Genomic DNA, 238079 nt, shown 5'->3' with positions numbered 1-238079 from the left:
TTTTGAATTAGCATAATCTATTTTCATAATTCAACACATTTAATACCTCTATTAATCACATAATTTCTGTTTCTTAAGCTTTGCAATAACTTGATTCATGACAAATAATTATCTCGTATATTTATGCTCAACTGACTTTTATGTTGAAATGAAACTACTTCCTTTTAAAGTAAAATAACTTCCTTTTACACTGAGAATTCATGCATATACACATATGAAATCACTTGCATAAACACACACACACACACACACACACACACACACACACACACACAACTAACTGTATATATGTTTGTGAATTTTATTTTGTATGTTTGCAAGAGTGTTATCTGGGTGTTTATGCACACATCAAGTTTACATTCATATGTGAGAGTTTATGGGTGCAGATGCATGGATTGAGTTTATATGTATATGCGAGTGTGTATAGGTGTGTTTGCATGCTGCGAGTTTATATGTATGTGTGTGTGTGTGTGTGTGTGTGTGTGCGTGTGTGTGTGTGTGTGTGTGTGTGTGTGTGTGTGTGTAAATGTGGGTGTTTATGTGAGAATCAAGTTTATATGTATATGCGAGTGTGTATAGGTGTGTTTGCATGCGTCAAGTTTATATGTACATACACAAGTTTCATCTGTGTTGTTTTGAACATCCAGGAGTATAGGTGTATATGCGAGTAATTCATAGGTGTATATGCATGCGTTTTATGTATGTGTTGATAAGCGAAGTTGGATTTAAATCCTACGTGGCACCTCATATTTTCATCACTTTCTTTAAAAACATTAGTTATTGTCATTAGTCATTAGTTTAAAAACATTAGTTACAGAGCACTGCGCACCAGAACAGCCCAACAGAGAAACAGTTTCTTCCCTCAGGCAATTCATCTCATAAAGACTTGATAATAATAATTGTGGAACAAACATCACTACTTGCAATACACTTTATACACATATACACTTATTTAACAACACACTTTACATGCCAAATTGCACATAACAGCTGCACATATAACATTGTTTATAGTATTAGCTCTACATTGTCTATTTGTATATTTGCATTCACTACTGCTTTTTTATATATTTATTATCTGTTTTTTATTTGTCCTGTCTCTGTAACTCTCTTGCACTGTAGAAGCTCTGTCATGAAAACAAATTCCTCGTATGTGCAAACATACTTGACAATAAAGCTCTTTCTGATTCTGATTCTGATTAAAAATGGAGTAAAATCATCAGCAAATAATTTATACAGCTCTGCTGTAAATCCATCACACCCAGGGGATTTTTTTAAACTCTTTGTATTTCTTTCAAAGTTATATTGCCATCACAAAAAAAAAAATCTGTCAGAGTCATATATATGCTTTATATAATTAATTGAGTCCATAAATGAGGAGGAGGTATCCTCTGAGCATCTTGATTTATAAAGATTTATCTTTTAATTTTGTTTGTAAAGCTGCCATTTTAGATTTTTTTTCTAACGACATGCTATCAAAATTACAAGTTGTAGATAAACTACTTATCAGGTTGTCTTCAAGAATCTTTCTTTTTTTAGCTAAATCGGCTCCAACTTTTCTTAAATAAACACTTATTTTCTTAAATAACCTCTTTCTCAGCTGAGGTTACTTCTGCAAAGCAGACGTATTACCGTCTGAAAATCAACAATGCCACTAATCCTCGCCTACTTTTTAAAACATTTTCCTCCCTCCTCTATCCTCCTCCTCCACCCGCATCCTCCACACTTACTACTGATGACTTTGCTACATTCTTCTGCACCAAAACTGCAAAAATCAGTGCTCAATTTGCTGCACCTACAACAAACACGCAAGATACAACACCAACACCACACACACTCACCTCTTTTTCTCAGCTCTCTGAGTCTGAGGTGTCTAAACTTGTGCTATCTAGCCATGCAACCACCTGTCCACTCGATCCCATTCCCTCTCATCTCTTGCAAGCCATCTCTCCTGCAGTCATACCAACACTGACTCACATAATTAACACATCTCTTGACTCTGGTTTATTCCCCACTACATTTAAGCAGGCTAGGGTAACCCCACTGCTAAAGAAACCCAACCTGGACCATACGCTACTTGAAAACTACAGACCAGTATCCCTGCTTCCATTCATGGCCAAGATTCTGGAGAAAGTAGTGTTCAATCAAGTCCTGGACTTTCTTACTCAAAACAATCTCATGGACAACAAGCAATCCGGCTTTAAGAAAGGCCACTCAACTGAGACTGCCCTGCTCTCGGTCGTGGAGGATCTCAGACTGGCTAAAGCAGACTCTAAATCATCAGTCCTCATTTTGCTGGACTTGTCAGCTGCTTTTGACACTGTCAACCACCAGATCCTGCTATCTACGCTTGAGTCACTGGGCGTTGCGGGCACTGTTATACAATGGTTCAGATCTTACCTCTCTGACAGGTCATTCAGGGTGTCTTGGAGGGGAGAGGTGTCCAACCTACAGCATCTAAACACTGGGGTACCTCAAGGCTCTGTTCTTGGGCCACTTCTCTTCTCCATCTACACATCATCTCTAGGACCAGTCATCCAGAGACATGGATTCTCCTACCACTGCTATGCTGATGATACCCAGCTATACCTCTCTTTTCATCCAGATGATCCCTCGGTTCCAGCTCGTATCTCAGCCTGCCTGTTGGATATTTCACACTGGATGAAAGATCATCATCTTCAGCTGAACCTCGCAAAAACGGAAATGCTTGTAGTTTCTGCCAACCCGACTCTACACCATAACTTTTCAATCCAGATGGATGGGGCAACCATTACTGCATCCAAAATGGTGAAAAGCCTTGGAGTAACGATTGATGACCAACTAAACTTCTCTGACCACATTTCTAGAACTGCTCGATCGTGCAGATTTGCACTCTATAACATCAGAAAGATCCGACCCTTCTTATCTGAACATGCAGCTCAACTCCTTGTTCAAGCTCTTGTTCTCTCCAAACTGGATTACTGCAACTCTCTACTAGCTGGGCTTCCAGCTAACTCTATCAAGCCTCTTCAACTGCTCCAGAATGCAGCAGCACGAGTTGTCTTCAATGAACCTAAACGAGCACATGTCACTCCGCTGCTAGTCCGTTTGCACTGGCTGCCAGTTGCTGCTCGCATCAAATTCAAAACTCTGATGTTTGCCTACAAAGTGACTTCTGGCCTAGCACCTTCTTATCTGCACTCACTTCTGCAGATCTATGTGCCCTCCAGAAACTTGCGTTCTGTGAATGAACGTCGCCTCGTGGTTCCATCCCAAAGAGGGAAAAAATCACTTTCGCGAACGCTCACGCTCAATCTGCCCAGTTGGTGGAATGAACTCCCTAACTGCATCAGAACAGCAGAGTCACTCGCTATTTTCAAGAAACGACTAAAAACTCAACTATTTAGTCTCCACTTCACTTCTTAATCTGCAATTGCCTATTTGAATATCACACTAACTGTACAAAAAAAAAAAAAAACACTACTAACACTTCCCTTCTTAGACTTTACAGACCTGAAACTTGCCTTTAGTACTTATTCATTGTTGCTCTTAGTTGTGTAAATTGCTTCCTTGTCCTCATTTGTAAGTCGCTTTGGATAAAAGCGTCTGCTAAATGACTAAATGTAAATGTAAATGTAAACACCAATTTCAAACTTAAGAAGCTCCCAATTTGAACAAAATGAATTTTGAGTTGTGGCTGTTTTCCAATATTTAGCAATTAACTCTTTAATTTTATCCTTTACATCATCTGATTCTAATAACAAGCTGTTTAATTTCCATAAAGAGGCTCTCTTATGATCTGTTTTGTAATTTGCCCTTAATGGTGTATTGAGTAAGATAGTTTTGTGATCAGTCAAATGTGTACATTGAATGCTAGTTTGTAGATCAAACTTAGCCATATTATTTGAGATTAACCAAAAATCAATTCGGGATTGACTTGAGCCACTTTTGTTGGACCAGGTATACTCCATATTATTAGGAAATCTCTCTTGCCAAATGTATACCAACTAAAATTTGTCTTGTAGGTCTAATAGTGTTAGACTGCGCTTTTTGAAGGATATCTGTCTAATAAATTGTTAATGGATACATTAAAATCTCCACCTAAAATGATAAATGCCTTAAGGAATTTGTTTGACCAATATGTAAGCTTTTTTTTTTTTTTTTAGAAATAATAATAAAAATATTAATTAAATATAAAAAATGAACAAAAAATAATAATAATAAATATATAAAAACAAAAAGTCATCCAATAGTTTAGACTCATTTGAATGACAATTGTACAATAACTTAACACTTTTTAATAAACAAGTATATAAAAAAAATAGAAAATAAATAATAAATAAAATCATAATAATAAATTCAGATTCACTCTTTACATTTATGAGGCTTATGGCTAACAGAAAAAGTTGCTTGTTGTGTAAGTACCAAGCTTTAAATATTAGGATGATTTTTCTGAAGTAGATCTCAGTCCCAAGTGGCACGCAATGTCTACTCCGATGGGCAGCTCTGCTGTGATGTTTAATGAGACCTGCTTGAAGAGGTTGATGATCATCTGCTTTACATTCTCCCCTGTTTTTTCTGGAATGCAATGCAGCAACACATAAATTCTAACTTCTCTTGTATGCGTCCAAATCATTACCCCTCTCACAAAGTTTTTCGTTGACTTTCTCTAGTTTTTCGATTTTCCTTTTAAATTCTTTGGACTTTTCGTTCAGGCACTTAACCTCTTCACCTTGGAACTCGAGGGAGTTGATTATCTGTTTTATAGAATTTGAGTTTTCAAGTACCGTTTTTTCAATCCCATGAATTTAAAAAAAATAAAGGAATAAAACAATGGCTTTGTAGCTCATAACTTTTGCAACATCTTTGAGTTAGTTCCTGAACATGAACTTATTCCCGGGTCCGGGCAAACTTTCAGAGCTACTTCAAAAGCAACTTGCTACGATGCAATCTTGGCCCTTCCTACATATATATTCAGTGGTTAATATTACCGCAATCAGTCTTTGTCAGGTGGCGTCACCCTCATAAACACCGAATTGCATTATTTGTGTTGTATCCCTGTTGATGTTAGCTGTTATATGGCTTTAGTGTCTTTTCGCAGAGTAAATACAGTGTTACATTATTGTTGTGTTAAGGGCTGTAAAAAATGATCATGATAGATATTTTAAATTTCCCATTTGGAAAGGATATTGACGGACTGTAGCGGTAACAAGAGGCGCAACGGTTGTCCCAGCCTGCTGCATTGAGATGCAAAATATATCTTCATTTCTCCGTTTCTTGTCAGATTAGTCCCTTTATTAATCTAGGGTCGCCACAGTGGAATAAACTGTCAACTGATCCAGCAAGTTTTTACGAAGCGGATGCCCTTCCAGCCACAACCCATCTCTGGGAAACATCCACACACACTTATACACTACGGACAATTTAGCCTATATCCAATTCACCTTTACCGCATGTCTTTGGACTGTGGGGGAAACCAGAGCACCCGGAGGAAACCAACGCGAAGGCAGGGAGAACATGCAAACTCCACACAGAAACGGCAACTGAGCTGAGGCTTGAACCAGCGACCCAGCAACCTTCTTGCTGTGAGTCGACAGCACTACTGAGCCACTGCCCTTTACTGAAAACAAATATATTTTTTTGGTAAAATCATTCCATTAAATGTTTAAACCTCCAGACTGTAGCTTCATGAATCTGCAGTTAAAAAAAAAATCTTTTTCACAGTAGAAAAAATATAAACATATTGGATGACAACGGGATCAGTAAATGTTCTTTCTGGGAGTTAATGCTTAAAAGTTCAAAATTAAATTCAGGTTTCTTATGCTCAAATTTGTCATTTTCTATAAGCATGTAACATTATAGTACATTTCTTTTTTACTTATTCTTTTTATGTGTAATATTTTTGCTGTATATACATTTCTAACTTTGTCATTGCCAGCCAAGCTGCATATGAGATGGAGACAGACCCACACTGAGCACCATCTCTACATCTGGGCCACACAGAAACTACACAGACAGACACTGTACACTCTGCAATACAAACTAAGAGGAGGGAAAGAAAACCAACACTGCAGTCAGCTGAAGATGTGGATGAACAACATGCTGAGAAGGAGACACGTGAGGTTGAAAATGGTGAGAGACACTGATGAGGAGACACACAACACTAAGGAGGTAGCTGAGACAAACTGAATGTAAATTGTGTATGGACACGTGTAGAAGTAAACCGTATGTTGGAGGAGAACTGACAGCTGCTGTGTGAACTTGAAGAACAGAGGATGTCTGATGGATTTTGTGGCAATAATGATGCTAAAGTACTAAATAGTAAAAAAAAAACACAATGTCTCAACAACAAGCACAGAGCCATAAACACGATACTCCCTTGTGAAGGTGAAGATGTCACATTAAAGCATAGGTTTGTAAATAAATAAATGGAGGATGACCTACAATGTGTTGTTAACTCATTTATTGTTTATGTTCTTCACAATAACAAAACTGGTACATCAAAACCAAACACAAGAACTGAGACAAGTGCTTTTGCTCAAATTTAAACATTAAGTCAATAAGTAGTTTGATCTAAATAGCTCACCCACAAATTTAAAGTGACTTACTATTTACCTGCCATCAAGGGGTTCTAAAACTTTATGAGTTTATTTTTTCTCTTTACACTAATAAAGATATCATGAAGCTGAAAATCTGTTGTAGGAATTGTAGGAAAACCAACAAATAATGGAAGTCAATAGTTACAGGTTTTTAGCTTTTATCATATCTGTATTTGCGTTCAACATTTCTTAATGTTTGTGTGTATTATTTTATTTAATGTTTTTTGTTGTTGTTGTTGCACTCTATGCACTCAATATATCTGATTAAATAAATTGATACTAGTATTCACATTTTTTGTTCTGTTGCTTTCATTACATTTATTGTTAGTATTTGTAAAATACTTTGGATACAAACATCTGCCCAATAGTTTGTAAATGTAAATATTAGATGTAACTAATGAATTAACTTCTTATAATAAAACTTAGAAATACTAACTGTGGTTTAATAGTGTTTAAACTAAACATATATTAAGACATTGATGATATACAGTATGATTTGTCATTATCAGCAATGAGGGAACGGCGGCAGCGTACTCCGTTGGTTTGCAGTTTATTCAAACGGATTTATATCCTGAATGTAAGTCAGTTTATCAAAATGACGATCCCTGGCATGCTTGTTTAGTTTACTGCGGTACCACATACTCTCGATCTTCTTGTACTACTCCAGCTTGACCTTTTTTATGCATTATGTGTCTCTCTCAAGTTGTCTTGCGAAGCAATACCACAAAAATGGCGCTGGTGTGACGTCACACACAACAAACGCATGTGACTGACATAGACCGATTATTTAAAATTTATAATATCTAATATTTAATATCTGAAAACTTGTTTCTGTTGTGGAATACAATCTTTACAACTTGAGTTTGATGGCTTATAAAGTAGAATAATAAAAGTTTACTTTTACTCTTGCTATACTTTTTTTTTTTTTTTTTTGGAGATGACTATTTAATTGGTCTCTGTTAATCCAAAGAGAAAGAACTTGTTTACCTTACTTACTCTCAGGGCTGTTTATATTGAAGTTGATGTTTAGCCACACCATGTTAGTGTCTTGTAACATATAATTTTTTCGAGGTGTGTCGTTAGCTGGAGGAAACCCACATGAACACGAGGAGAACTTGCAAACTCCACACAGAAATGCCAACTATACTAATGCAGTATAACTTTAATTATAACATTCTGCTATAAAACCAATCACATTTACAACTGTGTAGTTCAGTGCTGTATAATCAGAATCTGCCTTTGTCTTGATTCACTGACCAATGTCTCTGCAATGTCCTCTATCCATCGAGTGACAGTATGTACGCTTAAAACTAAATATGATTAGATTAAACCATTTAAGTTGAAACATTAAATTTCAGTCATAGCCTTTTTGTTGCTTAACATTAATACAAACTAATAAAAGTTTACATAAAATTTAAATTGACAATCTCTAAACTATTCACATCATTCTCCCTCTTGTCTCAGATGGGATAGTGGGTCAAATCAAAGGTTACCATGGGCCAACTTTCTTGCCCTAGTTTGGGTATCTCTGGTATAAATGAACACAATCTTTCTTTGTTAAAGTGGTAAACTTTAAATTCACTTGCCTTGAAAACACATCGGAATGATAATGAAAAAAAATTCACACTGTTATATTAGGGTTAATTTTAACCCCAACTTGACATTGCAGATCTTGCGATGTGACTATTGTGGATTTGCACATTGCGATATTGATGCTGCTGAAACGGAATATTGTACAGCTCTAATTTGGACTGTGTGAAACCGGTGCACTCCACATATTAAAAGAGAACATGCACTCCACATATTAAAGAGCTCCTATTATGGGTTTGTGAAAATGTAACATAGCTCTGAGTGAAGTGAAATATCCAGCAGATGTTTAAATCTCACCATGTTTAAAATTATTGATTCAACTATAAAAGAGTCAACTCATAGTGGTTCAAATGAATTGCTGCTGTAATGAATCTTAAGCCATGTCGGCGTGATGTTCATATGGAACTCAAGCCACTGTTTTTACTTATGGTTAAGAATATAGCCATATGCTGGTGTTTAACTGCATTGCTTTAATGTACTCCTGCATTGGGCTCAAACATACTCTATTCACTCTGACTATTTCAAAATTGTTGATAAGTCATGGTGGCCATTTCTCTGTCTCGTGCTAAACACAGTCGACCAATCTCAACCGACTGGGTCATCGGACTAATCATATAGGAGTTGTTGGGATAATTTGGTAAAGATAAATGCATATTATAAGACAATGAAAGTGTTTTTTGACCTTGCATGTATATCAGACTGTTGTTGGAGAACCCCAAAACCTAATTTTTTTAAATGCATTAAAGGGGCTCTTTAATGCCTCCTAGTGCAACTGGGACTCAAACCAGCAACCTTCTTCCTGTAAGCCTGTAAACCACTGAGCCATCATTGACACATCAAAATGTTTTTATTTTTTTTTATTTTAGCTCATAGTATTTCTGAAATTATCTCTATGGCAACAGGTCATGACTGGTTGAGTGGACTTTTTTCAGTGAAAGGTGGCATATGGTGTTTTATAACACACTTACTATTGTAATTATTAATTCATTTTAAAAAAAGCTCTCTAGAAAGGTAGCATTTTCCCATCACAGTTTTTATTGTATCATTGTATTCGTACATTTGGAATATGAAAATTAAAAAGCAGTTTATCATTACTTTGAGAAAAGGTTAAATAATTTTTCTAAAAATCATTCTTAAAATTATTTCAGAACTTGGTAACCCATTGTCTATATTTAATATATTCATATATTTCTTTCTATTTAACTTATTTATCTTTTTTTTAAAATCTCTTTTTAAAATCAATTTCTAAAAGATGTTTGATGTGGCAGTCCTGACATGATAATTTTCCACCATGCGCCACTGTTTAAATAAACTTCTAGCTATAGTCACTAGTTAAATAGACTTCTAACCCCCTCACTCTCTCTCCTACTTTTCTTCCTATCTGATTACTGTCCTACTGTATATCCATGCCTAATATTCGAGTGATCAATTAGTGGTCAATTTTTGTAATGTGTACACCAGGATTTTATATAAATAATATGACTAAAAAGTGGTCATAGACAAATATTTTCTCAATTCAAATAAGTAGGGGCTTGGACTTAGAAACAATATTCCGTAAGTTATGACTTAATAAGCGAATAAAGGCAAAAAGGTCAACAAATAATAAATAAAAAAGAGAGAGAGAGACTTCAGGAATCAAATTCACATTTTGATATTACATTCAGTAAGAATGAAATGTTTTATGAAAGTTGCAATAGTCTTTTCTACAATATGGTGCCAATTTCTAAACTATTGTGTGACACAGAGTAAATGCTTCTTGTTTATTTTTTTCTTCTATTTGACAGGACTCTAGAATGATAGGAAGTGAAGTGGGAAACAGGATCGGGAAATGTCCATGAGCTGTTATTCAAACGGATGCCCAGAGCACTGTTGTGCTTTATGTCGAGAATCTAACCATTAGGCTATCGTGCCGACAAAGTGAGTACTTTTTGACCAAGAAGTAAACTGATTGTAACGTTGGATTGCTATTTACTATTGTTTGATATTATATGAGTAACAGGTTGTCCCATGCTCATGCCATTAAACATTCATTCGTTCATTCATTCGTTCATTCATTTATTTTCCTTGCTTGGTTCCTTATTTATCAAGGGTCATCAAAGCTGAATGACCCACCAACTATTCCAGCATATGTTTTATGCAGCAAATGCCCTTACAGCTGCAACTCAGTACTGGGAAATACCCACACACTCGCAAATTCAGGGTGCACTCACACTATGCTATCCAAACCATGCCCAGGGCCGTTTCTTGGATCGTTTAAGAGGTGTGAGTGCTCTGAATCGGGCTCAGGCACATTTCACCTTGGGCTTTGGCTCTACGATTGTAGTGTGAGTGCAAAGCGCACCTGAGCCCGAAACTGAAGATGAGGCGTTACATTTACTGGACTGTTTAATATGGATTTATTAATTATTCTTACTTCATTATCGAAAAAACAGTTAAACAGAGCATCTGCAGTGTAAGTATAAAAACGAGCCTCCTCCATTCGTCCTCGTTCCTTTTTCTTTACTTTATATTTTCTCTGTACTTTACTCTTTACTCCTTTACTTCCATGGATAACCTCACTCCATTGAGAACATCCATTAGCCTACATATCTAATTTTGTTTGTTAAGCACAAATATTTGTTTCAAAACTATTTCTAAATTCAGTTCTAATTTCCAGCAAATTAATAAAGGAACAATATTAATGAAGTGTGGGCAAAAAACTGAATTACGCATATCCAAACACTCAACCTATTCTTATGCCCCATATGGTGATGCATACGCCTTCAGAACCCGACAGGTGGACAAATCTAAACTTGTTTTTATTAAAACAAGTACAAATATGCAAATAATAAATAAAACTGCTAATAATACATTATACAAATGCAAATTGTCATGAATAAGCTGAAAAAAACCCCTGAGGTGAAGATGGCATTGAGGTTGTAGCTTTTATATTTATGTAGAAAATAATTTTTTTAACATTTTAATCCTTAATTTTTTTTTCATATGTAAAGATATTTGTGTATTGCTGTAAATTATGTGTGTTTAAATGTGTAAGCATTTGGACCCACATACAGTAGGCGTATAACTTACGCGTTCTGCTCTGGACTTTAGACCAGCTTTTAGTTGGTAAATGGCGCAGTCTATTTCAGTTCCTCAAAATAGCAACACGTCAACAATACGCCTAACACACTTCCTTTTTATACCAGAAAGTGGCGCAAATTAATTTACTATTTAAACTATGTGGCGCAAAACATGAAAATTAGGGTTACTGATCTGAAAAAAGCAATAAATCGCACCAAACATGTCTTGTGCCTTATTGTGCTCGGTGTATGATAAGGCTTCTAATGTTTTTTGGTTAAATACATGAAAAAAACTATTGTAAGCAAAAAACATAAATCATAAATGGTTATGCGTTATAGATTAGTTGGATTAACTGAATTGACGGCAATGTGTGTATGTGTGTGTGTGTGTGTGTGTGTGAATTCCATATGAGTGTGTGAGTATTTCCAGGTACTAGGTTGTGACTGGAAGAGCATCTACATTATACATATGTCAGTGTAGTTGGCAGTTCATTCCGCTGTGGCGACCCCTAATGAACCCCAGGGACTAATCCGAAGGAAAATTAATGAATGAACGCAAGGGTGTAGAATTGACATGGATTGAGGGGACATGTCCCCACCAATATCACCGATAATTTAATCGACTTCAAAATAAAATATTGTTCCATCAACCCTTAGTTACCTTCTTGTGCACAGGGGATTAAAATCTAGTTTGAGTATGACTATGAGTTCACTATAATACTATTAACCAAGGCTGTTCAATTAATCAAAATTAAGTTTCGGGATAAAATAAATTGCATCACACACCTCTCTAAATATCTCTACATTCAAACCTCATCAAAGTCAGATTGCAGTACAATCAGGTAAATTGACTTTAACAGGATGTGATTCATTAATTGTTATTTGTATTATTAAGTGGTAATTTTACTATTATGTAAATTATTCATGTTTTTTAAAGCGCAAAAAAACAATTTGCACAATGCATGCGCTCAAGGGAGGCATGGCCCCACCAATGTCAAGAGCGAATCTACGCCTTGAATGAACGAACAAATTAATAAATGTTCATGTCAATCCAATATGAATGTTTCATGAAGGTTGCGATCATTTCAAGCCCGGCTTTGACATTTTTGAGTAAAAAAACATTTCTCGAGGAGAAAATACTTGACTTATTTTTTAATTGTTATTTATTGATTGCTATTGGTCGATCAATTTCAAATCAATTTCTTATGACTGGCAGGTTGTCCCGCCCTCACGAACGTCAGCCAACGTCGTAAGAGAAAGTTTTTTTTAGTTAAAATGACAAGAACCAACACACACACACACACACACACACACACACACACACACACACACACACACACACACACACACACACACTCAAATAGACAAACAATCATGTAAAATAAGCGTAAATACAGCAATACTCCATATGTTACTTCCAGTTTAATGCTCACTTTAAGCAGGCGAAAATACGAGTCATCATGATTCATTCATCTCAAAAACCCTGATTCTCTCCGAATCAACGCCACTAGAAGGTCTGCAAAAGCCCAAATGAATGGATTCATTTACGAAGGCGCTGTAAAACGTCATGCGCTCGCATCCTGTGATTCAGAACGGATGCTCGCCTGTCAGTGGGTCATTGTGGAGTGGATAAAGGTGGCATCTGCGCGCGCGCGTACACACACACACACACACACACACACACACACACACACACACACACACACACACACACACACACACACACACACACACAAATACCCCAGCCTTATGACAGACACTCTCGGTCTCCCTCCCTCATGCACACACACAGTGACTGTAAAGGGTTCCTCTAATTCGGCAATGCCTGCTGCTGGATGCTCTTAGACGCATCCGCCTCACCGACGGCTCCGCTGCCTCCGAAAGGGATTTCATTATTTGACTCACACAAGCTCCTCATGGCTACATCGGACGGAATAGACAAATGTCTTCTGCACAGAGGCAGATCTCAAAGTGACCCGAACATCCTCAGCGAGTCTGGCATCGATCTCTCGCACGGCGCAGGTAAGATGATGCATTTATTGTCTGGAGATGCCATTAGGAAAAAATAAAAGCGCTTTTCACTGCCACGGTGAAAGTGGTTCCACCATCTGCGCTTTCGTTTTAATATTAGGCGCCGCGCGATGGAGATCAATTAAATTACGTCGCCTTTGATGCATACCCCTTGAAATGCATCTGGAAAATAACACCATAGTAATATTTCCCCCTGCGGATCTGTGTTTTTGGTTGCTACAACGAGCAGGAGGAGAGATCATAGCAGACTACCTAGAGATTATGTGCCAACTGTGGCTTATGCTACCATTCAAAATGAGCAGACAAAAAGGTTTATATCCTATGTTAGATTTTTTTTTTGTTCTCCAGTGAGGGAGGGTTCATCCGCGTTATTGTCTTTTGTCTCGTGTGCACTTGTTTCTGCGCGCATCGTTTAATACAGGTTTGATTTTGGATAGCTGATGAAATGGGATGCATTTTTTTGCTGCTTTGGCAACACTGGCTGGTGTGACTGATAGCTTGGTTCCGCACTGAGACTGCGCATTCACTGCTCCTGCCTATTCAACAGAGCAGGTCAACAGAGTCTTCTGGAGATACTGATGAGATGATGCGCTGAAGTCGTATTTTAATGATGCTGTACTAAACACATCTCCGAGAGTCTGAGAGTCTGTTACAAAGTGTGTGGTGTATATTGTTTGTGTTCATTGTGATTCTCTTATCAGACCTGTCAGAAATGTCTGGGTCATTTTACAGTCCAAATTCAGAGAGGAGAAATACAAGGCTGCACTCTTATAGGAAGCTGGAAAGAATAAAGAAAAATAAATCAGGATTTTCTGTATACAATTTTTAAAAATGCATCTGAATACAACAGTGTTATGTAAAAAAATTAAATAACTGAGTTTAGTTTTTATGCACCATGGCATTATGCATTTACCCGAATATTAATCAATTATATGTATAAATAAATAAAAAATTAAATATATTACATGTTTACTAAGTTGAATATATACAGTTGAAGTCAGATTTGTTAGCCCTCCTGAATTATTCACCCCCTGTTTATTTTTCCACCAATTTCTGTTTAACGGAGAGAAGATTTTTTAACACATTTCTTAACATAACAGTTTTAATTACTCATTTCTAATAACTGATATATTTTATCTTGAGATAGCACCATTGCTAATACTCAATATGTAATTACACATCTTTAGCATATGCACATTCATCTTTAGCAGTGTTTCCCCTACTATGATATTAGTTTGGCGCCCTGCCCTCCTAACAGCTTTCCCCGCCCCTCTTGAGGTCAAGTTAATTTTATTTTCTATTTAATGCCAAATCACAACTTTTTATAATAAACAAGCTTTCAGCTCTGTCTTACTCTCTCACTCTGGCCAAATAAAAGTCAACGTAACTTATGTAAAATATTCAGTTAAACATACAACATTAAGTTCCCCCATAATATTAGATATAAAACATATATAATAGTTTTTTTTCTGTGAACAAATAGTGCAATATAAAACATACAGCTAGAATTTTTAATATAAACTACTTTTAAATTTGTAATTATAATTGTAATAATGAATGTGATGATGGAATTTTTTTGGGGGGGGATTTAGGAGAAGTTTACTGTAATATGATATATTTTAAGCTAATATGTCCGTAGTGTATGTGTGTGAATGAGTGTGTATGGGTGTTTCCTAATAATGGGTTGCGGCTGGAAGGGCATCCGCTGCGTAAAACATGTGCTGGATAAGTTTGCGGTTCATTCTGCTGTGGTTAATAACCGGTTAGTTAGGCAGTTAATAACCCCTGAATAATAAAGGGACTACTTTGGAAAGAAAATTAATGACTGAATGAATGAATGAATGAATGAATAATAAGATAAATATAGTAAACAAATCTTCTACATACTGTAAAATGTGGCCTGCAATCAATTCGCGATTTCAGTCTGCAGTAACCAGGATTGTTTTGCTTTGCTCAGTGTCTTGAAGGAATGCAAATAATGCACAATGACCAAGCAATCTGTTTTGAGTAAGAAATAGCGGTTGATCTTTTTTCATCTAAACTTTAAATCTTGATAAAAGCGATTTGTTTGAATCCCAGCTGCGTCACCTTTAGGTTTATTGGTTTATTCTTTTGGGAACACAATTTCATAATCATTCTGCTTTCAATCAATGAGAGCAAGAGTCATGTTAACCTTTCCTCTTTTTAGTGATGAAAAAATCAGATGCGGCATGTCATATCCTCCTCTCTGCACGTTTTTGCAAGAGAGTTCACTGTTAAGTGCAGGCATTTTAAGGGTTTTAAATACAGAGGAGGTTAATTTCAGGATTTATTCAGGACAGATTCTTAACATCTAGAACTAACATCTTAAAAACAGGGGCTGCTTTCAGTGACAATTTTATCTTTAAGTCTTAAAAGGTGTTGTATTTGCGTATTGTGTCTGTTTTTATTAGATATAACTCAAATCTCATTTGTTTCCAATCTTTTCTGTGAGGTATTAGCTTAAAGTCCATGGAAAAATCTAAATTGACCTTTTTTTTTGCATTCCCTCATAGCTAACTAACGGTAAGGCATAGTTTTGTAATTTTTAAGGTGAGCAATTTGTCTCTGTGAGCTACTCCAATGAAAAGCATTTGTTTTGGTAATCTTCAATCAAAGTTTGACCATTTGCTTCCGCATTTAGAGTGGCTGTGCTTCTTTGATGATGTCAGCTTGACAGCTTTGGCCACAGTACTCTCAACCATGTCTTACGTTAGATAGCTATAAGGGAATGCTATGCAAAATAAAAGCCCCACCCCTACTCAATATTCTAATTAAGTTGGAATTACATCAATTTATTGAAATAAAAGTCGTAGTAACTTCCTGTTTGCGTGGAATTAAAAATACCTCACTTGCTCTCGGGGCTGTATATATCGAAGTTGATAGTCGCACCTTCTTGGTGTTTCGTAACATCACATTTTTAACAAGGTGGGTCTTTTGCCCAACTCTTAACCCTCAACCTGGAAGACCAAGACATACACACATACACTATGCAGACAATTTAGCTTACCCAATTTACCTATAGGGCATGTGTTTGGACTTGTGGGGGAAATCGGAGCACCCGGAGGAAACCCACATAAACATGGGGAGAACATGCAAACTCCACATGCCTTCTGACCCAGCTAGGGCTTGAACCAGCGAACTTCTTGCTGTGAGGTGACATCGCTACCCACTGCGCCACTCTTCTGCCAAAATAATAGCTCACATGTCTCTTTATTATACCTTGTCAAATTAACTCCTATTTGAGTGTGACCAAAACATGCCACTTTGTGTGTGTGTGTGTGTCCATTTAAATGCAAATGAGTTGCTGCTTTATTCATACCTTTATTCATAGGGAAGAGCTTTTACACCTTATTTCTGACACAAACAAAACAGTTGAATTTAACAGAGACAAAATGTCAAATAGGACCAGTAGAGTATTAAAGCCATACTCGCATGCTCAAACCAGAGTCAGGTTAGTGGAGACATGCACTATAAGACAAGGCAAGTAGAGCACATTTCGTACACAGTTCCAATTCAAAATGCTAAAGTGCAAAGATAAACAGGAATAAAAGAGACGGGTATGAATAAAATAAAAACAAAAAACATAAAAAAAGATTAAGATGTGTTAAAACAGGTTATAAAATAATGAAAGAGAAAAGAAAGACATAATAGTGCGATCTGTAAAGGCACAGCTAAACAGACGTGTTTTCAGTCTTGATTTGAATGTGCGTAATGTTGGAGCATATCTAATTGTTTCTGGAAGCTAATTCCAGTAGCAGGGGGTGTAGTAGTTGGGAGGGATTCACTCTGCATTGAATTAACTATTGGAATTCATAATTTACTTAATCTTAAAGAGTAATCTAGTGATCTGTTAGGTATGTATTCAGTGAGCATATCTGAAGTGTTTTAAGGTCCTAGACCATTTAGTGATTTATAGACAAGAAATACTTTAAAATCTATACTGAATGTAACTGAGAGCCAGTGTAAAGACCTGAGGATGGTTGTGATGTGCTCTGATTTTCTGGTACTGACAGAATCTTGGCCGCAACATTCTGGATGAGCTAAAACTATCTGACTGTATTTTTGGGAAGACCCGTGAAGAGTCCATTTCAGTAATCCACCCTGCTGGTGATAAAAGCATGAACAAGTCCTTACTGGAAACAAAGCAGTGCACAATAAATGTGTGTTTATGAACTGGCGATGAGCTTTCTCAAGATTCATATAACAACATATCTCTGGCCTCTGTGTATAGAGTCAGATACAGTGGTAACTTTAGCCACATTAGCCACACAGCATGTTGACACTTAAGCACTAAATTCTGATATTGCATTGATTCGTCCTTCAGAAACAATGTTAAACTCTCATTGGTAAAACAGTCCAGCATGAAATGTATTTTGCGCAAATATATAAAACACTGCCATAATTCTTTAGCATGTTTCCTTCAGAAATTAAATTCAACACAGTGACGACATTCATCATATTTATTTACTTATTTTATTTTATTAGTGTTAGGGCTGCACAAAATATCATTTTAGCATCGAAATCGCAATGTGATCATTTACAATAATCACATTACGAGCATATAAATGAAGTCTGAATTATTAGTCCCCCTTTGATTTCTTTTTTCTTTTTAAATTATTTCCCAAATTATGTTAAACAGAGCAAGGGAATTTTCACAGTATGTCTGAAAACATTTTTCCTTCTAGAGAAAGTTTATTTGCTTTATTTAGGGTAAAATAAAAGCAATTTTTAGTTTTTTGAAATACATTTTAAGGTCAAAATGATTAGCTCCTTTAAGCTTTATATTTTGATAGTCTACAGAACAAACCATCGTTATACAATAACTTGCCTAATTACCCTATGCTGCCTAGTTAACCTAATTAACCCAGTTAAGCCTTTAAATGTCACTTTAAGCTGAATAGTGTCTGAAAGTGTCTTGAAAAATATCTAGTAAAATATTATGTACTGTTATCATGGCAGAGATAAAAGAAATTCGTTTTTAGAAATGAGTTATTAAAACTATTATGTTTAGAAATGTGTTAAAAATCTCTCCGTTAAACAGAAATTGGGGAAAAAATAAACAGAGGGCTAATAATTCAGGGTGGCTAATAAATCTGACTTCAACTGTATGCAATGTTGAGTCTGGCCTATAATTTATAATTTTGCAAGTGGTTTTTGAAGCTTGTGACTGTGAAGGTTTTAAAAGCATTCAGGCATAGGAAATTGTACCATTTGTATCTTTGACAAATTAACAATGATTATGCAGCATTATTTTACATTTGATTCAATTACTGTATAGCTGAATACAGTTAGACTTCTTAAAAAATATTAAAATGCAGTTTATTTAATTTGTATATTTTCCTTTATTGAATTTATCTATGTTTGTAAATAGCTTCTTATATTTTATGCAGATGCAGGACCTTACAGAATCATCCCAATCAGTCTAAAAGGATAAATTCTTTGCATATAGTTATTCAGCTCATTTAGTGAAATTGTATACATATCGCAATATATATAGTTAGATTTCTCCAATATCGTGCAACACTTATCTCTGAATGTAATTTGCTCAAAGTTCAATACAAAGGGAAACATTGGCTTTTACAGAGTTAGCTTAGCAAAGCCTACAGCGAATTATGCTTGGGGACTACAAAAAAATACATATGGGTTAATGATGTCATAAACCCTTCAGATTGCAAGCATACACCCTGCAAAGCAAAGGGGCGTGGCCAGAAGTGGTGCAATGTTTTAGCAGAGACGCTTCCTGGTGAGATGGAGCCGATCCGTGAATTACAGCACATTGTGTTAGTTGACCAATCAGGCTTTCGGAGGAACTAGGAAATATGACAGTAATTTTCATGTTAGTTGAGTAGCAGTATATAATTAAAGTAAGATAGATGAAAAAATAATGTGATACAAGTGAAGCATGAGCATACATTGCTTTACACCCCATAAACACAACCAAGCCTTAAAAATAAACTCGACCACCCCTTTAAAGAATTTATCTGAATGCCTTTTTTTAATGTGGAGTTAGTCTAAAAAATGCAACACAGTTTTTTAGTTTTTAGTTTATTTTTTTTATTTTTTATTTTATTAAATTTTATAAAGAAATGTGCAGCGTTTAAAATAAAATTAAAAGGGCACTTGTTTATTTCTAATTTGACTAATTTTATTTTCCTAAAAAGAAAATCGTTTAAGAAATTGTATCGTGAGATCAATATTATGAGTCATATAGAGTTAATCATTAGATCCCTACTAAACAAAGTTACTGGAATGTCTATTTTCAGATTTTCTGCATTGGTAGATGAACCAAGCACACGATTTTAGCACCTAACACAATATAAACACATAAAAAAAGATTTCCATATTAAGTACCTTTTAAAACACCTTTTGTACAGGTCAAAAAAGCAAGAGATGGATCTAGGAAAGATATGTGAGCTGTAAGATTGACCCCAACATAGAGAGAGGATAGTCTGTTTTCTGGTCCTCATCGACTAGTGCCGGTGTTGTGGGTGATGCATCATTCTCTTCCTGAGCTCAACATTCATTAATGAAACATCTGAACTATATGTGGCCCTCTCTTTAACGCACATCTTGCCTGGAGAGGCCTGCTGCATCACAATTTAACACCGCTCACGGATGCCTGTTCACACTTTGGGATGATGCTGTTTTAGCACTTTCCCTTCTTCATAATATAGCATTGCGTCATCATACATGGAAATCTCAGTGCCGTAAATATGCAAAATTGAAAATTACATAAATAATTACATCATAAATGAGATATTTCTTAATTAATATGCTTAACTATATATACAGAATTATTAAGCCTCTCTGAATTAATAGCCCACCTGTTTATTTTTTTCACAATTTCTGTTTAAGTAAGAGAAGATTTTCTTAACACATTTCTAAACATAATATTTTTAATAACTCATTTCTAATAACTGTTTTTTTTTATCTTTGCCATGATGACAGTAAATAATATTTTACTAGATATTTTTCAAGACACTTCTATACAGATTAAAGTGACATTTGAAGGCTTAACTATGTTAATTAGGTTAACTAGGCAGGTTAGGGTAATTAGGCAAGTTATCCTAGCTGAAATAAAACAAATAAGACTTTCTCCTGAAGAAAAAATATTGTCAGACATACTGTGAAAATTTCCTTGCTCTGTTAAATATCACTTGGGAAATATTTTAAAAAGGGGGCTAATAATTGTCTTAAGGGGGCTAATAAAAGTCTTTTCTGACTTCAACTGTATATATGGGTTGTCAAAAGGACTGGCAGAAAATAAAACTGAAATATAAAATAATTAAGTTACTAAATAAGTATTGGGTAAGTTACTTTAAAATAGGTAATTAATTACTAATTACATAATTAAATCTGTATTTAAATTACAATTTCTAATTCATTGTACAAAAAAAATTTAACAACTAATTACTCATTATGTAAAACAACTTTTTGAGTCAGTACTACATAAAGTCCTCGTGAATATAAATACATAGATAATAAGCTCCTTTATTCTTTAAATTTGATTCAAAGAGGCTTTTAACTTTATGGATAATTTAATACTTAAGAAAAGTTCAAAATATATTTGTATATATCAGCAATTTGCTTCTTTAAGTTTACTATGCTATATATCATCATTAATTAATTGTTAATAATTATTTTTATAATTCATGAGTTAATCCTTATGCATGTGCAATCATCTTGATACATTTAACCTTTAGATGAAAATAGAAATATTTAGTAAAATATATGGCTGATCTAAAACGCACACACACGCACGCACGCACGCACACACACACACACACACACACACACACACACACACACACACACACACACACACACACACACACACACACACACACACACACACACACACACACACACACACACACACACACACACACACACACACACACAATTACTCTGCTTCTTTGTATTTATTTTTACTGTTAAATACTTAAAATATTTAAGGCAGGTATATTGTAAGTAACTGTAATTAAATTACCTAAAAAATATTTTAACTTTTTTAGAGGATAAGTCATTTAATTGCTGCAACTACAGTAGTTTCTTTTTAAACTGATTACATCCGACACAGATTAGCTGCAATGATCATCACTTCATATAATTTAGAGAAATATATGGCAATATGAAAATTACATGTATAACATACAAGTGTTATTTCACATGTCATATATGCAACATTTATTGTAAAAATGGCACCATACAAATATGTACATATGTTTAAATATATAACATGTAATATATGAAAACAAATAAAAAATATTGCTAATATATTTGATCATATACGTACTGTACATATTTGTAATTATGGTTAAAAAAATTACATGTAACAGACATTTTTACAATATTTTGACATATAAAACATATTTTATATGTGTGAAATCCAAATATGAACTTGTCATATATGTCATTTGCATATATAGCCATACATCAGATTTTTATTATGGGCTGAATAATATAATTTATAAAAGCTGTTCATATAGTCCAAAAAAATATAGCCAAAATTATTTAACCCCAAATGAATTTGAAGTACATTGAATAAATAGTAAACATGAATATTAATAAAATAATTTAAAAAACCTAATATAATTAAAAAATATATCAGCATAATCGTGATTGTAATGCATCAGATGGCTTATATGACAAACTATTACCTATGTAATTTTTTGTATTCTCTATACTTGTTGCTCTCGCGGGCGGGTTAACCTTTTAAATGCTGTACAAAATGTACCTTAAATTTTTAATGGAAAGACAGAGACACATCTATAATGTTGACATTGATTTATGTTTTTAGATTTGAGTTATTTTCCCATAAGATTTTTAGGAAGTTCATTATAAACTCTTCCATTTAGAAAATGATCACCACATGTCCCTTTCCACATCACACCTCTTTACACATTAAAAGTGTCTTCACAGTTTCCCTGAACCTCTTGCCCCTGAAAAATGGGATGAAAATGAACTATTTTTGTGAAGGCCTAACTGAGATAAACTAAAATTTCGGTTGTGCAAGTGAGAGAAATGCTTCATAAAATGACTGAAAAGTGGCTGGTAATCTTTGTCTATATGTATGAATCTTAATACTTCGCCTGTTTTGTCCTGTCAGTATCATTGCATTGACAAACTTAGCATGCAGCTGATTACATAGAATAATAATAGATAAATGTTTTAAAATGTAAATTAAACGTTACTTTATTATAAACTAAGGATGAGTTAAGGCATGTGCTAATCATGAAATAACTTTCTGATGTTCAAACAGTTTGTTTTGATGTGGACAGAACACTTTTCAATTGTTTTTCAATGTAAACGCACTGTAAACAAACGTCCAAAACAGGGTAACATCATGAACCAATGATACATTAACAGGTCATGCGTTTATTTCATTTAGCTAAAATTAAAGTGTCAATAAATACATTAATTAACAAACATTTACTAACAAGTAATTACTCTTTCTTATTTACACATGATGTAAATAACTGATTTGAGTCATGTTGTAGTTAAAGTTTGTTCATGATTAGCGCATGCCTTAACATCATTGGTTCATAATGAAGTAAAGTTTAGTTTACATATTAGTTCATCATTATTCATGCACTGTTATGGTAAATTGTTACCTGTTGTGCATCCTCTTATTACATATTGCTTACTGTTTATCCTGAAGGAATTTACTGGATTAAAAGTTTAAAAATGAGATGGTGTCTACGAGAGATGGGAAGTGATTTAGTACAAATACTTTGTTACTGTACTTACGTTATTGTAGATTTTTCTGGTATCAGTACTTTAATTCACTGCTTTTTTTCTGACAACTTTTTACTTTTACTTGTTACATTTTACACAAATATCTGTACTTTCTACTCCTTACATTTTTAAATTAGGCTTGTCAATTTCGTGGTTAGGTGTTTGGTGGCGTGATCTATATTAGTTCTTGTCATTGTGTAATTTGAGCTCCTTTTTGATGCAGTCAGTCTATTTTTGTCAATACATGCTTGAAAGCATGGCTGTTTCAGCCAAGGCTATTGCGCACTTTATGTAGGGTAGTTTATGAAGATTACTATGAGAAAGGCAAGCATGACTACACAGATAAGACAGAAGGAGACGGCAAACTAAACTTAACTGATGCTGCCCTGTTTACATGGTATAAGACACATTTTGCTTGATCGGATCACAGGTAAACAAGAGAGACACGTTCCAATTCAAAAATATGCCATGTAAATATTAGGAGTCTTTCTCTGGTCTTTTAATGTAATACCCAGTGTTTTCTTTGTAAAAAATTGTACATTTAGTACTAAAACAATCAAATACTTTCTAAAAATTGTATGCATTGAGATTTATTTTCTTTATTTCTTTATTTTCTTTAATACAGAATTTATGCTGTTTAACAGTTTTGTTCATAAATTTTTTTTATTTTTTATTGAGCATATAATTTTACATATAGGCATATTAATCTTCAATTATTTTTTAACAAATGTTTTGCAACAACAAAAGTAACTATACTGGGCAATCTATGAATAAAAATATAATGCAAAAGATCCTAAATTTATCTCGGGGAAAAAAAAGATTATGCACATGTTTTGTAGGTTGTAGTCACACTTGTGTATGTAGTTTTTAGCATAGAATAAATGTATTAACAGAATTAATGTTCATCCATTAAACAAAATATTCACAGTACCCTGGAAAAACACTTAAATAATGTAAAATGTATGAGAGCTACTAAAGCAAAAAATAAAATAAAATAAATACTGTGTGTGTGTATATATATATATATATATATATATATATATATATATATATATATATATGTATATATATGTATGTGTGTGTGTGTGTGTCATATATATATTAATATAATATATAATATATTCTATATATATATATATATATATATATATATATATATATATATATTAAACAAGTTTTAAACATTTTTAACATAAACACTGAGATATCTGTTTATACGCAATATGAAGTGTTTTATTACTGTCCAAAATATATGACTGTTTCAGACTGTTTGAATCTGTGGTTTAGTTTTGGCTTTTATGATAATGGAGATGTTGTATCAGGTTGTCAAAATTATTGACTTCGGTGAGTGAAATTATAAAAACATTAATTTCCCACTAACATTTGCAAGCTGTTGCACAGGTTCTTAAGCTTTTGCTGATTGGCCATTGTATTTACATTCTCAGCACATATGCCTGTGATTAGCTATGAAGGTGATAGCTTCACCACTGTTCACCAAGCACAAATCAAAGGCGAATGTAAACTGCTGGACCGGCAGTGGGACACGACGTAATAATTGTTTTATCTCGATTAATGATGTAGGGTTGACGTACCAAGAATGCTTGTAGTGAGTTCTTAATGTATGGGAAAGCAAGAAAACCTCCAAAAAAACATTGACACTACTCGCTGATGTAACATGCAAAGGGATGGTTTATTTACAGTTTACTGTAGTAAAAACAAAAATAACCCAAAATCCCAGCAGAGTAACAAAATAACTAAAAATAAACGACCAAATACACAGCAAACAAACAATCGATATATGTACAACCACGCTATTATACACAGAAAGGTTACAAATTGCTTACGGCACCACAGTAGCTCGTTCGCTTACCAGGTTAACTGACAGTGAATTTGCATTTGGGGCTGCCTTTTAAAGACGAAGCCCTGCCCCTTTACACTAAAGTCTTATTCACACCAAACAAATCTTTTTTTCTAAGCCTCCATTTACATTGCAGATCTTGATGGTCAATTCTGTTTTTGTGACAGTATCTGATTTTTTTTTCTGACCTGTTTACATCATCTTTTACAAGTGACCTTATCCCACCTCTATTTACACTCCACATGGCAAAGACGCAATGGCCAGGAAAAAAAGAGCAGGCGCTGACTGACAGCTGATATTTAACGTCTCCATTTCTGCTTTTAACATGCTTAAACACTTGTGCTCAGGCCCAGATTAAGAATTCAGAGGCCCCTGGGCACAATGTCTTGTAGCCCTCCTACTTGGCCACACCCCTATAGTTGAATTAAAAAATGAGATTAATGTAATTTTTTTTTAAATAAATCTATAATGTATTGTCCACATTTTTAAAAAATAAATGATATACAGTACATATATTTCTAGTTTACAAGATTTAACTTATTTTTAAAGCATTTAAAGCACACTTTGAAAAATACATATATACCAATACAACTAGTGGAAATTTATGGATTTTAATATACTTGTTCAGGTTCACTGAAGCAGTACTAAAATTTATATTTAATGGTATATTTACTGTATAACTTTTACAAACTTATAATGTATATGATTTGGGTATAACACCTCTCCAATCCAGTTCAGTTCTATGAATCTGAGTATTTCATAATACACACACCTATTAATGATTCCTACTTGTTTTCCTCGTGATAAAGAGTAGGCAAAATTTGATATGCAGTGGGGGGTAGTGGGTGGGGGGTGGGGAAGAATGAGTTCATCAGACGCTGGATTTGAACCGGGTTTATGATCGATCGTGTCAAAACATGTTGCCATGCGCTTTACGAGCTACGCCACTCCCACTGCTGTTTACCGCCCTCTTTAGTTTTGTTGTCTCTGTCAATTAAACAGTGATGGGCGGGAATCTCTACTAGCTCATTACAACAAGGTCTGCTACAAAACAAAACAATACAAAATCGGTGTGTGCAATTGACTAAATTCGCTAAATTCCTCCTTAGTTACTGTTCCTACGCCTGTCAAGCTTTCGTGCCTGACACATCTACAACGTGTATGCGCCGGTGTCAGACATTCCCAGGGATATAATTAGTCATTTTTGGTGAACAGGTGAGATATCCGAGAAAGCCAGACAAAAAAAGGACTGCAATATGCATTACAGTGGTAAATTCACGACATAATTCGCAACTGATTAGAGAATAAGTCAATCAAAATTGAAGCTAGCTTAGCCTAGCTGCCTCATACGCTGAAAATTCAACAGCTTAGCTCATGCACAGCAGGATAGGTGACATTTAAAATAGTCTTATAATAACGAATAAACCGTTATTTCTCTACTGATTGATGTGCAATGAAATATAGCGTTACTAACCAACGAGGAAACAGGCATGGACCTTGCTTCTTCATAATGCATTCATAGAAAAAATAGCCAGAAAGGGAAAACTGATGGGTTTGTGCTGAATAGTAGCATCATTGACCCATAACAATGTACAGTAAGTTTCCTATAACTGTCAGTATGTTTGTGTGCTCTTCATAAATGACTGCAAAACAGCAGCGGGTAAAGTATATTGATTGCAAGTGCTCAGTTTGTGATCACATCTCTGTTTTGTTCTGTTGATTTGTAATTTCAAATATTCGTAGTTTGAAACAGATAGAAATATAAAGTTGAGTAAAGTTAGCAACAGATTCACAGATTCATATTTTCCGAATCAATAACTCATGACCTATTCGCTATTAGTATGATTACGTTAATATTGCGAAGGCTTAAACGGAGCAGTGCTCATAATATTGGCCTGTTTCCCTCACTCGAAAGCTTGACAGAACCCCTGCGCGTAACTACGGTTGCTAAGCCATGATTGGTGGGTGGTGGTTTTTTGGTGTCGCTTAACGAAGGGTCAATTCGAATCGGAAAAATTTCCACATATGAACAAGGCCTGAATGTGACTTGAGTAAATCAAAATCCATGTGATTTTTTCCTGCTTGTACATGGGCCACATCTGATCTGTGCCACATAAGAGAAAGAAATCGGAATTAAGTCACTTGAACCATTTTAATGGTTTGAAAATTAGCACAGAATAAAGCACGAGAGTACCCGGACACAACCACCGGTAGCGCCAAACAGAAGCTTGCAGCGGTTGCCCCGCCTCCATGCTCTTCTTATTGGTCCACTGCAGTGAAACTAACATTGATGAGCTGCACTGTGTGTAAAATGACATATAAAAAATATATGCCGTTGTCACACATGTCCATCAAGCATGTGTACATTGCAAAACAATAAAAAAACAAGTAGCGAATTGAAGATAAAAACTACATTGTGTGTGACAAAATTGGCCCCTTACATCCCTAGTAATGGTGTTGTTAGTTGTGGTGATATAAGCCCTACTCTGAAGCAGGAGCTAATTGAGTTTGCAGAAAGACAGTTACACGACTAAAAGAGTGTGCTTCTGCCAATATTTTTAGAAACTATGCAAACGCTTCTGTTGTACTAACCTGGCATATAAAGTGTTGTAAAAAAATTTATTTTGGGCTAAAAGTAGTGATTTGGGTGATGAAAACATGGGGTGCAATGTGAAAAGCATGTGAATAAAGAGCTCATGATTGGCCATTTGGTTGCTAAGCAGAACCAATCCTACTTTAAATTACAAATGTGAACATTTTCTTTGCAGAACAATGACTACCCAAGGTCATGTGCAATGTGAAAGGCCGTAATGTTCATTAGGAAACACTAAGAAAAATAACACATAATAATTATGCTCAGCTGAAAAATCCTGCTCTCTCTCTTATTGAGCCACAGTATGTGTAACCATATTTTAAAGTCTCCTCTACATAATGCTGGGGTTGTGTGAAGGCCGTGTTTCTGAGGTCGGCTATGACTCATCAGCTTATCTTCTGCTAGCTGGTGTGAGTGCTTGTTCACCAGGCTGTGTGTAGAGTCTGATGAAAAGGGCTGGCCCTCAAAGTCCTTGATATTTCTTTTTATACATTCCTCACTTCTTTGGTAGGATTTGCATAAAACTTCACAGATTTGAACTGACTGTGATTGTGTCCTTAAGAAGATGGTGGAATTCTCCTTTTGCTGTGACAAAGGCAGTATCAGGGTTTCATTAATCTACTTTCATTGTTGATATTGAGTCTTTTAACGGTAAGCCCTTTGTAGATGTTACAGTGAATATTAGATGAAAGCACAAAGAAAACACAAGCTCAGACTTTTGTCCAGCTGGCAGATTTTAATCGTGACTGATTGATTAGACTGTATTTGTTGTATGTTGTATTTTTGTTGTTTGTCAGTATCTGAGTTCATTGGATGATATTTGATCCTGACCACACATTAAATTATTTCAACTTTAAGTCACCACAGCAAAAACATATAGAACTTGGATAAGGCAATCTTTTTCCCCTTCAAATACATATTTAAGGATTTTGATCTCAATTTATCTCTCTGTCCGTTCATCCGTTTATATCTAAAATTGGCCAGTAATAGAACAAATAAATTAAAATTTTCAAATAAATTAAATTCATCTTTATTTGTATAGCACTTTTACGATTGTGTCAAAGCAGATTCACAAGATCATAGTAAATTAAAACAGTGTAGTTCAGTTTTCACTCTTTGAGTTCAGATCAGTTTAGGTCAGTTCAGTGTGGTTTAATAATCACTACTGAGAGTCCAAACACTGAAGAGCAAATCCATCAATGCGCAGCTCTACAGATCCTGAACCATGCAAGTCAGCGGTGACACCAGCGAGGAAAAAACTTTACCAATTGACGAAAGTGAAGAATTAAAAAACCTTGAGAGAAACCAGGCTCAGTTGGGCATGACCAATTCTCTTCTGGCCAAACGTCTTGTGCAGAGCTGCAGTCTAGGCACCGGAGGCTTGAAAAATGGAACTCAGCAAAGACTCATCTGTCCCTTGAGCATCACAGGAATCAGTCTCATGCTCTCCGCTCCTCTATGACCATCACAAGAGCTGCTCAGGATATGGCCTGGTCCAGGACATGAAAAACATTGGGATCATTTCGTCGCTGGTCTTGGATCAAATCTGTGGCGCTGCATAGTCTGAGGGCCTCGGGATGAGTATCCCCAGGTGGATATAGAGAATAGTTCATAGTGTATATAAACAAGATGCAGAAACCTGCGTGGAGCACCTTCATGTACCATAACGCTAAGTGATGCCCTGGGTGTATGCTTTACTAAAAAGTAAATTCTAGTTTTGAATTTGGAGAATGTGTCTGAGCCTCAGACATTATCACGAAGGCTATTCCAGAGTTTAGGAGCCATAAATGAGAAGGCTCAGCCTCCTTTACTCGACTTTGCTTTTCTAGGTACCAGAAGCCCTAAGTTTTAAACTTGCTTTGCTTTTAAATATAAGTAGTGTGAATATCTTCATATATATCTGTTTGTCTAAATTTAAAACTGTAAATAAAGCTGAATTATTTAATGCATAGTTTGTGTGACTTGTGCAAATTTTTTACAAAATAGTTTTTTCCACAAAGAAACAACTATTGGCCCTATCATACACCCGGTGCAATGAGGTGCCAGATGTGTTTGGTGCAATTTGTTGCTATTTTCAGACCAGTGCAACTCTAAATTTCACGTTTGTGCCACATTGTTTAAATAGCAAATCCATTTGCGCTACTTTGTGGACTCATGGGTGTTTCGGTTTAATAAGGAGGTGTGTTAAGGTGCATTGTTGGCATGTTGCTATTTTGAGGAACTGAAATAGACCATGCTATTGACCACCTAAAAGCAGGTCTAACGTCCAGCGCAGAGCGTGTTAGTTTTACACGTATGTGAATTCAAAAGCTTACACATTGCTTAATACACACAGAATGAACAGCAATAAACAAATATCTTTACATATAAACAAATTAAAGGATTGAAATGTTACAAAATATATTATAAAAAATATAAGGCAATAGGAATTGAATAGGAATGGAGTTATGTTTGGATGTAAAGTTTTGAAGAAAATCTTTGTGCTTGACAAACTAAATTAAATATGTAGGCTAATGGATGTCTTCAGTGCGTGTGTACAACACTGTTCCTTACATCATGAAACTTCACTTCCAGACAGAAACTGTGGACATTTTTTGCTATTTCTGCAGAGAATTTTATAAAAATCTACGGATTATGTGGAATGATTTTAAGAGTATCATTACTAAAAACTAAAAAACAAAAAAAAAACTAAATTATAATACATTTTTAACTTTTATTTAATGTTTACAAAGCTTATCCAATTAGATCCACTTATTTGGTAAACAAATCTCTCATAAAATTTAAAAGACTTTACAAACCAAATTGTAAATAAATCTTTTTAATAGTAAAACATTTAAATTTTACTATTAATATTATATGACAACCATATTAATTAAATTAATTTAAAAGCTGACTTAATAGAAATTTACAGACTTTACACAACTAAATAAATAGACTCAAAAATGGGCAAAAAATCTGTAGAAATCTGTGGATTTCTGTGCACGCAGATTCCGTGTGGGCAACCAAAAAAACCTCACTTCTTTATTTTATTCTGATTCATACTGTATGTTACTTGGATGTCATCTTCAATATAAGAATGTGAGAAAATAATCTCACACCTTTCCACAGAAAAGCACATAATGAGACGACAGTAGCTCAAATGTGTGAGAAAGCTGAGTGCCTAAATCCAATATCTAGGTTAAGAGTGTGTTCTAAATAGAAGTAGTGGTCACTTCTGACTGGAAACAACAACATTGTTGATATGTTTCCCTCAGTGGCTCCTGCGTTTTAAAAAAATTCCTAGTTGATGTTGCAGCTCTAGATTGTCTTTCCTCAGTGCAGACTAAGGTATATGCAGAGTGTATAGTGTACAAGAGGAGACAAGACCTGACCTTGTCAAGCACAGTTCAGCAGCTCCAGCTCTCCTCGGGCGTGAAAACTGAACACAACAACAAGCTCAGCGACCTCCCTGGAGATACTACACACAGCAGATAAGGCGGATGACAGACTGTCTTTTTGCTTGTGTATATACCTGAAGCACAAAGTCTGATATTTTGTTGAGAGTTTGTGTGTGTGTGTGTGTGTGTGTGTGTGTGTGTGTGTGTGTGTGTGTGTGTGTGTGTAGTAAAAGCGAGGATGCAGAACTGTGGAGTTTGTGTAAAACAGAGACGTCTCAGCCATGTGGTTTGATCACTGCTGCCCTCCAATTACAAATTAGCTTCACTGATTCATTCTCATGAGGATAAACTTTTTCCAAGACGAAAAAAAAGAAAACAGCCACCCAGACCTTAGAGCAGCTTAAATAAAATGTAATAACAGCATCAACTATAACAACAACATTAAATGACTAATTACAATCTCTAATTCTATGTAATAATTATGACTTTATTATCATAAGAAATATATATATATATATATATTGTAATTGCATTGGCAGGGCAGTAAAATGTGTGTTTTATGATTTAACTAGTTTGGGGTTTGAATTGTGTATTTTGATTCAGTTTCATTGCAGTTCAATGGATGCCACTACTATTATTAGCTAGCTTTCTGCCGGCAACTATCTCTCTGCTACTCTCACATGGTCGCCCACTGTAGCTAAGCAGGGCTGTGCCTGGTCATTACCTAGATGGAGGGCACATGGGAAAGCTAGATTGCTACTGGAAGTGGTGTTTGTGAGACCAGTAGGGGGCACTCAACCTGCAGTCTGTGTGGATCCTAATGCCCCAGTATATTGATGGGGACTCTATACTGCTAAGTGAGTGCTGATGTTAAGCTAAGGTCTTGACTTTCTGTGGTTTTATGAAAAAGAGCCACCCCAACATCATAATTTGCTTCATCACTCTGTCTCCTCTCAACCAGGTGAATGCTGAACACTAGTGGTGGATGAGGAGATTCCCCCCTAAAAATGTGTATAGCGCTTTGAGTGTCTAGAAAAGGTCTATATAAATGTAACGAGTTATGCATTATTATTATTATTGCTAATAAATTACTAAAATACAAATTTATCTGGATATATTGTAATTATTTGGTATTGGTTTAAATCTGATAGAATTTCCAAACGTTCTTCATTTTCACCTTCATAGCACAGTAGATGTAACAATTTTATGGATTTATCAATTAAAATTACTGATTTATTTAACCATATTTAGGGTGAACCCAAACCGTTGAAAATTTAATGCTTTGATAGGAGTCGCCAATCCCTCTTTTGTATGATTGTCCCTCAGTGTCTCATTACATCGAACAACCAGTTTATACTGTTTTCATGTGAGATCAAATACAAATACACATACTTTTTTATGATTTTGTCATGACATCCAGTCAGTGACATTTACTGTAGTCAGGCGACACTTACCACAGTGAGCATTTAAAAAAGTGGAGATGTCGGTTTTTAGAAAGAGAAGTTGGCAAAGACAATGTAAGATTTTAGAGATGATTGGACAGGATTTTGCATTTATTTTGTTCCAATTCACTAGAAAACTGTTATGATTGATTATGAGTGTCTCTTGTCATTTTGACACTTTTGCACAAAAACTCACTTGTCACTTTATAAGGTACACCTGACCAACTGCTTGTTAATGCAAATTTCTAATCAGCCAGTCACTTGGCAGAAACTCAAATGCATTTAGGCATGTGGACATGGTCAAGGTGATCTGCTGCTTTTTAAACTGAGCATCATAATGGGGAAGAATGAGGATTTAAGTGACTTTGAACGTGGCATGGTTGTTGGTGCCAGACGGGCTGGTCTGAGAATTTCAGAAACTGCTGATCTACTGGGATTTTCATGCAAAACCATCTCTAAGGTTTAAGGAGAATGGTCCAAAAAAGAGATAATATACAGTGAGCAGTAGTTCTGTGGGAGCAAATGCCTTGTTGATGACAGAGATAAGAGGATAATAACCTGACTGATCCTACATGATAGAAAGGCGGTGGTGTAATGGAGTGGGAGATATTTGCCGGGAACACTTTGGGCCCATTAGTACCAACTGAGCATTGTGACAACGCCACAGCCTACCTGAGTATTGTTGCTGACTATGTCCATCCTGACCAACATGTCCATCATGACCACAGTGTATCCATCTTTTGATGGCTATTTGCAGCAGGATAATGCACCATGTCATAAAGCACGAATCATCTCAGACTGGTTTCTTGAACATGACAATGAGTTCACTGTACTCAAATGGCCTCCGCAGTCACCAGATCTCAATCCAACAGAGCATCTTTGGAATGTGGTAAAACGAGAGATTTGCATCATGGATGTGCAGCTGACAAATCTGCAGCAACTACGTGATGTGCCATGGCAATATGGAACAAAATCTCTGAGGAATATTTCCAGCACCTTGTTTAATCTATGTCACGAAGAATTAAGGCAGTTCTGAAGGCAAAAGTGGTTTCAACTCAGTACTAGTAAGGTTTACCTAATAAAGTGGCCGGTGAGTATATATTATTCCTAATATATTTGTAAATAGAAAAGGCATTTACTTTTTTAATATCCTATTTAAGTATGTAAATGTTTATTTAAATTTAGTTTTGACCTTAACATACCATTGACTGATGAAAATTTGCATATAGACTTTTAAATTGAGAATTTGAGAACACTTCTTTTAAATTATTGTAACATTGCACTATTGCTGTTTTTTATTCAAAATAATGCATTCTCTAAGAGCATAAGAGACTTGAGAACAATCTTACTAACCCCAAACTATTAAACATAAAGCAAGGTGTCTTTCATATGTGAGTTAATGTATTAGGTCCCATGCACTAATCGCTGTTCCGCGCAGTCAACAGATCTGACTGTCTCAGCTCTGCTTTTGCTGGGCGCTTCAAAGAGCAAGTGTAGTTAATATTGAATGCGACGCCGATAAAAAGAGCAGGTCTCACTCTCAGCATACCTGCACATCTCAAATAATCCACAAGCTCATTTCTCATTCATAAGATCCAGGAGCCTGAGTTTATTGTGCTGTTGGTGATTTTAGAACTGCTCGATGAGACAGAGTTACCCGGGTGTGTGTGTGTGTGTTTGTGCTGAACAGTAAGTGAAACCATGACCATGTTGCAGATTAAAGATGGAGAGAAGGGAAGAATGGAGAAAGAGTCTGAGTGGGTGTGAATGAAGGGGAAACGGGGGAGGGGAGGTGAAAAAAAAACAATGAAGAGACACAGAAGGATGAAAACGACTTCAAGTGACTCACCGGAGAGTAAATGAGGATGTTTAAAGAGCAAATATATATATATATATATATATATATATATATATATATATATATATATATATATATATATATATATATATATATATATATACGTTTGCCAATACTCACTAGGCTATTTTTCAGTTCTGAACCATTGCACGCCCACATAAGAGCCAGAAGGGCTTTTCGCATTTGTGTCATTCTGTGATTAGCTTGACGTATGCAATCATTTTCAGCATATATGAATACGGATGGTTAGGTTTATTATGGGCTGGATGGAGATTGGATGACATTAAACATAATAATGAAACAGCAAATACAAAAAATATAGCATAATTTAATAATAAACAAACCATTTGTTAATATGTCAAATTGAAAAATGCCTTGTTATACTTCTCAACTGAAATAATGGAGAGGTTTATTTTATCTAGAGGGAGTGAGCAAGGTATCTTTATGCAATCACAGTAACCTAGTTTGCTCCCAAGTTGTGATGTACAGTAGATAAAATATAAGCAAAATTATAATTATACTCGTCATAGAGATGTATTTAGACTAGGGACGATACAGTATTGTGATATATTTATATATTGCATAATCAATATTATCGTGATAAATCAATATCAGGGGCACAATATTGTGATAATATCGTATCATGAGTTAACCTGTGATTCTCACCCCTAATTTAGACATGTATTCTCTAAAACAGTGGTTCTCAAACTTTTTTCACCAAGTACCACAAAAAATTGTCTCTCCAAGTACCACCATAATGACCATTATTAAAAAATAGCATTGTATGCCTAATTAAGCAGCTACAGCTGTGCACAGTTTAAAAAACGAGGCTGATTAATTCATATTATTAAGAATATGTATTATTGTCAGTCACTTTAAACATTTTAAATAGTCTGAACATACTGTAACTGTGCTTGCAGGTTAAAAAAAAAAAAGTAAAATGAAAACTGCTGTATTCAAATCTAAAGTATTCATAGTAGCCTATTCATCAAAACCTGTAAATGTTGCTTGGACCTCATAAATGTAGGCTATATGTCATATTCATACACTTTCTAACAAATCTTGAAATATATGTTAAATGTACATTTGACAGGGTTCATACAGGCACAGCCTAATAAAAATCATGGAATTTTAAGCACTTTTTCCACCACCTATTTTTTATTTTCAAGACTGACATGCTATGTATTGAAGACCTGAAATGTATTCTTAGCAAACCATAAAACATTGCATAGGAATTGATACAAATAAAAACCATTAATAATAATATTTATTAATCATATATTAATAATATAATAAACCTGCACTAAATGTTTCACAATCTTTTTTGTACTCAAGTAAAAATACTATTACACTGCTAAAATAACACAAATTGTAGTAAATAATACTAAAATATGTCACTTTATAAAAAAATCAGATTTTCATTATGAAATCACTTTTAAGTGTAAACCTGATTGAATGTTTTAATTGCTTAAATCCCAAAGCTACATGTATAGGAATTTGCACTAACAAAGGAAGTATGGTCGATTTTTCCTTTCATGACAATTAATCTTTTTCAATAGCACTGGGCTGGTATAACTAACACATAATCTTTAAGGCCATGGAGACACTTTTTACCTTTAATTAAAGGTTTATGTATAAATCACACAAATACCTCATCCAGAAACATTTCCAGCATAATTCTGTTCTCGTAAAGAAATAAAAAAGTTCCACCTTTCCTAAAAGTAAGTTTCATTTCACAATATAGCCAAATAAGAAGAACATTAGCATTGTCATCGATCATGCATCAATCTAATTCTAAATTCTTGATAACTTTGAATACTTTTGACTAAATTTAGTCAAGGAGCAAAGATAAATAATGTCTACTTTAATAGAGGTCACGAATGTATTCAATCTGAGCACATACGCGATCATGAGAGGTCTTGCAGTTCATTTGAAAAAGCCTATTTAAGAGCTTGCATTTCTGTTTTAGTGATTTGCGTACATAATTGCACTTTCGTGTTAAAATAAAGCACTCGCCACATTTGCAGAAACGAGTTATTGCGCAATACCTCAGAGGCGAGACGACTCGCTGTCAGAGAGCGAAACGTGTATGTAGGTCATTAAATAGGCAGGAAATATGTTCGCGATTTAATTACTCTGCTAGACATCTCTATAGTGAAAACATCCAAGAAGCATTATTCCAACAAAACATTTGTTTTTAAGTTGTTTTTTTCTGTCTCTGCAACACAGACAGCCTTTGTCCCGCCCTTACTTTTCATGCAAAACTAGACAAGGCCGACTGTAATTGGCCACTTTTCATGTCAGTCAAATCACGCTTCAGGATCAATTCTTAAACTTCGGAAAATGATTTTTAGCAGCTTACGACACATTGTACTAAAATAAACATTCTAAGCACAGCGTTGTGATTACATGCTGATCACATCGATATTATAGTACGCATCAAAGGATTAAAAGTGTTAATTGTTTATTTCATTATTTGGCGATTCCTCTACGTACCACTAGGAGGAAGCCCGCGCCGCACAGATTGAGAACCACTGCTTTAAAAAGTTAAACCTTTTCCTGCAGTGTAATCAGCCTTGGCTGGTCCCTAAAGTGTATGATCACACCAGTGTGATGAGAGTGTTCAGAGCGCAAGTCATCAACTGTGGAAGTTCAAATCTGACTGTGCGCTAAGGCACAGAAAGAGTTGTGCAGTGCTGGTCATACATCACAATATATCCATGCTTTCAAACAAATTCACCAACAAATTCACATGCCTTTAAACAAAGACACCATTTATTTTAGGTGTCAAACATTCAAGTACACATAACGACAAGCAAAGCATACCATTTAAGGTTTGTAAAATACACACCGATATCTATGGAGAGGACAATAAAAATTATTTATCAGAATTTACTAAAAGTTACTCAAATTTTTTTCTCTATTCCTCTCCCAGATAAACAGTTGCTTACCGTCATGTATTTTAGCTAAAAATTATGAATAAACATGACGAAAATCTAGAAGCTTGTATCTCTCCTGCTGTTGATAGAAGGGATACAGCTGCAATTGAAAGTTTGTAAGTTGTGTTAATAAATTACACATTAATTATATTTTATTAGTGTCTAACCCCCAAACTCGACCCTAAACCCAAACCTCACGGTATTGTAAAAATATTATTTGTTGTATAGTGTCACAAAAATTATGCTATACTGATGATTGTATCCTCAGCTTTATCTTATTTAGAATTCACCGCGCTGCAGGAGATGGTCAAGTCTGGATGAGATAAGGTGAGGTATTCGTGTCAATATAGTATAATATAATAAAATACAATATTATTACATTATGCTACATTGACATGAGTATGCTCAGCTGTATCCCATCTAGCTTATAAAATACAATTAAAGCCTAATTAATAAATAACAAAAATACTTCTTGTTGTGAGGTGGTTAAGATTTTCTAGCAAAACTTAATCACATTAGTCTCCTCAATTATTTTAAAACCAATTCCAGTTACACCTGAAATACGCGCTTGGGTTTATTTCCTGTAAGTTTGTCATTACCAGGTTATCAAACTAAAATGATTGACGTGTCTTATTGCAAGGTGTTCGATAGCACTCTTTTAAAAGAAAATAGAAAGTCCATCCATTGACCACTGGCTGAAAGATTTAACACATTACATTGTACTGGAAAGAATTGCCCACAGTTTAAAGGGCAAATTAAAGGAGTACCATCAAATTTGGGATCTGTTTATACAATTTTTGGAAAAAGACCATACAATGGCACAAGCAAATACTCATGCTACTGGTTAATTGATTGTTATGTGTGTATTTTTGTATGTGGAATACAGTGCATGTTTTTCTTTGCCTTAACCCATGTATAACAACATTGACCTGTTAAACTGAATTTGGATGCTTTGTGGGAGGAAGGGGGAAGAGTTCAAATGTAAACAAGTGTAATTTCATGTTAAATTTCAAGTGTTTTTCTCTACAAAAAAAAAAATGTATAAATACTTTTCGTTAATTTACAATTGCAGCTGTATCCCATCTAGCAACAATGGTGCTGCCCATTACGAATCATATAACAAATAATAAGATTAATATTAAGCTGTTTAAAAGACTGAATAAATGTTCTATCACTTATTTGAGAATGGGAGTATTTCACAATATGATAAATAGATGATAGATCATTGGGGCTGGTGGGTGATGTGATCAACTTGACGATCAACAATGGGAACTTTAGATGGCAATGGATTCTAAGTAACGTCTACAATTTAAAAAATCATGCAGGAGGGTCAGCTGAAGTATTTAAAACTCACGGGTAAAAGGGCTAAAGGTAAAAAAATGAACCAGAAACAGTTTAATGTACTTTTTTATTTACCCTAGAATATATCCCTAGAATCAGAAGGTTCTTATTGACCATATTTGAAATGCTCATGAATATTAATGAGCTCTGCTCTGATGCTCTTGCAACTCAGGGCCTGCTTTCTCACTCACAGACACACTCACAAAGTTTGATGTACTTTGAAATAACCATATGAAATAAGAATACTTCAATCATTTTTAAAAAAATAGTCAGACCATACTCTGTGTTTGTGGTGATTGTCTTTTGTAGTGCTGTTGTTATGACATTGTTTAGTAGTCTTATTTAGCTTATGACATGACAAAGTGAATTGCTTCATTTTGTTCATTATTTGTTCATTGCATTACTTCAATTTGATCAACCTTTATATGCTCCATTTAAGCCAAATAAAAATAAATTATTGAATCTCTTACCACAGTTATGCTGATGACACTCAAATCTACTTAGCCTTATTGCCTAATGATTTCAGCCCCATTGACACCCTCTGCCAATGCATTGACAAAATTAACAGTTGGTTGTGCCAAAACTTTCTTTAGTTAATTAAAGAGAAAACTGAAGTCATTGCAATTGGGAACAGAAATGAGGTTTTCAATGTGAATGCGTACCTTGGCTCTAAGGGTCAAACAACATAAAAAGGCCAAGAATCTTGGTGTGATTCTGGTATCAGATCTGATTTTCAATATCATTTTCAATGTCATGTCAAAGCAGCAACTAAATCAGCTTACTATCTCACAAACTTCGCAAGAATTAGATGCTTTGTTTTATTTATAAATTATAAAGTATTATTACTTGTTTATAAATCCCTAAAGGAACTATAGTACCTCAATAAATTACAAATATGCTCACTGAATACTGAATTCTGAAACCTAACTGATCACTCAGATCATAAGGATCAAATAAATTAGAATTTCAAGAGTTCAGTCAAAGCAGGGTGAATCCGCTTTCAGCTACTGTTGGAATCAGCTTCCAGAAATGATCAGATGTGCTCCAACATTAGGCACATTCAAATCAATACTAAAAACACATCTTTTTAGCTGTGCCTTTACTGAATGAGCACTGTGCTACGCTCGACAGATCGCACTATTATGTCTTTTTTTTATAACCTGTTTTAACATGTTTTTAACACATTTTATTCTTTGTTGTTTTGTTTTCTTATACTTGTTATATTAGGTTTCTTGTATTCCTATTTATGTAAAGCACTTTGAATTACCATTGAGTATAAAATGTGCTATAAGATTAAACTTGCCTTGCCTTATCTAACTATGACACACACAATTATGCTGTTTAGTGCTGGCATCTTGTGGAAAAACTAAGTAGTGCAAAAAACGATTCAAAGCACACATGTGAGCTGCTTATTCATTGGATGCACAGTAAGGAAATCTGAAATCTGATTCAGTGCAAAGGTGTACTGTTTAAATATATATAAATATATCTCAGAGAGTTAAAGTTATAAACGTTGCTGGAGAGAGGATCTGCAGTTGTGGCAGATAATACACTCTCAACAATCACCATCTCACACACAGATCCCTTCATTCTCTCCTGTGGCTTCTGTGCCTTTAATTAATGCCTTTAGCTGCTTTTCTTCGCTTTCTGGATTTAAATCACTTCTGGTTGAATATTAAGACACTAAGATGCGTGCGTATACTGTTTAATTATCACAAAATAGCAATCAATATTTGCAACTAATATTAATACATTAGAGATTAAAACTTCCATTGACCAAAAACTCTTTTTACCATTTTTAATGCTGTTGTAAATACATCTGTTAGTGTGCTCCCAGATGGGTCAAAGGCAATGTGTGATGATTTTCTCAGATTTTTTATTAATAAGATCAGTAATATCCGATTGAGGATTTCTCTATCTGCCTTTGATCCTTCTGTTGCCTCTGTTTGCTCTGCTGTTTTTAGCCAGTTTGAGGCAACTACTTTTATACAGCTTAAAGAAAGAGTGTGTCAGCTAAAGCTGTCTGGTTATCAATTGATGTTCTTCCACCATACTTTATAAAGCAAGTATTTGACACAGTGGGTCCCTATATAACAGCTATGATAAATCAATGTTTTAAAACTGGTAATGTACCTGATATTTTAAAGCATGTCACTGTAAATCCTTTGCTGAAGCAACCAAACTTAGATCCATCTATTTTAGGCAATTATAGACCATTTTAAATCTGTCTTTTATTCGGTCTGTGTTTCACTGTTATGCAGATAACACTCAAATTTACCTGCCTTTAAAACAGAGTTTAAGTGGATTGGAGACTCTTATGTCTTGGCTGCCGGATGTGAAAGCCTAGTTGTCTTTAAACTTTCTAGATTTTAATGAGAGTAAAACTGAAATAATTGTGTTCGGGCTGTCAAATTATTCTAGGACACCACTAGTAGATCTTGGTGAATCTGGTTTTTCTGTGAAGCCTTGTGTCAAAAATCTGGATGTTATCTTTGATGATGGCTTGAGATTTGATAAACCGATTAACGCAGTGGTCAAATCCTGCTTTTTTCAGCCTTGACTTTTAAAAACAGTCAAACTTATTTTATCTAAAAGTTTTGAAAATATTACTTTTAGATTGGACTATTGTGATTCACTATATTTTAGGATCAGTCAGACATATCCCACCTACAGTTAGTTCAAAATGCTGCTGCAAGGCTTTTAACCAGTACCAAAAAGTATGACCACAATACACCAGTTTTGCGCTCTGCGCTGGTTGCCTATACACTATCGTGTCACTTTCAAATATCCTATCCTGGTTTTTAAATCTCTAAATGGCCTAGCTCCTTCCTACCTGTCAGACCTGTTGACTGAACATCAGCCTGGTCGGTCTCTTTAGTCATTCGCAGTAGTTGGTCATACCTTGTGGTATGCTCTACCCCTCTTTATTAGGTCTTTATCATCGCTGTCTGCTTTTAAATCTAGGTTGAAAACTAACCTTTTTGATTGGGCATTTTATCAGAGATAATTGTTTGTTTTAGCTATAATAACTTTCAGTGAGATTTGTTTGTTTCTTAGCTATAATAACTAAGAGTGAAATTTGTTTGTTTTAGCTATAATTTTATACTTGTTCTTTCTGATTTGTATTGTCAACCTTTGGCTGTGTATAATTGTAACGAAGTGGCTGACACAGAGGGATCCATTTGCAGTATATTTATTAAACAGAGTTTAATAACTATAAGCACACAGATGGTATGCATGTGCGAACTCACATCAAACACAGTAGTAACAAGTCGAAGGGCTGGCGGCAGGCAAACACAGGGTGAGTATGCAGGCATGGGTCAGAAGCTGGCGGCATGTATCAGAGTCAGTAATCAGGCTAGGGTTCAAGGCAGGCGGCAGGCAAGGCAAGGCAAGGCAAGGCAAGACAAGACAAGACAAGACAAGACAAGACAAGACAAGACAAGACAAGACAAGACAAGACAAGACAAGACAAGACAAGACAAGACAAGACAAGACAAGACAAGACAAGACAAGACAAGACAAGACAAGACAAGTAACAGTCCAAAGTAAGCAACAGGAAAGCAGGCAAGACCGTGAACCACTCAGTAGTGTTAGCCGGGGCAGAACAAGACTTCGCACTGAAGCATGTGTGAGTGCTGCTTATATGTGTGTGCCAGGTGATTATGAGATGTGCTGCAGGTGTGTGTGTGAATCAGTCAGTGGGATGCCGTAATGCTTAGAAGTCCGATGATGATGACCTCTGCTGGCCAGTGAGGGTAATGACTGGGACTGAGTCGGTGACAATAATTATGCTATATGAAAAAAATTGACATTGACAAATAATGTATTCCCTCTGCTTCAGAAAAATATTGACTCATTAAAGAGCAGTTGGTTTGCCAACTTATCTTATCTGCCCTTTTCATTTTATTGTCGATAGCTTTAAATTAATCTAAAATCGGCTGATAAATATTGCCAACCAATACATCAGTGCAACCATAACAATAGATTAAACCAGGTTTACCAAAGTTTGATTTATGAGATTTCTTTACACATCAGAAATTGTATTTCAAAAAAGTTATAAGTGATTCCACTAAAGCTTCATGTGTTAGATTTAAAAACATAGTACAAACAGTTACATTTAGTTTTTTTAATAGATTTTAAAATGTATTTTATTTTTTGTGACCAAAAAGTCAAAAGTGACAAAAGTCCTAAGTCTTAAATCTAAAACTTAAGTTTTAGGAACAGTATATAATAACTTGACTTTTAGTTGATCATTTCATATCAGAAGTGGCTTAGGAAAGGCAAAACCCTCTAGATTAGGCTTATTTTACCTAAATAAAATATGCCTGGTTTTTTAAATTATTTAATTAGTAGAGAAATGTCTGACTCTACTTGGACAAAAGTTGTGTCAAATAATGTACAGCATAAAATATAAAGTCATGGTGCAGTGGAAAAATAATTAATATTGTGTATGACTCCCATGAGCTTAAAGGACTGCATCCATACATCTCTGCAATGACTCAAATTACTTATAATAAAGTCATCTGGAATGGCAAAGAAAGTGTTCTTGTAGGACTCCTATCAAAATTATTTAGATTCATCTTCAATGCCTCCTTCTTCATCTTACCCCAAAAATGCTCTATAATGTTCATGTCTGGTGAATGGGCTGGGCTGAATTTGCCCTCTCATGTGGTTTGTAATGTAATGGGCAGCATAAATGTCTTGATACCTCAGGCTGTTGATGTTGCCATCTACTCCACATATCTCTCGCAAGCCCCCATATTGAATGTAACCCCAAACCCTGATTTTTTCTCCACCAATCTTGACTAATTTCTGTGAGAATCTTCGGTCAATGTGGGTTCCAATAGGTATTCTGCAGTATTTGTGATGATTGGGATGCAGTTAAACAGATGATTCACTGAAAAAATCCACGATATGTTAATATTTGTTGCTTTCACAACTGGGATCGATGACAAGACTTTTGGCAGTTAGTGTATTAATATTAGTAATTGTGAAAATTATGTTTTTTTTTCAGAATGTGTTGATGAATAGAACAGTCAAAAGAACAGGATTTACTTGTAAAGATATAAAATTCATGCTGAACAAGCAATATACTTAGAGTGACTTGGTAAATAGTATTTTCCCACAATATGTTTTCAAGATGCATTGTTTACCTGACTTTTTTTTTCTCTTTTTTCGCTAAAGTCTAAACTTAAACAGATGAAAGATTTTCTTTATAAGCTTATTTTGAAGATGAGTGCCAAAGGTCATTATCTGAATATAAATGGATTATAAATATAGATGGAAATTCTCAAAATATTAACCTGTCAGATGTTTTCGGCGGAGGGTTTTCTGCCATATTATGAAGTTTCCAGTAAGACTACTATCAAAAATTTAGTAATATCAACAACAGAGAGCCATCTGACCTGAACCTGACCTATAACTGTGACATATAAATCATGAGCAAGAAAATTTAATTGCTATTGACTTTCTAAAGCGCTGTGGTAAAAGAGAGAATAAAAGAACATTGAAAGAGTACATATTGATCACCGTTCTCCTGCCTTCCTTTGCAGGTACAGTAAAGATTTCTGGAGTCAAATGCTGAACTGAATGAGACAGTTAGTCAGTTCAGCGTTTAACTCCAGAAATCTGTACTGTACCTGCACAGGAAGGCAGGAGAAGGATGATCAATATGAACAGTTTATAGTAAGTCAGTTCAGGTCAGCGTGCAATTCTTGTTGGCTTAGTCTTTTATACTCTATTGTGACATACATTTTTTTAACATATAGTGTTAAATTGTGGGTTTAATTTTATTTATTAGAAATGTATTGAGTGATTGTGATTTGTTATCGGTGGATCTTGTGTGATTGACAAGTTGATTCTGCCCTCAGGCTTGTAAAAACCGATCAGAAAAGAGATGTTGAAGAGGGAGATATTTTAGACTGTTTTAAGTAGCAAAATACCATTTTAAGAAGGTAAGTAGGCTGTATAAAGAAATCTTGTTGTGGAGTTAAATTTTTTATGTTTTTTGTTTAGAAAAGGACAGTTAAATGTAAAGTGTAAACCAAAAAAATGTAAATTTGGTAAGTATTTACTTGATCTCATATTTTTACAAAATATTCGCAGTTTAAATGTATCTTCAACTGTATTTTGCCTATGCACTGATGTACAGTACCTTACAAAAGTCTATAAATAATAACTTTTTTACCAACATCTAGTTTATCATTTGAAAAAGTGGCAGAAGGTAGATTTTCAGATGAATCATCTGTGGAACAGCATCCCAATTATCACAAATACTGCAAAAGACTTATTGGAATCCGCATGGACCCAAAATTCTCACAGAAATCAGACAAGTTTGGTGAAGGAAAAATCTTGATTTGGTGTTACTGTACATTCAGTATGGGTGTGTGTGAGAGATCTGCTGAGTGGATGACAACATCAACAGCCTGAGGTATCAAGAAATTTATGCTGCCCATTACATTACAAACCACAGGAGAGGGCAAATTCTTCAGCAGGATAACGCTCCTTGTCATATTTGAGCCTCCACATCAAAGTTCCTGTAAGCAAAAAAGGTCAAGGTGCCCTAGGATTGGCCAGCCCAGTCACCAGATATTATTGAGCATGTCTGAGGTAAGATGGAGGAGGCATTGAAGATGAATCCAAATTAATTGTTTTAGGACAACTTTGATAAACAATTTTATTCCACTTTAAACGTTGACTACTGTAGGTGTTGTTTTGAACATCTCTGACATTGTATAGACAAAAAACGGAAGAATTAAATCCAGCTCAGAGGACAATGTCCCATATCTATTGCTTTGGTATTTTTGGATTTCTTTGGAACTCAAAGCATTTTTCTGCATTTTTTTACTCATTCTCATACTTTATTGCATACATATATATTGTGAAATTGCAGGAATAGCCTTTAAATTTGAGATTGAAATCATCTCTTACCAATTAGCATACTCTAAGTCCTAATTAGTAGTCGAAAATTTAACGAATGTGTCCTAATTTGTCAAAGCAGCGTCACATAGAAAATTATAGTAAATTGAAACTGCGTCAGTCCAGATTTCAGAGTTGAAGTTTAGTTTAGTTCAGTTCAGTGTGGTTTAATATTCACAGTTGAAAGAGCAAATCCATCAATGCACAGCTCCACAAGTACCGAACCATGCAAGCCAGTGGCGACAACGGCAAGGAACAAAACTTCACCAATTGGTGAAAGTGAAAGAAAAAAAAACCTTGTGTTGGGCACGACTATTTCTCCTCTGGCCAAACGTCTTGTACAGAGCTGTAGCCAAGGCTAGAGAATGTTGGACGTCCATCGTGGAGAAGCTGTAGGTGAAAGAGGTCATCAGCTGGTGTACATGCTGGCCCTTTAGGATCAATGCGAAGACTCGTCTGTCACTGGGGTCTTTTAGGAATCAGTCTCATGCTCTCCACTCCTCTATGACCACCACAGCAGCTGCTCAGGAAACGGCCTGGTCCAGCATTATGGAAACCTCAGGAATAATAGAAAATAGACTAACATAAGCGCAGTTGCTGTTCAAAATTATAATGTCTTTTGAGAAGTCTTCTCAAAATAAAATCATTTGGATTTTAAAAGTATTTGTGTTTTATGTGTATGCTAATTCAAAGACATGTGTCTTTAATCTAGTTTTAGGCCCCGTTTACACTAGTGCGTTTTAGAATGAAAACCATCCGCGTCCACGCTTGCGTTTTACTCAGCGTTTCTGAACTGAACGTCCACACCAAAACAGGTGTCGGAGTGCTCATCAAGCATCTCTCGCTGAATCTAATCTCACTATATTTGCTAAACGTGATATTTAATTAATCTTGGTGTCTATATCTAACGACATATTCCCGACTTTGGTCTTTTGAATCAATTACTTGTTCACAGGTAAGGTGTTTTGGCTGAGCGCAAAGATGAGTTAATAATTTATGGAACCACGTACAATCTGTATATTGACTGATTGCTTGCCTTTATTTCCTATAATGTATAAACTTATTGTGCGTTATACTTTCATAATGGCTATTATTGTTTATTAAAACTGACATTTAGCAAAGCAGAGGATACGTTTCGTATTTTCAATGAAAACGAAAGGAGGCAGTGATGTTATATTGGCTATGTTTTATTATAAATATGCACACAGTGAAGATGCAGCACGACGCCTCAGCATTTCTGCTGTCTGTTAAGTTCTTAATATCAAAATGAAAATAGGCAGTTCCTTAAATCATGTTTTCATTTTATTGTTGAGAAAGTAAAACAACTTAGCCAGGATGATGTGAATAAGGTTATAAAGTGCACTGTTCCCTTTGAAGATTTAACGGACATGTCCTCGAGGGTCTGTTTTTCATATAAAACTTGCAAAGTCTGAACTTACAGGGAGAGGATGCGAGACTGAACTGTGTGTGTCGGCTGAAAAGGAATTTGAGGAAAAGCCCCAGTCAGAATGTCAGCATCTCCGCCTCCGTTTTCAGATGTCTCCGTTTTCCGCTGTAGTGTGGACAGATGGCGTAACCGTAGCAAAACTTATGCATTTTAAAACGAAAACGCATTAGTGTAAACGGGGCCTTAAACTGACAGAGTGTGTCTGCTTCCGTAACTGTGCTAGGAAGGCTGTTCCACGTTCAGGTGCCAGATTTGAGAAAGATCTACCGCCTACAGTTGATTTTGATATTCTGGGAATAATCAATTGTCCAGAATTAATTGAGCGTAGAGGACGTGATGGGCCAAAACCGTTCAGAGCTTTGTAGGTAGTCAATACAATCCAGAATACATAGTGTAATGGATGTAAATTCGAACACCAAACATAAGTTAAAAGTGTTCACAAACTACAAACATGGCAGACGGGCAAGACTAATGCTTAAGTTAAGAGGTTAAAAAGATGTTTGAAAAATTATTAATTTATGTTTATCCTAACGTAAATTATTTAATTAATGTTAATTATGTTATATTTCAACTTTTATAACTTTTCATGTAGATACAGGGACATATTGACAAAGGCTTATTTTCTTGCAGTTTATTACATGGCAATGATAAATGTATGTTTTCCTTATGTATCTAGACAACTTTTCTGGCATGGTCAGTTTTCTGGCTCGGTCTCACACTTTTACAGTGTTAAACTTGTGAGACAGAGAGCGCGGGTTCAAGTCCAGTGAAACACGGTTCAACAAAATAGATAAAAATAATGGACAATCAAAGTAAAATTACATGGTCGCAATACACCTTTCTGTTATCTTTGCTTTTGAAACTTTAAACTAAAGGTATTGGTTAGGTTTAGAATTCGGTGGTTGGCTGGTCTAGCTAATCAAAAACCATTTTTAGCCAAGTAAGGTCACAAGTTTCATTGTCACAATTGTAGTTTAGCGATTTGGTGTTTGCTGCAGTCATTACAACGAACATTTGCAAACGTGTGTGGTTGCAACTACTCCTCTAGAGTTGTAGTTTGAAGCATAGTTCCTGGTTTTGTTCTATTCCGAGTTATCCCCCCTATGCCCTTTTACTTTTGAACATTTCTATATTCATGTAAATAATTAATAAAAAAGCTTAAAGTCATCTGTCTCACGTGTAATTTTCTTTCAAAGTTATTTAAAGTTCAGTTTTATTGAACCTCAGATTAACAATTGCGCTCCCTTTATAGTGCTATCAATTCGAGAGGGTGCTCGCTGCAGAGCCATTTGAGCAGAGCTGAGCTCCAGCGAGGGGGAGCATGAGCTCTCGCTCTGCCTCCTGTAAGCTGTTTTAATGCGTACACCAACCCCGCCCCTAACCCTACCCCCAGTGACATCACTTGTAGAAGAAGTGCAAAAAAGGTGGAGCTCAAGCTTAAGCTCCCCCTCGCTGGAGCTCAGCTCGCCCAAATGGCTCTGCAGCGAGCACCACTTGATCAATTCTGCCATTTTGAACACAGCTCATGTCAAAACCAATAGATCACCTATTATTTACGAGCAAATCTCTGTTACATCTTCTCAAAACTTGTGAAAACGTGTGAATTTCTAACCTTAATGTAGCCTAAGTAGAGACAAATTACTGGTTTGAAAATATTCAGGATGCGTGCGTGGTTGCAGTAAAAAGAGGGAGTGCTATTACATATATATATTATATATATATATATATATATATATATATATATATATATATATATATATATATATATATATATATATATATATATATATTAGGGCTGTCAAATGATTAAAAAAATAAACATAATTAATTGCGCGAATGGTGAATTGAGCATTTTGAGTGTTTGACGCACATTTGCGCCGCGCTAACCAATCAGGAGCTTGCTCTTGTGGGGGCGTGATTATGATGTAGCGCCTGTTGTTGGTGTCCCGTGGGAAAATCCTCCTGCCTACACCAACAACGGTTCATTAAACTGGGCTTGGCTCAGTCAGAAGTACAGCTGAAAGCCTCCGTCATCCAGGTTAAGTTTCTGGAGGAGTTTATGAGCTCACAGAGCTGAGTGCATCTCTGAAAGGATCTAGTGAACTCAGACACTGCTCTAAACAAATTGACCCTGGTTTTCAGCCTTCATAAAGCACATAAACACAGTTTTTTTCTCAATAAAATCCATGTTAGACATTTAGCAACGAGGTTTCAGTGACCAGGCAGATAGAAGCTCTGCCAATGATGCAAAATGAGTCGGATTTTAATGCACAAATGAAGCAAGTAAACTCAATAGGCTCTATTTTGACGGTCCATGCGCAGGACGCAAACGCTTTCAGGGCGTGTCAGAACGCATTTTTGCTAATTTAAGGACGGGAAAATCCGCTTTGCGCCATGGTGCATGGTCTAAAAGGGTTGAGTTTAATAATAATAATAATTAAAGTTATAGGTGTGTTTTGAGAATAAACCAATTAGAGTCTCATCTCCCATTCCCTTTAAGAGTCAGTTGCGTCGTGCCATGGCACATTTGCTATTTACAGGACGTAAAGTAAGTCTAAGTGGAAAAACTGAGCATTTCTCTAGCAAACAGTTAATAGTTTTTTTTAATAGAAAACTGTTAAACAGAGAATCTACTGCATGAGAATGAGAGATAATGGATCTACTTTCACTTTCGCTCATGAATAGAGAAACCTTTACGCACAGACATCAATTAGTCTATAAATAATTAATTGCGTTTGATAAGTGCAAATATTCGTTTCAAAACTATTTCTAAATTCAGTTCTAATTTCCAGCAAAAGAATAAATGAACAATAATAACGAAGTGTGCTCAAAAACCTGAGTAATATCCTAAAACACATACTGTACCCCATATGTTCTAAAACCTGACAGGTGGGCAAATCTAAGTTTGTTTTAATAAAACAAATATAAATATGGATATAATAAATAATACTGCTAATAATAATAACATTATACAAAAGCAAATTGTTATGAATGAACTAAAAAAGCCTCCCGAGATGAAGAAGACATAAAAGCAGTGATTTTTCATATTTATGTAGGCTAGAAAATAATATGTTTTGTAATATTTTAATCCTTTATATTTATATCCTACATCTATTCTTGTTATTTCCTATATATATTCTTAATATTAAATTTTTTTCATATGTATAGATATTTTTTCCTATTGCTCTCTTGTGCGTATTAAGCAGTGCGTAAGCGAGGCGCAACTCTGTGCTGGAGTTTAGACCGGGTTTGTTTTGGTCTAATGAAAAATCTATTTTAGTTTCTCAAAAAAGCAACGTGCCAGCAGTGCACCTTAGGACACTTTCCTTTTTAGACCAGAACGCCTATAGGCGCACATATGAGTGCCAATGCATTTGCTATTTAAGCAGCGTAGCGCAACGCCTCAAAACGAGTCTTGCGCCAAGCTGAAACTAGCAAAAGACTATTGCGCCTTGCCTTGCGCCACATTGCGGCGGGTGTATGATAGGGCCCATAATGTTCTTTATCGGTTTATCTGCGCATTCGGCGCAATATAATATAACACAATATAATTTTTACATTCATTCATTCATCCATTTATTTTCTTTTCGACTTAGTCCCTTTATCAATCTGGGGTCGCCACAGTGAAATGAACTGCCAACTTATTCAGCACATGTTTTACGCAGTGAATGCCCTTCCAGCCGCAACCCAGTACTGGTAAAATAATTTTTATAAAAAAAAGCAAATTTTCTCAAACGACGTTGTTACCCCACCCCATCTACAAACATTTTACATTATAACTAACGTGGTTCAAACAATGAAAATGTGACTGAGCAATGGTTTTGGAAAATACTCGTCACTCGTGATTTCCTAAACGATGCATGGTACTGGTAGTAATGCATCTGGAAGAAAACTGGAAGTAATGTTGTTGTTTGAGAAATGCTTCCCTGTATGACAAGCACTGCCTTTTCCTGGACGTGTAAAAGAAGAACAGGTATCTGAAACGTACAACAAAATGATTCCTAAGTAACATATTTATTTTGTAAAATGTAGATATTGCCCTTTTGTGGATTTGTCATTTTAAATGTGCAATGAAAGGTACCTGGAGCACGTATTTTGCGTTTCATAAAAATGTAGGCTTATCCATGCATTTCCAGTAAGCCTGAGTTTACTTTTATATTTGTAAAAACCAATCAAATCGGACAATGAAACAGCAATAGACATTGCTGTGTTTTATCGGATCAGTATTTGTCAGACTTGTCAGTGTCTGTTGGCATCTGTCAAAGCATGTCTGTTTAACATGCTGTTTCTGTGCTTGTCTGGTTGAGGTATGTCTGAAAAGTAACATGCTATAATATGATGGTTCGCCATGTTTGTCTGTGTCTGTCAGTCAGTGCAGACTGAATCGAACTCAAGTCTGCTTCACAGAGAGCAAAGTGAAAGTTGCAGTGCTGGCCATATTGGTATCATACAATTAATTGTGGATTATTTCCACCAGTTGATCTACTCTGGGGGCCCTAAGCTATTCCAGATATTGGGCCCTAGCATTGAAACTCAAAACACTCTTTTTCTCTATAGATATTTGTTTTCTTTCTAGATTCAGTTATTCATTTATTTTTTTGTTAATAAACTGCATGTTAAAATCATATTTTAAGTGGAACCTTTTTAATGTAAAATTAAGTACAATATATTTGCAAATAAAAAGCAAGTTTACAAATTATGTACAGTTATTAAGCCATACTTGTGATTGGTGATTAGACTTTAATTTTTGCATGTGCAGTACGGAAGGAACATTCCACTATTAATGGGGGCCCCTGGTTTAGAAAAGAAGCAATAACATAAAAATCTTACAGATTTCAGGTTATGTATCGTTATTAGCTTCCAAATATAAACAGTTACTGTGTATCAGTAGGGGAAAAATGTACAAATCAGTGCATCTTAAATACATTTTTCTTCTGTTGAACACAAAACTAATTATTTTGAAGAATGTTGGAAAAAAGCAGCCACTGACATCCATAGTTTGTTTATCTGATTATTAAACTTTTACAGAAATAAAATTGCCCCTCGGACACCAAAGACATGCGCTATAAGTGAATTGGGTAAACTAAATTAGCTGAAGTGTATGAGTGTGTGAGTGTGAATGAGAGTTTATGGGTGTTTCCCAATACTGCGTTGTGGCTGGAAGGGCATCCGCTGCGTAAAACATATGCTGGATAAGTTGGCTGTTCCGTAAAGGCAATCTCTGAAATAGAGACTAAGCCGAAGGAAAATTAATGAATAAACAGTATATTTGATACAGGATAAAATGATGTACAGAAAAAATAAACAAATGTTATTCCTTACCTTTACCTCATAAACAAAATAAAAATTACAAAAAAAAAAAAAAAAATATATATATATATATATATATATATATATATATATATATATATATATATATATATATATTAAAAAGTATGTAACCCGCTGGTCCTACGCCACCCCACCTGATCCAAGCTGGGATCAAACCGGCGACTTTCTGCATAGGAAACAGTTGCTCTAACAAGGAGTCTAATGACCTTTAGCGGCTGCTGCTATTCAATGCAAAAAATGTAGGCTCATATGTGCATTTCCAATGAGACTGATTTGACTTTTATATTTGTAAGAACCAATCACACTGTACAATCAAACAGCAAAATACAGACTAGAGCACCTTTTAGAGGTCAGAGAAGTGAGGTTAACTTGCATAGCACTTTGCTTAGCTGGCCTCCATTACACACACCCTAAACCTCACTTCCACCACGGATGAGGCCCCATGTGCACCTTTATGATGTTATAATTGTGTTTGGGTTCGAGTCGGTGAAACACAGTTCCACAAAAGAGATATAAACGATGTAATATCAAGGTAAAATTACATGCACTTTTCTATTCTGTTTGTTTTTCAAAACACTATTGGTTGGGTGAAGGGAAAGATTTAGGTCAGTGGTTGACTAATGTAGCTAATCTGTTCAACAACCTCCACCTTCTCCTGGTCGCGTACAAAAAAAAAGTGTATCTGGAACGTACAACAAAATGTATCCTAAGTAATATATTTAATTTTTTAACATATTTAATTAGTGGATTTGTCATCTGAAATGTGCAATTAAATGTTCCTGGAGCAACATATTTTTTGTTTTGCAAAAAATGTTGGCTTATCCATGCATTTCCAGTGTACCAAGTTAACTTGTATATTTGCAAGAACCAATCACGCTGTACAATCAAGCAGCAAAAGACAGACTAAAGCACCTTTTAGAGGTCAGAGAGTGAGGTTTACTTGCATAGCACTTTTCTAGCTGGCCTCCATTACACTCACCCCCCTAAACCTCACGTCCATCCCGCACGAGCCCCCACATGCAACCCACCAGTCCTTCTGCACCCAACCCAACCTTCCGAAATGGGAGTTGGTTGCACTAACAATGAGGCTAAAGACCATTGCCTCTAGGGTTTGTTGCTAGACCACCTTTTGTGGCCCCTGTTATAAATACATAAAAATAAATAAAAATTAAAGCATTGTTACTGTCAATTATGTATAAAGTATTTATGTATATTGGATTGTTTACATGTAGATATAGCATCCATAGTATTTTTTGTTTTTGTTTTTATCTTTTGGAAATCAATTTTATGTCCACCAAATTTGGAACAAGAGTAGGATGAGTAAATGATGACAGAATCTTTTTTTTTGGGGTGAACTATCTCTTTAGTTTAAGACAAGTAACGATAATAAATAAACTAAAATGACAAAATCATCCTGTTTTTATATATACTTTTTCAGTGGAAAAGTAATTCAATTACAGTGACTTACCGTAGTAATTCATAGCAGCCAACACTGATTGTGGATGGATGTGTGTGAATCATTCAATCTCTTTCTTAATCATAACTGGCCAAAGCTTGTATCTGTCTTCAGTCTCTTTAAGCCACATGGTTTGCTCTAGTTTTAGCATCTTGAAGAGGCCAGTCTGCAGGCAGTGTCTTCTGACAGATGGCTGCGCAGTTGTTGAGCCGGGGGGTAAAAATGGGCCTTTTCTTTTATTGGTGGACAGAAACTCTCAATTTCTCACACTAAAATACCTGCTTCCATTCCACTCCTTTCTCAAAACAAATTGTTTGTGTTTTTAGTGGCGCTGACATTTCATTTAAGTGCATTCTTGTGTAAAAATCTTAATTAAGAAATGGAAATATGTATTTTATGAATGCTTAAAATAAATCTCTGATAAAGCATTAATAGCATTATTTTAATGAAGTCTTTACAATAATTGAGTCTGTTGAAATCATTGATTCAGATCCTCTGGAATAAAATAGTTTAATTGGCAATAAAATAGTTTAATTAGACAGTCTAGTCAGTTTTGATCACAGTTCAAATTCAGGACTTTTTGTTGTTTTTTTTGTTGTACGATATATTCTCACAGAAATTGTCACAAAAAGTGATATTATTGTCATTTTGAGATCAGTTTATGCCACTGATTATATAATGATTATATAACAGCAGCAAAGTAATGCACAAAGCCATAAACACTTTAAAATACTGATCATTCTTAAGGTTACTTAGATTCTATAACTTGATGTTAAAAAGGTAAAATTCCGGTTATATACACCATTAAATGTCTTACAGTACTAGGTAAATGTCCAATTCTAAACTTTGACACCAGTGAGGTAGAATGTAAATGTCAATTTAAAATGGCTTTAGAGGCCCAGTGAAACTAAAATAACATTGTTATTAGTGTTAGTTACAGTATGTTAGTCTTCAAGGATGTCTATAGGCTAGTGTGCTACAAAACATAGACAAATTTCTCGTTTGGAAGATATAAAACTGATATAAACATGTAAAGCTTGCAGTTTGTCACTTCTGCCTAAGTGCATCAACTTTTTTTTTTTCATGATACCTCAGTTTCTCATCAAATCTTGACCAATCAAATGCTCACTAGTGCCCATCTCTTTCTCGTTTGTTTTTCATTTGATGTTTTTAAGAGCTATGATAAAACAAAGGAAATGCTGTATTCTGCCCTCTCTTTGTTTTTTAGTAGAGATTACGTCAAACCTAAAATAAAAAAGTGCACATTTCAAACCATTTGTGTATTTGCAAATATACAGTATATTGCAATGGCGAGCAGCGTAGTGGGTAGCGATGTCACCTCACAGCAAGAAGGTTGCTGGTTCAAGCCTTGGCTGGGACAGTTGGTATTTCTATGTGGAGTTTGCATGTTCTCCCCGTGTTGGCGTGGGTTTCCTCCAAATGCTCCGCTTTCCCCCACAAGTCCAAAGACATGCTCTATAGGTGAATTGGGTCAGCTAAATATTCCGTGTATGTGTGTGAATGTGTCTCTATAAACAAATATACAAATATTTATTTACCAAAGTCTATTTGATATTGCATTTGGAATGCATTCGAATGCATTTGGAGCCAGATAAGTTTCAAAAATAATACATTTTCAAAAAACAATTCATAGATCCACATCAAAATTTGCATTCATAAAACCTAATTCGTAAATTCAGAACACGATTCGTAAAAACACAAATACAATTTGTAAATTCAAAACATGATTCATAAATATGCAAATCCAATTTGTAAATTCAAAACACGATTAAAAAATACACAAGTCCAACTCGTACATTCCAAACATGATCCATAAACACACAAATCCAGAAATTTAAAACATGATTCATAAATACGGCAACGCAGTGGCACAGTAGGTAGTGCTGTCACCTCACAGCAAGAAGGTCACTGGTTTGAGCCTCGGCTGGGTCAGTTGGCGTTTCTGTGTGGAGTTTGCATGTTCTCTTTGTGTTCGCGTAGGTTTCCTCCGGGTGCTCCGGTTTTCCCACAGTCCAAAGACATGAGGAACAGATGAATTGGGCAGGCTAAATTGTCTGTTGTGTATGTTTGTAAATGAGTGTAAATGGATGTTTCCCAGTGATGGGTTGCGGCTAGAAGGGCATCTGCTGCATAAATACGTGCTGGATAAATTGGCAAAATTCAAAACACGATTCATAAACATTCAAAATCCAATTTATAAATTCAAAATGTGATTCATAAACAAATCCAGTTAAAAATTTAAAACACAATTCATAAATACACAAATCCTATTTGTAAATACAAACTCAATTAATAAACACACAAATCCAGTTCATTTGGTGAAAATATAAATTATTTCTACTGGTAAATTCACAAATTGTGTTAATAAACTGGATTTTGTAAATGTGAATTGTTCTTTGCATTTATAAATTTAATTTTGTGAATGTGTTTTTTAAGACTGATCTGGCTCCATAAATGGAGGCCAGTATTACCCAAGCCAATGCTGATGTCTTTTAAATTGTTAGTTTTTTCTCAATTTCTTAATATTAAATGAGCAGTTATTTCCATTTATTACTACTTATTACTAGGATTACTCTAAATAAACATTGTGATGTTTCCATCTGTTAGTACAAGCTCTCTTAAAATTAAAAGTAAAAACATTTATTAATGATGACTTTTATCAAATTCAATGAAAATTCATGCATCACAGAAATAAACATATTATTTTTGACAGGCCTAATGTTCATTCTGACAGTAGAGACTATGCCCTGTAATGAAAATGAACATATCTTTCAAATGTTTTTGTGACTTCTTTTTGTCTTAATGGATGTATTCGATGCTTTTATTGGCTCATTTGGTTGATCAAAAGCATATTTTATGTTTCATACTCTCTCTCTCTGAGCAGTATAAATGATATTGTTTATTTCTCTTTGATCTGTTAAAAGCAGGAGCAGCTCCTCTTCTTCTCCTGCCTCTCTGAAATTGGATATTGCTATGTTGTTCTTCCTTATTATTTATAATTGAATATTCTTTTTTCCCTAGAGAATATGCATGGAGTATTTGTTTTCATTTTACTGTATTACTCTGTCATTTTGCAGTTTTAGGGGTTTAGGAGACTTCAGGTATTAAAGTGCTAAATACAATTAAAGCGGTGATAATTGAACAGAAATGGCAAAGTATTGTGATTAATATTATATTTATATATATATATATATATATATATATATATATATATATATATATATATATATATATATATATATATATATATATATATATATATAGTATTTTTTTCTTATTTTTCAGAATCTAAAAGAGCTTTATTGCCAGGGAAGGTTAACACATTTCGGCTTTGACCCTTTATTAATTTGGGGTCGCCACAGCGGAATGAACCGCCAACTTATCCAGCATATATGTTACGCATCAGATGCCCTGCCAGCTGCAACCCATCACTGGGAAACACCCATACACTCTCATTCATACACATACACTACTGACTATTTAGCTTACCTTATTCACCTAGAGTGCATGTCATTAGACTGTGGGGTAAAACGAAGCATCTGGAGGAAACCTACGCCAACACGGGGAGAACATGCAAACTCCTCACAGAAATGCCAAATGACCCAGCTGAGGCTTGAACCAGTGACCTTCTTGCTGCGATACAACAGCGTTACCCACTGAGCCACCCATAAATGAATATTTAAATGAATTAAAAAAATAAATAAATAGTATAAGTATATATACAAGTGTATAATTAGTAATAAGTAAATTGACAAGTGTATGTACACGTATATTACTATGTACAATGGGCAGCTGCAAATTGGCATGTAAATTTGTGTATTATTTTTATCGCTGTCTGAACCATTTAGGATGGCAATTTTTTAAGTACATTGTATTTATATTTTTATATAGTTTTAGGTATTCTTAGTTTTTAGTAGTGTCTTAGGCCTTGATTGAATGGTTTTCTAAAGGCCGCGAGCACTTTGCGCACTGCTTATGTGCTATGTACACCTCGTGTGCCGATCTGAATGGAAAAAGCATGCTATGTTATATACACCCCTTCCCCTTAGCCCTACGCCTTTAAGCTAAAGAGAATTGGGACACCCCTATCTCTTCATGTGGATGTGCAAAATGAGGGGTAAGGGGTAGAATTTGGAAAGACGGAGGAGAGACGTGGTATCATGGTTGCTGTTGCTGTTGAGTTATTTGAAGCTGTATGACTTTGTGAATAGCACAATATTATAGCATATTACAATTATAAAAATTTTAACAGCAGTGTTCATGCTCAATACTAGCAATACTGGTTGCCTAGCGACATAATAAGCCCAGAGCACTTTTTTTTTTTTTTTTTTTTGACTATCAAAAATGCAATGCAGTGCGCTTTGCATTCTCAGAATGGAAAAGTGCATTCAGTGTGATCATCCTCTTAGAGTATTATTAATCTTATTCAGAATTAAAAATTGGTAAAGATTTTCCTGAAAGTCAAAGTAAAACTTTCACATTGATACAAAATATATTCCTATTTCAAAAAAACTGTTCTTTTAAACTTTGCATTCATTATTTGTTTATAATAATAATAATAATAATATTAATAAAGTTCTCCCAGTGTTCACATGGGTTTCCTCCAGGTACTTCGGTTTCCTCCAGGTGCTCCAAAGACATGCACTATAGGTTAATTGGGTAAGATAAAACTGTCCATAGTGTATGTGTGTTCCCAGTGATGGGTTGCAACTGGAATGGCATCAGCTGGGTAAAACATATGAACAAAAGACACCTCCAAAAAAAACTTTTAAATCTTATTCCAACCACAAACTTTTGTGGGCGCCCACATATAAATTAGTTCCATTTCACTTCCTTTTTATTCTATTATTTTTATTTTAAAGATTTTTTTTGCTCTGTTGTTTTATTTTCTAAGTCATATTGAATAAAGGGGACCTATTTTACAATATGTAAAATAAATCTCTAATCTCCCTAGAGTGTGTGAATGAAGTGTCAGCTCAAAATAGTCTCTAAATAATTATAATTAATAACTTTTTGAAACACTTTTTTAGACTTTGATCTAAATTGTGCCGTTAGGTGACTGTCGCTTTAAAATCAAATAAGATTGTGCTCTTTTTAAAAGAGGAGGGAGAAACAAACATCTGTGTCAGCATAGCAGCAGATTCAAAACAGGATGAACATTATCTCTGTCAAACTGAAAATGTCAAAATAGTGTACTCAGGGCTGTCTATGCTAATGAGGTTGAGATCATCATTAATGGGCGGGGTTTCCCCCTCTGATGACACATATCAAGGAAGAATGTCAATCAAAGTGTTTCTGCAAGTTTTTGTCAAGTGTGATTACAAAAAATCAAGTTAATACATTTTACCATTAAAACCTGGTTATATTCACAAGACTGTTGTGTTTGAACCCCTTATAAATATGATTTTTGCATAATAGGCCTCCTTTAAAAGAAATGACAAAACCCATTCCTATAAACTAAGACAAATTTATGAAGTGTTTATAAGAAAACACTTAACAGAGGCATAAGTCGCATTTGTATCACTGCTTATAAAAAAAAAAAAACGAAACTGCTCTCGGCACAAGCAGCATATGGCTTTGCAGGACCACCCGAACTTCTTTTAACGAGGCCCAAGTTCACGTGTCTGCTGTGATTGCATTTTTACTGAGCAGCCGTTGATGAATTGAATAATATTCTCAATCTCTCGCCTTCATCTCTAGGGTGACATTACAATAACAAGCTCTTAGTATCTCTCTGCTGCAGACAAATGGCTTTTGCCCACTGCCTGTTTATGTGGTCAGCAGCTGCAAAACAAGCCTCGGGAGGATAAACCGTAGGCATTTTACATACATTTACTTAATGCGCTTTATTACATTAAGCATCCATCACACCTGAGTGTGGAGGCTCAAAGTCAATTTCAGCTTCAAACTGTTTAATGTACAGTGAAAGGTTTATTTTCATAAGTGCTTCGCTTGAGCCGGATAAATGCATGAACTGAGACTGAATCTGAACTGAGTTGACATGTGTATTAAAAACTGCCAGAATACAGACATTATTAAGTATGGTCTTGGAAATTATGTAGATTTTTTAATTTGATGTGTTTATGGTATAAATAAACATTCAACTCATAAAGAGAAACATTAAAGTTCATATTATGTGTAAAAAAAAACATAATTGAAGCATAATAGGCCATATAAGGATTTTCTTACAAATTATGTTTTATTTGGTTTATTTGCTTTAAACAAAAACAAATCAACATAGATTGATTATATATTAGGTATTAACAGTATAAGTGAAGCAATAAAGATGAGTCTAAAGATGTTATTGAAAGTGATGAAGTGACGTTTGATTTGGTGCAAAATGCTGTGCATATATTTTTGTGTGTGTGTATATATATATATATATATATATATATATATATATATATATATATATATATATATATATATATATATATAAAGAAACATAGACCATTTTTTTGCATTAAAAACTGACTTGATTGAAGTATAATACACTATATTAAGGAAATTATTGGAAATGATGTTTTATTTGGTAGTTAACGGCCACTTTATCAGGTACACCTTACTAGTACCGGGTTGGAGCACCTTTGCCTTCAGAACTGCCTTAATCCTTTGTGCCATAGATTCAACAAGGCACTGGAAATATTCCTCAGAGGTTTTGGTCCATATTACATGATAGCATGACGCAGTTGCTGCAGATTTGTCAGCTGCACATCCATGATGCGAATCTGCTGTTCCACCACATGCAAAGGTGCTCTATTGGATTATGATCTGGAGACTGTGGAGGCCATTTGAGTACAAACCAGTCTAAGATGATTCTTGCTTTATGACATGACACGTTATCCTGCTGGAACTAGCCATCAGATGATGGGTACACTGTGGTCATAAAGGGATGGACATAGTCAGATAGGCTGTGGCATTGACTTGATGCTCAATTGGTACTAATGGGTCCAAAGTGTGCCAAGAAAATATCCCCCACACCATTACATCAGCATCACCAGCCTAAACCGTTGATAAGGCAGGATGAATCCATGCTTTTATGTTGTTGACGCCAAATTCTTTTTTTTATATAACATTTTTTATTGAAAGAAACACAAGGACAAGGTGAATTATTACACAAGGATTTGACAAGACTTTTTCTTTTTTTTTTTGTTACACCCCCATGAACAACCTCCCTCCCCTTCAAAAAGAAAAAAAAAGCAAATAATAAAAAGTGTATAATATATAAAAAATAAATAATAATAATAGTAACAAAAAATTATTAATTAATTAATACTAAAGTAAACAAAATATGCCCAAAGCATATGAGCCAAATCTGCTTTAGCAGAATGCTACATTACATTTGTGCATATCTTGGAAAGTCTTAGCCTTACTATAGTAAAGTCTGTGGAGGACCTTGAATTGAATCAAGCCTAATTAGCCTAGTACAGGAGGTTGTTCTATTTACTTTCAGTAATGCATTATTCCAGGTTTCCTCTGAAATATCAACTCCCAAATCCTTTGACCATTCTGCATGGATTTTGTCTAGATTAATATTTTTTTATTTACTTTAAGGTGTTATATACATTAGAAATGATTCCATTCAAATGTAATGGAATATTTAATACTGCATCCAATCCTGTATTAGGAGGAATAGAGGGATATGTAGGACAATAATTTTGGATTAGATGTCAAATTTGAAAGGATCTAAACAAATGTGATCCTGGCAGTGTGTATTTTAATGAGAGAGTTGTGAATGGAGCAAAGACATCATCAACAATCAAAAGCTGAATTTAACAAGGAAGAAATAAGTGATTCTTGCATATAGGGCTAGCTATGAAGATGTCTTTAAAATCAAAAGATCATCTAAATTGGAACCAAATCTTAAGGGTATTTACTTCAACTGTGCTAATCCACCTTGAGTTTTTGGTCTTTGGAGAAATTCCTTCTGAATTCTAGGTGTATTTCCACCCCATATAAATGATGAGATCAGTTTGTCTAAATACTGAAAGAATGATTTAGATAGAAAGATTGGGATACATTGGGACAGGTATAGAAATCTTGGTAAAAATGTTTTACACAATTAATTTTTCCTGCAAGGGAAAGAAACAGCAAGTTCCATTTTTAAGCTCTTGCTTTAATTTTTCAATTAAAGGAGTAAAGTTCTCTTTGTAAAGGTTAGGGAATCCTTGTGTTATACTTATCCCTAAATACTTAAAACCTGATACAGACATTTTGAATGGTACATCTTTTTTTGAGATATGGAGGCCCTTATTGTTTATAGAAAACAAACACTGCTTGAAAATTAAAATTTAGCTTATAACCTGAGAAAGTTCCAAATTGATTCAATATCTTTACTACCTGTGGAATACTTTAAATCGGATCCGAAATGTATAACAGCATCTTATCAGCATATAGGAATACTCTATTTTCCATGCGCCTACTGTTGATGCCTGTAAAATGCTGTGGACATCTTAACGCTATGGAAAGGGGCTCAATGGCTAAAGTAAAAAATAAAGGGCTAAGAGGGCATCCTTGCCTTGTGCCCCTTGATAAGAGAAGTAATTTTGAACAAACTTTATTTGTAATTACTAATGCTAAGGGGGAAAATATAATAATTTAATCAAGAGAGAGAAAGTGTGTGCCAAAACCAAATCTTTCCAACGCAGAGAATAGATATTTCCACTCCACCCTGTCGAACGCGTTTTCAGCATCTAAAGAGATGACTACATGAGGGACAGAATCTTTGGAAAGTTTAGATGAGTGGATTACCCCTAGCAATCTCTGGATATTACTAAAAGGTTGTCGGCCTCTGACAAAACCTATTTGGTCTTTTAAAATCAAATTTTCTATTACTTTGTCTAATCGTAAAGAAAGAATTTTTGCCAGAATTTAATATCGGAGTTCAGGAGAGAAATTGGACCGTAAGAATTACATTTTACAGGATCTTTATCAGGTTTTTAACAAAAGAATAATGTTTGCTTCGTTTAAGGTTTGTGGTAAGCTACCCTTTTCCAAAGAATCCATAAACATATCAAGAAGAATATGGGCTAGTTTATTTGCAATTTGTTTATAAAAATCTATCGGGTAGCCATCAAGGCTAGGTTTTTTTTTTATTTTGCATTAATGAGATAGCATTTATAATTTCTTCTATTTGTATGTGCTCATCCAAACAGGTTTTCTGTTCAGGATTAAGGGTGAATATATCTATCTTGTCTAAAAATTCAAACTTTACAGAATCAGATTCAAGGCTTTCAGATGTATACAAATTGAAAAATTTTTCTTAAAAATATTATTAATTTCAATAGGATTGACCATTAAATTATTGTTACAGTTGGTAATTTTAAGTATAATTTGAGAGGCAGCTTTAGATTTCAATTGGTGAGCTAAAAGCCGTCCTGCTTTATCACCATGTTCATGTGTATATCCTTTGGAACGTAATAAACACCATTCAGTTTTATTTGTTGATAACAGATTGTACTGAACTTGAAGGTTCAACCTTTCCTTATAAAGTTCAGGTGAGGGAGATATGGAACATTGCCAATCTATTCTTCTAATAGAATCAATGTCAAGAACAAATCATCTAGTTTTTGTTTGCCATTGTTTTTTAAGAATGGAAGAATATGAAATTATTTCTCCCCTAAAAACTACCTTAAGTGTCTCCCACAGTGTAGATGCTGATATAGATTCTGACTTGTTGTGCATTAGGAAATTATAGCTGTTTTTATAAATGTATAGAATGCCGGATCTGAACATAAGCATGTTTTTAGCCTCCATGAGGTCTTTCATTATACCTCAAATTGCAAATAATCTAATTGCACAGGAGCGTGGTCCAATTCAACAATAGGTAATTAATCAATTTGTTCAACAGAAGGAAGGAGAGATTTATCTATATTTATATAAAAAAAACAAAAAAATTCTTAAATAGGAGTGGTGAACTTGTAAAAAAATAGGAATATACTTTCCTTTGTGGAAACAGAAATCGCCAAGGATCAACACCTCCCACTTGGTCCATGAATGTTTATAAGGCTTGGGCCATCTTAGAATTGGATAAAGACTTTGGATTAGAGCGGTCGAGGGGAGGATTCATAACACAATTTATGTCACCACCAAAAATCAAGACATGGGAGTTAAGATCTGGCAACAGAGAAACAAGCTTATTAATAAAACACATCATCCCAGTTAGGGGCATATATGTTAACTAATAAAACAGGGTAATGGTATAAACTCCCAGAGACAATAACATATTTTCTTTGATGATCTGCGATTACATTAGAGGGCGTAAATTTGATGTTTTTGTGTATCAGAATGGCAGTGCCCCTTGCTTTAGAATTAAAGTCAGAGTAAAAGATTTGGCCCACCCATGATTCTTAAGCCTGAGATGATCACTACTGCATAAGTGGGTTTCTTGTTAATATATTATTTAAAATGTTAATTTTTTTTAAATATACAAAAATTTTTCCTCTTTTGGTTGGGCCATTTAGGCCTTTAACGTTCCAGCTAACAAAACCAACTTTCGAACCCCCAGGAAAATTTGTTAAATCGGTCTTGTTAGATAGACATGATCAAATCTAGATTTAAACAGGTATTCGCAAAACAAGTATGTAATCAACGGCGTACATGTTTCCTTACAAGTACTTCTGTAAATATAACATAAAACAAAAAAAAAATTATCAATTCCTTGGTAAACATAACAAAAAAAACTAATTTCCCAACATGTTCCCAATGCTTGTTTCCCCAACTGAAACAAGCCGCAAAACCCTATATTTAACTTGCATGTCTTCCGATTATACAGTCTTTTCTACTCAATCTTCTTGAGGAATCCCAAACCACTATATATTCACATGGTACAGCATAGCGCGTCATTACTACCCAAGGTATCGCATATACGTAAAGGCAACAACTGAAAACAAACATTCCGTCTTATCTTGAAGGAAATAAGGGAAGAATTACTTCATTGCCTCTATTAAATTGACAATGTCATTTGCATATACCTACGCAGTCAAGAGCGTTTAAACCAATTCAAGTATTTAGACTTGTGCAAGTTTGTTACAACTTGCGCTGTTTGTAAAAAGCCTTGTCATTCTCTGGTGAATCAAAAGTGTGACTTTTGTCGCCGAGTTTGACCCGGAGACGAGCAGGATACAGAAGTTGGAACTTTATTCCTTTCTGGTATAGGGACTGTTTGACTTCTTTGAAACCGGCGCGTTTCTTCACTGATGGCTGCGCTCATATCCGGGAATAGTCGCAATGACACTCCGTTGAATTTAACATCAAGTCATCTGGCCCAATTAAGTGCCTTTTTCTTTTCTTGAAAACAGTGGAAGCAAACAATGAATGGTCTTGGAGATTGCCCTGGTCCAGGCTTTGGGCCAAGTTCAGGAGGGTTGTCAAACACGCATGTCCATGATACCTTTAAGCAGCTCAGAAATTAAACCGATGGGGTCTATTCTATCCTCGCTACCTTCCGGAAGGTTGATAATATGCAGGTTAGACCTTCTTGATAGGTTCTCAAGATCGTCAATTTGGACAAGAAGAGATGAATTTTGTGCCTTCAAAAACTTAATTGTCGCCTCCACGGCAACGAGTCTTTCAAAGTTTATACAATACAAGATTTAGAAGTAATTTTTTGTAGGCTGTTCATTTTTGACTGGGAAAACCACAAGGTGAGAAAAAAGTTTGTCATACCCTGTGTGAGCAAAGTCAGTGTAATGTGTAGGGGACGCAGACAATGAAGTGCAAATTTAAAGCCAGGTTTTATTAACAGGAATGGTTAGGCAAGCAATGGTCAACACAGGAGCAATCAGGTACATACAGAGAATCCAGAGTTGTAGTCAAATAACATGCAATTGATAACACTAAAACAAAGCGAGGATCAAACACAGCAAGACAAGGTAAAAAAAAAAGTTTGTCGTAAAGTTCCCAAACATTTAAACAAGACTCAGCCATGAAGTGTGCATATGTGGTGTGTTTGTAGTCATTGTTATGAGTCCATAATGATCACTTGGCTGTGTGTGCAATCAGCGAAACCTGGAACAGGTGCGTGTGAGCAGTACATGTCTGGAACTTGTAGTTCATGTAATGGTGGATTTGTAGTCCGTTAGCGATCTGCTTGTTTACAAAATCCTTTATGGAAGATCGAGAATGTTCTTTTTTTTTTGTTTTATTTTACTTACACTACAAATATACCACAGTTATCACTGTAACTGCACAGTTAATAAATTATTTACTGCTTCTCTACGCATACATATAGAAAAAAATGTTTTATTTTACTATAGCTAAACCATAACTAAAGTTTATTTTCCCATATGTAAACAGTTGAAATCAGAATTATTGGCCCCTTTGTTTGATTTTTCCCCCAATTTCTGTTTAACGGAGAGAAGGTTTTTTGATCACATTTATCAACATAGTAGTTTTAATAACTCATTTCTAATAACTGATTCATTTGATCTTTGCCTTGATGGCAGTAAATAATATTTGACTAGATATTTTCTCTTCTATGCAGCTTTAAATGACATTTAAAGGCTTAACTAGGTTCATTAGGTTAACTAGGCAGGTTATGATAATTAGGCAAGTTATTGTATAACGATGGTTTGTTCTGTAGACTATCGAAAAAAATAGCTTAAAGGGGCTAAGAATTTTGACTTTTAAATATTTAAAAAAAAATTAAAAACTGCTTTTATCCTAGCCAAAATAAAACAATAAGATCTCTCTAGAAGAAAAAATATTATCAGACATACTGTGAAAGTTTCCCTGCTCTATTAAACATCATTTGGGAAATATTTTTTTTAAAAATGAAGATGGCTAATAATTCTGATTTCAACTATATGTGTATATACTTAACACTTCGCATTTTTATACTGATTGAATAGCCTTAAAATTGTAAAATAGTTCATTTTTTATTGTAGGTATACAATTAAAACAGAATCTGTTAATTTTTTTTTGTAACATGTTTAAGGTTATCAAAATGAATGTACAATGTGCTTTTACAGACATAATCAAAGTTTTATAAAAATGTGTAATGGGTTAATGAAGTTATAGTAAAAAAAATAATAATATGTAAATTAACCAATAAGTAGATGGAGGTAGGGAAAAAATAAAAGTAAAGAGAAACATCATACCATCTATAAATACTAAAATTGGTGACCAACTAATAAGCTCACACAGGTCAAAAGGGAAAAAAATTACAACAAAAAAAACAAAGCTCCCTGTGAGCTTCCGACAAAAAATAAAATAAAAATAAAAATAATAATAATTGACACACAAAACCATTTCTCTCATGTGTGAGGGCAGGTGATCTATAAAAGGAGACCATATATTTTAAAAACTGTATGTTAACAATAAGCACAGCTGCAAGCCTCTCGTGGGGCAAAACTGCAAAAATCTGTACCATTGTGTCACAGAGGTGGTGTTGAATCTGTTCATTTTTTAATCTAGATATGTTTTTAAAACACAAACATTTCATTTTTTTACTGTTGGTAAAACCTTAAAACACAGATAATAAAAGATTTTAATATTTAAAAAACCCTTAAATTAATAGAAAATGTTTCATGTTTTATGGTGGTTATACAGTCCCATTTTTTTATGTGGACACTCTGTCAATTAAAGGAAAATTTCTGTTTTTAATTCACTGAAAAAAATATCTGTGTAATGAGCTGCCAGTACTTTTTCCATTTTTCCCAGATTTCTTTTTTTTTTTTGAGTGTACTAAAGTATTTATTATAGTCTATATCATTAATACTACATTAGAATTGATTCATAAATTGTAAAAACTGTAAAGTATAATACTGTACTATAAATTACCACAGTATTTTATGGGTTTTACTCAGGGCGTTTTATTCAACAAACAAAACATGTGCTATGACAGCACTGCAAGACCTTTTAGAACCCTTATAACAAACAGGATTAAAGGTTTGATTGGTGTGTGGTTGACAAAACATAAAGGTGAATATTATTCTAGGTGTGGAGGGCTCTGCAGACTGAAGGAGTGTGGCTTTTGCTGACAGAGCTGGAATCAGTATTTGCCAATCTGCAGTGTTAAAGGGTCTTTGTTGTCTGGGCCTGTTTAATGAACAGATCTCCCTCTATTTAAAGCACGTTTAAAGTGTTTCAATGAGCTGTGACAGAGATAAACGCATATGAACTTTTAAAGGAGCCTAAATCAAACCAGGAAGCAATATTTAATGTGAGCTCCTTTTATTTATTTGTCTGTTTTGCTGCTGTTTTTTTTTTACAACAGTGAAGCCTATAGGAGTGGTAAATTTATAACATACCATATTGTTTTAAGATCACTGTGACAGATTAAAAGTGTGTATCCTGCATATTTGTCAGATAAATAAAATAGTTCATCCAATCAGTTAAAATATGAATAGTATTACAATCTAATGTGTAACAATTCTATCGTATAAAATGTGTCATAATCCTCTTGGAAGCTGTATGATATGCTATTTAAAAAAAAATGTATCATATTGTTAATGTTGTTATGATGTCTGACCAAGCTGGACTTGAAATGTGAACTGATTGTAATATAAATAAAAATAACATTCTGAACAAACAGATTTGCATTAGTTAATATACATGTATCAGGTTAGTTAATCCAGAAAGATGGTAAATTTCTATTATACTGTATCAAAATTGCTACTACAATAAAAGTGTTTTTTGTATAATATTGATTATTATCATAATTATTGTATCAATATTTTTGTTAAATGTTTGTTTGTATAATATGTATATTCAGATATGATTCGATATTTTAAATAAATGCTAAATTGTAATTATTGTTTCAAAGTATAAAACAATGAATACAACAGTAGATGTATGTACCGTACTGTATCAAGATTACAAGAGTATTTGTGGTATTTCAATGATTGTAACAGTAACTGGTCATTTACTGATTAGTTAATTCAATAATAAGATAAAACATCAAAAAAGTGAATTAACCCTGTAACAATGTCACTTTTTGTCTAAACTTGAACTTATCAAGCTATACATACCATATACTGTATATTGTTATGCATATATCACCACAATTTTCAATTTTCATTTATCGATAAGTTAATTCAGTGATAATATAAAATATGATAAGTTTTTTAAACATTTAACCATGACATTTTTTGTCTGAACTTGAACTTATCAAGCTATATAAACTAGGCTACATGTGAGCAATATCACACAAGTAGCAGTGCGATGTGGCTGCGGCACTGGTGGGAGGCGGTCGTTGGCTCGAGGCCACAGGCCGAGTGCCATAGTGTCCTACCAGTGACGATATACAGCCATATCGCACTGCTACGAGTGTGATTTTGCATTTATACAGCAGTTTGATGGCATGATTGTGTGACATGGAGAGTCTAAAAATCCTTTTGTATGAGGAAAATCCTTTCTTCTACCATTCATTCACATCAAAACAGCAGAAACTGCTGCTACTTCACCAACGTCACTTTAAAGATATTATGCTGTGCGATTCGAGGAGAAAACTTGATTCAACCCTTTCTGCATGTCTAGGTTAATATTGACAGTGTGATTCATTAAAGTGAATTAAATTATTGGTGGGGAAATTTCAATAGTCGGTGCCCCTGATAAAGTTGAACGGCATGAAATGTTATCAGTCTAGAGACATTTCCCATTTGGGTTATCACAATAATTAACCCTTAAAAAGTCAAAGCAAAGCAAACACTACCAGCCTATGATATAAATACAGCACTACAACATACAAAAGAGAGGTTAACTTAGAAAGTCACTTACCAGTTTAATAATGATTTGATCAGCTGTAGTTAGAAATTACGATGAGTTTCTCTCCTCTAAGGGCTTATTATGCAGTCTCTGTCACCATTTTGTGGCAGAACATCAACCTTGTTTGCTCTATTCAGTGTGACAGGCTGATGGATGCCGATGCACTATTTCTTTAAATGATAATTATTTAAAATAGGCTCTATTACAGTTTTTCTTGATTGCTTTGATGCAACTGTCAACTGAAACTCCACATTTTCAAAACAGTTAGCAGACAGACCTAAACAGCGGCACTCATGGTCAAAATGACACATTTTGCTTGCAAAAGGCACGTACCGTGTCAAAACATTTAAAATATGCAACAAAAGCTAGTTTTTACCTTCAAAAAACACAACTTGCCAACAAGTGTATGAGCTCTTTCAATTAATCATTACACAATTGACAACAAAATATGAAATACAGAACTTAGTGTGAATCATTGCACCATTGCTTGCCATTGTAGCCTATTGCCAATGCCATTTGTTGTCTTTCTATTTGGGCTGTTAAATTTGCCTTTTTCCAAAGAATTGGATCCAGAATAAGAAATGCTTTGATTAAATTTATATGAATTTGTGACATTTTATCAAACTGTAGCTGAAAACTGAAATACTGTATAAAAAAATAAAATAAAAAAATACTGTAAATATTAGAGAAAACACATGTAAACCAACATACAGTCAAATCTATTGGGAGTATAGGACATAGCACTCCTCCATCTATGCTGGCACAGAACAACACAGACCTTCCACCGTTTTTAATGTTTGCAGACTGATTGCTAATTGAAGATTTGTGTGAAGGAGTGTCAAACCGGTGCTTCAGTGAATTCATACTGATCTTGGTAGTTTCTAATGGTTAGGAATAAATAGTTTCTGTTTGGTTACCATAGCTAAAACAATTGAGTTTGGACTGTTTGAATGACATCCAGGTTAACTGTTTTGAAAAATAGTGGGGAAAATGTGTCAACCCAATGAGAAAGGGTTTACACATTTGCAAGACCTGTCTTCTGAACTGCTAAGATAGTGATAAAAAAAAATTAAGTGGAACCTAGTTTCTTTAACCAGGTCAAAGCAAACAAAAAATAAAGTGTATTATAAATGAACTACCTACAGCATCTAAACACTGGGGTACCTCAAGGCTCTGTTCTTGGGCCACTTCTCTTCTCCATCTACACATCATCTCTAGGACCAGTCATCCAGAGACATGGATTCTCCTACCACTGCTATGCTGATGATACCCAGCTATACCTCTCTTTTCATCCTGATGATCCCTCGGTTCCAGCTCGTATCTCAGCCTGCCTGTTGGATATTTCACACTGGATGAAAGATCATCATCTTCAGCTGAACCTCGCAAAAACGGAAATGCTTGTAGTTTCTGCCAACCCGACTCTACACCATAACTTTTCAATCCAGATGGATGGGGCAACCATTACGGCATCCAAAATGGTGAAAAGCCTTGGAGTAACGATTGATGACCAACTAAACTTCTCTGACCACATTTCTAGAACTGCTCGATCGTGCAGATTTGCACTCTATAACATCAGAAAGATCCGACCCTTCTTATCTGAACATGCAGCTCAACTCCTTGTTCAAGCTCTTGTTCTCTCCAAACTGGATTACTGCAACTCTCTACTAGCTGGGCTTCCAGCTAACTCTATCAAGCCTCTTCAACTGCTCCAGAATGCAGCAGCACGAGTTGTCTTCAATGAACCTAAACGAGCACATGTCACTCTGCTGCTTATCCGTTTGCACTGGCTGCCAGTTGCTGCTCGCATCAAATTCAAAACTCTGATGTTTGCCTACAAAGTGACTTCTGGCCTAGCACCTTCTTATCTGCACTCACTTCTGCAGATCTATGTGCCCTCCAGAAACTTGCGTTCTGTGAATGAACGTCGCCTCGTGGTTCCATCCCAAAGAGGGAAAAAATCACTTTCGCGAACGCTCACGCTCAATCTGCCCAGTTGGTGGAATGAACTCCCTAACTGCATCAGAACAGCAGAGTCACTCGCTATTTTCAAGAAACGACTAAAAACTCAACTATTTAGTCTCCACTTCACTTCCTAATCTGCAATTGCCTCTTTGAATATCACACTAACTAACTGTACAAAAAAAAAAAAAAAAAAAACTACTAACACTTCCCTTCTTAGACTTTACAGACCTGAAACTTGCCTTTAGTACTTATTCATTGTTGCTCTTATAGTTGTGTAAATTGCTTCCTTGTCCTCATTTGTAAGTCGCTTTGGATAAAAGCGTCTGCTAAATGACTAAATGTAAATGTAAATGTAAACTGCATGGTTGCAATCTAAACAACTACATTCTTGACTTAAAAGGCCTCAAAAGTACATTGTTTTAAGTTATACATTGTTTATGTTGTCCAACAGCTGCAATATTTGTCAAACTCTACTGAGTTTATTTATCTATTGTCACTCTGTGTGGGCGGAGTAATACACAAGAGTGAAGAGGCTGTATGAATGCTGTTATTGCACAATATCACAAAGCTATCAGCTAATCAGATCCGAGAACCAGACAAAAAATATTATCAGACATACTGTGAAAATTTTCTTGCTCTGTAAACATAATTTGGGAAATATTCAAAAAAGAAAAAAATCAAAGGCGGCTAATAATTCTGACTTCAACTGTATATATGTACACACACACACACACACACACACACACACACACACATAGTCAGAATTATTAGTCCACCTGAATTATTCGCTCCCCTGTTAATTTTTTCCCCAATTTCTGTTTAAGCAGAGAGATTTTTGTCAACACATTTCTAATAGTTTTAATAACTCATTTCTAATAACTGATTTATTTTATCTTTGCCTAGATGACAGTACATAATATTTTACTTGATATTTTTCAAGACACTTCTATAAAGCTTAAAGTGACATTTAAAGGCTTAACTAGGTTAATTAGGTTAACTAGGCAGGTTAGGGTAATAGGCAAGTTATTGTATAATGATGGTTTGTTCTGTAGACTATCAAAAAAAAAAAAAAGTAGATTAAAGGAGCTAATAATTTTGACCTTAAGGTTTTTTTAAAAAATGTAAAAACGCTTTTATTGTACCTGAAATAAAACAAATAAGACTTTCTCTAGAAGGAAAAATATTATCAGACATACTGTGAAAATTACCTTGCTCTGTTAAACATCATTTGGGAAATATTAAAAAAAAAAAATTAAAGGGGGCTAATAATTCTGACAACTAATACACACACACACACACACACACACACACACACACACATACACACACACACACACACACACACACACACACACACACACACACACACACACACACACACACACACACACACACACACACACACACACACACACACACACACGGTGTTTGTGTGTGTGTGTGTGTGTGTGTATCATATTCACCATTATATCACCATAATTTTAAATATTTATACATAATCTCAACATGTTGTTAAGTAAAATCTATGACAAAAAACTTCTAATGAACACAAATGGCCTATAGTGATTGCTTCATAGACACTAGAAACCTCCATACAATCACTGTGACTCTTAAATCAGCGGTTTTGTCAGGCATTGACAGGTGTTTTTGAGATATTGGTATACTGTGGGCATGTGTGGCACACAGCCAGCATGCAGGCAGTGTGCTGTCCGCTGTGCTCCCTGTTCCTCCCTTGCTTATACTGCACACATATTCATTCAAATATGCTCCAGTATCGTGTTTCCTATTTTTTACTACTCAACATCTGCTAATATTGACTACATTTACATGTACATTTCCGACGCCAGAAGCTCGTCCACCAATTTGTGAAGCGGGCCCTGCTCTGGAGAAGAGGCCAGTGTGTGCGGGATATTATAATGCTGAAAGTCCGGGTCCTGATTGGCTGCTGAAGGTCTTTCTTCAGTGAGCGCTTCCGTATAGCAACAGACCCCCAAACCCCCTCCTTGTTTCCCCATCCTCCCTCTCCTAAAGACGGAAAGCAGCCCAAGTCTTATCCATGGTCGGTCGGCAGTGATAGCGGCCGGGCTTCACTGACCCGCTGTGACCGCTCTGCTCTTCAGGCTTGACCTGAATCCGTTCACACCTATTAATGTGCGTTTTGGTGGATGTAATAAAAGACAAAGCAGAGACATGTCCCAGTAACACTCAAAATGTCTACATTTTGTTCACTTTATTCTAGTAAACCAGTAATTTTATGCAGTTATTGGGTGCTTCCTTCCCGCAGAAAAGGCGATCATTTTGACAGGCTGAAATGTCGTCCTTTTATCAAATAAATTGACTGACAGCACATTAATGACTTGTTAGACACTAATAAATTCAGTCGCAGAATTTTATGCTGATTTATTAGCCAATAGTGGAGTATAGGAGTATATATTTTCACATATATATTACTCTGTAGTATGGAGCCAGATCAGTAATACATTTACAAAATACAATTTATAGATCCACAACAAAATTAACATACACAAAATCTAATTTGTAAATTCAAAATCTGATTTGAAAATACACAAATCTAATTCATAAATTCAAAACACAGTTCAATTCATAAATACACAAATCCAATTCATAAACTCAAAACACCATTCGAAAGTATGCTATCCAATTTGTAAATTCCAAACACTATTCATAAACACACAAATCTAATTTGTAAATTCAAAACACTTTTCGAAAATTCGCAAATTCAATTCGTAATTTCAAAACACGATTCATAAACACACAAATCTAATTTATAAATTCAAAACACTTTTTGAAAATTCAAAAATTCAATTCGTAATTTCAAAACACGATTCATAAACACACAAATCTAATTTATAAATTTAAAACACCATTCGAAAGTACACAAATCCAATTCATAAATTTAAAACAAGATTAAAAAAATACACAAATCTAATTTGTAAATTCAAAACATGATTTAAAAATACACAAATCCAGTTTGTAAATTCAAAACATGAATCAAGAATACAAAAATTCAATTCGTAAATTCAAAGCACGATTCATAAACACACAAATCTAATTTGCAAATTCAAAACACAATTCAAAGATATACAAGTCTAGTTCATTTGATGAAAACATAAATAAGTTTTACTGTTGAATTTAAAAATCGTGTTTACAAATTTACAAATTGGATTTTGTTTTACAAAAGCAATAAAAACATTTTTGTTCAATAAAAACAATAGTCATTATTCACATCAATTTGGTTCAAAATGGATATTTGTTTCTGCACACTTTTAAAAAATAAATAAAATAAACAAATATATAAAATGTTTTATATATATTTATTATGTATATGCATAAAAATATTGTGACTTTAATGTTAATATCTTAGAAAAAAGTCCAAATTGGGAGATTTTTTCTCAGTATTACGAGACAAAAAACATCAGAATTTGGAGATGGTAACATAAAATAACGAGTTAATGATTTAAAATTGTAAGATACAAACTCATTATTATTCTTTTTCGATTTAAATTGTGATCATTTTTAACCTTTCTTTCCATTCTTTTCTCTCTCTCATGGTTGTGAACCCTGCCGGATTATTACCTCACTCGTTCTGGTGGGTTTAGGTTCAGGTGTGGGGGAGGGGTTAGGATTTGGGGTGAAGTCTTGGATTAGGCAATCCAGCGACGTCAACAAGGGGGTAATAATTTGGCAGGGGGTCAAAACTAGACAACACCGGCACTCACTCGCTTGCTCGCTTGCTCGCTCACCCGCGCCCACACAACACTATTTCAGTAGCACAGCGTTGACTCATGGGCCCTGTGAATGGAGCTCTTCCTGCGTGTGAATTTTTAAAAGGATTAGGTCTAGCCAGCTGGAGGAAAGGGAGATGCTGCTGCTGCTGCTGTGGGTGTCGCACAGCCTTTGTGTGGGGAAATATGCCATTGTTCTTTCAGGATAAACCGCTGCTGAACTCTGTGTGTGTGTGTGTGTGTGTGTGTGTGTGTGTGTGTGTGTGTGTGTGTGTGTGTGTGTGTGTGTGTGTGTGTGTGTGTGTGTGTTTATGTGAGCAGATGTTGACGAAGATTATTTTATTCTATATAAGCGTGCACTGAAGATGTCTACCTATATAACCACCCAGAGATGCTTAGACATGTATTTTGAGGAAAAAGGGCAACAATTGGTGGTGTATTTTGAAAAGAAAGGTGACAACTGATGTGTGTGGAATGGGTCTCCTGTAGAGGAATATGTAAGGTCATTATTGTTTGGAGCTGCTGGAGAATGAGTTTATTTGTAAAACAATGTGTATGTAAAATACACATATGAAGTTGTAATTGTGAGAGGTTTTCAAGAGAATAAGTGACATTTTATGACAATAATGTACCATCATGCCATTGTATGTAAACACTCAGACAAGATTGAATCTACGGAGAGAGAACTCTGGTGTGAAAACAGGTGTTTGCATTGTAGGGGACAGGGCCCAGAATAACATGGACACTTAGAGATATACTAAACCCCTCAGTAAAGAGAAAACATCCAAACATGGTCAGAGTTACAACGAAATGTGGGGAGAGAAAATCAGTATAAATATTGTGAAGAACACAGACACTTTAGATTGTCCTGGAGTGAGACTAGGGATGGCTCTGCTTATGGACGTCTCTGCTTTTTTGAAAAAAAATATTTCAATAAAGTATATTCTTCTGATATTCAGAACATCCAGACTGAGTTTGAATATTTAAAAGAAAAACCAAAACCACTATAATGTGTTTGTAATTAGGCTCAAAAGTAAAAGAGTGTAACAGATCATTTTCATGGAAAGATAAGGGGAACTTTTTTATAAAAGATGGGGTCATTTGTAATCACTAGTTAAGAAGGAAATTATGTAATTCCTTATTAATTTTTTTTGACAAATTTGTATGCAAGCATATAAATAGCATCATGAAAGAAATATATTAACCAAATGTCACATCAACAACTCCAAACCTGATTTTAGTTTATTTAATCTTTGTTTAAATTTTACCTAAATGAGTTCAGATGCAAAAACCTTTAAGTGCCGTCTGAAATATCCATCACAAAAGAGCTTTATTCCAAATCTTCTTTGCTTATGTTGAGGTATTTTACTTTGACGATGATGGAAAGAACTTATCCTTTGCCATAAAAGTGAAATTACTGAACCTGCACATGCAGGAGCCTGATAAAAATGCTCATTTTTTTCAGACAGCATTTAGAGGTTTTTACATCTGAACTTATCATATTAGCTTTTGTTTTATACATGTTTTTATTTTACCAGTATAGTATAATAGTTTTTTTTTTTTTTTTTTGTATCATAGCTTTAGTTAATAAAATTAGTTTAATTTGACACTTATCTAGAGAAGTAATTATAAATGTTTTTGTAATGTGGGATTTAAAGCATGCCAATCTGTACTTAAAAACTGCCCAAAACTTCTCAAAAATAATTACAATTAATTAAATAAATGTAAGAACTACTGAATGTGCCCTAATAAATGAAATTAAATAATGTAAAACAATAATCTATTTCATGATCTGTAATATAAATTCCTGTAATATAAAATGTTAAAATATGAAATCCTATGCTGAAATTTAAAACAACAAAAAATAAGAATAAATTATAAAAGCACTTGAAGTACTTTTAAAATGAATATCGGTTGAATCAATATGGCTAAAAGAAATTATTAAAATAATTCGAATTAATTAAATTAATTTGAATTTAAAGGCAATGTTGTAGCATTTAAATTGCTTTTAAAATGAGTATTTAGATTCAGCGACAAAATAAAACAGTAGTGTCAAAATAAAAAAAATAAGTAAAATAAAATAAAATAAAAACATGGGTGAAAGTGTTCAATTAGCTTGAGCTGTATTTATAGCAACAGTGTTGAAATATAATAAAATAAAGTTAGCATTGTCGCCTCACAACAAGCCAGTTGGCATTTCTGTGTGGAATTTTCCTCCAGGTGCTCAGGTTTCCCCTACAATCTAAAGACATGTGGCACAGGTGAATTTAATAAATTAAATTAGCTTTAGTGTATGAGTGTGAATGAGAGAGTATGTTTCCCAGTACTGAGTTGCTGCTGGAAGAGCATACGCTGTGTAAAGCATGTGCAGGAATAGTTGGCGGTTTATTTTGCTGTGGCCACCCCTGATGAAAAAAGGAACTAAGCTGAAGGAAAATAATTGAATGAATGAATTTGACATATTTATCCAGAGAAGAAATTATAATTGTTTTTGTAATATGGTCTTTAAGGCATGCCGAACTGTACTTAAACAACTGAACCAAAAAAAAAAAAAAGAAGAATTTAATAGAATAAAAAACTACTAAATGTGTATTTAATATATGAAATTAAACAATATAAATTAATGAACTACTTCATGAACTTCAATTACAAAACAACATAAAATAAAAACAAATTATAAAAGCATTTAAGTATTTCTAAAATGAGTATCGGTCGAATCGATCAGGCCAAAATAAACTCGAAATAAATTCATTTAAATGTATAGACATAGTTACAGCATTTAAATTGCTTTTAAAATGAGTAATTAGATCCAGCGACAAAATAAACAACACAAGCTCAAGGATATTCGTTACCTTTTGATATTGTGGCTAATTCATATAAATCTCATTCGCACAATTTAGTGCGATTTGCTCATCTCCCAGAGACGGTTGGGTTTAGGGGCGGTGTTGCCACACCTCGTTTTTTAAATCATACATTTTTTGTACCACGGAACTCACACATTTGCTTGTGAGATCAGGCTGAAATAAAACAGTTGTGTAAAAATAAAAATAAAATACGTTAAAGTGTTTCATTTGCTTCAGCAAGTGCTGTATTTATAGCAATAGTGTTGAAATATAATAAAATAAAATACAATAAAATAAAAAATATGTATTAAAATATTTAAAGTCCCTTGTTGGACAATTGTAGGAAATACTGTTTTAATCCTGTCATACGGTGGTTGAGAGAGCTTAATGCAAGCAATTTAGGAAAGCACATGCTATTACAAAAAACACCAGTTTATAAAGAAATTATCTTCATCAATTGTACAGCAGACGTGTTGCAAATTGGTCAAAACACAAACAACTGAAGAAATGCGCAGCAAATTTGTCACAACACTTGCAAATATCCATGTATCACAACGGAAATGTTTTAAGGGGATTCAAAACCATTACGGACCCTGCTGAGATATGGATGTATTATTATGTCATGTAATCAGATATTAAAATAAACGAAAAACAACTTACCTTTCAAAGACCACCAATCACTTCACTGAGCAACAGTCACGGCATAATAATAAATCCATATCTCAGCAGGGTCCCTTATGGTTTTGGGTCCCCTTGAATCAATTTGCTGCGCCTCTCTTTAGTTGTTTGTGTGGTGACCAATTTGCTGTGTGTTTCTTCAGTTGTTTGTGTTGTAAGAATTTTCATCGTTTCTTAATTTGCTAGTGTTTTTGTAATACTAATATGTGTATATATATATATATATATATATATATATATATATATATATATATATATATATATATATATATATATAATTTAAATGAATTCCTTGCGAAAATGAACGAAATGAATGAATAAATGAACGAATGAATGAATGAATGAATGAATGAATGAATGAATGAGAAAAGATATATTTAAAAAATCAGTAGACTAGGCTTGATCATGCAAAACAATCAGAATTAGTGTCATAATAAAATACAATAAAACATTTATTTATTCATTCTCCTTCACCTTAGTCCCTTTTTTCATCAAAGGTCTCCACAGCGGAATCTACCGCTTACTTATCAAGCATGTGTTTTACACAGAGGATGCTAGCTGCAACCCAGTACTAGGAAACATCCATACATACTCACATTTTAATTTCTCCCTAGACTATATGACACGTAATAGGTAATTCCTCTTTGTTTAAAATAATCATTTAAGGATGTTGCATATTATTCGGTGATCTTAAGTAAAGGAAAGTGTTAAGTGTTTTAGCACATAAGAGCAAACAATAACATTTAGGCTATTTTGTTGCGCTCAGCAGCTATTCACTAATAAAGCTCTACTTTTAAAAATTTCATTTTTAAATTTTAAATTGTGCAGAACTGGATAACAGAAAAGAAGGTCGTTTCTGCTTTCTACGTTTCCCAAAAAAATGCATTATTTCATTATTATAATCTTATCTTATCCAAATGCTTTATAAATATAATTTCAAAACTCCTCCTTATTGTTTTTAGAAAATATCTAAAATCTTTTTTTTCAGAGGCCTTTGAAAAATTTATGTTATATATGATATATAACATATATGATATAAACATATTATATATAATGTTTGTTTTAAATTGGTTTATTTAATGTGTTTTTTATTATATCCAATGTTTGTAATTCTTTAAATGATTTCAATATAGCTTAGGCTATTTCATCAAGATATAACACTAATGTTTTGAGCCTACAAAAGTGGACATGTCATTTGTAAAGTTTATGTCTTACTGTTGTATTCATATTTTGTATTATCAAAGAAAGACATTATCACAAGAAAGAAAGAAAGAAAGAAAGAAGGAAAGAAAGAAAGAAAGACCCCTAGAGGTGTTTCATGGAGTAGCCTATTATAAAGTAAGCAGCTATATGTTTTCTTTCCCCTATTTATTTATTTATTTATTTGCTCGTTTGCTGCATGAACTTGTGTACGATAGGAAAACTAGTGTAATGACGGCATGCCATCTTTACCAGACTCGGGCAAAGTCCGCCTCTCCTTTTACCCCCCCACCCCCCCTCTTTGGCCCAAGGTATTCGATAAAAGGATTTCCGAAAAAAGGCCAGCCTCTGGCCCCGAGAAAGCCCCACTTTGGCCCGATCAGTCCCCGGAAGTTACAGTGGAAACGCGACTGGCCTTGGCTTGCCCTGGCTCACTCGCTTCAGGCGCGGTAGTATAAACGCAGCTATTCACATTCATACACTACGGCCAATTTAGCTTATTCAACCCACCTATAGGCTACTGCAAATTTTTGTACTGTTGGGAAAACCATAGCACCCAGAGGAATACCACGCAAATACTGGGAAAACATGCAAACTCCACACAGAAATGCCAACTGACACAGTCAGGACTGAAACCAGCGACCTTCTTGCTGTGAGGAAACAGTGGCACCGTGTCACCCAATAAAACAGTCATATAAAATAAACCATACCTACTAATATATTGAAGTATTTAAATTGCTCCTAAAACAGCTTGGGTCCATGTGCTCTTTAAAGTTCACCTAAATTCCTCCATATTGATGATTAATGTGTCACCATCTGTATTCTAATCTGCTTTGCGCAGTTGTAAATGAGCAGGATGGGCTTTCGGCAAATAAATCCACTGAAACATGGCCTCAATCAGATTAAATTCTCCTCTAAATGAAGCAGCCAGTTTCAGCCTCATGGACCTCACTAGATCTGTTTAATATTAGGAGTAAAGCACTGATGTTTCTTGTCTGTGCTGTGTTTTTCACAGATGTGATTGAGCAGCAGAAGGTGCTGCGCTCCAGCTGTTTAGTAAGTGGAGTCCACACTCCTCCCATCCGCCGCCACAGCAAACTGGCAACACTGGGACGCATCTTCAGGCCATGGAAATGGAGGAAAAAGAAAAACGAGAAGCTGAAACAGAGCTCTACAGGTAAGAAAATATGGTTGTTTTATAATTTGTTTAGTGCATTGAACTGAAAATGTGCTGCTTGTCCATGCAGATGAATCTGCAAAGATGTGTTTGAATTATTTTATCTAAAATGGCTTCATAGTGTTTAATATTGAAATAAAATGAAGATTCAAATTATCAATATAATAATTAAAGCAATAAAATGTGCATAAATAAATCAAAATTTTAATCGACAATTGAGGGACAAATAAATAGACATATTTAAATGTGTTTAATCAAAAGTTAAAAAAAATGTAATTGGACATTCCACACGTGGGAGCAACCAATCAAATTTTGCTTCAAGTCAAGCTAAACCCTCTCGCTTGTAAATGAAACGTGCACTGTCATTGGACAGAGAGAAACCATAGCTCATTTTAGCAGGAGTTTAAAGATCAGCAAAGAGACTCAAATGTCAGGTATTTATTAACTAGCTGATTACTGTAAAAGTAGTTCACATCTGGATTATCACTGTATAGAAAAGTTTTACAATTATGGGGGGGCATTACAGCGGTCAGGTGAGCTAAGTCAAAATCACGCGGTCTGATATACACACATACATCTACCCCAAACACATTGTTATTATATATATCATTATTGAATATCATTTTTAATAGTTTTAATTTAGTGTAAAAAATTGTTTAGTTTATAGATTAGTTATAGATTAGTTATAGTTTATAGATTGATTTTTAGGTTTTGGTGTTTACATTTTTAATTATTTAGACAAAACATGATAATTTTGAATGTCAACAAGTAATAGATTTTTGGCCGCAACATGATCTGATAAATGATCTAATAAATGGACATGCTGTTAGTGTCTCCATATAATTTAATATAAATGCTATTTGAAAAACTAAACCAGAGGAGAGTTTCAAGTCTCAGTGATTGGCTTTGTTTCTTTTGTTTGTCTCAAATCAAGTGACTGAAAGTGTGGTGGTGTTGTATACTGTCTGACAAAAGTCTTTTCATTGATCCCAGTTGTAAGAGCAACAAATAATAACTTGACTTTTAGTTAAGTGGCAGAAGGTAGATTTTTCTGATGAATCATCTGTTGAACTGCATCCCTATCATCACAAATACTGCAGAAGACCTATTGGAACCCACATGGACCCAAGATTCTCACAGAAATCAGTCAACTTTGGTGAAGGAAGAATTTAGGGGCGTGCGAGAGATCTGGATGGCAACATCAATAGCCCGGGGTGTCATGACATTTGTGCCGCCCGTTACGGTACAAACCACAGGAGAGGGCAAGTTCTTCAGCAGGATAGCGCTCCTCCCCATACTTCAGCCTCAACATCAAAGTTCCTAAAAGCAAAGAAGGTCAAGGTGCTCCAGAATTGGCCAGCCAAGTCATCAGGAATAAACATTATGGAGTTCTGGGGTAAGATCAAGAAGGAGGCATTAAAGGTGAATCCGAATAATCTTGATGCACTCTGAAAGTCCTGTCTGAACTCTTTCTTTGCCATTCTAAATGACTTTATTAAAAAGTCATTTGAGACATTGCAGAGATGTATGGATGCTGTCGTTTAAGCTCACACAAAATATTAATTATTTTTCACTGCACCATAACTTTATATTTTATACTGTACTTTATTTCTGACTATTTTTTGTCTAAGTAAAGTCAGACCTTACTGTCCTAATTAGATAATTAAAAATCAAGGCATAATCATATTTTGTTTTGGTAAAATAAGCATAATCTAGAGGCCTTTGACTTTTATATAAGCCTCTCCTGATACCAAATGAACAACTAGAAGTCAAGTTATTATTTGTTGTTCCTAAAACTTTGATAGGGGACAAGACTTTATCAGGTAGAGTATGTTTCTGAGTGAAATTAACCCCTAATTTGCACTTTAGTAAAATCTGCAGACATTTTGGGGTAAAAAAGAGATCCAAAAACAGAGCCCTGAGTGCCACTCCAGAAAACAGAGCTTTGCAGTATTTAAGTATTGTAAGAGAAACAAACTGCTGTTTGTCATTGAAGAACTGAACCAGAGGAGAGTTTCCAGTCTCAGTGATGCCATCGTCTAATAGACAGAATGCAATAAAAACTTGAAGTCCAGAAGGAGTTGAATATTAAGCACCGCTGATTCAGCAGAAAGGAGGTGGTCATTTATGACCCTGTGAAGAGCTGTCTCTGCTATGTAAAGGACAATATTCTGCTTGTGTAGAAGATAAGAAGCCTGCTGTGCCTTAAGTTGAGAGGCAACAGCTTTGTTCAGCAGTGGTTTGTGATCAGTCTGTAATTACGTAACTCGAAAAGACCTAGAGAAAGTTTCCTGAGAATTAAGGTGTCAGCAGCAATTTTTAGTTTTAATGAAACAGTTCCTAAGGCGAGAGATCTGTTAATCAAGCGTGAAATGAGTGAACCGATTACAGACAGCTTTAGAAACAGTTTAGTTACATAATGAGACAATATCATCATCCAATAGAGATTAGCAGAGAAAGTGATAGTAGATGCATGCAGAGAATGAGGGAGGATTGCTCGACTGATGATGGTGGTTAAAATTGGGAAATGAGTAGGAAATTAGTTAACACAATCCTGTGTCAAGAACAGCAAAGGTTTCATTCACTATTTTAATATAGTAAACAGTCAGTCATCACTACTTTGTTGTTGTTTTTTTAAAGATAGTTCATCTAAACAATGAAATCTCTGTCAGTTTATTCACCCTTGTGTTCTTCCCAATCTGTAAGACTTCCTTTCTTCTGTGGAACACAATACAGACACAATATTTGAAAGTATGTTTTTGTCCATACAATGAAAAATAACTTTTGTGTTACACAAAAGATGAAATTAGTGACTTTTAAAAGGGTTAGTTCATTAAAAATGAAAAATAGACTGTGATTTACTCACCCCAGAGAAATCCTAGTTGTGTATGACTTTCTTTTTTATTTATTTATTTATTTATTTATTTATTTATTTATTTAATTAATGTTTTATTTATACATTGTGAAACATGTAACATGTAACAATAAGCAAATACACTGAAGAGTATTATGAGCAAATAATAATAAAAAAACTAAATAAATAAATAATATTAAATAAAAAATAAAAATAAATAAATAGATAAATAAATAAATAATTAAAAAACAACAACACTAGTGCAGTCTTATATACAGAAAAAACAAGTCTACAATTAGTTGACCAGAAATAGTTTCCCGTAAAAGCTGGGCATTAGGGGGTGGGGACTCAATCAGAAGGAGCAGGGTCAAGCTAAAGAGTTTGGACATATTTGCGAAGGGGTTCCCACAATTTAATAAAAAATAGTGCTAGTTCGATGAAGAGAGTACCTAATTTTTTTCTAATTTCATAAAATAAAGAACGTTTCTTATCCAACAAGTGTGAGAAGGAGGGTGAGGGCTCTTCCAGTTCAGAAGAGTTAATCGCCTAGCCAGAAGGGTTAAGAAGGCTACAAAGTCTATGACTTTCTTTTTTTTAGACAACCGATAATGTATCATGTGTAAACGTTATTTTGGTTGTACTGCAAAATATGTAAATTCCTTCACAAAAAATAAACTTTATTATGGCCTATTTCCACTGAGTGCTGTGGTTCGATACAGTAAAGCAGGGGTCACCAATCTGGATCCTTGAGGTATCTCTGCAGATTTAGCTCCAACTTGCCATAACACTCCTTTCTGGAAGTGTCAAGTATACTAAGAACTTGATTAGGACTTAAGGACTTGAGGACACAGATCCTCCAGGAACAATTTTTGTGACTCCTGCAGTAAAGTATGGTATGCATTTAGTTCTGTTTCCACTGTCAAATTTACTTAAAACAGTGAACTTTACTGCACTGCTTTTTTGGTACTATTTCATAATGTTGTGTTTCTAAAAGGATGGAGCTAGACTCACTGCTAAAAGTTGATTGGTTTAATCAAAATCTTTGCTTGCACATGCAAAAGCCCAGGGGAATGACAACAGAGAAGCACCATTTTTAAATACACAGCTAAAACACAACACCATAATAATAAAAGGATGGAGCGCAGTAATGAAACATGGTCAACCTGAGCTCAAACAAAGCTTGTGGCAAACAGCCACATGCCAAAAAGCAAAAAACTGGATCTTCTGTACAGTATGTTTACAAGTCCATTCACATTGCTTCTGAACATGTGGAAATCACAAAAGACATCACTCTAGGGCAGGGGTGTCAAACTCAATTCCTGGAGGGCCGAATCCCTGCACAGTTTAGTTCCAACCCTGCTTCAACACACTTAGCTGTAGGTTTCAAACAAGCCTGAAGGACTCAATTAGTTTGATCAGGTGTGTTTAATTAGGGTTGGAACTAAACTGTGCAGAGCTGCGGCCCTTTTGGAACTGAGTTTGACACCTGTGCTCTGGGGTCACTCTATTTGTGTGTTCTGGTTGCTCTTCTGCAGTTGAAATAATGAATATGATTTGCAAAAACTGTGGTGGAAACCAGAGCACTCGGAGGAAACCCACGCGAACGCAGGGAGAGCATGCAAACTCCACACAAAAACGCCAACTGACCCAGCCGAGGCTCGAACCAGTGACCTTCTGTGCCACTGCGTCACCCTAAAAAGGGATTTTATATTTGAAAATTCTTATACAGTGGGGGTTATAAATATTAAACACGTCAGATTTCAGTTGCAACCCATATCAAACACACCTGCCTGTAATTATCAAGTGCTGTTCAGGTCATAATTAATTGGTTCAGGTGTTTGCTCAGGGTTGAAGCTATACTTTGCAGGAAGGTCGATCTCCAGGAACTGGGTTGAGCACCACTATTCTAGGGCTTAGTGGCCACATATGTGGACAGCACATTTAAGCTTTTAAGTGGCTATTTATAATACTTTAAAAGCTTTATATTTTGTTACAGACATATAGTTTCATACAGCAACTGTTGTGCAGCATACAAAATGTCCCAAACACTATTTTTACAAGTCCAAAATGGTCAAAAAATTTAGTTTTTTCTCCCTGATAGTCAAAACATGTTAAAAAAAAATTCTATGTTAAATATGCATAACGAAACAGTCAGGTAAAAGCTTTTTATTTAAATTCGGACCACAAGTCCACATATATAGACATAATTTTTTTTTCTACATATCAAAAGATGATAATTAGGTTTTATTCTAATTAGGTACCAATAAGCCCAAATACCAAAGAGAAATAAAAAATGTATGTAAAAAACACCTTGGGCCTAAAGAGGTTTAATAAATTTTAGTAGTTCAGTACTTTCTCCTTCTGTCTCTTCATTGTTTTTCCACAGAACTCATTTTTTAGATTTTTTTATAATGTTTGTATCGTTTGGGTTTTACTAAAATTTGGTTCAATTCAATGTCAATAGGTCCTTCAGAAATATTATTATTTCCAGGAAAAAAACATGGTGTGTTCAATACTTATTTCCCTCGCTATATATAACCTCTAAATATTAAGTCTTCACCCTGGCTCAGCTCTCTGGGATGTTTTGGAAGTTAACAAACAGAAACTAAGAGCCAGAGGTGTGCCATCAGCACAGTATATAGCCCTTCACTTCCTAGCACCCCTATGGAGATCTCAAATATCATCCCCAAATGAGCAATCTCAAAGTCAAACTCACAAACACCTTCCCACTTCACACTAGCCGGGGAACAGCGCAGATGGAGCTACATGATTGTGTGTGAATAAAACTGCTTCTGTGTATGTACTGTATATGTTGTGTAAGTTATGTCGATGACTGTTTGTGAGCTAAGCAATCCAGTGCAAGCTTTAATGTATAAAGAACTGTTGGTCTGTGTGCAGATGTGGCCTTGGCCTGTGGACTTCACTCTCCAGACCCCAGCGGCCCCATCCAGGGACTCTCCAATTCTGAGATCCGGCTGCCCGGCTCTCAGGGGCCCATCCTCAGCATCAGTAGCATGGAGTACCTCAGCTCAGAGCAAGACAATCTCCCTTGCAGTGAGTGCACTTCATCAAACAGATATATACAGTTTATACAGTTCTGTTTAAAGGAGACAAAATTTATTTCAACACATTTCTAAACATAATAGTTTTAATAGCTACTTTCTAATAACTGATTTCTTTTGTCTTTGCCGTGATGACAGTACAGTACATACTAGAGCTGCACAATACTGGAAAAATCGGATAATGCAATATTTTATTTTGCTGCGATTTATATTGCGTTATGAAAACAATTTTGGCAGATGTCTTGAATTAGAATTCAATTGCTATTTGGAATGAAATCATCAACTTTGATTGGTATAATCTTGTAGAGGGGCGAATCAAAGAAATTGCAATCACAAGCATTAGATAGAGCAGAGATACTGTAAAGGTGAAATAAGTAGTCAGAAATTCAAGTAAACTAATATGATACAATATGATGTTATCATATTTTGCTCCTGATAATAATCGATCACCATATCAGCAGTATATAAAACCATCCGCAATTTATCATGATATTTGTAAATGAAGGGGGAAAATTCATCAAAACGTTATAAGATGTATTTCTTTCATTAACAGCACTTTTATATATTATGTAAAAATGAAACATTGATATGTGCTCAATCCACTATTACGAGAAGTGTCACCGTATGCACTGCTGCCTAAACAGTACAAGGCTGATGAATTAATTCAGATCTTTTGTACCTTTAAATAAATATCAAGACTTGGCTACATTGATAATGTATCACAGGGTGGCAGGCCCGGATTGGCTAATCGGGAGGACCGGGAGAATTCCCGGTGGGCCGGTCCGTTTTTTGGCCGCGAGGGCCGGTGTCTCTAGCTCCAGAATCTGTTGCTCTCAGCAGTCACACTTTTTAAATTAATTTATTTACTTGCTTGACTACAGTCTTCTTATTTATTACTTTACCCATCTTTCATATACAACTGTTGTGGTCTAGTGGTTAGCACGTTAGATTCCGACGCCGCCGGCCGGGCTTGATTCTTGTCTGAGTATGTTTTTTTTTTTTTATTATAGTTTTATTGTTAAGACATATAATACTGTTAGGGTTTTTGAACATTTAAAGTTTTAAAGCAGCTGTTTTCTCAAAAAAAAAAAAAAGACGTGATAGTGTAATTAGAAACTGAATTGGAAATGACCTTATTTTAATATAGTCAGTCGTGAACTGAGGTGGGCCGGTCTAAGGCTTGAAACTCCAGGGCTGAAAAAGAGTCCCACTCCGGCCCTGCAGGGTGGAATAGGGTATATGCAGAAGTGTGCAGAAGGACTTTTAATTTTTCAGTAACCTGCGTCAAGCGATTCGGGCTGACTGTATGCCGTTAAAAAATCAGTGTGTTTAAGGTCTGTTTTCTTTAAAAATCTATGATCTTCATTGCCTGATTGATGTACGATATAAAGTGGGTCTAAGACTGTACACGAAGCACTGCATTAAATTACATTTTACATGCTATGTCTTTAGAACGTTAACATTTATTTTACCCCAGAATATTCAATGAAGTTTCTGCGCTAGCCTGCTAATCCTGATGGACACGTACGTGTAAACGGCTTTTCATCTCATTTTACGCTTGAACAACTACGTTAATGCTTAAGTCTATTTAACTTATTGTATTTTAATTACATTACAACATCGTTGCTGTAAAAGGAACACATTGCAGATGCTGCAATGTGACTATTGTGAATTGCGATATTGAAGCTAAAATGATATATTCTGCCGCCCTAGTACATGCCGACATCAGACACCCTACTGAGCAATTACAGGCCAAACTTTCATTGGCAAAATCATTGAAAAATTAGTTTTTAATCAGGTTAACAAGTTCTTAAACTTCAAGGGGTGTTTAGACAATTTTCGATCTGGTTTCAGACCACATCACAGTACAGAGAGCTTTCTTATAAACAGAGTTGTATAAAGTACTAGAGACCCATACTTAAGTAAAAGTACAAGTGCTTTATCAAAAATTGACTTGAGTAGAAGTAGAAGCACCATACTTAAGTACTTTAAGCACCATACTTAAGTGGAAGTACAAAAGTATTCAACATTTTTTGGACTTAAGTATTGCAAGTAGTTTATTTCAAAATTTACTACTCAAGTACTGAAAGTAACAGTACAAGTATTGTGTAATGTAGTTATTAAAGAAAGCATTCAAAATACACTAATTGTTTTGTTTATTTTAAATATTTTTTTTGGGGTACTTGATTAAGCAGAACGAAAAGAAACATGGCTTATGATACTGTTTTTCTCTGTAAATAGTTTCTATGGTACAAGAGCTCACATCGTCAGGCCCTTTTACCAGAAAATGCCTTCACTGATGAGATAATTCAGCATGTTCACTCACATACATACTCTCTCTCTCTCTCTCTCTCTCTCTCTCTCCCACACACACACACACACACACACACACACACACACACACACACACACACACACACACACACACACACTGCCCTGCACACACCTAAATGTACACTCTCTCCCCACTCTCACACATTCATACACTCTCACACACACAGTTCTCTCTCTATCTCTCTCTCTCACACACACATTTTTGTGAATTGTGGGGACATTACATAGGTTGCAATTGTTTTTACACTCTCTCTTACACACACACACACACACACACACACACACACACACACACACACACACACACACACACACACACACACACACACACGCACGCACAGGTACAATCACACTGTTAAAACAACACTCTTACTCACACATAATTCACTCTTACTCACACACACACAAAGACACACTCACACTTTGGGAGTTTTGAAGTTTGATTGGTTAATACCACAATAAACAGGAGTTCTGTCTTCTGGAAGCACTCGTGAAACTAAACTAAACAAGCAAACTAAATCCTGCTTCACAAATTCACTTGATTTTGATTTTATTGTAAAAAAACAGGAAAATGTGTATATATTACTGTGTTAAATGAAAATCTGAACTATTTTATGGCTTATGGCTATGATTTAGTAATAATTGTTATTTATTTTTATCATGTTTTTAATGAAATTGGTCTTACAGTTCATATTTTCTGTAGTTTATTTATTAATTCTGGTACTTTTACCATAAACCAACATCTCAACCATTTGGTAGAGGCTGATATTTTAGAAATAATGTGATGTGTTGAATAAAAATGCACTGATTGTGTTACCTAGCGACATTAGGAGTTAAGAAATGCAATCAAAAAAATTTCTATTGCTTTTGTCTTGGTGTGACAGTTAAAGGGTTTTTTGTAATAAAATTTTGTCCTTTAATACAGCAGTCAGATATACGAACTGTGCCCTTAATTTGACCTGCTCAAAGAAAACACTCTTTCTGGATGTATCAAACAAAAATCATGCACAGAAGACAGCACAAGCATTTACAGCTAATAAACTCATGTCAATATCATCCCGCCTGCTTTTTGAGCGCTGACAGGCGGGTCTTACACGGCTATGATTGGTTATTGTCCTCAACAGAAAGGGCTTTAGAAATATAAGCGCTGTTCACCCATGGCGGGAAGAATACGCGATTATCACAGGTAATAGACACAGTGGAGAAAACTTAATTGCACATGAGGCACGCTCATGTCTGGATCCACAGCTTTAACAGCTAAGAAGAGAGGAAAAGTTACCTTACAAACTGGCCAGCGGGTCAAATGCCCAAAGTGAGAGAGCGAGAGATAGGCAGAGGTGAAGTTTTACAACATTTCTCCCTAACAGTAAACTAGCAGCTGGTATGCTGTGCCGCCTCGCCCTCGCGCCTCCGTCCTTCGCCATAGTATTGCGACATCGCGCATAGGAGATAAATGACGTCATCACGTAATAACCGGTTATGACCTATTACTAAACTGATATCAATCATTTTGACACCCCTAGTAACGAGTAACGATGCAGCACATAAAAAATATATCGGAGTAAAAGTATTAAACTCATGGAAAATATGTACTTAAGTAAAAGTGGAAGTAGGAGAAAAAAATAATACTCCAGTAAAGTACAGATACTGCCTTTTAGTACTTAAGTACAGTAGTGAAGTAGTTCTACTTCGTTACTATACATCTCTGCTTATAAAGATAATCAATGACATCCGCCTAAATACAGATTCAGGCAAACTAACAGTGCTGGTACTGCTCGATCTCAGTGCTGCATTTGACACTGTCGATAACAGCATACTTCTGGATAGGCTGGAAAACTGGGTTGGGCTGTCTGGCATGGTCCTCAAATGGTTCCGATCTTACATTGAAGGGAGAGGTTACTATGTCAGTATAGGTTACCATACAGTAGGTCTAGGTGGACACCCATGACATGTGGAGTCCCACAAGGCTCGATTCTGGCACCTCTGCTGTTCAACCTTTATATGCTTCCTCTGAGCCAAATAATAAGAAAGAACCAAATTTCCTACCACAGCTATGCTGATTACATTCTATCTACTTAGCCTTATTGCCTAATAACTAAAGCCCCATTGACACCCTCTGCAAATGCATTGATGAAATTAACAATTGGATGTGCCGAAACTTTCTTCAGTTAAACAAAGAGTAAACTGAAGTCATTGCTTTTGGGAATAGAGATGAGGTTCTCAAGATGAATGCATACCTTGGCTCTAAGGGTCAAACAGCAAAAAATAAGGTCAATCTTGCTGTGATTATGGAGTCAGATCTGAGTTTCAATAGTCATGTCCAAGTAAATCAGTATACTATCATCTTAAAAACATTGCAAGAATTTGATGCTTTGTTACCAATGAGGATTTATAGAAACTTGTTCATGCTTTCATCAGCTGCAGGGTGGATTACTGTAAGGACCTCCTCACTGGTCTTCTCAAAAAGACAGTCTGACAGTTACAGCTCATCCAGAATGCTGCAGCCAGGATTCTGACCAGAACCAGTAAATCAGAGCACATCACACCTGTCCTTGGGTCTTTACACTGGCTCCCAGTTACATTCAGAATAGATTGCTAAGTATTACTACTTGTCTATAAATCACTAAATGGCCTAGGAGCTCAATACATTACAGATATGCTCACTGAATACAAACCTAATAGATCACTAAGATCTTTAGGATCAAATAAACTAGAAGTTTTAAGAGTTCAGTCAAAGCAGGGTGGATCGGCTTTCAGCCACTATTCCCCTCACTACTGGAATCAGCTTTCAGAAATTATCAGATGTGCTCCAACATTAGGCACATTCAAATTAAGACTGAAAACACGTCTGTTTAGCTGTGCCTTTACTGAATGAGCACTGTGCTACGTCCGACAGATCACACTATCATGTCTTTCTTTTCTTTTTTTATTCTTTTATAACCTGTTTTAACACATTTTATTCTGTTTTTAATCATTTTATCTTTGTCTTTTTATTCTTGTTTATATAAAGCACTTTGAAATGCCACCGTGTATAAAATGTGCTATATAAATAAACTTGCCTTGTCTTACACAATGTTTTACTTGATAATTTTTAAGATACTAGTATTCAGACTTATGTGCCATTTAAAGGCCTATTAATAAACTAGAGGCTTCATTTAAAGGCATATTAGGTTAAATAGGCAAGTCATTGTAAAACAATGGTTTGTTCTATAACCAATTGTTATTTATTTATTTATTTATTTATTTATTTAAAAAAATAAGACTTTCTCCAGTAGAAAAAAAATCTCTCTATTAAATAACACCTGACAAATGTTTAAAAAAGAATAAATATTTCACAGTAGGTTAATAACTTATCCCTCAACTCTGCATATACAGTTGAAGTCAGAATTACTTGCAACCCTTTGATTTTTAAAAAAATATATATTTTTTAAAAAAATTCCCAAATGATGTTTAACAGAGCAAGGAAATTTTCACAGTATGTCTGATAATATTTTTTCTTCTGGAGAAAGTCTTATTTGTTTTATTTTGGCTTAAATAAAAGCAGTTAAAAACATTTATATATATATATATATATATTATATGAATATTATTACCCCCTTTAAGCTGTATTTTTTTTTCTATAGTCCGCAGAACAAACCATCATTATACATTAACTTGCCTAATTACCATAACCTGCCTAGTTAACCTAATTAACCTACTTAAGCCTTTAAATGTCACTTTAAGCTGAATAAAAGTGTTTTGAAAAATATCTAGTAAAATATTATTTACTGTCATCATGGCAAAGATAAAATAAATCAGTTATTAGAAAAGAGTTATTAAAACTATTATGTTTAGAAATGTGTTAAAAAAAAAACACTTCTCTCCGTTAAACAGAAATAAACAGAAAGGTAAAAAAAAAATCCAGGGGGGCTAAAAATTCAGGAAGCTAATAATTCAGGGGGGCTAATAATTCTTACTTCAACTGTATGTAGATATATCCAGATTATCCAATGCGTGTGTGTATTTTTAGCATTGCAATTTATTTTATTCTTTTTTTTTTAAAACATTTTTTATTAATATATATTATATAAAACAAAACCCGAGATCCACCCAACAAAAAATTCAAATAAAATAAAAATTACTGCAATAATAGGTACAATATCAGGATTAAAAACATATCTCATACAGTCTTTCTCATATTTAACCAAATGTGTACAGTTTTCTTACTGGCGCCATTTATTTCGACTGTAGTTTATTTCAAACTAATAATGTCCAGTAGATAGAGCTTAGTAATTGTGCTATTAGGTAACATTAAATAACAAGAAAAAAAAATGTTTGGGCTGAGAGTAGAGGTGCGTTAAATTAATCATATTTAAAGTTTAACAAAAATATTTGTAATAAATACTATATTTAGTCATATAATCCTCAAATGCTGTATTACAGTTTTTACCAATTGTTTACACACATTTTCTGAAAGCATGTCTCATATTGTCAGAACTTTACACACAAATCACAAAACATACACACATTGGGCGAAACCCTTCAATTCTTCTGCAAAATGAAACTCAACATTCAAAACAATGTGATTTTTTTCTCAAAATGGTATTTTGTTTTCAAATGACACACACAAACCAGCACATGAATATACAATTAGAAGAACAGTTGAACACTGATGTGCTAAATGTAAAACACAATGACCACTTCTTCTCCATTCATCATGACTTACTGTAAGCTTTTTTGTTCAATGTTACACTCACTACAGACGGTATAGGCCTACAGAAGTGCATTGTAAAATATTTCAGAAAATAGTTTTTATACAAAACACACAAATACCAAATATGTTTTACTTTATTTTTACCCCTCAAAAAAGCGTACACAGCGTTACAGTTTTTCTCAGTTGTTTACACACAGTTACTTGTACTTCAGACACAATGAACACAACATGTAACTGACGCACCAACCCCCTGAATCAATTCTGCTAAACTACAAGCACAATTTCTGCTTTACACTCAATTTGCAGGTTTAAGTCAAACTTTTTCAAAGCACTAAGCACAATTATCTGCATTTTGCACAATTTTCATGCAGAAAATCTCTTGTTTTCACAAGAAACACACTGTCTTTCAGAATTGTAAAGTCAGTTGTCCTTCTTTACATACTAACCCATCACTAAGGTAAACACCTGTCACACAGAATTGCAATTTAGAAATCAGAGCTCGTCTGGTTCATAACTGGTTCACTGCCCACCCATGTTTTTAGTTGTTTATCTCCCTCCATATTGTCCATTCCTCAATCCTATTGAGAATTTTTTTTCTGCTTGGAGATGAAAAGTGTATGACCGAAATCCACACACACGTACCCCTTCTCCAAGCTATAGGAGTTGATGCTTTTCATGGCTGGATTCGACATGCAAGGTGACATTTACCCCACTACTTGGCCAGACTAAAACAGAAAAGAGGATGCAGTATAGCTGGTTTTTATTTTATTTTATTTATTTATTACTGTAACTGTTTTCTGTAAGTCCTTCTGTTGATGGTATATGTAGACCATGTTATGTGCAACTTTGTGTTGGTTGGGATGAACGCTGTGCACACTGTTTTTGTTGGGAAAAGCAGTAAAATATATTTGGTTTTTGAGTGTTTTGTATAAAAACAATATTCTGAAATATTTTACAATGCACTTCTGTATGTATGTCTGTAGTAAGTGTAACACTGAACAAAAAAGGCTCACAGTAAGTCATGATGAATGGAGAAGAAGTGGTCATAGTGTTTTACATTAAGCACATCAGTGTTCAACTGTTCTTATAAATGTCTATTTATGTGATGGTTTGTGTGTGTCATTTGAAAACAAAATACCATTTTGAGAAGAAATCACATTGTTTTGAACATAAAGTTTCATTTTGCAAAAGAGTTTTGCACAATGTGTGTGTGTTTTGTGATTTGTGTGTAGAGTTCTGAAAATATGAGACATGCTTTCAGAAAATGTGTGTAAACAATTGGTAAAAACTGTAATAAAGGGACTAAGCGAAAAAGAAAATAAATAAATGAACTTGAAATGAATATTATTAGCAATAAAAACATAAACAACAACAATAATAACAATATTTGTATATTATATAATTTTCAATTATCAATTATTCAAAATCATTTATTGTAATAATTGTTTGCATTGCCTTGATTAATATAATACAGACTATATTATTTATTTATCATTGAGTCTGGTTAAAAAATGATTATTTAATTTAGTTATATATAATTATGTATAATTTATTGTCTAAAACAATGGTATAGGAAAGGCAAAATTGTTAGTCCAAGGCACAAAATTACAAAAATAATGTTTGGAAATGTAAAGTCCAAGGCATTGTGAGAAAAAGTGAAAACATGATTTAAAAAGTCTTTATCAACATGGCCATTCCATAAAAAAAAATAAAAAAAAAAAACCTTTCAAAAACTTTTTATCTTCATGAATGCCTGACTTGAAGAGCATTGACATTTTAATTACCCCTGAAGCACTAATTTTTCAAATGTTAAAGTGTTATAGAAACAATTTCTTAGCAGTGGCAAAACTTTAAAGGCGTAACTATTTGCTTCACTGAACATTGACAGATAGCATGGGAGTGCTATTTTATAAAATTTATTGTTTATTTAATTATTTATTCATTCATTTATTCATTCATTTTCCTTTCAGCTTAGTCCCTTTATTATTCTGGGGTCACCAAAGTGGAATGAACTGACCAACTTATCCAGCATATGTTTTACACAGTGGATACCCTTCCAGCTGCAACCCATCAGTGGAAAACATCCATACACATTCATTCACACACACATACACTACGAAAAATTTTACTTAACCAGTTCACCTATACTGCATGTCTTTAGACTTGTGGGGGAAACCAGAGCACCCAGAGGAAACCCAAGCAAACACGGAGAGAACATGCAATTTCTACACAGAAAAGCCAGCTGACCCAGCCAAGGCTTGAACCAGCAACATTCTTGCTATGAGGCGATAACTGCCCCACTGACACCCTTTATTTACTATTTTTTTCTAACCCCCTTGAATCCTTTACAAATACACAATATACAGAGTTATCAATAAATTTCAGCCTAAACTACTTTCCTCACCTGCAATTTTGTGTTTCCTTTAGTGGTAGATTCCTTACAGGACACAGAGCCGACAGAAGACCCAAAATCAAATGAAGAAGAGGGGGACGAGGAGGAGGCCGTTCTCTCTGTGAATGAGAATGAAGACGTTGAGGAAGATGAAGAAGACCAAGAGGAAGATGAAGAGGATGAAGAGCAGGAGCAGTCTCCACCAAACAGCCATGGCAATCTGGTCTCTCAGCTCAGCACTGAGGAAGGTCTGTTCATCTCTGCGTAATCAAAAATAGGCACGGCTTACTTTTTTTTTTTTACCTCACAAAAGTTCTCTTGGAGATTTTTTGTATGATTACAGTTCAAACATACTAAATATTTTAACAATGTTTTTGGTCCATTTTTGGGGGGGACTATTGGAAACATCTTGTGACCATTGCTGTTTGTGGAGGATGAAGGAGCTCTTAGATTTCTTAGACTCCATTACACTCAAAAATGACTTTTACTGTTTGTTCAAACTACTTATTTAAAATAAGCTGTATCTGCAACTTAATTGTTTTATGTTCAATCTTACTTAAATTTGTTAACATGATTAAGTTAACTTAATCGATGTTACACTCAACAAATTTGCATAAAATACTTTAGCTGTTTATTCAAACTACTTATTTAAAATGAGTTACATTTTTTGGGGGGACAACTTAATTGTTTTATGTTCAATGAACTTAAATATTTTAAAACTGAAGTGATTTGTTACACTCAACAAATTTACATTTAAAAATTGCTTTGGCTGTTTGTTCAAACTACTTATTTTAAATAAGTTGTATCAACACAATTATTAAGTTTTTTGTGGACAACTTAATTGTTTCATGTTCAATTAATTTAAGTTTGTAAAATTAAGTTAACTTAAGTAATTTGTTACTCTCAACAAATTTACAATAAAATTTAATTTGCTGTTTGTTGAAAACACATTTCTTAAGTTTTGGAGGGTAACTTAATTGTTTCGTGTTATATCAACGTTTTTTTAATAAAATAAAAAAAACAATTAGTGTAAGTTAACTTAAGCAATTTATGTTGGGACAACATGAAGAAATTAACTAAAACAATAGAAGCCAATACCAAAAGCAAAATGAAAAGGCACATTTACACTATACCATAATAATAAAAACCAAAAGAATAAAATGGATAACATGAAATACATGTAAAACATCAACAGTATCAATTTATGAACTAAAATAAAATCCAGAAAGAACTTTGAACATTTGTAAGATTCTTAAAAAAATCTACCTGCAAAGATACCTGAAAAACTATGGGCAAGTGTTTTAAATGCAAACTGTGGTCATATCAAATGTTGATTTGATTTTGTTAATATAAGTTCATTTTTAAATAAAATGTATTTATGCATTCTTTTTTAAAGCATCCTCATTTTACAGCATCTGTACACAAGTGCCTAATACTTTGAACAGTTCTGTAGCTTTGCAGAAGCTTTTGAAGCATCTTAGAGATATTGCCAAAGTTCTTCTGGATTTAGTTTTTCTCAGTTTGTTCTGTTCCTTCATCCTGTTGTGCAAACAATAATCCTCATTCATTCATTTTCTTGTCGGCTTAGTCCCTTTATTAATCCGGGGTCGCCACAGCGGAATAAACCGCCAACTTATGCAGCAAGTTTTTACGCAGCGAGGTTCGTACCAGTGACCCAGCGCCCTTCTTGCTATGTGGCGACAGCACTACCTACTGCGCCACTGCCTCGCCCGCAAACTATAATCTCACTGTATAATTACAATTTATGACAAAAATAATGTTTGAAAATGTAAATTGACATTTCAAACTGACATGCTACAGAATATTATACAAAAAAACAACAATTTTTTTTTGGTAAAACAAATTTATTTTTTTTAGTGGGGGGGGGGGGTGGTTTGGGGGGGGGTTTGGGGGGGGGGGGGTTGATACTGGTGGCCTAGGTCTTTTGCACAGTATTTTATATATACAGTTGGTACGGAAAGTATATATTGTTATATTGCAGTCATTTGCTAAAATCATTTAAGTTCATTTTTCCTTCATTAATGCACACACAGCACCCCATATTGATAGAAAAACACAGAATTGTTGACACATTTGCAGATTTGTTTAAAAAGAAAACTGAAATAACACATGGTCCTAAACAATCAGACCCTTTGCTGTGACACTAATATATTAAACTCAGGTGCTGTCCATTTCTTCTGATCATCCTTTTCTTTACCATGTTTACATATGAAGGTATTGTTTTGTTTCCACAGACGCAGATAAAGTTGTCATCGCATCAGTGCCTCAGTCAAACTCTTTTCTCCAGAAAGAACTGCCTAGAGTCCCTGACGGTCCCAGTCCTGTGGTTCTAAGAGGGCCGTTTTCTGGCTCGCCGCATGTAGGTAGCATACATCCACCGCTGCCCCCTAGCTGTATAATAGAGGAACTGCACCGAGCACTGGCAACAAAGCTCAGGCAGGACAGGTGAGGGTGTTCAATCTTCATTATGTTTTATGCTTGTATGTACGTATTTATCCATTAAAGTGAGCTCATCTTCTCTATGTATTTTTAGCATCGAGCGAGAGCCAAGCGGAGACGGTGAGAGCAGAAAGGAAGCAGAGGAAAACAAGGAAAACGTTCGACAGGATCACTGCTTCACTGATGCTTCAGGAATTATCTATGATATCGACAGCTGGAACGACTCTGTCATTTCTGGTGGGTGTAACTGAACAGCTGTTAAAAGTCGCTGTATAATTTGTAAGTTATTATTTATTTGTACACATGTTTTTTTTTTCAAAACTCATCTTGCAATTTTTAGTCAAATTAACTTCTCTAATGATGTGTTTACTGGTGTTAGGGCGGGGTCAGCCTGTCAATTACATGAAATCAGCCAATAGCAAGCCAAAACCATGTGACTGAAGTCCCGCCGTAACATGTTTCCACAAAAGTGCACAAAACATTCCAAAAGTGCTAGTGTGAAAGCACCCTAAGTGATAGAGTAAGGAGGTGGAGTGTTTTTTGTTTCTTTTTTATAGAGTGAAGAGTGTTTCTACAGATGGTTTGTCAAGCCCACTCACATTCATAAATGCACAGGGCATTTGTTTTTTTTAGATATATGGAGTGATATTGAAGTATTGTAAATAACACAATCTCGTTTAAACAGATTCTATTAAATCTAATAAAACTATATTGTTCTCCAAAAATATGCATATACATACACAAATATTTGATCATGTTATGCTTTATAGCAATAGGTGGAGCTACATATTTGGTCACACTTTGTTTTGATGGTCCATTTGTTGAATTTAAGTCACATTGCATCTACATGCCAACTAATTCAACTAAACTATAGTGTTGGGGTTAGGTTAGGGTTAGTGTAAGATGACATGTAGTTGCAAAGTTTCTTATAGTCAGATAAATGTCTGTTGAAGGGACAGTATCAACAGATATTAAGCAGACAGTTTACTAATACTCAAATGGACCGTCAATAAAGTGTTATCAAATATATAAACAAAAACCTTCTGATTTGTGGATTTGTCTGTAGTGAATTGTGGGTAATGTAGTTTTCTGCATATATTATAGTATGAAAAGATTAGTTTACTAAAAAAAGCTATTTACTCACCTACATGCCAAAGCTGTTCCTGGAGATCGACCTCCCTGCAGATTTCAGTTGCAACCCATCAAATACACCTGCCTGTAATTATCAAGTGCTGTTCAGGTCCTAATTAATTGGTTCAGGTGTGTTTGATCAGGGTTGGAGGTGAACTTTGCAGGAAGGTCGATCTCCAGGAACAGGGTTGAGCACCATTGCCATATACAGTATTATCCATCTTTTAGTTTTTTCAAGGAGATTAAAGATTTTCCAGCTGTTGTGCTCTCTAGAGAACAAAAGACTACAGCTTCAGTTTAATACTGACTTTAGTAATACAATGTTATTGTTTCCCACTTATAGGCCTACGGTTTCTACAAAATATGGAAGGATTTTGAGTTTTTACCATATTGCTCATTTTGATTATTTTGTTTTTTAAGTGACTAAAGATCTTGATCAGTCCAGAAATCTGCAGTACATTAGATTGTTGGGTCATTTGAGTGATGAATTATGTATCAAATATGTGCAGGCACATTGCCAAGGAGGATGAGGAAGGAGCTGTTGGCCGTGAAGCTGCGGAATCGGCCCAGCAAACAGGAGCTGGAGGACAGGAACATATTTCCAGCACGGAGTGACCAGGAGAGACAGGAGATCCGTCAGCAGATTGAAATGAAACTCGCCAAGTGAGTCATAAATATGTGTTACGTGTGTGTGTGCGAGCATGTCAAATATTACACTGCCCTCTACAGGAATTTATTAAGAAATGCATGAGAATATTATCTTCAGAGGCTATTTATTTAGCATGCATTATGGCCTACATGAACAACCTTCTTATATTGCTTTAGCTACTAGTTATCATCAAAGACTATAGAATACACCTAAAGGGACTTTGTTATTATTTATTAATCACACAGTCCAGCAGGGAAGCTTAGATTAGGATCGTGTGCTCAATCTCCTCCATTACTAGCAAATCTGTTTACTTATATCACTTAAGAATTAAACGCGCAAGTAAACTGGTGACAGCGATTATGAAACCCGATTCTGATGCAGAGGTGGTGTTATTACAGTGATTTGTAATCTGATGTAAGGTGCACTGCCGAAACTGAGATTGCATTGAGGATTGGAGTTAATCTGAGCGAATAAATCCAGTACAGCTTTCATTTGATTGTATATGATTATATCTAAATGCCTGCCTTCAGAAGTTTAAGTCAGCAAATGGTGCTCACGCTTAGTGTAACACAGCATGCAACCCTTGTTTTTGCGTTTTGTTTTCAATCAAATGTGCATTTTGGTGCTTGTTTTGCTTTACTTTTTTATCTTAAATCACTGGTTTTTAGCATATTTTGTTTCACTTTGTTTCTTTAAGTTTTGTTTCGCATTTCATTTTGTTTTGTGGTTTGTTTTTCTTTGTCTGTTTGCTTTGTCTTTTGTTTTACATTTTTATTGTTTTGTTTTGTGTGTTGCATTACATTAGGGTTTGTTTCGATTTTTCAATTGTCTTTGTGTCTGTTCTTTGTGATTTGCAGTTGTTTTATTGTGATTTGTTGTGCTTAGTTGTGTTTTTTATCTGCCTTGTTTCTTTGGTTTGTGGTGAGGATTGTTTTGTTTTTCATTTATTTTGCTTTGCAGTTTTGCCTTGTTCACTTTGTTGTGCTTTGCTTTTGGCTTTATTTTTACTTTTGTGTTTTGTTTTGTTTCACAATTACTTATTTGTGTTTTCTTGCTGTTTTGTTTGCTGTGCTTTATATTTTGTTTGCTTTGTCTTTTGTTTTACAGTACATTGCTTTTGTTTTGTGTTTTGCATTGCATTGTGATTTGTTTAGATTTTTCATTTGGCTACTCTGCTTTGTTGTTTTGTGTGTTGCTTTGTTTCTTTTCTTTGTGATTAACTGTTGTTTTTCTATGATTTCTTGTGCTTAGATGTGTAGTATTTGAATTTACCTCTTTCTTTGGTTTGTGTTGTGTGTTAAAGGTTTGTTTTGTTTTTTTTATTTTGTTTTGTTTTTTTATTTTGCTTGCTTTGTCTTTTGTTTTACTTTGCTATTGTTTTGTGTTATGTTTTGCGTTGCAATGTGATTCGTTTAGATTTATCATTTGCCTGCTTTGCTTTGTTGTGTTGTGTTTTGCTTTGTTTCTTTTCTTTGTAATTGCTGTTGTTTTTTTTGTGATTTGTTGTGCTTAGTTGTGTTGTTTCTTGATCTGTCTTGTTTCTTTGGTTTTGTGTTGTGTCTTAAGGTGTTTTGTATTTCATCTGCCTTCATTTTGTTTTGTGGTTTATTTTGCTTTGCATTTTTGTCTCTTTCACTTTGTTGTGCTTTATTTTTATTTTGTGTTGTGCTTTGTTCCACAATGGGCTGTATGCACACAGGCTTTTAATTTTCAGCCAGGCAGCCCAAGGGCTTCCAGTCAACTGTCTTTCCATTACAAAATTGGCACGTTTAGGATCTGATTTCTTTAAAAATCAGCAATCTTCACTGCCTGTTAGATATACGGGTCTCAGACAGAACAAGAAGCACTGCATTAAATTCCATTTCCCCTCACCATGTCTTTTTAAAATATGGCAGTTTATTTTACCCCAGTATTTTCAATGGAATTTCTAGCCTGTTGCTACTGACAGCACTTGCATTTACACAGTTTTTCATCTCGTTTTACACTTGAACAACTAAATGAATGCTTAAGTCTATTTAACTGAATGCATTGTAATTACATTACAACTTCAATGCTGTAAAAACAACCTTGTGAAATTGAAAATACTCACATTAAGCTATCAATGAATGTTTATCATTAGCTATAAAACTCTAGCAGTGCATAAAGCCTATTACTTATTTGTGTTTTTTTATTCTGTTTTGTTTGCAGGGCTTTGTATTTTGTTTGCTTTGTCTTTTGTTTTACTTTGCTATTGTTTTGTGTGTTGCATTATTGTGATTTGTTTAGATGTTTAATTTGCCTATTATGCTTAGTTGTGTTATTTCTTGATCTACCCCGTTTCTTTGGTTTGTGTGACAGTAAATTTGACTTGGTTCTCTTCTGGCTGCTGTTATTAGTCTCACACAAATTGTTTCCTTTTTTCTCACTTTTGTTGACTTTTCCTTTTATTAATTCAGCAAATAGGAATGCATTTGTTGTACTCTCCCATTCACTTTGTTCTACATTCACCAAACTATAACGACTTCTGCTGCTGAGAAACGTGAAAATAGTCCTTTCAAATTTAGAAAGTGTATTATTTGGATTTTGGAGCACAACATACCATGCCAAGCTGTTAAAAAGCATGCAATGGGTATTGCGAAGCTTAGATATGGTTATTTAAAGCAATTCATTGAATCTTTTTGTGGAAATGTAAAGTATCTGATCATTTATTTGCAAGTCACTTATGAACATTATTAGCAAAAGAGACTCAAATGATAAATTATAAAGAATATAATTATAAATTATAAAGAGGACTCAATTCCCGTTAAGGAATAAAATGTGAACTTTGGAATTGAATGTCAATTATTTTGAAATGAGCTTTCATTTCTTTTGGAATTGATTCTTTATTCTTTTGCAATTGACTCTCGAAGATGACTCTCAATTCTTTTGTCACTGACTCTCGATTTATTTATTTTTAATTGAGTCAATCCATTTGTAATTGACTCTCAACACATTTTTTATTGACTCGATTATTTTGCAATTGACTCTGAATTCTTTAAAAATTGACTAGATTTTCTTTAATTTACTCTTTCTTTTTCTTTTTTTTAATCCCCTCTAGATCTTTTGGGAATTGACTCTTTATTCTTTTGTATTTGAATCTCAATTCTTTTGTAACTGACTCTCAATTTATTTATTTTTAATTGAGTCAATTCTTTTGTAACTGACTCTCAATATTTTTTTAATTAAATCAATTATTTTGCAATTGACTCTGAATTCTTTTAAAATTGACTCTCGGTTTTCTTTAGAATTGACTCTTTCTTTTTTCTTTTTTAATCCACTCTCTATCCTTTTGGAATAGACTCTTGATTTTTTTTGGAATTGACTCGATTCTTTTGTAACTGACTCTCATTTTTTTTAATTGACTCTCAGTTTTTTTTTTTTTTTTAGAATTGACTATCTTTTTTAATTGACTCTTGATTCTTTTGGAATTGATTCTCAATTTTTTTTTTAAATTGGCTCTAGGTTTTCTTTAGAATTTACTTTCTTTTTCTTTTTAAATTTATTCTTGATCCTTTTGGAACTGACTCTAGATTCTTTTGAAATCGACTCAAAATGTATTTTTAATTTAATCATTTTTTTGTAACTGCTTCTCAATTTTTTTCATTGACAATTCTTTTGCAATTGATTTGAATCCTTTTAAAATTGACTCTTGACTTTCTTTAGAATTGACTTTTTCTTTTTTAATTTTTAATTTACTCTCGATCCTTTTGGAATTGACTCGATTCTTTTGTAACTTACTCAATTGTTTTTTCTTGACTCTTGATTCTTTTGGAATTGACTCTCGGCCCTTTTAGAATTTACTCTAGATTTTTTTGGAATTGATTCTTGAAATAATGTAGCGTTTAAAGTCTGATCTTTACAAGAAAGCATTAGGAGGGAGAAAAACAGCAGAGAACGGTCTGCAGTGCCTTTTGCAATTACAGATTTAGTCAGACTACGTCTTATGTAATTAGATGTGGTATTTGTCTCCACTGAAAGCAGCAATTCTCTGTGGATTCAGAGAAGAAACAGCGTTTAAGTCCAGGCTAATTCAGGCTTTGAGAAAGCTTTCTTCAGGCCACAGTGACAGACACAAGGTGCTAAAATGACTAAATTTGACTGATTTAAGTCCAAGTTTTGCAATGTGAGAAGCATGAGTGGTTTGTAGTTCAAAGAAGTATGTGCGCTGTGCTGATACAGGTGTTTACATTACACTAACATCAGGTACACTGGCACATGTAATTTTACAACAAATATTTGTTGTGTTTCAAGGATTTTTAGTCACATGTGCCTGTTTTGAAATGTTAGATGTTTGTAAGGGTGCTTTCACACCTGCCTTATTTAGTTCAATTGAATCGCACTAGAGTTCGTTTCCCCTTTTGGTACGGTTCGTTTGGGCAGGTGAGAATGCAGCAATCGTACTCGAGTGCGCACTAAAAGTGGACCAAATAAGCGTACCGAGACCTGCTTGAAGAGGTGGTCTCGGTACGCTTTCAAACAAACCTTGGAGCGGTTCGTTTGTGGTGAGAATATGATCTGTACTAAAACAGGTCCAACCGCAAAAAGTACTGCGCGTTTTGGACTAATTCAGCTGCCCTAGGCCGATGCGCTGTGCATTATGGGATATGGAGGAAAAATATTTGTTGACAGCGCCTTTTACCAACAGAGAGAGAGGGGAAAACATTACCCGATGGATCGTTGGTAATATTTCCACAAGATGACCATGTTGCAGTTTAGCTAAATTAATTCACAGCGCCTCCTGAAGTGACGAGCGATGCAATAAACACTGTTTTCCATCCGCGGCCGCACTTCATTTTCGTAATGTATAACGTAGTTTGTCTAAAGCAGGGATACAATTAGCCAGCGCAGTCGTTCCCCCAGAGTAAAAGGTTTTGTGTTCACTGGCATTTTCCCGCACGTGAATTCTGGCCAATCAATAAGCAGTTTAGGAAATATGTTTAACAACATCTGGCCAATGAGAGATGTGGATTTTGTCAGATGACTGCATTTTGGTTTGTTTCAGCTGGTTCGGACCAAAGCCAGCAGTGTGGTGTGAAAACAACCCAAAGACGGCAGAAGATGCAACAATGTATCATTTATTGCGCTTGGTCCAGACCAAATGAAGCGAACTACAGATGTGAAAGCACCCTAACCGTACGTTCACACCGAAAGCGGCGAGAGCGTCAAAGTAGCCGGAAGTCATTCATTTTCAATGAGAGCCGGCGGCGATAGGCGACGATAAGCGGCGAGGAGCAGAGCGGCGCGTCTTCGCCGGCGTGAGCGTCGAGGAGAGTTGAAATGAAGTCAACTTTATGGTAATGAGCTATAACGCGTTTCGGCGGCAAGCAATCAGAATGAAGACGTCCACCGCTTGATAGCAGTTCAGGGAACACAGACCTGTGAACTTTGGTTCCGACCACAGTTGTTCCTAAGGGTTTGATTATTGCGGTCGCCGGATTTCCAATTATTTACAATGTTTTCTTACAGGAACATACATTAAATAAGTCACTGGCGAGTTACTGATGTTCATTAATGTTATATAAATTTATCTTTAAAAAGCGGGAATCTCACGCGATGTGACAGTACAAAACAGTACTGCTGCTTCAGGATATTTCAGACATATGGACACATATTGGATAAATAGAGCAAAGCCACACCACACGCAACTTGATCTTCCATTGTTATATGAATTTGATAAAAAGTGTGCACTTTGGTGTGAACGTACGGTAAGACTTGCAAAAAAGCATTGTTAGATCATCTAACCAGAGTCATAGGTTCAGTATTTATCATTCTCTTAGTCTTTAAGAGAGAATTTAGCAATTATCAAAATGCTGTCAGGTGTCTTCTTGACTTATTTATTAAGATATTCTAAAACCAAGTGTTATATATTGACTGACTTACGTACTTATGGTCTTAAAATTTTCAAATAATGTTTAAATCCAGAGAAATATGTATTGTATCAGGTGTATTAATGCTAATAGCATTACACAGCCTCGATATTTAGTTTTGGTGTTTCATTACACTGCACAGAACAGAATTATTACAGAACCCTAAAATTTATTCAGTATGCTAAAACATTCTGAAGAAGCTGAAGAAGCGGAAATAATGGCATGTGGCATAACAAAAGCTCTGTTGCTTTTGTGTCATATCTCTCATCAACAATTGCTTCAATGCTCTCATTTACTTTGTCAGCTTTCAGCATTACTTAGCTTCATACTACCATCATATTCACTAGTTTTGAATACTTATGTTCATCCATCAAGATGATTTCTGCAGGTGTCTCATGGAATATAATGAAGAAGACAACTTCCATGATTCCACACACTGACAAAGAACAATAAATATATATTTGCCTCGAGTTAAAAAAAAAAATTTTTTGATGAACACGTGCCCTTAATGTTCAACTGAAGAAAAAGTTAAATAAATTAGCAGCTAATGTTCATTTTTAAGTAAACTATACCTTAAGTTTGTTATTTTAAATTGAGTGCTGTCAACATTCAAGATTTTTTTGTTCAAACTATTTTAAAATGAGCTGAAACAACAATTCTTGAAATTTTGTTGCCACAGCTTAAAGGACACCTATGGTGAAAAAATCTACTTTTAAAGCTGTTTGGAAATACATGTATATAAGTATAGTGTATATAATGTCGTATTGGGGTGAAATAAAAACACCCAGTCCTTTTTTTTAAATTTAACAACATAAAAATGGTGGACCAATTGAAGCGGTTTTCAGATCGACCACAACTTGATGTTGGAGTGCGGTCCCCCCGCCCACCAATATTGATTGACAGCTGCGCACATTAACATGTCTCCGTAGTAATGCATAAAATCATATCGACAAGACAGGACGAGCGCAAAGTAACCGGGAACAAAAGGTCTGTTCAGTTTGCTAGGAACATCAATCATCATTAGTGATCAAGAGTGAGTTTTACAATTTTAACATGTTTTAAAGCGTGTGCATGTGTGTAATGAAGTACAGTGATTCACTTCAGATTTACTTCATCACCACAGCTGCGTGTCTCTCTCACTGTCTCTCGGTGTGTGTGTGTGTGTGTGTCTGCGCTATGTATATGTGTGTGTGTGTGTGTGTGTGTGTGTGTGTCTACACTATGTATGTGTGTGTTTGTCTGCGCTACTTGTCTGTGCTGTGTGTGTGTGTCTGCGCTGTGTGTGCGTGAACTCATTGTTGCAACTCCACAAAAAAAATGCATCAAATACTGATTGATTGGTACTGTAGTATTTCTCACAAACGTTACGTGAGATCTGCTTCCTGAGGCAGCCGAGGGCGGCGATTGAGGCATGTTGCTGACAGGCCGTGGGAACAGTGGGCGGGGATGATTAGCCTTAAAGGCCCAGTGCAAAAGAAACAGCAACAACCTTTTTCCAGCTATAATACAGACACTTCAAACAGCTATAATACATACTCTGATGGGTGTTTTGAGCTGAAACTTTACAGACACATTCTGAGGACACAAAAGAATTATAATAAATATGAAAAAGGGGTAACATATGTGCCCTTTTATTATTATATGTTCAGCCCATTTAAATTAGTAAAAACTGACAAGTTAATTTAATTCCTTCATGTTGTCCCAAAACAAACCGATGGTGTGAAACCCAGCATTTTTTAAAGTGAATTAGCTACTGTATATGCACAGCTAGTGTTTTCAGCCACTGATAAACATATGGTTAAAGGTTTATGTGACTATTTTCCATTTCCTAAGGTTTGTGAATTTGTTTTTATGTGTACAGTATAAAAATTCCTGGTTATAAAAATCTCAACTTATAAAATTAAGTTAGAACAAAATTGGATTAATAATTTACAATGACCTAAAAACAAGCTGTCAGGACTAACTAATCATATATTTTTTTACAGTGTAGGGATGCACTGAAATAAAACGTTCTGCATAAAAATGAAAAATTTTGCCAGTCAAAAACCGAAACCAAAAATTATTTGTAGTATAATGGCTACAGTGGGTACAGAAAATATTCAGACCCCCTTAAATTTTTCAACCTTCGATATATTGCAGTCATTTGCTAAAATCATTTAAGTTAATTTTCCCCCTCATTAATGTACACACAGCACCCCATACTGACAGAACAACACAGAATTGTTGACATTTTTGCAGATTAATTAAAAAAGAAAAACTCAAATATTACATGGTCCTAAGTATTCAGACTATGTATTTAGTAGAAGCACCCTTTTGATCTAATAAAGGCATGAGTCTGTTTGGGAAAGATGCAACAAGTTTTTCACACCTGGATTTGGGGATCCTCTGCCATTCCTCCTTGCAGATCCTTTCCAGTTCTGTCAGGTTGGATGGTAAACGTTGATCACCAGAGATGCCCAATTAGGTTTAAGTCAGGGCTTTGGCTGTGCCATTCAAGAGCAGTCACAAAGTTGTACAAACAGTACAAACTTAATTGTTATGACTCCATTGTGAATATCAACTAGGCCATGCCAAATAAAGGGAAAATGAAACGGATCAGGGGTGTGTTCCAAAAACCATCATTAGCCAACTGAGGTTGCAGGTCCTGTAATTAAAAACATAGTTCATTGATTTGGTTTTTCCCAAATCTGTTATTCCAATAAACATTCGCAAACTACATTGCAAACTTGAACGTTTCCAAATACACCTCTTAAGCTGTAGCTAGAGGCATATTTCCTGGTTGTGTCCTTTTCCCCGTTATCCCCCCTATGTGCCCTATTGGTTTAGAACATTCTAACATTTAAACTAGGAATGATTAAAAAGCAGTAATCTCTCTTAGATGTAATTTGCTTTCAAAGCATTTTTACAGTTTTAGCAATTTTCATATTGACAATTGAGCTCCCTTTGCAGAGCCCTTTCAAAACATTGATGTCATTTTGAACACAGCCGTGGCTCATGACGAAAGCCATTAGTGACTTATGATTTAAAAATGGAACTTTTGTTACATCTTCAAAGCTTGTAAAAACAAAAATATAGCATACATTAATGCTTTTAATTTCATTCATTTTCTTGTCAGCTTAGTCCCTTTATTAATCCGGGGTCGCCACAGCGGAATGAACCGCCAACTTATCCATTACATTTTTACGCAGCGGATGCCCTTAAAGCCGCAACCCATTTCTGGGAAACATCCACACACACATTCACACACACATACACTACAGACAATTTAGCTTACCCAATTCACCTGTACCGCATGTTTTTGGACTGTGGGGGAAACCGGAGCACCCGGAGAAAACCCACGTGAACGCAGGGAGAACATGCAAACTCCACACAGAAACGCCAACTCGAACCAGCGACCTTCTTGCTGTGAGGCGACAGCACTACCTACTGCGCAACTGCATCGCCGCTTTTAATTTATAAATTTTAAATTGAAAGTTTATACGTTTTTATAAAAATTTATAAGTTTATAAATGTTATGAAAATTTAACAAGTTTATAAAAATTTACATTTTAATTTAATTTAATTTTAAAATGTATCTGTACTGTAGGCCTATATGACATGGACTTGTTGGTTAGAACATCACTGCAGTGATTTTAATATGTCAGATTGCAATAATAATAATAATAATAATAATAATAATAATAATATTATTAAATTATTATTATTATTATTATTATTATAACAAATTAATAATAACAACAAATTAATAATAACAACAAAATAATAATAGTAATTTTTTTTTCTTTTCTTAATAAATAGCCCACTGTAAATTACAACCATTAGCATACCGATTTATATATTATTTATTGATTAGAGTGTTAGCTAAGTGGTTTTATGTTGTAGAATAGAATATGGCATATTCTCAATAATAGTTGTAAAGGAAACATAGGCCCTATATGTGCCATTTATATATTATTCAATTATTATGGAAAGTGATTGCATGTTTTTAACCAAAACTAATATTGGATTTTTTTTTAAGTGCGTGTGCATATAAAACAATCATTTGCACAAAAAATATGGGGTTCTTCTTTATTATAAGTTGTTAGTCCCTCCTTTTTAAAGGTTTTGAGACACTACGTTGTTATTTTCCCAAATGATGCATCATACTATTATAGTTCAGCTGCAAGTTACGTCGTTGTTTGGGAAACGCACCCCAGGTCAGTTCAGGTCACCTTAAAAAATGAAGAGTTGCTTAACAATTGCATGTTTTGAAATAAACAAAAACATTTTTCTGGTCAACAAAGATGCATAATTCACAATAAGACCAGAAACACAGTGTTTAAAAAATGTGGTTAATTTTGTTGTCATATTTTGGTCTAACAGCAGCAGTCAGCACAAATGAGTGTGGTCCAGTTGAACTGGGCCAGCGGTGATGCTCAATGCACCTGCAGGACAGGCTGAAGTCTGAGCTAAACACACAATGACACTTTGCCGCAGCAGCATGTCATGACCTTCCTATCTTTGGCTTGCATTGCTCTGTACTTAAACACAAGAAAGACACAGCTAGAGGTATTTTTAGAGCTCAGACTGGTGAATAATGGATGCTGGTGCACGTTCCCCTCCTCCATCTCCACTCTGTACAGTGAATACCAGATATACTGTAATACTTAACACAGTTGATGGAAAAATGCATCCATCCTTTAATTAAAGCGATCTTATTAATGACTTGTGTACAGTGCAGACCAATGGCACGAGCTTGCCATGTTTCTTTGTTTCAGTCGTCAAGGGGAAGCTACTGTTGCTAGGCAACTCATGATACAGGTCAATAATACCCAGGCAGCTTCCAGAGGGGCTTTGGGACGAGGTCTCCATTTCAGCTCATGAAATATTAACACCGGCACATCTGCTGGAATCCCGTCTTACTCAGCTTATAGGAGTGACAGCAGAGATACAATGGCTGCAATTCCATATTATGCTGGAAAATGCCTTATTATTGATCAGAGATTTGGGTATAAGGAGGTAATTCGAGATAATAGCAATAAACTTTTACTGTACATCTAAGCTTAATGCAAAACACAATAGTTAGATTGTTCTTGTTACTAGCTTAAATCAATTGCTACATTTCTTGACAGTATAAACCATTTAAATGAACAAATTTCAAACAATGTCCAATAAGACGCTGAATCAAATGTGACATTGTGAAGAATTAAGTTTTTTTCATAAAATGTGCTTAAATAATAATATTACTATATAAAAATACTACATACAGTTGAAGAGCAAGAAAATGTTCACAGTATTTTTTTCTTCTATAGAGATTCTTATTGGTTTAATTTTGACTAGAATAAAAGCAGTTTTAAAATTTTTAAACACCATTTTAAGGTCAAAATTATTAGCCCCTTTAAGCTATATTTTTTTCGACTGTCTACAAAACAAACCATTATTATACAGTGACTTGCCTAATTACCCCAACCTTCCTAGTTTAGCTTTTAAATGTCACTTAAGCTGTAAAGAAGTGTCTTGAAAAACACAGTAAAATATTATTTACTGTCATCATGGCAAAGATCAAATAAATCAGTTTATAGAGATGAGTTATTAAACTATTATGTTTAGAAATGTGTTGAAAAAATCTATACGTCAAAAAGAAATTGGGGAAAAAAATAAACAGGAGGGTTAATAATTCAGGGGGGCTAATAATTCTGACCCCAACTGTATATAATATAATTCTACGATTTTATCATGCAATTTATGCTAAATCAGCGTTTTATTAATATATGCTTTGCTGAGCACATACTGTACTGAACATTAGATTAGTCAGTACTTAAAGACACAATTGGAACTAATCTAGCAAGAAAACTTAATATCAGAGTCTAATAGATTCACCCAAATTGATATATCTGGGGAAAAAAATAAATAAAATGTTAATTTATTTATTCATTCAATCATTCATTCATTTTCCGTCAGCTAAGACCCTTATTTATCAGTACTTGCCACAGCAGAATAAACCACCAAGCGGATACCCTTCCAGCCGCAACCCTGTACTGGAAAACACCCATACACTCTCACATACACACTCATACACTACGGTCAACCTAGCTCATTCAATTCACCTATACCACATGTCTTTGGACTGTGGGGGAAACCGGAGTACCAGGAGGAAACCCCAACACGGGGAGAAGATGCAAACTCCACAAAGAAATGCCAACTGACTCAGCCAGGACTTGAACCAGTGACCTTTTTGCTGTGAGGCGAGTGCTAACCACTGAACCACTGGGCTGCCTCTAAAATGTTTATAAAGAAGAAAAAATTAGGAAACACATTAAAAAATACACAATTTTGTAAAAAGATTTTAGTTTATACATTTTACAACAACTTGTTTGAAATTAAATGTATTATCTTTCGATTCCTAAAGTTGATCCCAAACTCTTATTTTAACATAGATAGATATTTTTTAGATAGATATAGATACTCTTATTTTAGGTTTATAGATAGATGGTTTGTTTAAATACACAAAAATGTATTGTATGTGATCTATATTCACTGAGATATGGATTAATGTTGGTGTAGTCAATTATGCTGAGCATTATATATATATATATATATATATATATATATATATATATATATATATATATATATATATATATATATATATTACTCACTATTTACTTTATATTAATTACAAATCTTTTGTTCATCTTTAAATATTATTTTATAACTATTATTTTTTTTTTATAATTACCCAGTCAAATATTCTTCAAATTATCTTCTTTTGTGTAAAAAAAAAAAAAAAAAAAAAAAAAAAAAAAAAAAAACTTTTGTAACATTGATGACAGAATATTAATTGCTGGCTGTCTTTCATTGAAACTCACTGTATGATTTATTCATCAAAAACTCAGTCAAAAACTAAGTTTAATATTTTATAGAATAATACATTAAGACATACAGTATAGCAATGATCTGCAGCTTTCTCCATGCAAAATTCCAGCATAAATGAATCAATTCCAAAGCACATTAAACCTAATTATCGCGTTATACAAAGGCGAACTGAAAGAGCGCGCGCGCACGACAAAAAAGCGCTCGTACAGTATGGATGAGCGAGCGTGCACTTAGCGCGCGCCAGTTTGTTCAAAAAGAGCGCGCCCCCGACACGACAAACATCAACAACAGCACAAGTTTCCTCTCAGCACGGGTCCACTTATTTAATCTCATCAGCACCTTCACTTAATACGGGAGGGGGTTCTTAAAAAAGCGGCTCAAACCCCCGCTGTCAGTATTTATCCAGATGAAGAGGAATACCTGTCAGGCTGAACACAAAGGACGGGGAGTTTTTGAGCGTCCCTTCAGGATCTCCCTCACTGCTGGATCTCTCTGAACGGGACACTTAACAGAAATAATGGTTCAGAATGTGATTCTGGTGTTTTTCCGCAGGAGACTCAGTCAGCGGCCGGCCGTTGAAGAGCTGGAGAGCAGAAACATTTTAAAACGTGAGTGCTACTAACATTACATTCATTGAGGTTGGTTTTATATTCGCAGATTGTCCTTGATGTCAATTCAGAAAAGTATCCATTGCAAATTCTAAATAAGGATATTAGCAGCAAAGGACTGTCAAAGTAACATTGTTGACAATTATACATTGCTAATGTTGTTTTAAAGTGTTACTACATGCTATTTCATACCGAATATGCAAAGTACTGTGGTAAACAATATAGACACCGTGTCATTGTTTAGAAATGAACGAATGTGCAAATATAAAACCAATTTACCTCAATCACATAATCAGCAAGACGGATAACACAAGTAATTAATCTGTGTCGAATCATTTTGACTGTAAATAATAATGAATGTCATAAAATTCATGAAAAAAAAGAATGTTATAAAAGTAAAGAACGGCACAGAAATAAATACAATCGCTGCGTGTGATAGAATAAATGCATAGGTTGTCAGAAATAATAACAATAATAAGTGCTCCTAAATAATCCATGCATTACTAACTACACCGTAAAAATAGGAGAAGGGTTTACTTAAAATAGCTTGGAAACAATTTTCACTCAGAAAAAGCAAATAAATCTTCAAAGCTTTGCCAAGCAAAGACTAATAATTATTTAATCACAAATGTTGTTTATTTGAGAAATCAAGTAAATGTTATTGACCTTTTGTGAAATTTTCTTAAGTCGTATATTTAAATAAATTACAATACATATATTTATTTTTTTATTCAAGATGACTACAATTTAAAAAACAAAAGAAGCAAATAATGGCCTTTAAATGACAGAAATTTACTTTAAAATAACCGTCATTAAATTACATAATTAGTCAGAATATTTAGCACTTCTTTGAATTTTTTTTCTTTTTTAAATATTTCCCAAACGATGTTTAACAGAGCAAGGACATGTTCACAATATGTCTGATAAATTTTTTTCTTGTTGTGAAAGTTTTATTTGTTTTATTTTGCCTAGAATAAAAGCAGTTTTTATTTTTTTAAAAACAATTTCAAGGTCAATATTATTAGCCCCTTTAAAAGTATTTTTTTTTTCAATAGTCTACATCGTTATACAATAACTTGCCTAATTACCCTTACCTGCCTAGTTAACCTAGTTAAGCCTTTAAATGTCACTTTAAGCTGTATAGAAGTGTCTTGAAAAAGATCTAGTCAAGTATTATTTACTTGGCAAGTAAATAATCAGATACAGTACACACGGTTACAAGTAACAAAACACAACTAAATACATCATTTGCAAGCTAGAGTAAACGAGACAACAATTTTAATCGCACATAATTACACTTGTGAAATGGAGGAAGAAACTGATCCATGATGCACTGATCTATGTTCTAACTGTCTTAACTGATCCTTCCTTTAACAAATGGCCGATGAAGTCTTCTTTGTAAGCATATAGTCTCCAGAAGCACTGGAGCTGCTCAAGGCTGGGCTATAATGCTGAGGTTTCATCTTTGGGTAACAGTTAGAGACTGACTTCTTTCAAGTGGCGTCTGTGTGTGTGTGTATGTGTGTGTGTGTGTGTGTGTGTGTGTGTGTGTGTGTGTGTTAGGTTATTTTTTTTGTGTTAGTGAGCGGGGCCGCAGGTTTCAAATCTCCTGGGTTTGCGCGTGTAACTACTTGTGTTTTAAAGTTGTGTCTTCGCGAAACACAGACTCGTTATCAAGACATCTCATTTAAAGCACTATGAGTCGACTCTTTTATAGATGAATCAATAGTTTTAAACACTGTACACGTACAGATTTAAGCCTTAGCTGGAAATTTCACTTCACTTAGAGCTGTGTTCAAGGGCGTAGGTTTGCACTTGACATTGGTGGGGACTGGGGACGAGTGAATCAAATCCCCCCACACCCCTACCAAGAATAAATATATTATTAATTAATCCTCCCTTTATACAATTTATTAAGTTAAATTAAATAGTCAGGCGCTTAACCAAGGGGGTTCAGGTGGTTTGAAAAACCAAAAGTTTGATTATTATTATTATTATATTTGATTTTATCTTATCATTCAAATGGCCAAATTCTCACTAAGGAAGGTTGAATCATGCGCTGGCCAGTTTTTTATTTGTGTATAGGCTTCAGTTTTTAATTTAAATCAAGTTTTAACAGAATTTTTTTTTTTAGATTGTCATATTTGAAGAGTTCATATGCAAAAACCTTTATATGCCATTTAATATTTACTTTTAAAATTAGCATTTTTCTCCAACTTCTGTGTGTGGATTTAACTTTTAGGGTGACAAATATGTTCTTTTCATTGCCTTTAAAGTGAAATAACTGAACATAAATATACGAGGCTGAGAAAAATGCTCATTTACATGGCATTTAGAGCTTTTGGCATCTGAACTCTATTTCTTTATTCTAAGAATTTAAAGTTCTTAGAAAATTCTAATTCTGAGTATTTTTTATTATTTATAAAACTGTAATAAAACTTACAGTTTAAATGCACATGTGTAAATAAAGCAATTTGATAAAATGGTTGGAAATATTTTTTGTACATTAAAAATATCCAATGATCAAACTATCCAACAAGATAATCCAGCAAAAATAGTTTCTTAATATCTCACTAAAATGTAATATTTATACCTTAATTAATAAGAATGAATATTTAATCAGATGAATAACTGCAAAAAGGTGCAGTTTTTCAGAAAACAAATAATCTCTCCTTTCAATAAGCTGGCCACAGGCCTAAAAGTGTAATGTTAAAGTAATGTTAATGAACTGATAAAGAGAGAGTTTAATAAACACTTTCATTTATTTTCGTACAAATTAAGCATGTCTCATTATTATTAAAAGATTTAGCACAGGCTGTAATTTTTCTGACAAATTGTTTCACCCAAACTTGGAGATGTTACTCTAACGTTAGAAATTAGGAGAACTGACAGGGTCATATACGTTTACAGGTGTTTATTCTGCAGTTAGTTTTCAGGCAATAATGTATAATAATATATCAGTCTGCTTTAACGTTAAACTGACCATAAAATCGGCGAAAACACTATAGCGGCATTATCATGATGGACTCATTCAGTATAGCGAACTTGAGCTTATGTGACTTACACTTTTCGTAAAAAAAACGCTCTTTATGTCCACATTTTTTTGCTACCGCCATCCTCACTTGTACGTGTCACACACCTCACGCAAACCCTCGAGCAGTTGTTTTGGCACTGATTGTATCTGAAAGCAGCCTCTATTGTGACAGCAGGGAAAGGCACAGCCAATCACAATGTTCATATGTGTTTGAGTGCGGTGCGACTCGAGGAGAGGAGAGTACGTGATTTAACTCTTTCGACATGTCTAGGTTTAGATTGACAGCGCAATGTTTTTTTTTTTAAGTGAATTAAATTATTGGTGGGGACATTTCAGTATTTGGTGGATATTGGTGGGGACACGTCCCCTCCGTACACCCTAAATCTACGCCCCTGGCTGTGTTACAGACTACATAGAAGGTCATTTTCAAAAACCCATAATATGGACTCTTTATAATTATCTATGCATTTATGGCTACATGGTGAGGACAGTGACTGACCTGGACAGACTGTTGTGCATATATTTAGTTCATTCATTTTCTTTTCGGGTTAGTCCCTTTATTAATCTGGGGTCGCCACAGCGGAACCGCTATCTTATCCAGCATGTTTTATGCAGCGGATGCCCTTCCAGCTGCAACCCATCTCTGGAAAACATCCATTCACACTCATATACTACAGAAAATTTAGCCTACCTAATTCGTCCGCATGTCTTTGGACTGTGGGGGAAACCAGAGCAAACTCCACACAGAAACTGACTGTGAGGCGAAAGCACAACCTACCACGCCACCACGTTGCCTATATTTAGTTTATTAGAGTTTTTAAAGTCTTTTTGTTTTTTTAAAGAAATGTTATGTTGAAAAAAAGTGCATGCATGCAACTGGAGTTTGCTTGTTTGATACATTTTGACAAAAATATGTGGCTAAGAAATAACTAGATTAGATTTTTTTTAAATTAGGCAAGTAAAAATCTTTTCCAATTAGATGAAATTTATAAAAAAAAAAAGTCTTAAGCTGCTTCCATAATTGTCTTTAAAAACCTTAAATTTGACTTGATAAAACCTGCAGAAACCCTGAAACAACCCTGCAGGCTCAGGACGTCAACATCATGCCAGATTGAAATTGTACCCCAATGTTGTGGGGATGTTGGATTTTGTTTAGGAATGAAAATTGGGTTGACGTCAGGTAGACATCAATGTCGAATGTCCAACCTAAAATATCAACCTCTGATCGTGTTACACATTGACGTTGTGTGGACGTTACCACTATGATGTCTATCAGACGTAAATTTTGGTCTCTTTCTAACACAACCTAAAATCAAACAAATATCAACGTAATTTGACGTCATTATTGAACGTCAAAATAATGTTGTCCTTAGACGCTGACTAGATAATGAATTTTGGTCACATAACGTCACAACCTAAATCTAACCTAATTTTAACGTCTTATAATGTTGTGTGCCTGCTGAGAAATATGGTTTACTGATGTTAACAAATGAAACCTTACTGTAAAGGACTACAATTTAAATTCAATGAAGTATTAATTTTTATAACAATGTGACTATGCAATCGATTTCTTAAATCAAAATACTTAATCCTACCGCAGTTTTAGGGCAAAGATGTGATTGTGTTTTCCATTGTGTTCCATTGTGTCGGCACATCAGAGCACATGATGTGAAATAGATATAATCTCTGTGTCAGAAGAGCACACTGTGAGTGACCCGTTTGATTCAATCACTCAGACTTTCTTTGCTCTTTCAGAGAGGAACGATCAGACGGAACAGGAGGAAAGAAGAGAGATCAAACAGAGACTCAACAGAAAGGTAAACTGCTTTAGCATCACTTTTACTCTTTCTGATTTATGTGTGCTGCTGCTCAATAAAATAAAAATAAAGTTGTTCTGTAAAGTAGGTTAAAACACTGAATAAAAACGAACCGTTTGAAGACAATTGGTGTTTTTCTGAAGGAGAAAACATTAATGTTCTGAACTAGTTGAATCAGATCTATTTAAAGGTCCAGAGCGTAGACACAGAGAAGAAAAGAGCTGAGTTTGCGAAGAGGAAAGCTGGATGTCAGTGCAAGAGATGTAGACAGCAGTATGTCTACGATGATGTGTTTACAAAATAGCAAATACTGTTTATTATTTCAAAATAATAGTAATTAAATATGGCAATATAAAAAACCCCGTCAGTTTCAAATGTGGAAATGTTACTGTTTTTGCTTAGCTCATTCTTCACAGTATATGCAATTAAACGCACATTACGCATCAGACATTTTTATTGTTATTATAATTATAATAAAACAAAAGTAAATCTATTTTATTATGCGTTTTTTTATTTTAGAATCATAATATTTTGGCCAGTGTTGAGGAAAGTTAATTTTGAAAGTAATGTATTACAATATTAAGTTTCCTTACCTTTGCGTTGGATTGATCTCTTTCAGAACTTGCAGTTTTGTTTATCTTTTAACAGAGGAGCTCTGCAATTAACAATGATTCGTATAACCTACACCATCATTTATCTTAAAAACACAAACTAAAATATGGTTTAGGACAATGGTATTTTCTGAGAACTATTAAAATTTGTGAATTTAAACCAACGTGATTGCTTCTTTTGTACTTTTTGTCTTATAAGTTATCTAAAATCCCTGTCCACTAAAACAATCCCCTTTTCTATTTCTTCCATGCTTTCAAATAATTAATACATTCTCTCGATAACTATGATTTATCATGACTGCGTTCATTTTATTTCAGCAATTCAGCTAATTAGTTCAAATAAAAAAGTAACATTACATTTTTTTTTACAAAAAAATAACTTAATTTACTCGTTGCTAGTTAATTTACTCATTACTTAGGAAAGTTACTCATTACTTAGGAAACTTATTACAAACTCTAATCACTTGTAATGCGTTACCCCAACAATAAATTTGGTTTATGTCCATACACTGGAGTTGTCAAGAGTACCTACTTCAGAAATTTCTGCAGCATGAGGACTTTATGATTGTTTATGAGCGTCAAAGGTGGCTGATCTGTTCGGCAAAATATTTGACTGCGTCACTGCTTGTCAAACAACGAAAATGATATAACTACCACAATGTCTAATGTGCTGAGCGAGAGCACTTCTTACTGAATAGCGCATCATCGATGACTTAAGCGTGCAGGCCGTTGAGGGAGACAGGAAGGGGTATAATTGTCCTTCGGCCCGGTTCAAGGCAACTGTACATAGTGTGAGTACGCCCTAAAATTAAAGCTCACCAAGTGCCAAACGAGAGTAAAAATTTGCGTTGGTGAGTAGTGTACATAAAAAACAGGCAATTGCTAAAAAAATAAAATAAATCACTGAATTATTACAAGAACGACGGACAGTTTTTAAAGGACTTTCACTATTTTTAACGTAGGTGAATCAAATAGCATCTACCCCATGCTGTGTTTATTTGTTTATTTTATTCTTTATTTATTAAATCTGCATTAAGTACAATTAACACTGGCAACTGCAAAAAAAAACAAAACACTGAATTATTTTAAGAACGGCAAACAGCAAAAGTTTTTAAAAGAGATTAGCTGTTTCTATTGTAGGTGAATCTAATAATTTTTTGATGAAATCATGATTGGCTGGTCATGCAATTAGGCCAGGGGTCCACACTCAGTACTGGAGGCCCAGTGACCTGCAAAGTTTACTTCCAGTCCTAATAAGACACACCTGGGCCAGCTAATCAGGCTCTTACTAGGCTTTCTAGTAACATCCTTGCTAAAATCTAGCTAAAATCTGCAGGACACCGGCCCTCAGGACCGAGTTTGCAAACCCCTGATTTTGGCTATACTTCAATAATTCTTGACCTCTTAAAAGGGCGGCACATTATGCAGTTTAGACATTGATGCCACAATATGTGCATGCGAAATAGACACATCACAGGATGCATTATAGAGTGAATTAGGGCTGCACGATATTAGGAAAATCTGACATTGCAATTTATTGTTTTGCTGCGATATATATTGCGATATAATATAATTTCATGCAATGATTTGAATATAGCTCTATTTGGAAGGATCGAATGGGGTGATCAAGAATTTTTGTATGCAGTCTTTTTGCATGAAATATAATAAAACACAAGCATACATTAATATGACAGAGCACAAATAATCGATGAATAAATTCCTTATGGTTTTCTGGGATGTCTAACAATATACAAATACAGTAATTGAACAATCAAACGTAAAATAACACGGTCATCATTTTATAAACAATTGTATACAATAATATAATAAATACTATTTAATAATACCTTTAACTTTAATAAATAATCTAATCTCGCGATGTGACTATTGCAGACAAACACATTCCGTTATCGATGTATATATTGTTCATCCACTGGGTGAACGTTTATCATGCGCTTGTAGTTTTATGCCCTGTGACTGTGCATTCATGTCAAGCTAATTTAGAGCATTCAGGCACAGGAAATTCTAACGTTTGTAGCTTTAACAATTATTTATTGCGTGTAAACAGTGTTATTTTACATTTTATTTTCATTTCTGTTCCTGAATACTGTTAAGACTAAGAAAACCATCAAACACTTTTTTTTCTTGTGTATCTTTTATATATTTACCTCTGCTTGTAATTATTCGTTTATTGATTTTTTTTTTCAGCTTTGTCCCTTTATTATTCCGGGGTCACCACAGCAGAATGAACCGCCAACTTATTTAGCACATTTCCAATAATATCCAGCTGCAGACCCACAGAACCACACACGTTTGAGGCACACAATCTAGGCAAACCTTATATGGTTACACCCAAGGTTAATGTTATTAGTGTATTATCGGACATCATCATGGTCGTGACGGGTGAATGGGGAACAGTGTTTCCGATCGCCATTCAATATAATAGACTAAGTTTTCTATCATCCATCATAGATGATCAGTCACTATTTATCTGACAGAGTCAATATGGCAGATACTCGTTTGCTGGCCTTGCTGAACGATACAAATTGGACAGGTTTAATTTATATAATGGATTCATTTATAATGAAGGAAGATCAAGTTAATAATTATATTAATATAGTCGATAATACATCTTTATATGTAATACAAGTCTTTTTACACGTTTAAATGTATATATTATTTTACTCAAGAGATTAATAATATTTATTTGCTTAATTTTCCAATAACAATTTTATTAATGATTTCCCACATTAAATACTATCATTTACAGCAAGTAATATATTGTTTTTAAACCTTAAAGTACTGGTAATTTGTGGTCATTATAGTTGTAACATGTACGTGAAAAAAGTCATAAGTGTTTATCCAATCATTTTTATTTACATAATCTGAGTTCAGAAAAGATAAAACGATAAAATAATGACATAATGACTGAAGTGGGAAGCCCTAAACCTTTCAAAGTCTAATAAATAGCAATCGTAGCACGGGCGGTCGCGATCGCGATCGCCATATTTGTGAAATACAGTAGGTGTCAATAATGCTCCAAAGGAGTTAGTTAGCTACCATATATGGTTTCCCTAAATCGTGTGTGCTAGAATGTGTGTGCCTGGGACGTGTGTGGTTCTCCGGGTCTGCAGCTGGGTATATCTCCATGATTCAATATATTCTATTGCAATATATATTGCAAAAAAACAAAATGCTGCATGGTGAGTCCTATAATTGTCCTTTTCCAGCCAGTGGACTTTTGCTTGCAACATGTATCTCATAACTTGCATTGAGCCCTACCAACAACCTTCTGTTTCTTCTCATAGCTAAACCAGAGGCCAACAGTTGATGAACTAAGAGAAAGAAAGATCCTGATTCGCTTCAGTGACTATGTGGAGGTGGCCAAAGCCCAGGATTATGACAGAAGAGCTGACAAACCCTGGACCAGACTGTCTGCAGCTGACAAGGTACTGACAAACAGCCTCAATTCAATTAGACAGCACAGAACAAAAACATTTTCTTGTGTTTTTTTATTTTTAGCAATTCAATCAATGTTAATAAACCTAATATATTAGTGAAGCAGCCAAAACATTATCTAATTTGTGCCAGTCAACATAACTATCTGAGTCTATCCTCATGATTGGGTTTATTCATTATAGAGTGCAGAAGTTACTCGAGGATATGTTTTAGTGTGTTTTATTTGTGCTTCTACAGGCGGCCATCCGTAAAGAGCTGAACGAGTTCAAAAGCACTGAGATGGAGGTCCATGCTTCAAGCAAGCATCTAACAAGGTCAGTGTGTGTGTGTGTTTGCCCTCTCACAGATGTGCCGGAGCTATTTTTAAATCAGCAAAATCCACACTCCCAAAAACAAACTGCCTGGTCAAAAATGATTTAGACATATATCCGTATTTTCCAGAAAACAGAGAGACATGTTTCGCCTTGTTGACTTTCATTTATATGTATGACAGTCTTTCTGACCATTTGCAGAATAGTCCAACAGGCTCCATAAAGAATTATGAACCATGATTTTCCTGGTAAAATAATTTGAATTAGATGAATTAGAGCTGCATGATTCTGGATAAAAAAAGAATCTTTAAAAGAATAAAATAAAGATCACAATACTCTCATGATTGAGAAAAACTTTCTGATTTTAAAAATTAACGACTAAACGTCACATGTTCAAAGCATTTCTTTCATTTTCTTGTCGGCTTAGTCCCTTTATTATTCCGGGGTCACCACAGCGGAATAAACCGCCCACTTATCCAGCACGTTTTTACGCAGCGGATGCCCTTCCAGCTGCAAGATATCTCTGGGAAACATCCACACATACACACACACACACACACACAATCATAAACTATGGACAATTTAGCCTACCCAATTCACCTGTAAGGTTGTCTTTGGACTGTGGGGGAAGGAAACCCACACGAACGCAGGGAGAACATGCAAACTCCTCACAAAAACGCCATCTGAGCCGAGGTTCGAACCAGCGACCCAGTGACCTTCTTGCTGTGAGGCGACAGCACTACCTACTGCGCCACTACGTCGCCATGTTCAAAGCAAATGGCAATAAAATAGAACATTACTCTTTGCTTCACTTGCAATTTGCTATTCATCTTGCAAAATAGTGGCCAGGCCACTATATGATGCTGGGGGAGGAAAATATTTCCTGACTCGCTCTTCCAAAACACCTCAAAGTTGCTTAATAATATTTAGATCTGGTGACTGTGCAGGCCATGGGAGATGTTCAACATCACTTTCATGTTTATCAAACCACTCAGTTTACCAGTCTTAGGGTGCTTTCACACCTACACTTTTGTTTCGGAACGTATCTCGTTTGCCCAGTTAGCGCGGTTCGTTTGGCATATGTGAACAGGGCAATCGCGCTCTGTTCCGTGCCAAAGTAATCGCTGTGAGATCGCTTGAATGAGGTGGTCTAGGCTCGATTGAAACGAACCCTGGAGCGGTTCGATTGCATTGAGAAAATGATCTGATCCGAGCACGGTTATATCACAGTGTTTTATGGATATGTAATAGGCTTACGGATATATGAAGAGAGAATTAGGAGTAGGGCAGGAAGTTTCGCGAGTCTCCGGATGCCCGCAAACGAGTGATGATCTCCCGGCGTCTCCCTCCCGGTCCTCAAATAGGCATCATCGCGCACCCTTCTCACCCCTCCCCATTGCGTCTCTCCTCAGACACGTCACGTGCGCACCATGTCAATCACCGCCAAACCACCACCTCACCTGACAGCTTAGCGGGACGCTACAAAATAAACCCTGACACTCTAACTAATGTAAGGAGAGTTTACTCGCACGTGACTTGTTTTAGCTCTTTTGGTCCGATTAGAAACTTTGCAGTGTGAAAGCGAACCGCTCCAAGAGCAAAGAGTAACAATGTAACAATTGTAATCTCTGTTTCGGAACAACTGAATCGATTCACAGGTGTGAAAGCACCCTTACTGTGTGTATTGGTGCATTATTATCCTGATACATGGTAAACTTTTTTATGCTTCACTCTGGGCATGCGAAAGTCTGGGTGGTACTTTTTCGGGGGTTATCCACACCATAACTCCCAGATACTGGAAAAACAGTGGAGGTGGACTCATCAGAAAAAAAAGTGTTTCATATTCTCCAATGCCCAAGATTTTCACTGCTGACACCATTAAAACCAATGTTTGGCTTTGGCACAAGTGACCCAAGGTGGAAACAGGAGAGTTGGAGTCCATATTAGATTTTGCAGTGGAGTGGGTTGTTGTGGTTTTGTTTTTTGGGGGGGTTAAAACTGGGGTAGCACCCAGACATCCCTTTTAGACCGCTTACACTTTAGTCCACAGTTATTCCTGTTGGATGTGGCCAGGTCACTATGTGATGCTGGAGGAGGAAATCATTTCCTGACTCGTTCTTTCAAAACATCTCAATGTGGCTCAATAATAATTAGTTCTGGTGACTGAGCAGGCCATGGGAGATGTTTAACTTCACTTTTATGTTCATCAATCCACTCTGTCACCAGTCTTCATGCTTCAATCTGGGTAGTAAACTTTTTTGGGGTTTCTCCACACCATAACTCTCTCAGACACTGGAAAGACAGTGACGGTGGACTCAGAGAAAAAAAAATCACATTATTCACAGCCCAAGATTTTTACTGCACCATTGAAACTGTGAATATGCCATTACACAACGTAGCAAATGAAGACAAAATTGACATTTTTGGGTGAATTATACCTTGTATATACAGTAAGCTAACTCTTTCAATGCTATTTAAAGTGTGAGTTGCTTAGCAACATACTGTGTGGAAAACAATGTAAAGTCGTGTGTGCTCTGTATGCATCTCTCCTGTCATTGAAATATAATTGGTAGAATTGTTAAAATGCTGGATTTAGATTGTTTCCGGGGTCGAATCAAGATCATGATCTTTTAATTATTAATTGTGCCGCTATACCGTACAAAAACTAAATGACCAACTTTGAATGAAATCATAGTTAATTAGGTATTAATGTCATAGTTAATACATAGTTATACAGGTATCAATGCTTCTAAATAGAATCCTGAACTTATTATAGACAACACAACAGATGACAAAAAGCATGACATTTTGGACAATATAGGTACATGTACCACGTGTGGATGTGTCACCTAGTGTGGTTCTGAATAACAAGTTCCTCTCTACATGATGATGCATTAGTGGGCATTAGAGCTCTTCTGTGTGCTCCTACTAAAAATAACTGATTGATTCAGTGCTGTAATCATGTATTGTTCAATTACATCATGTTCGTGATTGTGAAAGACACCTTTGTTGATTTCGGTCTTCTTGTGTAGGTTTCACAGGCCCTAAGAGGGGTTTTTCTTCTGTGAAGAAAATGCTGAATGTGGCGTTTATGTTAAACTCCTGGAGGAGCCTCTTCCAGAGTCGTGGCTTCGTCCATGGGATTCCCTTATTCTTCCAGCGCCATGGGCCAAGTGCTGTTTGGATGTGGTTACGCCAAGAGCTGCGTCTCCACCGCGGGCCGCCCCAGGACCAAACCTGAAGAACATCTGCGGATAGATTTAACCTGAGGCTGACAGGAGTGGAGCGGCAGAGGACTTTTTGATGTTTTTAAAATGGACTGCAATTTAGTGACTGCTAAGAAAAGAGTAAATGAATCAGTCCTGGATTAATGTTTGTGTACATGTAACCAGCTCCACTCTCAAAAATTAAGTAAAAAAAAAAAACACTTGAGGGTTAATAAGCCTGCTATAAATGAATTTCATACACTGTACAAAAGTCAGTTTGAACAGGGTTGTTCATGTCATCACTTGAAAAAAAAAAACTTTGTAAGCACCACTTGTCTTCAAAATACAATTTTGGAAATATTTCTGTGTTCTGTAATGCTTTTTACATTTTTAAAAATGTATCATGCTCATAGACTTTTGCTCAGCAAGGATGCATTAATATGGTCAAAAATAGTTTTAAAACAATAATATTGTGAACTATTTAGCATGTTAAACCAAACAATTCTATATTTAATGGTTGTGGAAAGGGATGTGGAACTACGCCTCTCTTTGTCTCAACCAATCACCTACTCCCAAAAAACTCATTTAAACGGTCGCGAAACACTAAAACACTCTTTTTGAGATGTTGACAGTCATATATGTGTCCCACATTGCTAAAAACACTATAAGGACACATATATTTCACTACAAATTGAACATTTTTTGTTTTGGCATTATTTTAAGCTAATTAATTCTCATGGTTTGAAAATAAATTTTAAAGCTACGTCACGGTCATGAGATCATTGTGTACATTCCAGCTTAGAGAATGGCTGTCTGTACCGGTAGGTACAACATGACTTCTTTGAGATTTCAGCATTAATGCATTAGTGCATTAGCATTAGTGAAAGACTTGGTTCGAACCAATCAGCAAGCTGTATTGTGTAAGAGGTGCAACTTGATTAATATGCATGATATAGCTTCGAAGACTGTTTTTACCTGTTACAATATTCAGAAGGCAGAGAGACGCCACATTGTGTTGCCAACTGTAATTAAAACAAGTGAAGAAGAATTGTTTGAAGACATGAGTCAGTGTTGCGTTTATAAATGTGCTGCAATGAAGGTTTTGTTTCCATTTCTCTGCGATGAGAGCAAAGTAAGTGTCTGCTAACACGCGACACAACTACTTTTGTAAGGAATACTTTATTTTTTTACCCAAGAGGTTTTTTTTTAAATCTGGAAATGATGAAATCCGTAATTGCCACTTGTCTCCTTTTAAAAAAGACGCGGGGAGTGCATGGCCCTTTAAGGCAGCACTGTTCTTACAACCTTCTTTCCCTCTATTTATGTTTACTGTTTATCCTCTTAGATCATTTGCCCTTTATCCCACTGTTCCCCTACCACCACTTTCACCCCTACAATAAAGTGTAGCCTGAAGTGTGGCTTGGTCCATACTGGTGAAATAAAATATAAATGTGATATTTTTCTCTGATGCAAGGCTGAAATCTCAGCATTGGTTTTCCAGTCTTCAGGGTCACGTTTAGAAATTATTATTTTATGCTAATTCTCAAAACGCATTATCAGTGTTGTGCTTAATAATGTGAGGAAAAACAATCATGAATATTTACAAGTTATTTTTTTAACATTATAAATGTTTTGGACATTCCTGATTAACTAAATGCATCCTTGCTGAAAATAAAAATTTCTCAAAACCATTGGTAAGAGAGAGCTTGAGTGCGGGATTATGTGTGTGAATCACCTGAGTCTGCATCTCACCAGCATTCAGCAGCAGCAGCATCTCTACTAATAGCAAAACTGGTAAATGTAACTGCATCCAGAACAGCAACTCACTACTGTCAAATGTCATATCACTCTTTAGTAGAGGAACTATTTGAATGATTAGGCTAGGTTGAAGCGCAAATTTTTCCAAATTTGTGCTATACAGCAGTGTTTCTTAACCACGTTTCTGGAGGACCACCAACACTGCATGTTTTGGATTACTCCTTTGTCTGTCACACCTATTGCGGGTCTTTAATTATCTGCTGATAATCTGAATCAGGTGTGTTTGGTTAAGACGACATGGAAAATGTTCAGAGTTGGTGGTCCTCCAAGATCGTGGTTGAGAAATACAGCTATACAGTATGTGTGTTTGTATGGAAGAGAATTTAGGAGAAAGACGTATGTGCTTTGCAAAGATAAAAAGTAATTTTGTAGGAAAAACATGGAATTTTTATAACATTTTCTGAGCAATTTTGCTCTTTTTCTGATGTAGGCTGTAACAACCTTTGAAATATATATTAAATGATTCAGCGTAGTCATATGAAACTGTATCGTATTCAATACCTGCCTGTAACTACTATAGCTGTGCATTTGAAAATAATTACGTACTTCAGCGATCTTGAGTCCTCGTGTTGTCATGTAATGTCATCATCAAATGCCAAAGTACAGTTCCAAAACTCTAGACTGCAAAAACGGAGGATGCATGAAAGTTCCCGGATGCTTTCAAGGATGCGTTAATGCAGACTTGAGAGCAAAACTAACATTAGAAGTCCCATAATTCATTGCGGCTGAATAAAGGAGGTGGAAAGCGCAGCATTTTATATAGATTTTTTATTTAAGTTCAGAGATTTAACTTGTAAGGAGTTTCCTTAAATGGGACGGAGAATATAAACATTACCATGAACATTTTTATAAAGGCATAAACACATTTAGAGTATTTATTTGTTGAAATTTTTATTAAAGAGCCCCTATGATGGGTTTTTGAGAATGACCTTCCATGTAGTTTGTAACAGCTCTAAGTGAAGTGAAATATCCAGCTAAGGCTTAAACCTGAAAGTGCACCGTGTTTAAAACTATTGTTTCATTTATAAAAGAGTCGACTTCTAGTACTTCAAATGAATCATCTTGATAACGAGTCTTTAGCCGCTTCGGTGTGATGTCGATGTGAAACTTAAGCCCCGCCCATTTGTTGCGCGCACAAACCCAGAAAAATTTAAACCTACGGCCCGCCCACTAGGATAGTCATACAAGAAAAAAAAGCTAGATACACACTGTAGCAGACGCCAGTTAAATTAAGTCACGCTCTGCTCAGCTGGATATTATTGGAAGTGTGAGGAAAAGTTAGTGTTATTTTCTCTACCCAAAGATGAAACTGTGAAGAGTCGCTTACAACGGGGGATTCATCGGCCATTTGTTAAAGGAAGGATCAGAAAAGACTATTGATGTAAAGGACTATGTCAGTACATGGATCAGTGGATCATGGATTAGTTCTTTCTCCATTTCACAAGTGTAAGTAAATGGCTGCCTCCTTGTTTTCTCTAGCTTACAAATTATGCATTTAATTGTGTTTTGTTACTTGTAACCGATTGTACTGTATCTGGTGAACTCTTTATCCTCTTATTTCTTCTTATCGCGTCTAAGGCCACATTGAAAATGTGATGTGTGACACTTTGTTTTACGGATTTAAATGCGTTTGTGAGCTCATGATCTGCTGCCTTTTGTCATTGCTATGGCCACCGTCAGCAGTTCTTACACATGTGCAGCGGTCAAGGTTCAGAATAATTTAGCTTTTGCCACTGTGGATAAATACTGAATGTGTGTCATGCTTAAGAATAGAGCAATATGCTGGTGTTTAACTGCACTGCTTTAATGCACTCATGCACGCACCAAAAATCTGGGAGACTGGTGTCTGAATAACACTGTTGAGAACCTCTTTTAACTTACTATGTAAGTTAACTACTATGAAGCGTGTTTCGGGCAGCTGCTGCAATCGGATCCTATACCAGTGCTGGTGAACCGGGGAATTGACAGACCCTAAAATTAACTGGTTGAAATTACGGGAGTTTTCCAGGATAAATAACAAAATGGTTGGGTGGCTAGAGATGGGTCTGAAATACAGGAGACTCCCGGGAAAAAAACAGGAGGGTTGGCAGGTATGCTTACACACACTATGCACTGTAACTACTTCAATATTGTTGATAAGCCGCGTGGAGCACTTCACTTTCGCGCTGAATGCTGTCCACCAATTGCATCAGGCGGTCATCAGTCCAATTAGCGCAGGTTAGCTTCACGCTAAGGAGGGGTTTGGGAACAAATGAATTGCTGAACGGTTCATATGGGAGTCACTGGGACAATTAGGTTAATGAAAGTGTTTTTTGACCTTGCATCCATATCAGTATGTTGTTGGAGACCCTTAAAACCCAAATATGACCCTTTTTAATGTATATTAGGGGCTCTTAAAAGCCTGTTTTATTTGTATTGAGCAAAGTATATTTGTAAAGTCTTTTAAACCAATAAGTTGTATGAATGCTGTAATGTTTAAATAATTTTGCTTTAAAAATATGTAAAGGCCTTGTGACCATTAGGAAGAAAGCAGCATCTCATTTCTCACAGAAGGTGCTCTCTGTTCCTGCGGTCCCCATGCTTGTTCTCCACAAGAAGTCTATTCTCAGTGTTCTTGGAATTGAGAAACAGCCAATGATCAGTTCATGGATCTCTGTTAATTTTAAATTAGGTGTGTTAAAAACAAGAAATACAAATTGTGCAGTGAAGTTGGTCCCAAGGATGGTACTGGGAACCACTGCCTTAGAACTCCCTTAGTTCCTGGACGGGCACAGCAGGCACAGCCCTGCAGAGTTTATTTTATTTCAAACCCTGTAACATGATGTCTCACAATAATTAAAATCAGACCCCAGTTGATGCTTTGTTCCTAGATAAAACTAACATTTTCTTTTATTTATATTAGTGTAACCCATTAATACATTTCTTGACCACAGAATGACAGAAAATGACTTTGATTAAAAATATTCTTTATTTTTCAACATCTCTAATAACTTGAACCAGTAAGGCAGTTTAGCACATTAAGGTCATTGCTAGTGAATGCATACAATTAACTTCTGGGTTTTAGAATCCAGCATTCAATTTAAATGTCTGCGCACAGAAATCTGAAGTTAATTATGAGTTGGTAAGTCACAGATTAGTCCTATACCATTCACTCATTTTCACAGAGGCATTTCCGGTATTCATTATTCACATTTAAAATCACAAGCAAATATGTGCGCAAAAACCATCTACAGCAAACCCTTTTTTTAATAAATAAACAGCATTAAGTATAAATATATTTAACCTTCTAAGTTTTATTTAAAATAACATATTGTTAATAATATCAAGAAAATCAAACATGTTTAAAGAATAGCTTAGAAAGTTTTCAAAAGGATCTTTCTTTCTCAAGTCAGAACCTGGATGCATCTGGAAAGAACATGGCTTGTAGTCCTCTTCGCACACTTGTCAAATCCTCATCTTGCTATGAAGACAAAGAAAGAAATAATAGTAATCATTCAGCCTACAGAGTTGTATGCCTTCAAGTATATAATATCAATTCCCTTTGTGCATTCTCTCACCATCTCCTTGAAGAAACGCTCCTGAACTGACTTCATGTTTTTCTTCATGGAAGACATCTGCAATATAAACAACCTTGGTTCATAAAGCAATCAATGCTTAAATCAATGCTTATTCTGTGCAGCAGTATACTTGACAACAATCATCCAGACACTGTCCATTCTGCTCAGAGTGACATTTAGTTGAGTATGCACTGTGAATAGGCTTTGTGCTGTCCTCTTTCATCTCAATAACATACACACAAAGATGCTGAGAGAACGGCAGTTAAAAGGGTGGTCCAGAGTGTATTTTTAAAGATTGGTTGAGTTTATGAGGTGCAAAGCAATGTGTGCTCATGCTTCATTTGTTGAAAATCTCATTATTTTTTCATATATTTTCCTTTGATTGTATACAGCTACTCAGCTAACATGAAAAAGACTGTCCTAGTTCTTATTTCTTAGTTCCTCTGAAGACCTGCCCTTAAGAGGCTCTGATTGGTCAGCTAACATAATGTGCTGTCAGCTTTACTTCACCAGAAAGTGTCTCTGTTATTACATTACAATGCATCAGGCCACACCCCTTTGCTGTGCAGAGTGTATGTGCGTAACTTAAAGGGTGTATGACATCATTAACTCAGATGTATTTTTTGTAGTCCCCAAATTTGTTCGCTATAGGCTTTGCTAAGCTAACTCTGTAAAAGCCAATGTCTCCCATTGCATTGAACTTTGAGTGTATTACATTCAGAGATGTTGTTTAGGTTCACACAGCTACATTACACATCAATTAATGTTTAAAATATGATATCGTAGGGGACAACACCTTTAAAGCATCTGATATTAGCAATATGGATCAGTTTACTCCAGCTTTGCAAGTTACAAGTATCATTTCGACAAATAAGATATTTAAAATTACACTATTATTAGTTTGATTGTACAAAACATATTCGACTATAGTCCATATGTATTCGTAATACGAAATCTTTCGTATATCCCCTTTAAAATGGTTAGAAATGCAAAAGGGACTACATTTACATGGACATCAATGATCTAATTATTTGCCTTAATCGGATTAAGACAATAATATGATTAAGGAGTTTACATTAATTGCTTTTTGTATGTTCCTTTCATGATCCCATTTTACGTTATAGCACATTAACATCACTGCATCACCACTGTAGGGAGTCAACGTATCCTTCCAGAACCGAACAAGTCGCAGAACATATTATCCTTAAAAGATTGGTTGGCGCCTACATGTCTGAGCTTTGATTTCATATTCAAAGCAATCCACAGGCACCCAGCAAAAGGTTATCCACAGGATGACTTGCCAGTGGCAATCCCAAATGTGTGTTAATTAACTTTACATCTTAACACAATAAAAGAGGCTACACTCAAAGACCCCCCAAACCAGTTGTTGAGAATGCTCAGCAAACCCACTTTTGTGTGCACCTGCAAATGGCGTCTGCGAGGAATACACATTCTAGGCAGACCAAGCGATCAGAAAAGCTTCCAAAGTTTAAATGGACATTTAAGTAAAACTGTGTTTATTTGAGTAATGTATGTTTGTTTTATGGATAAACTATCCATAACAGTTTTTTTTTAAACTGTTATGGATAGTTATTGAGTTATAGCCCTTGGTCACAAATGAAATCTACAGAATGTTTCTGAAATACTTGATGGTTGATTTGGTATTGATTGAAAGCTAGGAAAATGTAAATGCATTGGTTTATATGAAGAAACCATACTATAAAAGGTGTCCATGTTATGATACTTTATTTTAACAACTATCCTATCAAAGCAGGACCCACACAATATGCCAACCCCGGCCTTCTAGAGGAGGAAATTGGGGTGTGACCCCACCCCGTAGCTTCTCTGATTGGACAATCATTGTGTTGGCCCAGCTTATACCAAAGGTCAACTCATCAGAACTCTGAAACTCCGCCATAACTATAGAATCCCCAGGAAGGACTACACTGCCGCCTCGTCCAACATCTGTCTCAGAGCTCAAAATTGCGACTATTTTGGTCGCATGTGCGCCCGAAATTTTATCTGTGCGACCTCTAAATATATTTGGGAGCATGTGTGCGAGAGCATTAAATTGTTGTGTGCGACCAGTTTTTACAGCAAAATGTTCACCACATGCGCGGATTCAGGAGACATTCATGCAGAATGCATCTCTAAGCTCTTTGTCTGCACTAGAAACGCGAAACGCAGTGCTCAGGAATGATTTAAAACAGTTTTCATGTCAACTTGCTGCAGTAAACAAAGCCAATTTTGTAATGCTTGCCCTGCCTTTGCGCTCTTCTTATTGGCCCACCACTGCTCTAGCACTGAAATATTAGTTGTAAATTACTCAGTCAATGCCTTCTGGCTTGGGATGACAGAGAGCTACTACTGCGAAAAATTGTAAAACGCTGAAGATGAGAATGAAGATAACACTGACAGATTTTGTTTTAGAAACCATGGCATCTAAAGTTACAAATAATGACACATCTTACTAGTGACCATGTGCTGAATGTTAATCCACCATCTGCACTTTTCGGAGAGTGGATAAAAAACTTCCGTTGGCTTCAAGTCCGCTATGAAAAGTCTGTGGGATGGAACGGGCATGCACTGAGAAAACTCGCTACTCATAAAAAGACTAGTATTGCTATTAACATGACGTATGTATATAATAAGGTACAGTATATGTCAAAAGCATCAGTGCAAAATTAGACAGCACCCGTGAGAACAGCATAGTTATATCGTTAACAGATTCATTCATATCAAGCAGTGCGTGCAGGGCCGGTGAGCGGTCCGTGTATGCTTTGGCCACTCAGTTATGTTATAAAAATCTATTTTCTTGTGATAATGGGATTTCATTGAGACATATTTTCCTTACGCTTGCATATATATATTTTTTGCTTGTTAGTTTGATTACTTTTGATTTCAAATGCAATAAATGTTTTTATAAAACTTGTAGTAACGGTGCTTATAATTGGTGGGTGCGACAAAATTTTGGCTGATGCGCCTAAATTTTAAAGTTAGGAGCACCGGTACACCAAGCAAAAAGGTCAATTTCGAGCCCTGTGTATCCCTAGCAACTGACCCCAAGCTTCCCCAACAGGAAGGGAACTCCTCTACACTGACTATGGAATTCCATCACGTCATTGGAGCTTCACCGGGATTTCCCTTTGGACCAGTCCAGTAAACCAAAATTCCAGCAGAACGCAAGTACCACAAACAGGCTTTCTATCCATTTGCTGAAACTGGTGTGAATTATATTTAAGTAGTAAAGAATAGCAAAATTCTCTCCTTTTATGGTTTCTCTCAGGTTGCAATGCGAAGAACTTAGCATATGCTAGAAGTTGAATCCACTCAGTCATAACTCTCCTCAAACTGCTTGTGTGTGTATGCATGTGCATTTGTTTGTTTTATGGAGATTAGTACGTTGTGTTATAGAGTAGCAATAAACTTTTGTTTTAAGATCTGTGTTGGTATGTTGTGTGCTTTATAAGCTAATGCTTCAGCTTCAGATACTGCTGCCTTGCTCATTAAATAATTAGATACTGATTATATTGTTTTTGTTGGCCACGTAATAATATAATACAGAATTGCTTAAAATTAACCATTCTATTTGCAGGACAAATACATAGGGTAAGTGTAAGCTTTGAATTATTCCATGTGAATCATATTTTAAATCTTTAGATTCAAATCCCCAAAGTTTAAATTTGATTTAAACCAAATAGCTGATTCTTTCACCACCCAATTAACTTAACTGCAGTTTGGCACTTTTACTTTTTTTACTTTCAGGAACATTTCATGCATGCCCCTGTAACAAAATGAGGTATAAGGTGCAAGTATGAATTAAGGACTGATAAAAGTGTTGTTTTAATGGAATTTGACACCACAAACCAAATGGTAGAAACCTCCAGATTTTGCAGTCAGGTGCAGAGAATAGTGTCAACAAGTCGTGTGTGTATAGACTATCCTGTCGCAAAATGTGGTGAAAATCCTGCACAATGGTAATAGTTTGATTAGATGTTTACATGTCTGTACTGCACTTCAAAAAGGCCACTAAAACAAGCATACTTCATATGTCTTTATTCCATTTCTGTTTAGTTCGAATATGACCTTAATTTTAATTAATCAAAAATGGCTGCTTACATGGTAGACTCTTCATCAGAATATTGTCTTTATCATAATAAAATCGCATTATTGGTGTCCATGTAAACATACACATTGTTTTGCAAAACTGCAGTATTCAACACGGAAAAAAAGTCAGGCCCTTACCTCCAAAGAGAAGATTTGTTCCTCGTACTTTAGACTGTCACACACATCATTCTGAATCGTGCTTTTAAACTTCTGAAGTCTGAGAAAACAAAACATATCTAAGCAAGCCAAGCACTGGTATTACCAATTAGTAGTGGTGTAATGAATCACAAATCTCATGATTCGAATCGCATTATGGTTATTAAGTCACAGATTTTACAGTTTTTTAGATCAGCCAAAAAGGTGAGAAGACAAATGTTATTTGCTTTCCATTTATCACAAAAACTGTAATGCTTGTTTCATTATGTTTCCTAATTAATTTTTTGTCATTATATCTGTTAAAGAAAACATTTTTTTGCAGCATACAGTTGTCACTACTTCAGAACGGTTAGTCTGCCGCCATTCCTAACGACATTTCGATTTCTTTGACCATCATGGCGATGTTATAACCTCAAATCTTAAACGTGCACACACTGCAAGAACCGCAGCACAGCACAAACTACAAAATAATATTAAGGTTATCAAGCTGATGGACCATATCATCTGATTGCAGTATAACTTGCTTTATCAATAATTATTACTTATTATAAGCTAGTCACAAATATTTGACAATCTGCCACTACATGCAAAACACTCTCATGCACTCAAAATAGGTTCCCTTTTACATAGCTATTAGTGGCAGTTATGAATTAAATATATGAGAATATTCGCAAGAGTCGCATATTATTTATCGTCTATTCATGTTTCTCTGTTCATTTCTCTTTCCCATGCATGCAGTAGCGAACATGCAAAGGGAAAAAAAATTCTTGTTTAAAAGAGCGCATCCTCTTATAGCTGGCCTATTTCGGTTTACGGGACTGAATGAGTTTCAGTAGCTCATTATCACGACAATATAGTTTTTATCATGATAAAAGCTTCAGAAATTAATCACAAGAAATTTGATAGTAACAGAAGCCTATTACACATCCGATGTAAAAACAACAAATAGTGCTGAACAGAAAGTTATTTTTATAATTGTATAATTATAATAATATTATTATGATGCTTAAAGGAATGAGCCAGGCAAAAAAAGACCAAATCCTGGAAAAAACATAGCAGAGTATTTTCTAGCACATCAAGTCTTGTTTGGTGTGCATTTGACTGATTAACTTAGCAGCAGAAAGAACTCAATGTTGTAACAGATCAGCTGTCACCTTTTTTTTCAAAAGGAATTATGCAACTCAAGTCCATAAATGACTTAAAATTTCAGACTGAAATGACTTCTTAACAATCCAATCCTTAGATGTCACTTTTTTAAAAGCATTTTCAAAAATCACAAGATTCTGTCCATAATAACATTATAGAGGGAACAAATAACCAGAATTACATAAAGCTTTCTATTTTGTTCCCTGGTGCATCTATGAATGTCTGAAAGAGCCTGTTTATTATTGCTCCCCAGATAAACCCACAGACATTTCAGTCATAAAAGTCTTGTAGACAAAACTACACATTATTACAAGTACAGAAAAGTTACCAAAGTACAGTTAGTTGCATTAACATTAGAGCTGGGAAATCAACGATGTTCATGTTTATGCAGGAGCTGTTATGTATTCTCACCTCCTGGTTCTTTTCTCTTGGTAGGTGTGGAAGGCCGAGGTCTGCTTTTCCCAGTATGCCTGTGAATAGTGAACACTGAGTTAAACAGGGTAGGAAGCAGGCAAAGATTATAATGCGCAAGACATGTCACTTATATAGTTTTGAATGGGGAAATCTGTAAAGATCAATATGGCGAATGAAGCCCTGCCTACTAGTACAAAAGCCAATAGACTGCTATAGACTGACGTTTCTCCGGGGCAGAAGCTTGGACCAAACACGCTTTTATGAAAGTTTGTATCTTCAACAAACACACTGGAATCTCAGCAAATACTTGTTTCACAGACATGAGAAATATATCAACATAAAGCTTGAAATCTGTACTTGTAAATGAACAAACTTGAAACTTGCACTTGAAAACAAAAGTTTTTTGGTTTTGTAATCTGCATGAAACAAACGTGAGGTACAGTCTGTCCTGTCAAACGCACATAACATGAGAGCAACTACTCAAACGGCCACAAATGTGTAAACAAAAAATAAAAAAAATAAAAATCATATGAAAAATGTGTGAGACCAACAGCGTAACAGAACATGACCCATATCAGGGTTTCTGCAGCTTCCTTCAAATCAAATTTAAGACTTTTTAAGACCCTTTTCAGACCCTTCTGAATGAAATTTTAGACTTATACAAGGCAGCTTATATTGTCAGGGTTCTGCCACTCTGGTCTTGTAAATTCTTGTTTTGGTGGCAGAGCCCGGACACTAGCTCTGTCTTGACCTGTTTCTGTCATTGTGTCTGTCTCTGTGTGCTTGTGCGCCGTCGTGGGTGTGCGCAGGGCGTGCGCGCTCCTGCTTGATGCGGCCGTGCGGGCTCTGCATCCCTCGGATGCGGCGCTCTTGTACTCGTGTTTGTTTTCGTCTGTCTGCAGCGTGGTGTTTCATCCCCAGCGTCTCAGTCCAGTTGAATGAGATGAAACATGCACGCTGCATGTGTGAGTGCACGGTGAGTGCTTTCATTCATCGTGTACTCGTGTCTTGCATTCAGTCTTCTGCTGGTGTTGTTTAGCACGTGGTGTATGTTTAAATGCACTGCGTGCTTGTGTTGTCATGAACATGCAGTTAATGAGTTCTCATTGGCTGCGTGTTCTAGTCTCGTTTTATGTGAGCGCATGGCTTGTGTTGTCTCTCTGTGTCATGCGCTCTCCCGTTTATTGTCAAGTCCCACCCTCCTTGTTGACCCATTATTAGTTAATTATGTTCATCTGTTTGTGTTAATTTGGTCCTCTATATAATCCTCTCATGTCTGCCGTCCTGTGCCAGATCATCATCAGTATTTCCCTGTCCTGTGATATCCAGTACTGTTTGTCCTGCCAGCCCAGCCAAGTTTGTCTGTTTGTTTTATAGTTCTGTTTTTCCCCCTCGGGATGGTTTTTGTTGTCCTTTTTGTTTTATTTCAATTAATAAATACCATCTTCTGCTGCATTTGAGTCCTTGCTTCCTCATCCTTCCTGAATCGTGACATATATATAATCATTAAACATTATATACACATTAAGGATTTTCTTTTTAATGGCCCGGTTACTTCTGTAAATGTATTTTAAATTAATGGAAGATCATGTAAAGGGATGTGTTGCTTTAGTTTTCTTTCCCTGATTAGGAAATTTAATTCGCATAAATTGTTGTTAATGTCTAACAGCTGTTGTGAATTGTATCTCTTTGCAATAAAAAAAGTTAAATATGAAAAAAAAAAGTTTTGGGATGGATTAGCAGGCGTGAGCTGTCTGCACTTCCTTTCTGTCTGGTTCAGACAGCTAATGTTGCTAACAGCTGCTCTGACTGGACTGTTTACACAGCGCAAAAGTGTGCGCTTGTAGGGGAGTGAAAGAGCTGATCCATGAATCACAGCACATTATGTTAGCTGACCAATCAGAGCCTCTTGACGGCGGGTCTTTATAGGAACTAGGAAATATGACAGTCATTTTCATGTCAGCAGAGTAGCTGTATATAATCAAAGTAAGATATTTGAAAAAAATTAATGTGATTTTCTACAATTGAAGCACGCGCACACATTGCTTTGCATCTTATAAACACAGCCAAGCTTTACAAATATACTGTTGACCACCCCTTTAAGAACCTGCGGACACCCTGGATATGTACAGAAATGTAAAATAAGAAGCATATTAACAGCTATAACAGCTTATTTTATCAGTGTAGCATCATATTGTTATATCCCGTGTATGTTTTTAAGCAGCATAACCTGAAACTTGTCAGGATTGAGGGAAGTTTAATGCAGAAAAGTACAGAGACAGAAAACATTCTCTAGAGATCATCTTTTTAACTAGACAATGACCACAATGATCACAGCCAAAAAAAAACTAAGAAATGGCTACAGGGCAACTTAATAATGGTACTGCAAAGAAGAACGAGAAAGTACCCAAAAATAGCTGTGCCATGCTCGTAGCATCCCACTCAAAAGACTTGAGGCTGTAATTGGTGCCAAAGCTGGTTCAAAAAAGTATTGAGCAAAATTTGTCAATACAATTTTTTTTTAAATTCATGTAATTTTAATTGCAATGCAGAATTATTTGGAAAAAATTAATTTAGTTCATTTTGGACTAAGGCTGTAAAAAATGAGGAAAAAGTGAAGAGAAGTCAATATTTAATATGCATCAATCAGAAAAATTCCACATTCTGAACCCATGTTTGACTTACTGAAGTTAATGCAGAATATCTAATGGTATTATGTGGATCCAATCCCAATGCACCTGTGCTGCTTAGTACAGTATTTTATCTGTTGGTACACCTGTGCTCTCTTTTTAGTGTCTGTAGCCTCTGGTAATTTTCCATTTATAGACTTTGCAATAAAAAAAAAATCAAAAAAAAAAATCATTTGTAAAGTAGTTCATGCAGATTCGGTACACAAATCAGCTGAATTCAGTGTCTCTTTACATTTGTGGATTATTAGGACTTTTTGAGTAAAATATGAGTTAAAAAAAAAAAAAAAAAAAAAATATATATATATATATATATATATATATATATATATATATATATATATATATATATATATATAGTTTCATTATTAATTTGCATATTTATACAATCTGTAAATGTTCAACCAGAATAGTTTTAGGGCCAGTAAGGACTATGTAAAAAATGTAAACAATTTCTAACAACTAAAGAAGAAATGCTTCTATTTATTTCCAGTAATGATTTACTGGCTAATACATAATCATCCTGCACATGCAAAACCTATTACTTAATACACACAAATATATTACAATTAAAAATTAAATCCATTATTATTTCCCCAAATTATTCCATATTTAATAGAAAATGAATATGTATAATTATTCTTATTACTGGCCATTTGACAAGTCAGCACCCTCCTTACCATCAATTCCTCCTCCATGCCTCTCAAAACAACATCATCCTGCTCAAGGTTTTGAATTTCACTCAAGAGGACTTGTTTAACTTTCTCCAACCTCTGAGAACTATAGAAGGTAAGATAAAGAAAGAAAAGCAGGTGAAAATCAGACCAGTTTTAGAGCAAAAAACTTTTCTTTGAAAAAGGTCATGTCTAACCTGTACTGGTGTACTTTTACATGGACAGAGGACATGTGCTGCTGTAAGGTCTTCAAAGACTGACTGGTGTAAAGGTCCATCATCCTCCCCCGATTCTGATGGAAGCAAAAACAAGTTATTATAAAAGCCTAATATACAGTGACTGAGTGATTTAGTTTTTTAATTAGAGGAAGTGAATCCTCAAACAGTTGCTTGATGGGGCTGGTGTGTTAAGTCAGTGCTGATTTAGTGCGAAAAGAAAGATGAAAAGCACCTTGATCTTGCTCTTAAGGTCTGAGCTGAACTGATGGCAGATAAAGCGCATCTCCTGAGCAGGCTGTGTCAGGTCCAAGTCTGCCTCCACACTGACATGCCTGCAACTGGACCTTGTACAGGATGACAGAGTCTCCACTTCCTCAGCTGCAGTGAAACAAACATATACTTTCTCTTGTGTCACACTTTAGCAAGTTCACAAGCACACACACCCATCTGGTATACTACAGCTGGGCTTCCAGAATCATGTAGATTTCTTATGGAATTTTTTGCCAGATAAACTTTGGTTCATTTGGAGCCGAATCAGTCTCAATAATAATACAGTGAATCTCTCTTGATTAAACGCAGATTTGAATGCAGCAATTGGAATAATTAATAATAATCATACACAAATCATTAGCATTTGTCATTCATTTTGTGCGGGTCTGAATTCAGAATACAATCTTTTAATGTGTAATTGTGCAGCTATACACTGAATATGTATTAATGCAGGCAAAATAAACAGTGACAGAAAACACCTTTAATTAATGGCCTAAAAAAGCAGGTCTCCCCACAACTTTTTCTGTCATCATTATATTTTACAGGGAAGCCAACATACTTTCATACATGCGATTTGAATGACACGGGAGGCGATCTCTGCAATTGTTTTAAATGTTGGATTAACCTACAAGTTCAAAAAAGTTATTAATCCGCAGGTCATGTGTGTTCCATTTGGGTTGCGATCCATGCAGATCACGGATCAACCATAATCTGTTATTAAAAACATATTAATTAATAACATATGTATATCAATTTTAGCCCCATTTTTGAGCCCATAAACTTACTGGATATAGTTGGTTCCTTGGTCCTGTTGGTCAGGCTTCTGTGGTAACTTTTCTTTCTTCTCTTATTCTCTGCAACTATATCTTCCTCTTCCTCCTCTGAGCTGCTCTGATCCTTCATCAGTGGTTTGCTATTCCGACCTGAGGCACACCAAAAAAAAGTTTATTCAGTTTCACCACAAACAAGTGAACAGATTCTCCAGATAAGTGAAAATTGGAATTAATCTGTCTGGAGACCAGCTTGTAATGACATCATATATAAAGCATTGACATGGTTGCTAGAGTGAGCATTTAACACATTTGTGACAAAAATAAATGTGTTCAAACTGTGAAATATTTTGGAAAATGTGTGATTTAAAAGTCCCTACAAGTTAATAAAAATGAAGATCTTGTTAATGTCTCCGTGTGTCTCTTTAAAAAAACACACACAATAAAATTCTATTTAAATCCTTAATGTACATGTAAAAAAAAAAAAAATATATATATATATATATATATATATATATATATATATATATATATATATATATATATATATATATATATATATATATATATATATATATCAATTAATTGACTAGTCGACAATTCCTACTAGTCAACTTACTTATTCCCAGGGCCTTTATATCAAAGTTAATACCCATATTGGTGTTTCATAACCTCTAGTTTTTATAAGGTTAGTTGCTAGCCAAATGCTCAACTCCCAACCTGGAAGACCAGGACATACACACATACACTACAGCCAATTTAGCTTACCTAATTTCCTAGAGAGCTACATTCCTACAGAAATCCCCTCCAACCCTGATCAAATCAATACCTGAACCAATTAATTAGGAGCTAAAGCAGCACTTGATAATTACTGACAGGTGTGTTTGGTTAAGGATTTCAGTTTGGTCAAACTGAAATCTCCAGGAAGGTAGCTCTCTGAAAACAGGGTTGGTGACCCCTGAAATACAGTGTTTTCATAAGAAAAGAAAAAGTTTTGGGGATGATGCGGTGGTGCAGTGGGTAGCGCTGTCGCTTCACACCAAGAAGGTCGTTGGTCCAAGCCCTGGGTCCAAGCACTGGGGGCTTTTCCCCATGTTCGGTGGGTTTCCTCTGGGTTCTTCGGTTCCCCCAGTCCAAAGACATGCGCTATAAGTGAATTGAATAAATTAAATTGGCCAGAATGTATGTGTGGATGTGAATGCAACATTGTATGGGTGTTTCCCAGTGCTGGGTTGTGGCTGGAAGAGCATGAGCTGTGTAAAACACATGCTGGATAAGTTGGCGGATCAGTTCGCTGTGGCGACCCCTGAAGGGACTAAGCCGAAAAGAAAATGAACTCCCAACCTGGAAGACCAGGACATACACACATACACTACAGCCAATTTAGCTTACCTAATTTACCAACAGTGCATGTCTTTGGACTATGAGGGAAATCGGAGCACCCGAAGGAAACCCACGTGAACATGGGTAGAACATCCAAACTCCATACAGAAATGCCAACTGACCCAGCCGATGACTAGTCAACTACGTGACATAAAAATATTCAAATAACTTAAATCATGACTGATTTAACAAGGATTTCTACTGGAAAAAGTCGTCCATTTTTCAAAAATTAATAATGGTGTGGGATGACCATGTGCTCTCCGAATGTTTTGTTGCCTTATTGTTATCTCTGCATGGTGCTTCAAAGTGCACTTTTTCATGTACAGGAATAATCCTTTATTGCCTATGGACCAATCTTACACTAGATCATGTAACATGGTAATTTCACTAAACAAAATTACATGAATTGAGCAAATTAAGTTGTCATAGTTCCATTCTATTGTTTTAAATGATACAACCTATGAAGTACACTCAAAAACTTTTTTATTTAAAACTTATTTAAAATGAACTGAAACAACACAGTTCTTGAGATTTTATTAGGACATCATAATATTTGTTATGTTTAATCCACATAAATTTGTTAAAAGTGTTAAGTTAACTTAATCAATTTGTGTTGGGACAACATGAAGGAATTGTGTGGAACCTTGCATTTTTTACAGTCTATGTTTTAAAAAGTAATTTTAATGCTATTTCTTTTAAACAGTTAAATTTTTTGTATCATCTATTGTTGTTGTTTTTTTTAGACTAGACTACTTGAATACAAAACCATTCAAACATTATTTTAATTAACTATACCACTAATCCCTAATAGAAACAAGCAAGCATGTAAATATTTCGAAAAATTTGGTGTCTTTTGCGTCTTTCTAGAATTGGTAAATTGTTTTGTACAATATCATGGTGGTTTATTAGTTACTGTAAAAAAACAAATTTCTATGGAGAAAATCAATGTAGTTTTTTTTAAACCTGACTGTTGCTTTCTATTAAACATCAAATACAGCAGAGTTGACCAACCCTTTTCCTAGAGAGCTACATTCCTACAGAAATCCCCTCCAACCCTGATCAAATCAATACCTGAACCAATTAATTAGGAGCTAAAGCAGCACTTGATAATTACTGACAGGTGTTTTTGGTTAAGGATTTCAGTTTGGTCAAACTGAAATCTCCAGGAAGGTAGCTCTCTGAAAACAGGGTTGGTGACCCCTGAAATACAGTGTTTTCATAAGAAAAGAAAAAGTTTTGGGGATGATGCGGTGGTGCAGTGGGTAGCGCTGTCGCTTCACACCAAGAAGGTCGTTGGTCCAAGCCCTGGGTGCAAGCACTGGGGGCTTTTCCCCATGTTCGGGTGGGTTTCCTCTGGGTTCTTCGGTTCCCCCAGTCCAAAGACATGCGCTATAAGTGAATTGAATAAATTAAATTGGCCAGAATGTATGTGTGGATGTGAATGCAACATTGTATGGGTGTTTCCCAGTGCTGGGTTGTGGCTGGAAGAGCATGAGCTGTGTAAAACACATGCTGGATAAGTTGGCGGATCAGTTCGCTGTGGCGACCCCTGAAGGGACTAAGCCGAAAAGAAAATGAATGTTTGAAAACTTTAGGTAGATTATTTGTTGTAGGTATGACATAACCCTTTTTAAAAAGTGATAAATACCTTTACTAGGAGTCCAGTATTTATTAGTAGGCACAAACAACTTCCTTGGCTTCATTTTCAGGGCAAGCTGAGAAGGAGAAGGAGCCTTATTTTCTTTGTCCTCCTCACTGTCTTCATCGTCATCTGTGTGGCACGGGATGATGTGTGTGTGGATGACTGATGGACCTGATGGGCATTTACAGTAGTACAAGAATATATAAGATGCGCATTTATGTAATTTACCAAATGCATGTACAAAACCACACAGTATTTAAAAACCCAATCACCTGACTTAAATTCTGCTCTCTCATCCTTACTTCCTTTCTGGCATTCTGGTGTTTTCTAAAAATCAAGAATTTGATGCTGTGTTGCTGAAATATGCTACCAAAAGTATAATTGTACTCAGAAATGAAGTTAAACTTGTACCTCAAGCTCAGTAAGGGCTGTTGCCATGTTGCTCAAAGATTTGTGTGAAGTCTGGCTGATTGTCAGAGAATTGACAGACCTCCTTTCAAAAGATGCTGGGCTGGTTTTGTTCTTGACAGCTCTCTGCTCCTCCTGAAGGTCTGGAGAGTTCAGGGTCTCTTTGATGGAGAGTGGTTGACTTTGGGACAGTACTGAATGAACAGGACTCAGCTCAACCTGCAGGAGCGAGACAGAGAACAAGTGAGTTTGATAATTTTTTTTTTCTGTGAGGTAATAAAGTGGACATAAATGTGTGAGTTTAATGAGACAAACTAGTTCATTGAGTTTTAGAATTAGGATATTTTTCACAGAGATGTTTACATTTTACAGAATTTTGTATCATTTGTAAACGTTCAAACAACATGCATGTATGTATGTGTGTGTGTGTGTGTGTGTGTGTGTGTGTGTATATTATATATATATATATATATATATATAAGGGATGTAACGGTATCAGAATTTCACGGAACGATAATACCTTGGTATGAATGGCACGGTACGGTATTTATGGAATAATTTACAGGAAAAACAAAACTAATGAAAAGACTCGAAAAAAGTGCCAAAAGTGTTTATTTACCTTAGCAAAGAACATATCAATTACATACAAATCAGCCATCTATCTGTAAGTTTCAAAACAGCAACTTCAATTTTTTAATTTTAATAACAAAAAACTATTAAACCATGGCATATATATATATATATATATATATATATATATATATATATATATATATATATATATATATATATATATATATATATATATATATATATATATAAAAAGTTTCAATTTAGTATTGTTGAAAACTCATGGGTTTTTAAGCAAAATTATCATATATCTATAATCTGGTAAAAGCTGGGATCTCTAGGCATCTCCCCTGCAACAGAAAAAAAAAACTCTCATTTGGGACTGAGGTTTCTGGGACAGAGAGATATGATTTGGCCCAGGTGGACAGCAGTGGGTAACGTTGTGCATTGTCTTTCCACCACTTGAGAGGACAAGCCATGAGTGAGATAGAGGTCTCTTTGCAGTACAAGCCAATGTCTGCATCAATCTAACAAGTGTGCTGTGTTCTGCAGTCCCATGACTGTTTTTAGTCGTATTCCCTGGCTTATATTTTACCACAGTCTGGCAGTGCCTGCATATTGTTTTTTTCTTTGTCAGTTACCTTTTCTCCTTTTTCGTATCTTTTTAGAAAGAAACCGAAATGCTTCCACACATCCGATTTAAAACCCGCTTTAGGTTTGATCATTTCCAGCACTTTTTCTTTCACTGTATTTGTAACTACACAGTTACTTTTAAACAAAAGAAGATGCAGCACAACATCAGCTATCCTTAGTTCATATTGGACTTGCACACAGATGCTACTATCATCTATATATATATAAATTAATTAGTGCTATCAAATGGTTAATCTTGCTTAGTCACATCCATAATACAGGTTTGTATTTACATGTGTACTCACTGTGTATTGGGCATATGTATGTTCTGAAATGTATACATTCACTGGCCACTTTGTAAGGTACACCTTACTAGTACCAGGTTGGACACCCTTTTGACTTCAGAACTGCATTAATCCTACATGGCATAGATTCAACAAGGTACTGGAAATATTTCCCAGGAATTTTGGTCCATATTGACATGATAGCATCACACAGTTGCTGCAGATCAGTCAGCTGCACATCCATGATGCGAATGCCAGAGGTGACAGTGGAGGCCATTTGAGCACAGTGAACTCATTATGATGTTCAATAAACTAGTCTGAGATGATTTGTGCTTTATGACATGGTGCGTTATCCTCCCGGAAGTAGCCATCAGAAGATGGGTACACTGTGGTCATAAAAGAATGGCCGTAAATAGCAACAATACTCAGCTAGACTGTGGCGTTGACACAATGCTCAATTGGTAGAGAAAAAAAAAGAAAAAAAATCCCCCGCACCATTACACCATCACCATCAGCCTGAACCGTAGATAAGGCAGGATGGATCCATGCTTTTCATGTTGTTGACGCCAAATTCTGACCCTACCATCTGAATGTCGCAGCAGAAAACGAGACTTATCAGACCAGGCAACGTTTTTCCAATCTTCTATTGTCCAATTTTTTTGAGCCTGTGCGAATTGTAGCCTCAGTTTCCTGATCTTAGCTGAGTGCCACCCAGTATGGTCTTCTGCTACTGTAGCCCATCTGCCTCAAGGTTGGTTATGTTGTGTGTTCATAGATGCTTTTCTTCTTACCTCAGTTGTAAAGAGAGGTTTTTGAGTTACTGTTGCCTTTCTATCAGCTCGAACCAGTCTGGCCTCTGCCATCAACAAGGCATTTGCGCCCACAGAACTGTCACTCACTGGATATTTTGGCCCATTCTCTGTAAACCCTAGAGATGGTTGGGCATGAAAATCCCAGTAGATCCCAGCTGTTTCTGAAATACTCAGACCAGCCGTCTGGCACCAACAACCATGCCACATTCAAAGTCACTTAAATCACCTTTCTTCCCCATTCTGATGCTCGGTTTGAATTGCAGCAGATCGTCTTGACCATGTCTACATGCCTAAATGCATTCAGTTGCTGCCATGTGATTGGCCCATTAGAAACTAGCGTTAACGAGCAGATAGACAGGTGTACCTAATTAAGTGGCCGTCGAGTGTACCTACAAAATAAATATACACAGTACAAACATACATATATTATGTTAATTTAACTCTTTGTATTTGTATGCAATTAATCTTAGTTAACCACTTGATAGCACTATATTTACAAATTTAAAAAGAGTGAGACAGGATCAGACACGAGTATTACCTGCTATTTCCATGAAAATGATTTAGATAGCAGCCCTACATATGTACTCTTGTTTACCTGAACAGCAGGTAGACTCTTCTTAGAGCCTCTGGAGGTTTTGGAAACAGGTGTTATGGAGAGGGGAGAAGGTATTACAGCACTTTTACTCCTTGGTGTTTTACATAGAGAAGAGGTTTGTATCGCTTTGAGAGGAATGAGAGGCTCCAGCGGAGGTGAGTCTGCTTCAATTGGAGAGATGGACAGAGAGCGCAGAGGTGTAGTATTGGATCGTAGGTTGGTTGCTAGTTTTTCAATCGCTACAGAGACAAATATTAGCAAATTACACAAGCTTCTGGCATTTATATCAGACTTTCCTTTGAAATAATTTACTGTGATGAAGTATAAGAACAATTATTAATTTATGTGTAAATTTGTAGAAACAAAATAAATAATTTAGGCCACTTTAATTCTTACATCTCATCTTCTCAATAGAGGGCGGTGAGGCAAATGTGGAAGATAATCTTGTAGCCCAGGTTTCTTTCTGTCTGTCCCATGAGGTCTTGTTCACTTTGAGACGCTCAGGACTAGACACCTTCTTGCCTTTATCGTTCCTCTGAATTTGTTGAATCTCTGCAAAGGCTGTTTCTGTTGTTTTCCGTCCATTCTTCTCATGCTGTTTGGTTGTGTCCACAGAGGGTTTTTGTCTCCTTTTTTCTTGTGCTGTGGTATGAGCTGAAACAATCTCCTGAGGCGTTACCGGCCGCACCACTGCCTTTTTCTGTTTGAGGAGAAACAAGGCTTAAACACATAGAAACGCTATCATTAGTCTATCCTGACTCTAAACGCCTTCAATAAAGGCAATTACATTAATAAAGATGCCCTAAATGAACATTGCTGAAAGAACAATCACATGCCTTAGGGGGAGGTGCATTTTCACTCTCTGTCTGGCTGGACTGGCTGTCTGAGTCAGACGGCTCTCTGTAGGTTTTAGTCAAGGCTGCGGCTCTTTGAGGTCTTCCTGTGGTTTTCTTATTATTGATGCTTGACTGCCATTTATCCTCATGTTCGGCTATTTTCTTCTGACGCTTCTGTTTAATTCAAAAGAAAAATTAATTATTACTACTAATAAGCATAAAATACACACAATACTGCATATTCTAAGAAAGTATAATCACCTTTTGTATGGGGGTATATAATGGAAACAGAATTGCTATTTTAAAAGAAATTTGTGCATTTTACAGTGCAGATTCACTCTGATATTCACAAGACTCTAAGCTAAGCTAGGCTCCAAAAACAGCCATTCAGCTTATAATGTAATAAACATAAACATACAACCATGCATATTTACAAATAAGCACCCATTTTTGCCAGTCTGATGACGTCATATTTCATTTTTCACAAATGAAAAGAAAGTTTTCTTTTTGATGGCTTTGTTAGGGTGACCTTTTCAGTTTTTTTGGGGTGCAAATATTACAAAAGTGGAAAAAAATTAGCAACAAAACTTTATAAAATCTTAAAGATATAATCAGCGAAATGACAGCATACATATTCTTACCCGCTTTGGCTTGGTCTGTTCTTTCACTGGCTTTGGTGAAGCCACAGGTGAATATGGTGATTTAACTAAAATAAAATAAATCAATAAATTGTTTGGTATTCAGTGAAACAGATGACATCTCTCTTTACTTTGACACATGACAACCAATGCCCGGTTGCATAAAAAACCTCAAGAGTAATTTTCCCTTAAGATCGCTTTTATGTTTCCCATAAATATAAGGTTGTTGTATAAAATAACCCCTAAATGTTACTTAAGGGTTTCTATAAGTGAAACAATTTTTTGTTAACCTACTAGGGCTTAGTGGCCACATATGAAATGTCCCAAACACTAAATGGGAATTTTTTTTGTTTTTACTCTGATAGTCAAAGCAAGTAAAAAATGTTATATGTTATATTTACATTAAAAAACTGTCAGGAAAAAGTGCTTTATGTAAATTCGGACTATGAGTCCACATTTATGGACATTTTTCTTTAAAAGCACATAATGTCAAAAGATGATACTTAGGTTTTATTTTTATTTAGGTTTTAATAAGCTCAAATAGCAAAGAGAAATAAAAACTCTATGTAAAAACACATCTTGGGCCTTAAGAGGTTAAATGTTTTTTTTTTCCCTTACGTAAACCTCTAAGTGTTGCATAAAGCACTCTCACTGCCTTAAGTTTAGTCTAAGCTTGGGAAAACTGTACCTTAACAGTTTCACAAACTTGATTAATGATGAAAAACTGCTGCTAAACTGTTAAAGTTTTGCCAAGTTGTTTTTTATATAAAGTTTTTTTTTTCTGTGCTACATCTTTTTAAACAGGGGTATCCTGCTTAGTTTAGCTCCAACCTGCCAGGAAGTTTCTAGTATATCTAGTAAGAGCTTGATTAGCTGGTTCAGATGTGTTTGATTAGGGTTGGTGTTAAACTCTCTAGGACAATGGCCTTCCAGGACAGAGTGTGGATACCCCTGCTTTAAAATGTTCGCCATTTTAGTGACACACAATAATCTTTACACATTTAAATCAGACGACAGGCAAGTTTTTGGCTTAGTCTCTATTTCAGAAGTCGCCACAGCGAAATGAAACACCAACTATTCCAGCATATATTGTACATAGTATATGCCCTTCCAGTCACAACCCAGTACTAGGAAACACCCATACACCCACACACAGGAATGCAACAATTGCTGTCTAGCGCACATTTGAATCAGTTTTGGGCGTTCATCGGGTTAAAATATGAGTGGCAACAATATATATATATAATTTATATATATATATATAATTTTTTTTTTAAGGACAAACCTGTATTAATGTTGTAAAACACTTAATAGTTTCATATTTATTCAACAATAAAGAGAACTGTTAAAGGGATTATATGCAATTCCCTTAAAGTATTCTCCTAGGTAAGGTTAAATTAACCTTTACGTGTCATACTTAATAAAAAAAACTTAAGGTTCTTTATGCAACCAGACAGAGTTCTTGCTCTTTTATTTTAATTAAATAGAGATGGGTGTAGTTTACATGTAGAGTCAGCAGGTGGAAAGGTGGCTTTGACTGGCTGCCTGCTGTAGTCTGCCACTTTAGGCTTGGGTTTCCTGTTGGCTGATTTTAACCAGCTAATATCTGTCATATTGTCTGTGTCAGTGTCACTGAACAGGTATTTCTTCGCATTTGCTTTAGTTCCCTAGAATGTAACAAACACAATCATATGAAATGTGCAATTTTGGATAGCATAAAATGTATGTGAAATCACCAAATGCATTTTATAAATATGAAACCTTTGGTAACGCAGGCCTTTTAGCAGAGTTGGTGCGATTCAGAGAAATACTTAGTTCACTGAAAAGAGAAAAGCAAGACAAAATAACTACACTGTTATGTTCAACTGTTAAACACTAGAGGGAGCTGTTTTGTACAATTACCTGCTTTCGTTTCTGAATACATCAGATTTCTGTCTCTGAAAAGGAAAACATTCAAGAACTATTATTGTTGTTATTATAATTTAAATATAATACATTTACCACACCTACCACACTAATTTTTGGTGTGTCCTCTGTAAAAGCATAAATATCCCTAAAACACCACAAAAATAGTCATTAACAGCTTTTCTTTGACCAAATAGTGCCTATTTTGGAAGAAAAACATCACTAAAATGCAATACTCAATGTTCTGTAATGGCTTTTTGGATTTGTTATCTGTTTTAGGCAAGCTTGATCTCTTCGCAGCATTTTTTTCCTATTAAACAAACAAAAAAGCAAAGCAAAAACAGCATGACATTTGTACAACTGAATATACCCGAACCTGCATTAAACAGGTTCAGGTTCAAACATGAATTGGTGTAAATGTGGCTTACAGTGGAGGATGAACCACAGCTCTTGTTGAACAGATTTCTAAAAGTGAAGATATAAATATGTAATTGCATGTCAGGCACAGAAGTAATGCTCGATGATGAATGAAAACACACCAGCGAGCATTTTTGTTTTTAAAAGATGTCTAATAGACGTCTAAACATAGTTGTCTTGGCTAAAACAAGGCTTAATTTGGGCTGTCACTGAAAATCTAACAGACATCTAAGAATAGGCCAGAACTAGACTAGTCATCAAATAAACAGAAATTAATGACTACAAATATAAAGTCTGTCTAATCTATCTATTTGATGACTAGTCTAGTTTTGAGGCTATTCTTAGATGTCTATAATATGTCAAGCTGTCTATGTTTAAATGTTTATTAGATGTCTATAAAACACAAAATTTTAGCTGGGATAGTCTGTGTCACCTGTTTGTAGATGCAGTGTTAAATGTAGGAGATGCTGCTTTAGCACCTTTCTTGTAATGTCTGGATATCATCTTCACCATACTGTCTGCTGCATCTGTTATCTTCAAAACATTAACAACAAAGGCACAGTTTAATATAATAAACCCTCCCTCAACATCCTTTCATGGGGAGAAAGTAGAAAGTTCAAGTACAGCAGACATATGCCCCTTTTACACATGTAAATAGCAAATGCACTATGGCATGGCACAACAGGCTCTTAAAGGGAATGGGAGATGAGACTCTGATTGGTTTATTCTTAAAACACACCTATAACTCATTAAGAGAATGAGCGCCACAGTGTTAGACAATGTGCCACAGCGCAAAGTGGATTTTTCCGACCATAAAATAGCAAAAGTGGATTCTGACACGCCCTTAATGCATTTGCGCCCTGTGCTTTGGACTTTGCGCATGGATCGTCAAATTAGAGCCCTAAAAGTTTTATATGAATCAGACTTTTAAAATTGTTGTATATGAAAGAAGTGTGTGTGGGGGGGGGGTATACGGCAGCCAAATAGACCATAAGGTCACCAGGAAATGTGGCCACCAGACCATTTGGCCAGTCCGTCCCTTTCAAAGCACAATTGATATATGGTTTAGCCCTATTATATACTGCCACTAGGCACAGATGTGAGACGTCTACTCTGACCAATCAGTACATTCAGTTGCAGATGATTCACTGCACAGACCTCTGTGTAACTTTTTGCTGCAAGTAATGTTAGCGTGTCTGTCTTCAGATGCTTACAACAACATTTTTCTCTGATAGTTTAGTATTTTGGTTTGTCTCTGGAACAAAAGCATAAATGCTAAATGTTTAAACAAAAGTGAAACCATCAACTAAAAGACTGACCTTGTTCATGTTTAAAAATACAAGTGCAGCCATTTAGGGTTAATTTCAGTTAATAATGTCAGAATTTACCAGTGTTTTATAATAAAAACGTGATTGAATAAATGTGTGATAGGTGCTTTTATGGAAAAATTACAGAAAGTCATTCCCTGTGTGAACAGCACATTTCAGATTTTTTCAGAATATTAACCTATATTAAACTGTGTGAAAGGGGCTATATATTTTAACATTGATTTAACTAAAAGTGTCTTACATTGTCATGGTCTGACGTGTTCCCCTGAACTTTGCTACTCTTCCTTCTCTGTTGTGTGGATTTAGCCGGCAAGGATTTGACAGATTTTTCAGTATCCTCTTTCTCCTGTCCTGCAGTCTTGGACGCCAGCGAGGAGCCTCTCTGGACTGCATGGCCATCTGTAACCTGCTGCTCCTTCAGCACCTCCTCCAGTCTCTGAGTGAGCTGCGTGTGCAGCTGCTTCTGGGGCAGAGTTCTAGATGCACACTGTGCCGGGGACAGACGCTGAGGAGGGGGAAGAGAACTACCATCTGGAGATGACAACACAGACAGCAAGGTTACACAAAGTGACAATATATAAGGAAATCAAATCAAAATAATTTTATTGTCACATCATCAACAGCACGTGTGCTATGATGAGTGAAAAGCTTAGGTGCTGGCTCCAGGCAGTACAAAATACAGACAGTGCAAAATACAGACAGTACAAAATACAACAGCATACTCCCAAAAAAAAAATAAAAAAAAATTGGCAATGTTGACAGGGATATGTACAATGAATATGTGTACTCACAACTGTAGGCAGTATTGTTTTATGTATAGATTGGTTAAAGTGCAGTGCATGCTACATATTGATGGTGTGCAGTGAGGAGTATGAAAGAGTCTGAGTGAGGTGTTAAGTGTTCATCAGCTTGATAGCTTGAGGGAAGAAGCTTTCCTTCAGTTGGCTGGTGCGTGACCGGATGCTGCGGAACCATCTGCCTGAGAGTAGCAGAGAGAAAAGTCTATGGCTTGGGTGGCTGGAGTCGCTGATGATTCTCTAGGCCAGGGGTCACCAATCTCGGTCCTGGAGGGCCAGTGTCCCTGCAAGGTTTAGCTCCAACTTGCCTCAACACACCTGCCTGGATGTTTCAAGTATACCTAGTAAGACCTTGATTAGCTTGTTCAGGTGTATTTGATTAGGGTTGGAGCTAAAATCTGCAGGACACCGGCCCTCCCGGAACAAGTTTGGTGACCACTGCTCTAGGCTTACCCTCCTAGAGGGAGGGAAGCTCACCTCCTACTACGCATTCAACAGTTTGCACAATCCTATGTAGGCCTTTGCAATTGCTGCTGGTGCTATTCCCATACCAGGTGGTGATACAGCCAGACAGGATGTTCTCCACAGTGCAGGTGTAAAACAAGCAGAGGATGCGGGGGCTCATTCTAAACCTCCTGAAACACCTGAGAAAGAAGAGGCGTTAATGTGCCTTCCTCAGCACTGCGTGTCTGTGTGAGCAGTCCATGTCAATTCCTCAGCGATGTGGACTCCAAGAAACTTGAATGTGCTGACTCTCTCCACCGGTGTTCTGTTGACGGTGATAGGAGTGTGTTGTCTCTTCTCTCTCCTGACATCCACCACCAGCTCCTTGGTTTTGCTGATGTTGAGTGAGAGGTTTGCACCTCCTCTCTGTAGGCTGTTTTATCATTATCTGTTATTAGGCCACACACCGTTGTGTCGTCAGCAAATTTAATAATGACGTTTGAGCTGTGCTTGGCTGTGCAGTCAAGTGTGTACAGGAGTACAGGAGTGGGCTGAGAACACAGGCCTGTGGAGCACCAGTGTTAAGGATCAGTGTGGACGAGGTGATGTTGTTCATTCTGACTATCGGGCGTCTGCTTGACAGGAAGTCCAGGATCCAGTTGCAAAGTGAGCTGTGTAGATCCATAGCTTGGAGCTTCACCACCAGCTTGGCAGGCACTATGGTGTTGAATCCTGAGCTGTAGTCCACAAACAGCATTCTGACATATGTATTTTTGTTTTCCAGGTGAGACAGAACAATGTGCAAGGTGAAAGCAATTGCATCGTCTGTGGAGCGGTTATGCAAATTGCTGTATGCAAATTGCAGAGGGTCAGTGTGAGCGGGCAGTTCTGAGCAGATGTGCTTTTTAATCAGCTTCTCAAAGCACTTGCTGAAGATGGGTGTCAGAGCAACTGGACGCCAGTCATTCAGGCATGTGGTTTTAGCTGATTTCAGTATGGGCACAAGAGTAGCTTTCTTAAAGCATGTGGGAACCACAGACCGAGAGAGCAAGAGGTTAAAGATGTCCATGAAAACTCCCGCTAGCTGGTGTGCGCATGCTTTAAAGGGCACCTATAGGTTACCCCTTTTTTCAGATTTAATATAAGTCTTTTGCGTCTCTAGAATGTGTATACAATAGGGGTGTAACGATTTATCGTTGTACGATTTATTGCGATGCAAAAATGTCACAATATGCATCGTGGCGTTATGACGATTTGATTACGATATGACGTCCGTTTTCTCTTAGTTGAGCTGTTTGCACGTGGGCTACATTCCACTTGCTGTCGCACGTGAGTTCAGATTGCAGCAGCAGTAATGTTAGCAGACCAAGATGAGTGGAGTTGAAAAAGAGGATAGCCCATCCTCTCAAAGTCAGACGTCTGGCAACATTTCGGTTGTACAGTCATTGCTTTAGACTCGTCCGCTTTTTGACACGCATACTGGGTCAAACATAGCCTAAGTTTTAAAGTCTTCACAGTGATTTACATACTTTGCACAGAGACATGGATACCTTCTAATGGTGTTAAAAGAGTCACATACTGTATTTATAAGGTACAATTCACCCTAAAATATCATTCTGTCTTCATATAATGATGTATTGGCGGCCGCAAAATCACACATGACGTGAGCTGAGCTGTTACTACAGAGGGCGGACTATGATAGACGCGCGCGTATGGCAAGCCGTTTTAGCATTTAAACCTTTGTTCTGACTATCCATAAATTTATTTTGAGATATCTCTAATTATATTTTGACTAGTCATAATTATAATTCGACTAGTCAGAATGACAATTAGAGATATCTGCAATTACAATTGTACTAGTACGAAATCAGATTGGAGATATCTGCAAATATATTATGACTAGTCATATTCCTCCATTGACTTCCATTGAAAAATATTTGCAGATATCTCTAAATGAGTTTTGACTAGTATTGTAATTAGAGATATCTCTAAATAAATTTAATTAAATATGAATTAAATACCTGAAAATGTGGATTTTTTTTTGCACACACAAAAAACGACTTAAGCTCTTACTGTTAAATTCAATTGAATAGAAAGCTTATTTGTTTTGCACCTGTACTTAAATTGTTCCTTAATTTTGTCTCTGTCATTTCCATAATATTTTAAGAAGTTTTTAAATAGTTTTATTTTCCAGAGACAGGCCTGTTTAATTTATTTTCTTAAAGAAGGTTCAGTTTAACAAGTTAAAACAAAAGAAATACATAAAAAATTGTTTACTTGGTAAAATTTGCATTTCAGTTTAATTTTCAATTTTTTTCAAATATCGTGATACATATCGAATCGTGAACATTATATCGTGATACACATCGTATCGTGAGCTGAGTGTATCGTTACACCCCTAGTATATAACGTTTTAGCTCAAAATACTCATCAGATTTTTCATTATACCTTTTACAAGATGCTGTTTTATACTGATTTCCAGCAGGGGGTGGTTTTGTCGTACTGCGCCTTTAAGACGAGTCTTTCCCGCCTACTGTTTCTACGTGCTTTCCCGGGTGCTTTAATCTCTTCCCTCAACTGCGTCAGACAACAGACAGACTTAAAGGAAGAAGGTCTCATGTAGCGTTTGTGAGAAATACTACAGTAAGAACTAATCTTTACTAATCAGTATTGTAAAGTTGCATTGATGAGTCACACACAATATCGTTACAAAGTTTACGCGCGCGCGCGCACTCACACACAGAGATACACAGGCACACCGCAGCTGACACACACACACAAACACACACACACACAGGCAGGCAGGCAGACAGAGCGCGCTTAGCTTAGCACTGTTTTTGCACTCAAATGTGACAGGATACAGGCTAACCTCTAGTACTGTGTGGATATCTGTTATGCTAATGTACAAAATAAACCTGATTTAACTTCTACAAACTGGGATTGAAGCGTCTTCTTTTATAATTGTTCTGACACGCGGCTGTGCTGAAGAAGTAAAGCTTAAGTAAATCGCTGTAATTAATTACACATGTGCACTGTTTTAAAACACTTTAAACATGTAAAACTTACTATTAATCACATTTGATGATGATTGCTGATCCTAGCGAACAGAACAGATCTTTTATTCCCGGTTGCTTTGCGTATGTCTGCCTGGTCTTGTTGACATATACACGTGACTACTGGAACATGTTAATGTGGCAGCTGCCAATCAATTCGGTGGGCGGGGGGACCGCACTCCTACGTAAAGTTGCGGTCGGTCTGAAAACCGCTCTAATTGGTCCACAGTTTTTATGTTGTTAAATTGGAAAAAAAAGGACTGGGTGTGTTTGTATCACCCCAATATGATGGTCTATGCACTATATATACACATATGTTTGTCCAAATAGCTTGAAAAGTCGATTTTTCACCATAGGTGCCCTTAAGTACACATGCAGGCATGCCATCTGGGCCCGTAGCTTTCCAGATTTTAACGGGACTGAAATATCTCGTTACGTTCGCTACAGAAACAGAGTGTGCTGGCGGTTTCAGTATCGGTCACGGAAGCAATGTTTACAGTGATGGGTTTGTTACTTTTAAAGTCTGTGATGTAATTAACATAATGTATTATTGGTGTTAAATTGACCCTCTACCTTCCCCCTGTATTGACGTTTTGCTGCTTTGAGGGTTTTCCTGAGGTTGTAGTTTGCATGTTTTTGTTCCTCAGCATTTATGGATTTTTAGGCGGAAGTTCGCACTGATAGGGCTGTTCAAACTTTGCCATTGATCTATGGTTTTTGGCTGGGGTAGATACTGAAAGATTTTGTTGGGACCACGTCTTCTTTGCATTTTCTGATGAAGCATGTAATGGTGTCTGAGTATGCTTCAATGTCGACATCAGAAGCTGCCCGGAACTTCTTCCAGTTCACATGATCAAAACAGTCTCGAAGTATGGAATCCGATTGTCCGTCCAGCTCTGAAATGTCCTTATAGGGGGGGTGGTTCCGGTTTCAGTCTTTGCCTGTAAGCAGGCAAGAGCAGAAAAGGAGAGTAAACTGATTTGCCAAACAGTGGGCTGGGGAGGGATTTGTAGACGTCTCGGAACGAAGAATAGCAGTGGTCCAAAATACGGTCACCACACGTGTTTGTGGTGATATGTTGATGGCATTTTGGAGCGTTTTTCCTGAGGTTGACGTTGTTAAAGTCCCCTATAACAATAAACGGTTTCCTGCTCGCTTATGTTCCCATACAGTTCCCTGAGCGCCTGCTCTATGTTGGCTTGAGGGTGGATGCATAGACAGCCGTAATTATAACAGCTGTGAACTCTCTTGGTAGCCAGTATGGTCGGCACCAAAGCATAAGGTATTCCAGATCAGCAGAACAAAATGATCTAACTGGGTTTATGTTTCTCTCATCACACCATGAGTTGTTAATAAAAAACACACACCTCCTCCTTTGCTTTTCCCTGTGAGTTCTTTTGTTCTATTCGAGCTGTGCACGGAGAATCCCGAATGTTCAGCAGCTGTATCTGGTAAACGCGCAGAGAGCCAAGTTTCAGTAAGGCAGATAATTTAGCAGTTTCTTGTTTCCCGTTGGAAGGAAATGCACGCCAGTAGCTCGCAAAGTTTGTTGTCCAGTGACTGAACATTAGCTAGCAGAATGGTGGGGAGCGGAGGTCGAAATCCACGGCGTCTTAGTCTGACTTAGCCTCTTTTCCGGCTGCGTTTATGTCGTCGCTTTGGTTGTGTGACCCAGACAAAGGGCTCTGTCTGCAACAAGGGAGCCAATTTCCCGAAGTGTGTGTCTGTCGTAGGTAATGACAGTGTGTACATCCAGCACGAAAAATGACAAATATACAAGTAAAACACACAAAACAAAACAAAGTTTGCTGGGAGCTCGCTATACGGCGGCCATGTTCGGCGCCATCTTGAGCAGTGTTTCCAGTGAAATATTTTTGATGCAGGTTAAAAAGGTGGAACAGGTTTGCTGACCAATTCAGCAAGTAAACAATTCGACTTGTGTGGTGTACCTAATTTTATTTTGAAGAGAAGACAAATTCAAACATAGTAAACTAGTTCAGTTAATTATAGTATAGAGGTTTTAATACAAACAGGGTTTCTGCTGCTTTCACAAAGACCTTTTAAGACCATTATGAATTCAATTTCAGACTTATACAGGGCTGAATGCTAAGTTTTTTTTTTTCTAATGCCAGTGGAAATTTCTTTACTTAAAGAATATTTTTTTTATTTCTTAGCCACATCTTTCAAACAAAAATGTTTTAAAACAACCAAACCCTTACTTATTTAAATTATTTAAGACCTATATAAGATAACACAATATTTCAGTGAATTTAAAACTTTTTAATGCCTAAAATTTATTTTTCAAAATTTAAGACTTTAAAAACCTGCGGACACCCTGTACACATCTCTACTAAATCAGAAACCAGGACCGACCAATTTAATTAAGTATTATAAAAGTGCAGAGCAATTTCAGCATTACAAATGTGACATTTGTAATGCATGTGACATGCAGTAAAAACTCAAAACATAAATTCACATAGAAAGTATACGTTAACATTATATTGAAACAACTGAGTTATGATAAAAAAAAATATCAATCTGTAAATTTTTTTTAGTTTTAAATGAATAAAATAAACATGCATCTTCAGGGCCATGCACAGGGGTGGCCCGGTGGCTAGAGCCACTGCCCCTCTGCCCTCATTGGCTGACGTGACCCTCTTAGCAGGCACTTGCTCAATACTAATTTTTAAATATTAAAAGTAATGTAAAAAACTTGCTTACACAAAAAATGTAGAAAAAGTTTCTCTATTTTGGTGAAAATGTTTTTTCATGGCAAGGTTGAAATTTGCATGGAATTGCTCTGTATTGTATTGTATGTATTGTAGTTTAACATGTTTGCTTATACAAGATACTTAACAAATGAATCACTTTATGCTCTCTTCTATTTAGTCACTCACTTGACATAGCACACTTTTTAGAGGCATCCTTTTGCCCTGCCAGCAGTGATCCAGATACAGAGACTCTCTTTATGCTGGAGCTCAAGCTCCAGAGACCTGGTGAACTAAATAATTATAAGAAGCAGATTGACATGCATTAGACAGAATAGATTTGCTGTTCTCCAACTTAGCTGAACAGTAAACTGAGTAAGCAAAAATGACAGCCGAGATAAACTCACATTAAGCTTCTCTTTTTTACAGGTTGGGAGTCTGGGACAACGCCTTTATCTTTCACATAAAAGAAATAAAATTAAATTGAAAACAAACAATGTCAACACCAGCAGCTGCATTTCCATAATACGCTTCATTTATTACCAAAAGTCTCTTCTTCGTTTCCTTTATCATCTTGCACCATCTCTACTACTTTGTCTACAGGAATATGCTACAAAGAAATCAAAAGAAACGAATGAGTAAAATAAAAATCACAGAAATTGTTATAAAATATGAAATAAACAATTTAATATTGTATTAAGTATATACATTCAGATCACCTTGTGAAACTTCTTTTCCTTGGCTTTTATGCTCTTGGTTTTCTGTTGATCTTCAGTGTGAGCTGCAGGGGTTGACTAATAAAACACAGGAGTTAATAAAACCATGCATATGACTTCATTAGTTTAATAGATTTCTTTCTTTTTAGTCTAAATCAGTATAAACATTTTTTCACACTATCAACAAAAGTTATACCTGTGCTGAAATCACATGGGCTGTCGTTTGGTTGTTCTCACAGTGAAAACTAAGAGAAGTAACATTGCAAGACGTTTTCGACATCATGAGATCTCGAAGCTCAATCTCTTTCTTCCTCTCTGTGGAGCTCATCATCTGAAGAGCTGGCTTCATCATTGGCTTTGAAACTACAATATATGGATACAATCAAATGTGAAAAGTTACATAGCTTAAACAAATGATTTAAAGGTGCAGTAGGTGATTGTCTTCAGAAACATTTTTTTTTTGCTGGTTGCAGGTCTCTTCACATTCAAATAGTAATGATTAAAGTTAATGATATAGATGTATTTATATGCATTTTTATATTCTGGGCAAGATATAAGAGTAAAAAATGCTCATCCAATTAAAATTTGTCTGGCCGACAATTCCTATAATTTTGATAATTAGCCTAAACTCTCTGTCAACAAATGTAGATTTGAACATCTGTTCCACTCCCTATATTGTTTACCATGTACTCTGAATATTCAGTCTGAAATCGCAAGTAAGTATAACTTAGTAATAAGTGCAATTCTTGCACTACTCCGCCGGACAACCATACACCATACAGTAGTCACTTAAGGACAAAGTGAGTAAGACCAGAGATCCTTGCATGTATGAAATATTGCACATTATGACAAGTTTTACTTGCTACACAACTAAAAACATGCTTGATATATTAAAGTTTATCATACAGAATTATAGTATTTTAAATTACTATGAAGTTTTCTAACTGGCGAATGACATGATCTAGTGGGTTGTCTACTGTCATCTTTAAGGTGTAGAGGCATGACTCTGAACGGCAGGGGGTCTGTGTTTCTAAGATATTATGCTAAATGGTTAGCATTTTGTTAGTTTACCTAATGCACCTTTGAAAATGTCTTAGTTATTCCACAACATGTAAGGGACTACCCTTGCAACAAATATTTTACAAACACAATTGTGTATGACAATCAGCAAGATCACATAGATTTAAATGTTTTGAACTCAAAAATAGTGTGTGTATAGTGATATGAATAAAATGGCATACCAAAAAAAAACTAATAACTGACCCTGCCAAATATTAACCAAATCAAAGATGCTGATTTGGTGTTTGGCACAATCTGGTATTTACATTTAGCCATTTAGCAGACGCTTACAAATGACTTGCAAATTTTGCAGTGGCAAACGCTGTTACCTGCAAACCCCGTCCCACAAATTTTACAGTGAATGGCTTTAGTTATTTTCATAGTGAATTTGAAGTGTTATTTTCATTCTTTCATCTTCAGCTCTTAACATGTTCTTGGTTGTAGCTCCTGTCATCTGAAGGCAAAAGGCATTGACTGTGTGATTAACAGCTGATATTAACCATTTGAGTTCAGTTCTACAGCAGTGGGCCAATAAGAAGAGCACAAAGGCGGGGCAAGCATTGCAGGCTTTTTTACTTCAGCAAGTTCACATAACAACTCTTTATCTGTTCCTGAGTGCTGCATTTGGCGTTTTTAGATTTTGCAGTGAAAACAGTAAAAATTTATGCACTCACCCAAATGCTTCCAAATATATTTTAAGGTCGCATAGATAAAAATTTGTGCGCATATGTGACCAAAACAGTCGAGTCCTAGAATCTTTACTTGTTATTATTTCCTTATAATAATAATAAAATAAGGAAGTTATCATTAATCACAATACAAAACAGTGAACTCCAAATGAAGTCTCCTCCACCAGCTGAGGGAAAAGCCATTAGAACGACACAGATCACTGTGCCTATTCATGCCAGAGTCCAGCGGAAAAAAGTGATTGACAGGTGGTAATTTGTGTGTAGCTTTTATGGTTTGGTTATGGATAAAGTAAAGACCATGTGGGTCAGGTAGTGAAAATAGTATTCTAAAATTCATTAATTTGTTATGAATTAATTGATATTTAACAATGACCCTCACCCCCGCCTACAATTACGATGCCATCGTTCATCGTGAAGTTTCATATTAGACATTGTACGATGCCAAATTGGTCAACATCGCCCAATTCTAGTGGCAAGCCCTGACAGATAAGGGACCAAGCCGAAGGAAAATAAATGAATGAATAAATACATGTTTTGTATGTTTGAAGAATATCATGTACAAGCAAGAGAACTGTTGTCCTGAATATCATACTAGAAAATAAAAAAAATAAATATTTTTTTTTTACTATTGCAGTTGAAAAGTTTAAAAAACAACAAGTCAATATTGAAAACATTACAATTTTGCCAAAAAAGTTATTTTTTTTATATTTGAAAAATATTTTCAACCAAAATTGCAGCCGAATATTTGTGCATCTCAAAGCAACACTGCTGAATTAACCTGTTTTTTTTAACTAATCAGTCTTACTTTGGAAATATCCATGAACAGATATTTTACTGAGTAGTCATGAAGATGTTAATGGACATACATGCAGGGAGCACACAGCTGGAGGAACTGCTCCCCTGTTGACGCCCCACACTACCAGTAATATAGGTACAAGACTCAGACACCTTCATCTTAGGCGTTACCATCTGAAAAAAAGAAAGAAAAAGATTTGCACACTGGAGCTCTGAAGATCAAGACACATTTAAGCACTAAAAGGTTCCATTAACATGTAATTATAAAGCATTAAAAGAGCTCATGTCACTGGCCTCATTTTTCACCATAAAAGGCTTCAAGCTTCAAGTCAACAACCGTTCACCAGTTAATTATATAGGTCATCTAATTTAATAACATGCCTGTATACACGTGCCAATAAACAAGAATATTTATAATTACGCCATTATGAAGCAAATTAGATAACAGATATTTTCATCAGGCAGATGGTGTTAACAAACAGAGAATAAACTAAAGTACAGCTGTAAAAATCTGACAGCAGGTGTGTTTCACGAATGGCTTTAGAGGGATCACTATTCATCTTTGACAATTAAACAGTACCTGTGATTAACTCATAGCTCTCACAAAGCATCAATCTAACAGTTCAACAAGTGTCCTAATTAATAATTATTCTGTAATCATTAAATCAGCATTCTGTCTTACCGGTTGAGGTACACTGTTTGTAACTGGTGTTGGGCGTTGGCTGCTGTGCCTCACTGAGGATGACCCTTTATCCTCTACATGAGGGGGGGACACCTGACTTTCAGGGACAAAAACCTGTTTGTTCAGATAGTTAAAAACTTGTTAATATATAAATGAAACTAACCTAAATCTCCTGACATTATCTATCAGTATGTGCAAGGAACTGAACATTTTTTACACAGAATTATTATCTTTAAAACACAGTCTTGGCAAACTTCTAGTCACATAATGATGTATGTGTGATTGAGAACAGACACCGTTTGTTTTTTTAACATAGAAACACATGCATTACATTAGTTACTAAAAATGGTACTTGTGTTTATTCTAAAAAGCTGCAAGCTAAGAAGAACAAAGTTAGGTCAAAGGTAATTTTGTATGCATATATTTGTCACAAACTCAATTCAATTTATCTTTATTTCTATAGCGCTTTTTCAAAGTAGATAGTGTCAAAGCAGCTTAACATAGAAGTTCTAGTACAGTACTGTGAAACTGCTTTAGTCCAGTTTTCAGAGTTGAAGTTCAGTTTAGTTCAGTGCAATATAAACGTCACTGCTGAAGAACGAATCCAATGATGTGCAGCAAGAACACACTCAATACTGCTTGTTGAGGATTGTGGATTAAAGTTAATAATGTTGTAAATAATTTTAAGTGTCTTGCACAGACATCTTGTTTCATTTCAGTGTATCGTCTGAATCAACTGGTATTATATTTTTTCAAGAGTTCACACTCAGCTAATGCTTAAATAAATAAAAGCGTATTTGGCATGCTGTCCCAGGAGAGAGAGCCCTGAGCTCTGAGGATCCATCAGCCCAGGGCTCTCTCCGTTTAGACAAAAGGGAGAGAGGGGAATCTGAGCTCAGGTAGTATCATGATTACCAGCGATCTAACCACCAAAGATCGCTGGTAAACATTCATTCTCACATTAACTACAAATCTGCCATGTTATGGACTACAACACCCAGTCATGCCACACACACACACAATCGGTTCCAGGTCCAGACAGGTTACACACTCACAGCTGAAGCTGCTCACACACTGATTTGGACTATTTATGCCCCTCTTTTCCACACACATGTGCTGAGTATTGTTTAGCTGTTGCTGTCAATACGTAAGCATTTCTCTTTGTTTGCTGTTTATTGTGTTTTTGACCCTTTGCTGCCTGCCTTGAACCTTTCGCCTGTTATTGGATCTCACTTCTGGATTGTCTTCTACACTGTTTATGCTGGTATTTGACCCCTGCCTGATTGAACATTCTCATAATAAAGCTGCATTGAAACTACACCGGTTTGCATAGCAACCTTACGCAACAGGTAGGTCTCAAGAACCTCCCTGCTAATGGATTTAAGGAGTGGATGGGGGCTTTTGTAGAAAAAAACGAGGATAACAAAGGTAAGGAAGGCAGACTTTTCATTTGCATTTGGATTTGTCTGATTGGTTGGTTAGTGATTGATGATGCGAAACCAGCAGTGGTCAATCATAGCATGTGATCCTCTTGAAATTTGTTTATAAATCTGCACTTTGCATGTTTATTGCACATACAACATGCTAGGAGATGCTGACTTCTGACATTTTTATTCACCATTGACCAGAAATCTTAATTATAATTTGGCGGTTCATTCCGCTGTGGCGATCCCTGATAAATAAGAGACTAAGCTGAAGGAAAATTAATAAATGCATAAATGTTCTAGTGGTTTTTGGATATTTTAATGAATAACTTTAGCATATTTTGCCTTTAATGTTCATCTGAAGAAAAAAAAAAGTAGTCATACTGAATCGAATGAGTGAATTTACTTTCCTTTCCAAGAAAATAGCAATTCCACTACAACAATGACACATAATAGGCATTTAAGGTTTTGAAAGTTTAGTCGCCTTAAAAACTCATGCACAAAACAGAATCTAGTCTTTAAAGGATTAAAGGTACCTGTGAATTTTCCTGTGAACTGATGTTGATGTGAACAGGGGTTTTCACAATAGAGGTCTTCCTAACAGATGTCTGACATAAAACAAGAGGGAATGCATAAGGGAAACATTGCTATGCTTTGACAGCTTCACAAAAAAACATGATTATACATTTAATACACCCGTTTCATTCCCCTTAGCAGATTTAATCATAATGCTGTACAGCTTCTCCAGAAGAGTTGTTTAAATTATGAGATCCAAGAAACAATAGAAAACATTGTCAAACAATTCATCATAGTTTTGAACCAAAAAAATATAAAAATATATAAAGCTATGAAAAACAACACAATATAAAAACTCAACTCAAGATAATACTATTTCTATAGTTACATTATGCTTTAGTAGTAGTTAGGGGTGCAACGGTTCAATCTACTTACAGTTCGGTGTGTACAGTATCACGGTTTTAGGGTCATGGTTTCGGTACGGTAAGGTTTGTGCTATGCTTAGAAAATAATGCATAGCAAACACCTGACAATGCAACAGCTTGCATGTTCTCGCATTAATTAAAAGTAGGACATTTTGAAAATTGGATGTTCATATAAATTGCTTTAGTAAATAAAGAGAAAATTTCCCCTTTTTCTATTTTTCATCTCAACACATCAGTCCCAACAAATCATGCAGATAATTATGTCAACACATCTCAATAATTTTTAGTTATTACTTCTGTTTACATTATGCTTGTACTACAAATGCAACAAAGCATTTTTATTTGTGATTTCTTTATGATTTGATTATGATTCAAGAAAGCTCTGTTTCACTTATCAACACCATCGTAGTGAATGAAACTTAAGCAAAGAGAGCATTCCAGGGTTCAAAATTGCGACTATTTTGCGGCCAAAATTTTATTTATGTGACCTCAAAATATATTTGTGCGAGTGCACAAAAATGCAGAATGCAGCTCTGCACTTATAATCACCAGATGCTGTCCGCCGTGAGTGTGGCAGCTTTATGTAAAATGTAACACCACGTACATCATCGCAAACGGGCTTGCACTGAGTAAAGTAATATCGCTACTCATGAAAAGACCGGTATTGCTATTAACATGACGTATGCATATAATAAGGTACAGCAGGGTTCAATGCTAAGGATTTTTTCTACTGGCCCGATCGGGCCAGTGGTTCTGATTTTTACTTGCCCAGCCAAAATTTTCACTGGCCCCACCTAAAAAAAAAAAAATTAATAGCTATTTGACTGTGTGTGTGTGCATGCATGCGTGCGTGCGTGCGTGTGTGTGTGCCTGTGCGTGTGTGTGTGTGTGTGAAAGGCTTAACGAGGTTAATTAGGTTAACTAGACAGGCTATGGTAATTACGCAAGTTATTGTATAACGATGGTTTGTTCTGTAGACAGTCTGAAAAACAATTAGCTTAAGGGGCTAATAAATTTGACCTTAAAATGGTTCATAAAATTTTTTAAACTGCTTTCATTCTAGCCAAAATAAAACAAATAAGACATTATTCAGAGGAAAAAATATTATCAGACATACTATCAACATTTCCTTGCTCTGTTAAACAAAACTTAGGAAATATTTTAAAAAGAAAAAAAACAACAAAGTGGGGCTAATATAACTCTGGCTTCAAGTGTATATATATTTACAGTAATTTTTTAAAAAATGTTTAAGGAAAATTATTCAGTTAATCAAGGCTATATTTATTAAATGTAAAAAAAAATTAAATTGTTAAATATTCATCAACATTTTAAATAACTGCTTTCTTATTGTATGTAGTTTCAAATAAAATGATTACTCCAGACATTATTGCTTTTATTACTATTACCATTAATAAATATAATAATAATTAATATTAGTGATTTCTAAAGGATAATGTGACTGGAGTAATGAAGCTGAAATTTCATCTTTAAAATCACTGGAATAAATGAATAAATTAAACGATAAACTACTTTTGAACAGTTATTTTATAGTGCAACATTTCACAATTTGTATTTATGATGAAATAATTGCAGCCTTGGTGAGCAGAAGAAGCTTAGTTTAACATATATAACAATCATACTTACCCCAAACTTTTGACCAGTTGTGTATAGAATATTTTATAAGCGAAAATGTGCACTTTAATTTTAACAACCCACAGACATCGTCACCAAATACAAATCAGAGAGGTCAGACTTTCTTATACAGAGCCTCATTTCAATTGTCAGGTTTTGTAAAAATCTATCTATTGAATTAATCAATCTATTAAAGAAACGTTGGCTAGAATTCTGCATTTTAGGCTTACATTATAGAGAGACATAGCATATGAACCGAGACTTCATCAGATTGCGAAGATCAATGTTGATCTGTCTTTCGAGCTGTCAGAGCGGAAATTAACAAAAAAACTGGCCTAACACAACATATTATATGATTAAAATATGGAAAAATGATCAGATATTAACTTCGGTCAATTTTCCTAACGGATAAACCGAGATCAGGCTGGATAAACAGCTCTCGGTAATATTTCAGCATGCTTTCACTTTCGCATTTACCGGTAAAAATGACATCTCGCCCTGCTCATCATTCTCTCGTCATATAGCCGTATATATGGCTATTACACAATCATAATACACTGTGACATAGCCTGGATGGTTAGTTCGTTGCATTGTTTTGTTTTCTCACTACAATCGATCCGCTCAATAGGGCAGAGACTGTCACATTCAGGCAATCTCGGACTGATTGATTTGGCGCGGGCGCGGATGCGGGCGTGGATGCGGGCGCGGATGCGGGCGTGGATGCGGGCGCGGAAGCGAGCGCTGAGCGCAACTGCTGGATATATGCCAAACAAACCGCGCTAAAGGGGGAAACGAGACAGATTCCGAAACAAACGTCTATGTGTGAAAGCACCGTAAGATTGTATTTGCACACAATTGACAGACAGTCGCAGCACGCAGCTCTGGCTCGATCTGGTAGGCAAAAAGGCAGCACTGGCCCGATCGGGCCAGTAACATTCTGTACACTGGCCCGAGTGTCTCGCACGCTGGCCCCGGGCCATCGGGCAGTCCTTATTGTCGAGCCCTGTACAGTATATGTCAAAAGCATCAGTGCAATATCAGACAGCACCCGTGAGAACAGCAGAGTTATATTGTTAACAGGTTCATTGATGTCAAGTAGTGCGTGCAGGGCCGGTGAGCGGTCCGTGTATCTTTTGGTCACTCAGTTATGTTATAAAAATCTATGTTCTTGTGATAACGGGATTTTGTTGAGACATATTTTGCTCACACTTGCATATATATTTTTTTGCTTGTTGGTTTGATTACTGTTGATTTCAAATGCAATAAATATGTTTGTATAAAACTTGTAGTAACGGTGCTTATAATTGGTGGGTGCGACAAAATTTTGTCTGATGCGCCTACATTTTTAAAGTTAGGAGCACCGGTGCCACCAAGCAAAAAGGTTAATTTCGAGCCCTGCATTCGACTCTACTCTCTTAATTCAGCGGGAACAGTACATCGAGAAGAAAACTGTTCTTTGCCGACAGCGGGTTAACAAAGTGAATATCCCAGGAGTGATTGAAGACAGACCTGATGTATGTCTGCGTCCGTATGGGACGCTGTTCTGGTTCTTGACACGGACCTCAATCTGGCTGTTAGTGACCACTGATCTAGACTATCTTTGCAACAACACCAACAATAAAAAGGCTTTTGTTATGTTTTTGTGTCGGTCTGAATTTACATTGAGTGAATGTTAAAACACTGTAGGCAATGCGCTGTGATTTGGCCTCACCTGCACATTTGCGCTGTATCTTCTTTACTTGCCATGCTGAAACCTAAATATCTGGGGCCTCAACCCAGTATCAACACTGAGTATACACAAGAACTTTGCTTACGACAGATTTCACGGTCACGTTTGGATTTACTAACTATGAAATTAACATGAGAATGTGCGCTGGTCAACGCCAACTTCATGTCTGTACATGTCTTCATGTACGTGTATTTCTTGTGTGTGTTTGTTTTTTTTCCCATTGGCGACTCCTTGAGGCAATTGTGTTAAATTGCATACTACAAAGTATCTTTGAGCCATGCAATGGCAGCTGTATGGGACTGAATCATCCAGATGTCAAGCAGGTATATAAGGCTTCCATACCATGCAGTTGACCAGCCAAACAGTAAAGCGCAATTTGCAGCGATTGCCAGTTTTCCCAATATAATCGGAGCAATCAACTGCATGCACATTGCTATAAGTGCACTATCTGAAGACAAATTTGCATCTGTAAATCGGAAACATTTCCATTCAATTAATGTACAAATAATATGTGATTCTTATATGCGCTTAACAAATATTGTAGCAAGGTGGCCTTGGTCAACCAATGATTAATCCATCCTCACAAACAGCATGGTTGGAATGAGTCTCCCAGGTGGCAGGCACTCGGTCAGTTGTAGAGTGGGCGATTGGGCAGCTTAAATGCCATTGGCACTGCCTTGATAAGAGCGAAGAGGTGCTGCTATGAGGTCCCCTAACAAACAGGGCCGGAGCAAGCTGAACTGCCGCTCTAGGCAGAGGACGATCACGCCGCCTTCAACCCCAATGTGAAAATGAAAGTGACCGGTTATGAAAGTGAAGTGAGGAGTCGCGGACCTCTATTCTGCCGCCTTATGCGCGGATATAACTGAGGATGCGCGGGTGTCGCAGACCTCTATTTTGCTGTCCTATGCATGGATATAACTGAGGAAGCGCAGGTGTCGCAGACCTCTATTCTGCTGCCCTATGCGCGGATATAACTGAGGACGCGCGGATGTCACAGACATCTATTCTGCTGCCCTATGCGCTGAGATAACTGAGGACAAGCGGGTGCTGATGGAGGTGTCGCTGACACCGCCTTGTCTATTCTGTCGCCTATGCGCAAATTTAACTGAGGACGCGTGTGGTGAGGGAGGTGTCGCGGACATCACTGAGGACGCGGGTGGTAAGGGAGGTGTTGCGGACGCCGCCCTCTTTATACTGCCGCTCTAGGCCGCCTAGGTCACCTCTATGGACGTGCCGGCCCTGCTAACAAAGTGTTCCTCTAATACATCTGTGTCTCCCACAGAAAGGCCCAGATTAGAGACTTCGAAGTCCCTGGGCATAATGTCTTGAATCCCCCTAACTGGCCGCACCCCTATAGTTGAATTAAATAATAAGATTATTATTATATTTTTTTTTTATAAAATTAATCTATAATGTATTGCCATCCTTTTTTTAAATAAATGATGTACAGTATATATATTCTAGTCTACAAAGATTTAAACTATTTTTAAAGCATTAAAAGCACACTTTGAAAAAATATATACTAATGCAAATTATATATATTTTTTCTATAGTAAAAAAGTTTAGTATTTTACTATACTAATAAAAATTCATGGATTTAATTATACTGTTCAGGTTCAATGAAGCAGTACTAAAATTAAGGGTATTTTTAATGTATAGATTTATAATGAATATGATTTGAATATAACACCTCTCCAATCCAGTTCAGTTGTATGAATCTGAGAAGATGAGTGCTAGATCTGAAAAAACTCAAGCCGAGCATAACATACAGAACAGTGTCCTGATTCTGCCATCAAAACAAAAATTTACAAGACCAGAGTGGCAGAACCCCGACATTGCGCTCGTGCACATGCGCTCAGTTTTACATTAATTCGAATGTACAAAGAGAATATGTGTGGGGTTCCGCGTGCACAGTGTTTCATACATCTGAGTTTTTTACTGCGTACGGACAAAACTGTAAATGTGCGTAAATGTTTGAGTATGAATTCAACGCAAAACTTTGTACATGAGGCCCCTGGACCTGTTGGTGATTTAAAATCATGCTGTGTGAAATGTGTTGATTGAAAATAACATCAGTGTTAACCTACAGCCAATGAGAGAGCAGCATCCACTAATATGAATATTTGCAGGCCAGCGCGATGATGAAGGAGAAGTTAAAAGTGCTTCTTTATGTCTATTTGACCCACGCAATGGAGGAAAAACGTGTAAATTTGCCAAGAGCATCCGTGTCTGTTTGACCTGTCATTCAAGATATACCACAACCGAGTAAAAACAGAAATATTTGTTAATTCCATTATCCACCCCTTCTACATAAATGTGGTTGTCATCTACCGCCCACCAGGTAAATTAGGTCACTTCTTAGATGAACTGGATGTTCTTCTCTCATCTTTTTCTAATTTTGACACTCCCTTGTTGGTGCTAGGTGCCTAACATTTAAGTTAAGAAACCGCAAGCTGCTGACTTTCAGACTCTGCTTGCCTCTTTTGACCTAAAAAGAGCACCTACCTCTGCTGCCCACAAATCAGGTAATCAGCTAGACCTTATTTACACACGACACTGCTTCGCTGATCAAACAATAGTAACTCCACTACAAATATTGGATTATTTCCTTCTGTCTCTCAACATCCACATTACTCCTGAGCCGCCACACACTCCAACACTGATTACCTTTCGCAGAAACCTACGATCTCTCTCACCTAATAGACTATCCACCATTGTTTCAGACTCTTTTCCTCCATCTTGCAAACTCTCTGCACTTGATACGAACAGTGCCACTGATACACTCTGCTCCACACTAGCATCATGTCTAGACCGATTATGTCCTCTTGCATCCAGGCCAGCCCGTGCCAGTCCTCCTGCACCCTGGCTCTCGGAAGCTCTCCGTGAGCATCGCTGAAAACTTCGGGCTGCAGAGAGAATTTGGCGGAAAACTAAAAATCCTGCAAAGCTCTTAACATACCAAACTCTTCTGTCCTCTTTCTCAGTTGAGGTTACTTCTGCAAAGCAGACAAATTACCGTCTGAAAATCAACAATGCCACTAATCCTCGCCTACTTTTTAAAACATTTTCCTCCCTCCTCTATCCTCCTCCTCCACCCGCATCCTCCACACTTACTACTGATGACTTTGCTACATTCTTTTGCACCAAAACTGCAAAAATCAGTGCTCAATTTGCTGCACCTAAAGCAAACACGCAAGATACACCACCAACACCACACACACTCACCTCTTTTTCTCAGGTCTCTGAGTCTGAGGTGTCCAAACTCGTGCTATCTAGCCACGCAACCACCTGTCCACTCGATCCCATTCCCTCTCATCTCTTGCAAGCCATCTCTCCTGCAGTCATACCAACACTGACTCACATAATTAACACATCTCTTGACTCCGGTTTATTCCCCACTTCATTTAAGCAGGCTAGGGTAACCCCACTGCAAAAGAAACCCAACCTGGACCATACGCTACTTGAAAATTACAGACCAGTATCCCTGCTTCCATTCATGGCCAAGATTCTGGAGAAAGTAGTGTTCAATCAAGTCCTGGACTTTCTTACTCAAAACAATCTCATGGACAACAAGCAATCCGGCTTTAAGAAAGGCCACTCAACTGAGACTGCCCTGCTCTCGGTCGTGGAGGATCTCAGACTGGCTAAAGCAGACTCAAAATCATGTCTCTGTCCTCATTTTGCTGGACTTGTCAGCTGCTTTTGACACTGTCAACCACCAGATCCTGCTATCTACGCTCGAGTCACTGGGCGTTGCGGGCACTGTTATACAATGGTTCAGATCTTACCTCTCTGACAGGTCATTCAGGGTGTCTTGGAGGGGAGAGGTGTCCAACCTACAGCATCTAAACACTGGGGTACCTCAAGGCTCTGTTCTTGGGCCACTTCTCTTCTCCATCTACACATCATCTCTAGGACCAGTCATCCAGAGACATGGATTCTCCTACCACTGCTATGCTGATGATACCCAGCTATACCTCTCTTTTCATCCTGATGATCCCTCGGTTCCAGCTCGCATCTCAGCCTGCCTGTTGGATATTTCACACTGGATGAAAGATCATCATCTTCAGCTAAACCTCGCAAAAACGGAAATGCTTGTAGTTTCTGCCAACTCGACTCTACACCATAACTTTTAAATCCAGATGGATGGGGCAACCATTACTGCATCCAAAATGGTGAAAAGCCTTGGAGTAACGATTGATGACCAACTAAACTTCTCTGACCACATTTCTAGAACTGCTCGATCGTGCAGATTCGCACTCTATAACATCAGAAAGATCCGACCCTTCTTATCTGAACATGCAGCTCAACTCCTTGTTCAAGCTCTTGTTCTCTCCAAACTGGATTACTGCAACTCTCTACTAGCTGGGCTTCCAGCTAACTCTATCAAGCCTCTTCAACTGCTCCAGAACGCAGCAGCACGAGTGGTCTTCAATGAACCTAAACGAGCACATGTCACTCCGCTGCTAGCCGTTTGCACTGGCTGCCAGTTGCTGCTCGCATCAAATTCAAAGCTCTGATGTTTGCCTACAAAGTGACTTCTGGCCTTGCTCCTTCTTATCTGCTCTCACTTCTGCAGATCTATGTGCCCTCCAGAAACTTGCGTTCTGTGAATGAACGTCGCCTCGTGGTTCCATCCCAAAGAGGGAAGAAATCACTTTCGCTCACGCTCAATCTGCTCAGTTGGTGGAATGAACTCCCTAACTGCATCAGAACAGCAGAGTCACTCGATATTTTCAAGAAACGACTAAAAACTCAACTATTTAGTCTCCACTTCACTTCCTAATCTGCAATTGCCTCTCTGAATATCACACTAACTGTACCCAAAAAAATAAAAAAATAAAAAATAATAATACTAATACTACTAATACTTTCCTTCTTAGACTTTACAGACCTGAAACTTGCCTATAGCACTAATTCATTGTTGCTCTTAGTTGTGTAAATTGCTTCCTTGTCCTCATTTGTAAGTCGCTTTGGATAAAAGCGTCTGCTAAATGACTAAATGTAAATGTAAAATTCCCTTTAAAACCCAGGTAAGCAAAATAAATAAATTGTCTACCCCACTAAAGGCTTCTTTCTCGTTATGTAGTTAATAACAAAAGATATACTACATGATCTTGTGTTGTTTCGATCTCACTTCTCGTGTGTGTTTGGTTGCGAGATGTAGTTGTCGCAAAGTCATGCTGTGTAAAACCCCCTGTCGCTGATCCATCCTTCAGTGTAAACACATCAGCTATGAAACACTACCCCAGACAGTCATGCAGTGTGAAGACATCTGTGACTTCACTACTCTGAAAATCATGCAGTCTGAACTCTGCATTAGGAACTCTGTATCTGGTAGCAAAAAACTCATATTGTATTAAGTACAGAAAGGCTTTGTTTAGAAAAAGAACAGGTTCTTGACATTTCTACTTTTCATTATATCACACAACCCTGATTTTCATGTACAGGCAGATCACTTTGAGATAAACATCAGTGATATCTAAAGTAATGTCAGCCACATCACTCACCTTGTTTTTACCCTGACCGTACACTTTCTCAGTGACTTGCAGTATGTCAAGAGAAGTGCTGAATTTGAGGATGACTCTGGAGCCCTCCACACAGTCAAAGATAACTGGCTCAGTCAGAACCAGATGCAGAATCTTTCTGCCACTCTCCTCTGAAAAGTCAAATATAGGCAGAACAAATCCTGGTTTCAATTTGATCCAGAACTACAGTTTTAGTAGGTTTTACGATCACTTAAAATCAGCAATGGCTGTTACCTTCTACTGTGTAACTCTGAACCTCATTTTCAACTATGCACATAGTGTTCCACTGGACATCCTGAAAGAGGAAGAGCTTCTTACATTCACAAATATACTTCTTAAATGAGTTCCACAGGGTTCAATACTGGGGCCTCTTCTCTTTACAATATATAAAAATAACATTGATCAAAATATAAAAAATGCTAAACTAGTTTAAATGCTGATAAAAGAAAAACTTATATTATTTTCAAATTCAAAAAAATTTAGCAAAAGCTAGGTTTAATTATGACTTCTCATGTTTCAGAGATTGAATTGGTGTTCCAATACAAATATCTTGGAATTTTAATTAATAATACACTTTCTTTTGGTTCTTAATGAGAAAAATGAGAATGATAATTGTCGCATAGGTTGGTCTGCTTTGACCTTTCGTAGGCTCAAGCACTAGCATATCGTTGTTTACAAATCAATAATGGGTTTACTCCCATCACAACTCCAGAATTACATTTGTAAAAAACCTGTTCTTAGCTATGGCCTTCAGTCACAGAATATTTATTTACTGTCTGTTCTTAACCCTCTGGGGTCGAAGACCGCGTATACGCGTTTTGACCTGTGGTGTTGTCAAACTGCTGAAATAAACTTAAATTACACTTTCAGTTTTGATCGTACAGATAAGATCAATACATCAATCGAATCTGTTATGTGTCTACTTTTTGTTGTGTACACTCACAACAACAACAAACGTGTGTGCTTTTGCAAAATAAGGAAAACAAACAGTGTAGGCATTCTGTCTTTTCTCTCTCTGTGAACTGCTTTTAGAAACGCGTCAGTAAAATGCGCTGAAACTCCGCGAATACAAAACGCACACAGATGAGACATGCATCTCTAAAAAGCTTAAAGTGTCTACTTTTAAATGCAGCTATGCATGTTGAAAACAAACATTGCTTGATAAAGTAATCAGTATGAAATTAACGCTATGTCTAGTTTCTCAGTCTGATCTCATTAGTTTTAATGGGACCACGCCCACGAGGCATTGTTATTACAAGCATCTGAAGACGCGAGCAGACTGTGGTCAGAAAAACACGTCACTAAAATGAAATAAAACTCGGCAAATAGTCAACAAAGATGATGATTTATGATATCTATATAAAGCTTGATATGTTAGATGAAGATGTAGCCTTCAACGTCACAAAAATGTATAAAAACGCTAAAAAAGTGGACCAAGATAAAAACAATCCTGCGTTTGTGAGTGAAATACTGCCTTTTTCCGGCGCCCCTCCTCATCACAAGATACATGTCTGCAAGGTTACATTTCTAAGTGTCCTTTGTAAGTTTATTCTTTAAATAATTACTGTGATTACCGAATGAGAGGATGATCACTTGCGCCAAAAGCTGCTGTGATGCACGCGACTGTTTAACAGATTTCATTATCGCACATGGTATTTTTCACCTGCTTTCTTTTGCTCACAGTTATTTTTGTTCAAATCGATTAATTATCATTCTTTAAAATAACATTGCTCTAATATAAGTTTACCAAAACTAACTCAGAATTGTATTATGATGTATTGTTTTTTTTTAACTAATTTAAGATGTTTGACAATGTTAAGATAATATGTTGCATTTTGGCATGTTTTTTGACTTATTTATAAACTATATATAGACATAAAATTAAATAAAAAATATCCTGGGTTTGAAGAATATTGTGTTCCTGGACTTCAATGAGCTTAATAGTTTAATGTAAAAAATTGTGACTGAACTTGACTGTTGATGTCTTAAATAATAATGTCAAATAACCAACATTTCTCAAAATAAATATATATCATTTTGCAACTAAACTCTTCATTTACAAAAAAAAATCAGTAGATTTGCTAAGTGTAAGTTTAAAAGTTTGCAGAGTTTTATAGAGTGTACTGATTCTCACAAAAGTATCTCCAGTTATTTTGTGTGATTAATATATTTTAAATAAACTGCAAACAAAAAAGTATATAAACTTTCCTCTGATTCCTTCTTGAAACTCTTCCCTCCTAGTCACATACTGCACCTGTCTGATGGCTCATTATGCAGCTCATTATGCAGGTCTTTGTCTTCAGGTGTGACTCACTGCATAGTAATGATAGTTCACGCCTTCTCGCATAAACCAATTTCACTCAAAAAGTGACTTAGAATTTTTAATTCATTATATTGTTTTCTGTGAGCAAGTTAACAAGATGATTCTCACATCATTTTGAAGCGAAAACACTAGACTACCAGATCCAGTTCTCAAAAGTCTTGTACACAAATGTTCTCTGTGTGTTTCACGGCCTTGTTTCAGTAACTTCAAATTTTTTGTTTTTCACTAACCACGCATTAATGTTTTTTTTCTCAAAAACACAAACACATACAAGCATGCTGCTTAGGTATTATTGTAGCCCAACTACAGTGTTATCACACCCTAGCCATTAATATGTTTTTAAGATACTGAAAACAACACAAATGTCAGTGCATGTCAAAACTTCTCCAGAGCCACAAAAAACACTCTCAGACCCCAGAGGGTTAAAGTGCTGACTGAGATGGCATTTAACTATACAGCACATTTTGCATGACATAATCACCAAGCAAAGTTGCAATTTAAAGAATTGATTTCAATACAAGCTTTTTAAAAGAGTATAAATGATTTAGAGATTGAAACACAGGCTTGAAGATGTTATGAATAGTTTGTCAATGTGTGATTCGTGTTAACTGTTATTTTATTTTTTTTTTTTGGTGTCTGTTAGGCCTATGTGACATGTATACTGGCTAATCTTGGCCAGAGCGCTTGTTAAAAAGATTGTAATAATAATAATAATTAATATTATTTTTTACTCATTTTCTTTAAGTAACTGTCAAATAAGATTAAAGCTTTTATTTAGGGCTGCACGATTAATCGAAAAAATATCACAATCTCAATTCGACCCTACACACCATCTTAATTCAGCTTTTCTACGATTCAGCCAATTATATTTTCAAGGTCAGGAAAAGCTTAAAGGTAGCCACACAAGTCTTCACAGAAACATGGACACCTTCAAATGGTGTAAAAAGTGTCACATACTGTATTTATAAGGTATAAAGAAATGTCATTTCTGTCTAAATGTAATGATGTACCATCGTGAAATCACACTTGAGCAGACTGCGAGCTGTTTGTATACTACCGAGAACATGCGTGTGCACGCCAATGGCCCCTACTTTAGTTAACAGAACCTGCATAGGCTGTGAATAACAAGTAACAAATTTGTAAATAACGTTCAGTTTGTTGTACAGAGCAATCGTTTGGGAGCCATGTTGAAAGAATGAAAGTGAAGAAAGTGAAGCCGGCGCACATTTAAATGAATATATGGCATTTTACAGTTATGATTATGACAAGCATTTGAAATGTTTTTTTCTTTCATAGTAAACACAAAGCGTTGTGCATGAGAATAAATGGTTGCTGTGTCAGTATAACTACCCTAGCCTATTTAATGTTGAATATAATGCAAGAAGGAATCTGATAATAAAAAATGTCTCATTTTACCAGTAAAAACAAATGGCCTAATAATGTTGTCAATGACAGACTGCAAGCATATGTCTCAAACATATTAATTCAACTTTATAATTATGAATAGTTGTATTCTGATGTCATTATTTTACTGTGAATTAACAAACAGGACATGCTTAAAGTCTGTTCAAGTCTACCATAATGACTATACAAAATTTTGCATTTTAAGCAACACATTGGCCTAATATTTTTCCAGTTGTTTTTATGTTTGAGAATTAACAATAATAATAGTCTACTAATAATAATCTTTATTTTACATCTACAGAATCGTGAGAAAATCGAGATCTTGATTTTAAGCAAAAAAATAAAATAAAATCGTGATTCACATTTTAGCCAGAATCGAGCAGCCCTACTTTTATTTGTATAGTACAATTATTTTCTGGAGTCAAATGTACAATGCTTCAACCTTGATAAACTAAAGCCATTATTACCTGGGCATCCTTGCTCAAACTGAAGTAAAAAGAGATGCTTTGGCTTCCTAGGTTGAAGTCAATCCAGAATGCTTCAAGTTTCTCATCCTTTGGCATAAGCAGCTGAAATATACAGAAATATACACTGAGTTCATAATTGAACATAATTAGAGAATCTTTCTTATTCCCTTTTAAATGTGAAACTAACCTCATGTTTTTCCAAAAACGCCTCTAGGCAAGGGTAGGAGTACACACTGTGAGAAAGTAAACCAAAACATATTATACAATATGTGATAGGGGAAAGCTGTCAAAAGGCATTAAGATATATACATTACGACCTTCTTCCATCTCCTTGCATGCCATTGACCATATTTAGAAACTTCCTGCAGTCCTGTCACAAAGAAATAAACAGAAATAACATAGTGAAAGGTTACGTGAGTTCAGTTTAAACTAAATTTATGCAAGGTCATACTTACAGTTTCAAACTCAGAATCCTTGATCTTTTTGAATGCAGAGGAGACAAAGGTCATGGTGAACCAGGAGTCAGCTAGTTCATTCCTCTGAGCTGGTGAAACCATTCTGCAGAGGGCCTCCATTAAAGACACTTGCAGGTCATAATCTAAACAGCAGTAAAAAAAAATGTAGATAGTTAGTTCCAATATAAGGGTTTATAGTGATTATATGACTGATTTATTTATTTATTTGAATTTCAAAAATTACTTTTTTTTCAAAAAATTAATTTTTGTACAAACCTCCACCTTTGAGGATTCGACAGGCCACACCAATCCTATTTAAAACCAGAACAAACAGGTTAAAAGCAGGCATATTACACACTACATGTACTTTCCAGAATGAATAAGTACTTTCACATGAGAGAAACAATACCAGTTTCTGTAACTAGTAGTGTTGTTCCGATACTGAAATTCTTTAACAATCGTTACTGAGATTTTAAAAATGTCCATTTCCTGCTAACATTTGAGCACGTTCCTTAACAGCGCTGTGCTCAACAGAAATGACTGTGATCGGCCTCGAAGGTCATCAATTAACCTCCAAACTCACCACTGTGAGTGTAACCACAGATACAGGGACACTGGAGCGTTTTAAAGCCGCCAAGATCAGTCAATTCAACAGTGGACTGTTCGTACGTCAGCTTATAAACAGACCAGTTGATCTTCGCTGCTTTAGTAGCTTCAGTGTCCCTGTATCTATATAACACTAATAACTAGTTACAAATGTGTGTTTTGTATGCACAACAATGGAAAACATAATTCATTCATTCATTCATTTTCCTTTGACTTAGGCCCCGTTTACACTAATGCGTTTTAGTTTGAAAATGCATAAGTTTTGCTACGGTTACGCCATCCGTCCACACTACGCCAGAGTTTTCGAGCGCCGAAAAAGGAGCGTTTTGAAAACGATGGAGAGGCTGTTTTAATTCTGAAACGCAGCTGCTCCATCTCAGTATGGATGGGGAAAAACAGAGACATCTGAAAACGGAGGCGGGGCTGGTGAGATTCGCTACCTGATTGGGGCTTTTGTGTCATTGCGTATCCTTCCCTTATTCGTCAAGCCCCTAACACATGACTATAAGACATGGCTTTAACGCTACCGGAAGACAGCAGAACAGCCTTCACTGTAAACAACAACATGGACACAAAAATGGGAGCGTTGTTAGCACTATTGTCTGTTTTAGGTGCCATTGAGCAGTTATTCATGTGTTACGTTTAGTAACAACTCAACCTCGTCGTCTGTCCACAAAAATACCTCTCTTCCTTTCTTTGCCATCCCGTTCATTGTTCAACCGGCGTTTGTTGACTAACAATAACCAAATGCCAAGCGAGACACACGCTTCCTGTTTATACTAGAACGGGCATGCCCAGAGTGCGCAAATGGTCACGTGATTTGGTGGCGTAGTGTGGACAGAGATATGTTCAGAAACGCTAGGTGAAACGCTAGTGTGGACGTGGATCGTTTTTGATCTAAAACGCCGTTTTAAAACTAAAACGCACTAGTATAAACGGGGCGTTAGTCCCTTTAATAATTAGAGGTCACCACAGCGGAATGAACCACCAACTTATCAGCATATGTTTTACAAATCGGATGCCATTCCAGCTGTAACCCAGTACAGGGAAACACCCATACACTCTTGGATTCACACACATACACTACGGCCAATTTAGCTTATTCAATTCAATTATGGTGCATGTCTTTGGACTGTGGGGGAAACCCGAGCACCTGGAGGAAACCTGCGCCAACATAGGCAGTACATGCAAACTCTGTCAGGGCTCAAACCAGCGACCTTCTTACTGTGACTTCTTGCTAACTATGAGAAACTGTGCAGACCTGGCAAATATTAATTTAAGGTAAAGTCATTTTTTTATTAAAGTAGTTTGTATTTATTGAATTTCATACACAAAAACTATTAAATTAGTTTCTATACCCTGGTTTATTATAGGTATAGAAATTCAATAATGTAAACAAAAGCCCAAACAAAATTGTATCAGAGCATCTGTCACTGACTGTGACATTATACCAAGATTTAACTTATGTTTTATCAAGGTTGTGAAACCACTTCTATACTTAGCTGTTAGATGGGTGCACACTTATTTAATAAATATTAATTTATAAAATGAATCAATTAATAATTATTTCATGATTTACTATTTTATTTAGTTTTTTGTTTTTCTATGTTAAAAAATTTATATTTAAGTCAAGCCTAATGTCTTGCACAAAATAATGATCGCAGTCTCTTCCACACAGTTAGGTATACAGTTTGTTAGACAATTCAAATTAACATTTTTGTAAAGTATTGGATTGGAACTCAAACAAATGAGAATGTACATCAAACAAAACCCAGTATTGAAGGGAAAAGAGTCAGGTTAAAGCATCCCTACTTGAATGTATGGTTATTCACTAAAGAATCCTTCTAGACAAAGAAGAATGAAAATGCATCATCATCCAACATACATCATAGACGAGGCCTCTTGAGACGACAGAATCTTCTTCTTCTTTTTCAGCTCTGTGGGAACCTCTGCCAGAACAGCATTGAGTTTCCTTGCTGCCTGTCATTAAGAGTAAATAATAATCCTTCATACATTGACCCCTTTGATTCAGACTTCTATTTCTGGAAAAGTCTGGGTAAACAAAGCTCAAGTGTCATGACTAAAGATGTAGAATGAGTTTTTAATATGGTCATAAAGGTTGCTAAATTAGGTAAGGTAAGGTAAGGTAAGGTAAGGTAAGGTGATTTTCCATAGATAAATGCATTGAATCACTTACCTCTTTCTGGATTATGATGTTTATTTTGGCATCAGAAGCCAGTTTGCCAATATGACTAAGCAGAGACTCTGTAACTTCATATGCACCTGAGGAAGAACACAGATTAAACTGGATTCAGAGTGCTGTTCAACCTTCCCATTTCTTGAACTTGAACAAAACACTCACCTTCTTTGCAACTTTCATGGACAACCTGCAAAGGTGAAATGAAATGCAGAAATCAGATCATCTACTGTACTACAGTATGTGTGTCAGAGTGTGTGTACACAGAAAAAAATAAAACTATACTTTTTCTTCTGTTTATTTTGTTATGTTTTAGTACTTTTTCTACTTTAGATTGCAGTAATAAATGTTAACATTTAATTTGTGGATACCATGTATTTTAGGTAGAAAAGAAAAAATGTTCTTGGAATAAAAGTTATATTTTTATAATAAATGGCAAAACTTTATTATTATTTTTACTCACTTCTAAGTTTGCCCATTGATTGAATCTAGGATTTAGGGTTTGGAAAATTCAGATATAAAAAAAAATCTGTTATACCATTACTACTGTATATGTTTTTTTTTTTTTTTTTTTTTTTTTTAATGTTTTTCACAACTTTTTTTTATTTTATTTTATTTAGTTTTTTAGGGCAACAGTATCTCCAGCAGAAAAGGACCTTCCACATCAAAAGCTACTGGTCAGTCCACGATTCAGGAAACATCTGACAATCAAATCGCTTATAAACCAACATCCAAGCATGCTACAGACCTTACTTTATATCCAAAGAAAAGAAAGATATTCAAAGATACCTTTTTAATTTGTAAAGAAATCTGTGTTTTTGAAACTAATAAAGATAGCAGAAGTCAATGATTTATTTTATTAATTCAGCCTGACATGTTTACTGTTTATAATATTTAAAAATGTTTCTTTAAAACATATATACTGTGTTTAATGGGGGAAAAGTTGTTGGTTTTTACCCAGACTCTTAAAAACAATCATAATATCGTGAAATCTTGATATTTTTAATCCAAATTTGTCATACCTTCAGAATCTTAAACCGGCCCATGCCTAATTGAATCCATTTAAATCTTTGTTCCATCACCACCTCCAACCTTCTTTTTCCTTTTTTTACAACTTTAAATATTTTTATTTTATTGTTATTTATGTATATGTTTGGTTTATACATTGTTATTGTTTATTTCATTTACTATCGTTATTGTTATGTTATTTATTTTTACTATTTTGTCTTCTCTTGATTTTGTTGCAAAAGTTTAAAAGTGAAGTGATTTACTATGTCTGCCATTTCAAGCATTTATGTAAAAAAAAAATCAAAGACTGCTTTCTATAGCTATACACACTTCGTGCACTTATTTTCATCATTTAGAATGAATCTGCTTACTTAATATTCTAAAAGTCTAAATTTTATAATTTTAAAATCTAACTTTAAAAATAAAAGCCTTTTAATACGTATCAAAGTATTTACTTCCATTTGTTGCATTTTAGCAATCAAAAGATTGTCTAATTAATTAAATTCTTCAATAGGACTCCATAATTATTTTGCACTTATTATAAATCCTAATATTAAAAAATGTCTTATGAATTACCTTTTTTATGCATTTGAAAAAGTAAACTATTTAAAACCAAACTTAGGAGAAAAATTTGGAAAACACAAGAACAATGTGATTTTATTTAATTAAAAGGGATATGAAATAAATTTAAAATAGGAAAATGTGTCATTACAAACCATCAGCACATCAAACAAGTCCTCTGCCAGCTTTATCAAACCCTCATTTTTTGATGGCCCTGCCTCCACCCACAGCTTTCTAGCCTTCTCGAACCACTGCACCAGGTACATACACATTAAAGCCATGAATACATTATCGCTTTCACCAAAACAGATACAAAGCAGCAACACTGATTATACACTTATCTTTTTAACAAATCCCTGCGCAACCATTGAAGAAATTCCTCCACCTCCTGGAAACACCAGAACCTCACCATGTTTGTTTAAAATGGTAAGCACCAGACAAGCATGGTCCACATTTCCAACCTCTATTTCCTACAAGAAAATGACATTTAATGCATGCAATTCAACATGTAATTTAAGTGAAATGGTTGCATGTAGTGTTAAACATATAACTAGGCCCACAGAAAATCTCCGCCCATATAAATCCAGATTGTTGACACTGTAGTTCCATCTGTTTACTTATACAATGTCTGGTTCTTGAATCTGATTGGCAGATAGTGGTACAATATTCTGCAATATCAGAATTCGTACAGCCTCTTCACTCTTGTGTATTACTCCGCTCACACGTGAGGCAAGCAGAGGACTACAGTTTCACAAATATTGCAGCTGTTGGACAACATAATGTACTTTTGAGGCTTTTAGGTGAGAATGTAGCTGTTTTGTAGCAGAGCAATGACTGTCCATCCAAAAGGTGGCGACAGAGACAGCATAATAAGCCCTTAGAGAAGAAAAACTCAGTGTAAAACTACAAACTACAGCTTGTCAAATAATTATAAATCTGGTAAGTGACAATCAATCTCTCTTTTTTGATGTATGTTGTAGTGCTGTATTTATATCATAGTAATTGTATTGAGTGTGAGATGGGACTCATATCAGGAATGTATGTATTTTGTGTTGGCCACTATTTGTATAACCCTGAGTTACTTTTTGGTTGGCTATCTGTTTGTCCTTAATGAGTCTCCTGTTTTCATTACTGCAGACTGGTTCAGTAAAAAGAAAGAAAAAAGAAATGCCTGCATGTGTTTAGTGTTTGCGTTGAGTTGGCTTTTTTGGGGTTATTTAATGTGATCTTCTGAATGCAACAGAGAAATACTGGGAAATCTCTGTAGACTGATGCCGTTTTATGCTGTTTAGCCTTATAATCTTAAAATCTAAGCAAAATCTCCTGTTTTGTCATTACTTTAGACATTATGCTTTAGAAAATCATTCAAATACTAGCTATAAATTGACTTTTGTGAATTAGCAACAGTTTCTGCTGTTCTGAGATGTGCTGTGTTGTGAGTTGCAGATGTGAACGAATGGCGGAAGAAAGTAGTTCTTCATACAAAAAGATTTTTGGACTCTTTGTGTTTTAATTTCTTTTTAATATACACAATTATGCCGTTAAACTGTTGTATAAACACAATAACACACTCGTGACAGTGCAATATGGCTGTATATCATCACTAGTGGGACACTAAGGCACTCGACCCTCCCACAAGTGCCGATATACAGCCATACTGCACTGCTACTTGCGTGCTAGTGTTCATTTATCTTTGTGCATACAGTATTTTTTTAAATCGTTATATTATTGAATATTGTTTACATGATATGTGTATAATACAATTTGCAAATTGGACAGAATTTGAATAAAAATATATACTTATTCAGTGCTTTCCACAGGTTTGAAATAAATCTCACTATTTACCCACATCACGGATGGTTATAATAGGCAGATATAAAAAAAAGTGTAAAAGGATGTTAAATATAGTTTAAAAAAATGTGTCACTAAATGGGTGATTCTCACGAAAACGTAGTTTAAAAATTTTCAAACATGAATTTTTAAAAAATGTTTAAATAAAATTTTGGTTTTGCAGATAATTGAAACAAAGTCTGGAGCATTTGTCAACATTAAATAAAAATATATATACACATCATTTAGTACCTTTTTGAGCATAATTTCCAAAACAAGTAATAAAAAATCTCATTACAGCAACAGTCTGCTAAATTGATTCTTACAAAAAAGCTAATTAATTTAGACATTTTTAAAAAAGGGATTATTAACAGTGATGTGGAGTTACTTGAGATTCTGCAATAACATTTATTTTTAAATTAACAGAGTTTTTTATTTTTATTGTTTTTTCTCATTACCGAAACACCGTACACAATTGACAACACTTTTTTTAATGTATTTTGATAAAACCTGATGTGTTTTCAAAATAATGTGGCTAACCTGAAAGGACATAATTTGTAGATTATGCACATGCATTGAAAAGCAAACGATTAAAAAATATTAATATCACTTAAGGAACATTGGTTGCGGTAATGATAAATAGGTTGCAGAATTTAGGTTAATCATTTTAACATTGATTTCAAGTATATTATTAGATTTTGTTAAACATTTGATGTAGAATATTAGTGCTTTAAAACATAACTTTAATTTCAAAGAAAAATGTCCACTTGCTTGGATAAGCTGAAATAAATCATCATCCTCACTAGATAGTGTGGTCTCTAGTACAGCTTTAACCCTCTGGTGTCCCTTGTTTTGGGAGTCAGATTTGTGGGCTTAGCCAGTTAAAAAGGGATGAACAACTAAAGTACCCACAGTTTTTTTTTTAGCTTATTATATTTAGCTAAAATGATGTAGCAATCATTTTTATATAATACATGGTTTCAGCTATACATTCAATCTTCCATGGCGGGACGCCACGCCAAAATTCATCCCGCCACAGCTAAATTACAGCTTCTCATTCAAAACATTTTATTGTTTTAATAGCAGTGATACTCGCACCAAAACGTACTAAAAGGTAAGTGAATTATAACAGTGCAAACTTTTTTGTAACTGTAGTAGTGCTGTGCATCATTCGTTTACCCTTAAGGTTATGTGCTGACTGTCTGACTGACAGGTGCATGATGCGTGAGGCCAGCAAACACGACGTATAGCTGTTTCACTTTACTTCAGGACACATTAATATCACTATGTAGGTCTATTAGAGACATTCATAAATATTCCTAGAAAATCTAATAAATGCTAGAGACATAAACGCACTAAATCACACTTCAGCAGCGTTTATTTGAGAGCGCACAAGAAGATCTGCATGCTCTTGAAGCGGCTAATATTTGAGGGGGTGTGCAAGAAGAAGGGGGTGTGCACGAGCAGAGGAAATCGGCATGCAAGCAAAGAGATCCCCATGCTGTAGGCTATTACATAAATGCGATCTTGACTACTAATACTAGTACTTACGACATTTGTCATTAAAATAACGCCACAGGTTGTTGATAGATTTGTGTAAAAGGCCTGCCGCCACAGCTGGAAAAAATCCTAGAGGAAACACTGTAATATTTTTATTATTTTTAATTTTGTTTGGGGATTGTGGTAAAAATGTATATTTATGCAGTAATTAACATACATTTCCCCTATTGAAAACAATGGAATTTTTTATTTTTTTTTAATTAAGTTTAAATTAGTGCTGTATTTCCGAGTAGGGTCTGTCTGCGGACTGCAAGACAGCGGCATAACATGAAGGGGGCATAACTTGTAGTAGAGGCAGAATTTAAAGTCATGGAGACCCACATGTCACTCTATGTTGTCGGCATGATGGCGATGTACCCATCAGTTATTAACATCTACACCTACTCCACACCTAAACCTAACCATCACAGTGATTAACGCCTATACCTACCACAACCCTAAACCCAACCATATACTTCATACTTGTTGTGCTCAAAGTCATAACCGAGTTGCTAAATGAATGAATATAATAATATATCAAATTAATTGGGTGTGGATACATTTGGAGAAAACTCATAAAAACATTTGGAGAAAATGATCTCTTGTAAGTATTTCCACCATCATGCCAACAAAATCTCGTTGTGACATCTCACATGGTTCAATGGGATCTCCATTACTGCAAATTGCGCCTCTCTAACTTACTACAAGTCACGCACCTTCATATTACGCCCGTCTTGCAGTCCACAAACAGATACACTTGGTATTTCCAGGTAAAGTAAAGACTGCCATTTGAAAACAAATTCTAAAAGATTAGCACCCTCTGGTCATGCAATGACATGGTGCAAACACTAGGTTCTAGTATTACTATCTCTACAATGCTGCTTGGGAATTCCTTTCTAGAGAAGCTAAAATACTTCTTTCTGACAAGGTTTCGATATTTGTTGCTTGACAAAGTGATTTGAAGTGTAAAGTTTAGTATTTTGGTTACCGTAAAAACTACATATGGCTATAAAGAGACTACACAAAAGGCTTAACATTTTGTATGATACAGTGAGTTGTTTTTCCCACTTAGCATCTTTTTTCAGAATCATGGTGATTTAGTATTTTTGCAAACAAAATATTTTATAAATGTTCATATTTGACATATTTGGTTATTTTCTCTTTCTCACTCAGGGCTCTATTTTGATGATCCATGCGCAAAATGCAAAGCGCAGGTTGCAAATGCATTTAGGGCGTGTCATAATCCACTTTTGCTAATATAAGGATGGAAAAATCCGATTTGCGTCGTAATGCATGATCTAATATTGAAACCTTTTATGCACAGACGTCAATTAGCCTTTAAATAATTAATTTTGTTTAAGCACAGAGATTTGTTTCAAAACTATTTCTAAATTCAGTTCTAATTTTCAGCAAACAAATAAATGAACAATAATAATGAAGTGTGGTCAAAAACCTGAGTTATATCCTAATACACATGCTGTGCCCCATATGGTCTAAAACATGACAGGTGGGCAAATCTAAGCTTGTTTTTAATAAAACAAATATAAATATGTAGATAATAATTAATACTGCTAATGATAACATTATACAAAAGCAAATTATTATGAATGAACTGAAAAAGTCTCCAGAGATGAAGAAGGCATGAAAGTAGGGTTTTTATATTTTTAGTAGGCTAGAAAATAATATGTTTTGTAATATTTTACAATTTACTTTGTTCTGGTCTATTGAAAAATCTATTATAGTTTCTCAAAATAGCACCGCGCCAGCAATGCTCCTCAGAACGCCTTCCTTTTTAGAGCAGAACGCCTAAGGGCGCACATATGAGCGCAAATGCATTTGCTATTTAAACAGCGTAGCGCAACGCCTCAAAACGACTCCTACACCATGCTGAAACTGGCAAACAACAATTGCGTCACGCCTTTCCCCACATTTCGCTAGGTGTATAATAGGGCCCTCTGTGTGTGTATGTTTGTGTGCGTGTATGCGCATTTGTACACTGCGTGTGTGCAGATCAAAAATAAATTATTAACTTAAATGATTAGATTTTCTAACACTGTAGAGTGTTTCTTTTAGTAATTACACCTGCTATGCCATCTCCAAATCTAAACTCTCTCTTTCTTTCCTTCTATACTCCTCAAGTAGTTCTGGGTTGCTGTACAATTTTTTCCAACCTGGCTTTTGCTAAAGATTTAATTTTTTTCATTGCAGACTGATTAAAATAAAAACAAATCAAAGCAAAATATAAACAGTTAGTACATTTTAAAATTAACATTAAATTCAAAAGAGTTGTTTGAATTTAGTATGCAATTTTACTTAAATTCTCATTCCCGAAACACCTGTTCTCTCTACCTGTCCCTAAATGGTTGCGGTACATGAGAAAAGAGTTGCGGAGAATGAGGTGCCTCAATATGTTTTGCAAATAATAGGGAAGCTATGATGATTTAAAAAAAAATTCTCAGTGCATATAATTAAGACTTTAAAAAAGTTTGTTTTCATAAAAATTTGCAAATCTAACAATTATGTTAATGTAGAAAACTTCCTGTTTCGCTAATGATAATCAAAAAGTCTTGTAACCATTTTGACAGGAGAAAATTTTACAATTAACTGGAGAAATATAAAAGATTTTCTTTCCTGGCAGTCATCTTAAAACAACTGGCCCATGTGCTTCTATATACAAAATTAAACTTTATTTAAACTCTTTATGTGTGTTTAAACAGCACTTTAAAATGGTTGCGGAGGATGAGAACATCTGTCACGGACACCTAATTTTTCATTTTTTTCTAAATGTTATTATACATGAATATTCTGTAAACTATTTGTTTTGTCATGTCAGATAATCTATTTAAACAATTCATTTGTTTTTATTCAAAAAATGTTACGCTAATTTGTTTAAATTACAACATAACACACGTTCAAAAATGCATGGACACGTTTCGGTAATGAGAATTTTAGTAGAAAATGCAGTAAAATGATTAGAAATAAAGAAATTATGTTGAAATTACACATTGTGCTTCTTAGAGAACAGCGTTGTCTTTATAATAATGTTTTTTTGTTAACAAATTACTAAGTTTTATATTTAAAATCTTAAGTGCCACGTTGTTTTACTGGTTTCGTGAGAATAACCCAAATATACCCGGGCAGCCCGAAAAAAGTGAAGCCTATGTGTGGGAAGTACTGCTTATTATTATATATTTAAATAAAAAATAGCTTTTTTTGTTAAGTTTTTAGCTACTCTGTACTTTCCCAATTATTCCACAGAAACCCACAGACTCTTTTAAATTGTGTGCAGAAATCACAAAAAAGGTCCACATATTCTGTATGGCCCAGCATGTAACTAACCCTAATGAACAGCTTATCCAGTTTGGCCATAAATTGTCTGGAACATCTCAAAATGGTTTCTTCCTTGCTTTCCTTCTGCAAGAATTTTTCCAGAGCTTGAAAATTATTGTCTTTGAACGCCTCATCCACCAGTTTCTCCACCTTAACAATAAAACATAACGTGAGCTTTGTGATGGTACCCATAAATGAATAAAAAGCATTTCATATAATTACAGGAAACATTTAGTGCAGCACTTCTGTATTTAATTCTCACCTGATGGTCCTGCAAAGGTGCCATTATGCAAAGATGACGACCTGCTTTAAATGTTGAAAGCATTAAATATGAATCTCGGATGAAGATAATTCAATGAAAACACACTTGAATAAATTCCTGGTATACTGAGAACTCATCTGTCTGAACTTTCTGAATGTCAGTCTTCACAATTCTCGGAATTGAACTAAATGAACTAAAAATGGCACACTATGTGCTTTATTACCTTTAAGATGAAGACAAACTTAATCATGTTGTTAGTCAGTTGGTAACATTAAGTTACTCTCTTAAATACTGTCGAAAACTCAGCAAAATAACATATAACCGTGTAAGTTACGTTGTTGTTGTTGTTGTAAACGATAATATTTTGCTTAATATTTTAATGGAGTGAATCGTGGTTAGTTTAACGTTAGCATATGAATTTAAGAGTTCGGATCTTACCTCAGATTACGGCTGACGCTTCAACGGACTTCAGGGGGTCAGTTCACATACTTTTTATTATGAGCAAATGTCGTGAAATTAACGTCGTTTGTTGAGATACAATTACAAAACGTAAATGTTCACGTGCCACTCAGAAAATAAAAAACTTATCAACAGACTACATTCGTGTTTGGCGATTGTACCGCAACGTTGTTTAGACGAAGCGGGAAAGTGTTGTGACGAGAGCGCGCAGCAAATGAGCGCGATTGATCGAACAGTTCGTTCTTTTGAGTCGAATCCTTTCAATGAATCGATTGAATAAAATGCTTCTTAGTAGTTAATGGTATTCCCTTAGAGCAGGGGTCTCAAACTCAATTTACCTGGGGGCCGCAGGAGGCGAAGTCTGGGTGAGGCTGGGCCGCATAAGGGATTTCACAAAAAAAAGTCCTCAAATGTCATTATTAACAGTTTTAATTATTTCTTCTGAACATGAAGTGTCCTGAACATTAATAGAACATTGAGTGAAGATTATGAACAGTTCTTCTGAACATGGCATCTTTTGCCTACTTCTTGCTGCCAGAGACTTGACAGCGCTTCTTCTCACAAATCTGAACCACATTTGGCTTTAGAGTGGAAGCAGTTGAGACCCTCAGTATGGCTTGAAGATGATCATCATTAAGTCTAGACCTGTACTTTGACTTATTGAAGTCCTAGGGAAAAAAGTGGGGGAACTCACTCGAAACTTCCATTCCCTCACCTAAAAAAAGGCTTATATATGTATAAATAAAACACCCCCACCCCACTCCAGTCACATCAGTCTGTACCAGTCTGTATCTACCTATAATATATATTAGATGCAGGGCAGGCACGTGCACACATAGAGCTCAACCTGTGCAGAGCACATGCCCTTTTTAGTCTTGCATAGTAAGTGCCCTTCCAAAATGAACAAAAGTGCCCCCGCGACGCGACACACCCTCGGTCCCGCCCTTCAGTAGGCGTGCGATAACTCCGCTCTTGAGTACGTGCGCGACAACACCGCTCGAGTACGCGCGCGACAACACAGCTGATCAAAACGCGCGCGACAACGCGCATTGAGTGACAAGCGCGCTGTGTACGGATAGAATCAGCGGAGCGGGGATCGCTCTCTCTCCCCGCTCCGCTGATTCTGTCAGAGTACAGCGGTCGGCGCGGGCCACAAAATATTGCACTGAGGGCCGCAAATGGCCCGCGGGCCGCGAGTTTGAGACCCCTGCCTTAGAGCTTAAGAAATTATTAGAAAATTATATAGAAATTTAGACTTTAGTCTAAATAATTGATAATATATATTTTAGAATGATTTGTCGCATTAGTGTTCCTTCAGTCATTAGATTTTGGAGATCCCAATTTCAAGATGTCAACTGGAATGAGACTTTTAAGATTTTGTATAACAAATACACTATTTGTTAATTAATTTAAAGCCTTAAATATTTTCTTTGAATAATTGTAATATTTTAATATTTCTTTTTATATTGTAGTTATTTTCACGTTAATTTAATTTTATGTTATTGCCCTTGTATGTTCTGTGTTCTAAAATTGCAATAATATATATATATATATATATATATATATATATATATATATATATATATATATATATATATATATATATATATATATATATATATATATATTAATAAAAATAATAGAAACTCTCTGAAGGTTTACAGACTTGGGCGACAACATTCAAATAAAAAGTCTACCAAAAAGTACTGGAAATATTTTATGATTTAGACAACATGAAAATAATACTATAGTAATTTATAGCAAATAATATCATTTAGAAACTATAACATAATTTTTATTATACTGTATTGATTCATTGATTCATTATATTCATTAATTATTAGTAGTCCCTGCAGCAAAATGAACCGCCAGCTATTCCAGCATGTTTTACACAGCAGATGCCCTTCCAGCCGCAACCCAGTACTGTGAAATACTGTATATTATAATATCTATCTTCAACACTTTATAGTGAACTGAAAAACTATTATAAATACTGTAGAATACTTAAATTTTTACCACAGTAAAATATGGTGTGTTGTAATATATTGTCATAGAGAATCTAGTAGGCTACAGTATAGGTTATACAGTATAGGCTACAAAATAGGTTTGTTACTATAATTGTTGAATTAAATGCAACTATAATTATTACAACATATTAATTTCAGTACTACTATATAATTTAGAAACACTTTACTGCTTCCTATAAATTAATATAGTATTTTTTCATGTCTAAAGCATCCAAACTGGATCAATGAATGAAACTAATAATAGTACATATATTCTTTACATGATGAATTGTGACAGAAACAATCTGACCACTTTAAAAAATACTGCAGTGTTTTTGATCTAAAGTATAAGTACTTGAATTAATTCGTTACACCCAACGGCCATTTTATTAGGTACACCTGTCCAACAGCTTGTTAAAAATAATTTCTAATAAGTCTATCACATGGCAGCAACTCAATGCATTTAGGCATGTAGACATTGTCTAGACGATCTGCTGCAGTTCAAACTGAGCATCAGAATGGGGAAGAAAGGTGATTTAAGTGACTGAATGTGGCGTGGTTGATGGTGCCAGACAGGCTGGTCTGATTATTTGATTCAGAAACTGCTGATCTACTGGGATTTTCACACACAACCATCACTAGGGGTTTACAGAGAATTGTCAGAAAAAGAGAAAATATGCAGTTCTTTGGGCACAAATGCCTTGTTGATGCCAGAATGGCCAGATTGGTTCCAGCTGATAAAAATGCAACAGTAACTCAAATAACCACTCTGGTTCAGCATCTCTGAACACACAACACGTCCAACCTTGAGGCGCATGGGCTACAGCAGCAGAAGACCACAGCGTGTGCCATTCATTTCAGCTAAGAACAGGAAATTGAGGCTACAATTCACACAGCCTCACCAAAATTGGCCAATAGAATTTTGAAAAAACGTTGCCTGGTCTGATGAGTCTCGATTTCTGCTGTGACATTCGGATGCTAGGATCAGAATTTGCCAATACTATCTGGATGCAGCCATTATGATGCAAGTTGAGATTGCATCACTCAGCAATGCAACGTCAGACACAATGCACTCAATGGAGTGAGTGACGTCACTGTGATGGGTAAGGTTAGGTGAGCTCATTAAAAAACATTGGATGCAGCTCAGATTGCACTGCACCAGGTCTGCATCCAGACCCCTCTCCAATTTGGCGTCAACATAAAAGCATGGATCATTCCTGCCTTGTATCAGTGGTTCAGGCTGCTGGTGCTGTAATGCTGTGGGGGATATTTTCTTGGCACACTTTGGACCAATTAGTACCAATTGAGCATTGTGTCAATGCCACAGCCTACCTGAGTACTGTTGCTGACCATGTCCATCCCTTTATGACCACAGTGTATCCATCTTCTAATAGCTAATTCCAGCAGGATAACACGCCATGTCATTAAGGCAGTTCTGAAGGCAAACGGGGGTCCAACCTGGTACTATGAAGGTGTGCCTAATAAAATGGCCACGAGTATAATATGCTACAATACACCACAACTTACTGTAGTTAATTTTTGTTTTTTTACAGTATTTATTACACAATTTAAGTTCACTATGGTTAATATTACGGTATGCAGTAGCATTCATATATAAAAAGGTTGTAGATGTAAATATTATAATATAGATATATATATATATAACTTTTACTATGCACTGTATATTACTATACTATTTTTTTAATGTAGGTGAACTTAACATAAAAATAAAAATTCATCCAAAAAACTGAATACTTTTTAAGCAATCAGTTATTTATTATCATAACAACATGTAGGGGGGCTGAAAATGTAAATTTAAATGACAAAAATTGACTGTAAGGATGTAAACTACAAAAATGTAATTTTGTGATAACTGTCATAAAGCACATGTTACTGTATGTCTTATTAAATGTTATGTACACAATGAACAACCATGAGTGCACAGGCATGTATGTATTATACAGGCCTGTGATTAAACAAGCAGTGGCCTAGCATGTATTATACAGTTTTTTAAGACAACTTCATGGATGTGCGTGAATTGTTCATATTGTTATGACAACACTGTTGTCTGTACGCAAGTCTTTTTTTTAAACAGCAAGGAAATATTTATCAGTTTTTAATTTACTGTATTCATGTAAAGGTACCCTTAATGCGAAACATAATGAAAAGCATGTTCTCCCCGTGTTGGCGTGGGTTTCCTCCGGGAGCTCCAGTTTCCCTAGTCCAAAAACATGTAGTATAGGTGAACTGGGTAAGAAAAATTAGCCGTAGTGTGAAAATGTAAGAGTGTATTGGTGTTTCCCAGTACTGGGTTGCAGCTGGAAGGGCATCCACTGCATAAAACATATTCTGTAAAAGTTGGGGGTTTATTCCGCTGTGGTAGCCCCTGATAAATAACGGACTAAGCTGAAGGAAAACGAATGAATGAATAGCAATGTGTCTACAAATGGCTTTATTGCAAAGTTTTATAGTATGTGAGGGACCACTATCCACATTTGTGTTTACATACAAGGTCCACAAGCATTATTAAAATCTACCACATAGTGACAATAATATCCTCACACAAGTAAGTGCAAATCGGAAACGTAAAAAAATACAGTAAAGGCACTCTTTTGAATCTCTTGTATACTATCAAGTCAAAATCCAACAATACTTTTAGTGCTACAGTCCAGTTAAACACAAATCATAGTTAAAAAATCTTATATTTCATATGGCGTCAAGGTATTATTCACAAACCAATTGTGCTATGGCAATACCCTCAGAAGGTCAGCAACGTATATCACATGGTGAAAATGCTGGTGGTTGCAAGTAAAATGGAAAAGTGAAACAGTGCTCTAAAAAGTCCTCAGTGTCCTCCTCAGATAAAGTGTATCATGCTGTCTTCACATTCTTTTGGCACAGGAAGGTTATAACTCTGACAGGTCAATTTGTAATTCTGCCCGCCGTTGTTATCCCAAAACTGAGTGCCCATTACTTTATAACAAATCGCAAACTCCAGCACTGCCCCAGGATGAAGAATGAATGGAGGAACTGGAAGATGAAAACGAAAAGTGTCACAGCAGGGTCCGTTTGAATTGAATTTGCTTGCCACCCAGTAAGCCTTGGTTTCAGAGCAGCTCTTCCAGTTCGTAAAAGAATAGCGAACACTCACTTCCTTCTCAAATGCCAGGTTTACAACTTGAACGATCCCAATAATGCCAGGCTCATAGCACAAAACCCGCTCTAGACATACTTGTTGGAAACATAGTCGCTCCACAAAGTCTGAACTATCACCAGGCTGGATGGAGAACAAGGGTTTCAGATATGGTAAGGAGATCTCCATCCTCTTACTAGAGGCTAACTCTGCATTCATTAGCAGTCGAAATAAGACATGCTCTGGGATGAACGGATCCTCCCCACTTTTGAAAACCTTGACATTTTCCAGGTCCAACCCCAAGGAGTCCACAAATCGGACATTGGCTCTACGGCTGAGCCGTCTTCTCTCAGATGGAGAGGGAAGGGACTGCGTTCGCCTCTGGATGATGGATTTGGTTGGTGGTTCACATGACAGACTACGGCCTGCTGTTTGCCGTGGAGTTGTTCTTGGACTCGGTGGCCGTATTTTAACTAGCCTCCTCTCGCTGTCTGTTTTTGACCTGGACATGTCCTGTAAAATTGATGTGGAAGTTTCTTTTGAGCCATCCGATACTGTGGTAAAAAATAGGTCAACATTCATCTCTTCAAGGGGTGTGACTTTATGGCAACATCCCAAAGACCAGGCCATGTTTATTAGAAAGAGTCAATACACCTTGCATAGAGAACTTTAGGGAGACACAAAAAAGAGAGGTTGTTAAAATGGATAACTATTGTAGGAAGTGGTAAGTTAGTACACATGTCTCCCACTGGTAATACCACAACTGTTCAGAAAACATTGTCAACATTGCAGACTCGCTATTTTAATCTCAGCTGATCACTTTCACACATAGTACTGCACAACTTACGTTTCATAACCTTCAGAATGTCGCAAAGACAGCGCATGCGTCCATAATCAATAACTCAGGATGTAAACAGAAAGGCAAAAGTTGAAGTTTTTGTGCCCCACCAGGAGAATCCGATGTGTTACGTTTACGTCTCATCTGAAGATCCTCCGACGCTGTTTGTATAAACCGAGCGTTTCATAATGTGGACCGCGACACAAACTCTGTGCAGAGGTGAAGCATACTACGTGATACAACACACATACAATTCAATTCATGCAAACTGCGCAAAGCTGGCAGGAGTGTGATGTCAAACGCAGGGGGCGTGGCTACTGTGTCAGCTGCGCTCGGGAAATGCTGTTGGTCTCCGGGTTGCCATGTCCTGCCGTTGTACGCGTTATGGTCTTTACTGTCGCAGTCAGGGTAGTTTTCTGGGTCTTTCCATAGACTGGTTGTTTTTTCAAGTCATTCGCAGCCCCAGTGTTCAAATAGGCAGGGGTGGATTTAGTGATTTTGGCGCCCTAAGCAATTCCAGCCAAGGGGCCTAAAAGTTCTAAAATGCTAATTTTTTGTTTTTAAATTTTTCTTTTGTCATTCGAACTCGTTTTCTACATTTTATAGTTATGCAAAATAATAATAACACGTAAAGCTCCTTGTAAAACTTTTGAAACGATTTATTTTCTTAAGTTGAATTCACAACTTAACATAATAAATGAACTATTTCGTTTTTAAAACTAAATCCTTCTTGATGACTGCTAGACTGGTCTGTGATTGAAGGTGGGGACACATTTATGCAGATGTAATAAATTAATTATGTTCAAATTACAATTTTTAGACCCTCACATACAAAATATGATAGAAAACGATGTTGTATATAAATTGTAGTATCATACGTCTAGGTATTTATTTGGGGGCCCTGGCCCTTAGATTTCCTGGGGCCCTAAGCGGCCGCTTGCTTATTGGTTAAACCCGGCCCTGCAAGAGGATGCAGGTCTGTCTTGTGCTTTTGATTTAGCCAATAGACACACTTTAAATATAGTTTGTGTATTCCAAACCAACTAGTTGAAAAGTATGCAATCTTAGATGAAACCAAGAGATGGAAAGTGTGCATTAAAGAGATCCTCACCCTCAAGTCTTTCCCAATCTTTATGTTATCCTGTTAAACACAAAAGAAGATATTTTAAAGAATGTTAGAAACAGTTGCCAGGAACGGGCTAAATGCACACAGACTTTTAATTTCAGCCAGCCTCAGCGCTTCCAGTGAACTGTCTTTAAATTATCAATTTTCCACGTTTAGGGTCTGATTTCTATAAAAATTGGTCAACTTTACTGTCTGGATGGATATACGATTTAAAGTGGATACAAAAAGCATTAAATTCCATTTCCCCCGCTATGTCCTTAAAGTTTATTTTACTCCAGTGTTTTCAATGGAGTTTCTGCGCTAGTCTGCTGGACTGGTATACTGACAGCGCAAGCGGTTACACAGTCTTTCATCCCGTTATGCTTCAACAACTAAATATATGCTTAGTCTGTTTAACTGAATGTATTTTAACTTACAACATCAACAACATCAATGCTGTAAAAGGAACCTTATGAAATTGAAAAAATAATAGTCACATTAAGCTTTCACCGGAAGTTTATCAATGGCTGAATAACACTGAGCATATAGAGCCCCTTTACCATGAAAGTTACAATTTTAGAAACATTTTAATGCTCAATAGAAAAACTTAATAGATATTGGATGGCTTTAAAACATGTTAGGGCGAGTACAATATTCGTTTTAGGGCAATTAGATTAGATTTTAACTTTTAACTTAATACTGTCATTACACAGGTAAACGGCAACAAATAAATGCAGTTTTGGTCTAACCAGCACTGCAATAGCAGCAAGTACAGGATACAGGTATAAGTTATAAAGTGCAGTTATAGAAAATTGGTGATATTTACAGATGGATGAAACATGAACATTATTTACAGGTTGTATTAGCTATGAACAGAGATTTACATTAAATGAATCTATGTACAGGTTGCTATTAATAATCAGAAATGTGCAGATAGATAAACATATTTACAAATGTATACAGTGGGTGTGTACATAATTACAAATGTCCATGTGCAGGTATGTATGTACAGTTTAAATAATCAGTGCAATTGTAAAGCTATCCTTTAAGAATACTAAACATTTCTTTTTGTTTTCAGTGCTTTGGAGAAATGTTCACTAGCTTCCTGTTGAGAACATGTGTAAGTGGTCACTCAAGATCACAAGCACAAAATCTGCATACAGTCACAAGTGTATTATCAGTCAGATGCGTGTATCCCCTCGATCTGGCAACCCTTCCGGACATTTTATCAAACCAATGTATCTTGCCAACTTACACATCCAACATATCAGCTCCACACACACCCACACAAACTCACATTTATGCGCATTTCCAATTTTGCTATGTTTTATGAGTAATCTCCACAGCTTGTCGTTACATTAAATTATTTCGCATACAAACTTCAATTCCCATCATGCCTATCGGAGGATCATCACGACGACAACGATGCTCGAACATACAAAGCAGCAGGTAAACAAGTCTGGTCGAGCTGCTGTAGCGATGCACATGAACGCCAATTTCAACGCGTTTTGCTCACTGCAAGATGAGGATGGCTTCATAATCAAGATGCAAAGGTGATTATTGTCTTTTTCCAGATGTTAATGTTTAATTAAGTTGGTCGACGCTGCTTAATGGACAGCTCAAATATTTGTCAAAACTGGAATGTATATTGAGTGACGCTGTTATTTCTACAATGGTGCTGCTCATCCGCACAGTGCGTGCACGCGCCCACAAATGGGACATTTTGGGGCACAGCTGAGAGCTTTGCACACTTCATAGTGTTTAATGCGATGGGACCCATCCTGCAGGAACAAACTGCATCTGCGACACTGAGGAAGCTGTCAGGGAAGGAGAAGGTTAGAATGAAAAATGCAGAAAACACTGGAATTGTTGCCAGGTAAGTTTAAATAGAGCTTTTACTTAAACTTTATATAATATCTGTCACTAAAATGTGGGCTTTATTTGCAGCAATAACAATACGAGAGGAGGATGTGTGATCCAGAATAAGAAGACTCTCAAGAAAACAGTGCCCTTGCATTCAGGCCAAGACAAGGATCCTGTGCCCAAAACCGAAATTGTAAGTCATTTATGGGATATTAATATGTGTTGTGTGTGTTGACAGCAATTCAAATGTTTTTATTATTTTTTCTAAGGTCCAAAATGGCATTAAACCAAAGAAAGCAAAGAGTCCGACTGGTGGCACTTGCAAGTCGCGTGGGTGAGTGTTTCTGAACATATGGAACTTCATATGTAAATAACTATAAATAGTGTAACTTAAATGCACATTATTTATTCTCTGCAGAATGCTGTGTAACATTAGAGCTGGGCTTTGGCAAATATTTTACAAATCAGTTAGCTTGAGATTAGTAAACCTTTGATTTTGTTAATTGTTTTAATATATACGGTATTGTTAATGTCCATGTAAGGCTGGCCTCTTTTGCTAAAAATCTAAATCTTGATTAATTGGTCATTTTATCTCGATTACGACTAATAAACAATTTTTTTTGTCGTCATTGTTTACTGACAAGTTTTGTACAGTAAATATGCTCACTTATTACAAGTGAGAGATTTCTGAATTAACGGTACAATGCTTGATTTTGAAATGATTGAAGAAAACACACACTATCTACTATCTATGATTATTGAACATCAACGTTGAACAACTAAAGTTAAAAACACATATAACCCAAAACAATCTTTTCTTATAAAAAAGTGAAAATTAATAACTTGCACTTTTGTCAAAAATTCATATTAGGAGTAGAAAATAAGCAACATCCCTTCTAAATAAAATAACTCTTGTATATCCTGTAAATAATATTTTAAACAGTGTTTTTTTTTTGCATGGAAATGCAGTATGGAAAATGTTCAGGAATTTTATTGAAAAACAACAGGTGGCTGACTTGCCAAACTGACTCAAATTGTGTAAAATATCAGTTAATTTTTTTTTTATCATGTTGTATCCATGTAAATTTCTGTTTCCAAGAAGTTAGAAATAGACGTTTTCTTTTTGCCTCATAATTTGATGTTGCTGTCACTTCACTGAAGTGATTTTTACCAAGTTATCGCGAAAAGCAATATGGTGTTTACGACATCACCGAGAAGGTATTTCTAAAAGTCTTAAAAGCACAAACTGTTTCTCGATTATAAGGGTGCTTTTACACCTAGACTTTTGTTTCGGAACCTGTCTTGTTTGCCCAATTAGCACGGTTCGTTAGGCAAAAGTGAAACCACCAATCGCGCTTTGATCCGTGCCTAAACAATCGCTCCGAGAGTGCTTGAATGAGGTGGTCTCGGCTCGATTGAAACAAACTCTGGAGCGGATCGATTGTAGTGAAAAAGCGATATGATCCAAGCCCGGTTATATCACAGTGTATTATGGATATGTAATAGGCATACGGCTATATGAAGAGAGAATTATGAGCAGGGCGGAAGGTCATTCCAGACATCCCAAGTCTCCCAGAAGTTTCGTTAGTCTCCTGCAAATGCACAGAGACTCCCGGGTGCCCGCAAACAAGTGATAATCTCCCGGAAATCGCGCGTCTTCCTCCTGGTCCTCAAATACGTCGCACATCCTTCTCACCCCACCCCACCACATCCGTCCTCGCTCTTCAGACACGTCGCGCGCACCCTGTCAAACACCACCAAACAACCACCACCCGCTGACAGCTGAGTGGGACTGCAAAATAAACCGTGAATCTGACCAATGTGAGGAGAGTTAACTCGCACGTGACTTGTTTTAGCTCTTCTGGTCCGTTTAGAAACTTTGCTGTGTGAAAGCGAACCGCACCAAGAACAAAGCAACATTGTAACAATTTTAATCTGTTTCAGAACAACTGAATCGATTTACAGGTGTGAAAGCACTCTAAGACTGTATTTATATGTAATTGACAAATAGTCGCAGGCAAATTAAACTTTAGTGACAAGGCAGCACTGAATCAGTAATGATCCTGTCTACTGTCCTGAGCGTCTCGCACGGGCCATCGGGCAGTCCTTTTTGTTGAGCCCTGCATAAATATTGTAAGTCCAGAATGTTAAACTTTTTTTTATCCTTCATAATGGCTTTACTTGTATTTATTTCAAATGTCAACATAACATATGCATTAAACATTACAAGACAATAGTTTCATAGTTGTCCATTACACAAAACAAAAATAGTAAAGAAATATTTTGTTGAAATTAAAGGTTATGTTTATGTATGAACTTTTAATAGACCTTTAAGATGTAAATGCAATTTCCTCTCAAATCCTTAAATATTCTTACTCTCTTTAAACAAAATATCTAAAGTTATAATGATAACATGATAAATGACAGTTTAACTATTTTGATAAAATTATCAGAATTTGAAAGATGGCATTGTTTTATTTCAGATGTAAAAAAGCCAAATTAGAAAGCATACTGAGATTACTTCATGGCTGGCAGTATTTTCAGCCTAGCCCTAATAAATATAAAGCTAAAATATCTCACTTCCTCTATTCCTATAGCACACAGGTTGAATCAGACCTGAGGCCTCCACGTCCCAAACTCTCATGTCAAGAGCGTGGACAGGAGAAGCAGAAAATTCAGCTGGAGCCTCAGTCCTGTAGAGATATGGTACAGAGACACGTGACCTTGGAGAAGAGCCGCCGTGCTCTCTCACTGCCCTTGGCACCTCAGCCTATGCTGCAGCAGCTCACCCTCCAGAAGCGAGCCCCTGATCTGGAAGCACTTCGTCTCCTGGAGCACAAGGAGGATGACTCCGACAGCGCCAGTGACTTGTCCGACTCTGAGAGGCTTCCTGTCCTGCCTTCTCCCTGCACTCCTCCTCAGCTCAACCTCCGAGCCGAGGTGATCGACACTATGGACCTGCATCCCCACATTCCCGGACCCAGGACAGTGGACAACCGGGACATCGACTACAGCTATCCAGACTTCCTGCCACCTCCGTTCAATACCTGGAGCCTGAGGCAGCTTGCCATCTTTCTCAACACGGAGGGCAAGCGAGCTCCTCGGCCAAAACCCATAGGGCAGCTTGAGAAGTATTTAGAGCGCCTCCTTCAACTGGAGTGGCACCAGATACAAACAATTCAAGCTGAAAGCGGCCGCCATGTTGTGCCCATCATCCGAACAAGAGGTCAAGCCTCCAGTGTCCTAGCAAACAGCAACCAGCAAAGACCTCACACTGCGCCCCCGACGCGTCTTAGCTCTCCGAAAAGCTTTCGACAGGGTCAGCGTTCCTTCTTCTCTTCTTTGGGCAGCCCATCATCCAGCCAGGTTTCTCGTCTGGTTTGCCCTAACTGCCACATCCGCTACCCACTCTGCAATGGCACTTGCTGTTCCTCATATGCCTACCAGCGGCATTCCCGCCTCAGCCCCCTTTTAGAGCGCAAAGCCCCTCCAGCTAACACCCAAAAGAGGAGCAGCAGTGAAACCCGGGCCTCAACCTCCGAAAACCAGGCCACAAAGAAAAACCAGCATCTGGTCAGTCCTCAAGCAGCAAAGGCTCACCAGAACCACATGCAGGCTGCAGGTAACGTGCGCAGGGCATCTCAAGAATTTAACCCCAATGGCAAATCCCATTCTTCGTTCAGGAAAGGAAAGACTGGGAAGTCAAGCGAGGCAGAGAGACTGAAAGATTCACCCGGAGCCAAATGCGGAGAGGTTGATAAGCGGATTCCTGCTGCTTTGAAAAGGGACGGTTGTGGGCCAGGCAAGAAAGCACTTAAGGATGGTGCAAGAGCTGAAACCAGTGAAGTACGAGTAAGGTCTGGCAGTAAAAGAGCAGTGGCCGACGGCTCTAATGCAAAAGTGACATCAGCTACCAAGAGTACTGTCAAAGTGAAAAATACTCAGTACGCCAAGTAGAGTAGTTTGTGTCTATTTTCAGTTGCCTCAAAGACGTTTCCATTTTGCAAACTGTAAACAAAGAGCTAATTCAAACATTCTGATGTCCCTGTGGTTAAGTGTAGTTTTTAAAGGTACAGGAAGTTTTAGCAAAATTTCATCTGCAAAAAAATATCTATTTATTTTGCCCGTAGTAGGCATGGGGTGATAACCGTTTCAAGGTATACCTTGGTTTGGATGTCAAGGCTTTAAAACCACCAGCATTTTCTGCCATACTATTTCTTTTTTTATTTACAAATTGTAAAGAAATTTGTGTTTTAGAAACTAATGAAGACAGCAACGATTCATTTGAATTATTTAGCCTGACATGATTACAGTTCCAAAATATTCCATATTATTATTTTATTACATAAAATATATTGTGTTCAAAGTGGAAGAAAATTTAAAAACAAAATATTTTCGAGCTTTAATCGCAATACTGTGATATTTTTACCCAAGGTTATCATACTGTCCGAATCTTTTACCGGCCCATGCCTAGTCTATAGTGTAACGAAGTTGGAAGCAAAGCAGATAGATTTGACAGAAAAATATTTTTTTGCCTATGAAAATTTGCCAAACATTTTTGACTGTACCTTAAGGTGGGCATACACGGTGTCATTTCTGATGGCCTGAAGAGTTTCTTTTATGTGGAAATCATTCAGGTGCAATGCGATTTTTTTATAATCCTACAAATTCCGAAGCAATCGCATGAAACTGCACCAAAAACATGAATAGTGGAGAACACTGCTTTCATTGATTTTTCTCTCTATCATCTAACTAAACGCTTATTTCACTTGGCCGCCATTTTAAAACACGAAAGCGAGGCTGCGGTAGTAAGAAATCCAGAAGTACTTTATAGGTTCAGCACTGTAAACATTGCCATGATTTCAAAGTGCAGATGTGATGTAAACATCACTTTAACTTAATTCAGTTAAGTTTCATTTAAACAATTAAAAGGTATTAGGCATCAAACAAAATCACTATCTCTTTAAGAGTAATAAGCTTAAGTGTCCTCCTGGGCTTCAGTTCATGGCACCAGGTAAACACTGTGGACACGCTTTCCTGCTTCAGCCTATGTAAGCCGGTGAGTGATAAAACAATGCAGTCCGCTGTAGCACACCCTCATGTTGTCTGTAATGGTGTTATCCTGGTACTGAAGTTTTAAAAATGGACATTTCCCTCTAACATTTAAGTGCTGCTGAATGCACTCTTAAACACAGCTGATTTGCCATAGTATTCACCAGTGCTCAACAGAAATGACTGTGATTGACAGTGAAGGTCATTAGTTCACCGCTCTTCACTAACACTTGAGCATTTTAAAGCCGCAACGATCAATCGATTCATTAGCAGATTGCTCATCTGTGCTTGCACTCGGTAAACATCGGTGAAGTGCAGTGAACTGACAAACTTCAAGACCAATCGCAATCATTTCTGGTAAGCAACGGTGAATCAAATCAGTGCTGTTTAATAATAAGCTCAACAGTGCTTAAATGAAAGGGGGAAATTGAGACTTTTTTATATATATATATTTCAGTACAGAAATTCAGTATTGCGACAAGTCTAATATAGTGAAAGAATCAGTTCATTAACTTGAGTTTGATAAATGGCATCTAAAACGTGTGTTCAGGAAAGGAAACATTAGCTAACTAGTGCCATTTCACTTAACTTTGCTGAAAATGTGGTCTGACATCCCTTTTTATTTTTATTATCCATTCAGAACGGACCTTTGGGTCACCCGGACAGCGGTGAAATTATAAATTTGTGTCGCTTTCTCTTTGCTGGTACTATATACAGTCAGGTACACAACATTCCTGTGTGACTCAGGAGATACTTATGGGTTTCTTCTCACCGCAGCCTCGATTTGCTTTTGAAATGGCGGCAGCGTAAAATCAGTCTATTGATACGAGCTGTGAATGTACGCAAACATACCTGTTTACCTGGTCTCACCCCGTGTGTGAATTATAACCTTGTCCACTGTAAACTTTCATCTCTGAAGACTCCGTAAGGCATGACACATCATACATTGATCAACTTGAGATAGATCGACAGCTCCACTCGTTTAATTGCGCAACCTCATAAATTCAAATCAACAACTTTTTTGGCATGCTTAAAAATTGTCAGGAGCTCATAAACTGTTTGGATCGACTTGTAAGTTCTTCTCACGTGGTTTAAGCCACGATTATACAACCATCAATGACTACTTCCGTTAGGAAATAAAAAAAAAATGCATACAACCTTTACCATAGCAAAAATCACACTGTGTATGTCCCCCTGTAAAGGGGCTATATGTACAATTCATGAATCATTAGCGACACCAGTGGCCATTAGGTGAACTGCAACCAGCAACTTACTGCTTGTGCTTGAAATCGCACACACGTAACGCATAAGAGAACATGATTTAATGCACCGATATACATGCTGCAGAGTTCTATGCTTCTAAATAAAGTAGGATATTAACATCTACATGAAATCAACCTAGCTGAAAACCTTGCCTGTTTTACTCTTAATAACAATATAAACGCACAATAGAAATAGAAACCTGCAGTTATTCAGAGAGATGTGGAAGTAGTTGCACAATTTTTGCAGTTTTGTCGCATCATATCAACAAGTGATTCACTATAATCCTATCTAACATTAATGTGTCTCAAAAAGGCTCTTCTTTACGCAACCCTGAGTATCAAGTGAAAGGTCTTGTATTTAATTAAGTTTAACTGCAACAAGCTGTTCAAACATCAGCAATACAAAAGCAACTGTAACCAAAATTAATACATATAGCCCCTTTAGTACAATATCCTCTTTAGAAGTCATGCCTAGTCGTTGCTATTGTTTCAGTTTAACTAATCAATAAGACATATTTATTTTATCTAAGTACATAAAAGCAGGTTATCTTTACTTACCGTACGCACAAATCTTCTATACAATGAACTTAATATACTTAAATCCAGTGTGCATGTACGTATCTCTTACTAGCGGGAGGTATGGCTGAGAATGTCTGTGTGTGGCGTTTTTGTCTAGTAAGCACTATTGGTCAAAGAATGTATATTTTTGAGACAAATAATGATTGTTTTGTAACGAGTGTGTATTTTTGTAAAGTGCTATATACAAGGACTGCTTTTCTTTTGGTTGTTTATCCATTCATTAGATTTAAGTTTAAATATGAATGTTTTGTGTAAAGCGTTGCTTATCTTTGAATGTTTTGGAAGACATTTCTTAGGTTTTCGGTGATTGTTTAACTGTGACGTTGTTAAGATTGCTTATGGTGGTTTATGGTTGGGGCTTTGTTTTGATGGACCTGAGTTATAAGCTATGTTTGTTTACTTATTGAGAACTTTTCAGGTGAATTTTCAGGTTTTCATGTATTTAAACTAAGCATGTTTTGTTTATTTTTGTTGGAACAAAAATGGTAGTGGTTTTGTTTTTTTTTTTAATGCATTGTCACTTGAATATGAGTTGAAAGTTGGTACAGGTTGCAGCCATACAGTATGGGCTACATTATTTTCCATACTTGATATACTGTTGGTAGAGCCATTTCAATAGGATTTAATGTAATATGTGACATTCACTTATCAGGCAAAAAACATGCAAAAAAATATACATTTTGTCCTATCATCGTCAGATTGTGCTTTATTTTGCTGAGAGTTTTGAACGCAGCTATTTTTATGAGAGCTAAATAATAAACAGTTTTCATTACATCATCAGAGCCCTTGTCTACAGTATTTATTTATGTGCTAGTAATTAAATATGCAAAAATTATCATCATAAATCAAAAACAATGCAATTTTGAGTTTGTGAATGATATCTTTTGGGTATTTAAATATGTACGCTCCTCTGACTCCTCATAATACAACAATTTTTGGAATTAATGGGAATGTCAAGCATAGTTTTTCACACTGATTTGATGCCGTAGGAATATTGTCATGTTTTCTTCTGTCCTGGGAAAGGCTTTAGAAGCTGTTGAAGCTGCTTCTCTCGATCATTCACACAGCCTGTGTAAATACAAACAAGGAAAAAGCATTTACTTATTAAAAGGGTAGTTAGAAAACAAACAGGTTTGCTCTTAAAGGGATACTTTTTAAAATTGTAGAAGTCAAAATATGTATTCACCCTCAAGTGGTTATAAATCTTTAATTTTATTATTTTTTAATTTTATTATTTTTATTATTTATTTTCCTTCACTGAAAACAAAAGAAGATATTTTGGAGAAAGCTGAAAACCTGTAACCATCGACTTCCATAGTAGGAAAAACAATAACTATGAAAGTTACAGGTTTCCAGCTCAAAATAACTTTATTTGTGTTCAAAAAAACAATGAAAGGGAGAGTAAATGATGATAGAATTTTAATTTATGCGTAAACTATTAGTTTAATGACTATGTAGATGATTTTGTGTGAATTGTGCCTTTAAGAATGGCATTGCAAGCAAAATGAACTTCTACTAAATCTATTATTTATTATTGATTTAGAAGAACTAAGAGCTGTACTATGTGTGAAAACTTTCTTGCTAATAAGCAGTTTGTCTAATTGCTTTCATTTATTGTCAAACAAATGTTACACAGGAAAAAAAAAGTCACGTTTTAACCTCAGGGTGAGTAGTTTAAGTTAGTTTATATTTTTTGTGTTATCTAGCCATATGTCCTCTTATTTATTTAAAACTTATTTGAAACAATAGATTTGTAAAGTTCCATGCATAATAAAGATATACTTCACATTGAACTGGGTGCTATTCAAAAATTCCTAGTCACCTTAACAAAAAATTTGTTGCTGTTGTCAGTATGGTATTGTCAGGCATGACACACGTTGACTTCGAAGCAGTTTTAAATAGGAAAAGACACTAAGTTTGCAAGTTAAATGTTTAATAAATTTTTATCAAAGTCTAATACACATACTTTAAAACAAACCAAAAAATAAAAATAAAAAAAATATCCAGTGTATCTTGAAGTACACTACCTAATAAAAATATTGTCGCCTATCGAAGATTTAAGAATAATAAATAATAACTTGACCTCTAGTTGATCATTTGTCATCAGAAGTGGCTTATATGAAAGGCAAAGGCCTTCAGATTACACTTATTTTTTAAAAATAAAATATGATCATGCCTTTATTTTTAATTATTTAATTAGGACAGTATGTGTCTGATTTTGCTTAGACTAAAGTCATGTCATAAAACAGAAATAATGTACAGTATAGAATATAAAGTCATGGTTCAGTAGTAAAAGAATTAATTTTGTGTATGACTCTCATGAGCTTGGACAATTGCATCCATACATCTCTGCAAGTCAGTCAGCTGGAATGGCAAAACTCCAGCAGGACTCCCAGAGTTCATCAAAATTCTTTGGATTCATCTTCAATGCCTCCTTCTTCATCTTACACCAGACATGCTCAATAGTGTTCAGTTCTGGTGACTGGGCTGGCCAATACTAGAGCACCTTGAAATTATTTGCTTTCAGAAACTTTGATGTGGAGGCTGACGTACGAGAAGGAGCACTATCCTGCTGAATAATTTGCCCCCACCTGTGGTTTGTAATGTAATGGGCAGCACTAATGTGCTGTTATACCTCAAGCTGTTGATGTTGCTATCCACTCTTTAGATCTCTTGCACGACCCCATACTAGTCTTCTGCAGTATTTGTGATGATTGGGATGCAGTTCGACAGATGATTCCAAATGATCAACTAGAAGATCAACTTGCTCTTACAACTGGGATAGACGACAAGACTTTTGTCAGGTAGTGTATGTTCATGCCATATTAAGTAATTACAAAAAAACTGCAGGAACTTTCTGAAAGCTCTGAAATGTACATCATGACAATTGAACCACCTGATTTATTTAGGTACTGTTAAGCTAAGGTGTTGCCAAAGTAAAGAACTAACATCAGTCTGAGAACATAAACAAATTCAAGAACATCAAGGGAGTGATCTCAAAATGACAGTGGAAATGCGTAAAGTTTACAATACACAATTTTGAGCTTTTACATAGTTGTTCCTATTCTTCGAACTGAGTTTAAAGACCTTCTAACAAAGACCTTCTTTTTTTTTTCTTGAATTCTGAGATTAAAAGTCAGATGTTAACTTGTTAAACTAAAAATTTACATATTTTGCTTTGAGAATTATCATGTTTTTTTTTTCTTCTTGTGACCTTTTCTTTCTTAATTTTTAGGAATAATCGCAAAATATTGTAAAATATAAACATTCACAATGTGAAAGACAGCATTTGCTAACACTTTAATTTAGGTCACAATTCATGGTATTGGTACAAACCATTAATTAACACTAGCTTAATAAACTACATATTAGCTGTTTATTAATAGTTAGGTAGAAGTTGGGTTTAGGTTTTAGGTAGGATTATGGATGCAGAATCAGAACTAATAATGCACAGTTATTATATTAATAATACGCATGTAATAAGCCAGCAGTTAATACAATGAATTGTATTTTATGGTATTTTTACCATAATTAAAACACAAAATGTTCTTAAGATGGCCAGCAAAATTTCATTATCATTTGGTCAAAGTGATGTGTCACTGACTGAATGAACTACAGTATATACTGTAGACCAAATCTCTAATGATGCCACAAAAAAAAAAAACACTGACCAAGGTGTGTGTTTGCCACGAGGCAAGAGCTGCCGAGAGCCTCTAGACCAACATCCGTGTAGACAGGACCGTCGTTCCACATTAGGTCAAATCCGCCAATCCTCTTCTCCTTGCCCGTCAGGCTAAATGCAATAGAATGTTTTGGACAACAATGTCAGCATGTGCAATCCTCCACTCTCCTGTGTGAAATTTGAAATCACTTTGTCAAATTGTACCGGCCCTCCATGTCAACAATGTGCAAGGTGTCCTCCAGAAGTCTGTATTTTAGGTCATAGTCTTCCTGACTGCTGGCTGTGAGGGAGGGCGAAGCGTTCACTTCAATTAGCCACCTGCATGATGACAAGCTGTGCTGTCATTTTAGAAGTAATTAGGGCAGGAATAGTGTGTTATGGAAGCCCATTTAATACATGGGATTGAAATATAAAACATGTAATTGCAACTTTTTACCTCCCTATTTTTCATTCTTCATAATTAACAAATCTAGTGTAAAAATAATTAGAACTCTATGATATCAACTAAAAAGTACGATTTTTATTCTTGCCATTCACAGAAAAAAACACACTCGCAAGATAAACACCGTATGGAGTTCTGCCCATTTTATTCACCACAATTCTGAGCTTAAATCTTACTTTGTTTTACCCTAATTTACCTTGAGTTACATTTTTGCAATTCTTTTCACCATTTTGAATATAATTTTCTCTCAAAGTCTTGAAAAAAGTAAAATTTTTATTATATATTTAAAATTGAGGACAACACATACACTCAATACACTTCAATAAACATATAAACATAGACATCACCCAGGGTGCGAAATATACAATGATGATCGGAGTGGGTCAACTTTTTTTAGTTAGTTTTTATGAAACATTCTTTAGTGAATTAAATGTATGTATGTATTTAAATTACATCTAATTTATTAATAAAATGTATTTAAGTTTTTAGAGTTTTGTGGATATTTTGTGTATTCTGACATACAGTATCCGATTAGCTACGTCTAAGGTTACGTTGTCCACCGGTGCTCTGGATCTGCTGGTTTCATGCTGTAGAATGAGTTGTATTATCTTGCAGACTGATTGGCGCAATTATGCATTTACAGTGGAATGAACTACTATAGGGATGGTCAAATGTATATTTATAGTATTAATTAGATTATATTCATTTATACTCATTTTTCTGATCATTTTAATCATTAACATTATTATTTAAAATACAAAGCAGAGCAAATATTTCTCAGTATTATAGAGCTGACCCCCCTATACATGTTGTTTTTAAATCCTTCAGGGGGATCAAGCGTTAATTACCTTGTACTTCGCACCATGACATTACCTATATACAATAAAATTGCAGGCTAACTACTGTGTGTCTGTATTTAATAACTTATATTTGATAGTAACTTTAAATTAATTTGATTGTGATTCAATAATGTGCAAAATAATGTGCTATGCAAACAAACCTGAGTGGGCGAAAATTATGAATCCAGAATTGATTTTTTTTAGCATTTTAAGTCTTACAATTCTATTTTATTTTAGAATTGCAACTTGATTTTTTTGCTGGCTTTCTCAGAGTTTTTAGTTTCTTCCAGAATTTAGATTTCTTAAGTCAGAACTGAAATTATTTGCGTTGACAATTTATTTTAACCACTCAAATTTATTCAGTTTAAACATAGTACTCAACTTTTATCATTTATTTCTTGTAATTGCAAGTTTGAGAAAAAAAATTCAAAATTGCAGTATTTCTACAAACAACATTTTTTCACCTTTGTTTATCTGACAATTCTGAAAAAAAAGTCATGAACTGAAAAAATAAATTCTGAGGTTTGAGAGAGAAAGTTTCTTTCTAAATAGTTGCATATATTTTTTCAGCTTCTATTCGTAGACTTTTTGAAGGGTTTAGATGAGATGCTCAAACTAGGGCCATAGTTGGCCCACGGTAACCTTTGATTAGGCCTACCATCCCATCTGAGAATGATGGGGATGGTTTGAAATTGTTCATTCAAATTTAATGCAACCCTTTGTTTGTATGTTTTATTGTTACAAACTAATTAAAATTAAATGTTTCAATTAAATGTTGTAAATTATTCTCATTTTGTTTAAATGTGCATGATGTCACATGGCAATGCAGACACTTTAGTTAGCAAATCGAGTCAAAGCCAAATTCTGCATGACTAGTGTATTTAGCATTGAACTTCACTGTGTTATACATAAGATTGTTTTTATTGCAATAAGTTATAATTTAAAAAGTTATATTACATTAATACAATTAAAATAATCATTAATACTACTAATAATAATAATACAAATAAAAAAATCAATACAATTTAAAGTAATGTTTAATTTATTTTGAAATGCCATGGCAACTTTAATGTAATATATATTTACCTTTGGCCCATGGCTCTCAATGATATTTGGTTTATGGCCCTTCATATGAAAAATTTTAGGCACCCCTGGTTTAGACATTCTTGCAATTTTGATTTTTTTTTCATGCTTTCACATTCATATATGTTTAAAAATAAAAATGCAAAATACAAATTCACATAATTGTGAGATATAAAATTAAAACTCGGACACAATTTTACATCTAGCATTTCTGAGCTAGTATCTCACAGCTTTGTTTTCCTTAAAATGCTCATTTATATCTTGGAGTTGTGAGATGAGGTGTGCACACAATTCTGAATTTATTCTGAATTCTGATTCTCACTGCTGTTTTTTTTTCAGAGCTGCAAGACAAACTAGCAATTGTGGGATACAAACTTCTAAATCTAGTATAAAGTTAAAATTTTGAGATAAGTTGTGATTAGCATTTAAATTTTTTTTATTCCATGGTGGAAACAAAATATCTTCCTAACAAGCTAAGCAATAAAAAAAGCATTCTCACGGCTTTAAGTCCTGGTCCAGCAGAATGTCATATCCGTACAGCTCAAAGCAGTGTTTGTCATTGATGATGGTCTTCTGCACACTAAGCAGGCTGCGAATAAATACGTTGTCAATTTCTTTAAAGAGAGTCTGCACTGTTTCGAAACCATGCTTAGCAGTCAGATACCACCGTAGCTGTTGCATCTGCCACTTACAGCCCTAAAAGAGAGAGGAAGTCGAATGTTTAAATATCTTTTTTTAATCATTTAACTGAACATTATAGCATGTCCAACACACCTTCTCAGGATCATAATCAGGAGCTGTCTTTTGCACTGCAACATTGGTGAGATGAACATCTGAGCACATTATTGTTAAATGGGATAAATCAGAGAATTGTTCATGTTTGTTCCTGTACTGTTGCATGCAATTCAGCAATGCATTCAAAGGATACATTGATCATCTATGCTGCTGAGAGAGAACCTGGTGTTGGAAAATCGGGCAAAACCATCACGATAAAGCCAGGCTTTCAGTGGAATATACTGACAAAATAAAATGATGTTGTTTATATTACCTATACTGTAGTGAAAAATTATAAGATAAACCAACAAAATATTTTTTAAACAAGTTAAAATCATGAGGTGAATGCACTTTAATTTATGGGTAATTTTGCGTATAATAATGACACTTTCTAACAGTGTTCCTATAAAAAAATATAGAAATATATATTATATATATATTTATATACAGTGGTGTGAAAAAAAAGTGTTTGCCCCGTAACTTTTTACATTTTTTTTGCATGATTTATTTAATTTTTGCATGTTTGTCATACGTTTCAGATTCATTCATTCATTTTCTTTTCGGCTTAGTCCCTTTACACACTCATTCATACACATACACTACGAACAATTTAGCATACTAAATTCACCTATAGCGCACATCTTTGGATTGTGGGAGAAACCTACGCAAACACAGGGAGAACATGCAGACTCCACACAGAAATTCTTGCTGTGAGGCAATTGTGCTACCCACTGCCCCACCGTATTGCCCACATGTTTCAGATAATCAACCTACTGTACTAGTATAATAATAATACTAGTCAATATATAATGTAATACTAGTCAAAGACAAAACTAAAAAAGCTACATAGCCCCTAAATCCTGACCTAAATCCAACTGAGAAGCTGTGGAATGACTTTAAAATAGCATTTCCCTCCAATGTGGCTGAATTGCAACAATTCTGCAAAGATGAGAAAAGGAATTTTTTTTCGAAAAAGCAGTTTGGATTGCAGTTGTTGCAGCTAATGATGGCCCAATCAGTTATAAAGTTTAGCGGGCAAACACTTTTTCACACAGGGTTATGTTATTTTGTATTTTGTTTTCTCTTAATAATGAACACCTTCATTCAAAACTGTGTGTGTGTGTGTGTGTGTGTGTGTGTGTGTGTGTGTGTGTGTGTGTGTGTGTGTGTGTGTTTGTGTGTGTGTGTGTGTGTGTATGTAAAAATTCAATAAAAAAAAAAACTTACTGATGTTACAAGAACGTAGACTCTCAAATCAAATTTTCTCCCTGGTGATAGAGACAAAGTGTGATTTATTAAAGGTATTGTTCACTAAAATAAAAAAGAACTTTCCGTTCTCCATTTACTCACACTCATGTGGTTCTAAACTTTTATGAAATACTTTTTTTCTATTGAGCTCAAAACTAGAAAATCAAAAGAATGTTGCAAAAAAAAAAAAGTGGAGGATGAGTAGAAGATGAGAGAATTTTTCTTTTCGGAATAAATTATCACTAAAATACGTTTCATACAAATAAAGAAATCAAGTACTAAAGCGAAAAGTCTTAGATGTACCAGCTATAAGGTAGGGATTCTCAATGTAACGTTGAGCGACGTAGCTCTCAACTTGAGCCTCATCTTTCTGTTCTTCAGAGCGACTCCCATCCTGAAAGCATCAAGGTACATAATGGCAGAATTACATTTTTAAAAGTTTAAAAGACAAAATTCATAAACCAGGTACATTGCTGACATGAGTAATAAACTCTTGGAAAAAATACTTTCCCTTCTCTGCTTAAAAGTAAAAAGTAACAAATGGTTTTGGACCAATATATAGATAAAGAACATCCAAACATTTTGGAAAATATGAGTCCAGAGTTCCTAAATTCTTCCTTTTTCTTTGGAGAACACATTGACAGATAGAGTACAACATAAAATACTTTTGTTGTTATACTGAACATTATAATCATTAATTTGATGTCATAGAACTAAAGAGAGACGTTTGGAAGTGCACATAAAATGTCCTTAAAAATGTGTTACAAACTAGAAACGTCTTGTTTTTTAAAAAAAAAATTACATCACAAGCAGGGGGGGATCTTAAAAAATTGCTGTTACAACATAAAGCTTAAAGAGGTTTAAATGAGGGGTTTAAATGAGAGGTTTGATATTCGTCCTTTTCTTTAATGTATAATTAGTTGTTTGGGTAAAGGTTTTTTGGCCATATTTTGTTGCATTTCTTTGTCACATTTTGTTATGTTTTTCTTTATTTGTGATGTATTATTCTGATTTGTTTTTGTATTTTCGTTTTAAATATGTAATTTGTGTAATTTACTAATATGTATTTTTCTATTTTTGGTTGTGAGATAATATATGAGATCATGTGATCTGGAAGTGAATAAAAAGAGCAAGATGCTGTGATAAATACTGCCTGATCAAGAGCCGGTGAACTCGAAACGTTATATGCTTTGTTATCCTTTTTATTTTGATAATATTGTATTTTTTGGAGCTTTGGTACTGGCGCCTTTTTGAGTATAGTTCACCCAAAACAAACAAAGAAACTGTCATCATTTACTCAATCCTCAATTCTAATAAAAAAAGTTGAAAACCAGTAACCATTGACTTCCATGGTATTTGTTTTTCATACTGTGGAGGTCAGTGGTTACTGGTGTTCAACAGAAAAACCAATAAAGGTTTGAAACCTCTTGAAAGCGAGAAAAAAGTGAATAGATTTTTATTATGCCTTTAACTTTTAAATCCTTACTGTACGTATAGCTGTTTTAAGATTCAGTTTTTCAAATATGCATTACCTTCCTCCAATCTATGATATCCTTGAGTTTTCGAAACAGAAAAATTCCTTTCCCTTGTGATCGAGCCACCTGTGTTGAGAAGGTATTGCAGGGTTTATTAGTGTAATTTACCAATGAATGACCTGTTTACCAAAAAAAGTCAACAATGTAACTGGATTTGATGTCAATTTATTACCTTGATGACAAAGTGACATCAAATTCATTTGCCGGCTGACGGCTCACCTCCGTGTGGAGGGCTTTTCCCTCTGTAACCAGTCTGTCCGCTTATCCAACAGCGTTACGTCGGCGGAGCGGAGGCCTGGAGGAGGAGGAGCCGGCCACGGGGACGACCGGGATCGAGTCCGGGGAAGAGCGGTTTCAGAAATCAGGTAAGATGAAAAACAGAATCCCAAAAATAAGGGCGAGAACGCGGCGAGATCCGAAAACGCGGTCGAAATCAAAGACGAGGGCTTTTGCTTTTTGTTTTTTCTGGACGGCTTTTGCAAATCGTCGCTTGGGTTTAGGGAAGGAGGAGGAGGAGGAAGAGGAGGGCGGCCGGGTCGGCCGATTGGCCGGCCGCCCGGTCGATCTTTCAGCCAGTCAGTCGGATGTACGGTCTCCCACAGCGGCCTCCTGCGGCTTTTCATGCGAGAACAGCGCGGGCGCGAATGGAGCGCGCTCCCGAGTATCCGCGTAAACAAAAACTGCTCGAATACGTACCTCCCAGGACGTATTTCGCGGTCTGCAGAAATGTCCGCGGGGCTACGTTTCCACAATGAGCCCAAGTTGAAACCCAGTGTATATCCAACCCAGGCTCATTCTGATTATGTACCCCTATATACATTTCTGGAGTGCGCTAAATACGTCCCAGGAGCTACGTTTTTTTTGCAGTTTTTGTTTTCGGAAATCCACCAGAGGCCGCTGTAAATGCTTTTCGAGATCTCAAAATTCTCTCGTGTTTTATTTGCACCTGCTCCTCACATGTAAATCCACCAGAGGCCACTGTGTAATCTTTTTAAAAACTGAAATTTCTTTTGCGTGCTTCATTCGTGCCTGCTCTTCTTGCGTAAATCCACTAAAGGCTGATGTCAACTGATTGGCTGATCATCACACCAACGCCCTACCGACTCACTTCTCTACACCCAACCAATAGTGTTTTAAAAAGGATAGATTGACCAGCGCCCACCCACTTTCCTAAACCCAACCGACATTGTTTTGAAAAGCAATCCAGAAAAAGAAAAGCCCTCGTGGCAGCCTGATTTTTACCACACTTTCAGATTTTACCACATTCTCACCCTGTACCACATTCTCACCCTTATTTCCTTGTTTGTTTTATTTTTTGGCCTTTGTTTTTGTCTTAACTGCTTTCTGGAACCTTTTCCGAACCCGTCATGGTCAACTCCTTTCTGCGTTTCAAATTCTCAGACGTACGCAACGAGCCACTGGACAAACGTAACAGCAGAAAATCCGTTCACACAGAGGTAAGCGGTCAGCTGGTAAGTGCAAAAAGGAACGACACCCTTTGTAGCAATCATTTTAAACACGAAATGTAGCCATATGTTCCTCTGGGCTACATAATTGATCCTTAGCTATGCCCTGCCCTCCTTAGTTACTGTTGCTACGCCTGTCAAGCTTTCGTGCCTTGTCAGCTTTTGCAATGTGTATGCGCCGGTGTCAGACATTGCCAGGGATATAATGTCATTTTTGGCAAACAGGTAAGACATCTGAGAAAGCCAGACAAAAAAGGACTGCAGTATGCATTACAGGGGTATATTAACGACATAATAGGCAACCGATTAGAGAATAATTAAATCAAAATTGAAGCTAGCTTAGCCTAGCCGCATACACTGACCATTCAGCAGCTTAGCTCATGCTCAGCAGGAGGTGACATTTAAAAATAATCTAATAATAACAAATTAAACCGTAATTTCTCTATTTTTAGTCAAAAAGCCTGTTTGATTAATTGTTGTACAATGAAATATAGCATTACTAACCAACAAGGAAACATACATGGACAGTGCTTCTACATAATTAATTCATAGAAAGAGCAGCCAGAAAGTTGAAACTGATGGATTTGTGCCGAATATTAGCATCATTGATCCATAACAATGTACAGTAAGTTACCTATTACTGTCAGTATGTTTGTGTGCTCTTTATAAAGTAATGAAAAACAGCTGCTGGTAAAGTATTGATCACAAATGTTCAGTTTGTGATCATATCTACAGTAGGTTCTGTTCTGTTGATTTGTAATTTAAAATATTCATAGCTTGAAATAGATGAAAATTTGAAGTTCAGTAAAGTTAGCAACATATTCGCAAATTTGCATTTGCCGGATCAATAACTCATGTCATTATGACCTTTTCACTATTAGTATTACTATGTCGAAGGCTTAAAAGGAGCAGTGCTCATATTATCGAGCAAAAAAAAAAGAAAAGGACAGCTGTGAAAGATAACCTGCTTTGTATTTTTGTAGAAAACAAAGTTTAGATCTGTTTAGGGTAAGAGGTGTGAGTTATTGCCATCTATCACTGAATGTGTCAGGAATATCAAATGAAAACCAATTTAGTTCGCTTCTTTAGCGCCCCTCACAGAGCTTGATCCATGCTGGCATGTCTCCTCTTGGGTTTTTGGTTCTGAAAAGGAAAAAAATTCCACCATTTCGTCCAAACTGTAAGGATACTGGGTATCAGATTTGCACAATCCGTATGCACTCGCTCGAAAGCTTGACAGAGCCCCTGTGCGTAGCTACAGTTGCTAAGCCATGATTGGTGGGTGGCGGTTTTTGGGTGTGGTTTAGCGAAGAGTCAATTCGTGATCTCCACAAATGTATGCAGTTGAAGTCAGAATTATTAGCCCCCCAGAATTACTAGCCCGCTGTTTAATTTTCCCCCCAATTTCTGTTTAATGGAGAGATTTTTCTAAACACATATCTAAACATAATAGTTTTAATAACTAATTTCTGATTTATTTTATCTTTGCCATGATGACAGTAAATAATATTTTATTATATATTTTTCAAGACACTTCTATACAGCTAAAATGTACATTTAAAGGCTTAACTACTGTAGGTTAATTAGGTTAACTAGGCAGGTTGGGGTAATTAGGAAAGTTATTGTATAACGATGGTTTGTTATGTAGACTATTGAAAAAAAATAGCTTAAAGGAGCTAATAGTTTTGACTTTAAAATGTTTTTTTTTTTTAATAAAAACTGCTTTTATTCTAGCCGAAATAAAACAAATAAGACTTTCTCCAGAAGAAAAATATTATCAAACATACTGTAAAAATTTCTTTGCTCAAAACACCGTTTGAGAAATATTTAAAAAAAAGAAAAAAATTCAAAGGGGGGCTAATAATTCTGAATTCAACAGTATATGGCTACGTTTTCAGAATGAGTCTATGTTGTGTATATCTAATTGAATATTTCAGATAACTAAAACTTTTAGTTGTTTCTTTTAAAATTATTTTGGTGGTTAAATGGGCATCAATGAGTGGAGGTCTAATAGACGTCAAGGTTTTGAAATCAAATCAACATGTTTTTGACATTATTTGATGTCATTTTTTCAATTTGTACACTAAAATAAACACTTACAGGCTTCATGATCCAGGTGTTCCCCGGGCTTTTCTTAAACTCCTCCACAAAGATGTGATACTCACTAGGCAACTCAAACGTACGCGGAAAAAAGTCACATTTGGCTGCTTCCAAACGCCCAACCTCCCGCTCTAATGTTTTTCTATACCGCTTCAAGTTCTTCACCATCAGGTTCTTACGGGTCAACTGAAAAAAATACGCATTTCAAGATTACTTTCCTCCATCACTGCTCTTGCAATCTGCATTTCAGAGAGTAATACAGACCTCGTAGTGGTTGCGGAAGTGACATATCCGTACATGTTCTTCCATGTATGAGTGATCAAAGTTCTCTCTCAGCCATCCAACATCACACCAGTTGAAGTCCCATTCGGCATCACTGTGTGGAGGGACATGAATGATTGATGAAGATGAAATGAAGCATATGAGAAAAAGCACAGAACTTACTCTTTCACTTCCACCCAGCCTGGTCTGTGGTTAAGGACGTCCTGTATGGTATTGGTCAGGCCACATCTGTACCGTATACAGCTCCTTGCCTCCCTGAGAAGAAAAATGCATCAAACTATGCACATACAGTGCATACAACACTTTTAACACTCTTTTAAAAAATGCTGTTTATTTACATTGCCATTCAAAAGTTTGGAGTCAATTATACGTTTTATTAAAGTCTGGATAACACTTTAGTTTAATTACCGATTCTCACTATAACCTAGTGGTTATTACCTGCTGTTATTATGACAATAGCTGTTTATTAGTAGTGTAAAGTACATGTTCTGCACAAAAATCTTATTCTACATACCTAATCCCTACACCTAATGAGAAATAAAGCAAATTAGAAGTTTAAGTAATGCTTTAAAATAACTACACACTATAAATAGTTAAAGCATAATCAGTTTTCACTTTAGATTAGGTCATAAAACTGCATGAATTTTTGTTAATAAAGCATTTATTAACATACAGACCTAATGATTACTACATGCCTGAAATAATACGTATAAATGTTTAGTTTACTAATTGTTTACCTACTTGTTCTAAATAATCATAAAAACCACCCACTACTCGTAATTAATGCAATACTTAATCATAAATTAGTCATTAACAAAGTATGAATATACAATGCTTATAAATAAACGACACACCATACAGCTCTATTTAAAAACTGCTAAATAATGTCTATTAATCAGTGGTGGAAAAAGACTGAAAAATCATACTCAAATAAAAGTACCATTACTTGCCAAAAAAATGTAGTCAAAGTAGAATAAAAGTACAGGTATCTGTTGTAAATATTACTCAAAATAGGAGTAAAAAGTAGCCCTTTTAAAAGTACTTAAGAGTAGAAAGTAGTTTTACGGTGGAAAAAGGTTGATGTGTTTATATGTAATTTGTGCGTGTGTATTACATTCTGTAGTGCATTTAGTTATTGTATAAGGCAATTTCAGTCATAATTTGCCATCTTTTTATCAGCGACATGCAATTTCTCTGGGTCATTGCATGTAAAGTAGGGGTGCACCAAAATTTAATCTTGGAGGGCAGGTGTTCTGCAGATTTTAACTCCAATTACAATTTAACAATTCAAAACTAACTAATCAAGCTTTTACAAGGTATTCTATAAAGCTTCTGGCAAGTGTACTGAAGTAAGCTGTAGGACATTGGCCCTCCAGGACCACTGGTGTAAAGTATCTTCTTGGACACTTTTAATGCTTCCAAACAGTTTGCTGCCTGTTTTAAGGCAGTTCAGTATGATGCAATTTACTTTCTATGTGCGATTTGATTGGATGCGCAAGACTTATTTTTGTAATCTCCACAGACTGGAAATTATAAAGTAGTGACTGCAAGTTGAAGGAAAGTTGTGGAGTAAAAATACCAATACTCCACTAAACATGTACTAAAGAGAAAGTAAAAGTAATTTTTTTTTCAAACTACTTAGTAAACTACAATTCCTGAGAAAAACTGCTCAATTACAGTAATTTGAGTATTTGTATTTTGTTACTTTACACCACTGCTGTTAGTATAGAGTTAATACTTAATAAATGATTTATTGTGTGCAGTTATTATATATTTATTGAGTAAAAAGTCATAGTTAATGATTACTAACAGTAAAAATTGTACTTTAAAATAAAGCCAAATAAAATAAAATCTTTAATATAGTGTAATATTATAATATATATTAATAATTATTTCTTTGTTATGACATTTTCCAGTAAAATATGTTGTATGAATAGAATGTACGTAATTTAGAAATCTGATTAATTGTAGAATGGCAATGTAAAATAGATGAACACTTAATGAATGAATAACTCTTATTGTATTAGAATGCAAAATCTATAACAGACTTACACTTCTTTTTTCCTTTGTGAGCTGTGGGCAGCTTTATGTCCAGTTGTCTGCTGTTTGAGGTACAGTAAGTTATTGTGCAAAACCTTATTAAAGTTAGAGTGCCATTGTGTGCTGCAAATCTGGATTTAACCCTGATAAACACATTCAATCTGTATTAAATTGGATAAGATACAGTGCTCACCATTTATAAGTACACCCCTCGGAAATCTATCTTTCAGTTTCTTATTTATAATAGGAAGCTTTACAATATTACATGTGTGCTTATACATTAGATTAGTCAGTACTGAAGCCAAATCTGGAGCTTATCTAACAAAATAACATACAATAATGGTCCAAAAACTAGTACAGCCAAATTATAGGTTATAGAAAAATATTAAATAAAAATAAAAAAAAGGAAAAATCAAGAAATTAAAAAAATAAATAAATTAGTAGAAATTTGTAGGTTAAATTTGAAATTTGCATATTACATTTTGAATTGAATTATGCTACTCATATGCTTCCATAGTTCTGAAGGCAAGGGGGCACTAGTAGGTGTACCTAATAAAGTGGCCGGTGTGTGTAAATATTCATAAAAAATAAATATTAAAATATGTTAAAATAATATTAATACGGTTTTAGTTTGAACATCATTTTGCATTAATTTAATAGCCACAGTGATATCTATCTATCTATCTATCTATCTATCTATCTATCTATCTATCTATCTATCTATCTATCTATCTATCATGGCAAAACACGATAAACATAATAATCTATATTTATTTTAACGTTATCTATTTTTAGTTTCAGAAGTTGCTGATCCCATTCAGCGTGGGTTTAACGTAAGTTGCAAACTACAAAATAACTATGAAAGAGCGTAAATAGATTTTAATGTATTCGGAAGGTTAAACACTGTGCTAAAATGGCTCTTGTTCGGTCAACATTTATGACAGCAATCAACCATGAGAAGTCGTCGTCTTACCTTATTTTTAGACATATTAGGAACTAACCGTCTGAAAACACTGAAACATTAGCAGTCTGACTGGAACTGTGGTCTATTTGTTGTCATAGCAACCACTGAACGGACCTATCGCTATGTCGCATTCTGTAGTGACGTACTCAGAGCAAACCACCACGCCTCTCATATAATGAAAAAAAAATCATATAATGTATGAATGAATGAATGAATGAATTAATTAATGCTCTCTTAATATGTGGATATCTGTTGTTTTATTCTTGTTAATTGATTGGCTCACGAAAATAATACAAACGCAGAGGCTCAAATACATGAACGAGGCTGGGAGTAAAGTCTACGATGAGCCCAGCAGAGCTCCTTGGTGTAAGCAACACTCATGTACACTAGGCGGCAGCACAATCCAAATAAAAGTATCCTAAAAGAAACTATCTTCACAGGTGCATCTTTATAGAGTCATGATGACAAAAAGAGTGTCTAAACCAGACCCATGTCTATTCTTTTTACCTTTACTATAGACTACACTGGCTTCTCAACTGGTGATTTATATTATTAATATCTGTCACACAGCATAGAAGGGGAAAAGCAACAATTAGATCACACACACACACACACACACACACACACACACACACACACACACACACACACACACACACACACACACACACACACACACACACACACACACACAAATTAAGCTGTCCGCTGGATTGTACACTACTTAAAGCAGTGGTCTCAAATTCAATTCCTGGAGGGCCGCTGCTCAGCATAGTTTAGCTTTAACCACCTCCAACTCACTGCTTAATAGTCCATAGTTGTCTTGAACATCATGATTAGTTAGATCTGTTGTGTTTAATTAGGGTTGGGGCAAAACTGTGCAGAGCTGCGGCCCTCCAGAAAATGAGGTTGAGACCTATGTGACTTAAAGGGATAGTTTAATTCCACAGAAAATGATTGAACTATGAATGTTGGTGGGTCCCAGAAACCAACATGCTCCAAATTATCTTCTTTTGTTCAACATAAGATTTAAATGTTTTATTTATTTATTTTTGGACGTTTTAGTATCAACAAAACATTGTGAATGAGTGATTCAAAAAAATGTTACCTCTGGGGAGGGACAGGATGGGTGTGGGGATTTTACGCATACTTGTATTCATTTGTACACACATATTTAGGAAATATATTTACAGTAAATCACCCTAAAGTAATTTTATGATTTTATAAGGTGTAGTGCATTCACAGTGGGCAAGCGGACTTACTATAGACGAGAGTTTACCCATATTTTCATTCATATTTGTACAGTACACAATAATAAAAAAAAAAAAACTGTACTCAGGGCTGGATTAACCAATGGGCATTATGGGCAGAGGCCCAAGAGCCCGTGCGTACTTGGGTCCCCTGCGAGGGGGGGAAATGCTGATTTTGTCACTACAAAATCAGGCTCTATTCAAAATCTATTTAGGCTAAATGCAAATATCTCACCTTATTTGAATAAGCTAATTGAGTGATTTGCGCCCATCACTGTTTTATTGACAGAGAGAACATACACGTAACTAAAGAAGATGACACACAGCAGCATAAGTGGCATAGCCACTTTAGATGCATTCGATCATGAACCTGGTTCGAATACAGCATCGGATGAACTAATTTTTCTTTTTTTCCCCCGACTACATATCAGATTTTGCCTACTCATCATCACAAGGAAGACAAGTAGGATTCATTAATAAGTGTGTGTATTATAGAAGACTCAGATTCGAACTGGATTGGGGAGGTGTTATATCCGAATCATATGCATTACAAGTGTGTAGAAGTTACACATTAAAAACACCCTTAAATATAATTTTTTTTATCGCTTCAGTGAACTTGAACAAGTATATTAAAATCCATTCATTTTCACTAATTGTATAAGAATTTGTTTTAATTGCTTTAAAAATGAGTTAAATATCTGTAGGCTAGAAATATATTTACTGTATATCATTTACTTAAAAATGCAGGCAATACATTATAGATTAATTTTATTTTAAAAATACTATGTTATTCTTATTTTTTAATATAACAATAGGGGTGCGACCAAGTAGGGGGCTTACAAGACATTGTGCCTAGGGGCCTCTGAATTCTGATTCCGGGCCAGTTGCACAAAATGGAGGCATGTAAAATGTGGGTAAAATACTCATTTTGACTATACCTGGCATAACCAGTTAAAAAATTTCAGTATGCTTTATAATGATACAGCTTGTTTTGAAACAAGAAAATTGAAACTTCAGCTGTACCCTGATTTCAACATTTGATCTTATTAACACCTGATTTTTATTTGAGGTAAAAATTAAATAAATAAATAAATAAAATAAATAATATTAATTGATTGTTTTGTGTTGTGATTTTGTTTTATGAAATTCTCTTTTTTTGTTTAAATTTTTTATGTTTTTTTGCTGTTTGCAGGGTACCAACATGTTACAAATGAGAATTCTTCCCACAAATTCTATGCACAACTGGACACCACCTATTTCGTTTGATGACAATTTTAAGGCAAACACCATCCAAGACTGTCCATACAGCAGTTACCCTGGCTAATCTTTTGAAAGTTGATGATGAGCAGGTATGTTTGGGATCATGTGCTAAAGTATTCATTAAAATATAACTAGAGTTTAATTACATTTTTTTCTTTCTTGATTTTCATCTTTGCAGTTACTGTTATCAGAGGTATTTCGGTCTTGCTGCGTAATGTGTGACTTTGGGTTCTTTTGTACCACCCTGGTAAGCCTTAATTCATTGTTTTTACGATTGATGAATCATGTAATATTGGCTCAGTCATATTGATAATGTCCTAACATTAAAATCCTTGAATTATATTTTTAGATTGATAATCCTGAAGTGCTGACAGAGGATGCTCTATTGGCCCTGCATTCACTGAGGGTCTTTGTTGTCCTGGAGAATAAAATGTACACCACCCACAGCACACTTCCAGGCCTTTCTTTTCTACTTTGGGTTTATGTATGCTCTTCACATGATATATAGTAAAGGACTTGGAAAAACCTTAGAATATTTGCAAAAAGTTTTGCTTGGCATTGGCATCGATGATAGAAAATAGAAAGTCTCCTAGCATACAAACCTTATAGAATGAGTTGATGCAGAGCTTCTTTTTTGACTCAGTAAAAACTGTCACTGGGGTAGTAACTTCAAAACATGTATGTACCTTTAATTGGTAGGGGTGCATATTGTATGAATAGTTATAGTATGCCCAAAGTGTAAAATTCTGTCATTTTCTCAGTCTTCACTTGTTCCAAACCTGTTTAAATTTCTTTCTTCTGTTGAACACAAAAGTTATTTTGAGAAAAGCTGAAAATCGGTAACCATTGGCTTTAGGAAAACAAATACTGTAAAAATCAATGATTACAGGAATGTGTCAAGACTGTAAGTTTTATACTTATTATTAATATATTATTATTTATTAACAGTTTTTTTTTTCTTGAAGCTCTTATGTTTGATCGTCTTGTATTAGGATTTTGGACATTCCTTATTCATTTTAGAATAGTGTTTATTTTAAATCTCCTACTGTCTATTGTTTTTAATGTTTTAAGACATTTTTAATTGCATAAGAAGCAAAATTGAAGTTATTGTTGGACATTTTTTGTTTAAAAATGAATGTAAAAATGGTATTGCCTGTTATTTTTAAATTACAGATGTATTTTGATACATTAATGGGGTTTACAGGCTAATTTTATTTGTGAAACTCAAGATGTAGTTGTTAATTAAAAAATGTTATCAAAATGTATGAGCTGGGTGACTAAGTATTTAAAGTTGGGATAAATAAATATAAAATAAGTTAATTGCTATTAAAATGTATGAGCTTGGTAACTTGGGTATTTTAAGTTAGGAGAAGTATCTTGCATGAGTGCAACAAACTGAAAACTTGATGTTTCTGTTTACTTAACATAGAAAATAGGCGACGCAGTGGCGCAGTGGATAGCACGTTTGCCTCACAGCAAGAAGGTCGCTGGTTCGATCCTTGGATCAGTTGGTGTTTCTGTGTGGAGTTTGCATGTTCTCTTGCGTTCGTGTGGGTTTCCTCTGGGTGCTCTGGTTTCCCCCACAGTCCAAAGACATGTGGTACAGGTGAATTGCGTAGGCTAAATTGTCCGTAGTGTATGAGTGTCTGTGTGTATGTTTCCCAGAGATGGGTTGCGGGTGGAAGGGCATCCGCTGTGTAAAAACTTGCTGGATAAGTTGGCGGTTCATCCTGCTGTGGCGATCACGGATTAATAAAGGGACTAAGCCGACAAGAAAATGATTGAACGAATGAGAAAATAGAAATGTAATTTATGTAATTTATGTATTACAGTGTGTCAGCAAAAAAAATCATAAAACAACAAAGTGCAAAAATTATTTTAAAAAATCATTCTTACCTCATTTATTTAATATTCCTTCCACTAAGTACCTTTATTAATCTTGGGTCTCCACAGCGAAATGAACTGCCAACTTAACCAGCATATGTTTTACGCAGCGGATGCCTTTCAAGCTGCAACGCAACATGGGGAAACAATCTCACACACACACACACACACACACACACACACACACACACACACACACACACACACACACACACACACACACACACACACACACACACACACAGCTAGTTTATTTTATTCAATTCACCTATACCACGTCTTTGGACTGTGGGAGAAACCGGAGCGCACAAAGGAAACCCACACAAACACGGGGAGAACATGCAAACTCCACACAGAAACGGCAACTGACATTGCGACCTACTGTCGCCATGCGAAATGCACTGTAACCTTACAGGAAGTAGGTTGCTGTTTCGAATCCCAGCTTTCCCCCAAAGACGTGCTGTATAAATAAATTGGATAAACAAAATTGCCCAAATTGTGTGAGTGTGTGTGAATAAGAGACAACTTCAGTGTATATGTTCACTAAACTTAAACCATGTCCATTACACTTGAATTATTAAGTACTATCAACATACAGTTCTTAATTACAACAACTTACCAGTTAACTAGTTAACTAAGTTAACAAATTTAGCTTACCCAGAAACCAGAGCACCTGGAGGAAACCCACGTGAACACAGGGAGGACATGCAAACTCCACACAGAAATGCCAACTGACCCAGCCGAGGCTTGAACCAGCAACCTACTTGCTGTGAGGCGACAGCACTACCTCCCACACGAAAAGAACTATAAACATATATGTTATGTGACATAAAATTGGCCGTGACATATATAAAATTGGCCGTTTTCCTCTATGTACATATATTTTTATATAGGTTCCTTCCATGTGGGCTACTGCGCCACTGCCACTCTTCTTTTAAAACCAAAACTAAATAATTAAAGGATGCTAAAAACCATTAGCCATTAAAATCCATAGAAGAAACAAAAAATACTAGTAAAATCAGTGCGTATTTTTTCAAACATTCTTCAGCATATCCTACTTTGTGCTCAACAGAAGAAATAACCCAAAACAGGTTTGGAACAAGTGGCGGATGAGTAAATTATGATAGAATGTTGATTTTTGTGTAAACTATCCCTTAGCTATATTGATATACAGGTAATCACTAATATTAATATTTTAAAAAAAGTTTTCTAAATTATGTTTAACAGAGCAAGGATTTTTTTCACGGCATTTCCTGTAATATTTTTTTCTTACAAAACATGTTAAGGTCAATATTATTATCCCCTACACAGAACAAACCATTGTTATACAATTACTTGTCTATTTACACTGTCATCATGGCAAAGATAAAATAAATCAGTTATTAGAAATGAATTTTTAAACTATTGTTTAGAAATGTCTCTGTGTTAAACAGAAATCGGGGAAAAATGTACAGGAGGGCTAATATTTCAGGAGGGCAAATAGTTCTGACTTCAACTGTATTTTACCGTGAAATACTCAATTACTCAAACCAAGACAGAAAATTACTCAAAGATTACTCAAAGCATGACAGATATTTGGTCATATCGCTCACCCCTAGCACCCAGGTATCTTTGAAGTTTCAGCTCAAAATTCCCCACAGATCATTACTTATACCAAACTGTAAATGCCTTTTTGCTCTTTTCTTGTCTCTTTAAATTGAAGTCAACAGGTGCCTTCAGCCTCCATTCCAAAAAAGGGCGGAGCCTCAGAGGTTCTGGCCACAATCAAACATCTGTTTGGTGTTATTGTGCCCGTCACACTCACGTGAAATTGCAGTTCTTCATCATCAAGAAAGTTTATTTTCTTCATGCGTTTTGAAGCCTTGTCAGTTTAAACTCTGATATACAGTTTGCTGTTAGTGCATGATTAAGTTTGTCTTTAATGTTTATTCTGCTTCAATTTTCAAATGCAAACAAGGTTGCATAAAAACACACAAAGATTACACTCATGGTCATTATATGAAAATTATGTGCAGTCATGTAAATCAAAAAATAACAAAAATTGCCATGAAATTGTATTATACCATCACACAGGTGTGATTAGAGCAATCAATGTGTCACGTGATCAACTGCTAAATTCAAATCTGCTTACCCGCCATGACTTGCATTGAGCGAGAGAAAAACATGTGATGCTTGCCATGAATCAATTTATCAGTTTTTTCAAACAAGGAAAGTTTATTTTAGGTTTCAAAACATTTAAATACACATCAGTACTAGCATAGCATAATATTTTTTTAAATACACTTTTATATTTATGAAGATGTAATATTAACTATTAAACCCAAATAGACAATGTACTTTATCTACATCAGATAATATACTATAGGTATAAACATTTACAATATTTTTCAGGTAAACAGCAATTTACATTTGTTTATTCTGAGAGAATTTGATGAATTAACTTTTAGTAAATCTACCGTTGTGTGCTAATTAATTGACTTGTTGAATTTTATCATATAGCACCTTTAACATGATGAATCAACTCCTTATATGGCAACCTAAAGTGAATGCAACACTCAAATGTGCATCCCTTATGGGATACGTCATAAAAGAGTGTGTGTATATTACTACATGTATTTTCCCCAGTGCTCAATCCTTCCATGTATTAATTCTCAGTTCTAATGAATAAAATTTTATTTATCTGTCTTTTTTCTATTTTTATTATCTTTGCATTTATAAAATAAAGTGCTTCATTTAGCAGCCTAATGAAAATATATAGGCTGCATTTTACATGCTTTACCATGCACGTCAACAATGCACTGTGCTTGTGCCCCAGATATTCCTTAATGCAATTGAGAAAGTAGCAGGATTTAAGCTTTTACAACCAGCAAACAATTTTGTGTTTAATAGATGTCTTACAGACATCTAAACGTAGACAGCTTGGCTAAAACAAGGCTAAACTTGGGCTGTCAGTGAAAATCTAATAGACATCTAAGAATAGTCCAAAACTAGACTAGTCGTCAAATAGACAGATTAGACAGACTTTATATGTTTAGTCATTCATTTCTGTTTATTTGATATTCGTCTAGTTTTGGCCTATTTTTATACATCTATTAGATTTTTACTGACAGCAAAAATTTAGCCTTGTTTTAGCCAAGACTACTATGTTTAGACATCTATAAGACATCTATAAGACATCTTTCAAAAACAAAAAATACTCAAAACTAAGGATTTACTAAATTTATCTCTGACCGCACCAAACATAAACAATTAATTATTTCTTTGCCACAAATTTTAAATGTGTCAAAACAAGCAAAATATAGCTGTATACTATACTTTTTATAAAAAAAAACATATGCACAGAAATCTGTCCTGACTAAAGGTCCCAGATCACCAGTTAACTACACATAACTAGGTAAATCTCTCATTAAAGCAGATAAAAACATACCATGTGATAATGAAAGGATGATTAACACACACACGGGTAATGTTAGACCCATAAATAATCTGTGTAAAGAATGGTTAAAGCAAAAGCAACTGGCACTGCTTACAATAAGTCAACTCTGGAGCTCTTGAAAGCAGCAAGACTGGGAGCATCATCACATTTTGTCTAGTCTATTTAAAAGAGAACTGATCGTATCAGTTGTGTTTCTAGACACAGTTGCTTCACAAAAGGAACCAGGTGCGCGTACGCATTATAAACAGCGTGTATCACCTCAGCTGTTAGTGTGAGTGATTATACTCTCATTCGGTATTCAGCAACTTTGCTCACGCGAAGTTGCGAATGCAATTATTTCTGTCAGTTGCTTCTCAATTCTAAGATCGCCTTTGCATGCATATTTTACCATCTTTATTGTCAAACCCAGCTTGTAAGAATTATTATCTGCAAAAATTATTTTTTTAACCAGCCAAAGTGGCTAGTGGGAGTGCCTGTCTTACCCGCCACCTGCCAAATCTACCCACATTTGGCGGGTGTCAATGTAAATCCCTGATTGTATGTATATATTTAGTTTAATGTGTATATTGTGAAATTGTGCAGCAGGTTTGTAATGAGGTAACAAACACACGTAAACTGGGGTGTATAAGACCCCATTTACACTGCCAGTTAAATGTGACCCAGTTCTGATTTTTTACTCATGTGTGACACAGATCGAATCTGTTATATGACTGTGTAAACACAAAAAAAACTCATGCATTCGGATATTCAGAGATCGGTTTCAGGCCTTATTCATATGTGGAAGTAAATCAGATATAAATCATGACAATGTGACTATAATGTAAACTTAAATGTCAATGTGGTACTTCTCCACTGTGATGTAAAAGGAAAAGTGTGTGTCTGCATATCCTGAAATATTGGATCCACTGCTTTAAAGCCCACCACAATTTGCTCCAATCAGATCTGAGATCTCTCTCATACCCACAAATTCCTCTGAATGGTGGAGGACACTATATATAAACCTTAGGCACAAGCTGCGATGATGGCCCTTTCTCTTCTCCTCCGCCTCAAAATCATTTTAAAGTTGGATGAACTTTGCATATTTCGCAGAGCTAAAAGCAAGAGTTTCTTCCGTTGTGGCTAGTGCGGCGCAGATGCTAAAACCTACCTTTACGCATACGTGACGTCGTAAATTGTATGAAAAATGTAAACACATGAATCAGATATGGGTCACAATAAAAAAAAAAGTGTAAACGGACAGGCAAAAAATCAGATATAGGCAACAAGTCGGAATTGGGCATCAAAACCTAATAGTGTAAATGTGGTCTGTGTTTAAACCTCTTAAGGCCCAAGACGTTTTTTGCATGCATTTTTTTCTTTTTCTTTGCTTTTTGGGCTTACTGGAAACTAATTACAATAAAATCTAAGTATCATCTTTTGATCTGATGTACTTTTAGAGAAAAAATATGTCCATATATGTAGACTTGTGGTCCAAATTGACATAAAACACTATTTTCCTGACTGTTTCGTAATGCATATTTACCATATCATTATTTTGAGCATGTTTTGACTATGTCAGAGAGTTAAAACAACATATTTTGCCAATTTTAGACAGTTAAAAATAGTGTTTGGGTCATTATATGCTGCAAAACAGTTACAGGATGACACTGTGTGCCTGTAACAAAATCTAAAACATTCAAAGTATTTTAAATAGCCACTTAAGAGTTAAAATGATCTGTCCACGTATGTGGCCACAAAGCCCTAGGAGGTTAATTTAAGTCCTATCACGCAGCTCTTACTGTGGTTTTTCTGGAGTGAAAGAATGCCAATAATCTTCATAATGACTCGATTAAAGTGTTTACATGAGGATTTTTGAATTTGATTGAATCTGATCTCATACAAAAAGATTATTTGGGCTCATGCAAATGTAGCCAGTGTGTAATGAGACATCTGAATTTAATAGAAGTGAATTTTGCACATGGTGTTGGTCATGACATTAAATTGACTTATTGAACGAAAAAGTGTGATGTCTCCAACCAATCACATCCCAGAGTCCTGTTATTTGTTTTCTTTTTGTAATTTTTACCCTGGTGGGCTATGTCATCATATGACTGATTGTTAACCGACTCGACGCATCTCCAAGCCAGTACATGTTGACCACAGTAGATGGATAATGCGCAGCAGATGTGAACCTCTCCGTTTATAAAATCATCTGCTCGTTCTCCACATGGACCATTATCTATAAAAACCAATCTGCCATCCCTTCAAAGCAAAGTAAAGCTCGGGGGATGTCATGTACTTCATCCGTGGATCAGCGGAATCCTTCAGCACACAGAGAAAGAATTACCTGTATGAATCCAGCCGCGAGCGGGTACATTTCGCCCCTTCATCTCTCTTTGGGAGAAATGTGAAGCAAACACAAAGTTCGTCCTTGTTCCGTGGCGGCGGTCCAGAGTCCTCGCGCAGATCTTCCCTAAGCATTGTTGGATTGGAGGAGGAATGTTGGCGTGAAGGGTAATTGTCTCTGAGTGGGACGGTAGTGTTTGGCCAGGATATGGCGTGCAGTTTTTATCCTGACAGCTCAGCCCCAAATAGGGCAAGATCCCAGCAGAAATGAACTTCTCATGCTGTCCTGTCCAGGTTTGAGGTTGTGGTTTTGGGTGCTCTGGTCAGGGAAAATGTGAGAAAAACAACCTGCTTGTCCTCTGGAGTTCAATTTTCTGCTTAGGAATATCGAATCAACCCCCAAATGCTCCTGTGAAGGATTTTTCCATTACTACTGCAGTGTTATCAAACACTATGGCTCCAGACTCTGGTATGTGTGGCCAAAACCATCCGACCAGACTTAATGCAATTGGACTCTTTGTCTTTGGTGGTTGGATGGGACATCTCCAGGTTTGGAGCCAGCTTTTCTCCTTGAAACAGAAACACTTGCCAACTAATAATCAAAATGAACTTAAGAGAAGCAAGGTTTAGCAGCGTGAACGTTGAACATGCATACTGTTGATTTGTATTTAGATTAATTCAAAATTGACCCTTTGAAGATTAATTCGGTCACTAATCACAAGAAGTTTTGTCTGAAGTGGTTTCCACAACTTTAACCAGTGTGACAAAGAAAAAAAGTTATCTGCTTTCTTAATAGTATGGTTGAGCAAATTTCATAACAGAAGAACTGGCTCTCTTTTTATTTATGATAATCAATTTGAAGGGACCTGACCACATCCCAATTCTCTACTATATAATGTAGTTCAAAAGTTTGGTGTCAGCAAGAATTTTAGTTAAATTTAAAAATGCATTGAACGTACATTTGAAAAAAAAAATTTAAAAATTAAAAACCAAAAGAAAAAATTAATATACAATATATTATAATTTTCTTTCTTTTTTTTCTTTTATAGAAATGTTTTTTTTTAATTTTTGAAATAATCCTGAAAATATCACAGGTTCTACAATAACGTCCATGCTTAAAACTGATTTTGGAAACCAAAAACTTCATCCAGTGAAAAGAAAAGTATGCTTTCAAAAATAATAATAATGCAAACATTTTTTTTTGTTTTGATTTATATTTCAGGAATTTTGGAGAATTTTTATAAAATAGCCAATAATATTATATATATATATATATATATATATATATATATATATATATATATATATATATATATATATATATATATATATATATATATATATAATTGACCCTTATAAGAAGAACTGTCTCTCTTTTTATATATATACAGTTGAAGACAGAATTATTAACCCCTTTAAATATTTTTTTCTTTTTTAAATATTTCTTAAATGATGTTTAACAGAGCAAATAAATTTTTACAGTATGTCTGATAATATTTTTACTTCTGGAAAAAGTCATATTTATTTATTTATTTTTAAAAACATTTCAAGGTCAAAATTATTAGCCCCTTTAAACTATATATTTTGATTTCGATAGTTCGATAGTTTATATTTTGATTTTCGATATTTACTGTCATCATGGCAAAGACAAAATCAATCAGTTTATTCGTATCTTAGGGCTTCAAATGAGTCGTCTTGATAATGAGTCATTAGGTGTTTCGCAATGACGCGGCTACGAAACACAAGTAGTTGTGCGCGCAAGTAGTTGCGCGAGATTTGAAACCCAGGAGATTTGTGTGTGTGTGTGTGTGAAAAGAGCAGGTAGAGCGTTATAGGCTAGGAGATCTCCTCGCCAGTTCTTGGAGTTTTTGGTATTTTCAAGTCCATCGTCTGTATTTACATTCACCCACTGGCAGCCAAAATCTACGCCTTACACTATGAAGCCTGTATGCACTCTGACTACTTTTATATTGTTGATTAGCTGCTGGGCATTTCACTCTGTTTCGTGCTGAAGGCTGTCAGTGTCAACCAATCACAGCAGGCTGTCATCAGTCCAATCAGCGCAGATTAGCTTCGCGCTAAAGAGGGGTTTAGGAACAAATGATTCATTGAACGATTCATATGGGAGTCGCTGGGATAATTAGGTAAATATAAATGCAGATTTTAAGATTTTAAGACCTTGCATGCATATTAGACTGTTGTTGGAGACCCTTACAACCAAAATATGACCCTATTTCATGTATAATAGGGGCTCTTTAACATGTAAATCACTCATGATTGATGCTTCTTCTGAGTCTGGTGTGAATACAGCATTATAGAACATAATTCAATCTACGTCATTGTGTTACTGTGCTATCCACATTTCCTCCGAAATTTCATGTAATTTCAGGTGTTTCATTTATAATTTGTCAACTTTAACTGCAGTTTGGCACTTTCACTTTCATTCAGGAACATTTTATGCATGCCCTGTGCCAAACGAGATATAGGATGCGAGTATGAACTGCTGGAAGAGTGTTGTTTTAATGGAATTGAATACCGCACGTTGTATAGGAAAAAAACTTAGGTGGGTAGGTAGGTGCAGAGAATATTGTCAAACTGCCATGTGTATAGTCTATCCTGTCGCAAAATGTGGTGAAAATCCTACACGACGGTAACAGTTTGATTAAGGTGTTTACATGTCTATATTGCACTTCAATAATGCGACTAAAATCGGCATACTCCACGTCTTAATTTGATTTCTGTTTAGTTCGATAATGACATTAATCTGATTAAATTATTTATCTGATTATAAAAGCTTTTTTATTATGTCAGGATTTTATAGTGTTTGTATAGTGATGTTTTTCATGTTCTTAGTGGGTCTGTTGCAACGGATTTTCGTTCTGCATTACAATATTATTGTGTTGAATGACATAAATAAAGGAAACTGAACTGAAACTGTTTACATCGTAGATTCTTAATCAGAGTATTGTCCTTATTATATTAGGATTGGATTATTGGTGTCTATGTAAACATTCTCATTATCTTGTCTCATAATGCACTTGCACATCACTTGACTCCATTAAGGTGTAAAACAACTATTTCTCAAATCACATCAGACTCTGTTCTACAGTACATTTGCCATCTTTAAACCTGTTTCTCACATAAATACATCGCAAACTGATGTTTAATGGTTGCAAACATTGCTTTACTTTAATACAGTGATCTCTGGTTAGCACCAGAGGGAAAAATAATTCCTTACTGTTACATCTCACTTCAGTTTCTCACAGTAAATGTACTGTTTACACCATTAACACTGCAGTGCATATATATTATAGATCTATAATCTACACCGCAGCATCATATACTGCGTTTAAGAATGTCTCATTAAACAAAGATTATCAATCATATAAAAGCTTGCAGATGCATCTGAGCGCCGCGGAGACTTGTTATGAAATTGCTCCAGTCAG

General features: G+C 35.7%; 5 protein-coding genes across 28 annotated transcripts; 2 read left to right on the top strand and 3 right to left on the bottom strand.

The window, feature by feature from the left end:
* Nucleotides 1–12978: 12978 nt before the first annotated feature.
* On the top strand, nt 12979–126636 carry phactr3a (phosphatase and actin regulator 3a). Of its 2 annotated transcripts, none has more exons than XR_015522852.1 (12): nt 12979–13249; nt 80754–80915; nt 86668–86823; nt 96286–96498; nt 98506–98716; nt 98805–98947; nt 100351–100504; nt 113783–113838; nt 118628–118689; nt 122609–122749; nt 122997–123884; nt 124134–126636. XR_015522852.1 is itself a non-coding variant. In NM_001114411.1 (12 exon segments), coding segments are annotated over 12 exon segments (1497 nt in total). In that variant the 5' UTR covers nt 13025–13143; the 3' UTR covers nt 126119–126636.
* Nucleotides 126637–131043: 4407 nt separating this feature from the next.
* On the bottom strand, nt 131044–192455 carry sycp2 (synaptonemal complex protein 2). Of its 4 annotated transcripts, none has more exons than XM_087306618.1 (46): nt 192165–192455; nt 191727–191770; nt 191474–191614; nt 185107–185235; nt 184921–185025; nt 183362–183386; nt 183197–183282; nt 182885–182979; nt 180670–180704; nt 180394–180536; nt 180256–180308; nt 180126–180171; nt 179939–180040; nt 175979–176039; nt 175727–175875; nt 166448–166519; nt 164488–164601; nt 163877–163979; nt 161459–161625; nt 161266–161340; nt 161090–161156; nt 160954–161002; nt 160736–160839; nt 153786–154075; nt 152650–152750; nt 152228–152264; nt 152036–152109; nt 151905–151947; nt 151797–151831; nt 151656–151713; nt 151399–151561; nt 149898–149962; nt 149257–149430; nt 148817–149120; nt 148421–148659; nt 145530–145745; nt 145391–145445; nt 145125–145289; nt 142109–142246; nt 141286–141431; nt 141033–141127; nt 140842–140941; nt 137472–137530; nt 135897–135975; nt 131652–131708; nt 131044–131554 (listed from the first exon to the last, which is right to left on the bottom strand). In XM_087306618.1, the coding sequence occupies exons 2-46, from the start codon at nt 191748–191750 to the stop codon at nt 131483–131485; spliced, it is 4710 nt and encodes a 1569-aa protein (XP_087162744.1). In that variant the 5' UTR covers nt 191751–191770; nt 192165–192455; the 3' UTR covers nt 131044–131482. The 4 variants fall into 4 exon arrangements, with proteins under 4 accessions (XP_087162744.1, XP_087162746.1, XP_087162747.1 ...); XM_087306620.1 differs by having other exon boundaries at nt 184921–185016; nt 185103–185235; nt 192165–192412; XM_087306621.1 differs by having other exon boundaries at nt 184921–185016; nt 185103–185235; nt 191727–191767; nt 192165–192405.
* A 4172-nt stretch (nt 192456–196627) lies between these two features.
* ppp1r3da (protein phosphatase 1, regulatory subunit 3Da) lies at nt 196628–198393 on the bottom strand. The gene is given in 2 exon segments (NM_001110412.2): nt 196628–197991; nt 198172–198393. A coding segment is annotated over 1 exon segment (906 nt). The 5' UTR covers nt 197955–197991; nt 198172–198393; the 3' UTR covers nt 196628–197048.
* Nucleotides 198394–200497: 2104 nt separating this feature from the next.
* fam217ba (family with sequence similarity 217 member Ba) lies at nt 200498–208803 on the top strand. 3 transcript variants are annotated; one of them, XM_087306672.1, is made up of 5 exons: nt 200703–200820; nt 201055–201143; nt 201215–201323; nt 201400–201464; nt 203728–208803. In XM_087306672.1, exons 2-5 carry the CDS (start codon nt 201109–201111, stop codon nt 205085–205087), a joined length of 1569 nt encoding a protein of 522 aa, XP_087162798.1. In that variant the 5' UTR covers nt 200703–200820; nt 201055–201108; the 3' UTR covers nt 205088–208803. The 3 variants fall into 3 exon arrangements, with proteins under 3 accessions (XP_087162799.1, XP_087162798.1, XP_087162797.1); XM_087306671.1 differs by having other exon boundaries at nt 200962–201143; XM_087306673.1 differs by lacking the exon at nt 201055–201143 and having other exon boundaries at nt 200498–200820; nt 203728–205432.
* Nucleotides 208515–224574, bottom strand: ttll9 (tubulin tyrosine ligase-like family, member 9). 18 transcript variants are annotated; one of them, XR_015522846.1, is made up of 15 exons: nt 224488–224574; nt 223527–223657; nt 221637–221751; nt 221457–221568; nt 221193–221378; nt 217624–217692; nt 216395–216485; nt 216071–216111; nt 214998–215085; nt 214844–214902; nt 214569–214765; nt 211910–212023; nt 211695–211816; nt 210659–210799; nt 208515–209091 (listed from the first exon to the last, which is right to left on the bottom strand). XR_015522846.1 is itself a non-coding variant. In XM_087305806.1 (14 exons), exons 4-14 carry the CDS (start codon nt 221499–221501, stop codon nt 209021–209023), a joined length of 1083 nt encoding a protein of 360 aa, XP_087161932.1. In that variant the 5' UTR covers nt 221502–221568; nt 221637–221751; nt 223527–223657; nt 224488–224574; the 3' UTR covers nt 208515–209020. The 18 variants fall into 18 exon arrangements, 7 of the variants coding, with proteins under 7 accessions (XP_087161932.1, XP_087161929.1, XP_087161930.1 ...); XR_015522843.1 differs by having other exon boundaries at nt 221637–221729; XR_015522844.1 differs by having other exon boundaries at nt 223527–223576.
* Nucleotides 224575–238079: the final 13505 nt, after the last annotated feature.

Source organism: Danio rerio, chromosome 23 (assembly GCF_052040795.2).
Source record: "Danio rerio strain M-AB ecotype USA chromosome 23, GRCz13ab, whole genome shotgun sequence".
Taxonomy (NCBI): Eukaryota; Metazoa; Chordata; class Actinopteri; order Cypriniformes; family Danionidae; genus Danio; species Danio rerio.
The sequence above is the reverse complement of the archived record's forward strand: the minus strand, read 5'-3'. Positions and strand labels throughout refer to the sequence as shown.

What these genes read in the sequence shown, in the direction of transcription:
- ttll9 (NM_001256764.1), bottom strand. An exon ending in GGCTGGGTGGAAGTGAAAGA is followed by an intron (nt 221,569 to 221,636) that starts GTAAGTTCTGTG and finishes CCCTCCACACAG; the next exon opens with TGATGCCGAATGGGACTTCA. An exon ending in ATATCATAGATTGGAGGAAG is followed by an intron (nt 216,486 to 217,623) that starts GTAATGCATATT and finishes TGATGCTTTCAG; the next exon opens with GATGGGAGTCGCTCTGAAGA.
- fam217ba (XM_087306673.1), top strand. Translation starts at nt 200,693, where the DNA reads ATGCTCGAACATACAAAGCAGCAGGTAAACAAGTCTGGTCGAGCTGCT. An exon ending in TTCATAATCAAGATGCAAAG is followed by an intron (nt 200,821 to 201,214) that starts GTGATTATTGTC and finishes CTTTATTTGCAG; the next exon opens with CAATAACAATACGAGAGGAG. An exon ending in GGCACTTGCAAGTCGCGTGG is followed by an intron (nt 201,465 to 203,727) that starts GTGAGTGTTTCT and finishes CTATTCCTATAG; the next exon opens with CACACAGGTTGAATCAGACC.
- sycp2 (XM_087306618.1), bottom strand. Translation starts at nt 191,750, where the DNA reads ATGGCACCTTTGCAGGACCATCAG. An exon ending in CACCTTTGCAGGACCATCAG is followed by an intron (nt 191,615 to 191,726) that starts GTGAGAATTAAA and finishes TTTATTGTTAAG; the next exon opens with GTGGAGAAACTGGTGGATGA. An exon ending in GTAAAAAAGAGAAGCTTAAT is followed by an intron (nt 160,840 to 160,953) that starts GTGAGTTTATCT and finishes ATAATTATTTAG; the next exon opens with TTCACCAGGTCTCTGGAGCT.